Source organism: Oncorhynchus clarkii, chromosome 9 (assembly GCF_045791955.1).
Source record: "Oncorhynchus clarkii lewisi isolate Uvic-CL-2024 chromosome 9, UVic_Ocla_1.0, whole genome shotgun sequence".
Classification (NCBI taxonomy): domain Eukaryota; kingdom Metazoa; phylum Chordata; class Actinopteri; order Salmoniformes; family Salmonidae; genus Oncorhynchus; species Oncorhynchus clarkii.
Genome location: NC_092155.1, coordinates 50,147,934 through 50,380,172, shown reverse-complemented (window position 1 = coordinate 50,380,172; position 232,239 = coordinate 50,147,934). Strand labels below are relative to the sequence as shown.

The 232,239-nt window shown below is 42.9% G+C and overlaps 8 protein-coding genes across 14 annotated transcripts; 6 read left to right on the top strand and 2 right to left on the bottom strand.

Annotated features, from left to right (window-relative positions):
* The first annotated feature begins 572 nt into the window (after positions 1 to 572).
* Positions 573 to 8,017, top strand: LOC139416480 (activity-dependent neuroprotector homeobox b). Of its 2 annotated transcripts, none has more exons than XM_071165115.1 (4): positions 573 to 642; positions 3,307 to 3,422; positions 3,749 to 3,841; positions 3,978 to 8,017. In XM_071165115.1, the coding sequence occupies exons 2-4, from the start codon at positions 3,315 to 3,317 to the stop codon at positions 6,891 to 6,893; spliced, it is 3,117 nt and encodes a 1,038-aa protein (XP_071021216.1). In that variant the 5' UTR covers positions 573 to 642; positions 3,307 to 3,314; the 3' UTR covers positions 6,894 to 8,017. The 2 variants fall into 2 exon arrangements, with proteins under 2 accessions (XP_071021216.1, XP_071021215.1); XM_071165114.1 differs by lacking the exon at positions 573 to 642 and adding an exon at positions 750 to 1,198.
* Positions 8,018 to 12,919: 4,902 nt separating this feature from the next.
* Positions 12,920 to 52,231, top strand: LOC139416479 (partitioning defective 6 homolog beta-like). The gene is made up of 3 exons (XM_071165113.1): positions 12,920 to 13,221; positions 17,316 to 17,538; positions 48,392 to 52,231. The coding sequence occupies exons 1-3, from the start codon at positions 13,159 to 13,161 to the stop codon at positions 49,276 to 49,278; spliced, it is 1,173 nt and encodes a 390-aa protein (XP_071021214.1). The 5' UTR covers positions 12,920 to 13,158; the 3' UTR covers positions 49,279 to 52,231.
* Positions 52,232 to 52,722: 491 nt separating this feature from the next.
* LOC139416476 (brefeldin A-inhibited guanine nucleotide-exchange protein 2-like) lies at positions 52,723 to 92,340 on the top strand. 2 transcript variants are annotated; one of them, XM_071165106.1, is made up of 39 exons: positions 52,723 to 53,065; positions 64,748 to 64,778; positions 65,030 to 65,153; positions 70,093 to 70,239; positions 70,673 to 70,852; positions 71,138 to 71,405; positions 71,512 to 71,709; positions 71,829 to 71,944; positions 72,131 to 72,264; positions 73,620 to 73,854; positions 73,992 to 74,091; positions 75,688 to 75,827; positions 75,947 to 76,055; positions 77,075 to 77,264; positions 78,912 to 79,023; positions 79,515 to 79,720; positions 79,931 to 80,015; positions 80,191 to 80,362; positions 80,791 to 80,942; positions 81,258 to 81,386; positions 81,580 to 81,738; positions 81,949 to 82,096; positions 82,922 to 83,018; positions 83,151 to 83,191; positions 83,278 to 83,447; positions 84,580 to 84,731; positions 84,895 to 85,067; positions 85,181 to 85,341; positions 85,532 to 85,662; positions 85,775 to 85,904; positions 86,063 to 86,198; positions 86,862 to 87,000; positions 87,763 to 87,820; positions 87,979 to 88,096; positions 88,266 to 88,405; positions 88,565 to 88,742; positions 88,858 to 88,996; positions 89,308 to 89,425; positions 90,443 to 92,340. In XM_071165106.1, the coding sequence occupies exons 1-39, from the start codon at positions 52,900 to 52,902 to the stop codon at positions 90,605 to 90,607; spliced, it is 5,547 nt and encodes a 1,848-aa protein (XP_071021207.1). In that variant the 5' UTR covers positions 52,723 to 52,899; the 3' UTR covers positions 90,608 to 92,340. The 2 variants fall into 2 exon arrangements, with proteins under 2 accessions (XP_071021207.1, XP_071021208.1); XM_071165107.1 differs by having other exon boundaries at positions 52,757 to 53,065; positions 87,979 to 88,081.
* Positions 92,341 to 94,474: 2,134 nt separating this feature from the next.
* LOC139416477 (bcl-2-like protein 1) lies at positions 94,475 to 117,820 on the top strand. 3 transcript variants are annotated; one of them, XM_071165111.1, is made up of 3 exons: positions 94,475 to 95,978; positions 98,151 to 98,879; positions 114,959 to 117,817. In XM_071165111.1, exons 2-3 carry the CDS (start codon positions 98,322 to 98,324, stop codon positions 115,100 to 115,102), a joined length of 702 nt encoding a protein of 233 aa, XP_071021212.1. In that variant the 5' UTR covers positions 94,475 to 95,978; positions 98,151 to 98,321; the 3' UTR covers positions 115,103 to 117,817. The 3 variants fall into 3 exon arrangements, with proteins under 3 accessions (XP_071021212.1, XP_071021211.1, XP_071021209.1); XM_071165110.1 differs by having other exon boundaries at positions 94,816 to 95,102; XM_071165108.1 differs by having other exon boundaries at positions 94,950 to 95,974; positions 114,959 to 117,820.
* Positions 117,807 to 119,719, bottom strand: LOC139416478 (cytochrome c oxidase subunit 4 isoform 2, mitochondrial-like). The gene is made up of 4 exons (XM_071165112.1): positions 119,400 to 119,719; positions 118,800 to 118,964; positions 118,588 to 118,719; positions 117,807 to 118,384 (listed from the first exon to the last, which is right to left on the bottom strand). Exons 1-4 carry the CDS (start codon positions 119,563 to 119,565, stop codon positions 118,251 to 118,253), a joined length of 597 nt encoding a protein of 198 aa, XP_071021213.1. The 5' UTR covers positions 119,566 to 119,719; the 3' UTR covers positions 117,807 to 118,250.
* A 10,589-nt stretch (positions 119,720 to 130,308) lies between these two features.
* On the bottom strand, positions 130,309 to 138,033 carry LOC139416474 (cytochrome c oxidase subunit 4 isoform 2, mitochondrial-like). Its single transcript, XM_071165105.1, has 5 exons — positions 137,808 to 138,033; positions 133,175 to 133,277; positions 130,904 to 131,068; positions 130,690 to 130,821; positions 130,309 to 130,571 (listed from the first exon to the last, which is right to left on the bottom strand). The coding sequence occupies exons 2-5, from the start codon at positions 133,275 to 133,277 to the stop codon at positions 130,438 to 130,440; spliced, it is 534 nt and encodes a 177-aa protein (XP_071021206.1). The 5' UTR covers positions 137,808 to 138,033; the 3' UTR covers positions 130,309 to 130,437.
* A 35,259-nt stretch (positions 138,034 to 173,292) lies between these two features.
* LOC139416473 (protein FAM110A-like) lies at positions 173,293 to 184,536 on the top strand. Of its 2 annotated transcripts, none has more exons than XM_071165103.1 (3): positions 173,293 to 173,438; positions 181,080 to 181,399; positions 181,557 to 184,536. In XM_071165103.1, exon 3 carries the CDS (start codon positions 181,565 to 181,567, stop codon positions 182,948 to 182,950), a length of 1,386 nt encoding a protein of 461 aa, XP_071021204.1. In that variant the 5' UTR covers positions 173,293 to 173,438; positions 181,080 to 181,399; positions 181,557 to 181,564; the 3' UTR covers positions 182,951 to 184,536. The 2 variants fall into 2 exon arrangements, with proteins under 2 accessions (XP_071021204.1, XP_071021205.1); XM_071165104.1 differs by having other exon boundaries at positions 173,303 to 173,426.
* Positions 184,537 to 220,436: 35,900 nt separating this feature from the next.
* Positions 220,437 to 229,256, top strand: LOC139416471 (NSFL1 cofactor p47-like). Of its 2 annotated transcripts, none has more exons than XM_071165101.1 (9): positions 220,437 to 220,618; positions 221,340 to 221,446; positions 221,634 to 221,711; positions 226,536 to 226,701; positions 226,838 to 226,933; positions 227,056 to 227,165; positions 227,374 to 227,511; positions 228,140 to 228,310; positions 228,401 to 229,256. In XM_071165101.1, the coding sequence occupies exons 1-9, from the start codon at positions 220,517 to 220,519 to the stop codon at positions 228,561 to 228,563; spliced, it is 1,131 nt and encodes a 376-aa protein (XP_071021202.1). In that variant the 5' UTR covers positions 220,437 to 220,516; the 3' UTR covers positions 228,564 to 229,256. The 2 variants fall into 2 exon arrangements, with proteins under 2 accessions (XP_071021202.1, XP_071021201.1); XM_071165100.1 differs by having other exon boundaries at positions 220,451 to 220,618; positions 227,053 to 227,165.
* Positions 229,257 to 232,239: the final 2,983 nt, after the last annotated feature.

Below are 232,239 nucleotides of genomic sequence, written 5' to 3'. Positions count from 1 at the left end.
CTGATCTAGACCCAGACCCGTTTGGGTACGGATCTAGGTCCCCCTTTTAAATAATGATCGGGTCCGTCCGGGTCTGATTGTCCTCAGGTCTGTTCGGGTCCGGATCCGAGAATACCTCTACTTGGAAGACAAGCCATGCACAGCAAAAAGCTGAGAGACCTCCAAGGAGGCCATGTTATACTATCCATGTCATGCTATCACCCATCAATTGAAATCCAGTATTTACATGATGAGGTCTCCATCCACCCCCACCCCAATCTCTCCAAGGGGCCCATGCTAAAATGGACAGAGAACAATATGCTCTCGGGCTTGGTAGCTGCCCAATCTCTGAGGAAAGTAGTCCCGGTGAGTTAAGTGCCAGCATAGAACAGCGCCACCTACTGTTCTCATAGCACTCTGACATTGGGCAAGTGCAAAGGCACTGTGTTGGTACTGAGGCACTGTATACATCCGACCCTCTGCAGGGGAGGGCGCCCGTTGCAGCTAGTCCTAACGCATGCGTTCACGCTCAACTAGAGGGTGCCTCCTGTTGGTTCAATCTGGTAGTTGCAGATCGAGCTTGTTTACCCCAATCCCCCAGGCATAGAATTTGACAGACGTTGAAGAACGACCGAGGCCAAAATCTGAGGCCTGTCTTGCACGGTAAGAGGTTAGACTTGTTTACCACACAGTAATTTAGTTTTATAAATCTCGACTCATTTTGATATCACAATTAGCTTTTTATGCTAATCAAACATATGTCACTTCCGCCCTTTCAATTGCGCCATTTTGGATAGGGCAGTTTATAGTCTAGGATGGGTGTATTGTCTTTATAGGGAAGAGATGGGTATGCATTATTATCAGTAAACAGTCACAGAGTTTACACAGTTTTGGATTAGGTGTAACTACGTCGTAATATTTAAAACAGCGCTACTTTATATTTTCCTGCAATGGGCATTTTCGATGTTTATCTAGCTAAATGAGTTCCAGCGGCACTTCATCCCCGGCATCCGAGAAGGATACTCTGTGTCGGATAGTGAGAGGAGTCGAGCTCCCTCGCGGTGTGGTGTGACCGCTTGGAGAGTAGACGGCAAGGCGGTTATTCCCGGCTGCTTATTTGGAGGCATAGGAGGGAACGTGAGAGTGCCCAACGATTTGTCTCACCGTTTCTCGTAATTGAAATCATTTACGCCAACGGGACCACCGTATTTCAAACCAGGTAAACTCGTCACACTCCGCTTTTCATACAACCTCGCAAGCTAGGAGGGTTAACTACGATGATGCGTTGCCGCTATTCGTTCCTAGCTAAGGTCGGCGAACAATGTAGACTTAAGCTTTATGTATTGATGATAACAAATTAAACAATATTACGTGGAGTGTTATGATACCGTATATCTTAAGTTGTCGGTGACATTGTACCACTTTTGGCCAGCTAAACTTGGGCACTGAGTAGCGCTCAAAATCAGCACCTACTGAAGAGGTGCGGGGCTCCTTTCTAGTACTCTTGTAGCAGCTGCTAGCTCGCTGTGTTTTACTTGCGCTTCCCTTTGTGGTGGGTGACTCGCGACTGCGAGGAAGCAATCAGCTATCGTTCTGGTAACAGTATTACCAAGTCAGACGTTATTAAGGTGTAGAAAGAACCATGAGGTATGATTCACGTAGTAGCTAATCGTGTAAGAAATATTTATATCCTCTTTCATTGGTCGACCAGAAAGCCATATACGATATTCATCATTGACTTCAATCAAAGCCATCATTTTGGCCAAATTGAAGGAGGGAGACGATAGCTCGTACTCTCCTCTAACGTCACTCTCCTAGTTAATAGACACATTTGACCTTTATCAAATGTAATAGTATTTTTCCCCCATTATTTAAAATATAACTGAACCGGGGTGTTATAATCTAGCTGGCAGCTAACTGGTACGTTAGTCAGACTCATTCAGCAACTTGCCTACAGCGTGTGTATAGGTGACAAGGAGTTGTGATCTGCAGGTCGCACATTTGATTTTGAATGTTGTAACACAAGTGACGTCAGATGGCTAAGTAAACTCACCTCACGTTATTCACCTCACAATTATAATGGCTATCTGATATAATGTTGCTAGCAACTTATATAAGGTGTCAACATAGTCTTCGAGGTTGGTTGTATACTGGTACTCTATTGATTTAACCATATGTTCCCATGGTCCCTGTGTGGGGGCCATCAGGAGAAACAATGTGGTGATCCTGATTTAACCTTTTGGTAATTTAGATAAGTGTTCCACTTAAATGCCAAGTCTCTTCCTTTTGGTGTGTGTATGGTCATCGGTGGCAATTTGCTAAAAGAGGGTATGACTGATACAATCAACTTTTATTTTTGTAAACAATGTGAGTTTGAAGGATCTTATGGTGACCAGAGGGAATGTCGTCATTGTTGCTTTGAGGACAGAACACACTTATAGATTTTTTTACATGAGTCTATATTTTACCCATTAGGCCATCTCCTTTTGTCCTCTTCCTCTCCTCCTCTTCCTCTTGCCTCAGCTGTAGAGTGGCTATTCTCTGCCAGCTACCCACCCAGCCCCCACTCCCCTCCCCCCAAAATACACTGCAGACATATTGTAAATGTTGGGCTCTGCTGCTGACTCAATAGGAGGCGCCATTCCGTGATTGCAGAGAGGCTGCAAAAGGGGGCAGGCAGAGCAATGGAAGCCTTACATAATGGAGGCAGAGCTGTCCTCTAGCGCCATCTACAAGCGATGGGAGTAAGCCCAGCCAGCAAGGGAGACGGGCAGCCAGACGACATTCAGCTCAGCAGCACTGTACGATAGTTGCATCTTCTGGAACATACAACTAGAGCTATGACATCACTGGATAGGGGAAGAGTGTTTGGTCTCATGCTGCTTGTCACTAAAGCTTCTTGTCCAATCTGACCTTTGACCTAAGTAGAGCATCCATTCTGCAGTGTTTTGATTGTTTAGCGTTGACTGGAATATATAATAAACCAATCAGTCCAGACAGACATAAAGATGGTAGTAGGGCCATTATGGATAGACATGAGTAATGCTGCTGAGGAAAACCATTGATGGATTTATGACGGAAGGTGACTAACAGACAGCTGGTTCTTTTGTGGCCTTTTCCCCCCCATAGGTGCACTAGTCACTCCAGTGATTATGTTAATGTAACTCTAGTGTAATTCTTTGGGATGTGTGTTTTGGTCACCCAGGATAACACAAAGGTTTTTGTGTTGGGTCTGTGGAACTCTGCTCTTTACAACAATGCTTAGTACATATGTTGACCTACCTGACCTCACCTATTAGTCACACCTGTGTCCCTCCCTTCTCCAAGTGGCCAGCATGTTCCAGCTCCCGGTCAACAACCTGGGCAGCTTACGGAAAGCCAGAAGAAATGTCAAGCGGGTTCTGGGAGACATCGGGCTGGAGTTTTGTAAAGACCATATTGAGGTGAGTTCTACTGTTCTATTATCTGTGAATGAGCATCATGCCTTTGACCACACTGGTTTTTCAAACATGAAGAAATAATAGCTCATTCATGAATAGCTCATTAAACAATCAGTCATTGTTTCAGCCATCAAAGCAGGAGTTGTCAAATTTCTCATGTTTATGATGTCTGTCACTTTGTCAGTTTGATGTTATATTAAGCCCAGTCCACAACCATAATAACATTCCCAAAGGTTGTGCCTTTAAAACCCCTCCTAGCAAATCACCTCGATCTGACTTGATTTTTATTGATGTATATATTAATTGTGATTGTCATTCTCTCCCCTTAGGACTACAAAGACTATGTCCCTAATGAGTTCTACATCAAGCACACCACCTGGGATGATGTGTGTGTGTGGGATCCTTCACTGACCAAAGCCCAGGTGAGTGACTCACTGGAACCCACAGTTCATTGTATTGTTATTGTGTCTGCTTATTTTCAATAAACAATGTATTTACATTTGATAAACATCAACAGCTGACTCGCCGCTGTCGTCTTCTTTTCCATTTGTTTCCCAGGAGTACAGATCAAAGCCTTTCTGCTGTTCTGGCTGCCCCTTCTCCTCCAAGTTCTTCTCAGCGTACAAGAGCCACTTCCGCAATGTCCACAGTGAGGACTTCGAGAGCCGCATCCTGCTTAACTGCCCCTACTGCACCTACAATGGGAACAAGAAGACCCTGGAGACGCACATCAAGCTGTTCCACATGCCCAACAACGTGGTGCGACAGGGTCCTGGGAGCATGCAGGGACTGAAGGATGGCATGCAGCTGGGCAAGAGGCCTGGAGAGAGCATCGAGCAGGCGGTGTACTACTGCAAGAAGTGCACCTACAGGGACCCGCTTTACAACGTGGTGCGCAAGCACATCTACAGAGAACACTTTCAGCATGTGGCCGCACCCTACCTGATTAAGCCTGGGGAAAAGACCACACCTAACGGTGCTGGTGCGGGCACAGGGAACACAGACAGCAGCAGCAACACCAATGTCAATGCTAACAGCAACACCATCCACTGCAAGCGCTGCCTCTTTGTGCTACGCACCTATGAGGCACTCGTGCAGCATGTTATTGAGGACCACGAGCGCATTGGTTACCAGGTAACTGCCATGATTGGTCACACAAACGTGGTGGTGCCACGGGTCAAGCCTGTCATCATGGTATCCCCCAAGCCGGGGGAAAAGACTGTCATTGGTGTAGGACCCAAAGGTCAGCTGGTGACCACCACAGTGGGTGGAGTCCGCTCCCTTCCTACCCAGCAGCTCAGCAGGATTGTCATCCCAAAGTCAGGCCTAAGCTCAACGGGACTCCTGTCTGGGTCTCACCTGAAACAGGGGCCTTTTGGGTTAAAGAGCGGGACCACTCAGTCCTTCTCTATAGGCGGGCAGCAGGTGAGAATCACTCTACCCGGCAACGCACAGGTCTCTGTGCCCCAGCATTCGCAGGCTGCCAAACAGAACCTCCCTGGTGGCTTGCGGAGCCCCATAGTGGTGAGTTCCTCCTCGTCTACACTCAAGCCCACCCAGCTGAACTCCCGGGTTCAGGCAGCTGCCACCACAGTGGCCTCAGTCACGGCCAAGGGGAAGGGGGGCACTTCAGTCCTGGGCACGTCTTACACCCAGAAGTGGAAGATCTGCACTATCTGCAACGAGCTGTTCCCTGAGAATGTGTACAGCTCGCACTTTGAGAAGGAGCACAAGGCAGAGAAGGTCCCTGCAGTAGCCAACTACATCATGAAGATCCACAACTTCACCAGCAAGTGTCTGTACTGCAACCGCTACCTGCCCAGCGACACACTCCTCAACCACATGCTGATCCACGGCCTGTCCTGCCCGCACTGCCGCGCCACCTTCAACGACGTGGAGAAAATTGTGGCACACATGCGACAGTCCCACCCGGACGAGACGGTGGGGCCGCGCACTGACTCTCCTCTGACTTTTGACCTCACTCTGCAGCAGGGCAACCCCAAGAACGTCCAGCTGATTGTCACCACCTACAACATGAGAGACGCACCAGAGGAGTCAGTGGCCTTCCATGCCCAGAGTGCCTCCTCTTCCACACAAACTGGCAAGAGGACAGTGCCCAGCCAACCCCCAAAGATGCCCTCTGAATCCGAAGATGGTTCGCCTCCCAAGAGTGCACCTCAGGCGGCCGTGCCATACAAGAAAGACGTGGGCAAGACTCTGTGCCCGCTGTGCTTCTCCATCCTCAAGGGCCCCATCTCTGATGCACTGGCACACCACTTGAGAGAGAGGCACCAGGTCATCCAAACAGTGCACCCAGTGGAGAAAAAACTCACCTACAAATGTATCCACTGCTTGGGTGTGTACACAAGCAACATGACTGCCTCCACCATCACACTGCACCTGGTGCACTGCCGTGGTGTGGGAAAGACCCAGAACGGGCAAGACAGCAGGCCTGCGCCCTCCCCCAGGGTCTCCCAGGCTCAGGGCACTGCCCTCAAACGGGCTGGCTTTGAGAACTGTGACCCTAACGACCCAAAGCGCCGTAAGCTGCCGCCTGGAGAGCATGAGGGCTCTGCGGCTTTTGTAGAGAATCCAGACGATCCCGTCAACCTGGTTCTTGACCCCAAAGGCCACGAGGATGAGTCGTACGAGGCGCGGAAAGCCTTCCTGACGCAGTACTTCAACCGTGAACCCTACCCAATGCGTAGGGAGGTGGAGAAGCTAGCCGCCAGTCTGTGGTTGTGGAAGTCTGACATCTCCAGCCACTTCACCAACCGCAGGAGGATATGCACGCGGGACTGTGAGACCCAGAAGGCCAAGGTGTTGCTGGGCTTCAACATGCGGGAGGTCAGTCGGCTCAGCCATGAACTGACCTTTGACCCTGAGTGCTTGTCTGAGGGCAAAGAAAGTGGAGAGGCATTAGAGAGGCGGACGTCTAGGACGTGTATCGGGCGGTCTGAGCAGGCCATCCTGCGCATAGAGGAGAGAGCTGCGGCTAACCATGGTACTACACTCCAGGACGGTACGCCAGCAGGGTCTGACAGTGGGGCCAGTGCCACCACCCAGCCCAACGGTGGTGCCAAGAGTGACCAAAACAAGATAATCGAAAGCACCTTAAAACAGAGAGGGCCTCAGTATCTCTCAGAGCCCATCGCTATTGACTCCGACAGCAATGAGGATGAAACGGATGATGGTGACGAAGAGGATGATGAAACTGGAGTAGTAGAACTGAATTCCACGGGTAATGACAGGCTGGCTGCAGAGGGAGAGGTGTTGGGGACAGGAGCCCACTCCAGCTCAGACCTAGAGGATATGGAGGATGGGTCAGAGGAGGAAGAAGAGGGTCATGTTGAGAATGGATATGGCTCCTCGGCGTTGCCGGAGAGACAGGTTAAAGGGAAGGAAGCTATTGCCAAACTGGGACACTCGGAAAGTGGAAAAACAAGTGTCCAACTTGGCAAGCAGCAGGTCTGACTAATGGACACACACAGGCACACATAAACAAATAATACGCACACAGATAAGTTACTAACATTTGATCCATGCCAACAACTCTGCCTCACCAAAACTCTAGAGCTGGAAATGGTCAATGGTGACATGAGGGACAACAAGGGGAGAGTGTAAAGGAGAGCTTCTTCCCTTTTCACTTCAACAAGCCATCCAATGGCGTTTGGTCAAGTCAAAAGCCAATTGAAGGTGCTCTGCAGTGAGAAGTAGTTAGTAGTGACTTAAGATTTGTGAACAAAGATGAAACTTTTCCTCCAGGGGGAAAAAAGAAAACACTGAAGATGCACCAAACGATAGGAAATGGGTTGCCTTCTATTTACTTTACTACAAAATTCAAATAAGTACTTATTCTTGTCCAATTGGCCACAAGTTAAAGTGTGGCAAAAACATTTGAGTCATTACAAGTTACAAGGTTTGAAGTAAAACTAGACTATCCCAAATGTTTCATGTAGTCATGCAGGAATAGCTCATGTATATTTGTACAGTCTTTTAGACATGTTTGGAGAGAAGTTGCTGTAGATTTACTCATACAATATTAGCTATTCTTTCTGTATACAAGCTAGCCTCGTATGTTCTACATTGGTTCGCTAGACAATAGATGTCGCTTTGGTGGCTGGTATTTTCTGTATGTTTTTGTTTATTTTTTTAATAAAACCATTACATTTTTGCTAAATAATATATCTATATATAAATGCAAATTTAAATGAACATAATCGATTGCTTTAGTTTTTCGGTCTTTGCTGACGATTGATTGATTGTACTTTTTTTTATTTGCAGTAATAACTTTGGTTTTATTGAAAAAACTGTTTCTCATATCTTTATCCTCCCACTTGGTTAAAGGGGCATTTCAACTGTTCTCTGTAGCCCAGTGTTTGTAGTCTAGATTGTACTTTCTTTGTCTCTTTTCATGTACCTACCTTTTACTTATTTTTCCTCCGAGAATGGATGTTTGCTGTCGCCTGTGAAACCGAGAGAGCATTTGCTATTAATTACTTTTCTGTGGGTTTTAATTTGTGATCTTCAATTTGTGTATTTGTTTTTGTTTTACATTTTTCACTTATGAACAATAAAGTGCTATATTGTGCTTCTCACAGTTCTCCTAATCTTGCCTTCCCCCCCCCCCATTTCCTTTGTCTTATTCTCTTTCATGTGACACACCCCTTTACAGAGACTATGTTCTGTTGTTTCAAGAAGTAGCACCACAAGTCAGCTGTTCCAAATGAAACCCACAAGCAGGACAGTCACTGGTGGTGACATCCTGTTATCGCAGGTATTTATAGAGAATCCTTAACAAGGTTTCGGTGTGTAATATATGGGGTTCCAATGCTTTGTGAATTGTTTTATTTCATCTGGAACAGAATAAACATGTTGGCTATGTGAGCTATGCTAGTCTGTGAAAGTGACTGGAGAATGATGTATCTGAACTAAATGCACCCATTGGTGAGATGTTGATGAGAAGTCAACAGTTGGGCTCAGAAGAGAATGCGTGTATAAGGCTAACCCATTGTTGAGGCGCACCATCTACTCCTATGTGTATCAATCAGGTGCCAAACCAAAACACAATGACTGAATCCTATTGACTACCTTTGTTTGATTGTGTTGTCGTGATCATTTATATATGAGGAAATCATTGTTACAAATGCGGGGGTGTATTGTGCTTATGTTTCATACCATAGATAGGCTGACAGTCACTTGCCTCCTGGTAGGAAGGATATAAAATGAAGTGAAATTGCCCCTCTAAAGAGAGAAAGCACCCTCTCCTCTCCCTTGCTGGCTTGCTCAGTGTTGCTATGCTGGTATGAGGAGCAGCAGGGAGGGAGGGAGGGAGGGAGTGGCAGGGGGAGGCTGAAGGGAGGCGGGGGAGGCTGGAAGAGAGGCCTTGCAGACTGGGGGACGTGGAGGCCTCATCTGCAGTGCTGTGAGCAGCAGGAGCGCTAAGCAGATTGAGGGGGAAGGGAGACTGAGCGAGAGAGGGGGGAGGAAGGGAGACTGAGAGGGGGAGGGAGCGAGGGGGGAGGGGAGAAAGGGAGAAAGGGAGGCAGGCGAGGGGGGAAGGGAAGGATGTGAGAAAGGGAGGGAGACAGGCGAGAAGGAAGGTGAGGAATGAAGAAAGGGAGACCGAGAGAGAAAGGGAGGGAGGGGAGAACGGGAGAGAGAGGGAAGCAAGGGGGAAGGGGAGAGAAAGGGAGCAAAAGAGAAAAAGAGAGGGAGGAGAGAGTGAGAGAAGGGGGGAGCTGAGAACGGAAGGGAGACTGGGAGGGAGGGGGAGGGGAAGGGAGTGAGGCGGTGAGGAAATGGAGCTATGACTGGCGCCCCCTGGAGTTAGAGACTCGCTTTTGTCTCTAATGTCTGTAGTGTTAGACAGCACTGCAAGCATCGAGACAAGTGCACCAAAGGTTAGGGACAGTCAGCAGAGGTATTTTTGACGTTATTAAAGCAAAAATGCCACAGGGGATGGGGGGACATGTACAACCAATATTCAGAAGAGGTCGATTCCCCCAGGTCGATTTATTTAAAATAAAAAACACGTTATAAACAATGGTAAAATGTGTAGAATTGCAGGAAATGAGCTTTAACGGTCGACTTTGGGCACGAAAAACAGTCCAACTCCACCTCTTTCTCAGTTTTCAAATCTGGGGGTTCATCGATGTGTCATCCTGGTCATTCCTGCCCCGATTTAGCTAGTTCGTTAGCTAAGCTAGCCACTTGCCAGTAACTCCTCCACTATATTTTGATGTAATTTCAAAGGATTTGTTTTTGGACGGAAGCTGTAGAGATCGGTAAGAAATGGCACTAATGTAGCCAAATATCTTAATCATAATATTTTGTTTTCAAGCATTAAATTACCTGGTATAATTAAGCAATAAGGCCCGAGGAGGTGTGGTGTATGGCAAATATACCACGGTTAAGGGTTCTTACGCACAACACAACGCGGAGTGCCTGGATACAGCCATTAGCCGTGGAATATTAGCCGTGTACCACAAACATCTGGGGGTGCCTTCATGCTGTTATAAACTGGCTACTAATGTAATTAGAACAGTAATGTCAATCTTTAAAGTAACTGTCCAATCTTTCCAGATTACTATGAAATTTGACCTATAATTAATTACAATATGGGTGAAATACACTTTACAAAAATATAAAAACACAATGTAAAGTGTTGGTCCCATGTTTCATGAGCTGAAATAAAGATCCATTTTCCATATGCTCAAAAAGCTTATTTGTCTCAAATTTTGTGTATAGATTTTTTTCACATCCCAGTTACTGAGCATTTCTCCTTTGCCAAGATAACCTATCCACCTGACAGGTGTGGCATATCAACAACAACAAAAGTAAACGGCATGATCATTACACAGGTGCGCCTTGTGCTGGGGACAATAAAAGGCCACTCTGAAACGTGCCGTTTTGTCACACAACACAATGTCACAGATGTCTCAAGTTTTGAGGGAGTGTGCAATTGACATGTTGACTGCAGGAATGTCCACCAGGAATGCTCATTTCTCTACCATAAGCCTCCTCCAACATCGTTTTAGAGAATTTGGCAGTAGGCTCATCTGTCTGCTCGTTGTCCTCACCAGGGTCTAGGCCTGACTGCAGTTTGGCGTCGTAACTGACTTCAGTGGGTAAACGCTCACCTTTGATGGCCACTGGCACTATGGAGAAGTGTGCTATTCACGGATGAATCCCGGGATCAACTGTACCGGGCAGATGGCAGACAGCGTATATGGCGAGCAGTTTGCGGATGTCAAAGTTGTGAACAGAGTGCGCCATGGTGGAGGAGGGGTTATGTTATGGGCAGGCGTTAGCTACGGACAACGGACACAGTTGGATTTTATCGATGGCAATTTGAATGCACAGAAATTGCATTGGGTGCCATTCATCTGCCATCACCTCATGTTTCAGCATAATAATACACAGCCCCATCTCACAAGGATCTGTACACAATTCCTGGAAGCTGAAATTGTCCCAGTTCTTCCATGGCCTGCATACTCACCAGATATGTCACCCATTGAGCATGTTTGGGAAGCTCTGGATCGTCGTGTACGACAGCGTGTTCCAGTTCCCGCCAATATCCAGCAACTTCGCACAGCCATTGAAGAGGAGTGGGACAACATTCCACAGGCCCCAATCAACAGCCTGATTAACTCTATGCAAAGGACATGAGTCACGCCGCATGAGGCAAATGGTAGTTACACCAAATACTGACTGGTGTTCTGATCCACGCCACTACATTAAAAAAAAGTTATCTGTATTCCCAGTCATTGGAAATCCATAGATTAGGACCTAATGAATTAATTTCAATTGATTAATTTATTTATATGTACTGTACCTCACTAAAATATTTTAAATTGTTGCATGCCGCATTTATATTTTTGTAGAGTATAGTTTTCCTTCCAAAAAGTTGTTAAAATCCATGTTTTCATGTTGTATATCTTTTAGTTGTCATATTAAATGCTTTCTATATTTGTATATGCATTTCTGCAATTTAAAATTGGTTTGAGGTTTTTAAGTCATTGACATGTGGAACTATTGACATTTTTTCATATTGGCCCATACATATTGTGTAATTTAGGCTACTGATGGTCCCTAACTATATCAAATGTCAAACCAAATGACCAAGGGAATTACGATCTGGGTCGTGTGCAGCTGCGCTCAGAATTGCTGATTACTTGGGTGCTGCCTGCCAGCTGTGGGCAGAATTGAAATAATGCCGCGTTCAAAACAACCGGGAACTCGGAAATCTCCGACTCCTTGAGTTCAGGACAACTGGGAACTCAAAAAAAAAAAAATCACTAGCTGCGACTGGGAAAAATATTTTTGAATGTCATCTATTTAGAATTCCAATTTGGGAAATCTGGCCTCTTTCTCGAGCTTGGACTTTCCGACATGAAGATCACTGACGTCATTACTTGGTTTTTCTAAGTTCCCAGTTGTCTTGAACGCATTGAACGCATCACAAACGCAACCCAAGGAAAACTGTTATTGTTCCCTTCATTGCATGACATACCATTTTTTTCCTATCATCTGGCAAATCTCAGTTTTTGACGAGACTTACTTTATGACCAAAATGTTCCCATTTACACATTGTAGTACATTTTGACACTAAAATACATGTTTCTGACTCATATAATCAATGTTACAGGCCGTTTTCAAATGAAAAGGTTGCTTTTTAGGAGCAGTCACTCTTTAATGCTGTCATGGTTTTCCCATTTCTAACTAAGTTTAACATCTTCATAGGGGGTTCATATTGATGGCTCGATTGTCTCATCATCATGAGAGTAGTCCAATTTCTTGTGAATCTTGGGACAGGGGCAGTGGAGCACACCATATTTGAAAGAGAATCCAATGAAATACTGTAACAGGGGTAAATGGAAACATATTGCAGTAAGTGGGTTGAATGGAACAATAAATACATTATGTTAGTTAGATGTGATATTATATGTCAAATCACAGTATTTGAAGACATCAAATGGATAAACCATACATATTATGTGATGCTTCATACTTTACGTAAATTTGAAATTGCTGAATTTAATATTTTGATGACAATTGTCTGCGCTAACACCAGATGACCACAAGATATCGCAATTTCATAAGACACAAACAGTTAGGAGTTTGGGAAAGGAGTGGAGCAAACTCACCTTGGCCAAGGTGAATTTGTGAATGTTTATCTTTGATTTACTTTATAGAAAGAAATATATCACCTGTAGTTCTTAGAGCTACTCTGTTTGTACTAAAAACACTTTACCATTATAAAATACACTTGAGGCATTTATTCACAATATAGGACATGCAGACAAACAGAAAAACAGTTAGACAAGATTATTTTATTATGTGGACAAGAGACAAACATTGATTGACTTTTTGGTTACGTCATATAAGCTAATTCATTTTTTACAGGTAAAAAGTGATCAAGATATGTAGTACTTGATTCTTACTAGCGGGAACGCGCCTGTTGGGAACGAGTGCAGTTTCCTGGGTGCGTGAAAGCGTCACACAGGACAGACAATGAAGTGGTTAGCTGGCGGTGTGGCGAGTATGAGAAGATAAATTACAGCAGGTTGGTTGGCTGGCGTTGTCGCAAACGAGGGAATTAAAGTGTTTTATGAGGACACACAGATAACTGGAATACCTGTGTTGATATCATTTGGGATATAGGGGAGTGCGAAGGAGACGAGGGCAGCCCCGCGAGGGCAAGTGTGTGCTGCTGTGGCGGTCCTGCTAGCGAAAGATGAACAAGCACCACCGAGTGCCGAGCAACCGAACTCTGAGCTCCGTGGAGGTGAAGAGCAAGGTGCGTTGCTTGCAATATTAGCTAGCTAATTGCCAGTATAAAACAGCTACTATGTAACTATTGTATGAGTTATTGAAGGCTCATAGCTTGCTACTTACAAATGATGGCAAAATTAGCCTGCTAAGTGGCTTGTCAGCAAGTTATGTTGTAATTCAATTGTCTCGTCTGCGCCAGCTAACGTTAGCTGTACCAGTTTGCTTGCTAGCTAACGCGTTAGTTTGCCAGCCAGTGATCTGTCCAGCGAACGAACAAGTGTCAAATGTGGATTGGTGTGAGGAAGATATGTGTTGTTATCTAATGCATGGATGGATGCTTTAACACATTGTCTTATTTGTACGAATTAAATTATTACGCCGTGGTCGGAACCCTGTCAAAAGCTTTGGAGATTAGGCAATGTTGTGACTATCCAGCCACCAACGTAATGAGCGAATACTTGTCAACGAACCACATATTGCTGTGGAGTGAGTTTGGACAATGTTACACACTTTTATATGATCTGATTGGGTGAATGTTTGTTTACAATGAACTAACTAAAATAAGCATATTGAACAAGCTTCAAAAGCATCTGAGACACATCTGTGATTGCACCGCTTACTGTCTGGTTGTTAATTAGGTTTGCTAATCGTTTATGAAGGTTGTTGGCCTAGAACGCTGACAAGTCATTCAGCTGTTTATAGTGCCGTGCGCAGGTGCCAAAGGCATAAGGGATCTTGGTTCCTTCCGCATAGGATTGCTAATAGTAAACAAAGTAATTGCGCAGTTTAGGTATATATTTCATACTTCTAAATAGATACATTTTCCATTATTGGGATCATCCCAAAATGTAATATCCAGTGTCACTATTGGAATGTCAAATAATAGTAGTAGTAGTGGTAATAATAATGCAGGGGTCCCTTCAACCATTCAAAACACGAACTTTTTCATCAGCACATGTTATGAGATGTTGTCAAGACTACAGACATTAGTCTCATGAAAAGGATCAAGGTGGTACCAATCCCCAGTATCCCAATGTGTTTGTAGTCTTCAGCCTGATTAGACAATGGGGTGCTAATCAACCGTACAAACTCAGTCCCCCGCACTGTGCAGCGGTAACCACAACACTGCTAGTCGCTGGGGGCACCTTCGTAATGCAAAAAAGGGACGGGAGGGTCCAACCCTTGTCTTTCAACTCCAATGTTACACTTAAGGAACAGGCATTGCTCCAACCATGTCGAACAAAACATGTTTTGTGGTAAACTGCTCTCACTAATAGAGTACCACCAACAAGAGTTACTGTGACCAGTGTAATTGATTTGGTAGATTTCAGATCAGTATTTTTCCTATTGATGTGACAGAGATGGGTGTGTGAGTCCCTATTTCTATAATTATAGACTGCTATGACGTACACAGGCACAATCACACCCACATCTGCATTTTGAACATTTTAATTGGTGCACAGATTGTACTCATTTTCACACATACAAGCCAAAGACACATAATCAGAATTTGTACTAAATGAGTGATGCTCTGGTCTTCAAGACTCTACCTATCACATAGTGGTCATGAGTCAATTGGTTGAGATTTATTTGTTAAAAGGTTTAATTTTGTCTTTACTCTTATAAACCATAGAAACACATTGAATAACACATTCATAAATGGCAAACAATAATACATCGTAAGGTCTTGAAGTGTCTGTCCTATATCAATGAGGTATAAGAGCTCAGGAAATATTGTAGTTTTTTTGGACACATATATTTAACCCCTTTGTTTGTTTGCACAAAACTACCTGTATACAGTGCATTCGGAAAGTATTCAGAGCCCTTGACTTTTTCCACGTTGTTACGTAACAGCTTTATTCTAAAATTGATTAAAAAAATTCCCTCAATGTACACACAATACCCCATAATGACAAAGCTAAAACAGGTTTTTAGAAATGTATGCATAATTATTCAGACCCTTTACTCAGTACTTTGTTGAAGCACCTTAGGTAGCGATTACAACCTCGAGTCTTCTTGGGTATGACGCTACAATCTTGGCACACCTGTACTTGGGGAGTTAATCCCATTTCTCTCTACAGATTCTCTCAAGCTCTGTCAGGTTTGATGGGGAGCGTCTACACAGCTTTTTCAGGTCTCTCCAGAGATGTTTTGAACGGGTTCAAGTCTGGAAAATTCAGGAAATTTAGAGACTTGTCCCGAAGCCACTCCTGCAATGTCGTGGCTGTATACTTAGGGTCGTTGTCCTGATGAAGGTGAACCTTCACCCCAGTCTGAGGTCCTGAGCACTCTGGAGCAGGTGCATCTTTCCCTCGATCCTGACTGGTCTTCCAGTCCCTGCCGCTGAAAAACATCCCCACAGCATGATGCTGCAACCACCGTGATTCACTGTAGGATGGGTGCCAGGTTTTGTCCAGACGTGATGCTTGGCATTCAGACCAAAAAGTTCAATCTTGGTATCATCAGACCAGAGAATCTGGTTTCTCATGGTGATGGTCTTTAGGTGACGTTTGGCCAACTCCAAGCGGGCTGGCATGTGCATTTTTACTGAGGAGTGGCTTCCGTCTGGTCACTACCATAGAGGAACTCTGGAGCTCTGTCAGTGACCATCGGGTTCACCTCCCTGACCAAGGCCCTTGTCCCCCAATTGCTCAGTTTGGCCGGGCAGCCAGCTCTAGGAAGAGCCTTGGTGGTTCCAAACTTATTCCATTTAAGAATAATGGAGGCCACTTAGGGACCTTCAATGCTGCAGAAATGTTTTGGTACCATTTCCCACATCTATGCCTCGACATAATCCTGTCTCGGAGCTCTACGGACAATTCCTTCGACCTCATGGCTTGGTTTTTGCTCTGACATGCACGGTCAACTGTGAGACCTTCTATAGACAGGTGTGTGCCTTTCCAAATCATGGACAATCAATTTAATTTATCACAGGTGGACTCCAATCAAGTTGAATAAACATCTCAATGATGATCAATGGAAACAGGATGCACCTGAGCTCTATTTCGAGTCTCATAGCAAAGGGTCTGAATAGTTATGTAAGTAAAGTAATTCTGTGTTATTTTTATTACATTTGCTAAAATGTCTAAACATGTTTTCGCTTTGTAATTATCGGGTGTTGTGTGTAGTTTGACGAGGGAATAAAGAATATTAGAATAAGGCTGTAATGTGGAAGAACTGAAGTGGTCTGAATACTTTCTGAAGCACTGTACTACCATTCGTTTGTATAACTTACCTTTAGACGAGTCCTGTGACACTTGTAGTGGTCGTGGAGAGAACACCACCATTTTTTAGGGATGTCTCATGGTCTGACAAACACCTCTGTAGCTCGGCCACCTTCCACCGCAGATGCGAAAGGTCAATATAAGCGGATGCGGTGCATTGAGATGCAGCCGTGCTTATTAAACTGACCAATTTTGCTGGGGATTTTTTTATGTTACTGAAACAGAACAAAAATATGAACTCAACATGTAAAGTGTTGGTCCCATGTTTCATGAGCTGAAATAAGATATTCCAGAAATGTTCCGTCCTCACAAATAGCTTATTTCTCAAATTCTGTGCACAAATTTGTGTACACCCCTAGTAGTGAGCGTTTCTCCTTTACCAAGATAATCCATCTACCTGACGGGTGTGGCATATGAAGAAGCCAATTTAAACTGCATGATCATTAAACAGGTACATGTTGTGCGGGGACGAAAGGCCACTCTAAAATGTCCAGTTTTGTCACAACACAATGCCACAGATGTCTCAAGTTTTGAGGGAGAGTGTAATTGGCATGCTGACTGCAAGAATGTCCACCAGAGCTGTTGCCAGAATTTAATGTTAATTTCTCTACCATAAGCCGCCTCATGTCGTTTTAGATATTTTTTTTTTTATATATAATGCGTCCAACCGGCCTCACAACAGCAGACCACATGTAACCACGCCAGCCCAGGACCTCATATTTTTGTAAAGTGTAGATTTTACTTATTCCAACCACTGTGTAATGTTTTTCTGCTTTGTCAAAACTGTTTGCTGCAAAATTTTTCTACAAACACCAAGGTCATTATCCTAACTCCTATCCAATATTTTAACTGTGGTCTGTCTCTGTCTGTCTGTTCACATTCCTATATGTCCCAGTTTGGGGCCGAATTCCGTCGGTTCTCCCTGGACCGGTCGAAGCCGGGCAGATTTGATGAGTTCTATGGACTCCTGCAGCACGTGCACCGGATACCCAACGTGGACCTGCTGGTGGGTTACGCCGACGTCCACGGCGACCTGTTGCCAATAAACAACAATGACAACTACCACAAGGCCATCTCTGTGGCTAGCCCGCTGCTACGGCTCTTCCTGCAGAGGAAAGGTAAGAAAGGATCAATCAAATTTATTTTACATCCAAAAGCAAGCAATGCTGGGGCAGGAGCACAGTGTCTACGAAACACTGCCTTGAAGGTAGGAACACAGGAAGAAACCTAGAAAGGAACCAGGCTCCGAGGGGTGGCCAGTCCTCTTCTGGCTATACCGTGTAGAGAAGGATCGCACAGAGCCAGGGGCAGGTCATCATGGGGCAGAGGGAAGGATTATTTTTCAATGTTTTTTTTGTAACTTTTTACTGCTACTTGAACTTCTTCTATGGTGATTGTAGTGAATTGTTTACTTGATATAAAAAAAAACAAGCTCTGTAATGTGAGATTCAAATCTAATTTTATTAGTCACATGTGCTGAATACAACAGGTGACAGTGGAATGCTTACTTACGAGCCCCTAACCAACAATGCTGTTTAAAAAAAATACGGATAAGAAATAAAAGTAACAAGTTATTAAAGAGCAGCAGTAAAGTAACATTAGCGAGACTATATACAGGGGGGTACAGTGTCAATGTGCGGGGGTATTGGTTAGTTGAGGTAATATGTATATATAGGTTGAGTTATTAAAGTGACTATGCATAGCTGATAACCGAGAGTAGCAGCGGGCCGGGGGGGGGCAGGCAATGCAAATATTCTAGGTAGCCATTTGATTACCTGTTCAGGAGTCTTGTGGCTTGGGGGTAGAGGCTGTTTAGAAGACTCTTGGACCAAGCAACTTGGATGGCAGGAAGCTTGGCCCCAGTGATGTACTGGGCCGTTCGCACTACCCTCTGTGTAGTGCTTTGTGGTCGGAGGCCGAGCAGTTGCCATACCAGGCAGTGATGCAACCAGGATGCTCTCGATGGTGCAGCTATAGAACCTTTTGAGGATCTGAGGACCCATGCCAATCTTTTTAGTTTCCTGAGGAGGAATAGGCTTTGTTGTGCCCTCTTCACGACTGTCTTGGTGTGTTTGGACCATTCTAGTTTGTTGGTGATGTGGACACCAAGGAACTTGAAGCTCTCAATCTGCTCCACTGCAGCCCCGTCGATGAGAATGGGGGTGTGCTCAGGCCTCTTTTTCCTATAGTCCACAAACATCTCCTTTGTCTTGATCACATTGAGGGAGAGGTTGTTGTCCTGGCACCACACTGCCAGGTCTCTGACCTCATCCCTATAGGCTGCCTCGTTGTTGTCGGTGATAAGGTCTATCACTGTTGTCATTGGAGTGGGTCTAGGGGTTTCTGGGATAATGGTGCTGATGTGAGCCATGACCAGCCTTTCAAAGCACTTCATTGCTACAGTTGTGAGTGCTACGGGTTGGCAGTTATTTATGCAGGTTACCTTAGTGTTCTTGGGCACAGGCTGCTTAAAATTTGTTGGTATTACAGACTCGGAGAGGTTGAAAATGTCAGTGAAGACACTTTCCAGTTGGTCAGCGCATGCTCACCGTACACGTCCTGGTAATCTGTCTGGCCCTGAGGCCTTGTGAATGTTGACCTGTTCAAAGGTTTTACTCACATCTGCTGCGGAGAGCGGGATCACACAGTCTTCTGGAACAGCTGGTGCTCTCATGCATTTTTCAGTGTTATTTGCCTCACAGCGAGCATAGAAGTAGTTTAGGTTATCTGGTTGGCTCGTGTCACTAGGCAGCTCTCGGCTGTGTTTCACTTTGTAGTCTGTAATAGTTTGCAAGCCCTGCCACATCGGACGAGCGTCAGAGCCGGTGTAGTACGATTCGATCTTAGTCCTGTATTGACGCTGTGCCTGTTTGATGGTTCGTTGGATGGCATAGCGGGATTTCTTATAAGTGTCTGGTTTAGAGTCCTGAAAACGGCAGCTCTAGCCCTTAGCTCAGTGCGGATGTTGCCTGTAATCCATGGCTTCTGGTTGGGATATGTACATACGGTCACTGTGGGGACGACGTCATTGATGCACTTATTGATGAAGCCAATGACTGATGTGGTGTACTCCTCAGTGCCATCAGAGGAATCCCGGAACATATTCCGTCTGTGCTAGCGAAACAGTCCTGTAGCTTAGCATCTGCTTCATCTGACCACTTTTTTTATTGATATAGTCACTGGTGCTTCCTACTTTAATTTTTGCTTGGAAGCAGGAATCAGGAGGATATAATAATGGTCAGATTTGCCAAATGGAGGGCAAGGGGGAGCTTTGTATGCATCTGTTTGTGGAGTAAAGGTGGTCCAGAGTATTCTCCCCCCCCCTTTGGTTGCACTTTTAACATGCTGATAGATATTTGGTATTAAGGATTTAAGTTTCCCTGCATTAAAGTCCCCGGCTACTAGGAGTGGCGCCTCTGGGTGAGCCTTTTCTTGTTTGCTTATGGCGGAATACAGCTCATTCAATGCTGTCTTAGTGCCAGCCTCCGTCTGTGGTGGTATGTGAACAGCTATGAAAAATACAGATACTCTCTAGGTAGATAGTGTGCTCCACAGCTTATCTTGAGATACTCTACCTCAGGTGAGCAATAGCTCAATACTTCCTTAGATATCGTGCACCAGCTGTTAATTACAAAAATACCAATTCCGCTGCCCCTTGTCTTTCCAGCTGCCACTGTTCTATCCTGCCGGTACAGCGTAAAACCTGCCAGCTGTATGTTGATAGTGTCGTCTTTCAGCCACTACTCAGTGAAGCATAAGATAGATATATATTACAGTTTTGAATGTCCCGTTGGTAGTTTAATCTTGCACGTAGGTCGATTTTATTCTCCAAAGATTGCTCGTTTGCTAGCAGAATGGAAGGAAGTGAGGGTTTAGTCGATCGCCTACGAATTTTCAGAAGGCTGCCCGCCCTCTGGCCCCTTTTTTCTCCGCCGACTCTTCATGCAAATCACGGGGATCTGGGCCTGTTCCCGAGAAAGCAGTATATCATTCGCGTTGAGCTCGTCAGACTCATTAAAGGGAAAACAAGGATTCTGCCAGTCCGTGGTGAGTAGTTGCAGTCCTGTTGTCCAGAAGTTATTTTCGGTCATAAGAGACGGTAGAGGAAACATTATGTAACAAATGTAATAAATAAGTTAAAAACAAACAAAAAAACACAATCGGTCAGCCTCCTTCTCCGACTCCATTGTTAGATTCCATGTGTGTAATGCCACAGTCTTACGTCCATCTCCTAAATCTCTGTGCTTTTTTTGTTGCATTTTAGCTAACCCTTTTTCTAACCTTAACTTAATTATCCTAACCTTCCATGTTAATTATCATAACCTGCTTAACTTTTCCTCAACCTGCTACAAAAAGTCAATTTTGACAAGCTGTACCCTTTTAGACAAAACAAATGTTTTCTCTTACTTCATGTAGCTAACACATTCATGCTTCGCTTATTCTTATTCCTCTCTGATACTGTTGCCCAAACAACATGCTGATTTAGACCTACACCAGCACTGGTATCAGGATGAATTAGCTAGCTACATTTGCTCGGACTCAGTACATTTATTAGCTAGCTGACTGGCTAGCAAGCTAACTACCGGTTAGCATTAGCCGTTGATATGATTTATTTTAGCCACAACTTGCTAAGAAAATACAAACTAGCTGTTTGCAGACTGTAAGATACAAAAACTAATAGTGTAAATATAGAATGTGTGTGGATTTATATTAAGAAGCGAAGTGGAAAGCAGCATCGTTGTCATCAAATCGAGCTTTATTTATACAGCACATATCAGACATGGAATGCAACGTAATGTGCTTTCCATGAAGAAACTGAAAATAAAAGCTGAAATATTTACTACACAACAAACATAAGATAAAAAAAATCTAAATGACACGAACTGAACAATTTAAAAATCACCCTAAGGAAAAGCAAAGCTAAAGATGTTTGAAGTTCTCTCTTTAATAATACAAAAAAAAAAGGTCAACAGTTTCAGCCCCCAAGTTCTCTGGCAGGCTTTTCCAGAGGCTGGGTGCATAGTAGCTCAAAGGCTGCCTCCATGCTTCTTGGGCCTAGGCTTTGGGATGGTTAAAAGGCCAATGCCAGAGGAGCTGAGGGACTTACTTGAAAGCATGTCTGACATGTATAGGGGTGCACAATCCTGGATTGATTTAACAACCAATAGAAGAATCTTAAAATTAATTCTACGACTCCGTCAGCCAGTGCAGAGAACTTAAAACCGGTGTGATGTGATCTCCTGGTCTTGGTCAGTACCCTTGGTCCAGCATTCTGTATGGTTTGCAGTTGATCAATGGCTTTCTTGGGTAGACCAGACAGGAGAGCCTTACAGTAGTCAAGCCTGCTTGTAATAAAAGCATGGATGAGTCTCTCTGTATCAGCCTGAGAGAGAAACGGCCAAACCGTGGCAATGTTCCTCAGTTGGTAAGAAGTTATTTTGGTCACATTCCTAATGTGTGATCCCAAATTTTGTTCAGAATCTAAAATTACACCTAGGTTTTTTTTACCTCGTGTCTTGTTTTTATTGCCTGTGAATTCAGATGTGTGCGTCTAGATTCTCTCTCGGCTTTGGCTCCAACAATAAGTACCTTGGTCTCGTCTTGATTTAGCTGACGGAAGTTGTGAGCCATCCATGTATTTAAATCACTAGTATAAGAATTTATCTGTGGAGCTAAAATCAGGGAAATTCAATGCTGTGCTTTCCAATAATGCTGTCAAAGGGGTAACATATGTAAACTGAACTGTACCGGACCTGAAGTCGAACCTTGTGGAACACCTTATGTGATATGTATTTTCTGTGAATTATGTTCACCAAGGTTGACAAACTCTCACCCTGTTAAATAGGTCCTAAACCAATTTAGAACTAGACCGGAGAGGCCAACCCACCTCTCCAGTCTGTCCAGAAGAACATCATGGTCAACCGTGTCAAATGCAGCACTTAAATCTAAGAGTACGAGGACAAAGAGCTGTATGGCATCTGTGTTGGCTATAAAGTAATTTACCACTTTAACTAAGGCTGTCTTTGTGCTGTGGTGGGCACGAAAACCATATATATATTTTTTTAAATACACTTGGCACTTAAATATTTTAGCTATTTGAACATCAATTTTGCTTAAGAATGGAAGGTTGGAGATTGTCAAATTGCTAAGAGCTGAAGAATCTAAATTACTTTTCTTCAGAAGGGGTTTCACCATTTTTAGTGCAGTGGGGAAAGTGCCTGAGAACAGAGAGTGATGTAACAGTGGCTTGCACTTCTTCAGATATGCAATTAAAAACTTTTGAAGTAGGTGGAGGGGATAGGATCAATAAGGCAGGTAGAAGGCTTAAGTTGTGATATCTCTTTCCTGAGCATGTCTGTGTCAATCAGCGAAAATAAATCCATAGTGCCTTTGTGTGGTAGGCTCGGGCACATATCATCAAACTTCTCATCAGTTCTTGCTTGACTGATACCCAGCCTAATGTTGGTTATCTTATCTCTGAAATATGCCGCAAACTCATCACATTTAGATGTGGAGGAAAGTTCACACAGGTTTGCAGGGGTAGGATTTGATCAGGACATCAATGGTCGAGAAGAGCACTCAAATTATTAATAGTGATCAAGTTATAAAAAGGAGCCCGTCTGGCATTTTGAATTTTTTAATTTCTCCACTTCATCAACATATTGTTGCATCTGCTGCATTTATCATGCAGACTGAAAAGGGAACGATCAGCCAATGATCTCGTGGTCCAGCCACTGAGGTATAATAAGAACTGGAGACTGCGTCCAAAATATCTGACTGTTTAAGGTCATCTACTGATGTTCGCAAATACCAATTCATGGGCCGTCTACATCCGGGTTGCATCTGGTTTATACGGACCAACATTGCATGCTCACTAGCACTCATTGCGCACAGGGAGCAGTGAGAGCAGCAACAACATCACGTCATCCAAAAACATGGCCGACATTAGATGAATATAACATTTTCATATCTTTGGCTGTGAAGGCTGGATTTGATAAGATCCTGGCCCCTTGGGGTCGAGCAAGAACAACAACTGTGCTCCTTGAATGATGGGGCAGGCTTGGTGAGAGCGAGACGGCTCAAGTAGTGTTTAACAAGCCTAACATTTGAAATGGTTTATAGAAGATAAAGTAAAAACCCAAACTGGTATGTGCATCAACACCATTTATATAGTAAAATACGGAATACTGCCCAGCCCTAATTTAGCCTACTGTCTCACTATGGTACTATAGCATTTTGTACATTTTGATAGTCGTTGAACAATGAATTAGGCCTAGTTGTATGTGTGTCCATTCAGTAAGTTTTTCAATGTGATAATTGCTGTTTTTAGTATGGGTGTTGAACTCCGTCTTTAGTCCTTTTTGTCATAATTGAGTGTTCAGTGCAATCTGGTCAATCCAGAGAGACTGGGGCTGTGGGGGGTGAGTCTAAGCTGTCTCGATGTGCCATATGACCTATAGATGCTAAGCGTCTTTGTCAAGAGGGGATTACAGGGGTCGCTGTGTCACGCTGTGTGGGCCCTGTGTTTCAATTACATGCTAGACACTAACGTCTTTGGCTGCAGCAACTCACCCCTCAAACACACGCACACACACTCTTGAAATCTTTGCCCACCGCCTTTACCCAAGAGTGTAGGAAGCAGTTCATTCTGACTGCCTAGTAGTGCTGAGCGGTTAGTGCTTTTTATTATTTGAATGTTTTTACATTTAACGTGGGTTAAATGCTGTAACACAGAATAAAACAATTAATACAATTCCCAGCTTATCACTTATTAACCATTATTTATTCCTTTAATAAAATATTTTAGTTGTATTTGTTTTATTTGACCTGGAGTCATTATCTCATCTCTATAGATCTGCTGCCTATGCTGTCTGACAAAATCACTATTTTACTAGTTCTTCAAAGTAAATAAGGCATGACTGCTGAATACCTACTATGAATCGCTTAGATCGTGTATTTACAGGTAGAGATGCCTCGCGAAGCAACTGTTCTTCATCCCTGTCGATCACACATTCTTTTGTCTCTTCTCTCCCTTTCCATGTCTGCCCCACACTAACCTAACATAGCAGGAGTGAAAGAAACACAGACTGGATAAGTAGGCACGCAATGGATTATGGCCGTTGTCGTTAATTATCACATTTTCTGCCCTTAAACTACGTAGAATTTTGGCCTGTTGGCACGGTTACATCGCACAGTTTGGAATTGATCTGATGAATCTTTAGGGAAATTTGTCATTGAGCTGAACGAAATGGAATTCAAATAATTTAACTATATTGGTCAATTTGTTGTTTTAAAAATGTCACTTAATACTCAACACTACTGCATGGCCATCGGAAGTTGTATGGACGTGGGTCTATGTATTGTCTTTTACTAATGGTTTCTGGACTGCTAGGCTAAATGATGGTAGGGTTCTTAATATCAAATGACGATGGCTGTATCAGCGTTGTCTCTTTCTCTGGGCTCAGTCTGTGTTAGGATGTAAAGAGCAGGTTGTGCTCTTTGGCTGCCTGTTGCTGTCTTTACTCCCCCTCTGCAGTTTGGGACTTCTTTCTAGGCTGTAAGTTTGTTTGAGAAGAACTCATGGGGTTTATAAAAGAGCTGTATGTGTTTAGCCAGAATGTTTTCCCTCCAGCCATGGCTGACCTTGACATTGTGGAAGTAAACTAGACTTTTTTTAAGCAAGTGGCAGACTTTTTTTCTTTAAATCCAGATTAAGAATAAAGTTGTCGTTGTATTGATGTTTTGATGAGCTATGTGGAATATTGTACATGTTGATGGGGATTCTGTGGAATATGTGTGGAGTTAATGTATTGGCAACACACATTTTAAATTTGCAGGGTATTCAAATAATCTGAATGAAAGATGTTCTTTGTATGTCCACGTGCCGTTTGTGGGCTTCAGATGTGGGGGTTGTTAACTTTTTGGACATGATATATTCTTGGGCAGTGTCCTTCTTTAGGCCTATTTGAGTTTGTGTCCAAATGATTGATTTCAGTATGTAAAGCTATTAATGATTAATTACCTAGTGATTCTCTCTTTCACTCACATGTTTTCCAATCAAAATCCTATTATTCCTAAACCTAAGTGTAAACCCTTAACCTAAGTCTTTGTCCTTGTGGGAGACCTGGGAAATGTCCCCATGAAGGTGAACTTCTTGTTTTGCTGTCCTTTTGTGGATTTCTGGTACATAATGAGGATCCTAATATAAAGACACATAGAAGAAGAAAAAAACACTTACTAGAAATGGTGGAAAAAATGTAGTTATCTATCGGGATTTAATTTCTGACAATGTATTGTTTTGAGAATATAGCAATAATTTGTGCCTTTTGGTTGTACTTGCACCAAAACTACAGTTTTTCATTCATACTGTAGCTTGTTCTCCATCTTTTTATATGGTGAGCCAACATGTTTTCAGCACTTTTATTTCCATGACTGATCAAAACTCTCTTGTCCCTCTGCAGCAGACATATGGTGAGCAATATGTTGGAACATCAAATCACAGTATCAAATCGCAATACACATAGAATAGTGATAATCGCAATACATATCGTATCGGTACCTAAGTATCGTAATAATATTGTATCGTGAGGTCCCTGGCAAATCCCAGCCCTGAATCTTACACAATGTCTGGACGGCTGTAGTGCAACCAGTCCCATGCCTGTTTACCTGTTGCCATGGTAGCCCTGAAGAGACCTGTGCACCATTGTATTAATGGCCCTGGGTATTGTTTAGGGATGATGGGAGCTGCAAAGCCTGCTGAGGAAATACCCACACAGACAACAAACAATGACAGTTTGTATACGTTTTTTTCTTTCTTCTGTCACTTGTGAAGTTAAAGGGTTATGTTTATGAATGACATACTGTTGCTTCGGCCTGCACGACAAATTGGTTGGAGTTAATGTGGTCAGTTGTGAAGCTGCTTTATTTGTTCTCAGTGCAGTATGTTCTGACATAGACTCCTATTGTTTTCTTTTTACTGAGCGAGACCAGCAGGAGAGCAGTGTGCCTTCCCCTACCGTCGCCATGTCATACAGGTACACTGTTTTTGCTGAGGTCAGTGTAACAGTGTTTTTATGGTGGTCAGCCAGAGAAAGAGAGCTGTACTCCTCTGTTCATCACTTAAACACTATTTAGATAATATGCTCTTCTTGGCTGGCGCTAGAGCGGCGCAAGTGTCAAACGTACGCCAGTTGCCGATTTCAGTCATGCAGAAACTAGCACTCTGGTATTTTCCACCCCTTTCGTAAGATTCTGCAATTTACCTGTCTAACATCAATTCGCTTGTGCTGAGGTGGGAGGGGTGGCAATATTTGAGGTGTGTCCTTAAAAACGAGCGCAAAAGTGACAACTTCATTCAGTGCGAATGGGGAAATTTAGCGGCAACGCTGTTGGTTATGGCATGGATTTTGACAGCGGAAGTGGTGCCTATCCAGTAGGGATGTGACAAATGAACAGTGTTGCATAACATTTAAATAGCAAAAAAAAGCATTGGTTTTCCGTTAAACAGACCTTCTCTGGAGATAGATTTGAAGCGCCATTGAACAGGCATTTTACTTGTCTGTAAAGGAATGCCGCTTTTGAAGTGGTACTGACGACCAGAACACTTAATCAAGTAATCTCAAGCTGCCTGTGCACAGACCACTCTATCCTAAAAAAATAGTTTTTTAAAGTTTGTTGAATACTGACATACCAAGACATTTTAGTAGAAAGAAAACACATCTTCCACTATGAATCAATTCCTAAGATTCAGTATTTTTTTTGAACGGAGGAGACTGATTAGTTGCCGTACTTCAGAGAAAACAAACACTTGTATCTTTCATAGCGAGCGAGAGAGGGGAAGGGCACAGTATAGGCATGTCTGCCACCAGGCAGATGGAGTCAGATCCATGCACTAGTCCTATGTGTCGCCAATCAAAAGCTGTATTTCGCAATGGAATGCTGCAGTTCACAATTCCTTGATAAAAAAAAAAAAATTATGTAATTTAATCCTTATTTTACCAGGTAAGTTGACTGAGAACACATTCATATTGATAGCTTTGACCTGGGGAAAGGTTAGGGGGAGAGGAGGGGGGATGAATGATCCAATTGGAACCTGGGGATGATTATGCGGCAATGATGTTATGAAGGCCAGATTTGAGAATTATTCAGGACACCGGGGTTAACTTGTGACTCTCAAACCCGGATCCGGGAGCGTAATCATAGCCTCAAACGAATTAGCATAACGCAGCGGACATAAATACCCCTAGTAACTTTTCCTATTCATGAAAATCGCAAATGAAATAAATATATCCAAACACAAGCTTAGCCTTTTGTTAACAACACTGTCATCTCAGATTTTCAAAATATGCGTTACAGCCAACGCTAGACAAGCATTTGTGTAAGTTTATCATGGCATAATGCTATGCTAGCTCTGCTGGCAGCAGGTAACATTTTCACGAAAATAAGAAAAGCAACCAAATTAAATAATTTACCTTTGAAGAACTTCGGATGCTTTCACTCAGGAGACTCCCAGTTAGATAGCAAATGTTCCTTTTTTCCCAAAATATTATTTTTGTAGGCGAAATAGCTCCCGTTTGTTCATCATGCTTGGCTGAGAATTCGACCGGAAAATGCTACCATTACAACGCCAAACTCTTTTCAAAATTAACTCCATAATATCGACAGAAACACGGCAAACGTTGTTTAGGATTCATCCTCAAGGTGTTTTTAACATATATATTCGATAATATATCCGTCGAGGCAATTGGTTTCTCATAAGAAGCGTTTGGAAAAATGGCTACCTCAGTATTTTACGCAAGATTTTCTGCGGGAGACATCATGTGACCACTTGCTAAATGTGGTCCCTTACGGCTATTCTTCAACATAAATGCGTAAAAAGACGTCACAATGCTGTAGACACCTTGGGGAATACGTAGAAAACGTAAGCTCATTCGTAGCTCATTCACAGCCATATAAGGAGTCATTGGCATGAGGCGGTTTCAAAAAATGCGGCACTTCCTGATTGGATTTTTATCTGGGTTTCGCCTGTAACATCAGTTCTGTTGCACTCAGACAATATCTTTGTAGTTTTGGAAACGTCAGTGTTTTCTATCCAAAGCTGTCAATTATATGCATAGTCGAGCATCTTTTCGTGACAAAATATCTTGTTTAAAACGGGAACGTTTTTTATCAAAAAATTAAAATACTGCCCCCTAGTCGTAAAAGGTTTTAACACACCTACTCTTATAGTAAGTGCCACGTGATCTTTAGTGACCACAGACTCGGGATGCCCGTTTAACGTCCCATCCGAAAGACGGCTTGCAAAGTCTCAACTTCAGTAAAGCAGTAACTTAACGTTAACGATCCCAATTGTGTTTAAACCTTCACACCTCTACCAACCAGCTGTGATGCATAGTGCCTGTGTACTCATGGAGCAATATTATAATTTTTTGCTTTTTGTTGTTGATTAAAAACAAAGCATTGCGTTCCCTCCCCTCAATGAAGGCTTTTTTTTTTTTTTTGGTCTTGCCCGCAGGTTAGAGTTTTTCATCATTAATCTTGTTCTGGAGGAGGCTCTGCAGAGTGGTCACTAGCTTGCACAGCTACTGTCATAAAATCTGATTTTAAATCTACCCTTAACCATATTGCTAACCCTAATGCCTAACCCTAACTTTTTAAACCTTAAAATTAAGACCAAAAAAACCCACTTGTTTTCATACATTTTTACAATATAGAGAATTTTGACTTTGCAGCTAAGCCCAGCTAGTAGAAATCGCTATGTTTTGCATCAAGGACAAGACTCATCCCAACAACTTGCAATGCATTTGCCATGTACCCATGATTGTCAAGAAAAGGGTTGGCTCGTGAGACCGCTTTGAAATATATCTTAATCACCAAAGCTTTATGAAAAGATCAAGTTTGGGAGCAGCAAAACAGTGAGCAGACATCCCCTTTTTATCTATGTACATTATTTTAGCCAGTTCCTGTTATTTTGGATGTGTGTAAAACCCCCTTCATGCAGGCTACATGCACATCATGGAATGAGAGATGAGATGATGCAGGTGACCCTGGTATTTAGAAACATTGAAGTTATTTTCCTTTAACAATTGCTTGTTTTCCTTTTCATTAGATTAAAAACCAAGCACTCAGTAGGTTACCCCTACTTGAAAGCTGGTTCAACAGCAATGCGTCGGGCGTCTTGCTTATCCAGGCCATGTATTAGCCAAGTAGCCTATCCATAAAAGGTTTCTCAAATGTCTTCTTCTGAGGCTTTTGCATTATTCACAATTCATAGGCCCTACCTGCATACTCCATTTTGCTTGTAGCTTATCCATACCAATTTCCAAAGCGCCTCTTGTCCAGTTAGCAAAGGTCCTACAAACATATTCAAATGATTCAGTCCTATAATGCCATAGCCCATCCACCATTGATATCTTGCTTACTGCGAACGTGCCTCGCACACCGCCTACAATACATTTAAGGGGAACCTAGTAGTATTTATTTATTTATTTATTTCTGTAGAAATGCAATGCATAAAGCCATGTGAATGGTCAAGCCCTCATCCCACCTACAACTTATTTATTAGTCGAAACACATCACTATCACACCACCGCCAGCTATTGCACCCATAATTCCCACTGTAAAAAATTGCTAAAATATTGTAGTGTGACCTTTAGCGCTATTACCTGCACTAAAATGTACCATTGAGTTAAGTTTGTTAATATAGAGCCCAATGTGTGTCCACCAGTGACCACAACTGTTTGAACCTCCTGGCCTCAGTGTGGTTACCTCCACCATCATTATCATTAATAAATGCAGACCTCTGTAGGGGACACCACTCTCAAATACAGTAGGTAAGCTTTGGTATGAGTTGTCACTGGAATGGGTTTGTCAGACAAGTGGAACACAGGGTTGTTGTAATAGAATTCATTGTTTATCTGTGTCTGTCATACAGAGCAGAACACTCCACCCTCGCTTCACCTTCTGTCCTGTCCTCACAGCATGAGACTGTCCAGGTTTCCATACTGATGGAACCCAGTTACTCAGGGAAGATGGGTGTGTTTTGTTCAACTGATGTCATCATTGCCATAGTTTCAATTATAAAAAGCACAAGGGTTTTTATGAGGGCAAGTGGAATTACTGTGCTGCTCGAGCAATGACTGGCAAAGTAATTAACTATGACTCAGAACAACACTACATAGTGTTTGCGTACATGATAGTCTACCCACACAGTAAAGCAATCAATGAAGCATGATAACTGAGTTTAAGGGTGACAGAGTAGGCAGAGCATGGAGACAGAGAAAAGTAATGAGAGATCAAAAAGAAGAGCAGTGAACAAGTGAGTGAAGAATGCAGTGTGGATGGAGGCAGAGTGAGGCCTTAGATGGGGGATGGGGAGCTGGAAGAGGAGGGGGCTTCATTGAGTGGAATGTGGCTAGCCTCTGATCACCACTGCTGGGCAGATTGAACAGGACAGCGTACCGTACACAAGAGTGGAGCCATGGGACAGGAGTTAGCTGGACCACCCCGCTAGGGAGGGAGGGAACAAGTACTAACTACTGCGGGACAGTGGAGAGGGAGATGACGGGGGGAGAGAAAGATAAACAAAATGACGCAAGGGATGAGGGACTGAATTGGCGGGAAAGTACAGGTGGTATTGTTTGCCATGTTGGTCAAAGGGCAGTGCTTTTATGTATTGTAGTACTGTACCAGCATTTAGAGAAGGTAGATTTCCTCCAAACGGACACTATCTGTTTGTAGGGCTGGGTGTTATCCTGATCACAATAGGCATATCTCCAACATTCATATCTTTGGATTTCATAATTCCTTGATATTTACACGGCTTCTCCACATACTACAGCCTCCCAGGGTAACACTCATTTGGCTGCTAATATCTCAAATGGAGCCTGTTGTTGTGCCACCCGAACATGTCCAATATAATTAAGGCTTATTCATATGCATAAATGCTAATTTACACGGTCCTATTGTTATCCATGATGTGACAGGGGAATTTGTCTCTATTGCCCAGCTCTAGTTACAGACAATGCCCTATGCAATGTATATCTGACTATACACTAACATTTCCTCTTCAGAGCCTAGATTAAAGTGACAGCCGAGCTCCCTGTCTTTGATGAACCCAAGGAGGATCAGACCGAGAGATGTGGTGTGAGAGAGAGAAATGTGTTCTGAGCCACACTAGCCCATGTGCCTGCTCCTCCTTCCCCTCTGTCCTCACCCCTCTCGCCATGGAGGCTGCGTGTAGCAGGCTGCAGCAGGAAACTGAAATACAGCACAGGCATGGTCCAGCATCACCAGCAGAAGTCAGTCAGACAACCGAGAGAGGCAGGATAGAGAGAACCAAGCCAGTGTGGATGTAAGGGACGGAGGGAGAAGGAGAGACTGTGAGAGGCAGGGAGAGACTGGGAGAGGCTGAGTCAGAAGTATGCCCCAAGAAGAACTCTGCCACCACTACTGAAGAAATTCCTAGTGTAAACAGTTGATGAGTGATAAATTGCTTGAACTTTTGGCCAATGCTGGGTGTGTTATTGTTAGAGGTGTGCCGACAAAACTAGTATTGTAACGGATATGGGCAATATTCTGGATACGATTATGATCCAACTTTTTTTTTTTTCAAATCCGTGATCGGAATGCATATTTCTTGACTTGACAAGTTTAAATAAAATAAAATTTGCACGTCAGTCAAGTGAGGTGCTACGTGGTCTAAACTCAACTGGCTAGTTTGCCTGTCTGTAAAGAGATGGGCGGGCTGTATCTTGCTTCTCTGATTGGAAAGTGAAGCTGTATTTCTCTGTCCACTTATTTCATAAATTCACCCAATCACTTTCACTTCTCTTATTCGGTCTGATCATTGACTGCTGCTGTCTCCTGTTAGCCTGCTACTAAGATGCAATCAAATGTCCAGGACGTTTGCTATCAAGCAATCAATGGGTCTTAATATCTAACAAACAGAGTGAGGGTAGGGAAAAAAATATCAAATGCGGACGTGCATTCTGACTCATAGCAACCACTGCAAGTTGAGGACACATAGACACAGGTCAGACCCTCACTGAACAACAAAAGAAAGGGAATATTGAATGATCCCCACTGATCCATTGCATCTCGCAACAACGTTTTCAACATACATGTGTAAAATGATAGTCTAGAAACTAAAGCTTTGGTTGTCTTCCTCTCAGACTTCCATGTCTTCTCCCTGGACCTCCTCAATGTCCACCTCTTAAACATCAGGCCTCATCAGGCCTCATCTCCACTGTCACTTTCCAACCTTGTTGAGGATGCCTCGTCAGGCTTAAAAAACTCAAATTTGCCCGGATGGCCACCAATTTTTCAACCCTTGTCTTGGTCAGCCTGTTGCATGCTTTGGTGTGTGTGTTCCCAAACAAGGACCAGTTGCGCTGAGGTGGCTGATGTTGGTGGGATTTGGAGGATGATGGAGGCAACAGGGGAATGAGCCTCAGCTCTACAAGTTCCTTCCACCAGGTGGCTGATGAGATATGTTGGCACGACTGCCATATTGCATCTCCATCCCAAAGCCCTTGCTTGGAAGTGCTAAGAACCTTGCCCTCATCCAGACCAAGGTGGCAAGACACGGTAGTGATGACACCATAGGCCTTGTTGATCTCTGCACTAGACAGGATGCTCTTGCCAGCATACTTTGGGTCCAACGTACGCTGCAGTATGTATGGGTCTTCACGCTTTTTGATGCATTTCAGAACTGCAGTTTCCTCTGCTTGGAGCAACAGTGAAGTGGGCAGGGCTATACAGATTTCTTCTCTTACATCTGCAAGCAGAGTCTGAACATCAGACAGGATGGCATTGTCTCCCTCAATCCGTGCAATGGCTACTGCTATAGGTTTCAGGAGTTTCCGGCTGCTTACCACACTCTCCCAAAATACATCATCCAGGAGGATCCTCTTGATGGGGCTGTCCATATCGAGAGACCGTGATATGGCCATTTCTTGGAAAGACTCCTTCCCCTCCAGGAGACGGTCAAACATGATGACAACATCACCCCGACAGGTGTTTCTGGGCAGCTTCAATGTGGTGCTCTTATTCTTCTCACTTTGCTTTGTGAGGTAGATTGCTGCTATAGCTTGATGACCCTTCACATACCTAACCATTTCCTTGGCTCTCTTATAGAGTGTATCCATTATTTTCATTGCCAAGATGTCCTTGAGGAGCAGATTCAATACATGAGCGGCATAGCCAATAGACCAAGCAGCCTTCATGTTCGCAGTGTTGTCTGTCACCAGTGCAAATACCTTCTGTGGTCCAAGGTCATTGATGATTGCCTTCAGCTCATCTTCAATGTAGAGACTGGTGTGTCTGTGGTCCCTTGTGTCTGTGCTCTTGTCGAATACTGGTAGAGAGGTGGAGATGATTCCCACGACCATTCGACCACCCATCAGAGATGATTGCAATACAGTCTGCTGTCTCTATGATTTGCTTGTCCTTCACTTGAACTCTGCATCCAGCAAATGAGTAGATCAAGCATGTCTGGTTGGAGGGGTGTATGCTGTGCGAAGAACATTCAGAAATCTCTTCCAATACACATTGCCTGTGAGCATCAGAGGTGAACCAGTTGCATACACAGCTTGAGCAAGACATTCATCAGCATTTATGACTACGTTCCTCCATTGAGTCAAAAATAATTTCTGATTCCAAGAGGACCATGAGCTGTTACCATCAATAAGGTGTCTGATAAATCATTTTCATCTCGAATAAAAGTACAGGGACTTTTGTCACAGGTTGCTTGTTGTGAGCGCTGAGGGAACTTTATGCACTTGGCCAGATGATTCTGCATCTTTGTTGCATTCTTCACATATGATTTGGCACAGTATTTTCAAATGTACACAGCTTTTCCTTCTACATTAGCTGCAGCGATATGTCTCCACACATCAGATAGTGCCTGTGACATTTTCCTGTAACGATGAGGAAAAAAATGAGGAAAAAACAACACAATTCTGTGTACAGATACAGTTGAAGTCAGAAGTTTACATACACTTAGGTTGGAGTCATTAAAACTTGTTTTCAACCACTCCACACATTTCTTGTTAAAAAACTATAGTTTTGGCAAGTCGGTTAGGACAACAGTTGTTGATAGACAGATTATTATACTTAGAATTCACTGTATCACAATTCCAGTGGGTCAGAAGTTTATATACACGAAGTTGACTGTGCCTTTAAACGGCTTGGAAATTTCCAGAAAATGTCATGGCTTTAGAAGCTTCTGATAGGCTAATTGACATCATTTGAGTCAATTGGAGGTGGACCTGTGGATTTATTTCAAGGCCTACCTTCAAACTCGGTGCCTCTTTGCTTGACATAGGAAAATCACAAGAAATCAGCCAAGACCTCAGAAAAAAATAATGTACAGTGCCTTGCGAAAGTATTCGGCCCCCTTGAACTTTGCGACCTTTTGCCACATTTCAGGCTTCAAACATAAAGAAATAACACTGTATTTTTTTGTGAAGAATCAACAACAAGTGGGACACAATCATGAAGTGGAACGACATTTATTGGATATTTCAAACTTTTTTAACAAATCAAAAACTGAAAAATTGGGCGTGCAAAATTATTCAGCCCCCTTAAGTTAATACTTTGTAGCGCCACCTTTTGCTGCGATTACAGCTGTAAGTCGCTTGGGGTATGTCTCAATCAGTTTTGCACATCGAGAGACTGATTTTTTTTTCCCATTCCTCCTTGCAAAACAGCTCGAGCTCAGTGAGGTTGGATGGAGAGCATTTGTGAACAGCAGTTTTCAGTTCTTTCCACAGATTCTCGATTGGATTCAGGTCTGGACTTTGACTTGGCCATTCTAACACCTGGATATGTTTATTTTTGAACCATTCCATTGTAGATTTTGCTTTATGTTTTGGATCATTGTCTTGTTGGAAGACAAATCTCCGTCCCAGTCTCAGGTCTTTTGCAGACTCCATCAGGTTTTCTTCCAGAATGGTCCTGTATTTGGCTCCATCCATCTTCCCATCAATTTTAACCATCTTCCCTGTCCCTGCTGAAGAAAAGCAGGCCCAAACCATGATGCTGCCACCACCATGTTTGACAGTGGGTATGGTGTGTTCAGGGTGATGAGCTGTGTTGCTTTTACGCCAAACATAACGTTTTACATTGTTGCCAAAAAGTTCAATTTTGGTTTCATCTGACCAGAGCACCTTCTTCCACATGTTTGGTGTGTCTCCCAGGTGGCTTGTGGCAAACTTTAAACAACACTTTTTATGGATATCTTTAAGAAATGGCTTTCTTCTTGCCACTCTTCCATAAAGGCCAGATTTGTGCAATATACGACTGATTGTTGTCCTATGGACAGAGTCTCCCACCTCAGCTGTAGATCTTTGCAGTTCATCCAGAGTGATCATGGGCCTCTTGGCTGCATCTCTGATCAGTCTTCTCCTTGTATGAGCTGAAAGTTTAGAGGGACGGCCAGGTCTTGGTAGATTTGCAGTGGTCTGATACTCCTTCCATTTCAATATTATCGCTTGCACAGTGCTCCTTGGGATGTTTAAAGCTTGGGAAATCTTTTTGTATCCAAATCCGGCTTTAAACTTCTTCACAACAGTATCTCGGACCTGCCTGGTGTGTTCCTTGTTCTTCATGATGCTCTCTGCGCTTTTAACGGACCTCTGAGACTATCACAGTGCAGGTGTATTTATACGGAGACTTGATTACACACAGGTGGATTGTATTTATCATCATTAGTCATTTAGGTCAACATTGGATCATTCAGAGATCCTCACTGAACTTCTGGAGAGAATTTGCTGCACTGAAAGTAAAGGGGCTGAATAATTTTGCACGCCCAATTTTTCAGTTTTTGATTTGTTAAAAAAGTTTGAAATATCCAATAAATGTCGTTCCACTTCATGATTGTGTCCCACTTGTTGTTGATTCTTCACAAAAAAATACAGTTTTATATCTTTATGTTTGAAGCCTGAAATGTCGCAAAGTTCAAGGGGGCCGAATACTTTCGCAAGGCACTGTAGACCTTCACAAGTCTGGTTCATCCTTGGGAGCAATTTCTAAACGCCTGACGGTACCACGTTCATCTGTACAAACACCATGGGACCACGCAGCCGCCATACAGCCCAGGAAGAAGACCCGTTCTGTCTCCTAGAGATGAATGTACTTTGGTGCAAAAAGTGCAAATCAATCCCAGAACAACAGCAAAGGACCTTGTGAAGATGCTAGAAGAAAGGTGCACAAAAGTCTCTATCCACAGTAAAGTGAGTCATATATCGACATAACCTGAAAGGCCGCTCAGCAAGGAAGAAGCCACTGCTCCAAAACCACCTTTTAAAAAAGCCAGACTACAGTTTTCAACTGCACATGGGGACAAAGATCGTACTTTTTGGAGAAATGTCCTCTGGTCTAATGAAACAAAAATAGAACTGTTTAGCCATAATGACCATCGTTATGTTTGGAGGAAAAAGCGGGAGGCTTGCAAGCCAAAGAACACCATCCCAACCGTGAAGCACTGGGGTGGCAGCAGCATGTTGTGGGGGTGCTTTGCTGCAGGAGGGACTGGTGCACTTCACAAAATAGATGGCATCTTGAGTAATGTCAATTATGTAGATGTATTGAAGCAACATTTCAATACAGCAGTCAGGAAGTTAAAGCTTGGTTGCAAATGAGTCTTCCAAATGGACAATGACCCCAAGCATACTTCCAAAGTTGCGGCAAAATGGCTTACGGACAACAAAGTGGCCATCACAAAGCCATGACCTCAATCCCATAGTACATTTGTGGGCAGAACTGAAAAAGAGTGTGCGAGCAAGGAGGCCTACAAACATGACTCGGTTACACCAGCTCTGGCAGGAGGAATGGGCCAAAATTCACCCAACTTATTGTGGGAAGCTTGTGGAAGGCTACCTGAAACGTTTGACCCAAGTTAAACAATTTACAGGCAATGCTACCCAATACTAATTGAGTGTATGTAAACTTCTGAACCACAGGGAAAGTGACGAAATGAATAAAAGTTTAAAAGAATCATTCTCGCTACTATTATTCTGACATTTCAGATTCTTAAAATCAAGTGGTGATCCAAACTTACCTAAAACAGGGAATTTGTACTAGGATTAAATGTCAGGAATTGTGAAACTGAGTGCAAATGTATTTTGCCAAGGTGCATGCAAACTTCCGACTTCAACTGTAAATAGTTAAGCAGGTAGATGAATCAACTCCTTTGTAAGAAATGTTTTAAATTCAAACATGTATGGAAACAGGTGAATTAACACTCAGTTAGCAGGCTCAGGCAAGCTAAAACCAACATGGTAGCAAAAACAAACTAGCAGAGATTAAGTTAAATTATTTAAACACACTTTGCTGTATTTACTAGTTAACAAAAAATCATGTATGTCATCTATTCACCCCACCCAGTATTGTAATCAATACTTACCAAAAACCATGTAGTCCTTGGTTCAGACAGTATAGTGGTGTGGGCTCAAAAGCTTCTCATTAGTGTGCAAGATCTTGAGTCAGCTGTTCATGTGATGGAAGAATGCACTGTGCATGCAGAGGGTTGCAATTCCATTGAATTGGGGATAGTGTAATAAAACTATGCCACAAGACCTAAAATTGCCTTGTGTACCTCCATTAATTTTTTTTTTTTTTTTTTTTTTTTTTACAGTTTCAAGCAAACTTTTTTTGATGAATTTAAGCAAAATTCCCTGGCTTAACTTTTCATGGAATATTCCTGAAATTTACAGGAAAGTTTTCGACCCTTTTTGTAACCCTAATTATGAATAGGAGTATGGCCATGTCGGCACAACCCCTAGTTATTGTATGACCATGATATAATGATAGCAATGCAGCTTAGTCAGGGTTTTATTTTGTCAATCCTCCCTTCTACATCTCAAGTCTCTTTTCCCATCTACCGCTAAAAAAAGTTACACCTACACACTAGTCTCTGCTCCCCACTTCCCTTTACAAAAGGCCTGGCTTTACCCCTCTTGCTCTCTCCCCCTTATTCTTCCCATTGCTTTTCTCCTTATCCTCCACCCTCTCTGTCATGGTCTCCACTGCTGTTCTCTCCTATTCCTTCTCTCCAGTCTCTTATCAGCACACGGCTCTTTTTATCTCGGCTGTGCCAGGGAGGTATGTTAACTGTTAGCCTGAGGACTCGCACCAAATTCTTTTGCTGCTCTGTCGTTTGCTACATACTTTAGTCTGAGACTGCCATCATTGAAGTCGTCTGTGGTGACGAGGGCTGTTCAAAACAAAGTCATCAGCGATTTGGATCGTCTGTAACCAATCAGAGTATCAAAGCCAATAATACATTTTCAAACCTCCGCTTTACCCTTCACCCACGTGTGTTCTGGCCCTGGACCAACCCATCTGTTTCTGGACCAATCAGACGGACCCCGAATCTGTTCGCATTAGGTCAAGGGTCGGGGATGTTTTCGGATCCAGGCTCATTGCGGAGAAGAAACTAACTTTTGTGGGCGTAGCGTTTAGAGTCTGGGTAGCCAGGCAAGTTCAATGAACCCAGAATAGAAACACCACAGGATTGTTTTTTTCGCCCCTCACCCTTCCCCCCCCCATTTTTTTTAAGGATCATTCATTATCCTCTCCTGCACTCACCCCCTCAGTCACCCCCTCACGCACTCCCTCCCCGTTTTATCGCTCTGTGACTGGAACACCATGGTACTCACCATGTTGGGGATATCAGGGCCTGTCGTCAACATATGGCTCTTTCTTGAACAGTTCTTGTTGAGAAACATTCAGAACAGATGCAAAACAGTGTTCCCTAGAGTTCAACACCTAGTCATGCAATTTTGTAAATGTTCAGTTCACATGTACAGTTAAACTCAATTCAATATCTGTATTTAGATGACTGATGATTATGTTTTCATCTTTAACTCACAGTACTCTCACGGTCATGGGTGATTGACAGTCCTGTTGCTCTGTGAAGGAAATTGTCACCTTGAGCATGGTGTCACATTACACTGACATGGCCCTCTGCTCTGTCTGTGACTAACAACAGACAGGATGTCCGGAGGCTCCGCCAGGGATCATGTCACCAGATATAGATATTGTAGCAGTAGCTTTTTGGAAATATAAGTCATATTTTATTGGTCACATACACATATTTAGCAGATGTTATTGCGGGTCTACCGAAATTGTGTTCTTAGCTCCAACATTGCAGTAATATCTAACAATACATACAAGTCTAAAGTAAAATAATGGAGTTAAGAAATATATAAATATTAGGACGAGGAATGTCGGAATGGCATTGACTAAAATACAGTAGAATAGAATACAGTATATACATAATGAGTGAGTAAAAAATGATTAAAGTGACTAGTATTCTGTTCTTAAAGTGACCAGTGATTCCATGTCTGTGTATATAGGGCAGCAGCCTTTAAGGTGCAAGGTTGAGTAACCGGGTGCTAGCCGGCTAGTGATGGCTATTAAACATTCTGATGGCCTTGATAGAAGCTGTTTTTCAGTCTCTTGGTCCCAGCTTTGATGCACCTGTACTGACTTCGCCTTCTGGATGATAGTGGGGCGAACAGCCAGTGGCTCGGGTGGTTGATGTCCTTGATATTTTTGGCCTTCCTGTGACATCGGGTGCTGTAGGTGTCCACGATGACATCGGGGGCATGTAGTGTGTCCCCAGTGATGCGTTGGGTAGACCGCACCACCTTCTGGAGAGCCTTATTGCGGCAGTGCAGTTGCCGTACCAGGCGGTGAAGCAGCCTGACAGGATGCTCTCAATTGTGCATTTGTAAAGGTTTGTGACGGTCTTAGGGGCCAAGCTGAATTTCTTCAGCCTCCTGAGGATGAAGTGCGAACTTGAAGCTTTTCACCTTCTCCACTACTGTCCCGTCGATGTGGATGGGGGCGTGCTCCCTCTGCTGTTTCCTGAAGTCCACGATCAGGTCCTTTGTTTTGTTGAGGGAGAGGTTATTTTCCTGTCACCACTCCGCCAGGGCCCTGACCTCTCTGTAGGCTGTCTTGTAATGGTTGGTAATCAGGCCTACAACTGTTGTCGTCTGCAACTGTTGTGTCGTCTGGGTGAACAGGGAGTACAGGAGGGGACCCCTGTGTTGAGGATCAGTGAAGTGGAGGTGTTGTTTCCTACCTCCTACAACAGGGGGTGGCCCTTCAGGAAGTCAAGGACCCAGTTGCACAGGGTGGGGTTCAGACCCAGGGCCTCGAGCTAAATGATGAGCTTAGGGGGTATTATGGTGTTGAATGCTGAGCTATAGTCCATGAACAGCATTCTTATATAGGTATTCCTCTTGTCCAGATGGGATAGGGCAGTGTGATGGCGATTGCATCGTCTGTGGATATATTGGGGTGGTATGCAAATTGAAGTGAATCTAGGGTGTCTGGTAAGGTAGAGATGATATGGTCCGTAACTAGCCTCTCAAAGCACTTCATGATGAAAGAAGTGACTGCTACGGGGCGGGGCGATAATCATTTAGTTCAGTTACCTTTGCTTTCTTGGGTACATGAACAATGGTGGACATTGTATAGCAAGTGGGGACATCAGACTGGGATAGGGAGAGATTGAATATGTCCGTAAACACACCGGCCAGCTGGTCTGCGCATGTTCTGAGGACGCGCCTAGGGATGCCGTCTGGGCCGGCAGCCTTGCGAGGGTTAACCCGTTTTGAATGTCTTATTCACGTCGGCCACTGAGAACGAGAGACCACAGTCCTTGGGAGCAGGTTGCGTCGGTGGCACTGTGTGGGCGAAGAAGGTGTTTATCTTGTCCGGGAGAAAGACATTTGTTTTCCCGTGACGTGGCTGGTTTTCCCTTTGTAATCCATGATTGTCTGTAGCCCCTGCTACATACGTCTTGTTTGAGCCGTTGAATTGCCTCACTTTGTCTCTGTACTGAGGTTTTTCCTGTTTGATTGCCTTACGGAGGGAATCACTACACTGTTTGTATTTTACCATATTCCCAGTCACCTTGCCATGGTTTAATGTGGTGGTTCGCACTTTCAGTTTTGCGCAAATGCTGACATCTATCCACAGTTTCTGATTTGGGTAGGTTTTAATAGTCACAGTGGGAACAACATCCGCTATACAGTTCGTGATGAATTCAGTCACCGTGTCAATGTTATTCTCAGAGGCTACCCGGAACATATCCCAGTCCGCGAGATCAAAACCAGCTGCAAGCATGGATTCCAATTGGTCAGACCAGTGTTGAATAGACCTGAGCACGGGTACTTCCTGTTTGATTTTCTGCCTAATAGGAAGGGAAGAGCAAAATGGAGTCATGATCTGATTTCCCGAAGGAAGTGTGGGGGAGGGCCTTGTAGGCATTCCGGAAGTTGGAGTAGCACTGGTAGAGTGTTTTAGCAGTGCGAGTACTACAGTCAATGTGTTGATAGAACTTCGGTATGATGTAGACAAAATATCTCAGACTATCCATGATGAGCCATCAGCCAGGAGCTGATGATGATACCTTTTTATAAGGATTAAACACTGTATTTATCAAGCGCCTCAGAGTGGGAGTGCTGGTCTATGACAAGATCCCACCTGTCCATATAATGTTGTTTATTATGATCTAAAAGGCTAAACTGATTCTAGATCAGCACTTCTATCCTAAGACGGGCCTTGACCCCAAAGATCGATCGAGTGAGTTTTTATGTGACTATCGTTTAGGTATATTAGTGACTCGAGGTGGAACTCCTTAACTGAGAGGAGAGTCCCTACTTTAAACAGACCCTGTGGGGGTTGGAGATGCATTAGCGCATTCCATTCACAGTACACACTTGTGTGCAAGAGAGAGAGTTTGAATATCATGTCTCCCTCTACTGCTCTGTTACTCTTTAATCTTGGCTTGTGTTTGCCATTCTCTCTCCAATGGCTCTATTTAAACGGTGTGTGGGAAATCATAATAATCATAGCATATTTTGAATAGCTTAGCGGTATAGACCCATGAAAAAGGTCTAGCTATTGGATTTTATCCAGTATGCCAGGGTTGGTTGCAGTCATTTCAAGTTTTTGAAAATGGGTGACATTTTTTTTCAATTATCAATTTTTTTCCCCCGTTTTATTTCCAGAATTGATGACTGAAATTTGAATTGACCCCGACTATGTCTCCTACACAGGTCTGGTGTTTAACAACTCTATTGATTCCACTAAATGACTCGCATTCAGACTTCAAAAACAAACAAATAAAACCAAATAGCTTTGTACCGAACCTTTACCTAACTCCTGAGTGTTTGTATTTACTTCCTACACAGTTACCACTGATGGGTTTGATTTAATTATTAACTCACACATATACAGTGCCTTTTGACTGGTACTGTACGTTGATGCTACGAAGAAATTCACTTTCTATGGATGCTAAAAGAGGTCTTTGTTTTCTCCTGAAATATTCATTTCACATTCAAACTACCAACATACAGCCTTCATTAAGTATTCACACACACTGACTTTCTCCACATTTTGTTGTGTTACAGCCTGAATTTAAAGTGGATTAAATGTAGATTTTGTGTCACTGATTAACACTCAAAACCCAATAATGTCAAAGTGGAATTATGTTTTTTGAATTGTTTACAAATTAATTTAAAATGAAAAGCTGAAATGTCTCGACTCAATAAGTATTCAACCCCTTTGTTATGGCAAGTCTAAATAGGTACAGGAGTTAAAATGTGCTTAACAAGTCACATCAATTCCATGGAATCACTTTGTGTGTAATACTAGTGTTTAATGATTTTTTGAATGACTACCTCATCTCTGTATCCCATACATAGTTATCACATACAAAGGTCTCTGTCGAGCAATGAACTGTAAACACAGATTCAACCACAAAGACCCAGGACGTTTTCCGATGCCCCGCAAAAAAGGGCACCCATTGGTAGATGGGTAAAAAAAAAAAACAGACATTGAATATCCCTTTGTGCATGGTGAAGTTTTTAATTGCACTTTGGATGGTGTATCAATTCACCCAATCACTACAAAGATACAGCTGTCCTTTCTAACTCTGTTGCCAAAGAGGAAGGAAACTTCTCAGCGATTTCACCATGAGGCCAATGGTGACTTTAAAACCTTACAGAATTTAATGGCTGTGATAGGAGAAAACTGAGGATGGATCAACATTGTAGTTACTCCACAATTGACAGAGCGAAAAGGAAGCCCATAGAGAATATAAAATATTCCTAAACATGCATCCTGTATGTAACAAGGTAATAATGCAAATAATGTGGAAAAGCAATTCACTGTTTGTCCTGAAATGTGAGATTACGGTGTCTTCAGAAAGTATTCTGACCCCTTGTTACAACCTTATTCTAAAATGGATTACTTAAAAATCCTCAGCAGTCTACACACAATACCCCATAATGACATACAGTAACAAAAACAAGTTTTTAGAAATGTATGCAAATGTATTAGAAATAAAAAAACGCATACCTTATTTACTTAAGTATTCAGACCCTTTGCTATGAAACACCAACATTGAGCTCCGGTGCATCCTGTTTCCATTGATCGTCCTTGATGTGAATGTGTGAATTCAAATGTTAGGACATGATTTGGAAAGGCACAGGCCTGTCTATGTAAGGTCCTACAGTTGACAGTGCAGGTCAGAGCAAAAAAACAAGCCATGTGGTTGAAGGAATTGTCCGTAGAGCTCCGAGACAGGATTGTGTCGCGGCACAGATGGGGAAGGGTACCAAAACATTCCTCAGTATTGACTGTCTGCAAGAACACCGTGGCCTCCATTATTCTTAAATGGAAGAAGTTTGGAACCACCAAGACTCTTCCTAGTGTTGGCCGCCTGGCCAAACTGAGCAATCAGGGGAGAAGGGCCTTGGTCAGGGAGGTGACCAAGAACCCGATGGTCACTCTGACAGAGCTCCAGAGTTCCTCTGTGGCGATGGGAGAACCTTCTGGAAGGACAACCATCTCTGCAGCACTCCACCAAGCAGGCCTTTATGGTAGAGAAGCCAGACGGAAGCCACTCCTTAGTAAAAGGCACATGACAGCCCGCTTGGAGTTTGCCAAAAAGGTACCAAAAGACTCAGACCATGAGAAACAAGATTCTCTGGTCTGATGAAACCAAGATTGAACTCTTTGGCCTGAATGCCAAGAGAACCTGATACCATCCCTATGGTGATGAACAGAGAAAAGTACAGAGATCCTTGATGAAAACCTGCTTCAGAGCGCAGGGTGGCTACTTTCAAAAATATCAAATCTAACACTTTTTTTTGGTTACTACATGATTCCACATGTGTTATTTCATAGTTGTGATGTCTTCACTATTATTCTACAATGTATAAAATAATAAAAATAAAGAAAAACCTTTGAATGAGTAGGTGTGTCCTAACTTTTGACTGGTATTGTATGTAAATTAGATTTTTATCATTTTCAGTAAATTTGCCAACATTTTTAAACATGTTTTCACTTTGTCATTATGGGATATTGTGTGTAGATGGGTGAAAAAAATCAATTGAGTCCATTTTGTATTCAGTCTGTAACACAACAAAATGTGGAATAAGTCAAGGTATGAATTCTTCCTGAAGGAACTATGCTCACTACATTGCATTCCTGAAGTTTGAGTCACGTATTTAAGGAGCATAAAGGTGAACTCATATCTACACTGCTGGTGTTTAGTCTGCTGACTTCCAACCATTGTACATAATGAGGATAACTCATAAACTGACTCAAGCCACTGAGTGTGACGGTGACCCCGGCAGCCCGGCCCTAGGGAAATGTGCTGGGACAAATGACAGTGGGGGACCCCCAAAGGGACTCTCACCAAGCGCGTCACAGATGATTAGTGTGGGTCCATGTGGCTTTAGCGCCATAGTATTGACTATTTACACCCGCTTACTTTATCGACCATAGGAAAACAGAGGTGGCGGGTTGGAGAGAGAATTTAGGAGGGGTCAACTCATCGATTAGGGTTGTGTGTGTGTAAAAGTAATGTTTGTTTGTCTAATTAGACTGAAAGCCGTGCTTGCTGCTTTAATGAGATACGAGAAGGGATTGGTTTTCACTGTCATCAGTTGAGTCAGAGAAACACTCAAGGGATGGAGCAATCAAATCTAACTTTATTTGCCACATACGCCGAATACAACAAGTGTGTACCTTACCTTGAAATGCTAACTTACAAGCCCTTAACCAACAGTGCAGTTCATGAAAGAGTTAAGAACATATTTACCAAATAAACTAAAGTAAGGATGAAGTGACTATGTATAGATGATAAACAGCGAGTAGCAGCAGTGTACAAAACAAATGGGGAGGGGTGTCAGTGTTTGTGTAAGCTCTGGTTTGTTGTGTGGCCTGTTATGCGGCAGTTGGTCTGCGTGGCTGTTTATGTGACTTATAGAACAGCTTGTCTTTGAGGCTGTATGAGTGGCCCTCATGGGCCTCCTATTCTACACTATGTCATTGACTATAACCTCATTGTTAGACTTTCCCTTTGATATTTGGGGGGGGACTGTGTGAAAGAGGAGAAAAATGTAGACATTCACTGGTATGGCTGACTGCACTGTAGGGACCAGTCTGCCAGACCTGTGCGTGCCTGTCCTTTAGAAATGCCCTACTGTGTGTAGATGTAAACATACCTCTGTGTGAACATCACACATACACTATATATACAGAAGTATGTGGACACCCCTTCAAATTAGTTGATTTGGCTATTTCGGCCACACCCGTTGCTGACAGGTGTATAAAATCGAGCACACAGCCATAAAGTATCCATAGACAACAAATTGCAGTTGAATGGCCTTACTGAAGAGTTCAGTGACTTTCAATGTGGCACCGTCGTAGGATGCCTGCTTTCCAATAAGTCAGTCAAATTTCGCCCTGCTAGAGCTTCCCCAGTCAACTGTAAGTGTTATTATGTTGAAGTGGAAACTTCTAGGAGCAACAACGGCTTAGCCGTGAAGTAGTAGGCTACACAAGCTCACAGAATGCGCGTAGGGCATAGAAGTCGTCTGTCCTCTGCAACACTCACTACCGAGTTCTAAACTGCCTCTGGAAGTAAGGTAAGCATAACTGTTCGTCGGAAGCTTCATGAAATGGGTTTCCATGGCAGAGCAGCCACACACAAGCCTAAGATCACAATGCGTAATGCCAAGTTTCTGCTGGAGTGGTGTAAAGCTCGCTACAGCGTAGCTACAGCGTACAATTACATTCTATACGATTATGTGCTTCCAACTTTGCGGCAACAGTTTGTGGATGGCCCTTTCCTGTTTCAGCATGACAATGACCCCGTCCACAAAGCGGCGTCCATACAGAAATGGTTTGTCGAGATCACTGTGGAAGAACATGACTGGCCTGCACAGAGCCCTGACCTCAACCGTTGGAATGAATTGGAATGGCGACTGCGAGCCAGGCCTAATCGCCCAACAACAGTGCCCGACCTCACTAACGCTCTTGTGGCTGAATGGAAGCAAGTCCCCGCAGATATGTTCCAACATTTAGTGGAAAGCCTTCCCAGAAGAGTGCTCCACTCTTGAACATCGGAACATATCTGCTCTTATACAGTAGCAGCGAAGGGGGGACCCAAAAATAATACGTATGATTTTGTAATGAGATGTTCAACAAGCAGGTGTCCACATACTTCTGGTCATGTAGCGTATTAGCTGGATGCTTCAAAAACATTGAGTCTGGATTATTGTGTGTCTTCATGTATTTTAACTCAACATACCCAGTGTGTTTTTGTGAATATTTAAACCTATAATTTGTTTTGCAGTTATTCGTCCTGGTAATAAATATGTCTCATGGGAATTGAAATGGGATACCGCTTCTCTGTACAATTGATCCTTTTTTTTTATTGTTGATATGGGGAGGAAGGAGTACCTGTCAGAATCTAAGTTCTGGAATCCTTATCTACAACCTGCCTAGACCCTATCCCAGATCCACACAGTCTATAGTGACAACGCAACTATCCCTGGACAATTATAGATGATGCTTACAGTATATCCACATCACCTGAGCTAACTTCAGTGTACACTACGTTACAACACCATGGGGTACTGAAACAAGTCTTTCATTCTAGGATATACAGTACCAGTCAAACGTTTGGATACACCTACTTTTTCTACATTGAGTTGGTCCGCGGAGTGAAGTAAAAGCAGCCAACAAGTGGTCAGCATATGTGGGAACTCCTTCAAGACTGTTGGAAAAGCATTCCAGGTGATGCTGGTTGAGAGAATGCCAAGAGTGTGCAAAGCTGTCATCAAGGCAAACGGTGGCTTTTTTGAAAAATCTCAAATATAAAATATATGTTGATTTGTTTAACACTTTTTTTGGGGGGGGGGGTTACTTCGTGATTCCATATGTTATTTCATAGTTGTGATTATTATTATTATTATTATTATTATTCTACTATGTAGAAAATAGTTACAATAAAGAAAAACCCTTGAATGAGTAGGTGTGTCCAAACTTGACTGGTACTGTGTATATATAGCCAGCAGGAGAGAGAAAAGACAGAGCGATAGATAAAGAGTGATTGGGGCACACAACACAGGAGGGAGTTAATGTTTATGATAATGTTCAGCATCTGTGTGCTGGTAGTTAACCATTAGAGCCATTGCCTGGTTCTCTCTGTCCTCCCAGACCTTTGATCTAGTATAGAGTCCTGTCCCTGCTCTGAGCCATGCTCAGGTATGTCCCACAGCAGCACGGTCGCCATGAGTAAGCCTGTGAGGAATTCAAAAAGCCCTTTCATGAAATAGAGACAGGAGTCTATGCTTCCGTTTACTCCACATGAGGAATAATACCAGGGAAGGGAGGGCAGAGGGAAGCACTGAAACAAGTCTAGTGAAAGGAGGGAGTGGCTCTAAGATAAGGGAAGCATTAGGCTTAGAAACACAATCGCTTTTGCATAACTACAGTAAAGTCTGCAGTAGAATGTCAGTAATGAATTATACTTCCACCATGATAATGATTGTCAGTAAGCATTTATGGGATGATATTGGATCCCATCTGCACTGATGTGATATTGATATGGTTGGTTCTATTACATATTATGTTTTCCCCCTCTTTTTGCAGAGGAAGCAGACTACTCTGCGTTTGGTACGGACTCTCTGACCCGTCCTAAGAAGACTGTCCTAGCTGCCGTGTTACTGCGGCCTGATGCCAACCGGAAGAAGCCCCCTGTGATCATTAGCCTGCCCAGGGACTTCAGGCCTGTCTCCTCCATCATTGATGTGGACATCCTCCCTGAGACACACCGCCGGGTGCGCCTCTACAAGCACGGCCAGGAGAAACCATTGGGTTTCTACATCCGCGACGGCTCCAGCGTCCGGGTCACACCCCAGGGTCTGGAGAAGGTTCCTGGGATCTTCATCTCCCGCATGGTGCCTGGGGGCCTAGCTGAGAGCACTGGCCTGCTGGCCGTCAACGACGAGGTGCTCGAGGTCAACGGCATCGAGGTTCAAGGCAAGTCTCTGGACCAGGTGACTGACATGATGATCGCCAACAGCCACAACCTCATTGTGACGGTGAAGCCAGCCAACCAGCGCAACAACATCATACGGAGCAGTGGCGGAGGGGGTGGGGGTGGGGCTGCTTCCGGGAGTTCGGGTCGCTCTTCCGACAGCGGCGCAAGTTTCTACGGCTATTTCACCCCTGGTGCTGCCATAGCGACGACCCCGGCACACATCATCCAGAACTTCCACCCAGAGGAGCTAGAAAGTGATGAGGATGATGAGGACCTGGTGATCGAGGCAGACGGGGAGGCCTTGCCCATCCCACGGGCAGCCTCGGCCAGCTGCAGCATGCCCTCCCTGCCCCGCTACGAGCCCCACCTGAACCTCCGCTCCACAGCCAACGGAGCCCTGGCCTCCAGCACCGGTTCACTGAGCACGGTCAGCACGCCCGACAGGGGCCTAGAAGGAAGGAGCCTTGAGGAGGACGGCACACTCATCACACTGTAGACACATACACTCTTCATACTTGCACAATAATTACAGCACGCACACATTCATACTTAAATAGTTTTACTCTCGCTCTTATATGCAAAAACAGTCTTGCACATACATTCAGATACCTTCATGCATACACAAAGAACACAAACGCCAAGACCCACGCATGCGTGCCATAGTATCGCCACAGCCCTCCCTACACTGTGACCGACAGACACATTGATTACACATGGTGTTTGTGTGGAAGGGGAAACTCCTGATTCAAAACCACAAAAAGCACTTGTTTCTATTTTGGGAGGGGGAGACCGTTTCTATATTCTTCCTCTTGATGGCAGGAATGAGATGGTATTCTCGGTTGTTTGTTTTTTTTTCAATTTTGTGAACTGTACGAAAGGACTGATTTTAATGAAAGAAGTGGGCAAATGAATGCACACATGTATGCTCTGACCTCTCCCTAGCTATTCTACCCTGGCTTGTTAGATAGAGGAGACTGTGTCTTGAGCACATTTGACAATCTGCTTTTGCCTGGTCACTTTGCAAATGACAACAACCCTCTCCTAGGTGATTACAGCATGTGGGAACTGAAGTAATGGCTTCCATCCTACCTGTTACCATAGTAACCAACAAAGAGCAGAGGTCTGCAATAATACTCTAATTTTAGTCTGATGGGGAAAAAACAAATATGGGCTTCTTTGTTTGGATCTGAACAGGTTTAACCACTATTCCTATGTTTTTCCCCACAAGCTTTTAATGTTGATAATCATTAAAAACCAACTAGAAGCAATTATGCGAAGCAACTGGACTTTCGAAAATCTCTAAGTTTTAATGCTGTTTTTTTTCTGTTTTATTTCAATCAAATAATTTACTGTATGATTTTTATTTAGTGGAAAATAAGTGTACTGCAACATACAATATTGGAATTCTAAGGACCCATGGGTAAGGACCATATCTCTACATTACTGTCGTCGGTAATAATCCAGGATGTTGTTGTGTGGGGTGAGGAAGATCCATCTTTCTTGTTTTTATTTTTTATTTAACTTTTCTTTCCTCATGACAAGGGCTATTTCCCCACTTTGTCTATAAAGTGTGACAGTATGTGATTGTATATGTGATTCTCTGATTTCTCTGACCATGACTCTTCACTCATCTCAGTATGTTCCTCATGTTCTCTCTTTTTTTCATCTGTCCATGTTTTGTATGGGTGGAAGTACATGTAACCGATAGGGTGGACTTTCTTACAGTTTTCCATCTCTAAGTTCACTTAGATTGGCCTGAATCATTCGTGTTTGAACAGTGCCCTCACTTCATATACAGTATTTGTCCCTATTTGAAAGAATGTAATACTGGTATAGATTGCACATGAATAACTGGACTGTGACTGATGTTACATAACTTAGAGCTAGGACACTAATGCCCCAAGAGAGGAGGGATGGGACTGTTGAAGAACCAAGTCGGCAGGAAGAAGTTACTATTTTGACACTCTCTCACACATCCCGACCCAGTCTCTGTGTTTGCACCTTGTGTTTGAGTAAGGTGGAGTTTGTCTAGCGCTACGCATTGAATAACTTGGATCAGGTGAGGGGAGTGCGTATTCTCACCTGTTCCTGGTCACATGTCTGTCACCTGATGTCTGTACCTGTGGTTGTTCAGGAAGGTCAACACCAGCAAGGTGATTTTAGAATGCCGGTAGCATCGATCCAACAGATTTGCCCAAAACACGAGACAGTTTCTCACCGAACCATAGCTGTGGGAAGTTGGGGTGCTGAAGGTGCTGCAGCACCCCTGCCCACAAGCTACTTCCCGTGGCTATGCACCAAACTACAAATGCTTAACGTGAAACTGATCAGGCGAGTACTGCAGAACGTCTTCATTCCGATAGATTGTAGTTCTATTCTCTGTGTGATTAGTTGCCATTGAGCTGTTGTGAAGTATATTTGGGAATTAACACTAAGGCTGTACTCAACATGTAAACAGTAATAGAAGCTAACATACTCCTTTGAGAGCAGATGGGGCACTGATGTGCATCATTTCTCATTGATTTTGGCTTTTGCTAGGGGAAATGAAATGTACTGGGAACAGTTGCCTTACTCCCCTCTAACCCCCTCTATTGAGCTGGACTGCAGTCTTGTCTTACCTGTAGAAATACCTAATGAGAATCATAAACACTGGATCTGTGATCAAACATCTGCTCAGAGCAGGTTATGTGAACTGAACTTCCACTCCCTATCATACTGACTCATTGACACTGTGAGGTACTACTCCATTCTCTGTTATGGTACACACGGTGTTGACAAGTTGAGATTTGCTTTGTCTCTCATTCCAAACAGTTCTGTAACATTCAAAGCATGACGAGTGACATTTTGAATGGCCGAATTTTAGAAATCTGTTTAATTTATTTTTGTTTTAACTACACAGGGCATTGGGATTGTAACCACAGCTATTTATTTTGTAATCATGTTTCAGCATAGCAATGAAAAGTCATATGTTTTCATTTGTGTAACTGATCCACTATGTTAATTCATGTTTGAAGTTCATGATCTCATCTATTCCTGGTAGGTACTTCTTCTTGTCCTATTAAAAGTAGTTTGATTCAAATGTTTTTCTGTATGAGCAGTGTATAGGGGGGTAGATTATAACTCACTATGACAGTCCCCCCCCTAATACTGCGACTTCCTTTATTCCTGGAGAAACCCTCTATTTCAGAGAATACACAACAGGCTTCGGAATTATTGTTTTGTCAGTTACTTTTTTTTAAAGATAATGAGCAAGGATCTTTGCTTGCTAGATAAATCCTAAGGTATAGATTTGTACTGAATATTTTCAGTATTTTCTTATCAATGCTATATGATGTACATTTTTATCACATTTAATGAAAATGTTTTAAAGTAGTAAAGAAATGTATGAATAGATGCACATGTATAATTATTGATTCCATGAGCTGGAAAAATAAACTAATATGTAGCAATCATTGACTATATGTTTTGTTTATTTTCTTAATTTAAAATGCTGGTTTTCGTAATAATAAAAATGTAAATATTTCATGAGCCAAAAGTAACAAAATGCTGAGAATCATATCATGTGCAAGGGCTCCCATCATATCTTGTCATGTTCCAGACTTGGGACCATTGGCTTGGGCACAGTTGAAACATAGTAGCAAAGATGCTGGTAACGCATTCAGTTGAACCAAGGACGAGGTATCAGCCTTTCCGTTTCCATCATGTTTCTATAAAACAATACTTTTAACCTAACTAGAAAACCCCAGATATTTTTGGGCCACACTGCTGCTTTCAGAAGAATCCAAATCAATTAAACTTAATACTAACGAGTCACGTCGGGGCTAAAATATTATCTATAAGAAATATGTATAAAACCCGTATCAGCATGACGCATATAAGGTTTTGTTGGGAAACTGAAGGGATCATTCGATCCAGTGGAGGGTGCCAAAGCGTCAAAATCAGTTTAGAATCACGTGACGTGTTAACAACATGGCGACTCAGTGCTGAGGTAGCAGCCCCAACAAACTCGGTGGATTGACACACCGATAGCCTGGTTTAGTTAGCATTTCTCTCGCCTGCATCTACGCAGGGTCAGGCCAGAGATGCCGGCCTGAGAGAGCAGCAGTTTTATCAAAAGATGCAACAGCAACAACGTCTTGCTCAACAACAACACCAGAAGCAGACGGAAAGCACAAAAACCAAGAGCATGTTTCTGTCTAGGGCGCTGGAAAAAATCCTGTCGGATAAGGAGGTGAAGCGGAGCCAGCACAGCCAGCTGCGTAAAGCATGCCAAGTGGCTCTTGGTGCGTGAGTTAAACATTTTTATTGGTGGACGTTGCATCCTTAGTGTTGTTATTTCTTCAACGTAATATTTTAGCTACCTAACGTTAGACCTTCCGTGCTAACTAGTTAATTTTGTTTGTTAGCGAGCTAGCTATGGCGTTCAATGGCCTCCTGTCAAGTTAGCAAGCTTGCTAGCCAGTTCGATTAGCCAGATTGGGGGCTAGATAGCTACCAACACAACGCAGCATAATGTTCAATGCTTCCAGTCTTTGAAAACGAGTTAATGATCGTGGAGCCTTGTCATATATCTGACTGCATGTGAACACTAGGCTATTATATTCAGTCATATGCTATGTCTTCAGATTGCAATATCATCCATGTCAACTTTGACAGCTAGCTAGTTGGCTAACGAGTTAGCTTGCTACCTAGCCATTGGACCAATCATTGTACAGTACGTAGCACTGTCACCTTCAGTCAGCTGGCAATTTACTTCAATCAGGATATTCTGACGTCTATTTTCCACTGAGCAGTGGAGGGATAGTTTTACACTCCCACGCATTGCTCTTGTGCTGTGTTTTTAAAATATATATATATCAATACTGCTAAATGGTAAACATGTTGGAGACATGGCAGCTGTACATTTTTACTGTTAATGAATACACGTGTATTTTACTGTAGTTGAATGTTCATTTTTACTGCTAGTTCAGAACGGCATAGTTGCTGTTGTCCAAAAAAAACACGAGGTTCTTGAGCAGGGTCTAACCCAGTGATGTGTGTAACCCCTTCATTGGTCTAATCTAGAAGAATTTCTAGCTAGATGTTTTAAGCTACCAGAAATTCCAGTTCAGTGATGGCATACTTCCGGGAACTTTGAAGCCTATTGTCTAGTCTCTCCGTCACTTATTTTGAGATGGAAATAAGAGGCAAACAAGTTTGTGCTTTGACCCGGTCCTGCACTGTACATTATTTATGATTCATGGCAGGTAGACAAGCAATGGTTTCCTATTCACCACTTAGATTCCAGGTGAACCTGCCTGCCTATCACCGCTACACTTCATTGCCGAAGTTCTTTGTTATAATGAGCATTGTTAATCTGATAACATGCTATAATAAGAATGCCACAATGAATCCTTATCCTCCTCTGACAAATATTAGCCGCTCTTTTTCACAAACTAAGTGGCCAATGGACTGTGGTTTTCCCTAGTTTGTGTAAGCACACATGCCATCGAGCAATTAGGCTAAATGTCCTAGGGGGGGTTCCACTTCCAACAGACACTCTCTGTCACCATAGTTTGTTCATTTGCACTTTACTGCGCTGTAATGTGTCCTAGGTTGTGACATTTAGACTATTGCACAAGTTGTATATCCTGATTATACTTATTTTAAAGGGGAGATGAGCGACTGGAGGTGTCCAGTGGTGCAATAATTATAATGCTGCTTCCACGGATAATGGAATGTTTATGGATCCCAGATGAGCCTTGGGAGATTCAGGGCATTCAGGGCCCCCCCCCAGAGAGAGCACACAGGCACACAGTTGAGAGGAGCACAGGGTCAAGCTGCAGTTGAGACTACAACTGCTGTAGGCTATTTCCAAAGTCCATAGTCTATGCTCCCTGTTCTGCTGTTATGTATGCCTTGCCTTGAGAACAACTTTGTGTGTCAGCAGTTGCCAAGAATATCAGTATGTGGAGTCCTTGGGTATAGCAGCAGTTGGTCGTCTGGATGTGTGTGATACAGCCCTTGATCACATCTGGCCTTGTATGCTAATGCGTAGGCCTAATACATAAGCAAAATCGTGACATTGAGTGGTGCATTTAGGCCTGTTTCGACAGAGCTGTTATGAGCACAGGCCCTTGTGTCACATCTTTGGACAGATCAATGTCAAGGGGATACGATTGTGTCTGGTCATTAGCTAGAGGTTTATGGGTTTTGCGGTGGAGTGTAGGCCTACTTTAATTTCAGGTCGCATAACACCATAATATCAATTGTTTGAAGTTCGTTTGATTTGATTTTGCTAATGTAACTGTATAAATGGGTATGTTGACACTCATTTCTATGCTACTGAAATGAATTGAGTCACAGAGGAGACACTTCTGAGGGGTATAGTACAAAGCAGGAACAATGAGTTGGCTAGCTAACTTTGACAAACAAGCAGAAAGAACTGTTGATTTTCTGGTTCGTTAGGAAACCTAAACGGGTACGTGTTTTGGTTGTTGAGTCAATTATACCATGCCTATTTCAAGCTTATCTTTCTAAAAGTTAAAATGTATTTCAGAACATGTAGGCAAGTCAGCTGGGGGAAATTCCACCATAACAGAGTGACGCTGGGACCCACTTAAAAAAACATTAATTGAAAAGTTTTTAACAAATCATGCTCAAGTCTACTTTTAACAATTTCCACTGGACATTTTACTAAAACACATTTGCTTGAGGAACAGTGCAGGTGGAAAGTTTGGTAACAGAATGACAGTAAATATCAATGTTTTTTATGTGACCATGTTCTCCAAAAACTCTTATTTGACTCTTAATTCGGAGTAGATATGTCTGCAGAAAGAATGTGGTGTCAGCTACGATATGATCTATTTTAGTTATTGAACTACAGTAACAGAAGTGGATCAAACCCTGGTAACAGAATGTCATCATGGGTCTTTGATCTGTACTATATAGAAATGCATTTTTATGAATGTCATTCTCTTCATGGTGATTTATCCTGAATAGGTAGAACAATGTAATATCTTCCTTTACATGTTTGGGTATTATTCTACACACTGGCTATTATTCTAATAAACTCCACCCCCAAACAAGATCTGTACCATTCATAGACATCAATGTTTCACAAGTTTGCACATCACAGTACAGTCAAGGAAAGTTGAGTACAGTCCAATAGAGTATATTACATTCCACTCTACTCTTGTACAGTATTGTACAGAATCTACTGAACTATACTACTTTTCTTTACTGTACTGTGCTCTACTGCAGTGGGGTCGCAAACTGTGGGGTGGCATGAGAGGGGGGGGATTCTGGGAACTTTCAATAAATTCCTTGTTTTCCTGAAGTCCCAGTTGGAGATTTCCCAGAATTAAGCAGCAAATCTGTAATTCTCCAACCAGGATTTCTGGAAAACCAGTGAATTAATTGGTAGTTCCTGGAATTTTGCAACCCTACTGGCATGCATGGTATTAATATTAGACCTCTGATTACAATGAAGAGCAAAAGGTGCCACTCTGTTCTGGACCAGCTGCAGTTTAACTAGGTCTTTCTTTGCAGCACTTGACCATATGACTGAACAATAATTAAGATAAACTAGAGCCTGCTGGATTTGCTTTGTGGAGTGAGGTGTAAAAAAAAAGCAGAGCATCTCTTTATTACTGACAGACCTCTCCCCATCTTTATAACCATTGAATCTATATATTTTGACCATGACAGTTAACAGACTTCGATAACACCAAGTAATTTAGTGTCTTCATCTTGTTCTTCAGCCACACCATTCATGACCTGATTCTGCTGAGGTCCAGAACTTAAGGAAGGATTTTTTCCAAATACAATGCTCTTAGGTTTAGAGATGTTCGGGACCAGTTTATTACTGGCCACCCATTGCAAAACAGACCAACTCTTTGTTAAGGGTTTCAGTGACTTCATAAGCAGTGGTTGCTGACGCGTGTATGGCTGAATCATCAGCATACATGGACACGCATGCTTTGTTTAATGCCAATGGCAAGTCATTGGTAAAAATAGAAAAGAGTGGAGGGCCTAGAGAGCTGCCCTACGGTACACCACACTGGGGCTCCTGAGCGGCCCAGCAGTTTAAGGCACTGCTTCTTAGTGCAAGAGGCGTCACTACAGTCCCTAGTTCGAATCCAGGCTGTATCACATCCGGCCGTGATTGGGAGTCCCATAGAGCGGCGCACAATTGCCCAATGTCGTCCAGGTTTGGCTGGGGTAGGCCGTCATTGTAAATAAGAATTTGTTCTTAACTGACCTGCCCAGTTAAATAAATAAAAAAATAATAATAATTCAATGACATGTATGACTTTAGAACTCAGATGGTTTTCTTTAATGGAAACTTCTCTATTAGATAGCTCTGAACCCACGATATGGCCGAGGTTGAATAACACATACAGTGGTTCCTCCTTTAAAAGTTGTGAGTATACGCCGCGGGACTTAGAGGTACCCAGCATCACGGCTTCATTGCTCCAGACCACAGCAGAGTGGAGTTAGAGCACTCATTATGCTTTTGGGTCCCAAGGTTTTTATATAACCAATCATATTGAGTGGTTCCAATGACGAATTTGACGTTATGCCACCCGTCACTGGTGACGTCCCGTCAGTTGTAAATCATGCAGTGCAGATTTTAGAGAAACAACAAATGTCGGTACATATAAGTGTCTTATATCGGCTGAAAGCTTACATTCTTGTTAATATAACTGCACTGTCCAATTTATAGTCGCTATTACTGTGAAAAAATGCCATGCTATTGTTTGAGGAGAGCACCCAACAAAAGTTTTCACCGCGATAGGTTTGATAAATTCACCTCTGAAGGTGAATGTGTACTTATACTCTGATTTCCACTCATCCATTTCACTCATCCAAGGGTCCTGGAGTTAACATGAATTGTTGTGTTAGAGAAAATAATTTCTCATATCCTAAAAAGGTCCATATAGCACGCATGATCGATTTTTTTATTTCCACTCGTTCAATCTGCAAAGAAAGGAATCTGTGAAAATCTCAACCTAAACGTTGTTTCAACCAGTCAAATCGCATTCGTATGTATTTCTCAGAGATCCTAGAACGTAACGAGACTTCACTATATCATTATGGGTGTAGTATATCCTATAGGACACCATATTTGGTCAGAGAGCGACACCTTCATGGCATGCCAATGACGCGGGCGGTGTTCACTTGAACGACTCTACCTTTGTCAAATAAGCACCAATCGGGGTCAAACAAAGCTAGCTAGATAGCCAATGAGCTTGGCTTTACGAGAGTATCCGGAAAATATGTATCGGTCGTAAAATGTACCTACTAACCTTGTACGGCAGCATGCCTTTTCGTTTTGGACAAAAATTATAAGAATATTCAGTTATGAAGTCATGAAAACTGGTTGTTTTGCCAATGTTGAACTTATAATATGGCTACGAATACTGGAAAAGCTAAATCAAAGTCCAAGTATACAGATTTGATGATATTCTTGCAGAAAAATGTCATATGAATGCAACGGTCTCCTTCACGATTTGCCCAAATGTACCTGGGTGACTTCACACTAAATGTCATGGAGAACGCTCATACTTCAAGTTATCCGTCTGAAACTTTGCACACCCACTGCTGCCATCTTGTGGACACCATCGGAATTACAACCAGAGCGATGGCTAGAACTGGGACCTTTCTCTTCCATTTCAAAGATGGTGGTATTTAAAAAAAAAATGGTTGGTTTTTTTCTTTATTTTCTTCTACCAGATCTATTGTTATATTCTCATACATTTAATTCACATTTCCACAAACTTCAAAGGGTTTCCTTTCAAATGGTACCAAGAATATGCATATCCTTTCTTCAGGGCCTGAGCTACAAGCAGTTTGATTTGGTATGTCATTTTAGGCAAAAATTGAAAAAGGGAGACAAGCCATTGTGCATATTTTTTTGTCATAAAGTTCATTTACGAAAATTGCTATTTAGCATGTTTCTTTTCAGTCATATACCAGGTGTATCAAACTCCATTCTTTGAATGATACTGTGTCTGCATGTATTTATTACAAACACCTCAAGTGTTTACCACTCCTGGGATATCAATGATTACACATTGTAACTATGCAATAGACTAGAAACATGATTTAAGTAAAGGCTGGATTTTAATTCATATGTACAGGGGAAAAACAGTACATTACATTTCCTCCCTTCATCTGCATTCATCTGAGGAGGTTCTCCCAGCCTTGTGGACGATTGAAACCAGGGTAGCAAAGTTTGTCACCAGAGCGGTTTAGAGCATATTACTATTTGCCTGTGAATAACCAGACCTTTATACAAACTTGCTAAGCTGAATTCTTGACGCACAACCGAAGGTGCTGCCATATCCTGCCAGCACGCCCACAAGTGAGCCATTCAGGCTCAGAATGACGCGTGGAAGAGGGCGAGGAATGAGATGGGAGTAAGAATCCATGCTATTTGCTCTGAGACCCAGCATAATAATGTAATGAAACAAGTAGGGAGCAGGTTTCGAAGCCTCAACATTCTGGCCCAAAGTCCAGCACGCTATCGACTGTGCCCAAATGTATTAATTGGGGTTGGGACCGACTGTGGCTAAAAACATTAACATTTGGAATCTTTAACAAGTGGAAAAGGGAAAAAGTTATTATTCGTTTTTCACAAGCGTAGCAGGTTGTGAATTCTGCTAACAATGTTTCTAGGATGGGCTGTTAGCTGAACAAAAGACTTTACGACCTTTACTGAAGAATTGTCTAATAGTCGAGCTAGGTGTGAACCCCCCCTTTCATCACATTCCCAGTGGGTCAGAAGTTTACATGCACTCAATTAGTATTTGGTAGCATTGCCTTTAAATTGTTTAACTTGGGTAAAATGTTTCGGGTAGCCTTCCACAAGCTTCCCACAATAAGTTGGGTGTATTTTGGCCCATTCCTTCCGACAGAGCTGGTGTAACTGAGTCAGGTTTGTAGGCCTCCTTGCTTGCACACGCTTTTTCAGTTCTTCCCACACATTTTCTATGGGATTGAGGTCAGGGCTTTGTGATGGCCACTCCAATACCTTGACTTTTGTCTTTTAGTCATTTTGCCACAACTTTGGAAGTATTCTTGGTATGAGTTGTCCATTTGGAAGACACATTTGCGACCAAGCTTAAACTTACTGACTGATGTCTTGAGATGTTGCTTCAATATATCTACGTAATTTTCCTTCTCATGATGACATTTATTTTGAAGTGCACCTGGCCCTCCTGCAGCAAAGCACCCCCACAACATGATGCTTCCACCCCAGTGCTTCACGGTTGCGATGGCGTTCTTCAGCTTACAAGCCTCCCCCTTTTTCCTCCAAACATAACGATGGTCATTATGGCCAAACAGTTCTATTTTTGATTCATCAGACCAGAGGACATTGCTCCAAAAAGTACAATCTTTGTTCCCATGTGCAGTTGCAAACCATAGTCTGACTTTTTTTATGGTGGTTTTGAAGCAGTAGATTCTTCCTTGCTGAGTGGCCTTTCAGGTTCTGTTGATATCGGACTCGTTTTACTGTGGATATAGATACTTTTGTACCTTTCTTCCAGCATCTTCACAAGGTCCTTTGCTGTTGTTCTGGGATTGATTTGCACTTTTCGCGCCAAAGTACGTTCATCTCTAGGAGATAGAATGCGTCTCCTTCCTGAGCGGTATGATGTCTGTGTGGTCCCATGGTGTTTATACTTGCGAACTATTGTTTGTACAGATGAACGTTGTACCTTCAGACATTTGGAAATTGCTCCCAATGATGATCCAGGCTTGTGGAGGTCTGTAATTTGTTTTTCTGAGGTCTGGCTGATTTCTTTAGATTTTCCCATGATGTCAAGCAAAGAGGCACCGAGTTTGAAGGTAGACCGTGAAATACATCCACAGGTACACCTCCAATTGACTCAATTGATGACAATTAGCCTATCAGAAGCTTCTAAAGCCATGACATCATTTTCTGGAATTTCCCAAGCTGTTTAAAGGCACAGTCAACTTAGTGTATGTAAACTTCTGAACCACTGGAATTGTGATACAGTGAATTATAAGTGAAAGATGATGGAAATCAAATTTATCAACCCATGGAGGTCTGGATTTGGAGTCACACTCAAAATTAAAGTGGAAAACCACACTACAGGCTGATCCAACTTTGATGTAATGTCCTTAAAACAAGTCAAAATGAGGCTCAGTAGTGTGTGTGGCCTCCACGTGCCTGTATGACCTCCCTACAACGCCTGGGCATGCTCCTGATGAGGTGGCGGATGGTCTCCTGAGGGATCTCCTCCCAGACCTGGACGAAAGCATCCGCCAACTCCTGGACAGTCTGTGGTGCAACGTGGCGTTGGTGGATGGAGAGAGACATGATGTCCCAGATGTGCTCAATTGGATTCAGGTCTGGGGAACGGGCGGGCCAGTCCATAGCATCAATGCCTTCCTCTTGCAGGAACTGCTGACACACTCCAGCCACATGAGGTCTAGCATTGTCTTGCATTAGGAGGAACCCAGGGCCAACCGCACCAGCATATGGTCTCACAAGGGGTCTGAGGATCTCATCTCGGTACCTAATGGCAGTCAGGCTACCTCTGGCGAGCACATGGAGGGCTGTGCGACCCCCCCAAAGAAATGCCACCCCACACCATGACTGACCCACCGCCAAACCGGTCATGCTGGAGGATGTTGCAGGCAGCAGAATGTTCTCCACGGCGTCTCCAGACTGTCACGTCTGTCACATGTGCTCAGTGTGAACCTGCTTTCATCTGTGAAGAGCACAGGGCGCCAGTGGCGAATTTGCCAATCTTGGTGTTCTCTGGCAAATGCCAAACGTCCTGCACGGTGTGTTGGGCTGTAAGCACAACCCCCACCTGTGGACGTCGGGCCCTCATACCACCCTCATGGAGTCTGTTTCTGACCGTTTGAGCAGACACATGCACATTTGTGGCCTGCTGGAGGTCATTTTGCAGGGCTCTGGCAGTGCTCCTCCTTGCACAAAGGCGGAGGTAGCGGTCCTGCTGCTGGGTTGTTGCCCTCCTACGGCCTCCTCCACGTCTCCTGATGTACTGGCCTGTCTCCTGGTAGCGCCTCCATGCTCTGGACACTACGCTGACAGACACAGCAAACCTTCTTGCCACAGCTCGCATTGATGTGCCATCCTGGATGAGCTGCGCTACCTGAGCCGCTTGTGTGGGTTGTAGACTCCGTCTCATGCTACCACTAGAGTGAAAGCACCGCCAGCATTCAAAAGTGACCAAAACATCAGCCAGGAAGCATAGGAACCGAGAAGTGGTCTGTGGTCACCACCTGCAGAACCACACCTTTATTGGGGGTGTCTTGCTAATTGCCTATAATTTCCACCTGTTGTCTATTCCATTTGCACAACAGCATGTGAAATTTATTGTCAATCAGTGTTGCTTCCTAAGTGGACAGTTTGATTTCACAGAAGTGTGATTGACTTGGAATTACATTGTGTTTAAGTGTTCCCTTTATTATTTTGAGTAGTGTATATATAAATAAATAAACATTTCTTACCGAGCCTTTCCATAAGTCAACGCAAGTTTCTTCAGCTGTCTTTTGACTGTAATTCGAGCGATGTTGATGTTGTTGTGATGCCATCAGATTCCAGATGGCCTTTGCCGATCGCTCATCATCTTCATTCATCAGTGAGTCGATGGAAATGAAATGCAATGTAAAAATGTGCAGCGTACAGTAAAGACCAGCAGTCCATTTTTTAAAGCATTATTTTTAGCATTATTAGGCCTACTTTACAGTATTGTCACCTACTGTACCTGTTCATTTTCCTGTGCTTTCAGGTTTGGCATAAAACAGGCATCTGATGATGGTGTTTGCGAAAAGCACTGTCCGTGACCAAAATCCCCAAGTCTACCAGTATTTTTAAAATGTCTCCAATAGATTTTCCATTCCTCCTGAAAGCCCTAATCTGCTCACTTAATAAATGAATAGAGATCCTGGTCATGGAGCTACAGTACATTGTTACAGCATAATCAAAGTGAGGACAATCGGCCATCTGCTGTATGCTTATAGCCTATTGTAACCTGAAAGTCACAGCTTGCCTCACCTCGCCCAAAACTCCACCCTTAGCACAGTAACCATTCAAAAACGAGCTGTTTATCTAAAAAAAAAAATGACATTGCGACCAGAGAACAGACGAAATGGACATCGTTTTCATCAAGCCAGCTATAAGCAAGTGATGTCTGCTAAATAATCAAGTTAGGTTTCTCCAGAAATAAAGAATTCTAAATAACAAACTGGCTTTATTTACAAATTAGTGAGAGTCTCACCCCATGTTCAAGAATTGCCTTTTTCTCGCTCACTCTAGGTTAAATGAAAACGAAATCTCCAAATCATCGTTACTTTTTAAATAAGAAATATTATTATTAATTCATTTAGAATTATAAAAAAAACTTAGATATAACAGCCTCTTAGATATTCTAAATTAATTAATAATAATCATAATCGCTTTGTTTAAAAAGTAACAATATTTGAGATTTCGTTTTCATTTAACCTAGAGTGAGCGTGAAAGGTAATTCTTGCTTTGTAAATAAAGCCGCCAATCATTTTATTTAGAGGATTGGATTCCTCTTTTAGATATTAACTTAGAAACCTCCAATCCTCTAAATGTAATTATTGGCAGAGTTGAAAAAAATATTTGTAGATTTACTGTAGGCCTACCATAGGCGAAATGAGCCTCACTAGTGTTGAGTAATGTGCTGTTAAAAGTGGTGTAGGTCTTATTTATTTAAAAAGCATTTAAGTTCGAAGCAATAGAATTTGAAGCAATAAGATTTTGGCGTAATTTCGCTCTGCTCCGAGACAAGCATTGGGACTGGTCTTGATAAATCAATGAGATTTTTATTTTCACTGAATCTCCGTTTGGGTATTGGTTAGACTAGAATTAGAAAATTAGGGTGCAGAAATGTTATGCTCTTAGTGTAACCTTTATTTAACTAGTCACCTGTGATAGACACCACTGTCCTCAACGGTACTCCCACCAGATTGTCTTTGTCATGGTAACAACGTAGGTTACGCTGTTACTCCTTGCAGTTCCAGACAGGGCAGGTCACGGGGAAGATTGAAACAACAAACAGCAGAAGTTTAGACAGCCACAAGCCCGGGACAATCCGCGGTCCCACGCGGTCCCAGACACAATGGCTAACTGAGTCGCGAGGTGTGTTCAAGCTAGTAACTTCTGGCATTGAATAGCCTTCATTTCTCAGAACAAGAATAGACTGAGTTTCAGGAGGAAGGTCTTTGTTTCTGGCCATTTTGAGCCTGTAATCGAACCCACAAATACTGGTGCTCCAGATACTCAACTAGTCTGAAGAAGGCCAGTTTTATTGCTTCCTTAATCAGGACAACAGTTTTCAGCTGTGCTAACATAATTGCAAAAGGGTTTTCTAATGATCAATTAGCCTTTTTAAAATTATAAACTTGTATTAGCTAACAGAACGTGCCATTGGAACACAGGAGTGATGGTTACTGATAATGGGCCTCTGTACGCCTATGTAGATATTCCATAAAAAATCTGCCGTTTCCAGCTACAATAGTCATTTACAACATTAACACTGTCTATACTGTATTTCTGATCAATTTTGTTATTTTAATGAACAATTTTTAAAACATTTATTTCAAAAACGAGGACATTTCTAAGTGACCCCAAACTTTTAAACGGTGGTGTATATACACTGGCGTACCCCACCAGAACCCAGAATATAAACCCGGTTTACGCCAATGTTTGTAAACATTGTAATTGTAAACAATAAAAACATCAAAATATGCCTTAAACTATCATTTTGATATCTTGGATGGTCCGTCCTTGCATCCATAGCTTTGTCTATCAATTTGAGGGGTTACATTTCTCCAGGCCCATCCCTCAGCATTTTACTTCAACTGAAGCAGGGTGCACTTTGTCTAACGGCTGGTTGTCACTTTTTAAGGTAAATGTTCGGACAGCACTAATCTTGTTCCTTTTGTCTTCACAGATGAAATTAAAATCGAGCTTGAGAAGCAAAAGTAAGTTCCAACCCCTTTTCCTCTTTTGTATTTGTATTTCATGGGCAGGCGATTGGTTTGATACACCTATCAAGCAGTCACCACTGTTATTAGTGCTTATTATGTTGTAATGTCCTGAGGCCTGCATGATTTAATCTGTTTTACATTAACATTTTAGTCATTTTGCAGACTTTCTTATCCAGAGCAACTTAAAGTGCATAAATATTAAGGCTTTAGTTCCTGTTGTCATTTATCTTTCCTTTGGCCTGCAGAGATGGCACAGTGGTCCCGCCCCGAGCAAACTACATTGAGGCTGACAAATATGTGCTTCCTTTTGAGCTTGCCTGTCAATCTAAGTCCCCACGCATTGTCAGCACCTCGTTGGACTGCTTACAGGTATGTAGTGATGGGGGAAGAAGTTACATTGGGGTATTCTTTTGGATGATACAGTGCCTTCGGAAAGTATTCAGATCCCTTGTTAGGTTACAGCCTTATTCTAAAATTGATATAATAGTTTCCCCCTCCCTCAATCTACACACAATACCCCATAATGACAAAGCAAAAACAGGTTTTCAGATGTTTTTTGCTAATTTATTTTAAAAAATACTGAAATATCACACCGTTAGTATTCAGACTTTGTTGAAGCACCTTTGGCAGCGATTCCAGCCCGAGTCTTTTTGGTTGTTACGCTACAAGCTTGGCACACCTGTCTTTTTTTGTTTTGTTTTTTGAATTTTACCCCTTTTTCTCCCCAACTTCGTGGTAGCCAATTGTTTTAGTAGCTACTACCTTGTCTCATCGCTACAACTCCCGTACGGGCTCAGGAGAGACTAAGGTTTAAAGTCATGCGTCCTCCGAAACACAACCCAACCAAGCCACACTGCTTCTTAACACAGCGCACATCCAACCCGGAAGCCAGCCGCACCAATGTGTCGGAGGAAACACCATGCAACTGGCAACCTTGGTTAGCGCGCACTGCGCCCGGCCCGCTACAGGAGTCACTGGTGCGCGATGAGACAAGGACATCCCTACCTGCCAAACCCTCCCTAACCCGGACGACGCTAGGCCAATTGTGCGTCGCCCCACGGACCTCCCGGTCGCGGCCGGTTATGACTAGAGCCTGGGCGCGAACCCAGAGTCTCTGATGGCACAGCGGCCTTAACCACTGCGCCACCCGGGAGTTCCAGGCACACCTGTCTTTGGGGAGTTTCTCCCATTCTTCTCTGCACATCCTCTCAAGCTCTGTCAGGATGGATGGGGAGAGTTGCTGCACAGCTATTTTCAGGTCTCTCCAGAGATGTTCGATCGGGTTCAAATCAAATCAAATGTATTTATATACAGTGCCTTGCGAAAGTATTCGGCCCCCTTGAACTTTGCGACCTTTTGCCACATTTCAGGCTTCAAACATAAAGATATAAAACTGTATTTTTTTGTGAAGAATCAACAACAAGTGGGACACAATCATGAAGTGGAACGACTTATTGGATATTTCAAACTTTTTTAACAAATCAAAAACTGAAAAATTGGGCGTGCAAAATTATTCAGCCCCCTTAAGTTAATACTTTGTAGCGCCACCTCTTGCTGCGATTACAGCTGTAAGTCGCTTGGGGTATGTCTCTATCAGTTTTGCACATCGAGAGACTGACATTTTTTCCCATTCCTCCTTGCAAAACAGCTCGAGCTCAGTGAGGTTGGATGGAGAGCATTTGTGAACAGCAGTTTTCAGTTCTTTCCACAGATTCTCGATTGGATTCAGGTCTGGACTTTGACTTGGCCATTCTAACACCTGGATATGTTTATTTTTGAACCATTCCATTGTAGATTTTGCTTTATGTTTTGGATCATTGTCTTGTTGGAAGACAAATCTCCGTCCCAGTCTCAGGTCTTTTGCAGACTCCATCAGGTTTTCTTCCAGAATGGTCCTGTATTTGGCTCCATCCATCTTCCCATCAATTTTAACCATCTTCCCTGTCCCTGCTGAAGAAAAGCAGGCCCAAACCATGATGCTGCCACCACCATGTTTGACAGTGGGGATGGTGTGTTCAGCTGTGTTGCTTTTACGCCAAACATAACGTTTTGCATTGTTGCCAAAAAGTTCAATTTTGGTTTCATCTGACCAGAGCACCTTCTTCCACGTTTGGTGTGTCTCCCAGGTGGCTTGTGGCAAACTTTAACCGACACTTTTTATGGATATCTTTAAGAAATGTCTTTCTTCTTGCCACTCTTCCATAAAGGCCAGATTTGTACAATATACGACTGATTGTTGTCCTATGGACAGAGTCTCCCACCTCAGCTGTAGATCTCTGCAGTTCATCCAGAGTGATCATGGGCCTCTTGGCTGCATCTCTGATCAGTCTTCTCCTTGTATGAGCTGAAAGTTTTAGAGGGACGGCCAGGTCTTGGTAGATTTGCAGTGGTCTGATACTCCTTCCATTTCAATATTATCGCTTGCACAGTGCTCCTTGGGATGTTTAAAGCTTGGGAAATCTTTTTGTATCCAAATCCGGCTTTAAACTTCTTCACAACAGTATCTCGGACATGCCTGGTGTGTTCCTTGTTCTTCATGATGCTCTCTGCGCTTTTAACGGACCTCTGAGACTATCACAGTGCAGGTGCATTTATACGGAGACTTGATTACACACAGGTGGATTGTATTTATCATCATTAGTCATTTAGGTCAACATTGGATCATTCAGAGATCCTCACTGAACTTCTGGAGAGAATTTGCTGCACTGAAAGTAAAGGGGCTGAATAATTTTGCACGCCCAATTTTTCAGTTTTTGATTTGTTAAAAAAGTTTGAAATATCCAATAAATGTCGTTCCACTTCATGATTGTGTCCCACTTGTTGTTGATTCTTCACAAAAAAATACAGTTTTATATCTTTATGTTTGAAGCCTGAAATGTGGCAAAAGGTCGCAAAGTTCAAGGGGGCCGAATACTTTCGCAAGGCACTGTAGCCCTTCGTACATCAGCTGATATCTCAAAGTGCTGTACAGAAACCCAGCCTAAAACCCCAAACAGCAAGAAATGCAGGTGTAGAAGCACGGTGGCTAGGAAAAACTCCCTAGAAAGGCCAAAACCTAGGAAGAAACCTAGAGAGGAACCAGGCTATATGGGGTGGCCAGTCCTCTTCTGGATGTGCCGGGTGGAGATTATAACAGAACATGGCCAAGATGTTCAAATGTTCATAAATGACCAGCATGGTCGAATAATAATAAGGCAGAACAGTTGAAACTGGAGCAGCAGCACGGCCAGGTGGACTGGGGACAGCAAGGAGTCATCATGTCAGGTAGTCCTGGGGCATGGTCCTAGGGCTCAGGTCCTCCGAGAGAGAGAAAGAAAGAGAGAAGGAGAGAATTAGAGAACGCACACTTAGATTCACACAGGACACCGAATAGGACAGGATAAGTACTCCAGATATAACAAACTGACCCTAGCCCCCCGACACATAAACTACTGCAGCATAAATACTGGAGGCTGAGACAGGAGGGGTCAGGAGACACTGTGGCCCCATCCGAGGACACCCCCGGACAGGGCCAAACAGGAAGGATATAACCCCACCCACTTTTCCAAAGCACAGTTCAAGTCCGGTCTCTGGCTAGGTCTGAGGTCCTGAGTGCTTGAGCAGGTTTTCATCAAGGATCTTTCTGTACTTTGCTCCGTTCATCTTTGCCTCGATCCTGACTAGTCTCCCAGTCCCTGCCGCTGAAAAACATCCCCACAGTATGATGCTGCGACATCCATGCTTCACCATAGGGATGGTGCCAGGTGTCCTCCAGATGTGACACTTGGCATTCAGGCCGAAGAGTTCAATCTTGGTTTCATCAGACCAGAGAATCATGTTTCTCATGGTCTGAGAGTCCTTTAGGTGCCTTTTGGCAAACTCCAAGCGGGCTGTCATGTGCCTTTTACTTGGGAGTGGTTTCAGTCTGGCCACTCTACCATAAAGGCCTGATTGGTGTAGCGCTGCGGAGATGGTTGTCCTTCTGTAAGATTCTCCCATCTCCACAGAGGAACTCTAGCGCTCTGTCAGTGATCATTGGGTTCTTGGTTACCCACCTGACCAAGGCCCTTCTCCCCCGATTGCTCAGTTTGGTCGGGCGGCCAGCACTAGGAAGAGTCTTTGTGTTTCCAAACTTCTTCGGTTTAAGAATGATGTGTTCTTGGGGACCTTCTGTGTCTCAGAGCTCTAGGAACAATTCCTTCAACCTCATGGCTTGGTTTTTACTCTGACATGCACTGTCAGCTGTGGGACCTTATATAGACTGGTGTGTGCCTTTCCAAATCATGTCCAATCAATTGAATTTATCACAGGTGGACTCCAATCAAGTTGTAGAAACATCTCAATGATGATCAATGGAAACAGGATGCACCTGAGCTCAATTTCTAATCTCATAGCAAAGGGTCAGATTACTTATGTAAATAAGGTATTTCTGTTTTTTTTAATACATTTGAAAACATTTCCAAAAACCTGTGTGGTATTGTGTAGATTGCTGAGGATGTTTTTTTATTTAATCAATTTTAGAGTAAGGCTGTAACTTAACAATATGTAGGAAAAGTCAAGGGCTCTGAAGGCACTGTATATCGTATTGTATCGTTTTGACAATGTCACAATATTATTTTTGCACTAGTTGGATGTACCTGCATCAAAATGGCAGTGTTTTCCCTTCACAGCTTGTTCCTTTTAAAATATGGAGACACTTTGTTTTCAGCATTTTTATTTCCATGACTGATCAAATATGTTTTAACATGGTTTCGTAATAAAACTACAGTATCGAATCGCAATACATATATTTTGTTATTTAACTAGACAAGTCAGTTCAGAACAAATTCTTATTTTATAATGACGGCCAAACCCTCCCCTAACCCTGACGACACTGGGTCTGTGCGCCGCCCTATGTGACTCCTGATCACGGCCAGTTGTGATACAGCCTGGGATCGAACCAGGGTCTGTTGGGATGCCTTTAGCACTGAGATGCAGTGCCTTAGACCACTGTGCCACTCGGGTCCCCAAATGTATATATAGAATCGAAAATACATATCGTATTGGCACCTAAGTATCGTGATGATATTGTATCGTCCCTGGCCATTTCCAGCCCTACAGGTCCTCAAGTTGACATATTAAAGTACACACACATTTGTAATTGTGAGAGGGAGCTGGGACTCAATTGTGGGTGGAAGGTAATTGTAAGTCCCTACTTGTAAGTGCCACTGGGTGGAGAAGTTCAAATGTTGTTACCCCTGTTGTGCAATTCCTTGGAGTTGTGCCCCTAAATATCTGAGATGCATACATTCTCCACAATCTCTCGTCTCTCCTTTCCCCCTCGTTGCAGAAGCTCATTGCGTATGGCCACATCACAGGCAACGCCCCTGACAGTAGTGCTCCAGGGAAGAGGCTCATCGACCGGCTGGTGGAGACCATCTGTAACTGTTTCCAGGGCCCACAGACAGACGAGGGGGTGCAGCTGCAAATCATTAAGGTGAGTCTGTCAGGGACTCCATTCATCTTAAACCTCTGCTTTATTTATAGTTACATATTTATACCGATGTACCATATATAGCCTAGTTGCCTCTCAGGACAAATTGCTGCCCATTATTTCCCACCTCCATTCCCCACTGTGATACTACAGGTATATCCGGTGGCAAATCTGTCTTTTATGGCTGTACAGTAGGCGTGATGCATAACCAGAGTTTAAGTTTCACATAGTGGAACTCCAAAGTTGAGGGTCCAAAGTCTGTCTTGTTCATACAAGCCACCAGTATTGTCACTGTTGACAACAGGTTTTATTGGACTGACCAGTCTTCCTATCGTATTTGAACGATCTAGAATGATCTAGAATTCACAAAGGTAGTGCAAGACATGATTTTCTTCTATTTCCCCTGACTGTTCTGACCCCTGCTGTTCTCCTCCAGGCTCTCCTAACTGCAGTGACCTCCCCTCACATTGAGATCCACGAGGGGACTGTTCTACTGACTGTGCGTACCTGTTACAACATCTACCTGGCCAGCCGCAACCTCATCAACCAGACCACCGCCAAGGCCACGCTCACACAGATGCTCAATGTGATCTTCACCCGCATGGAGACACAGGCGGTCAGTATACTGTCCAGACCAGCCCAGTTCACTCTCATATTTACTTGTTCATACATGCAGTCATCTAAACAAAGCGATCGACTCCGTCTTAGACCCTGGTCTGTATCCTCTTAAAGCAAGCTGATTGAGTAATGGAGATGAAAAGAAATCTTGATTGACTGGAAAGTGTATTTGTCAGTGTGTTAACTGTCTGATTGTCTCCTAGCTGACTTGTTCATTGGCTGTTATTCACATGCTGTTTGGTGTTCTGACTAGTTTTATTGATCATGACCTGCATCTATACAGGCTCTGGAGTCTCACGAGCAGGAGAAGGATAGACTGTGTTTGCCCCATCAGAACCCTTCCACTTCCCCTGGGCGTATATGCGGTTCTCCCCGGTCAGACCGCACCCAAGACTTAAGCGGGACGCCATCTCCTGCGGCCAGCACCCCAGACCTCCATACCACGCCCCTGGCCCCAGACACACCCTCCATCAATGGCCAACCAGAGGAGTGCAAGACTGAGGAGGATGTGGCTGTTACAGAGGAGAAAAGGGAGGAGACACCACCTCCAGGTATTGGCGTTGAGTATATTTATACATAACGTCGCTCATGTGCTATTATTGCATGACATTTCTGAAGCCTACATTTATTTGACACATGTTCTTTTCTCATCAATAGTTTTTGAAGATCCAGTTTCGGAGACCCCAACAACCGTAAAACAGCCAGTCGAGGAAGGGCATGAGGTGGGGCAGGGGGAGAAATCAGAAGTAGGAGGGGATGAGAAACCAGAAGTCGATTCAAAGCCAACAGAGCAACCAACGAGTGAGGAAGTGGCTCCAGCACCTGAACCAGAGCCACAGCCCCAGACCGCACCAGGTTAGGCATTGGTTGTAACCATAGGTGGTGTGATTGGACAGAGTTTGTTAATCAGGGCTTGTCTTGGTCTATCATTTACACACCTGTATCTGACTGGACTTTTCCACCTCTCCACACAGAAGGGGATCATCTCCCTGAGCAGACAGAGGTGGTGCCCCCTAGACCCAGGACAGATACGAACCAAATGAACGGCATTATGGATGACCGTGGTTCAGTGTCTTCTACAGACATCCTGGTGAGTTAGCTCTTATCTGTGGAATGAGGATGGGTCACATCAAAGGTTTTATGGGAGAAAACAGTGATTTGTGATTATTTTTGCCCCTATGCATTATACATTAGTTTTGGTAGTTTAGTTATATATTGACAATTGCGTTGTATAGTTTAAGCCTGTTCTGTTTAGTTATTTGCTCTCTGTCTTTAGGATGCAGAGTCTATGCAGGGCGGCCAGAACACTGCTCGTTTCTCCCACATCCTGCAGAAAGACGCCTTCCTGGTCTTCCGCTCCCTCTGCAAGCTCTCCATGAAGCCCCTGGCAGACGGACCCCCTGACCCAAAGTGAGACATGATCCGCTAGTCCTTCAGCCCCAGTTTCCCCTCTGTTCAAACGCACAACTCCTCCCTTGTTCTCATCACCTATTCCAAGTCCAAGTTTCTCCTGGCTTTCTCTCCACAATGCTATATACAGGGCCTTCAGAAAGTATTAACACCCCTGGACTTTTTTCACATTTTGTTATAAAGTGGGATTCAAATTCATTTGTCTTTTTTTTGTCAATGATTGACACAAAATACTCTCATGTCAAAGTGGAAGAAAAATATTTATAAAAAAAATACAACACTATCTTGACTAGATAAGTATGTCAACCCTGCTAAAAGGTGAATTTATCTCCCAGAATTTGTCTCCCACTGAGTTAGGAAGAACGCCTGTATCTTTGTAGTGACTGTGTGTATTGATACACCATCCAAAGTGTAATTAATAACTTCACCATGCTCAGAGGGATATTCAATGTCTGCTTTTATTATTTTTACTGATCTACCAATAAGTGCCCTTCTTTGCGAGGCATTGGAAAACCTCCCTGGTCTTTGTGGTTGAATCTGTGTTTGAAATATACTGCTCAACTGAGGGACCTTACAGATAATTGTATGTTTGGGGTACAGAGATGAGGTAGTCATTCAAAAATCATGTTAACACTATTATTGCACACAGAATGAGTCCATGCGACGTATTATGTGACTTGTTAAGCACATTTCTACTCCTGATTTTGTTTAGCCTTGCCACAACAAAGGGGTTGAATACTTATGACAATTTATTTTCTTTTTTTTTTCATTTGTAAACATTCTGAAAACATAATTCCACTTTGACATCATGGGGTATTGTGTGTAGGCCAGTGACAAAACATTTAACTTGAATCCATTTTCAATTCAGGCTGTAACAACAAAATGTGGAACAAGTCAAAGGGTGTGAATACTTTCTCAAGGCACTGTAAATAGCTTCCACTTGGTATATAGACCGTTTTAAAGATCAGTATACCCAGGTCAGCTGGAGGTTTTACATTCGTGACTGGGCTTCTTCAGTTGCTGTAATCTAAAACCCTAAGGCTGGGAGTCTGAATAGGCAAGTGAAAGCTGAGCCTGATCACTGCATCCAAACATATTCGACAGTGACGTGCTATAATTTAAACCTAAATAACTATATTGTACTAAGGCTATAAACTGTACAAGTCATTCATATACTAAACTGTTGAATATTTATTTACACTTCCCACAATCTCCCTTTCTTTGGCTCTTTCCCATGTCCTTGTCGTCTCTCCTTTCTCCAACTCTCCTTTTCCCTCTTCATTGCCTTTTCCCGTCTCTCTCTTCTCCCCGTCGAACTCCTTCTCTGTCCCCTTACTCTCTCCCCCTCTCCTCAGGTCTCATGAGCTGCGCTCCAAAGTGGTGTCTCTGCAGCTGCTGCTGTCTGTGCTTCAGGGGGCAGGGCCCGTCTTCCGTACCCACGAGATGTTTGTCAATGCCATCAAGCAGTACCTGTGTGTGGCCCTCTCCAAAAACGGGGTGTCCTCTGTGCCCGAGGTGTTTGAGCTCTCCCTCGCCATCTTCCTCACCCTTCTCTCCCACTTTAAAGTCCACCTCAAGATGCAGATCGAGGTTCGGGATACAGGATTTATATATTTTATGTGATTTTGAGTCTTTATACTCAATTTAAAATAGGCAACATAGAATGGAAAATGAATGATGAAACTACTTACCACTTTTAATTCCCTCACTGTCTCTACCTCTCCCAGGTGTTTTTCAGGGAGATTTTCCTGACCATTCTGGAAACATCGTCCAGCTCCTTTGAACACAAGTGGATGGTCATTCAGACCCTCACACGGATATGTGCAGGTAAAACACACACAAGCCTGATGGACATTTAGTGTGCATTGCTGTTTATGTACAGCACCGTTCAAAAGTTTGGGGTCACTTAGAAATGTCCTTGTTTTTGAAAGAAAATCTATTTTTTTGTTCATTAAAATAACATCAAATTGATCAGAAGTACAGTGTAGACATTGTTAATGTTGTAAATGACTATTGTAGCTGGAAATGGCAGATTTGATATGGAATGTCTACATAGGCGTACAGAGGCCCATTATCAGCAACCATCACTCCTGTGTTTCAATGGCACGTTGTGTTAGCTAATCCAAGTTTATCATTTTAAAAGACTAATTGATCATTAGAAAACCCTTTTGCAATTATGTTAGCACAGCTGAAAACTGTTGTCCTGATTAAGGAAGCAATAAAACTGGCCTTCTTTAGACTAGTTGAGTATCTGGAGCATACGCATTTGTGGGTTAGATTACAGGCTCAAAATGTACACCACTGTGTACTACTCCCTTCACAGAACAGAGCAAACTGGCTCTAACCAGAATAGAAAGAGGAGTGGGAGGCCCCGGTGCACAACTGAGCAAGAGGACAAGTACATTAGAGGGTCTAGTTGGAGAAACAGATGCTGCACAAGTCCTCAACTGGCAGCTTCATTAAATAGTAGCCGCAAAACACCAGTCTCACTGTCAACAGTGAAGAGGCGACTCCGGGATGCTGGCCTTCTAGGCAGAGTTGCAAAGAAAAAGCCATATCTCAGACTGGCCAATAAAAATAAAATATTAAGATGGGCAAAAGAACACAGACACTGGACAGAGGAAGATAGGAGAAAAGTGTTTAAGTTTGAGATGTTCGGATCACAAAGAAGAACATTCGTGGGACTCAGAAAAAAAATAAGATGCTGGAGAAGTGCTTGACGCCATCTGTCAAGCATGGTGGAGGCAATGCGATGGTCTGGGGTGCTTTGGTGGTAGTAAAGTGGGAGATTTGTACAGGGTAAAAGGGATCTTGAAGAAGGAAGGCTATCACTCCATTTTGCAACGCCATGTCATACCCTGTGGACGGCGCTTAATTGGAGCCAATTTCCTCCTACAACAGGACAATGACCCAAAGCACAACTCCAAACTATGCAATAACTATTTAGGGAAGAAGCAGTCAGCTGGTATTCTGTCTATAATGGAGTGGCCAGCACAGTCACCGGATCTCAACATGATTGAGCTGTTGTGGGAGCAGCTTGACCGTATGGTACGTAAGAAGTGCCCGTCAAGCCAATCCAACTTGTGGGAGGTGCTTCAGGATGCATGGAGTGAAATCTCTTCAGATTACCTCAACAAGTTGACAACTAGAATGCCAAAGGTCTGCAGGGCTGTAATTTCTGCAAATGGAGGATTCTTTGACAAAAGCAAAGTTTGAAGGACACAATTATTATTTAAATTAAAAATTATGATTTATAACCTTGTCAACGTCTTGACTATATTTCCTATTCATTTTGCAACTCATTTCATGCATGTTTTCATGGAAAACAAGGACATTTCTAAGTGACCCCAAACTTTTGAACGGTAATGTACATATACCAAATGTTTATCTTCAATCCCCCATTTTCAAACCCTTCACCCCCAGATGCTCAGTGTGTGGTGGATATCTACGTAAACTACGACTGTGACCTCAACGCTGCAAACATCTTTGAGCGGCTGGTGAACGATCTATCTAAGATTGCCATGGGGAGGAGTGGCCAGGAGCTGGGGATGACCCCTCTACAGGTTACCTCAAATACGTTGACATCATGCTTGGATTTTGTCTGTCGTTTAGCTGTTTCTCTGGGGTAGGAAGTATTTTTGAGCTCTGTAAATGATGTGACAGACCGGTTAACATATTGCAGGAGCTGAGTCTGCGTAAGAAGGGTCTGGAGTGTTTAGTGTCCATTCTGAAATGCATGGTGGAGTGGAGCAGAGACATGTATGTCAACCCCAACCTGCAGGCCAACCTCGGTGAGTGTAATGAGCAGTGTGTGTGTCTGGCAGGGATTCTGTTAGGAAAATGTTGTGCCGGACAAATTACTGGGAAGATTTAAATTTATCGGGCATTGCGTGCGTAACTCAGGACATCCGTCCGCACCATCAATAAACGAGGGATGTTGACCAAATGAGCCACATTTTACGTGTCCTTAAAAACAGCCTTTAACAAATAATAAAAACACTACCTTGTGTTTCGATGTGTAGCATATGCAAAAATGTATAGTATATAGTATAAAGATAAGCATTATATTGTTAGATTAAACAAGTTACTCTGGTAGGCTTAAAACATTCAACCTCAACTGTCGGAGTCAATTCTTCATAGGCCTGCAGTACAAAAGGCTAATAGCCACATCACACCTTCACAAATGTTTCTAAACTTTATTAGATTCATATCAAAAGTAAGTCAAGCCGTTGTTTATAGGGAAAATACAAGCAGGATATTATATTGCGGCAAACGCAACATTACAGTATGAATTTAATTTGTTACAAGAAAAAGACTCAACAGAATGAAACAAAACACTTTCAAACTGGTTTAAACATTCACCAAAGTTTTGAACACGCTATATTACAGCAATTACCAAGAAAGCCTAGTGCCTACCGTACCCAACAAATGACTGCAATAAGCTAATGATATTTATATTACAACAGGCCTACTTAACTCAAATTTAATACAGAGGACACAGACAGTTCAAACTTAATTTAGCCAACGAAAATATATCAACTGAATGAAAAAATATCCCTCTTGCATATTTAAAGAAATAGTTTAGATTAATATTGGCATACTATCTTACACTATTGGCATACTATCTTACTTTCATTAGGCCTCCATCTTTAAAATCAACAGTACCCAAGGCTCCTCGCTCTCTCTTTCCTCAGCAGTGCGCAAGGAGGTAGACAATGGTGCTGAAGCGGGTGTGGGTGTGTGTGTGTGTGTCTAGCTGCACCTCTCAGCCTAAACAGTGTGTATCTTGACCCTGCTGTGTGTGACCCAGGCCAGGAGCGGCCGTCAGATGGTGAGGGTCCAGAGCTGAAGCTTCCTGACCACCTGGCGTCTCGTAGAGACAGCGTCAGTTCTCTGGACTCCACCATGTCATCTAGTGTCCAGTCCTCCCAGCCTGACCACCCAGAACAGTATGAGGTCATCAAACAACAGAAGGACGTCATTGAGCACGGCATTGAGCTGTGAGTCTCACACTCTTTGTCCTTCCCTTTGGCTTTCTTTATTTTACTCTGTCTATATACAGTATCAGTCTGGGAGGTAGTGTTAATTTCGTCAACAATAACTGACGAAAAATATTCGTCAAGAACCTATTTTTCCTGACGAAAGCTAATGATGATACTGAGACGAGATGCCATGAAAAAAACTGTCACAAATGAGTTTTCATTTCAGGTGACAAAAATGTAGTTGTGTAAAGATACCTTAATAGAAAATGACTCAAGTAAAAGTAAAAATCACCCGGTAAAAAACAACTTGAGTAAAAGTATTTGGTTTTAAATATACTTAAGTATCAAAAGTAAAAGTACAAGTATACATCATTTTTAATTGCTTATATTAAGCAAAGCAGACGGCCACATTTTTCTAGTTTTAATTTATTTACGGACAGCCAGGGGCACGCTCCAACATTCAGACATAATTTACAAACAAAACATGTTTTTAGTGAGTCTGCCAGATCAGAGGCAGCAGGGATGACCGGGGATGTTCTCTTGATAAGTGTGTGAATTAGATCATTTTCCTGTCCTGATAAGCATTCAAAATGTAGAGTACTTTTGGGTGTCTGGGAAAATGTGTGGAGTAAAAAGTACATTATTTTCTTTAGGAATGTAGTGAAGTAAAAGTTGTCAAATATATTAATAGTAAAGTGCAGATACCCAAAAAAAACTACTTAAGTAGTACTTTAAAGTATTTTTACTAAAGTACTTTATACCACTGTGAAAATGTGACTAGACGAGAATTCCACATGAGACTAATGCAAGTTCCATTTGACATGAAGCTCCTTTTCATCTGTATTGTCCAATTATATGCGGAATATTTAATGCAATCCTCTTATTGGCAGATTTAAAGTGTTTAAGTTGCGCAGGCTTATTGAACTGATCTGCCTGACTCCCACACAGCTCCCGGGCGGTCACTTCAGTCACTCGCTCTCTTTTGAAGTTGATGCACAGCATGGACACTTCAATTGTAACCTACCTCAACTAGAAACAATTATGTTTACTCTCTTACTTTCACATAGGCTATTTTTGCTTTGATCACATAAGCTCTATTTTTCCGTCTGTGCTGTTTTTCATCTGTTTTGCCACACTCGCCGTCGGCAAGTGCCAGTGCAGTATTTTCCCCCGTTTTGAAATGCTAGTGCTATTTGCTGAATATCAGTATCACATTAACAATTCTGACATTGTTGGAAAGTATATATTCTCCCATTTTTAAGGGAATCACTGTTATTTATCCTCATTGCAAAGGTTATGATTGGGGGGGAAAGCTCTGTATGCCTAAATTGTTTAATCTGTAGCCATGGCTTTGTTGTCCATATGGTAAATCATGGCTGGCATTGGTTACAATCTACTACAATAGCAGTGTGCCAGCTATATGAATGACAGTAGGCCTAGTTGAATGTGGACATGATGGAAGTTAAATATGAACTATTTCATGGGGAAAAATACACTGACTAGTCGACTGATATAATTAAAACTAAAGATGAAATGACTAACATATGACTAAGACTAAAAGGTACTATTACACTAAATCTAAAATGGCTGCCAAAATGAACTCTGCCTATCTAGTTATACAGTATATCTGTAGTAGCTATAGATTATTTGTCTCCATCTCTCAAGTTTCAACAAAAAGCCCAAGCGAGGTGTCCAGTTCTTACAAGACCAAGGCATGCTGGGAAACACAGCAGAGGACATTGCCCAGTTTCTACACCAAGAGGAGCGCCTGGACACAGTGAGCACCTCATCACAACCTTGTATCACTGTACAAACATGAAGGAGTTTGATTTAGTAGCCTCTCTAGAGAGTATGCAACAACAGAAAGTTATTGTGATGTGTTTGGACTCGAGTTTGTACTAGAAAAGGTTGTCATTGTAGATGCCAGGTCTTCGTTGTAGATGCCAGATCTTCATTGTAGATGCCAGATCTTCATTGTAGATGCCAGATCTTCATTGTAAATGCCAGATCTTCATTGTAAATGCCAGATCTTCATTGTAAATGCCAGATCTTCATTGTAAATGCCAGATCTTCATTGTAAATGCCAGATCTTCATTGTAGATGCCAGATCTTCATTGTAGATGCCAGGTTGTCATTGTAAATTAGAATTGGTTCTACCTTACATGGTTATATTTATATAAAATACATAGCTAAAAGAGTTTGTTAGAGCTTCCTATCTCTGGCACAGCTCTTCACCATTTCCCCATCTCTCCTTTCTCTTCTCTCTAGACCCAGGTGGGGGAGTACCTGGGGGAGAACGTGCGTTTCAACAAGGAGGTGATGTACAGCTACGTGGACCAGCTGGACTTCTGTGGCCGGGACTTTGTCTCTGCTCTGAGGGCTTTCCTGGAGGGCTTCCGGCTCCCCGGAGAGGCCCAGAAAATTGACAGGCTCATGGAGAAGTTCGCTGCCCGATATCTGGAGTGTAACCAGGGGTAAGGGAGACATGTCAGTGACTGTTTGCTACCAGCAGGGGGAGGAGTTGAGTTTGCATACACGCTCTGGAAACATGTCGTCGAAAACATCCTCAATTATAGATACTGCGTGGACGTGTAGCCTCTTTGAATATTCATTATGTAATGCCCAGTGGTTTACTTATGCACCACCTTGTTACCTCAACTGGCCTTAACCTCTTGCCCCTGCAGACAGACTGAGTTTGCCAGTGCAGACACGGCCTACGTCTTGGCCTACTCCATCATCATGCTCACCACCGACCTGCACAGTCCACAGGTCAGAACACCAACCAATCGGTTTATTTAGCCTGTTGATCTATCCATACACCCACGTCCAGTTATTTGTATTCAGTGTTGTTCCCCACCGTTATTTAGCCTGTTGATCTATCCATACACCCACGTCCAGTTATTTGTATTCAGTGTTGTTCCCCACCGTTATTTGACCTGTTCAGGTGAAGAACAAAATGACCAAGGAGCAGTACATCAAAATGAACCGTGGTATCAACGACAGTAAGGACCTGCCTGAGGAGTACCTGTCCTCCATATACGATGAGATCGCTGGCAAGAAGATCGCCATGAAGGACAGGAAGGAGCACACGATCACACCCAAGACTAGCAAGCACAGTAAGTCGAGATAACAGGGGTAATACAAGCCAGAGACAGATATATTTAGAGTTGGGACAACTTTTAGAATTGGCAATATTGTTCTCACTCTTAGGCGTTCACTGATGAAGCATTGCTTAAATATTCCCAATGTTATTATCATTGAGCGTGGGAAATGCCCTTTACAAGTTAAGTATTATTAATGTGAGTGGTGAGCCCACATGTCTGCCGTAGAATGTGGTAGTGTCATGTAAATGCATCTGGATTCATAAACATCAATGTCCTAACGCTCTAAATATATGGCTCTGTGACAGACGATCTAAAACTGTATGTATTATGCATCAACTGAACCCCTACACCACCCAGCTTAATGGGAATTGTAAAGCCTACAAGTTACCGTGAAGAGTGTGTTGGTCATGTGATAATCTAGGCACTCTCTTTCTTTTCAGGTGTAGCCACTGAGAAGCAGCGTCGTCTGCTGTATAACGTAGAGATGGAACAGATGGCCAAGACAGCCAAGGCCCTGATGGAGGCTGTGAGCCACGCCCAGGCTCCCTTCTTCAGCGCCACCCACCTGGAACACGTCCGGCCCATGTTTAAGGTACTGCAGAGCCACCCTCGCAATGACCATGTCCTCTGTAGCTCAGTTGGTAGAGCATAGTGCTTGCAACACCCGGATAGTGGGTTCGATTCCCGGGACCACCCATAAGTAAAATGTATGCACGCATGACTGCAGGTTTCTCACGCATGACTACAAGTTTCTTTGGATAAAAGAGTGGACTAAATGGCATATACTATTATAGTATCACCTCATTAGGACCACCTCACCACCATCTGCAGTGGCTGGGATGGGTAATGCTTTTGAATGTGTACAAGAAGGTGGCTGTATGACCAATGCTCTGCGTGTGTGTTGCAGTTGGCGTGGACCCCTCTCCTGGCAGCCTTCAGCGTGGGGCTGCAGGACTGTGATGACCAGGAGGTGGCCTCTCTGTGTCTGGAGGGGATCCGCTGTGCCATCAGGATCACCTGTATCTTCAGTATGCTGGTCAGAGGCCACAGCAAAATAATTCAATGTATCATCCTAACACCTTTACTATCCGTGGACTATGATTAATTTTGTTAACCCCCCTTCCCCCCCATCAAACATGGTTCTATGCTCAACATGAAATTGAATCTCCTAGCCTGTTTTGTCTGTTTCCTTGAATGACTCGTCTGTCTGTCTTCGCGGCGCTGTGCAGTTGGAGAGGGATGCGTATGTCCAAGCCTTGGCTCGGTTCACCCTGCTCACAGCCAGCTCCAGCATCACTGAGATGAAGCAGAAGAACATCGACACCATCAAGACCCTTATCACTGTGGCCCACACAGACGGAAACTACCTGGGCAACTCTTGGCACGAGGTAGGTCAGGGCTTCTCCCATGAAGCCAACTTGGCTTTCCCAACCCTGCCTCTCATCTCTTCTGTGAGTCAGAAATCCACCCCATCTATCCGTCTGTCTCTATGCAAACAAATCCAGTGGAAAGAGAGCATAGCACTTGACTTGGTAGAGACGTCATGAACAGAACATGGAGGCTGACCTCTAACCCTTGGCCTGTGTTTCTCTGTGCAGATCCTGCGGTGTATCAGCCAGCTGGAGTTGGCCCAGCTGATTGGCACAGGGGTGAAGACACGCTACATCTCTGGAGTGGTCCGGGACAGTCAGGCTGGCATCAAGGGTTTCCCAATCGGGGGAGAGGAGTTCATGCCCCTGGGACTGGGTAGGTCGCACAGGGCTTTGAAAATCAGGGACAGTTAGTGTGTAAATGGTGTGTGTGTGTGAAGATGTGGTCCTCTAAAGGGTGTCCACCAACTCTGCCCAGAGTGGGTGAAATTTGACTTACTTATGTTATAGAAATACATTTTACCAAGACAAGTATGAATATTCATGTTTTGAATCGTTCAGTGGGGTCTTTCTCTAACATATCATTAAAGGAGAATTTTTTTAAGAAATGGAATTTCAAATGAAAATAAAGCGTATCTACTAAAATATGAAAATGCTATATTTCGTGTCTCAAAATCGATATCCTCCTTACCTCTATATTGTTTTATATCCTGCGGATTCGAGAATAAAGATGACGAAAGTGAGCCAGTCAGTCAGCCAGTTGGCCTTAATTCTTGCACAGAATCCATTCTAGCTGGCGTGATGCAATTTGACTGATTTTTGAACAATTTATATTCTCTGGCCTCCATTGATTTAGTCCCCCTAATTCTGTCCATCCTACAAGGGTTAAAAACTCCAATAACATTTGAACGGATTATGATGGAGACGTGAGGTTTGGACCATTGGTTTTCTTAGACGATTATCTACCCAACATGTCATTTTACCCATTGGTCAAAGATGCATTTTTGATTGGACACCATATCTTCTGTAGCTTAGTTGGTTTGAGCATGGAGCTTGCAATGACAGTATAGTGGGTTCGATTCCCGGGATCACCCGTGTGTAAAATATATGCACGCTTGACTGTAAGTCACTTTGGATTAAAGTGTTGGCTAAATGGCATAATATGTTAAATGTTGTGTCTGAAATGGGTTTCCTGTTGCAGGGACCCTGGTGGGAGGTCCAGACAGGAGGCAGATGGCTCATATCCAGGAGTCCGTGGGAGAGACCAGCTCTCAGAGCGTGGTGGTGGCTGTAGACAGGTGAGAGATACACGTTCAACGTACATCCATGGCTGCAGACATCTGTTCTTAATCATTTATGTCCATGTGACTATCTGGATGGTGCTTTCTGGAAGTACGTGTCTTGTAAATCTGACCTGTATTTGTTTGCAGGATCTTCACTGGTTCCACAAGGCTGGATGGAAATGCAGTTGGTAAGTGGATGTGTGTGTGTGTGTGTCTGTGTCTGTGTCTGTGTGTCTGTGTGTGTTTCTGATGTTGTCCTGTTTCCTTTTCCTAGTGGACTTTGTGCGGTGGTTGTGTGCTGTCTCCATGGATGAACTGGCCTCTGCTCACCAGCCGAGGATGTTCAGTCTGCAGAAGATAGTAGAGATCTCCTACTACAACATGAACCGCATCCGCCTGCAGTGGTCACGCATCTGGCAGGTCATCGGAGACCACTTCAACAAGGTGAGCTCCTATCTTCAGTAAGGAAGGTGTCCTGGAACCAGATTAAGCATATTCCTGGACTAAGAAACACTTTCAATTGAGATTGTCCATTGAGAATTGTTAGTCCAGCAGTCGTCCAAATCTATTAATCTAACCTGATTATGCAGAGACTTTGTCTATCAAGGGCTCCAGACTAACATTTTCCACTGGCTGTAATGGTGCTACTATCTTTTTCAGTTGGTATCACCAGCCAATGATTTGGTCTGGTCACACCATTTATTTTTTTCTGCAGCGTTACACAACATGCATTTTTGTAAATCACCTTATAACGTAATTCACAGTGCTTTAGACTGTGTAATAGACTACTGAGATGGTAGGCTATTCAAAAAACAAGTTGTTTCATCTAACATGTCCAAGCAGGAATGGATGATTCAAGATATTTTGATGTGCAACCTAATCCAGTGGTTGTCATGAATTGTGGGTTGACAATAGGCGATCGTTTTATTTTACTGTTAAAATAGGCCTCCAGAATTTCCAGAATTTTGTTGATCAATAGAGATTCATCTTTATGTGCACTAATATCATATGCTAATTCACCACATGAGGAAGTGAAAACTCCAAGCACATTATCTAGATCAGGAACACTAAATATAATACCTACTGCTAGTAGTCATGTATTAGTCTATGTCCAATGAATGTCCTAAAAAGACTTTGCAGTTGTAGCTTGCTACCTTATGCACTCGCATTGGCCCACGCGCACTTCGAATCTTAAAGCCAAATCAGATATCAGATAAAAGTTCTACAATCAGAAGCCTTTTTTCTCTATCCTGGAGCCCACATTGGGGGAGAGGGAGAGAGAGTGGCTCGCTCATCACAGCAGCAGGCCCCAGGGAAACGGGCCCAGGGGCAGGGCAGACACTTTCATTACAGGAATCATGAGGAGAATGCACTATACTGGTTTTCGACACCCCAAAAAATAGGACGTTTTGGAACTTGAGTGAGGTGACCATGCAATGAATGTTCAGCTCACACTGATGTGGCAAGTACGTTTTTACTTTCACAGCCAAGTCAAAAGGGTGGCAAAAACAAAAAGTATTGTGCCCTGCTATGTACCGACTGTGGATCTATGCCTATGTGTCTGCTCCTCCACCAGGTGGGCTGCAACCCAAACGAGGACGTGGCCATCTTTGCCGTGGACTCTCTGAGGCAGCTGTCCATGAAGTTCCTGGAGAAAGGAGAGCTGGCTAACTTCCGCTTCCAGAAGGACTTCCTGCGGCCATTTGAACACATCGTGAAGAAGAACAGGTAGAGAGAGACTGGACCAGGGGACAGAGGGGGAAGGGAGATAGGAGGTGGAACAATCTAGGGGATATGATGTGGAAAAACCCTGCCAGCACAGAACCAAATCCAGCCTACACACTCACCACAAATGCTTGACTCTTTGTCCCACTCTTTCTTTCCTCCACAGATCTCCCACTATCAGGGACATGGTGATCCGCTGTGTGGCCCAGATGGTCAACTCCCAGGCAGCCAACATCCGCTCCGGCTGGAAGAACATCTTCTCTGTGTTCCACCAGGCCGCCTCGGATCACGACGAGAACATTGTGGAGCTGGCCTTCCAGACTACTGGCCACATAGTCAGTGAGTACCGACACATTAGGACTGGGGCTCAACCATCGTTTTGTCTCAAAGGGCATGGCCAGCTCGGTAGAGAAATGGACTGCTGTGTAATAATTCTCCTTTCTCTTCTCCAGTGAACACGTTTCAGCAGCACTTTGCAGCAGCCATAGACTCCTTCCAGGATGCAGTGAAGTGTCTGTCTGAGTTTGTGTGCAACGCTGCCTTCCCTGACACCAGTATGGAGGCCATCCGGCTCATACGCCACTGTGCTAAATATGTGGCTGAACGGCCGCAGGTAGGCATCCCACAGAATTCCAAAGCACATCCCAAACCTAGATCACAAAGTACTAAAGTGCTTTCTAATCAAGCCTGCAACCGAACAGCATTTTGGAGTGGATTCTTTATTTGCATCATGGTTAAGTACATGATGGTGCCAGTCCATCATGATAATGTTCCTCTAATGGGTCTTCCCTGTCTGTCCCCAGGCTCTGCGGGAGTACACCAGTGATGACATGAACGTGGCCCCAGGGGACCGGGTGTGGGTGAGAGGCTGGTTCCCCATCCTCTTTGAGCTGTCCTGCATCATCAACCGCTGCAAGCTGGACATCAGGACGAGGTAAGGAATCTGACCCTTAGCTCACCCTACATGTGTAGAGGCACCACAAATGTAATGCTTTGAGCCCAATAGGCATTCATGTACGCTTGACGTGTGTGTCTTTCTGTCACAGGGGTCTGACTGTGATGTTTGAGATTATGAAGAGCTATGGACACACCTTTGAAAAGCACTGGTGGCACGACCTTTTCCGCATCGTCTTCCGCATCTTTGACAATATGAAGCTCCCTGAGCAACAGACGGAGGTGAGAGGCTGTAGGGATTGTCATTGGTTCCACTGTATGACTGTCTTGAGTAGGCATTTCTGTAATTAACACTGGCTTTTGTACCAGTCACTCACTCAACCTCGTGATTTGTTGTGTTGCTCGTCTGTGTGTATTTTGTGTCTTGTGATCTATCGTAGAAGCACGAGTGGATGACCACGACCTGTAACCACGCCCTGTACGCCATCTGTGATGTCTTCACCCAGTTCTATGAGCCTCTCAGTGAGGTCCTGCTGGCTGACATCTTCACTCAGCTGCAGTGGTGTGTCAGACAAGGTGGGTCCTATACTCCCCACAGAGAGAGGGGGGGAAAAGCGAGCAGCTGACTCACACAGACACACCAGAGAGATTGGGGGAAAGAGAGCATCTGACTCACACAGACACACACACCAGAGAGAGGGGGGAAAAGAGAGCAGCTGACTCACACAGACACACCAGAGAGAGGGGGGGAAATAGAGCAGCTGACTCACACAGACACACCAGAGAGAGGGGGGGGAAATAGAGCAGCTGACTCACACAGACACACCAGAGAGAGGGGGGGGGGGAATAGAGTAGCTGACTTATACACACACACCAGAGAGGGGGGAAAAGAGAGCAGCTGACTCATACAGTCACACCAGAGAGAGGGGAGAAACAGCAGCTGACTCAGAAACACACACACACACACCAGAGAGAGGGGAGAAACGGCAGCTGACACACACACACACACACACACACACCACACACACACACACCAGAGAGAGGAGAGAAACGGCAGCTGACTCATACAGACACACACACACCAGAGAGAGGGGAGAAACGGCAGCTGACTCGCACACACACTTAACTAATTCAATTCAAGCTGTATTCACTGTAATATTCTTTGAAACATTTACCAGGAGTTTGAAGTTTGGTGACGTAATGGTGAATGACACCACTATTTTCTCTCCACTACCCCAGATAATGAGCAGTTGGCCCGGTCAGGGACTAACTGCCTAGAGAACCTGGTCATCCTGAATGGGGAGAAGTTTAGCCCAGAGGTGTGGAACGTCACCTGCTCCTGTATGCTGGACATCTTCCAGACCACCAGCCCACACGCGTGAGTTCTGCTGCCGGCCTGTCTGTCACCCTGTTTTCACTTTTGCAACCCATCACCATAAACAGGCATCCAACATGTAAATATATCACTAGCCACTTTAAACAATGCTACCTTATATAATGTTACTTACCCTACATTATTCATCTCATAGGCATACGTATATACTGTACTCTATATCATCGACTGTATCCTTATGTAATACATGTATCACTAGCCACTTTAACTATGCCACTTTGTTTACATACTCATCTCATATGTATATACTGTACTCGATACAATCTACTGTATCTGCCTATGCTGCTCTGTACCATCACGCATTCATATATCCTTATGTACATATTCTTTATCCCCTCACACTGTGTACAAGACAGTAGTTTTGGAATTGTTAGTTAGATTACTTGTTGGTTATTACTGCATTGTCGGAACTAGAAGCACAAGCATTTCGCTACACTCGCATTAACATCTGGTAACCATGTGTATGTGACAAATAAAATTTGATTTTTTGATTTGATTGATTTGATTTGAACAGTAATTCTCAATGTGTTTTTAAATATTTATTTGCACACATAAACAGAAAACGCACTGTTATAGTAAGAAATGCTGATCTTGTATTTGCGTTGCATTGCAAGAACAAGTCTGATGTCAGATGTAGTCATGAGCAGAACTTTCAGCAGGCCATGGTAAGTCATGGACACAGGAAACCCTTCCTCCAATAGACCACATGACTGATGATGTGCACATTCTTTTTTCTCCTCTCTACAGCCTGTTGACATGGCGACCAGCTGGTCAGGAAGAGGAGGCTGGTGATGGGAAACATATGGTGGGTAAACAATATTTATGAAGCTTCAGACAGTCAAATTAAAGCTTTTGAGCCTGACTATAGACATACATGAATATATGGCAGTGATTTGACTTTTGAAAATAAATATCTTGCCGTTTGTTCGTGTCATGAGTTGTTTTCTCTCAAACATACTACAGGATGTAGATTTTGACACCCAATCCCAGAGCAGCTATGACAGAGCCCTGTCAGAGAGAGGAGGTCAGAGCCAAATGTCCACTGCCAGCGATGAGACCTGGAAGGGTAAACCCCATGCCAGTATGCAACGAATTACAGAAACCTTTTGACTCTCTCACCTCAATTCACATTTCTATCTTTATACGTACCTCATCCTCCTTGTCGTGTTCCACTTTTCCACATTTGACCTCAGTCTCTCGTGGGTTCCTATCTGTCTTCCTGATGCCGCTGTGCTCTGTGTCTGTGGCAGGAGTGTCAGACCAGAAGCTGTTTGCTGGACTGCTCATCAAGTGTGTGGTGCAGCTGGAGCTGATCCAGACCATTGACAACATTGTCTTCTACCCGGCAACCAGCAAGAAGGAAGATGCCGAAAATATGGCTGCTGCACAGGTTTGTCATAATGGAGCTAAACTACAATGGCTCGAAACTGAAGTCTTGACCCTTATTCACATTTAATCAGGGCATTTATGCATCAACTTAGTAGGGTGTTTTGGGTGTACTGTATGTTGTTGGAGGATTGACCTAGACTCTGTGCTATGTCTCTCCCAGAGGGATGCTCTGGAGGAGGCTGCAGAGGAAGGGGACCCTGGGCAGGGGGAGCAAGGCATGTACAGACACCTCTCCTCCCAGCACCTTTTCAAGCTGCTGGACTGCCTGCTGGAGTCACACACCTTCGCCAGAGATTTCAACTCTAACAACGAGCAGAGGACTGCACTCTGGAGAGCAGGTGCGTTCAACTGTCTGTGTGTCTGGTGTGTTCAGATCTGTCATGTGAGATACAGGATTCTCTTGTCATCTCTGTGGTATGTCCATCTACATTCATATGGCTGTCTGTGTCTCAGGATTTAAGGGGAAGTCGAAGCCCAATCTGCTAAAGCAGGAGACCAGTAGCCTGGCCTGTAGCCTGCGTATTCTGTTCCGTATGTACTGTGACCGCCAGCTCCAGGACTCCTGGCCTGACATCCAGACACGACTGCTGCTGTGAGTGTCCTGGAGAGGGAAAGACAGGGGGAGGGGATCATGTTGTGAAAGCTTTTTACAATTGTAAAGCGACTTTGGGTCTTTGAGAAGTGCTATATAAAGACCATGTATTATTAAATACGTAAAAGTTACTTGTGCTACTTGAACAACAAGACTAGCTTGAATGTAAATTTGATTACATCATGTCATCCTTAGTCTTCCTGATTGGCCCATCTGTAATAGGTTCTTCATCAATGGTTTGTGGGGGTGTTCCCCCTCTGGCAGTGAGATATGTGGTAATGTTGGTCCTGTGTGTCCTGTCCTGTCCTCAGCGTGTGCAGCGAGGCCCTGGCCTACTTTATCAGCCTGACCTCTGAGAGCCACAGAGAGGCCTGGACAAGCCTGCTCCTCCTGCTGCTCACCAGGACTCTTCGACTGACCGACATCAAGGCACACACTCATTTATTCACAAGTTACACACACTACATACACATGGACTGAAATGTTTGCCCCACATGATTGATCTGTTTTTTAAAATGGTAATATTACCCTATGAAAACTGTTTGTGAGGGACTGTCTGCAAGCACCATTTCAACTATCTACCCCAAGTCAGTAAAAGCGATGAAAAGAAGACTGTCCATTTCCCCTGATGTCCAATTGGAGTAACCTAATAGTGGAAATGGTTTGATTATTGAGCTGTAGGACAGCCCTTCATTGGCCTCCTTTCCCCTTAGGCAATGAATTTGACTTCCATAGAGGAAGTAGACAGATTATTTGACAGTTTGTCTGTGTAATGACCTGGGTATGTAAAAGAGAACATCAGATGTGTGCAGGCAGACCAGGGACTGCCCCCGGGGCCTTGGGATACCTCGGCTACATTAAGGATCTCTGAATTAGACACTCGGGTTCAGTGCAGATTTCCTGTATATGGTGTCCAATCAGTTAACCTTAGCATTGTTCTTACTTCTTGAATTATATTAAAGTTGATTTGGGACAGCAAGTAGCCTTGCAGTTAAGAGCGTTGGACCAGTAACCGAAAGGTTGCTGGTTTGAATCCCCGAGACGACTAGGTGAAAAATCTCTGTGCCCTTGAGCAAGGCACTTAACCCTAATTGCTCCTGTAAGTGCTCTGGATAAGAGCGACTGCTAAATTACTAAAATGTCAATTTGAGTAACAAAAGGAAGGACACTAGCTTAGGTACCAACAAGTTTCTGTGTGCATATCAATCGGATACGAACAGGAAGAATGCAGCTTTAGGGGTCATTCTGACTTTGATTAACAAATGTTTCCCCTTTGCAAATCCCACCTACAGGTGTTTTACCTGGTCGTATTTAAACAAACAATGTTGACTTTCAACTTTGGCCATATTTCAAACAATTCACTCTTTGACATCACACTCCACTCGAAGCTTAATTAGCATATATCTGTTCGACGCTAAATAGCCTGCTCTTTTCCCCCCTCTTCAGTTCAAGCCTCATGCCTCCTGTTACTACCCGCACCTGTGTGAGATGATGCAGTTTGACCTGATCCCAGAGCTCCGCGCCGTCCTACGCCGTTTCTTCCTCCGCATCGGCTCGGTCTTCCACATCGCTGCTCCTGAGATGGGCCAGCCACAGCCCCCGGCAACCTAGGAGGGTCTGGAGATGGAACGGGGAGGCTGGTGGGACTCTGAGGTGTATGGGAACTCCCCTATCAGAAGTAGGGGAGTGTGTAGTAATGCAAGAGATCGAAGCAATGATTGTTACCCTCAGGGGCAGATGCTTTGAAAGTCATCAGTTCCTGTTTATCTCCTGCAAAGGAAAGGCTTGGAGTGTTGGTGATAAGTTCCGGTGCCCTACTGACTCCCCCTAGAAGTTCTAGAGCCCCTGCTGGGAGAAAAACACTGTGACTGGACAGAGCGCTCTACTAACTGTTTCTCAACACTCTGACGTTAAATGTCAAATGTAATGGAAAATGAACTACAATTTATTTATTGATGCTATTTTATATATATATACACACACACACAGTGCATTCAGATAGTATTTAGACCCCTTGACTTTTCCCACATTTTATGTTACATCGTTATTCTAAAATGGATTAAATCATTTTTCCCCCTCATCCATTGACACACAATAATACCCCATAATGACATAGCAAAAGGTTTTTAGAAATTTTTGCAAATGTATTAAAAATCTTTTTTTAAACAATCACATTTACATAAGTATTCAGACCCTTTACTCAGTACTTTGTTGAGTGTTGGGTATGATGCTACAAGCGTGGCATACCTGTATTTGGGGAGTTTCTCCCATTTTTCTCTGCAGATCCTCTCAAACTCAGTCAGGTTGGATGAGGAGCGTTGCTGCACAGCTATTTTCAGTTCTCTCCAGAGATGTCGGCTTGGGTTCAAGTCCGGGCTGTGGCTAGGCCACTCAAGGACATTCAGAGACTTGTCCCGAAGCCACGCCTGCGTTGTCTTGGCTGTGTGCTAAGTGTTGTTGTCCAGTTGGAAGGTGAACATTTGCCCAAGTCTGAGGTCCTGAGCACTCTGGAGCCGGTTTTCATCAAGGATCTCTCTGGACTTTGCTCCGTTCATCTTTCCCTCGAGCCTTACTAGTCTCCCAGGCCCTGCCTCTGAAAAACATCTCCACAGCAAGATGCTGCCACCACCATGCTTAGGGATGGTGCCAGGTTTCCTCCAGACGTGACAATTGTCATTCACGCCAAAGAGTTAAATCTGGGTTTCATCAGACCAGATAATCTTGTTTCTCATGGTGTGAGAGTCTTTAGGTGCCTTTTGGCAAACTCCAAACGGGCTGTCATGTGCCTTTTACTGAGAAATTGCTTCCGTCTGGCCACTCTACCATAAAGGCCTGATTGGTGGACGGACTGCTACAGAGATGGATATCCTTCTGGAAGGTTCTCCCATCTCCACAGAAGAACTCTGGAGCTCTGTCAGAGTGACCATCGGGTTCTTGATCACCTCCCTGACGAAGCCCCTTCTCCCCAGATTGCTCAGGCCGGCCAGCTCTAGGAAGAGTCTTGGTGGTTCCAAACTTCTTTCATTTAAGAATGATGGAGGCCACTGTGTTCTTGGGGACCTTCAATGCTGCAGAAATGTTTTTGTACCCTTCCAGATCTGTGCCTCGACACAACCCTGTCTCGGAGCTCTACAGACAATTCCTTCAACCTCCTGGCTTGGTTTTTGCTGACATGCACTGTCAACTTTGGAACTTTATGTAGACAGGTGTGTGCCTTTCTGAATCATGTCCAATCAATTGAATTTACCACAGGTGGACTCCAAGTTGTAGAAACTTCTCAAGGATGATCAATGGAAACAGGATGCACCTGAGCTCAATTTTTTTTAATTTTTTTTAATTTTTTTTTAATAAATGCAAAAATGCCTTAACCTGTTTTCACTTTGTCATTATGGGGTATTGTGTGTAGATTGATATCCATTATAGAATAAAGCTGTAATGTAACAAAATGTTGAAAAAGTCAAGGGGTCTGAATACTTTCTGAAGGCACTGTGTGTGTGTATATATATATATCTATCCTGTACCTGATTTTGTTTGTCCCATTTGTTGATTTGATTACTTTCTGTTTATAAGACTGAACAAACATGCATATTCAAATGCTAAAGCAAATAAAGAATAATTACTGAATATGCTGAAAAGTCCACTGGCAGAGAGGCTCATTGGAAACCTGTGTCGATAAGCAAATGATAATACAGCAAAGTATCCTCAGTGTCTCCCATTGTGATGCGCTTGTTGATCTGATCCAAAAATATTGTAACTGATAGGCCTGATACCAAGGCTCATCCCTATTACTGTCCCTTTTCGTTATGTAAAATGTCTTCTTCATTTGATGTTATTGGTGTTTGGTTTTTGGCCTCCTGTGTTATTTGTATTGTAGTACAACCTGTATTGAGTGTCCCACTCTGAGATGGGCATTGATGGGAATAGCTTGCTGTGTTTGGGGCTCCACGGGTTCCAGAGTGAGTCCTAATGGATAAGCCCTATGGCTGCACTTGTTGGGTTGTTCCCCTGCCACCATTCCCATTAATCACATTGTGTGAATCATTATGGCCTGTTTTAACATTCCCTATTTTACTCATTTGTTCTTTTTTATAATTTTATAGTGATTATTACATGCCAGTTTATTTGAGGGGCTTGTTGAGGGGCTTGTTCTTTTTCAAATGTCCTATGTTTTCTCCCCAAACGGAGTCTTGGAGGGTTCCAATGTTCTGAGTGCAAAAATTAATTAATTGCTATTTTCTAGAATGAATCTATTGTCCTGTAAAGGTCTTCAAGGCCAAGCCCATGATATATAGCAAGGATGAGATTTTATTATCCCATTAAACTGTTCTATTTTTCTATTTTCCCTGTTCTGTTTTACACTTATTGAGTCTGTTTGAACAGAGCCCTCTCATGTATTAACTTTCCAGTACTTTCTCAGCCTGTCAGTGAAAATACACCAGACAGGAGAAAGAATGAAGCAAAACCAAACGTTACTCCTAAACATGTCGGTGTATAGCTATCCACTTTACCATTTGTAGTTTAATACTGTCTACATTTTTTTTTTTTTAAGCAAGGATGTATGTAATTATTTGAAGTGCATTTAAATATTTTTAAGAAGCATTCCTCCCCCTTCCAACTATGGAATTCTACTTTTCCCTAAAGGATGGGGATCTATATATAAATATACAGTATATGGGAGAAATACCAACTGTAAAATAATTATACATATAAGTGCTATACATATTGTGATGTAATCTTCCAAGCATTTGGTGAAGTATTCAATAAACCTTGAATTCAGATCTATAGCAGTACTTTTGACTTGGGTTGCTTGTTTCAGTGGATGGAAAGTGTGAAATAATCTCAACTGTTGTAGGTTAGTGTAGCGATTTTTCTGGCTTTTTGACAATGCGTTTCTAAAGATGACCACCAGGGTGGCGCTGTAAACCCCCCAAACGTCCGAATGTGTCGAATGCAATTTGGGTGTAACAAAGGTTACCATGGAAATGTGTAACATCCTTTGTTTGGGGTGTAGCCACAGAAAAATGAACTAAATCTATATGTTTCATTTACTTATGTAAAGACTCAAACGTTTTTTAAGAAAGAGATGTGCATTCATTTTCATCATGTAAACCCCCAGTATGTTAGGAATCGGTGAGTTGTTTTTTGATTATGAAAATGTTAGGTCGAAGAGGATTGACCCTATTTTGGTAGGGTGCTAGCTAACTGTTAACATTAGCTAGCTAACATCAACTTCCTAAACTCCCTACATCTCTATAGCTCGCCAGCTGGCTAGTTTATTCCACACAGGCAGCATTTCGTGGAGTTGGATGAAGTAGGCATCATTTCATGACTGTGCGGAACGGCTATCTAGTAAGGTCAGCTTTAGCCAGCTAACCTAGCCCAATACTTTTTACAGTAATGTTAGTTAACAAAAAATTGATAGCAAGCTTGCCAGAACAGCAGATCCGATCCGCTTGCTTATACAGCAGCACTAGAGTCAGTCTTCCTCTGAATGACAAAACGGTCTTAATCTAGAACAATCTTCTCGGGGTAACAGTTGGGATAATTTGGAGTACAGCGCATGTTTATCCCTGGATTGAGGTACATTTTCCAAGCCATATCTCATGCCAGTTCGGTGATGTCTGCCTTGGCCGTGCAGTATTTACGGTGATATAACATCTGCACAAGTCAGGGCATTCATACTTCTTGCACTTCACAGAAGAGATGTTGTGAAAGAAGTTAAGGAAGTGAGTTTGTGTTTATACAGAACCTCCTGCCCCCATCTACCATCAAATTGCAGAGCTATACTGGAACCCTCCACATTGTTACAGAATTTGGGTGATGCAGTATGGTGCTCAATTCTGCATCTGCATGCCTCAGGAGGCTCTGCAAGTGCTTCACACCATCCATACAGCGCCTCCAACCACATTTTTGGATCAAGCATAAATTGGCTCTTAATCTACATGGGAAGCCTGTCAGACCCTAGTGCAGTTGTAAGCAAGCGGGTCGGATCTGCTGGTTAGCTATCCAGTCAGTCTGCGAGTGCTCCTTTTGCTCCAGCAGAAATGTCGGATATGATCCTATTTGCTGATGTTTGGATTTCGTGCCAACAATTCAAGTTTCTACAGTAAGCGTTTCGTATTGGTTAGCTAATCCGGTTGAATGTGCGGCTTTTAGTAGCTAACGTTACCTTCTAGCTAAATTGTATGAGAAAATGTTTACGTCAGCTAAAGAAGCAGTGCACTAAGAGCTAACCATCAAATTAAATGGGAAAGACGTTAGCTAGCTAGTCAGAGGAAATATTACATTTATGTTACAAGCTTAGCTAAGCGAGCTAAACTAGCTAGCTACATTTCCTTAGGTCTTATGCAAAGAAATTGTGAATTTAGACCCGTTTCAGTAGCAAAAATAGACATTTCAGGATAGGACAAGCCCAAGATAGTCATACAAGATGACTAGCGACGAATTATAGCTGGGACATTTAAAATTATTAGGTTGCCTCGGCATATTGCAAATGTAGCCAATTACCTTTTATGTTAAAATTGTAAAAACCATAACCGATGTTACCCAACAAGCCATATTCCTGTGGGTGTGTGCAGTGGTTAAAGGTCTCCGACATAAGTGTTGATTGGTGGAAAATGGGGATTGGCTGCGTTTACACAATTATGATCTTTAAACCACGAATTGTTTGACCAATCACATCAGATATTTTCACAAAATATATTTTTCACAGATTAGATTGTTCAAAAGACCAATTAGTGAAAACAAAAGATCAGAATCGGGCTGCCTGTTTAAACGCAGCCTTAGTTACGTGTTGGATTGAGAAGTCTGGGCGCACACACGAGGGCAGGGGATTCACGACAGACAGATAGATACTCATACCACATCGAAATAGTTAATTTCCCTTCTCGGATTTTGACAGCAGGACTGGTACAATAGGATTTTTTTTAAGCAGCTCAGTGAAGTGTTTCCGTTGAAGACATTCCACTTTTGGTGTAGGTAGGTAAGATAACAATGTCCGTTGTAGACCGTCTGACTAGCTACGTGATGATAACATTAGCTCGTTCTGTTATGTACTGTTAGCTGGCTTTTTATCAACACTTCCTAAATCAGACGAAAATAAATTGACACTGATGAAACCTCAATACAAACGAATTACTGTAGTTATGTTTTGATAAAGTTGGAAGGTTACTTTGTCAGTCAATTTTTCAGTATTCTTTGCCCTCAATTATATGGACGGGCTGTCATTTGATAAGTTACATTAAAACGCTCCATGGAATTCGGAGAATTTAGCAACACGTGCTGGTTAGCGGTGGCTTATGTAAAGTTATTACGCTCAATAGTACAGCCAATGCAACAAAGTAACCTACTAACTAGTCATTTCTAGTGTTCTTATTTTCGATTAGGAATTTTTGCTTGGAGTTCCAACTTATAAAATAGTCACCTAACGCTCCAGCCGTACTAGATAGTCCAAAATGTCACTATTATTACAATTAGAAAAGGTAATGTGTGTATGAGGAAGATAGATGCACCTCGTTTCTCCCACGTGTTGTTTTGTGAAGGGTTATAACAGGGGTCCTTGCTATCCGGGATCCTTCTGGTGTCACTACTCCGTTGAACATGACATTTTAAAATGGTTAAGGTTTTATGGTTAAAGGTTAGGGTTCAGGACCAACAGTGGTCTTACTGACACGAATGCGCAAAGTAATGACGAAATCACAAATGTTTTATGAAGAAATAGGGTATCTACAAACAGGTTTGGTTAGGTTACATTATACATGTAATCTGTTCTAGTCGCTAGTTAGTTACCTGTCCCAAAATGATCAGTAATGTAACTTTGAGATTACCCGAACTCGGTCAAATAATCGGATTTCTTTCAGTTACTTTTGCATTACTTTCCAGGCATTTTTCTGGATAAAAAATGGGTTTAGTTGGTGAATGTGGCAGCCCATTCGGGCTTGATTTTAGAGTCCCCCATTTTGGCGTGTAGAGACATTTCTTAGTATTTAAGACCATTTCCTGAAATTCTACACATTTTGCCATGGAGCTGAGAGAGAATTTAAATGTAAAACTAATTTTCTGCAATTCTATTCATTTTGGCTTGGCTAATGCTGTTTTTATGTCTTTGCACAAAAAAAAACAATCATTGTTTTGGGAATTTCCAATTCTCTGTCCATCTTTTTATTTGGGTGATTGTTAATTCTCAAAGATTATATTATTTAAAAAAAAATATTTAGGTCCATTTATTTTTTTCTACATACTTTGTATCAGGTTGTAGTCATTACAAGTTCGCACTTTCCAGCTTGAAAATTACACTATGGATTTAGGTGTTCATTGGCAGAAAAATCCCTGCTTTACCCATAAGAGGCATTAGAAGAAAACAAAAAGGCTCCATTGAACACATTTGGTGTGTCATCATAGTGGTCTCTGACTTGTGGTCAGATTCACTCAAGTGGAACAAACTTGAACGTGCACCTTTTTTCAGTACTGAATTTAATGTAATTGAGAGAAAATTCTCGCACACATCTTTTCTGAATTTTAAAGTAATTCAAGACGTAATCTAGTTTTTCTGAAGTATCTTTTATCTGAATACAGTAGTTTTGCTGGTAATGTAGCTGTTTAGTTTGTTTGTTTAATTAGGTTATATGGACCTGATTACATGTAATTGGTTATTCTCCAACCCTGTCAACAAAAATGTTTTTAATTGTTTTTGTTCTTAGTTTGAGGTTTACTTGTGAAAATAAGTTAATCACTGTTAATACTTAACTTAGTAACCTGTAGTCAGAAACATTAGGTTAACTGTTATGTGTTCATACTAATATATATATATATATATTTATTTATTTATTACTGGCTATTCTTGCAAATAAGAATGTGTATTAACCTACCTGGTAAAATAAAGGTATAAATGCTGTTTAAAATGGTCTGTAGGAAGTCAGAGCACCATGCCCTGTCACGACTGTTCCAAAGCCATGGGGAAAATGGAGGTTGTCTGTGGGGGCAGGCAGGTAATGACAAACATTGCCATCTGTTTCATCCCCAATTAAAGCGATGCACTTTGACCCCACCTGTCGAGGTCTAAATTTGCCCACTACAGCTTCCCTCCTCCCCAACCCACCTATGCTTATTGTGATGAATTATGTTCATTAAGATCTCCATTGTTCTCTTACCACAGGGTCTGAGCCATTACACCAGCCTTGTTTTTTTTTCTCTTCAAGATATCCATTTTCTGAATACAAAGAATGACACTGATTTGAAAAAAAATAGAGGCCTGATCTGAAGGGGCGTGTCATTAGCAAGTAAAACCAAGACCCGGGGGCAAAGAAGAAACCCAAGGAAACCAATTATGACTTACAACAACAGAGAACTGGTGGTATACTATATTACCTATAAACTATCACAGAGAGACTACCCCTTCAACCACATTGGGCTCACAGAAGCTCCCAGTTGGACTGAGGGGGATGAGGGGGGACAGGTGGAAGGGGGGGCGGCAGTCACGACACACCCCAACGGCACAGTGAACGGGACGAGTCCTGGGACTCCACCGCGACAGTCTCCCCCCTCGTCCCCTCAGCGGACAATGGGCCTGGACGCAGTGAAAGAGGCATTGCGGGACTCTGCCAACGAGTTTGAGCTGCGTTATGCCAGAGCGTTCAGTGACCTGTCCTCCCAGCTGCACATCACGCCGGCCACAGCCTACCAGAGCTTCGAGAACGTGATGGATGAGGTTTTCCGTGACGGTGTTAACTGGGGACGTGTGGTGGGCCTGTTTGCCTTCGGAGGGGCCCTCTGTGTAGAGTGTGTGGAGAAGGAGATGAGCCCACTAGTGGGACGGATTGCAGACTGGATGACTGTATACCTGGACAACCACATTCAGCCCTGGATCCAGAGCCAAGGAGGATGGGTGAGTCATGACTGAAAGATGTGTTTTGGGGATAGGGCAGGGGTTAATTTTAGCTCTGGGTTTTTGAAGCATCAGAGGTCATTGATAACAGGATCAGATTGTGCATATTAGCACCCGTTGTCTCTGTGTGTTGCATCATGTCAGTTTGTGTGAGCTGTGTGTATCTGGTGCCTGACCTCTGATATGAGAGGCTCCTTTGTCAGCCAAGGAGAACCCAAGGAGAAAGAACCAGAGAGAAGATGGGGGGGGGTGTTTGCCATTGATCAGCTTCATTGAGTTTGCAGCTGAATCGAAGTGAGCTCTTATGGCTGAGATCGAAGTCTTCATGGGTGGGATGAAGTATAGGCTTAGGCTAGGCTTTACAGATCGCCCTTTGTTTTCCCCTGGTTGTTTTTCACTTTCTCCTCTGTTCTGTGCCAGCTGCCTGCAGATGAAAGCAGTGTTTTCTCTTGGGTCAGCTAAGAGAGGGGTTGTCATGTTCCTGGTGGGTGGGTGTGTTATGGGATGGAAGGAGGACACTGTTAAGGTCAGCTCTTTCTCTTGGTGTGGGCTGACATGATTGAGTGTGGAATGGGAAGAGGATGTTGAAACAGTCTCAAACGATAGGTCTTATGAAAACTGGCATTTGATTGGGTACATTGTGTGGGTAGGGGCCATCAGATTGGATGGTGTCTTCTGTTGCTTGGAGAGCTGAAATTGATTTTAAATCATTTTAAAACAGGCAGATGACTGACACACAGCTCTGCATCTGTCATATTCCGCCATCACACCTACAAGCACCAGAATAAATACCTCAAACCACAAGAAGCTTTTAAAGTGAATAGTAACTCATCACTTTCAAGCTCTCTATTTAAACAAAGTCCAGGCTGTATTAATGTTTGTGAAATGAATGCTGATAAAACACCCAAGCACATGTCCCTTTCTACACCTGAGCTCTTTCCCCCAAGCACCTTAATTAATCTGAACATTGTTCTTGCTGTCATTAGGTGTTGAATGTTGCCCTGAGCTGAAGACATGAATGGCCAGAATATTGAATGGAATAGTGTGTTCAGTCAAGCAGATCCAGTCAAGTAGTTTGGTTTCACTTCTCCTTGTGATGTTGGAATAGCACCTCAGTCAGATGTAATTTCCTCAAAGTGTGTCGTTTGGTAGACACACACACGCATCCGAACTTCAGTTTGTTTTGCCTTCAAGCCATGCAATACTAAGTGATCACAACGTGCATTACTCAGACCCATACTCCTATGCACATACACGCATACATTAACATACTGTTTATCTTCATGTGATCTCGCTTATACAGGGACAGTCACAATTCATCATTCCATACTGGTCACAAAATGCACACTACTCTAAAGTAGCTAAGAGAGATTTGAATTTGTCTGTGTTCTCTTCATGACATAGAAACCAATCTCTCACACACACACACACACACACTCGTCTCTGTGAGTAGCACCTGGGACATCCCTGCACTACTGGGGGGGAAGGGAAAAAAATTACCCTATATTTCCCGATAACAAATGCCCACTCATTTACTTATTTCTATCGAACTCTCTTATGTGGTTTTTTTTCTTGTCACACTAACCTGTTGAATCACCTACACATTCTCTTTGTTCCTGTCCTCAGGAACAAAGAGACACACACACACACACACACACACACACGCAGCTGTAGGATGTATAGAGAAGCTATTACCTGATTGTGTCATAAGAGAGAGCGGGTACTCCAATACTATTTGAGAAGGTTGGTTACCACAAATGTCCCTGCTGACTCTCATTTAAAATTATTTGTGTAAAATAAGGGAACTAAGAGGAAAGAAAGAGGTTTTGAAAGTGAATGGAAGGAGTCAGTAGATTGAGAAATAAGGACAGGGAGTGAAGTGGAATCCTCATTGAGTGAAAGGGAAACGTGTTAAGCTTTAAACACACCAAGGATACTGACTGCAGTGAGGTACTTAGCACCTCTGCCCGGAGTGTCGGCAGTCAACTTTTTGTTCTATGATAGCACAGATTGTATGCCAATCAGCCTCGTTAAAATACTCCAGACCACAAGTTGGCAGTACCTTAACTGTTTGGCTGGTGCCTGCTGTAGATGGCGAACTAGCAAGCTGCGCTAATGTTGTTGCTAGCTAGCTAGAATTTCTAGTAAGCCCATATTGATACTAGCAGATGGCCACCACTAGATTACTAGTGTAGCTAGTAACATGATTTGTTTTTTAATGAAACCGCTGCCGAGAGTCAATGGAACAGCTAGCGATGTTCTGACTGGCAAATGGCGACGCAAACTGTTTAGCGAACGTTAGCTAGTAGGTTTGGGCGGTATTCAGTTTTAGTTCGAACAATTCTGATGAAAAGCAGGTGGGAAAATGCCCTCTTGTCACTCCTGTCGGCTCCCCCACGTGGAGGTTTATGCGCTCTGATTAGCTCAGTCAAGTTGTCGGCCACTGACGAGGAGGGCGATTCAACAAGTAGAACAGCATGCTCGGGTGAACGCAGCAGGTATGTCTTTTGTTCTAGCAAGAGAACATCAAAAGCTGGGACCGAGAGATTGAAAAACAGCTTCTATCAAGGCCATCGGACTGTTTACTAGCCATCACTAGCCGGCTTCCACCCGGTTACTCAATCCTGCACCTTAGAGGTTGCTGCCCTATATACATAGACTTGAAATCACTGGTCAATTTAATAACGGAACAATAGTCACTTTAATAATGTTACATATTTTGCATGAATCATCTCATATACTGTATTCTATTCTACTGTATCTTAGTCTATGCCGCTCTGACATTGCTCGTCCAAATATTTATATGTTCTTCATTCCTTTCCTTTACTTGAGATTGTGTGTTAGATATTACTGCACTGTTGGAGCTAGAAACACAATCATTTTGCTACACCTGCAATAACATCTGCTAAACACGTGTATGTAATGTAGCCTACTGCTATATTGCCTGTACAGGAGGGATGGAGAGGTGGTGGGGTAGGCAGGCAATGTAGGGAGGGAAGTGCGGGTTGTTGGGAGAGCGAATGCCAGAGGGGGTTTGGGTTATTACCAATTATGGGTAAATATAATCTTGATGTGCTCGGTAAATGCTTTTGTTCTGACCACACTAGCGTAGCACACCCCCCTGCAGGGGTACACCTGAAAGACAGGCCCCCATATAGCAAATGAACACATTCTCTTTATTTTATTACAGGAAATGTATTATGACAATGTGTAGATTAGCTCTAAAATGTATCTGACTCATGGCAAAATGTGTAAAATAGCACAAGATTATCTATACTACTGCAAATTTCTCTGCCCCAAGGATTCAATAACAATAAAAATATTGTTTGGAGGGGGGCTATGCTCGGACCTTGCTCTGGCAGACTTGTAATGGATAACTCATTTGGAATGTCAGTGGGAGAGAGCAGCTCTGAGAATGATAGTTGGGACTGGGAAGAGGGGGAGGACGCAAATAGAGAAACTATTCAATTTCCTGCGTTTCTCCTTTGTCTCGGTGGTCTTCATGAATCTCCTGTGAAAGTGCTTTACCTCAACCATAGCCTTTACCTAACACATGACATCATACAAGCCATATTTTACTCTTACATCAGACTGTATTCATATCCTATTTATATACTCTGGAACAGCTTAGCTCTTGCCATTGTCCTTCTGTGGGCATTTTATAGGCAGCACATATTTGCTCCAGTGGCATTTTTAGTAAAACACACATGCTCATTACCAATGCACATAGGATACCCAGATACAGACAACACGCCTATTCCCTGCCAGTGTCTGACTGCCCGAAAGGACAAGGAGATCGTACCCCTGGGACCTATCAACCCTCCCTCCCTCCCTTGTCTTCCTTTCCCAACCACCACACACTAGCAGACGTTTCAGGGAGGACAGGCAACAACACGCCAGGGTCATGTGTTCTTATGTCCCGCTCACCATCATGTTCTTCTGTTTGTTTACTGATCATCCATCCATTTCTTTCGATCCGTTTGACTTGATCACCAATCACAGCTGATTATATCCTCCCCCACCTCTCCCCTGATAGATGAAGCCTCTGATAAAGCCCCCCCCCCCCCCACACACACACAGGTAATGTGTGACGTGCAGTCATAATGACTGTCACTATGCTCTATGTAAACGCATAGTGACAGTCATTGTCATCAATAGATTGTAGATGATCTGGACTTTGTCTCTGTTTCTCTAACCACAGTGCACAGAATACTCACAGCCTTGTTTGTAGTTGTTCAATGGTAACAGTATTGTGTGCTCAAAAACAACAACCCCCATTATCTGTGTACACACTTATTTTTCCCAAGCCTGTGTGTTTTATGTTGAGTATAAATTGTTTCCTTGTGTGTTCAGTCTTCCATCCATGTACTTTGTGTTGATGTTCAGTGTGAGTGATGGTGTGTCAGTGACTGAGTGAAAATGGCAGTAAACAGATGGTGTGATTCCGTCTCCCTCAACCTTGTCACAGAACCATCAGTCTAAGGCAGTAGGTTTGATGCTGAGGGGAGGAGGAGAGACTGGGCCAATCCATTGCACCGGGATTGTAGGGGGAGCGGATGGGGGGGCTCCGCTCAACTCACCTTCATACAGAGGAGTGCCCAAGGTTGGGCACTCCTCCGAGGTTGGACGGGGATCCAGCCACCATCACCTGTATGCTACAGACTGGATGGGATTGCAGGATGCAGCCAGGGTACAAGACACTTATCAGTGTCTAGGGATCCAGTGCATTGGGAAATTAATCAGACCCCTTGTTTTCATTCACATTTTGTTATTCTAAAATGTATTAAATTGTTTTTTTTCCCTAAACAATCTACACACAATACCCAATAATGACAAAGCAAAGGCAGGTTTATGTGTAATAACTTTTAACATTTACGTAAGTACTCAGTACTTTTACTCAGTACTTTATTGAAGCACCTTTGACAGCGATTACAGCTTTGAGTCTTCTTGGGTATGACGCGACAAGCTTGGCACACCCATATTTGGGGCGTTTTTTCCATTCTTCTCTGTAGAGCCTCAAGCTGTCAGGTTGGATGGGGAGCGTCGCTGCACAGCTGTTTTCAGCTCTCCAGAGATTTTCGATCGGTTTCAGGTCCGGGCTATGGCTGGCCCATTCAAGGTCATTCTGAGACTTGTCCTGAAGCCACTCCTGTGTTGTCTTGGCTGTGTGCATAGAGTTGTTGTCCTGTTGGAAGGTGAATCTTCACCCCAGTCTGAGGTCCTGAGTGCTCTGGAGCAGGTTTTCATCAAGGATTTCTCTGTACTTTGCTCCGTATATCTTTCCCTCAACCCTGACTAGTCTCCCAGTCCCTGTCACTGAAAAACATCCCCATAACATGATGCTGTCACCGCCATTTATTTTTTTACCTTTATAGGCAAGTCAGTTAAGAACAAATTCTTATTTTCAATGACGGCCTAGGAACAGTGGGTTAACTGCCTGCTCAGGGGCAGAACGACAGATTTGTACCTAGTCAGCTCGGGGATTTGAACTTGCAACCTTCCGGTTACTAGTCCAACGCTCTAACCACTAGGCTACCCTGCCGCCCCATGCTTCACTGTAGGGATGGTGCCAGGTTTCCTCCAGACATGACACTTGGCATTCAGGCCAAAGCGGTAAATCTGGGTTTCATCAGACCAGAGAATCTTGTTTCTCATGGTCTGAGAGTCGTTAGGTACCTTTTGGCAAATTCCAATATCATGTGCCTTTTTTTTTACTGAGGAGTGGCTTCGGTCTGGCCACTACCATAAAGGCCTGATTGGAGTGCTGCAAAGATGGTTGTCCTTCTGGAAGGTTCTACCATCTCCACAGAGGAACTCTGGAGCTCTGTCAGAGTGACCATCGGGTTCTAGGTCACCTCCCTGACCATGGCCCTTCTCCCCCGATTGCTCAGTTTGGCCGGGCGGCCAGCTCTAGGAAAAGTCTTGGTGGTTCCAAACTTATTCCGTTTAAGAATGATGGAGGCCACTGTTCTTGAGGACCTTCAATGTTGCATAAATGTTTTTGGTACCCTTCCCCAGATCTGTGTCTCTGAGCTCTAAGGACAATTCCTTCGACCTCGAGGCTTGGTTTTTACTCTGACATGCACTGTCAACTGTGGGACCTTTTATATAGACAGGTATGTGCCTTTGCAAATCATGTCCAATCAATTGAATTTACTGCAGGTGGACTCCAATCAAGTTGTCGAAACATCAAGGATGATCAATGGAAACAGGCTGCACCTGAGGTCAATTTCGAGTCTAATAGCAAAGGGTCTGAATAGTTATGTAAATAAGGTATTTCTGTTTTTTATTTTGAACTCATTTGCAAATATTTTTAAAAACCTGTTTTTACTTTGTCATTGTGGGTAGATTGATGAGAAAAAAAAAATATTTTAGAACAAGGCTGTAACGTAATAATGTGGAAAATGTCAAAGGGTCAATACATTCCGTGTAGATGGTTGTGTTGACAACAGTGGATCTCTGGTCTGACTTCGTATGTGTTAGTTTGTGTCTGCGTAATGAGGTCTTGCCTAATTGTGCCGTCCATTTAGCGGCAACTCCCCTCGCTTTACAGTGCATTTTAGAAAGAATGCACACCCCTTGACCTTTTCCACAATTTGTTGTTCCAGACTGAATTTAAAATGTATTTATTTTTTTTTATTGGGGGGGGGGGGCACAACTACCTCCACACCTCCATTTAGAGCAAAAAGGAGAACACTATGTTTGTGAGAATCTCCCATTTCCATTGTGGGGTCATATTAGTTTGTAGCTCAAACAGTTCGAATGCTACAGACAGTTGGCACATCAGTGATACCAACTTCCGATGCGACCTGTGACACTTTTGGGGGTCGTAGACCAAACGGAACAACCCATCGTGTTTGTGAGCATCTCATCTTTCCATAGTAGTCATATTAGTTTGTAGCCCCAAACGTTTGGACGCTACCTTTTTTTTTTTTTCTCAGGATTTATCATGGTCTGACAAACACCGCTGTAGCTCGGCCACCTTGGTGGATTTGAGATGCAGCCTTGCAACAAAAAAAAAGATTTCTAGCTAAAACTGGTGGATTTTGATGGTCATTTATTTTATTATGCAACTTAGATTGGCGCACAGGAGCATAGTGGTGGCTGCATCATGTTATGGGTATGCTTGTTTGTAATCGTGCCGGTCTGGAGAGTTTTTCAGGATAAATAAACTGAATAGAGCTAAGCACAGGCAAAATCCTAAACCTGGTTCAGTATGCTTTCCATAAGACAATGGGAGATTAATTCACCTGTCAGCAGGACAATAACCTAAAACAAGGCCAAATCTACACTGGGGTTGCTTAACAAGACAACATTGAATCTTCTTGGGTGGCTGAGTTAAAGTTTTTACTTAAATCTTTTTGAAAATCACTTTCACTGTGCTCTAAATATGGCTGCATGCATCTGATTCTGCATGGCGCTCCAGACATCCAGCTGTGCTGATCTGGCTCAGTCTGTGTGCAGCAGGGTGGTGGTGGCTAGGTCTTCTGCGTTTGGCAGTCGGAGTCTGTGGCATCATGTAACCTACTGTACAACCGTCATGCTAATAGGGCTACAGGCAGCAGATGCATTACTGTTGCTACTGCTGGGCCCTGGAGACATACAACCAGGACTTTTTGAGTAGCGTTAGTTAGCTACCTGAGATGGGGCCAGAATGACTCAGCGACACCATGAATGTCTTCTGTGTGTTAGTTGTATAGAACTAGAGCAGCAGTAGTCTGTTTTTTGGTGCACTCTTGGTGGAAACATCGGGCCTGCTTGGCTGCTGCTCTCTCTGCTCCAGTTCTGAGCAGGCTTAGTGTGGAAAATCAGGTCATGAGCAATTCTTTTCCCCCCTCCCTCATTCTCTCTCCTTCCCTCATTTTCTCCCTTTCTCTGCCTCTCTGAATATCTGCCTCTCTGTCCCTCTGAGTATCTGTCTTTTGCTATTTCAATTATTTGCTGCTTTATTCGACTGTATAGGCAACATCTAACCCCTCTCTTTAGCATGTTCTTCTCTCGCTCTCTTCTCATAACTGATATCAGATTATGGGATTAGTGTGGTAGCTGTGATGTATGAAACTGACAGATGGTGATAATGGTGCCCAGCAACTATGACAGAATCTGATGGCACTGTAATGATGATAAAGCTGACTATTATCATCATGATCATTGCCAACCAGTCGAATAACAAGGTAATAACAACAAAGCCATATTGTAGAATGATTTATTTTCTTTCCGCTCCTGCCCTTATTGCTCCCCTCATTATCTCATTAATCTCTTCCTCTGGCATACACTCATGTTCTCTTTTCTCCCCCTCTTTTTCTCTCTCAGACAGATGGTAGGTCTTTGCCGCTTTTTGTAAGGGGTGTTAGTGAGGGCGAGTTTTTTTTGGGGGGGGGGGGTTCAAGTTGTGGCACTGCTGGTGACAAATTTCTCTGTGTGGCGGCTGTGGTCCCTTTTCCTAGACTGTACAGAGTGCAGTGGTGACAGAATGGGGGCTGTGCTACTGGTGAGACCCAGTGAGGAGGGGAACAGATTGGTGTCTGAGCCTGAATGTCCTGACTCATTAATCTCCTCTTTAATTCATGGATTCACCTCTGGATGGATCAGCAGGGACACAGATACAGAAACCCATTAGAAGAAGAGAAAGGGGTCAGACCCTCAATGCCAGCTCCGTCATGTGTAGAACCTGCAGTAACTGTAACAGCCACCTGGGATGTCACCATAGGACCTCATCTGGGTTCAAGTTCCTTGATCCCTATTTACCTCCTTACCAGACCACATCCTAGCTAAAGTATTGTTGTCTCTAACTTCACCCTTGCGTGGGTGTTTTAATTAAAGGGGCATGAATGGCAGAGTTGCTTAGTGTGGACTCTTGTGTTTAATCAGACACCAGTCTTTATAGCTAGATGGTGTTCTCCTTGAGCAGGCAAAGTTAAAGGCAGAACAGAACCTACCCCCGGGGACTTGCCTGGTTTATTAACCCCCCCCCCCCCCCCCCCACTGCAGTGCCCCATGGTTTGGCACAAAGCCCGACTCTCACACTCTCTGGAGGATGACTGTCTGCCAGTCCTCATAGCTAATTATGATGATCTGCCGACAGCCATGGTGAGTTGTTTTCTGAGGATGGGAGCGGTGCCTCAACTCTAGTCTAGTTTAGCCCTGTATGCGTCAATGCAGCATCACATGATGGCAGATAAAGGGTCAAACTGTGGTCAATATGCGCATATTCAGTTCACCATATTTGGCCAGCAGCAAGATAACCTCAAATGTCCTAAAACGCCACGGTTACTCAAAAAACAACTCTGATGTGATATGGAATTGTACTTTTGCACCAGAAGCACAACATGTCCTGTGTGTTGCAATAAGCAGGAAGAGTTGAGCAGGAATCGCTTTGGACTAGACTATAGCCAGTCTAGTGACGGCTTCTTCTTTACACTGTTATCCTCTTATGTTAAAATCCCCCCTCAGCTCTTGATTGTAACCAGCACCCTGTCTACGGTCACACAACTGGGTCACAGAGAGACTTCGTTCGTTATGACTCGTCAAAGGTCAGAGGAAATTCAAAACATGTCCTTCTTATGAGGTGATGTACTCATTACTCACTCAAGTAGTGGATTCAATTCAGATCTCCAGCCCCATCACTGAAGAATGCAGCATTCGACAGGACATCCGGCCAGTGTGACCAATAGGTTTTGCAACCCTCCATGGTCTTTCGTTGGGCTGGTTTAAAGCTTTTTTTTCTATTCAAAGGCCTCCCAGGGCCATGCCAGTATTCTGGAGTTCACAGAAGTAGTTGAACATTCTGGGTTACTTTCTGCATTTGAATGGAACGCTCCCATTTAGCATTGTTTTAATTCTTTAGCAACCATGTCCTGCTGCCGTTTATCCCTTCTGCTTGCCAGACTGACACTTCTATTGAAAGAGACCTGACCAGATCAGCTGCTGTTGAGTTGTTTGAGAGGCTCTGGCCAATTCAGCCTTTCTCTGGGGAATTTATTGCTCTATTATGGAGAGAAACACTTTGGTTTAGAGTCCAAATATTGCTTCAAGTCTCTAAAGTAACCAATTTCATTAAAACAATTTAAGTATTCTGACTAATCTAGTGGACAGTGTTTCACCATGGAGACATGGTTACAGGTCATGATGGTGGTGCAACAGTGAAGTAACCGATTTACAAACTCAGGGGCCGGTGTTGATTGCCTTAATGTTCTGTCCTCTCAGGAATCTAGTCTTGGGCAATCTATCAGATCTGAGCACACCGATCAGCTGCTCTCTGGTAACCATGGCAACATTCAAATGAAATCTTGTTTTTCCTCTGTCCCACAAACCCTTCTCACTCTCCCCCCCCCCCCCCCCTTTTTCTTTCTTCAGCTAATGGTTGAAAAACACTGAGAGAACCTGAAGTTGGAAAACACATTTTAGAATGGCTGCTGCTTAGCACATAGCATCTCTGGGGAACAGGTGCTGCTTAGCACCTAACATCTCTGGGGAATAGGTGGAAAAGTCTTTATGGAGAGAGCAAGCAAGTTTAGGCTTAGCTACCTTGCAGTAGTGACTGAGACTGAACCAGTGAAACACGTACACATAAATATTACAATGTGTCAGTGTGATTTACTGCCTGTAATTTAACATGTAGGCCTTTTCAAAACCCAGTTCACTAGGAAAGTGTTTATACAGTAGGCCTATATAGATTCAATTGTGTGTGTGTTACAGGCATGCCTGGGCAGGTACAATGTGCTTCAGAGATCGATAAGCACTGATGACTACAGGGTTGAGTATGTTGCTGCCATGATGATGGATCGCAGGGAGCAGTGTGGTACTATTGCTCCATTGTGCAAGACAAACAAAGATGCATAGATGGTATGGTAGAAAAATAGGGAGAAAGGGACAAGTAGCTATTCGGGAGAGGTGAAGTGAAATCTAGTATGTTTCATGAAAAAAATGACGTTCGATTCCACCTGTCACTAATAGTCTCTGTACTCTAACATGCCTTATCGTAATCACAAACTGCAATCTTTATTCTCTACACCCACAACATTCCTCCCATACCTCTTCAAGGAGTTCTCACAGGGAGCGATACTCTCCATGGCTTCACCTCTTGTGAAGTGCTGCTGGGTCCTGTGCTAGTTACATGTTGACATTCCTTTTAGAATCTAGTCGCACACAGACACACGACACGCCTACAGTAACTTAGTTTGGCCCTGGTTGTTTTTTTCACAAGTGTTTCCACCGGAATCAATTAGTCAAGTGTGCAGTGATGAATGTGAACACTTTGGGTGTTATTGACAGTATTCATGGGAGTATGTTTGTATCTGTAGCCCTGCAGTATTGTCTGTCTGGCAGTGCTAGCTGAAGGTCCTCAAGACTGGTCATTTTTAGCGTTTCGTTAACTCTCTGTGCCTGATAAATGATTCTTCGTCTCTATTGCTCTGTTATCTGCCCCCGACATGTCACCGCACCCACTCCTTTTTCTCCGAAACGGCCTCTCCTAAGAAATCAATCTCTCGGTTCTTCAGAAGCCCTTTACCAGTCTCCCACACATGCGTGCATTCATTATAGTATACTTTTTTTCTAGAGCAACTTACAGGAGCCATTGGGTTTAAGTGCCATGCTCAAGGGCACATCAAGTGTTTTCACCTTGTCGACTCGGGTTTCGAACCAGCGACCTTTCGCTTACTGGCCCAACATTCTTAATCGCTAGGCTACCTGCCACTACATATGTATACACACAAACATGGCCGTCTTGGCTCTTTCCTGCTGTTTCTGTGCTTCCCTCTTCCTATATTCCATTGTTAAGTTTTCTTCTTTATTGTTGAAGTCAGCAGGGAGGAGGAGTGATGTATCACCCTGTTAGAGCGGAAGGAAGCGGGGTGTCAGACGCACACCACACATCTTTAATCAAATCAGCATGTTTGGAATGTCTCCAATGATTGCGTTATTTGAGGCTGTGTCTGATTGGGCTCTTCTAAATCCCCATATGCATGTTCAGTTATGTCAACTATTTGATTTATAGTAATCCGTTTTGTTTAAGAATGATTTAGTTTATTTTACTGCCCAGTCAAGACCGTCCACTATTCACTGCACTAAAGCACCCACCCCAGCCAGCCATAACATCCGTGCCAGACACAAGCGGATGAATCATCCAATGTGCGCTTGTTCCCTCTTGTGGCTGTAGCCAGAACTGCAGAATGTTATGTCAGTGTTCTGGGTTGTTCTCGAATGAATTACTGGAAGGGGTGGGCTAAGGATGACACGATGGTGGTGAAATTGTCAACAAGGAAAGTTATTCACTTGGGGGTTACTGGAGTTCAAATTAATGGCATGGGGAGGTTTTGTGATAGTGGAAGTGCTGGTGACATTTTATATTTTCGTCTGTCGTATCGAAGCGATGATGGATGAAAATGTCACCCACTCATCAGCCCATTTGCTTCTTGCTAGTACCTTACTATTGTAGCTTGGAGGTGTAGGGACACTTGTGGGTGTGAGGGGTGGGGATTGATTTTGTGTGTGGTTGTAAAATGTCTCGACACACATTATTAAGCTTTGCCAACTAATTCTGATTACTTTCTAATCTGATTTGGCTCTGATTTTAAGATTACTGCATTGTATTGTAAAGGGTGTAATTTCACCTAATTCTGTTGATTTTAGGGAGGCTCTCATGTCTAATGCTGTTAGTGTTGTGGTTGCAAGTTCACTTTCCTCATATAAAGCCTCTTATTTTGCTATAGGCTACCAAGTGCATGCCACCCTGCATACCACGGCTGGCTTGCTTCTGAAGCTTAGCAGGGTTGGTCCTGGTCAGTTCCTGGATGGGAGACCAGATGCTGCTGGAAGTGGTGTTGGAGGGCCAGTAGGAGGCACTCTTTCCTCTGGTCTAAAGGAATATCCCAATGCCCCAGGGCAGTGATTGGGGACACTGCCCTGTGTAGGGTGCCGTCTTTCGGATGGGACGTTAAACCGGTGTCCTGACTCTGAGGTCATTAAAGATCACATGCCACTTATCGTAAGAGTAGGGGTGTTAACCCTGGAGTCCTGGCTAAATTCCCAATCTGGCCCTCAAACCATCACGGTCATCTAATAATCCCCAGTTTACAATTGGCTCTTTAATCCCCCTCCTTTCCCCTGTAACTATTCCCCAGGTCGTTGCTGCAAATGAGAACGTGTTCTCAGTCAACTTACCTGGTAAAATAAAGAATGAATAAATAAATAAAATAAAAAGTGTTAACAGTCAATATCTGGATAATGTGTGCAATGCTTGATAGTGTATATGATGTTAACATGACTTGCATATAGACTGGTTTTCATCAAGCTGTCTGCTCAAGAGGAAGCTTCTCACTGATTGCCAGTGCCTGTAATCTGGTTCAGGTTATTAATCAACCTACCAGGGTGTTTACAAACACTACAGGAACTATATCCTCTACATGTATTGATCACATTTTTACTAATACTGTAGAACTTTTTTATAGTGCTGTATCCAGACCCATAGTTGCTATATTTAGAAAAGCCAAAGTTCCAAAGGCTGTGTCTCAAAATAGTGTATAAGAGATCATACAAGAGGTTTTGTAGTGACTCCAATGTTGAAGATGTTTAAATGATTTGGTCTGATGTGTGTAATGAGCTTTCAGACGCTGCACTTGATGCATTAACAAGGTTTCTTCCAGTTCTTGACATGCACCTTATTAAAGCGACTCCAGTACTTTTGTAGTACTTCTGGAAATGGCACTCAGGAGCCAGTGGTCCCTGAAAATTGCATACTACGTCACATATGGGCACCACATCATTGCGCATCTTGCTAGCTGTCACTCAAATTGATCATTTGACCAGATCCAATGCTTCAGTGCAGCCTTTGATCTTATTGAAAATAATCTGTTATTGGAAAAACGGATGTGTTATGGCTTTCCATTCTCTGCAATATAATAGGTTGAGCGCTTTCTGTCCAATAGAACAGTGTCTTTAACCTCTCTGGGATATGTAGCGTCCCACCTGGCCAGAAGCCAGGGTAAATGCAGAGAGCCAAATTCAAATAAGTTTGAATTTTATAGTAATTTAACTGAGGTGCTATCCTCAGATAATAGCATTGTTTTCTTTCGACAAAAAGCCTTTTTGAAATCTGACATGTTGGCTGGATTCACAACAAAGCTACACTTGTTGTGAATCCAGCCAACATGTCAGATTTCAAAAAGGCTTTTCGTCGAAAGCAAACAATGCTATTATCTGAGGATAGCACCTCAGTAAACAAAGAGAGAAACCATATTTCAACCCTACAGGCGCGACACAAAACGCCGAAATAAAAATATAATTCATGCCTTACATTTGACGAGCTTCTTTTGTTGGCACTCCAATATGTCCCATAAACACCACAAATGGTCATTTTTTTGTTTGAATAATTCCATATATATATATATATATATCTCCAAAATGACATGTTTTTTTTTGGCGCGTTTGATCCAGAAAAACACTGGTTCCAACTTGCTCAACGTGACTACAAAATATCTCAAAAGTTACCTGTAAACTTTGCCAAAACATTTCAAACTACTTTTGTAATACAACTTTGGGTATTTTTTTTAACGTAAGTAATCGATAAAATTGAAGACTGAATGATCTGTGTTCAAAACAGGAAGAAAACAAACTGAAGCATGCTTTCTGGTCACGCGCCTCTATCTAACAGTACACTTCAAGTGACCCTCGTTCAAGATGGCCGTACTTCTTCATTACACAAAGGAATAACCTCAACCAATTTCTAAAGACTGTTGACATCCAGTGGAAGCGATAGGAACTGCAAGAAGGTCCCTTAGAAATCAGGATTCCCAATGAAACCCCATTTGAAGTGACCTCAGAGTGACCTCAACAAACAAAAAAATCTGAATGGTTTGTCCTCTGGGTTTTGCCTGCTAAATAAGTTATGTTATACTCAGACATGATTCAAACAGTTTTTTTGAAACTTCAGAGTGTATTCTATCCAAATCTATTAATAATATGCATATCTTATCTTCTGGGGATGAGTAGCAGGCAGTTGAATTTGGGCATGCATTTCATCCGGATGTCACCAAGAAGTTTATTTTTTTTATTTAACCTTTTATTTAACCAGTAAGGGCTCATTGAGATTAAAATCTATTTTTCAAGAGCGCCCTGGCCAAGATGGGCAGCACCGAGTCATTACAAAAAAATTAGACAGACGACATGAAAAACTACAAGTAAAATCTAGTAAAAACCATTGAATTCACAAGAGTATAAAACAGCAAATTAAAAACATTGACAGGTCAGGGAATCAGCCTCAATCCTTCATCAGTGATTTAAAAACACCAATCGGGACAAGTTCTTCCAGTTTAAAAGTATTTTGTAAGGTGTTCCAAGACGATGGCGCAGAGTACATAAAAGCCCTTTTACCAAATTCAGTTTGGACATTTGGAAAAGTTAGCAGAATAAAGTCCAGTGACTAATGGAAGCTTCTCTAATGTAAAATATAAAGTGTGGTAATCCGCAAGGCAGCGATCTTGGCCCTTTACTGTTCTATTTTTACTAATGGTCTACCACAAACTTTAAACGAAATTTGACGAATTGACTTGTTGGAAAGGTGGCATCCTATGACAGTGCCACATTGAAAGTCACAGCTCTTCTGTAAGGCCATTCTACTGCCAATGTTTGTCTATGTAGAGGACATGGCTGTATACTCAATTGTATACACCTGTCAGCAACGGGTGTGACTGAAATAGCAGAATCCACTAATTTGAAGGGTTACTTTTTTAGGTGTGTGTGTGTGTGTGTGTGTGTGTGTACTTACCCCACCAGACTTGCCACTAGGGGACTCTTCACAGTCCCCAAATCCAGAATGAATTCAAGGCCACGCACAGTATTGTATTGAGCTATGATCACATGGAACCCATCTCAAATTACTCAAGCAAAACAAAGCACAACACTGCTACCCTGTTATATCTGACCTAGTTAAGGTATATGTAGTAATGTAAGTCTGTTTTTTAAAATGTAAATTGTGAAGTATTTTTGTCTAATGTATTTTTTGTGTCAAATTAGCTAAAGCCATTGGCTGTTGGGGATCTAAAAAAGAAACTCTAACGCCCTCTCTCTCTTGTCTCCAGGACCGGTTTGCAGAGATCTTTGGGAAGGACGCTGCAGCTGAGAGCAGGAAGTCTCAGGAGAGCTTTAAGAAGTGGTTGCTGGCGGGGATGACACTGGTTACAGGAGTCATCGTAGGGTCACTCATTGCTCAGAAACGCCTGTGAGATCGACAAGCACAGACGCCATCTTGTAGGGGGGGAAATTAAGGAACTTTTTTACTTTCGTATTTCTCCTTTATTTGCCAAGAAAGGACATGTTTACGGTTTAACCTTACATCCCACAATGCACTGAGGTCTCGTTGACTGTTGAGATTAAAGAGAATGATGGTCACTATAATGTTACCCTCATCAAACACCTCCCTGCAACACCCTAAACACAAGAAAATGGAGGCGGATAGAACTGTCTTGGACCAAATGTTCCTCAGTTTCCTTTTTACTCTTTCCTGTATCTTCTCCAATTGCTGATTCATTTGGTTTTACAAATTTACTTTCATATTGCATGATGTGCTCCATCTATAGGCAAGTCTGTGCTGATGGGGATTTACTAGTCCCATCTCTGAGGTTAGTCTTGTTGATGGTCTCTAACCCCCAAAAAACTTGCCACCTGTAAAAGGGGGGGAAATGGCACTGAAAATCAACATCTGTCCACCTCAGTGTAGTTTTGACATGGCTGCTTTGTAGATGCAGTGCACTCCAAACAACCTAGCCAAAAGACAGCCAATATCACACTCACTAGCTCAATGTGTTAATTGTAAATATTATTTTTTTTCATCTCCAAGTTGTAAGTGTAACAAGTGATTGAGACGGACAGTTTTCGATCTTGACTCTAGTGCGCCACGTCAGGCGCATTGGCCTGTAATGAATGAGGTGATAGTTTTCCATGTGTGTTCATTGGTTTGTGTATAGTTTTTTTTTTTTAAACCATTAAAACCCACGTGATCATTTCCTGTCCTGATGGTGGTAAATGCTTACCTGACACACACACCGCCCTGGCTAGACAGAAAACACAAGGTGCACAACAAACCAAGAGCCAGTGATGAAAAGGAGTATTTATTCTAGCAGCTGTTGGTACAAAGGCTGTTTTCTTATTATAATGGAGGAAAAGATTGTTCAGTATTTACGACTTGCAACACAGCCTAATGATTTGTTTCGCTAATAAGATCGTCGAATGAAGCAGAAAAGCTATTTAGTGGGTTAACAGAGCCGTTAGACTTCTAACATGCATATAGCTCTTGAGACATGAGAAACTGTTGGCAGGCAAGCTTCAGGGCGGGACCCATTCAACCTGCCACCTCTGTCTCCGTGCCTTCGTTTCCACACAGTGGCACATTCATTTCTGTTCTCCCTGTCACCGCAGCTGAGGGCGTGCGTCACTCAACACAGGCCCACCTGCTGTTCAGAGCACATCTCCTGTCAAACCTAGTCGACAGAGACAGGGGAAAACCATTCCTTAGTTTCCAAACATCTTTCATTTAAACACTGTCAGGAGGGTGTTTGTCTGCCGATTTTATGGTGTCACGCTCCTGAGCTGACAGTGAGGTGAGATGGGTGCAACCCATCTATACTCACATTCTAACCGATCTCTGCTTCAGGGAACGGAGCCCTAGGGACATAGGGGGTCCTCTTGTGTAGCAGGTACAGTTGTAAACACAGTCCAGACTCACACCAGCCAGAGGCTCCTGTTTGCAGCTGTTTCCTGTTTCAAAGCTGGATTGATGCTCTCACACTTGCAGTGTTTTTCCCACATTTCATTTAAAGTGTAGCAGAGCTATGTTTGGACTGAAGGCGCAACCGTTTTTCCTATGCTGTATTTTGTCAAAGCTCAGTTTATTCAGCCCATGTTTTCTATGCATTTCCTGCAAAATATTGGTGACGTAACATATTTAAAAGTACATGTCACAGTTGTCTGCTTTTCTCTATTGGCAATGAATAACTGGTTTCATTAGGAAACATTTCTGCCTGCCATTAAATCAGAGACAAAGCCTCTGACATAGTGCCCTACAGGGTATTTAGGTGAGTCTGATGTGGAGCATGTGTTCAGGTATGCCATCCTGCTTAGGGTCTTGATGCTCGTCTGACTGAAAAATAATCAGGCTTTCACTTTACCTATGACTAAATGCTACTTTTAGATAAATGTTCCCCAACTGATCATGAACACACCATTTCATCACAGATCTGATACATTCCAATACAGTATATTTTTCTAGTGTGCCCCACAAAAAGCTGCTTGCAGGCTTTCTCCAATGTTACCTTTTTTGTTATGTGAAGAAGTTCCCTCCACTTATGTGAGATTGTGTGCATGCGTGTGGAATGGACAAGGAATCTAAACCGCATTGACACACTATGTATACTAGTTATTTAAAACAATGATTTAGAATAGTATCATAGCTTAGTAACATATTTAAGAAAAGTGACTTTGAAATGTTATTTAAGATATTTAGGGGAAAGTATAGTGTCCCTTCCAATGGCCCGAAATTCCATCTTTGTATATGGCTGCATTTACACAAGCAGCCTAATTTATATATTTTTTCCAATCACATGTTCTGAATTGGGGCTGTCTGTTTAAATGTATCCTTTGTATTTGTGTTTTAACTGCTGAAAGTTATTTCCCCATTTGATAGGTGTCAAGCTCATTCCATGGCGGGTCAAGTGTCTGTAGGATTTTCTTTTCAATTATGCTCCAGGTGTGCAGAGTTCATTAATTAGTGAGCTTAATGCCTCAATCAAGGACAAGGGAAGTGCAAAAACTCAGACACTCAGCCCTCTGGAATGAATTTGATACCTATGGCTTAAAGGAGGGAACATGAATGGTCTGTCACAATTCCAATGTAATGTGTAGATTACATGAGACTAATAAAGACCCATCTGGAACATGGAGAACACTGAATTTTTATTTCTACAAAACTAACATTCTTTGCAATGTTAACTGATATTAGGAAAGGAAAACAAAGGCACAAGGATTTGATGTGTACACAGTGATACTTTGAACAGTTGACCATTTGAGTAGAAATTCCTCTAGAGCGTTTCAGCAAGCGGATAAAACAAATGTAAGCTGTTTTTGTTGTTGGTCCTGACACATTCACTTACGGCCAAAACAGACAGACGACCACAGGAAACCTAAAGCAGAAATTAAGTTGAGGACAAGCAGCCCATAATATACTGTTATTTTCTCAGATGGAGAGAGGAAACCAGTTTAGTCATTTATTACTTAAACCGTAAGAGAATGGATGGATTGCCATTATGGCGGCTGAACAGAGGCTCAAGGTGTCAAGTCGAACCATTCCTCCTTCCAGCAGCGGTCTATTCCCTTCCTTTACTTCCATTGTTTGTTCTTGTAGTCCCACTGGGCAGAGAAGCCCTCAATTGGGTTGATCCGCATATCCAGCATCCTCTGGATCTGCTTAGCCTGCCACTCCTCACCAAAGGTAGGAGGTTGGGGTGGGTACACTGTGGGACACACAAGAGAAAAAGAACAGCAAGTTTAAGGACTGAACAAATCGCCCATCCATGTGATAATGGCTTGAGGAAGTTTCACAATCAACCATGAGAAATGCAGTAGCATAAAATAGTTTAGACATGGCATAAGGTTGAAGGAATGAGGCATCTGGAGAGCATGCGACAAATGTTAATACCCTTTAATTAAGTATTACCATAGTGGCACTGCCAAAAGACCACCAGACCAGTGATGCCAAAGACTATGAACATCCCACCAATCACAGTTTTCCACTCATGGGACGGCCTCTTCATCTCAGGATAGGTGTGGTTGAACTTCAGCCTGTACACTGATACAGAAGGAGAAATATTAAGAATAGCAGGATTAAAGGCTCTGACATGAGAAGGAATGAGAGAGGGAGTGGCTTACAGGCGATTTTCTCCTCCTTGGACAGCGCAGTCCAGGGACCCTTCTCCTTCTGTTTCAGGCTCTTATCCGTAGAGTCGAGGACATCCTTCCATGGTCTGTCTGGCAGAGGGATGTCCAGACGATCCGAGTACATTGGCTGGGACATGTCCAAGTTGTTGGAGACCTCTACAGTACAGGAGATGGGACACATCGTTGATATAAAGTACGTGCGGGAGAGTTTGCGGTGAAGACCTCAGGTATTTGTGCTTGTAGCACCATTCAGTACTTGAAAGTCAACACCACCATCTGCTGATCGTAAATGCAATGGCACAGCAAGCCATGCCATTTCAAATGTGCCTAGCTTGAATTAAAAGGTCTACACAAAACCAGGGCTCACCAACCCTAATCGAGCACACCTGATTCTAATAATTAGCAGATTGATAAACTGTATCAGGTTTATTACAACTGGGGTTGGAGTGAAAACTTACACCAGGGTAGCTCTCCAGGGACAGGTTTGGAGACCTGAACTGGGCTGTGTAATGACGTAATATATTTTTTCAAATGTATTCAATCAATTTTCCCAGCAGACAATGATGCATGCAGTTCAACGTCAATGATTACCGTGGTGGTCATGGCTTGACATCCTTGCACCACTGTTGGTCAGTGCCAAAACTGCTCGCCTGGAAAGCAAGCACCCCACACATCCTTTTGTCAGGTGAAGCATCTGAAAGACAGGTGAGGAAGAGACAGAACAATATTTATCCCTCAATAAAATATGTCTCCACATAACTGATCAGTACAAAAGTGACCAGGTACTAACAATAACCCGGACCTTCCCTCTCTGCGTAATGCCATAAAAACAAAGGTTGAGATGAAAAGGCCTAGTTTCTTTAGGGACTTCAAAGACTAACTTGCAATCACAGAACAAGTCAAATCCATGGGCTACTGAGTTACAGCCCACACACTCACCTTCAGAAAGTGATTAAGAATTTCTTCTGACACCTGTTTATAGAGTATGCACTGATTGACTAATCACTCTCACCTGTGCAAGGCTAACCCTTCTCAAATCAATTAAAATGAAATGTTATTGGTCACATACACCTATTTAGCAGATGTTATTGTGGGTTTCATGACTCCAACGGTAGATGTTGGGATCTGTCAGTGTGAGAGAGAACGGCAGAAGTGGATACTGACTTAGAATTTGATGGCGCTAGCAAAGATGACAATGAGGGTGCTGAAAATACTGGATGGACTACAGTCGCTAAAGCATGGATAAAGAGAGCTAAAATCCCAGTTAAAACGCTGTCTAGTTAGCATACTCCTCATGTCACAACTACTTAACAGTTTTGTAGTAGGAGTGCAGTTTGAGGATGGGAAGATGTACCTGGGAGATCTGCTTTGATGTTGCCAAGATGGTGAAGAAAGTGATGGGTTCTGTGGAATCTGTGAGGGGGACCAGGAGTTGAATTTTGTAGATTTCTTTGGTAAAACAAACGGAGCGTGTATTGCGCCTCACAGAATCAAGGAGAAAGACGTGACTGCTTTCGATTTTCAGAGCAGGGCACCGATCAAGGGTGTTATTTCTGGAGTATTTGTGGAAGTTGGGGCTGAGAAGAATGAACATTTCTTTTTTTTCAATTTAAAGTTTTATTAAGTTTTCTTGTTTTTCATTCAACCAACAAAACACATTCCACATTCACAGATGTGACAGGCTTTAAAAAAATAAAAAAAATAAAAAAAATACAATTAAAATGAATGATAAAGTCAAATAAAAGCATTTATTTTTCTTAATCTATGTATTTTCCTTGGTACATATATATATATATATATATGTACATACATACATACATACGTACATACATACGCACATGTACATACACACACACACGCACTCAAAAACTAAATTAAAAAAAAAATAAATTAAAAATAAATTTAAAAAAACATATAACACTTGCAGCAGCACTATCAAGGTTCTTATCAGCTATTTCAAGCATTCGCTGAGACGACGGGCCAATAATTCGTTTTTAGGTTTTACAGTACCTTACACAACATGTGTCTGCGCATTTCCCTAATCACCCCGTTCACTCTGTCCAGTTTGAAATATAGTTGAATAGTGGAGACCAGAGTCTATCAAACTTGGGCTGTCTCTTGTGGAGGTCATAAGTGAGCTTTTCAAGAGGAAGAAAGTCAACAATCTGGTCAATCCACATTTTAAATGTAGGGGGGGTATTAGAGGCCCACAATAGAAGAATACATTTCTTAGCAAAGTATGTAATAGTCATAAGCAAATTTTCTCTGTCAGGATCAAGGACAAAGTCCTGCTGGGCATTAAGAAGATAGATACACGGGGTCATATCAAACTGTACCTCTAGTATTTTCTGTGCAGCAGTATGTACAGATTGCCAGAATCTGGCAATCTCCCTACAGCTCCAAAATACATGCATATAGGTTCCGCTTTCAGAGGTACATCTTTTACAGTTAGGAGACATATCTGTTTTCATTCTATGGAGTCTCAAAGGAGTATAATACAATTTGTACAAAAATTTGTAATTAGATTCTTTCATTTTTACACTGGTAGAGGAGCAGTATACCCTGTCGCAAACCTCCGCCCATAACTCATCACTGATAGTCAGACCAAGGTCCTTTTCCCAGATTATTTTCAAAGGAGTAAAGGAGGAGCTTCCTTTCTCAGAAAGGAGTCTATAGATGTATGATATTTTGCCTTTAATGGATTGTGCTGTGACAAGAAGGGTTTCAACTTCATTCAACTGAGTTCTAAACCTCCTATTGGAGGTAAATGAGGAAATTACATGTCTAATTTGAAGATATTTAAAAAAATGGGATCTTGGCACATCGAATTCACTGCAGAGCTCTTGAAAGGATTTCAGTGTAGTGGTTTTCTGATGAAATAGGTCTGAAAAGGTCCTGATTCCTAGAGTATGCCAAAGATTAAAGTTGGCGTCCCTCAGGGCTTTTGGCAAGTCTGGGTTGCCTACTATAGGCGAGTGAGAACATATTTGGGAGGAAATGCCCAGGTATTTCTTACAGTCCCTCCACGCTAGTAGGGTGCTGTAAATCGCAAAGGTTTTGGCTATGTTGCCCACTTCACTAAAGTTATTAATGAATATAATTGAGCTTAAGGGCAATGAACCACAGGATTGGGCTTCTATCTGAATCCACGTTGACTCTTGTCTGTTTGTGATCCATGTTAGCATGTTGCGGATTTGGGCAGACCAGTAGTGCAGTTGAAGGGAGGGAAGGGCAAGACCCCCTTTAGATTCAGGTTTTGATAAAGTGGAAAACTTGATCCTAGGTTTTTTATTGCCCCATATAAATTTGGTGATGCTTTGGTTAGTTGTTTTGAAGAAGGAAACTGGGAGATAGCATGGGAGCATCTGAAATAAGTAGTTTAGTCTAGGGAGGACGTTCATACGGATTACATTAATTCTTCCTACTAAGCTAATTGGGAGGGAGATCCAGGTTTGGAGATCGTTCTTGATTCGACCCAGGAGTGGAAGATAATTTTCCTTAAAAAGGCTATTCAGATCTGGTGTTATGAAGATCCCGAGGTATTGAAACCCCTGTGTTTTCCATTGGAAAGGACAAAGTGTCTTCATAGAGCTGGTGAGTGTAATATTGAGAGGGCAGACAGTGGATTTGTTAAAATTGATCTTATAACCTGAAAACTTGCCATACTGAGCAATTGTGTCTAAAATGAGAGGGAGGGATTTCTCAGGGTTGGATATGTAGAGCAAGACATCATCCGCGTAAAGCGAAATCTTGTGCTGCAGGCCGCCTGCAGAAACACCCATAATACTTGGATTGCTCCTTATCAGCTCTGCCAGAGGCTCCGCCCCCAACAAGTAGAGCAGCGGGGACAGCGAGCACCCTTGTCTTGTGCCCCGTTCCAGAGGGAATCTGTCAGAGTTCAGTCCATTAGTAGTCACCATGGCATTTGGATGAGAGTATAGTGATTTGATCCATTTAATAAAATTTGGGCCCATATTGAACTTTTCTAAGACTGAAAACAGAAAGCTCCACTCCATCCTGTCAAACGCCTTCTCAGCATCCAGTGAAGCCAGCAGGACAGGGGTCTTTTGTGCGTTTACTTGATCAATAATATCAAAAAGACGGCGAATGTTATCAGAAGAGTATCTGTCTCTAATAAATCCAGTTTGGTCCGCTTTTATTATTTTGGGAAGAAGAGTGTTTAGTCTTTTGAGAATGAACATTTCTGAAGTAGTTGGGGCTTGACGATTATGTTCAATGAAAAGAAGATAAAGAGCAGGTCTGTGTTACAGTTTTTGATGTGGAGCCGCTCCCTACACATGTCAAGATGGGATATGTAAGTTACCATGTGAGGGCATTTGTCCCCAGGTTACTGCAGTGTTCCAACTGCAAACCATTTGGGCATGACATTGTGTCAAGTGTTTGCAGAGAGCATGGCTTGACTGATTATTTTTCCTGCGGAAGATGATGACGTTGGATGTCGCAATTGTGGTGGGAAGCGTGCACATGACTTCTCTGAATGTTCTGTAAGGGTGAAGGAGGCAGAGATGGCTAGGATAAGAGATGTTCTAGTGGTTTGGTTGTCCTGGAGACACCACAGTCTAGTGATATGGGTGCCGTTCACAAGATACAGGATCCAGATACCCTTGTTGTGAAGAAAGTAGATTGTTTGGCATTTGTTGCTATGTCGATAACCCGCACTGCAGGAGTGGAAAGATCAATAATCATTGTATCTGCAGCTGAACGCTTCTTGGGAATGAAGGACGTATGGCTTGCTGACTGGAGCAGCAGTTCCGTCCTCTCATGTCACCAGATCTGAGTAGGGCTCTGAGTGTATTTTGAAGGACTGAGCGTTTTTTGTTTGTGTTTTGTATTACTGATGTTTGAGTGGATTAAAGGTCCCGCACAGTAAAATAAAATAAAATGTTATTTGTCACATAAATAAACAAAGTAAAAAATAAAAGAGCAACAATAAGATAACAATGCCGAGGCTATATAAAGGGGGTACCTGTACAGAGTCAATGTGCAGGGATAGAGGTTAGTCGAGGTAATATGTACATGTAGGTAGGGGTAAAGTGACTTTGCCTAGATAATAAACATCAAGTAGCAGCAGCGTAAACACCAAGGAACTTGAAGCTCTCAACCTGCTCCACTACAGCCCTGTCGATGAGAAAGGGGCGTGCTAATCCCTCCTTTTCCTTTAGTCCACGATCATCTCCTTTGTCTTGATCACGTTGAGGGAGAGGTTGTTGTCCTGGCACCACACTTCCAGGTCTCTGACTTCCTCCCTATAGGCTTACCGATGTCAGTGATTGCTGACAACACAACGGTAGTAGACAAACTTAATGATGGTGTTTGGCCACGACTCCAACACAGGAGGAGGGAACTGAGCACGCACCCCAGAGGGGACCCCTGTGTTGAGGATTAGCGTGGCAGATGTGTTGTTGCCTACTCTTAACACCTGGGGGTGGCCCGTCAGGAAGTCCAGGATCCAGTTGCAGAGGGAGGTGTTTAGTCCCAGGGTCCTTAGCGTCGTGATGAGTTTTGAGGACACTATGTTGTTGAACACTGAGCTGTAGTCAATGAACAGCATTCTCACGTAGGTGTTCCTTTTGTCCAGGTGGGAAAGGGCAGTGTTGAGTGCAGTAGAGATTGTGTCATCTGTGGATCTGTTGGGGCAGTATGCAAATTGGAGTGGGTCTAGGGTTTCTGGGATGATGGTGTTGATGTGAGCCATGACCAGCCTTTCAAAGCACTTCATGGCTACAGACGTGAGTGCTACCGGTCTGTAGTCATTTAGGCAGGTTACCTTGGTGTTTTTGTGCACAATGACTATGGTGTTCTGCTTGAAACATGTAGGTATTACAGACACTTGCCAGTTGGTCAGCGCATGCTCGGTGTACACGTCCTGGTAATCCATCCGGCCCTGCGGCCTTGTGAATGTTGACCAGTTTATTGGCTATGGCGAGCATGATCACACAGTCGTCCGGAACAGCTGGTGCTCTCATGCATGCTTCAGTGTTGCTTGCATCGAAGCACGCATGGAAGTCATTTAGCTCGTCTGGTAGGCTTGTGTCACTGGCAGCTCGTGGCTGGGCTTCCCTTTGTAGTCCTTAATAGTTTGCAAGCCCTGCCACATCCGCCGGTGTAGTAGGATTCAATCTTAGACCTGTATTTACGCTTTGCCTGTTTGATGGTTTGTCTAAGGGCATAGCAGGATTTCTTATAAGCGTCTGGGTTAGAGTCCTGCTCCTTGAAAGCGGCAGCTGTACCCTTTTTCTCTGTGCGGATGTTGCCTGTAATCCATGGCTTCTGGTTGGGGTATGTACGTATGGTCACTGTGGGGACTTCGTCATCGATGTACTTATTGATGAAGCCGGTGACTGATGTGGTATACTCCTCAGTGCCATCAGATGAGTCCCAGAACTTATTCCAGTCTGTGGTAGCAAAACAGTCCTGTAGCTTAGCATCTGCGTCATCTAACCACTTACTTATTCAGCAAGTCACTGGTACTTCCTGCTTTAGATTTTGCTTGTAAGCAGGAATCAGGAAGATATAATTATGGTCAGATTTGCCAAATGGAGGGCAAGGGAGAGCTTTGTATGTGTCTCTGCGTGTGGAGTAAAGGTGGTCTAAAGTTTTTTTCTCTCTTTTTCACATGTAACACACTGGTAAAAATGAGGTAAAACGGATTTAAGTTTCCCTGCATTAAAGTTCCTAGTCACTAGCATTTTCTTGTTTGCTTTTGGCTTCATACAGCTCGTTGAGTGTGGTCTTAGTGCCAGCATATAGATTAAAATTATCTTGGTAAATAGTGTTGTCTACAGCTTATCATGAGATACTCTACCTCAGGTGAGCAAAACCTTGAGACTTCCTTAGTATTTGATTTCGCGCATCAGCTGTAATGGACAAATAGACACAGTCTGCCACCCCTTGTCTTACCGGAGGTAGCTGTTCTGTCTTGCCGATGCACAGAAAAACCAGCCAACTGTATATTATTGTAAAGAAACAGCAGGGAGCAGGTCTCGAACCCTCGACCTTCGAGCCCGAGGTCCGGCGCGCTATCGACTGTGCCGCAAAAGCATGCTCAAACAGCAGTCGATTTCCGCGCTTATAAACCCAGGGTCGTTACACTATCTATGTCGTCGATAAAATAGCACAATTGGTTAGGAGCCCATCCTACTTTCCAATAAATAAAAAATGCATGACCAAAACATCACCCATCAAATTTTTACACTATTAAAATGCTCAGAATTGAATAAATCGTACATTTTCCACCATCGCACTATCAGGAAGCCTGAAAGAACAGGCTGAGTGGGCGGGGAGTTTATATTCATGAGCATTGTTTGACACACCATTGTGGTTATTGCCAGGTAACAAGGTAAATAATGGGCCACGTCCTTCCGAGGCTAAATACACTACTCAAAAAAATAAAGGGAACACTTAAACAACACAATGTAACTCCAAGTCAATCACACTTCTGTGAAATCAAACTGTCCACTTAGGAAGCAACACTGATTGACAATAAATGTCACATGCTGTTGTGCAAATGAAATAGACAACAGGTGGAAATTATAGGCAATTAGCAAGACACCCCCAATAAAGGAGTGGTTCTGCAGGTGGCGACCACAGACCACTTCTCGGTTCCTATGCTTCCTGGCTGATGTTTTGGTCACTTTTGAATGCTGGCGGTGCTTTCACTCTAGTGGTAGCATGAGACAGAGTCTACAACCCACACAAGTGGCTCAGGTAGTGCAGCTCATCCAGGATGGAACATCAATGCGAGCTGTGGCAAGAAGGTTTGCTGTGTCTGTCAGCGTAGTGTCCAGAGCATGGAGGCGCTACCAGGAGACAGGCCAGTACATCAGGAGATGTGGAGGAGGCCGTAGGAGGGCAACAACCCAGCAGCAGGACCACTACCTGCGCCTTTGTGCAAGGAGGGGCAGGAGGAGCACTGCCAGAGCCCTGCAAAATGACCTCCAGCACGCCACAAATGTGCATGTGTCTGTTCAAACGGTCAGAAACAGACTCCATGAGGGTGGTATGAGGGCCCGACGTCCACAGGTGGGGGTTGTGCTTACAGCCCAACACCGTGCAGGACGTTTGGCATCTGCCAGAGAACACCAAGATTGGCAAATTCGCCACTGGCGCCCTGTGCTCTTCACAGATGAAAGCAGGTTCACACTGAGCACATGTGACAGACGTGACAGAGTCTGGAGACGCCGTGGAGAACGTTCTGCTGCCTGCAACATCCTCCAGCATGACCGGTTTGGCGGTGGGTCAGTCATGGTGTGGGGTGGCATTTCTTTGGGGAGACGCACAGCCCTCCATGTGCTCGCCAGAGTTAGCCTGACTGCCATTAGGTACCGAGATGAGATCCTCAGACCCCTTGTGAGACCATATGCTGGTGCGGTTGGCCCTGGGTTCCTCCTAATGCAAGACAATGCTAGACCTCATGCGGCTGGAGTGTGTCAGCAGTTCCTGCAAGAGGAAGGCATTGATGCTATGGACTGGCCCGCACGTTCCCCAGACCTGAATCCAATTGAGCAGATCTGGGACATCATGTCTCGCTCCATCCACCAACGCCACGTTGCACCACAGACTGTCCAGGAGTTGGCGGATGCCTTAGTCCAGGTCTGGGAGGAGATCCCTCAGGAGACCATCCGCCACCTCATCAGGAGCATGCCCAGGCGTTGTAGAGAGGTCATACAGGCACGTGGAGGCCACACACACTACTGAGCCTCATTTTGACTTGTTTTAAGGACATTCCATCAAAGTTGGATCAGCCTGTAGTGTGGTTTTCCACTTTAATTTTGAGTGTGACTCCAAATCCAGACCTCCATGGGTTGATAAATTTGATTTCCATTGATCATTTTTGTGTGATTTTGTTGTCAGCACATTCAACTATGTAAAGAAAAAAGTATTTAATAAGAATATTTCATTCATTCAGATCTAGGATGTGTTATTTTACTGTTCCCTTTATTTTTTTGAGCAGTGTAGTATAGACCCTGTCGGTATTAGATAGAATGTCGCAACCCTGTTCACCTGTGGGGGAAACAACCTGTGGTTACCTAGGTTACCCCATTGGCTCACAGCGAAAACTTGACCTTTTTCAAACGCAATTTTCTTGTTCTCTGATTTGTTTTAGTAAATTACAAAACTACATTTAAGATAAGTACCACATGTCTAAAGATTACTTTTCAAAATAGTCTGCTTCCTAGTGTTCTCACTACTTAGAATAACATAATATTGTATGTCTTCAGTCATGCCCCTTTCCATGACGATGCTAGCAGTCACTCGAGTGAGTACTAGCTCGCTACCGTCCAGAACATTAAGCTAGCCAACAACACAAAGCAATACCAACAACACAAACAAACGGACTATGCAGCTACGAGTCGTGAGTGGATTTACAAATGGCAAAGGAGACAATACAAAAATGGTCAGATTAATACTGCCATTGAGCAAATTCAAAACATGACCATTTTCAAGGTCAGTCTCGCAAAAAGAAGCATTCTTGCGTTCTAACTACCCGCTATTCAAAGTGCTCTGAGCAAATTAAAGGAATCGTTCACAAACATTGGCACATTCTAAGATCCGATGACAGTATTGGTAATGTGTTTTCGGACTCTCCTTTGGTCATATTCTCGCGAGGCAGAAATCTGAGATCAATTGGTAAACTCTGATTTACCACCCCAAGATATCCCTGCACAACGTCTATTTGCGCCCCAACTGGATGGAAACTACAAGTGTAATGGCTGTGCTCAATGCAATGGTAGAGCCTTCAAACACCCCCAAACAGGGAAACAGATCCCAATCAAAGGTGTTATCACGTGCTCCACTAATGCAGTTATTTATCTTAGAACTTGTCCTTGTGGTAAAAATGTTGGTAAAACAAATAACGAATTAAAAGTACGAATCTCGGAGCATCGAAGCACCATTAGGTCCAAAAACTCAATTTACCCAGTTGCGTCCCACTTTTTGGAAGCACATCACTCTATTTCGTCCCTACGCTATATTGGCATCGAACATGTCACCCTCCCTAGGAGAGGGGGTGACCTCTACGATTTATTGTTAAAACGAGAGGCTGTCTGGATCTTTAATTTAAAGACCCTTGCTCCCTTCGGTCTCAATGTAGACTTTGATCTGGGGGGGAAGTGTAGTTGGTCAACTGGAGGCACACAACGTGTGGTTCTGCGTAAGTCTAACGTTACAGTAAGTGTATTTTGTTTTATTTAAAGATTATTTCTCGCTCATATGGAAGATAAGGGACATATGTTTCAAAAAGCTTTTCGCAGCGATGATTGTTGTCTTTTCTAAGACAGTGTCGGAATTGGAGTTCACACAGCCAGCCATGGGCAAAGCTAACTGGGTTTTCGAGAGCTAGCGCGCAGCAAACACCTGTGTAACGGTAGAAGGACGGCAGAAACGTGTTGGAACTGTAAAATACTATCGGCTGCAACTGGGTTAAAGTCGGTTAAATAATAATTAAAATGGTATCATCGCTTAGTAACATTTACTTTAAAATGTTACGATATTTGGTGTAAAGTCTCTTCAAACGGTCTTAAATTTCGTCTTTGCATTGTGTATTTGTAAGTAATTGTTGTTTTTTTGCGTTATATGTTATATGTTTACATATTTTGCATTATTCAGCTCATATGTGTATATACTGTATTCTATTCTACTTCATTTTAGTCTATACCGCTCCGACATTGCTCGTCCAAGTATTTATGTATTCTTAATTCCATTCCTTTACTTTAGATGTGTTGTGAAATTGTTAGCTATTACTGCACTGTTGGAGCTAGAAACACAATCATTTTCCTACACCTGCAATAACATCTGCTAATTATCTTATGTGACCAATAAAATTTGATTTGATTTTAGAGAAAAAACAAGGAACTCCATGGTGTATTGTCTGTTTCTATGTCTTACGATTCCAATGTAATGTCTTAGATTACATGCAGCGACCAATTTGGAACATGGAGAGGACACTGACATTTTATTTTGGTGCTTTGGGAGGGATAAGGGGAAAGGCCAGAAGACATTCATTGAGAAACTCTAAAAAATTCATGACTTGTTCCCATAGGAGAACATCCACACAAATGTTAATTTAATAGTGTCCCTTGCCTGTAGTAAAGCTGCTCAGAGCGTCCGGCCATACATGATCTTTAACTTGTTTGCCATCCATCTTCACTCCTAGACTTTTTAATAGTTTTCTACAGAAAATGCTAATATTCTCTGCAATTTTGGGACTGACTTTAGGGAGTGAAAACAAAGGTACAAGGATTGATTTAATCTTTTTGTTGTGTTTTATACATTGAATACGGTGGACCATTTTGGAGTAGAAATGCCTTTGTTAGTGTTGAATGTGTCAGGACCACCAAGGCAATGGCACATCTCACAATACTCACTTAAGGCCAAACTAGACACTACCACAGGAACACTAAAGCAGAAATTAGGTTGAGGACAAGCAGCCCATAATATTATACTGTTTTCTCAGATGGAGAGAGAAGGACACAACCAGTTTTTAGTTATTTATTAAATAGTAAGAGAATGGATTCAGATGGCTGGATTGCTGTTATGGCGGCTGAACAGAGGCTCAAGGTGTCAAGTCGAACCATTCCTCCTTCCAGCAGCGGTCTATTCCCTTCCTTTACTTCCATTGTTTGTTCTTGTAGTCCCACTGGGCAGAGAAGCCCTCAATTGGGTTGATCCGCATATCCAGCATCCTCTGGATCTGCTTAGCCTGCCACTCCTCACCAAAGGTATGAGGTTGGGGTGGGTACACTGTGGGACACACAAGAGAAAAAGAACAGCAAGTTTAAGGACTGAACAATCGCCCATCCATGTGATAATGGCTTTAGGAAGTCTATCAATTTTAGCAATCAACCATGAGAAATCTTACCATAGTGGCCCTGCCAAAAGACCACCAGACCAGTGATGCCAAAGAAGATGAACATTCCACCAATCACCGTCTTCCACTCATGGGACGGCCTCTTCATCTCAGGATAGGTGTGGTTGAACTTCAGCCTGTACACTGGGATACAGAAGGAGAACTATTAAGAATAGCAGAATTAAAGGCTGTGACATGAGAAGGAATGAGAGAGGGAGTGGCTTACAGGCGATTTTCTCCTCCTTGGACAGCGCAGTCCAGGGACCCTTCTCCTTCTGTTTCAGGCTCTTATCCGTAGAATCGAGGACATCCTTCCATGGTCTGTCTGGCAGAGGGGTGTCCAGACGATCCCAGTACATTGGCTGTGACATGTCCACTGAGTCGGACACCTCTACAGTACATGAGATATAGGACACGAGATAAGTCAAGTGAAGGGGAGGTTGAGGTAAAGGGAGTGGTGGTAAGGTGGGGTTTAGAGTAGAGGTCGACTGATTATGATTTTTCAACGCCGATACCAATTATTGGGGGACCAACAAAAAAAACGATACCGATTAATCGGCTGATTTTTTTACACATTTATTTGTAATAATGACAATTACAACAATACTGAATGAACACTTATTTTAACTTAATATAATAAATCAATAAAATCAATTTAGCCTCAAATAAATAATGAAACGTTCAATTTGGTTTAAATAATGCAAAAACAAAGTGTTGGAGAAGAAAGTAAAAGTGCAATATGTGCCATGTAAGAAAGCTAACGTTTAAGTTCCTTGCTCAGAACATGAGAACAGAGCAAGGGAAACAACCACTCCAAGTCTCAGAGCGAGTGATGTTTGAAACACTATTAGCGCGCACCCCGCTAACTAGCTAGCCATTTCACATCGGTTACACCAGCCTAATCTCGGGAGTTGATAGGCTTGAAGTCATAAACAGCTGCAGGCAAACACAAGAAAGTGCTGTTTGAATGAATGCTTACGAGCCTGCTGCTGCCTACCATCGCTCAGTCAGACTGCTCTATCAAATCATAGACTTAGTTATAACATGATAACAAACAGAAATACGAGCCTTAGATCATTAATATGATCGAATCTGGAAACTATCATCTCGAAAACAAGACGTTTATTCTTTCAGTGAAATAAGGAACCGTTCCGTATTTTATTTAATGGGTGGCATCCACAAGTCTAAATATTCCTGTTACATTGCACAACCTTCAATGTTATGTCATAATTACGTACAATTCTGGCAAATTAGGCGGCCCAAACTGTTGCATATACACTGACTCTGCGTGCAATGAACGCAAGAGAAGTGACACAATTTCACCTGGTTAATATTGCCTGCTAACCTGGATTTCTTTTAGCTAAATATGCAGGTTTAAAAATATATACTTCTGTGTATTGATTTTAAGAAAGGCATTGATGCTTATGGTTAGGTACACATTGGAGCAACGATAAGCACCACAACGATTATATGCAACGCAGGACACGCTAGATAAACTAGTAATATCATCAACCATGTGTAGTTACCTAGTAATTATGATTGATTGATTGATTGTTTTTTATAAGATAAGTTTAATGCTAGCTAGCAACTTACCTTGGCTTACTGCATTCGCGTAACAGGCAGTCTCCTCGTGGAGTGCAATGTAATCAGGTGGTTAGAGCGTTGGACTAGTTAACTGTAAGGTTGCATGATTGAATCCCCTGAGCTGACAAGGTAAAAATCTGTCGTTCTGCCCCTGAACGAGGCAGGTAACCCACCGTTCCTAGGCCGTCATTGAAAATAAGAATGTTGTTCTTAACTGACTTGCCTAGTTAAATAAAGATTTAAATAAAGGTGTAAAACAAAAAAAATTGGGGTCCAAAAATACAGATTTCCGATTGTTATGAAAACTTGAAATCGGCCCTAATTAATCGGCCATTCCGATCAATCAGTCGACCTCTAGTTTAGAGGTTTATAGACCTCAGAGCATTGTCTTACGTCAGATGGTGTCACTCCTACGTGGCGCTTGTCCCTCAACAAAATCAGATCAGTGCAGACGGCCATCATGCTATCTGACGTGAGATAATGGACCTCAGAGAAGAAGACTACACTGGGTGGTAAAGCAGGGACGGATTACGAAACAGCCACGCAAGGCACGTGCCACGGGGCCCCCATATTCCTTTTTTGGGGGGAGTTCTGGCCCCACTGGAGGTCTGGGGGCCTCCAGATAGCATATGATAGCAAAATGTGTAGAATTGCAGGAAATAAGCTTTAAAGCTGCAAAATTCATGACAGAATGTGGACAAATGTTGAGATGAGCTATTAAACGCCAATGAAAAAAAACATCTGGTCCATGACAAAAAGTGTAGAATTGCAGGAAATGTCCTTTCAAATAGTAACATTTTCTCTTAGCCTCATGACAAAATGTGTAGAATGGCATTATAAAACGGTGTATTTTTTGCACTGCACCATGGGAAAATGTGTAAATGCAATAAAATAGCTGATCAAAGAATAGTACCGTGGTGGCCATGGCTTGACATCCTTGCACCACTGCTCGTCAGTGCCACCACCGCTTGCTTGGAAAGCAAGCACCCCACACGTCCTGTTGTCAGGTGAAGCATCTGAAAGACAGGTGAGGAACAGAGACAGAACAAGATTTATCCCCCGTCAAAATATATCTCCTCTTAACTGACCAGTAACTCTGAAGACTCCCTCTCATGGTGACTAGGTATTTTAACAATAACCCAAAACTTCCCCTCTGGACCATGACATTAAAAAAAATGGTTACTGATGAAATAGGAACTTCAAAGGCTATTTGCAAAAGCAGAGCAAGATTTGGTGTGAGTCCTCAGATCCTCAAAAAGTTATACAGCTGCACCAATGAGAGCATCCTGACTGGTTGCATCACCTCCTGATATGGCAACTACTCTGCATCCGACTGCAAAGAGCTACAGAGGGTAGTGCGTACATCACTGGGGCCAAGCTTCCTGCCATCCAGGACCTCTATACCAGGCGGTGTCAGCGGAAGCCCCTAAAAATGTTCAAAGACTCCAGCCACCCTAGTCATAGACTTTTCTCTCTGTATGGCACGACAAGCGGTACCAGAGCTTCAAGTCTAGATCCAAAAGCTTCTACCCCAAAGCCACAAGACTGCTGAACAGTTAATCAAATGGCTACCCGGACTATTTGCATTGACCCCCCCACCCCTTTTTTACGCTGCTGCTTCTCGCTGTTTATTATCAATGCAGTCACTTTACCCCTACCTACATGTACATATTACCTCAATTATTTCAACTGACCTGTACCCCCACACATTGACTTGGTACTGGTACCCCCAGTATATAGTCCTGTTATTGTTATTTTATTGTTACTTTTTATTTTATTATTATTTAGTAATATATATTTTCTAAACTCTTTATTTTTCTTAACTGCAATGTTGGTTAAGGGCTTATAGGTAAGCATTTCACCGTAAGGTGTTGTATTCGGCGCATGTGACATAAAATGTTATTTCAAATCCATAGGCTAAGACATCACAGGCAAAAAGCACAGGCTCACCTTCTTCTTCTATGGTATTATGGCATCTGCAAACAAGCGTAAAAGGTGCATGCCGCCACCTACTGTAAGGGTGGCAAACTATAGAAAAAATAACACTGTGACACAAAAAGGGAAGGGAAGAGGAAAAGGGAAGAAAAATTGCCCTACCGACTAACCCTACACCCATTAAAACCTCACCACTATTCCACTACTTAGTCCTATCTGATACTACAGCATGCCAACAGCCTGGGAGGATGAGACACTATCGTTCAACACATCCTGTAAATCTTCTGCAGTAAAATCTTGTACACCCAAGTCATTCTCGGCAACTGCCACCACAACATCTACTTTCTGTGATATGTTCCATTTTTTTCGGTACAGCTGAAAACTAAGGCTATTAAAGCTAATAAACCAACCTTACTGAAGCACATTATTCCTATCATTCTCTATTGGCCTTGGCTTACTCACAGGGATCCTCTTAGGATCCTTCACCCTGGACCCATCTTCCTCTACTACTCTCTTCACTACCTCAGCATACGACACATTCTGCACTACTCTGATCCTGGCAACCTCAACCTGTCATTCTCTCACCAGACACTTCTGATCTCCAGGACCATGGGTACCCCTACAGTGAACACACACAACTTTTTCCACTGATACTACACATTCCTTTGTCTCATGCCCTCCTGCACACTTCTCACATCTAGGAATCTCCCTCATACACACTGCTGCAACATGACTATAAGCTCGGCATTTAAAACACTGTAATTGGTTCGGGACAAAAGCTGTCATCAAAACTCAGCAGAACAGACAGTATCTTCTCTGTTTCACCACGCTCTCCACCGGGTCTGCGTCGCACCAAATGGGGGTCCCAGACACCAGGAATCTTCAATTTCAGTTCACCCTCCTCAGCACTTCATGCCACCCCTGTTATCACTACTTTCAACAGCGACCTGCTCCAGAGAGCAAAGCAATTCACAGTTCTTGTCCCTAGTCGCGTGATGCGGAGTGCCTGCTCTCTCTGGACGGCAGAAACAGTCCCCAATCTCTTCTCCACCCAACCAGACACCACATATGGATCAGCCAGAAGGCAGGGGTCCTCTTTCTCCAAACATGTCACTCCTTCATGACCTCCATTGCGAGGTTCGGACATAGAAGCCTTCTCCACACCTTCCTCCCTACACAATTCATCCTCACTCTCACCCAATTTGCCTCCAGAGCTACTGGAATACTGCTCACCCCACTGGCACTAGACGCCACTCACCCTCGCCCCATTGTCTCCCTCGGAACTCAACTCCTTATTTATCAGGGGGTGCTGCAGCCTACTTCCCTTGGCTATGGCTCCACACACACCCGTCTCTGGCTCCACACCCACCCCACCCGGCCATCTAGATGTGTGAAGGTTAGTGTATTTTCTGTAGGGAAGCTAATGATCCATCATAAATGACATTCCTGGGAGTGTGTAAACGTAATTTTTGTATTACCATAGCATTTTTGTATATTCTCTATAGTTATGTACTTGAAAATGTATAAATTGACCAATTCGGCACATTTGGGCAAACTCCTGGCAGGCTTGACACAAATATTGTGTAGTGATGTAATTCTTTACTGGATCAGTCTGCACACTTTGCACACACACTGCTGCAATCTTGTGGACAACATCTAAATTACAACTTGAATCCTATCTCAATGTATGGCCTTTCTCTTGTATTTGAGACTATGGAACGAAACAATTTTTTTTTTAACTGATGTTTTTTGGTTTGTATTGTCTTTTACCAGATCTAATGTGTTATATTCTCCTACATTAATTTCACATTTCCCCAAACTTCAAAGTGTTTCCTTTCAAATGGTATCAAGAATATGCATATGCTTGTTTCAGGTCTTGAGCTACTGGCTGTTAGATTTGGGTATGTCATTGAAGGCGGAAATTGAAAAAAGGGCCCGATCCCTAAGAGCACATCAAAGTACAAAGAAGGCATTAACGATATGTAATAAAAGAAAGACAGCGCTTCTGAAAGCCTATTTCACACCATAGCCTGCAAGATAACTTTTCTTTCATTTTGATTTCAGCACAAATTAAAATGTGGCTCTGACTCGCCGGTGGATTGATGTTTCAGCATTGTTTCAATGAAGAGTTTGGCATTTGACTAGCCATGTGTGACATGTACATGCAGTTACAAGACTGTTAGAGTTAAGCCTTTCGCAGGCTTCCCAGTCAAAACAGTTTTTCTTGAGGCAAGTCGAAATTCGGTAGCTGAAGTCTAGGCCCCTTTGTCAGTGATTGGTCAACAGTACTACTTCTATTAGGAGTGGGAACTATGGATGGGATTCTTCAATTAAGTGTTTCTTGTCATTTAACAAGACAACTAGTTTTCATGCACTTTTTCTCACTTGAGTAATACTGCAACAAACAATAAGTTAGATGTAAAATTGCGTGACTAAGACCTAGGCAAAAAAAACATTACAATTAAATTCAGATTTAGATTACTTCTGGCTATGTTGTTGCTACGGCGTCTCAAGAGTGTTTTTCAAGCGAAGTTCTTTGAGTATGCTTGACTTTCACCTAGTTGAGTTCTTCCAGGAGCAAACCAAACTTAGTATGTGGGCATCTTTTGCGGCAAGCGGACGAGCATTATCCACTGTCGTAATACGGATTAAGCCTGAGCTGGAATGTGAAGCTAACTGAATCTGGCTAGCTTTAGAACACCCTGTGTAGATCTGGCTTTCATCGTAGTATATCCCTAAGCTAATTTGTTTGTATTGCAGAGTCTAATATGGTCTCTCTATCTCTCTCTCTCAGATTCAGATAAGCTCTATTAGCATGAATGGCAAGGTGACTGTTGCTCACTTTCTCTCTCTCTCTCTCTCTCTCTCTCTCTCTCCCTCTCTCTTTCACACACACACACACACACACACACACACACACACACACACACACACACACACACACATACTGAAGCCAATAAAAATGGTGGAAACTGGCAGTTGGTCAACATCAGCAACCATGTCGCCACGTCCTTAATGACCTCCACACACAGTTTGGTGGACTGTCAAACAGACACATCCATTACATTACCCACTTTATGAGACCTTTATGCGAAAGAGTTTGACATTACTTTTGAGTGTTGTTCTCTATAAAATGCACAAAGAAACTATCTTGTGCAGACATATTATCAAGGAGTACAGTGTGAATTGATGTCCAAATATGGAGTTGTGTCTGTCTTCTGTTGTGGAGATGTTTACAAATTTAACTTGTGGAGTCTTGAGTTGACACATATGCCCCAATGCCCTAATGCATCATCTCAAAAGGCATTGAGAGAGATGCCAATTATTTGTTACCAAATACAGCACTGCATGCTATTAACACAATCCCTTTCACTTTCCCTCCCACAACAGCCTGAGTTGGTATGTTACCAATGATCATGCCTGTCGCGCATTTGAAAACTTTTTTGTATTCTAGAAGTCTGTCTGCAGAATCTGTGTTAGAGTTCACTTAACTCTGCATGCCCGCTCCTGACCCAAGTATATTGTCTAAATGACCGCCCCACCCGCCCCTACCTGACCCAAATAGCCAGTCCTGTTAGACCCCAGAAGTTCGGAAGCCTTCAGCTACTCACAGTTGTCCTGAGAGTGGCCCTTTAGGAAAAAAAGACGGAGAAATAAGAGCAGCCCCTCTTCACTTTGCTCTGGCTCACTGTCACTGTGTCTCACCCTTGGATCTTATCGCCAACAAACAATCACACTGACCAGGAAAGGCGGGTGAGAGAAGGGGAGGGATAGAGGCAGGGAGGAGGCGGGTGAGAGTTTAGACCGAGAGAGACTAAACTAGTGCAAGTAAACAATCTGAGAAAGCATGTGATGCTACTGGCAGACTGGACCAGGACTAGGGTTGCACTGTAAAACATATTTCACAGCCCCTATATTTGAGGTTCCTGAAAACTCTCTTTAATAATCTTCTCCTTTTCACCTTCACAGAAAACTCCACAGTGACAGAAAGAGGGAGCCATTGGAATGCAGACAGGTCAACTTTGGGTCAGTTTATACAAGAAGGAGGGATCTTAAAGAAGAGTTGCTTTCACAGTGAAGAGTAAAACATCCCTAGAGAGAGTGAGATACAGAGAGGCCATGCGAAAAGCTGAAATAGTGTGACCAAGAGAGAGTGAGAAAATGTGAACCGTCAAAGTTTGTGATAAGGGAAAGACGAGGGACGACATTGGATCAAGTTCAGGCCTGATTTAGGTTTAGCCATGCAGGACCTGGGCCAGTATTACCCCTGGCAGTTGTTTGGCTGCTAGTATGTGATTCACAGGAGGGCATCCAATGGTTGAGGGCGCTGAGGGGAAAGGAGGGGAGTGGCAAGAGGGGTGAGTTAAGGACAGGCTGGCTGTACAGTACTGTATGCTGTTGCTGTTCAGCCAGCAACCATGAACAGCAGCTGTTAAAGTATTTTTTGGTCAAGGTCAATGTTACAGCAACCATACCATCTTTGGCAGTACAATTTACTTTGCTCTTTGAGCAGAACAATGTAAACTAATGACAAAAATACTAGTCAAAATATAGTCAGATTCTTGAAATAATAATACAATCTATAATAGAAACTGGGTGGTTTGAGCCCTGAATGCTGATGTGCTGACAGCCATGGTATATCAGACCGTATACCATGGGTATGACAAACATTTATTTTTTACTGTTCTTATTATGTTGGTAACCAGTTTATAATAGCAATAAGGCACCTCGGGTGTTTGTGGTATATGGCCAATATACCACGGCAAAGAGCTGTATTAGGCACTCCGCGTTGCGTCGCGCTTAAGAACAGCCCTTAGCCGTGGTATTTCTGCCATATACCACAACCCCTCGGGCCTTAGTGCTTAATTAACTCAGAGCCCATCAACGCAGAGCCGGCCAATGAGATTCAGACAGTCTGTAAAACTGTAACTGTCCTCCGATTCACTGATAAACAGTGTTTTTGCTGGTACATTACATAACCCTCAGAGTTCACCTTACCTCTGGAGCACAAGCAACCAGTGTCAGCTTAATTGGGGAGGACGGGCTCATAGTAATGGCTGGAGCAGAATAAATGGAACGCTATCGAACACGTCAAATACGCTGCTTGATTCTATTCCATCCACTCCGTTCCAGTCATTATTATGAACCGTCCTCCCCTCAACAGCCTCCTGTGCTCTGGAGTAACCCTCTCACTGGTTGTCTCATATGTTGATGGTTTGTATTATGTAACTACACTCAATCTGCTTGCTGATCTTTCACTAGCGCTGGACACGTTTTGCTTTTACTGCAATGGTAGACGGAAATGAAGATGCAGTCGATGTGATGTGTACATGCTTTCATGTGCTTCAACTTATAGTTCATGATTATTCACTAACAGGAGTGTGCTGCAGACCAATGGTTGTTAGAAATACAAAATGGATAAATAGTGAAAAGGTTCAGCCTTAAGTCTTCATGCTAGTTATTATACTTCTCAATGGTACCGCAATTTAATTGTGGTTACTACATTTAGCCACGAGATGGCAGCATGAATGTATCCTTAGAATCAACAGTATTGCCAGGGATTATTGGTGTAGCATTGTCGGCTATGCCGAATATAGATACATTTAATCTGTTGGCATTGTATTAACTTGTCTATCAGGAGGCTGTCAGAGACCAAAAAACATGACCTCGCAGAGCTCTAGTCCTGGATACAAAGATAAGGCTACTGGGATTTATTTTTTCATGGATTTGGTGGATAAACTGAGGCTGTCCCATGAGTTATTAGGAATTAGTCAGAATGTTGTTTTTCTCAATCGGAAGTGGATGATCAGTTTTATATTTTGACCAGTGGTGAAACACAAGCGCCTTATTGGATATAACAAGGTGTGTGACAGGCCTGATCCTGTCTACTATACAGTGCCTTCAAAAAGTATTCACACCCCTTTACATTTTCCACATTTTGTAGTGTGACAGCCTGAATTTAAAATGGATTAAATGTAGATTTTTTTTGTCACTGGCGTATGCAATATCCCATAATGTCAAAGTGGAATTATGTGTTTTCTACATTTTTACAAATGAATTACAAATTAGAAGCTGAAATGTCTTGAGTCAATAAGTATTTGACACCTTTGTTATTGCAAGTAAAAATGTGCTTAACAAGTCACATAATAAGTTGCAAAGACTCACTCTGTGTGCACTAATAGTGTTTAACATGATTTTTAAAAGAGTACTTCCAGTTGAAGTCGGAAGTTTACATACACTTAGGTTGGAGACATTAAGACTACTTACAGTTGAAGTCGGAAGTTTACATACACTTAGGTTGGAGACATTAAAACTTATTTTTCAACCACTCCACAAATGTCTTGTTAACAAACTATAGTTTTGGCAGATCTACTTTGTGCATGACACTGATGATTTCACTTATAATTCACTATATCACCATTCCAGTGGGTCAGAAATTTACATACACTAAGTTGACTGTGCCTTTATCCAGCTTGGGAAATTCCAGAAAATGATGTCATGGCTTTAGAGGCTTGTGATAGGCTAATTGACATAATTTGAGTCAATTGGAAGTATACCTGTGGATGTATTTCAAGGCCTACCTTCAAACTCAGTGGCTCTTTGCTTGACATCATGGGAAAATCAAAAGAAATCAGCCAAGGCCTCAGAAACAGCAGAACTGAAAAAGCGTGTGCGAGCAAGGAGGCCTACAAACCTGACTCAGTTACCCCAGCTCTGTCAGGAATGGGCCAGAATTCACCCAACTTATTGTGGGAAGCTTGTGGAAGGCTACCCGAAAGGTCCTAACTGACCTAAGACAGGGATTTGTTCTAGGATTAAATGTCAGTAAATGTGAAAAACAGAGTTTAAATGTATTTGGCTAAGGTGTATGCAAACTTCTGACTTCAACTGTATCTCTGTACCCCACAGATTTAACCACAAAGACCAGAGAGGTTTTTCCAAAGCCTCGTGAGAAGGGCACCTATTGGTAGATGGGGGGGAGGCATCTTTGTGCATGGTGAAGTTTTTAATTACACTTTGGATGGTGTATCAATACACCCAGTCTATACAAATATACAGGTGTCCTTTCTAACAGTTGCCAGAGAGGAAGGAAACCGCTCAGAGATTTCACCATGAGGCCAATGGTTACGTTAAAACAGTTACAGAGTTTAATGGCTGTGATAGGAGAAACTGAGAATGGATCAACAACATTGCAGTTATTCCACAATACTAACCCAAGTAAAAATAAGGAAGCTTGTACAGAATAAAAATATTACAAAAACATGCATCCTGTTTGCAACAAGGCACTAAATTTAAACTGCAAATCCAGTGCAATACATTACTGAGTACCACTCTCTATATTTTCAAATGTAGTGGTGGCTGCATCATGTTATGGGCATGCTTGTAATCGTTAAGGACTGGGGAGTTTTTCAGGATAAAAAATAAACGGAATGGAGCTAAGCAAAGGCAAAATCCTAGAGGAAAACCTGGTTCAGTCTGCTTTCCACAAGAAACTGGGAGATGAATTCACCTTTTAGCAGGACAATAACATAAAACACAAGACCAAATCTACATTGGAGTTGCTTACCAAGAAGGCAGTGAATGTTCCGAGTTACAGTTTCGACTTAAATCTACTTGGAAATCTATGACAAGACCTGAAAATGGTTGTCTAGCAATGATCAACAACCAATTTGAAAGACCTTGAAGAATTTTGAAAAGAATAATGGACGAAAATGTTGCACAATCCGGGTGTGGAAAGCTCTTAGAGATTTACCCAGAAAGACACACAGCTGTAATCACTGCCAAGGTTATTCTTACAAAGTATTGACTCAGGGGTGTGAATGCTTATGTAAATTAGTTATTTCTGTATTTAATTTTCAATACATTTGCAAAAATGTTGAAAACATGTTTTCACTCTGTCATTATTGGGTATTGTGTGTAGATGGGTGAGAGAAAAACAAATCAACTTAATCCATTTTGAGTTCAGGCTGTAACACAACAAAATGTGGAATAAGAATACTTTCTGAAGGCACTGTAGATGGTTTACTGGTGTCTCTGTCTCAGTCTCACATGGAGGGTTAAACTTTGAGCTAAAAATCCACTTGAGTTTTCTTTTTAGAATAGATATTTTAGGTATACACTCGCACACAACTCATCATAGTCACATGCTCACACGTGTTCATAAATAATCTCTTGTTCTATGGTACAGGATGTGAATGTGGTGATAGTAGAGGTGAGGGTTTTGGGCTTTTCTTTATGACATGTATGTTACGTTGGCTGTTGATATTAACAACAGCTGCGAGGACAAAACAGGGGGCTGACATCAACGTCACAGGCCATGGACCCCCACCAACACACCCCCATGCATGCACGCATGCGGCACGTGTCCCCCTGATTCATTCATGGAAACTAAGCATAAACCGTGACGGTGCACACATCCACCCCACCCCCCATTCGATTCCCCTATTGTCCATCCCCCACTCCCCTTTTGTGACCTCCTGCCTCTCACTGCCTCCCCCATTAGAATTGTAGATTTGAGCTTTTCTCTCTCCAGAGGAAACACGGATGCCATTCTGCATTTTTTTTCTCTTTGTTCACGTTTCTCTTGTCTCTTTTTATAACAACAAAAAGGCAGAAATGAAGATTGAAGGAGGAATTAGCCCCTGACTGTCCGTTTGAAGTCAATCTGGCACACAAGCAAACGACAGACGCCACGCTTGCTATCCACCCTAAAGGCAGATCCCTTAACCGCACTCACTACAACATCCATCTAATGTGAAGAGATGATAAATATTCAACCCACTGGTTCCTGATACTTATGTCTCTGCGGAGTGACTGCTGCTCTAAGGGCAACGCTCTAAGTTCTCCATTATCTATGAAACGTCCTTATTCATTAAAAATACTGCTTTTATTTTATTTACCCTGCTTACAGAATTTGGTTTCTGTGGCAACTTCCAGTTTTATAGAATGAATACCGATACTAAAATGTGGAGTATCTGTGTACATCAGGAAATTGTCAACACCAACCTGGCCATGTGTTAATGACTTCCTCTATTTCCAGTACTTTATAAAATAAGTCACAATTTATCATCACACATTCTGTGATGTACACTGAATCTAGCATGCACCAAATTACCACAGGTTATTTGTTATCTGCATGCAGGAGAAGGTGATGGAAAACACTGTAAGCAGCATCCCAGAGACGGAGAATACATCATGGGTCTAGTGCTATAGATTTTCTTCCACACATCTGTGTGGTCCGCCTCAGTCATCCATGAGATTTCATCAGACTATACAGTACATTATCTCTGGGAGCAGACCTGGCTCAGGCTCTAGCTGAGGCTGTCATGGTGGCCCCTACATGCCCAGGCTAGCTGAGTCGTCTCGTCTCTCCTGTAGAGCTTGTTCCCATGTTGGCTCCCTGGCCCTGGCAGCACAGGACTGTCCCCTCCTTTGAAGCCCGGTGGCCTGATGGCTAAGTGGGTCAGATTCCCATCATAAGCATTCTGAGGCTGGTTCATTTTTTGTTCTCCCTCTGCTGCCATATTCTGCCCTGCTGCTTTGTGCTCTTTTTCGGGTTGTTCCTTCCCTTCCCTGGAACCCCTTTCTAAGGGGATTTCGATGCGTGCAGGGGGATGTGGACCTTGATAATGATGAATGTGCCATGGAGCCACTGTTGTGAGTCTAGTGAAGACCTCGATTAGTGCCTCATCACTGTTTGTTGCGTTGGTTTCTCTGTTGTCTGTTTCTCTGGTGCAACACAATAACATTCTCAGTTGTCATTCTTACCCAGGGCAAGTCACCTAGGTTGCAGTTTTACATATGATCTACCTAATGACGCAAATTGGGTTAAGCATCTTGCCTGAGGGAAAGACTAGCGTCCTTCATTCTACTTGATGTGGCTCTAAAATATTTGCCGACAAGTGCTGTGCCATACCGGATTAGGCTACTGTTTTTCATTGATTTTTATTAATTCATTAAATTAACTCATGAAATCCTCATTACATTGTATTACATCATACATAATAAAATAGATAAACTTCAAAACAATATAACTTGTGCACCAAATCAAATTAGTTTGTAAGTAAAACGTGGCAGTTGGATTTTTTTCTTCAGTCTTGAGTATTCCAGACGAGTTGGTCTTTGCAGACTTGTCTCCATTGCCAAGGCAGCGTAAGGTCTATTCTGTGCATGGCCTTAGAGTTAGGGCCCTTCCTTTGGGTGTCAGAGAGTGTCCTGTGCCTCTGAATAATCACCTGGGACACAATGCAGGGGGAAAGCACCAGAGGGTCTGGAGAATCTTTATCCCAATGAATCTACAGGACAAACCACCCATTCTGTCACTCTTTGTTTTTCAATGGGTTCAAAGAAGGAAACATGGTGGAAATGAATCAGCTTTAATTTAATTGGTGGTAATGGATTACCCTTAAAGTGAGACAGGAATGTTGAATGATCACTGGGTTATGTCCAGAATTGGAGCAGCTCTTTGAGTGTCTTCCTGCACACCTGTAGACACTGATGAGTTAGGTCAGCATGTCACCGCAATGGCGATGGGGGTCACTGGTATGTTGCTGTATGTACAGAATAAGTGTGGGTAGCAAAAATAAAAATAGATGCTCAATATACACTCCGCTTGCTCTTCTGTTGTGCTAGCAAACATGGCATATTTTTTTCAACTTTGTCTGTTCAGAAGCAAACAAGGCCACTGCTCCAGGGCGTGTGTGTTTGCGTATCTGTATGTGTGTGTGTGTGTGTGCTTGTGCCATGCATGTGTTCATTTGTTTGCACACTTTCTGTGTCAGAGGGGCTTGATTTTGAACCTACTGAACTGGTCCTGGGTGTCAAAATACAACAATCTATTAATACACAAAAAATATACACTCATTGACTCACACACACTCGCTTATCGCATTCCACCGTGCACATAAAGTCAGCCACTCATGTATTTACGGTGTAGTACGGTGTAGTGCGGTGTACACTCACATTGACTTAAATGCACTCAAACAAAGAGTTAAAAAGCACTCTACTCATAGTCACATGTTGGCACCTCCCACTCAACACACAACATAAAGGAGAAGAGGTGTGTCTGGGAAATAGCCAAGAATTCTCTCTGGAATGCCATTAGATCACTTTGAGACAGGTGACCTGGAGAGAGATCAGGAGCTTGGGAAAGGCTGCAAACAGCCCAAGGTGGTTCGGGCTAGAATGGGAAGACCCTGGATGTGTCGCATGTTATTGCTTCATTTTGTATCTCAATTATGAAATTGTTCACCCATTAGACTGGTTACTGGGATAGTGAATTCTCCAAAGAATAAATTAATGGGACAGCCTTCTCGGTCCATAGGACTGTGTTCTGTGGGGCAGTCAGGAGACAGTCGTATGAACCAAGTCTCTTTTTCTCACCATTCAGACACCTCTGCTTTACCCCCTAAAATGCTGTTTTTCAGACATATTCATCTTACTTTCCCCCTCCTATCTCGCCTCTGCCTGTGTTTGGTAAACAATGTGCTTCCTCTAACACATGTAGTCACATCTCTGCAGTCATATCTCTGTAGTCTGACCTTTTCCCTGTCGTCTGGTACAGGATTAGGCCTACTGACTTCATGGCCTTCCTGTGAACAACCCCCTGCCCCCTCGACTGTGCAATGGGGTCTGTCTGCTGCATAGGGTGGCCTAGTTCTTTCTTTCTTTCTTGTAATTTATTCTCGTCAATCATTCTAAGCTTTGCGTGCCTTGACTATCAACGGTGGATTTAAGCAATAGTATTGACATGAGTGATGAGAATAATCTTTATGAAAGGAATACATTTCTGTTGCTGAGGTTTTTTATTCAGGTCAGCATATAGAGCTGATGACATTCTGTATACGCACTCCTGTGGAATTCTGCTGTAAATTCCAAAGATTAGTGAAGTATAGGTGCAGCAGATATTATGAAATTGGCTGAACTAGTGGCTTAAAAGGTCATAAACAAGTATCCAATCCAAACTTGTCCTCACTGTTGTCACTGCTCAGTGCTGATTCAGTGGCGTTCATCGTGGAGTGTCAGCCATAATTACACAGCTTCAGGACAAACATATTATCTCTGATCTATTATTCATTCCTTTATGATCCATAATTCATAATTTGGTTAAGGGTCCTTATGCATCGAGTCTCGACTGTGTTCCTTACAGCAGCATGATGGCTTCAGCCACTTCAGACACAGAGTATTGGGGGATGTAGGGCAAGTGTTCTGGTGAAGATGGAGGGGGTGATCATGGCGTTTTTCTTCTCGGGCCACCTTTGTGATCATGGCCCAGTCCCCTGGGTTCTGAACCCTGTCTCTGCTGATCGACCCAGTAATGAGTGTCTGTGGGAGTGTGTGTCTGGCCGGAGTGTGTTACTGTGTGTGTGTGGGGGTTCAGTGACTTCACAGAGAGAGAACACAAAGAACCCCGGTGAATGCAGGTCTGACCTCCGAACCTGAGGCGTCTAGTCACGCCCATCCGATCCCTCCCTCTATCCCCTCATCCTTCTCTCCTGGGGCACTACTTTTGCCCATATGGAGGTGTGGAGAAGCAGCTGGTTGTCTGGTGAGAGAAGGAAAGTGGAGGTGGATGGATAGCAGGAAGGCACTGAGGGGCGTGTGGCTAAAAGAGAGGGATGGACAACAACAACAAATACTTTGTTTTAACCTTTGGCACAGTTTTATGCTATGTTGAGTCACCCTTGGCTTGCTCTTTAGCTAAGTAGATTTAAATGTATCACCACTCTTTGTAGGCTTCTCATCATCTACAAAGCCACTGTTTTAATGACATTTATGCAAATATAGATATGATAACTAACACTGACTCAAATTCTACAGAAATTCATAGAAATTGTGGATTTGATGAGTTTCTGGGTTTTTGTGCTTTACTCCACTAAATACATATTTTTAGAACTTCAACATATTACAGGAATAGATTGTAGCAATGTAGATATTTATCCATAACTATCTTCATACCTCTCTGCACCGGCTGTAAATCTCCATCTGTCGCAACTGTGATCACCTGACCCTAAACTGACAAGACCTTTACCCCCAGCCTCCTACTCTGCCAACAAACGAGCAGGCCTGCTGGTCTGTTACCCCATTAGAGACACACACACGCACACAAATCAGTAGCCCTCAACGTGCAAAGTCTCAAACACACACAGAGACACTCAAGTACCTTGACTGTGGATATAATGTCAACACAACAGCAGTCAGCAGCCTTGACTTTGTCTCTGTAGGCCCTATGTCTCTGAGCCCCTCCTCCTCCCCCTTCCTCCCCAGGTCCCTGTGATGATAGGGGGAGTGGGTGGGTGAATCTATTTAATTCAGAGTGTGCCTTGGCAGCTTAGCATCTGCTGACCCCCTCCACTGGGGCTGTGTGGTGAAGACCCCTAGGGACCAGGGCAGGCCCAAGCCCAGGCAGGGAGAGAAAGAGGGATACCGAGATGTTGGGGTGGAAGGGGGAGGGGCAGAGCATGCGGATATTAAAGAGTGGGAAGGTAATGGAGCTGTGCTGTGCTCTGCTGTTATAAAACCCTAAAGAACGTTATGGTCAGGTTCTCTGGGATGCTCTGCTGTTATAAAACCCTAAAGAACTTTATGGTCAGGTTCTCTGGGATGCTCTGCTGTTATAAAACCCCAAAGAACTTTATGGTCAGGTTCTCTGGGATGCTCTGCTGTTATAAAACCCCAAAGAACTTTATGGTCAGGTTCTTTGGGATGCTCTGCTGCTATAAAACCCTAAAGAACTTTATGGTCAGGTTCTCTGGGATGCTCTGCTGCTATAAAACCCTAAATAACTTCATGGTCAGGCTCTCTGGGATGCTCTGCTGCTGGGGCATTTTCTTCTCTGCTCAGGTTTTAGAAACCCAAACCAAGTTCATTACGTTTCTTCAGCTCTAGTGTGGACTGTCTCTGTTTTGCCTGAAAGTCTGTCTGTTTTGTATCAAGTCTCTGCCAATCTGCCATCGGTTTGTGGGCAACACTTAATTTTAAGAGGTCCTTATTACAGTGTAATTACACATGTAATTACACTGTAACAACTATTGTAATTAATTTTAATAATTAATAGTTACACTGTAATAGCATGTAAGTTTTCAATTCCTCAGCGTACACATCACGGACAAACTGAATTGGTCCACCCACACAGACAGTGTGGTGAAGAAGGCGCAACAGCGCCACTTCAACCTCAGGAGGCTGAAGAAATTTGGCTTGTCACCAAAAGCACTCACAAACTTCTACAGATGCACAATCGAGAGCATCCTGTCGGGCTCCGCCCACAACCGTAAGGCTCTCCCGAGGGTAGTGAATAGCACAACATATCACTGGGGGCAAACTACCTGCCCTCCAGGACACCTACACCACCCGATGTCACAGGAAGGCCATAAAGATCATCAAGGACAACAACCACCCGAGCCACTGCCTGTTCACCCCGCTATCATCCAGAAGGCGAGGTCAGTACAGGTGCATCAAAGTAGGGACCGAGAGACTGAAAAACAGCTTCTATCTCAAGGCCATCAGACTTGAAACCACCACTAACATTTTTTTTATTTTATTTTTTTATTTTTTAAAAATTTTACCCCTTTTTCTCCCCAATTTCGTGGTATCCAATTGTTGTAGTAGCTACTATCTTGTCTCATTGCTACAACTCCCATACGGGCTCGGGAGAGACGAAGGTTGAATGTCATGCGACCTCCGATACACAACCCAACCAGCCGTCCGGCGCCGACAGAGATGGCCGCCTCGCTTCGCGTTCCTAGGAAACTATGCAGTTTTTTGTTTTTTTACGTGTTATTTCTTACATTAGTACCCCAGGTCATCTTAGGTTTCATTACATACAGTCGAGAAGAACTACTGAATATAAGATCAGCATCAACTCACCATCAGTACGACCAAGAATATGTTTTTCGCGACGCGGATCCTGTGTTCTGCCTTACAAACAGGACAACGGAGTGGATCCTATGCAGCGACCCAAAAAAACGACTCCGAAAGAGAGGGAAACGAGGCGGTCTTCTGGTCAGACTCCGGAGACGGGCACAGCGGCGCACCACTCCCTAGCATTCTTCTTGCCAATGTCCAGTCTCTTGACAACAAGGTTGATGAAATCCGAGCAAGGGTAGCATTCCAGAGGAACATCAGAGACTGTAACGTTCTTTGCTTCACGGAAACGTGGCTTACTGGAGAGACGCAATCCGAAGCGGTGCAGCCAACAGGTTTCTCCACGCATCGCGCAGACAGGAAAAAACATCTTTCTGGTAAAAAGAGGGGCGGGGGCGTATGCCTTATGACTAACGTGACATGGTGCGATGAAAGAAACATACAGGAACTCAAATCCTTCTGTTCACCTGATTTAGAATTCCTCACAATCAAATGTAGACCGCATTATCTACCAAGAGAATTCTCTTCGATTATAATCACAGCGGTATATATCCCCCCCCAAGCAGACACATCGATGGCTCTGAACGAACTTTATTTAACTCTCTGCAAACTGGAAACAATTTATCCGGAGGCTGCATTCATTGTAGCTGGGGATTTTAACAAGGCTAATCTGAAAACAAGACTCCCCAAATTTTATCAGCATATCGATTGCGCAACCAGGGGAGGAAAGACCTTGGACCATTGTTACTCTAACTTCCGCGACGCATATAAGGCCCTGCCCCGCCCCCCTTTCGGAAAAGCTGACCACGACTCCATTTTGTTGATCCCTGCCTACAGACAGAAACTAAAACAAGAGGCTCCCACGCTGAGGTCTGTCCAACGCTGGTCCGACCAAGCTGACTCCACACTCCAAGACTGCTTCCATCACGTGGACTGGGAGATGTTTCGTATTGCGTCAGATAACAACATTGACGAATACGCTGATTCGGTGTGCGAGTTCATTAGAACGTGCGTTGAAGATGTCGTTCCCATAGCAACGATTAAAACATTCCCTAACCAGAAACCGTGGATTGATGGCAGCATTCGTGTGAAACTGAAAGCGCGAACCACTGCTTTTAATCAGGGCAAGGTGTCTGGTAACATGACCGAATACAAACAGTGCAGCTATTCCCTCCGCAAGGCTATCAAACAAGCTAAGCGCCAGTACAGAGACAAAGTAGAATCTCAATTCAACGGCTCAGACACAAGAGGCATGTGGCAGGGTCTACAGTCAATCACGGACTACAGGAAGAAACCCAGCCCAGTCACGGACCAGGATGTCTTGCTCCCAGGCAGACTAAATAACTTTTTTGCCCGCTTTGAGGACAATACAGTGCCACTGACACGGCCTGCAACGAAAACATGCGGTCTCTCCTTCACTGCAGCCGAGGTGAGTAAGACATTTAAACGTGTTAACCCTCGCAAGGCTGCAGGCCCAGATGGCATCCCCAGCCGCGCCCTCAGAGCATGCGCAGACCAGCTGGCCGGTGTGTTTACGGACATATTCAATCAATCCCTATACCAGTCTGCTGTTCCCACATGCTTCAAGAGGGCCACCATTGTTCCTGTTCCCAAGAAAGCTAAGGTAACTGAGCTAAATGACTACCGCCCCGTAGCACTCACATCCGTCATCATGAAGTGCTTTGAGAGACTAGTCAAGGACCATATCACCTCCACCCTACCTGACACCCTAGACCCACTCCAATTTGCTTACCGCCCAAATAGGTCCACAGACGATGCAATCTCAACCACACTGCACACTGCCCTAACCCATCTGGACAAGAGGAATACCTATGTGAGAATGCTGTTCATCGACTACAGCTCGGCATTCAACACCATAGTACCCTCCAAGCTCGTCATCAAGCTCGAGACCCTGGGTCTCGACCCCGCCCTGTGCAACTGGGTACTGGACTTCCTGACGGGCCGCCCCCAGGTGGTGAGGGTAGGCAACAACATCTCCTCCCCGCTGATCCTCAACACTGGGGCCCCACAAGGTTGCGTTCTGAGCCCTCTCCTGTACTCCCTGTTCACCCACGACTGCGTGGCCACGCACGCCTCCAACTCAATCATCAAGTTTGCGGACGACACAACAGTGGTAGGCTTGATTACCAACAACGATGAGACGGCCTACAGGGAGGAGGTGAGGGCCCTCGGAGTGTGGTGTCAGGAAAACAACCTCACACTCAACGTCAACAAAACTAAGGAGATGATTGTGGACTTCAGGAAACAGCAGAGGGAACACCCCCCTATCCACATCGATGGAACAGTAGTGGAGAGGGTAGCAAGTTTTAAGTTCCTCGGCATACACATCACAGACAAACTGAATTGGTCCACTCACACAGACAGCATCGTGAAGAAGGCGCAGCAGCGCCTCTTCAACCTCAGGAGGCTGAAGAAATTCGGCTTGTCACCAAAAGCACTCACAAACTTCTACAGATGCACAATCGAGAGCATCCTGGCGGGCTGTATCACCGCCTGGTATGGCAACTGCACCGCCCTCAACCGTAAGGCTCTCCAGAGGGTAGTGAGGTCTGCACAACGCATCACCGGGGGCAAACTACCTGCCCTCCAGGACACCTACACCACCCGATGTCACAGGAAGGCCATAAAGATCATCAAGGACATCAACCACCCGAGCCACTGCCTGTTCACCCCGCTATCATCCAGAAGGCGAGGTCAGTACAGGTGCATCAAAGCTGGGACCGAGAGACTGAAAAACAGCTTCTATCTCAAGGCCATCAGACTGTTAAACAGCCACCACTAACACTGAGTGGCTGCTGCCAACACACTGACACTGACTCAACTCCAGCCACTTTAATAATGGGAATTGATGGGAAATGATGTAAATATATCACTAGCCACTTTAAACAATGCTACCTTATATAAATGTTACTTACCCTACATTATTCATCTCATACGCATACGTATATACTGTACTCTATATCATCGACGGTATCCTTATGTAATACATGTATCACTAGCCACTTTATACTATACTATGCCACTTTGTTTACATACTCATCTCATTTGTACATACTGTACCCGATACCATCTACTGTATCTTGCCTATGCTGCTCTGTACCATCACTCATTCATATATCCTTATGTACATATTCTTTATCCCCTTACACTGTGTACAAGACAGTAGTTTTGGAATTGTTAGTTAGATTACTTGTTATTACTGCATTGTCGGAACTAGAAGCACAAGCATTTCGCTACACTCGCATTAACATCTGCTAACCATGTGTATGTGTGACAAATAAAATTTGATTTGATTTGATTTGATTTAACACAGCGCGTATCCAACCCGGAAGCCAGCCGCACCAATGTGTCGGAGGCTACACCGTGCACCTGGCAACCTTGGCTGGCGCGCACTGTGCCCGGCCCGCCACAGGAGTCGCTGGTGCGCGATGAGACAAGGAGATCCCTACCGACCAATCCCTCCCTAACCCGGACGACGCTAGGCCAATTGTGCGTCGCCCCACGGACCTCCCGGTCGCGGCCGGTTACGACAGAGCCTGGGCGCGAACCCAGGGACTCTGATGGCCCTTAACCACTGCGCCACCCGGGAGGCCCCCACCACTAACATTGAGTGGCTGCTGCCAACATACTGGCTCAACTCCAGCTCACTTTAATAATGGAAATGGATGGAAATTGATGTAAAAAAAATTATCACTAGCCACTTTAAACAATGCCACTTAATATAATGTTTACATACACTACATTACTCATCTCATATGTATATACTGTACTCGATACCATCTACTGCATCTTGTCTATGCCGTTTTGTACCATCACTCATTCATATATCTTTATGTACATATTCTTTATCCCTTCACACTTGTGCATAAGGTAGTAGTTGTGGAATTGTTAGGTTAGATTACTCGTTGGTTATTACTGCATTGTCGGAACTAGAAGCACAAGCATTTCGCTACACTCGCATTAACACCTGCTAACCATGTGTATGTGACAAATACAATTTGATTTGATAACTGGTGGTAATTGCAGTCTGTATTTACAGGCGTGTAACAACAAATGCTTGTTACCATGCTTAGTTACAAATGTCAACATGTCCGATAGCATCACAACGCACCTTATTTCTGCCTGTACAAATCAGGTGATAAGTGTTAGCCAATTGAAAACTGACCACTCATTGACACAACTCTGCAATAACGGGCTCTGAAGTCTGATACCCAGGCCCAATGCCAAAAACATGGGTTCACAAACAAAAATACTTTCAGTTGTTAAATCATTTAACAGTGCATTTGACAATGGATAAATTACATTAACCATCCCCCCAAAAAATTGCAAGCCTATTTATCTTGGTTGAATAGTGGTTTATAAATGCACTTAAAATGGTCATTTGACAAGCTCTTATTCTATCATGCAACCTTGCAAGGGTTTGACTGTTGAGAAATATTCTCACATTTGGTTGGGATTTTTTTTTAATGTATCCCAGGAATTAAGGCATGTCGAGATCTGCCCAACGCTTGAAATAAAGAAGACCTCAAACGTGCACGCATGTGTTGACACTGAGGTCATGTAACAGTGTGCAAAAAATCCAGACACGAAAGAAACAAAGTGTTGTAGGTCAAAAAGAATAGAAAGTAATTTGTTTTGCTTGTTTGGATACATTAATTCTGCTGGATGATTTAGCATAGGTAGTTAGCTAATGTTTGCTAGCTAGATAGAAAATGTTAGCTGACATCTTTGTTGGGCCTACCAATTAGGCTAGCTAGCTAGTTACCATCTACAGAATAGACTTCCCATGTAATCGGTTGAGTTGTTTTTGATTAGGTAGCACACTAGCTAGTTGGCTAGTCTTCTAACCTTGACAAGCTAGCTAAACAGGAAAATATGTTATGGTCGCTACTCACTAACGTTAGCTGGGCTCGATGGTCTTATCTTCCCTGAACCTTGTTCTCAGGATATCCGTTACCCAATGGTATTACATGAGACACACCCAGCATGTTAACGTTAGCTAGCTAGCTAGCTAATTAGCTAGCCACTTGTGTTAACACACAATGAGTAACACTAGTTATTTTCAATGTAGCTAAACATTAGCTAATTTATTAGTGTTAGCAAGCACTATTATTGCTAGCTGGATAACACAACAACTTGCTAGGTAGCTAGCTGGGCCTAGCTAGCTATATGCCTAAACTATAGAAATCATGATGATAACTAGGGGTCATGTAGTGTCTTTGCTAAATTGGCATACATTCTTTTTCACTACCACAGATTCTCACAAGATATGAAAACGATTGCAAGAAAGAAACCGATGAAGTCAGTCAGAGACAGAGTTGGTGATTTCCATTGTTAGTTGTAATGTTAAAAAGGGAAGAAAAAAACAATCCCATTTTTTAAATCTTTATTATTATGTAAGAAATGTAAGGTATTTTTACATGTTGCAATAAAGTTGACTAAAGTAGAAACTCATCTGTTCTTTGTAGGTATTTTCACTTGGAAATGAATAATAAGGTCTCAACCAGATGGCGCCAGAGGGGATGGCTGCCGTTTTACGGGCTGCTATTTGGTTGGGTTTTTTTGCATTGTTTGTAACTTATTTTGTACATAATGTTGCTGCTACTGTCTCGTATGACCGAAAAGAGCTTCTGGACATCAGAACAGCATTTACTCACCTCGAACTGGCCGAATATTTTTTCTTTAAAACCTCTAGTGACTCCCAAACCCGCATGCGGGAGCGTAATCATCGCCTGAAACTAGCATAACGCAACGTACATAAATATCCCTAGAAAATATTCCTATTCATGAAAATCACAAATGAAATATATTGAGACACAGCTTAGCCCTTTGTTAATCACCCTGTCATCTCAGATTTTCAAAATATGCTTTACAGCCAACGCTAGACAAGCATTTGTGTAAGTTTATTGATAGCCTAGCATAGCATTATGCCTTGCTAGCAGCAGGCAACCTTGTCACGGAAATCAGAAAAGCAATCAAATTAAATCGTTTACCTTTGATGAACTTCGGATGTTTTCACTCACGAGACTCCCAGGTAGATAGCCAAAGTTAATTTTTTCCCAAAATATTATTTTTGTAGGCGAAACAGCTCCTTTTGTTCTTCACGTTTGGCTGAGAAATCGCCCGGAAATTGCGGTCACCACAACGCCGAAAAATATTCCAAATTAGCTCCATAATATCAACAGAAACATTTGCAAACGTTGTTTAGAATCCATCCTCAAGGTGTTTTTCTAATATCTATTCGATAATATATCCGTCGGGACAATTCGTTTTTCACTAGGACCGATTGGAGTAATGGCTACCTCTGTATTTTACGCAAGAATCTCTCTCGGAGCCACCATGTGACCACTTACGCAATGTGGCCGCCTACGGCTATTCTTCAACAGAAATGCGTAAAACTACGTCACAATGCTGTAGACACCTTGGGGAATACGTAGAAAGCATAAGCTATTGATGGTACATTCACAGCCAAATAGGGAGTCATTGGAACGCAGCGCTTTCAAAACCTGGGGCACTTCCGGATTGGATTTTTCTCAGGCGTTCGCCTGCAACATCAGTTTGGTTATACTCACAGACCATATCTTTACAGTTTTGGAAACGTTAGAGTGTTTTCTATCGAAAGCTGTCAATTATATGCATATTCTAGCATATTTTCCTGACAAAATACCAGTTTAAAACGGGAACGTATTTTTTCCAAAAATGAAAATACTGCCCCCTAGCACCAAGAATTATTAATGAGTCCAACGCAAAGGAAGTGCTGCTTCCCCGAGATCAGGCCCAAATCCCCGTCATTCGCTTGAAGAAATTATGGAAATACAGGGGGCGGATGTCAGAGTGCTTATGAGAATTCTTTGGCAAGTGGGTAAACCACCTCAACCATCCATTCTATTGACCAACGTGCAATCCCTGGAAAACAAACAGGATGATCTATGATCGAGATAATCCTACCAATGGGACATTTAAAACTGTAATATCTTATGTTTCACCAAATCGTGGCTGAATGACAGCACGGATAATATAGAGCTGGCTGGGTTTTCCGTGCATCGGCAGGACAGAGCAGCTGCGTCTGGTAAGAGGAGGGGTGGGGGTGTGTGTCTATTTGTCAATAACAGTCGGTGCGCAATGTCTAATATTCAAGAAGTCTCGAGGTATTGCTCAAGACCATTATCTGACCATAATTATATCTTCCTGATTCCTGCTTACAAGCAAAATCTAAAGCAGGAAGTACCAGTGACTCGCTCAATACGGAAGTGGTCAGATGATGCGGATGCTACGGTACAGGACTGTTTTGCTAACACATACTGGAATATGTTCCAGGTTTCATCTAATGGCACTGAGGAGCATAGCACCTCAGTCACCGGCTTCATCAATAAGTGCATCGGCGATGTTGTCCCCACAGTAACCGTATGTACATATCCCAACCAGAAGCCATGGATGACAGGCAACATCTGCACCGAGCTAAAGGCTGGAGCTGCCGCTTTCAAGGAGCGGGACACTAATCCGGACACTTATAAGAAATCCCGCTATGCTCTCAGACGAACCATCAAACAGGTAAAGTGTCAATACAGGACTAAGATTGAATCCTACTACACAGGCTCTGAAGCTCGTCAGATATGTCAGGGGCTTGCAAACTATTACGGACTACAAAGGGAAATCCAGCCATGAACTGCCCAGTGACGCGAGCCTACCAGACGGGCTAAATGCCTTTTATGCTCGCATCGAGGCAAGCAACACTGAAGTATCCATATGAGAACCAGCGGTTCCGGACGAGTGTGTGATCACGCTCTCCGTAGCCGATGTGAGCAAGTGAGCAAGACGTTTAAATAGGTCAACATTCACAAGGTCGCGGGGCCAGACGGATTACCCGGATGTGTACTCTGTGCATGTACTCTGTGTACCAATTGGCAAGTGTCTTCACTGATATTTTCAAATTCTCCCTGACCGAGTCTGTAATACCTACATGTTTCAAGCAGACAACCATAGTCACTGTGCCCAATAAAGCGCAGGGTATCCTGCCTAAATGACTACCGCCCCATAGCGCTCACATCCGTAGCCAGGAAGTGCTGTAAAAGGCTGGTCATGGCTCAGATCAACCCAGAAACCGTAGATTCACTCCGATTTGCATACTGCCCCAACAGATCACAGAATCTCAATCGCACTCCACACGGCCCTTTCCCACCTGGACAAAAGGAACACCTATGTGAGAATGCTGTTCATTGGCTACAGCTTAGCGTTCAACACAATAGTGTCCTCAAAGCTCATCACTAAGCTAAGGACCCTGGGTCTAAACACCTCCCCCTGCAATTGGATCCTGGACTTCCTGACAGTCCGCCCCCAGGTGGTAAGGGTAAGCAACAACACATCTGCCACGCTTATCTTCAACACTGGGGACCCTCAGGGATGCGTGCTTAGTCCCATCCTGTACTCCCTGTTCACCCATGTTACGGACACAGGTATCCTGGGTGTGTGTGTGTATCCTGTGTCTTCTTTTCTCTCCTTCTCTCCTCACAGGTGGCAATCATCCCTCCCCAATCAGTCACCAATCAATCATCAATCAGAAGACACACCTCCTATTTCCATTACCCTATCACATCCCCTTTTCCTTGGTTTAAAAACCGTGTCCCATGTTTCCTCTGGAGCTCAATCTCTTTGTCAATCTCTCTATGTCATACAATCTCTCGGTAGTTCTCTTGTTTGTTTTAGCACCTCCATATCACTTTGTCCCCACCTGTGAGTATTGTTTTTGTAATGGTGTTTGATGGTGGGAAAAGGGGGAACCAAGACAAGTTGCCCATGGGCATACATTACGCGTAGGAATACTTTGTATAAAAACACAAGTTAGAACTGGGCGGACCACCCACTGTATTTTTGGTTAGTTAGCTGTTGGTGAAGTAGGCTAGTCTAGCTTAGGGGTATTTTTGGATACTTATTATTTCTTTCCTTGGGTCCAGCTCAGACCCTTTTCCTGCTCTCCCCATTACCGTGTGTTTTCAAATAAACCATGAGTGTTTGACGGTAATTTAGTTGTCTGTGGTTATTTCGTTCTCACTCTTACTTTTTCACTATTATAATTTGCATGAGTTATGTTACGGGTCTCGTTACCATCCCCCCTAGACTGCTGGGCCAAAGGGATTCGTAACAACCCATAACTGCGTAGCCAAGCACGACTCTAACACCATCATTAAGTTTGCTGACGACACAACAGTGGTAGGCCTGATCATCGACAACGATGAGACAACGTATAGGAAGGAGGTCAGAGACCTGGCAGTGTGGTGCCAGGACAACAACCTCCCTCAATGTGAGCAAGACAAAGGAGCTGATCGTGGACTACAGGAAAAGGAGGGCCAAACAGGCCCCCATTAACATCGACAGGGCTGTAGAGGAGCAGTTAGAGAGTTTCAGGTTCCTTGGTGTCCACATCACTAACAAACTATCATGGTCCAAATACACCAAGACAGTTGTGAAGAGGGCACGACAACACATTGTCCCCCTCAGGAGACTGAACATATTTTGTATGGGTCCCCAGATCCTCAAAAAGATTTATACAGCTGCACCATCGAAAGCATCCTGACCGGTTGCATCACTGCCTGGTAATGCAACTGCTCGCCATCCGTCCGTTAGGCGCTACAGAGGGTAGTGCGTACGGCCCAGTTGTCAAAGACTTCAGTCATCCGAGTCTTAGACAATTTCTCTCTGCTACCGCATGGCAAGCGGTACCGGAGTGCCAAGTCTAGGTCCAAAAGGCTCGTTAACAGCTTCTACCCTAAGCCATAAGACTGCTGAACAATTAATCAAACGACCATCTGGACAATTTACATTGACCCCCCCCCCCCTTTGTTTTTACACTGCTGCTACTCGCTGCTGCTACATTAGACTCCTTGTTGTTAAGGGAAGTGTTGGGTGTTACAAGAACTCAGCAATATTTATGCTAGATTCCAAGAATGGCCAATTCCAAGAATATTATCATTGATATCCAGGAACAGTTGTCACTTCTTGTGATTATATAACTGAATAAAAACATAATTAAAACAAAGACATTATTTTTAACCTGCATTTATAGTACATACTATAAATATCTTATGGGAAGAAAGGAGAAACCGGGTTGTGAGTCAGACGGAAGCTCACAGAGAGAGGAGCTGTCTGCTGTGACAGAGTACCAGCGTCCCGGCCTGGCCTTCAGACCCGGCCACACAGCCTGAGAACACGAGGAAAGCAGAGGTATAAATATCTTTGATGGTTTAGGCCTGATGGAGTGGAGAGATAAAAACAACACACAGATAGAAAAGGGAGCAACAGGCGACACGCATCGAAAGAGGTGCTATTAGATATGTATCATTACGTTATGATTTTCCAGATTGCATTATGGCAGATGAGATTATATTTAGGGCTGTCCTGTGTACGTTTTCAAAATTCAGTTCTCTCCCCAAATTCACTGGTTTTCCTGAAATCCCAGTTCTCGGAATTGTAAGGGAATAAGCAAGGAAATTCGGTATCTTCCAACCGGGATTTCTGGAAAACCTCTGAATTTCTCAAAAGTTACTGGAATTTTGTAACTCTAGTCATGTAGTTGATGCCTATGACTGATGTTGTCTGCTGATAGAAGTATAACTGGAAAACCTGATCAGACTGGAAAGCCGCAGCCTACCACAGCTTACCAAGGAACAGGGCATCGCCGGGAGGATTTGTGTAATCCTAGGGTTGCAAAATTCTGGTAACTTTCCCCAAATTTCCCAGTTTTCAAGAAATCTTGGTTGGAAGATTCCTGGAATCACAAGGGAATATACAGGAAATCCCCCAACCAGGATTTCTGTTAAACCAGGGAATTTTGGGAAAGTTACCAACATTTGACCACCCTATGTAGGCCTCTGCCAGGCCTGGCTAAACTTGTTTTGGACCATGCCCAGGTCATATCTCTATTCTCGACAATGGAAAGTATTCATACTTCCTCTCACTTCCAAGGAAAACTAATGGGCTGTGAAAAACACCTTTTTATTTGTACACATCTAGACCTGTTTCCCCATCATGTAAATTGTTTTTCCATTATCCTTGATTGAGTGCTTTAAAAACTCACATGCTGACCAAACTGGCTCGTTCGTGACACGCAGGTTTAAATACCAAAACCAACTGTGAACCAACTATATGAATTTGGGGACAGGTCGAAATACACATGAAATATTCCAGGGCATTTAGCTAGCTTGCTGTTGCTAACTAATTTGTCCTGGGAGATAAACATTGGGTTGTCATTTAACCTGAAATGCACATGGTCCTTTTTTTGCTGGACCTTTGTAGAATTTTGATCCATTTTGAGTCACACAAAATCGTGTGTTCTCTGCTCCAAAAATTAATCCACAAATTAAAGGGGAAACCTATTTCATTCATTCTTCTTCTTCTGCAGATTTTATATTTTATAACCATTACCACCATCAACTGGACTGGAGTGTGGACCTCAATCATCTTTCAATCACCCACGTGGGTTAGTATGTGCCTAAAAACCAATGAGTAGATGGGAGAGGCGGGACTTGCAGCACATCATTTGTTATAATAGAACCAAGTTCTAATATAGAACCAAGTTATATTCTAGAGCCTGGCTAAGCAGACGCTGGTGAGCAATTTGATGAAATTATTGAAAAAGATGTATGTGTACATTTATTTTGCAACACTCGAGCACACCACGCCAGAGGTTTGGTCAGCATGTTAGAAAGCATGGGCCGCAATTCAATTAAATCTTGATACCAGATTTCTGGGATGTCTAAAATATGATGAATCTCGTACTAAAGGAAAGTATGTTGACAGTGATACAAAATGTATTAACTTTTTCCACTGTAAATGTTGTTTTGTTTAGGCCATAAATCTACACATTCATACTGTAGAGCAAGATGCGAGGAGTGCTGGTTCATGCGAAAGCAGCTCTCTCAAATCAAAATAAAAAATATTGTATGTGAGAAACCTGTTTGTCACACGCTGGGGGGTTTAAAGAAACAGCCGTGTTGATGGAAGTGATGACGAGGTGTCCGCACAGTGCCTGAAGGATTTCCTCCTCTCTGATGTGCAGCGGCTTGGCTCTAGGTCAACCGGGAAGCAGGTTCCCTCCAGTTAACTGGAAGTCATTGAAAACACAATCATCTGGCTTAGGTGCATTGTAAACAATATCTAGGCCCCCAAGTGTTTTATTGGTTCTTGACTGGATGTGTGTGTGGAAAAAGTTCCATTTATAGCTGGATGTAGTTGTGTCGCTCTAAGAAAGGAAATAGTGATGCTTTATGTCAATATCGTTGTTGTGAGATTTCCTTTTATAGATGACGTTATGTGTTGCCCAAGAAAGGAATTAACTGATGTGAGTTAACTTGTTGAATCTGTCTCAGTTTGAGCATTATATTTTACTGTAAAGGAAATAAGAGCAGTTGTTGCTCTGTTTTGTCCTGTGTCTTCTTAACCTTACCAAGCACTGTATTTCTGAAATATTTCTAAAGAAGGTCCAATGTTCATGTGTTTTAAGGGTTAGATAAAACAACAAAAGATCACAACATTATTTATACCATGACATTTTTGAATATTCGTTTCTGATTGGTTTGAAGGACATTCTAGAACGCACAGTACATTTGCATGGTAGAATTCAATGGCTTTAGTTCATTCTTACATGTTCTATGTTTCAACTGCTTTTGAAAGCAAAAGTGGAATTTAAAACATTGCCCTTGTTGAATTCGATTTTCATAATAGTGAGCTAAGACTGATTTGGTTAGCTAACTAAACTAGCAAGTATTTTTGTTTGGTTACCGAGGCAACCACTGTCTCTATCTGGTAAACTTGCTAGCCACCAGTGGATGTTGAACACATTTCTAGAAGCAAATGAACACATGTATAGGGGCAAATATGTTCAGTTATAGCCATGATATAAAAGGGATAATGAACTTGTGGCTCTATGCGTTCTCTGGAAAATAAAGCAACTCTCTGGAAGGTTAGTTCCACGCTGTTCATTTTTCCATAGAACGCAACGCCCCTGCCTGTCACTGAATTATACTCTATTGAGGAGGAAGTACAGTACATCCCTATCCTGGACAAACAGCAGTGATAGATTTAACCATCCAGATGACATAAAATAACAATGCTTTTACAGTATGTGTTGCTTCTCTAAATGACCTAAAATCCCCAGTATTTCCCCAGACATGCAACTTCCTCCTCATCTACTGTGTAAGTCCAGAGAGCATTGAGTCTAGTTTTGTGCCGGTTTTTGGAGGGGGTGATATGTGTTATATCATGAAGGGGGTTTGGCAGCCAGGAGTCAGGACCAAGGACCTTGGGGACTCAGTCCTTTGTATTTGGTGGTTCTCAGGGGCATGTCCTTTCTGGCTGTCCTCCTTACAATTTAGACTGAGCCTTTTGGTCCTAGACTTGGCGCTCCATCGTTTTCCTGTTTTTTGTCTAGATAATCAATTGAAGCTACAAACGTGGGCAATATGGCAAATGTTCCAATAGGGCAGAGACTACAGGCCTTTTTTAGGGGAATAAAGCTATTCATTCCATTCCACTCTGAACAAGAATAGGCCAATAAGATAATACAGATACATCCATAAGTATCTGATGCAGTTCTCCTCAGAGGTGTATATATACACACACACACACACACACACACACACTCTCCCCTATTCCTTATCCTGTCTACTGTTTGATGTAGCTAACATACTAATTGCATCATCTTTGTTGTGCAAAGGTCTTCTAGGCCCCCTCATCCAAATGTCTTTGCTTCTCTTCCTAATCTAATAACGGAAGCAAGAAACACATTCATGCTGAGAATAATACATCTATTGTTCCCACAGGAACAGAGAAGCAAGGGTTCTTTTCTCTGTTCCATCCTTTCTGTACGCAGGTAAGTAATGAAGGTCGCAACGCTCTCTTATTTGAGTTTAGGTCATTTTGAATTAGTTAATTAATGCAGTTTGTTGCCAAAACATTAGATCATCCGTCAGCTTCATTTAAGGTCAGTCAATCCGGAAAATTTCAATAACTTTAACTTTAACTTTAAGTTCCTTCAAGAGCAGTCACAAAAACCATTAACCGCTGTAGAGGATAAGTTCATTAGACTTACCAGCCTCAGAAATTGCAGCCCAAATAAATGCTTCAGAGAGGTTAAGTAACAGACACATCTCAACATCAACTGTTCAGAGGGGACTGTGTGAATCAGGCCTTCATGGTCTAATTTCTGCAAAGAAACCACTACTAAAGGACACCAATGAGACCTGCTTGGTCCAAGAAACACGAGCAATAGACATTAGACCGGAGGAAATCTGTCCTTTGGTCTTGTAAGGGAAATGTTCATGTTTGTGTTTTTCTTATAACTAATTTCTGTGTTATATTCATGTGCTGTTCTATAAACCAATTTATTTGTTCATGCAAGTGGCTGACTGTACAAATCCTCACTTATCAGTAGCTGCAATTTGGCAGTATGCCCAGACGTTGTTTTGAGACGCAAAGTAGGTGAACGGATGATCTCCGCATGTGTGGTTCCCACCGTGAAGCATGGAGGAGGAGGTGTGATGGTGATTTGCTGGTGACTCTGTCAGTGATTTATTTAGAATTCAAGGCACACTTAACCAGCATGGCTACCACAGCATTCTGCAGCGATACACCATCCCATCTGGTTTGCGCATAGTGGGACTATCATTTGTTTTTCAACAGGACAATGACCCAACACACTTCCAGGCTGTGTAAGGGTTGTTTGACCAAGAAGAAGAGTGATTGAGTGCTGCATCAGATGACCTGGCCTCCACCATCACCCCTCAACCCAATTGAGATGGTTTTGGATGAGTTGGACTGCAGAGTGAAGGAAAAGCAGCCAACAAGTGCTCAGCATATGCAGGAACTCCTTATGTTGGAAAAGCATTCCTCATGAAGCTAGTTGAGAGAATGCCAAGAGTGTGCAAAGCTGTCATCAAGGCAAAGGGTGGCTTCTTTGAAGAATATAAAATGTAAAATATATTTGTATTTGTTTAACACTTTTTTTTGGTTACTACATGATTCCATATGTGTAATTTCATAGTTTTGATTTCTTCACTATTATTCTACAATGTAGAAAATAGTAAAAATAAAGAAAACCCCTTAAATGAATAGGTGTCAACACTTTTGACTGGTACGGTATATATGTATTCCAGTCTCTGACATTGCTCATTCTATTATGTCTTCATTTCTTTCTTCCTTAAAACCATTTATGGATTTGTGTATTGTTTATTTTAATTATATTATTGATATAGGTGTTACTGCACTGTTGAAGCTAGAAACACAAGCATTTGGCTGCACCTGCGATAACACAAATCTGTATGCAACCAATAAACTTAATAATACTCCATTTTATTGCGCAGAGCGGTCTCCAAGCAGTCGACAATGCATCTTCCAAACTGGGAACTGACCAATGGCGGATTGTGGGCATACCAAATTGGGACATAATGAGGGGTGAACAAGATCCCATGCCTTGAGCGTATTTACAACATTTAGTCCTAATCTAAAGCAATGCCATCGGATTTGTTCTTAAAAACATATGTGTGACATTTGTAGGGTTTTGATTATTGAAGACAAATTACACCTGACTTTTTTTATATTGCCACTAAATGGGCTTGAGTTGGTATCTTCCGCGCCAATATTGAATTCCCATACTTATGCACTTGATCTACAACCACCCCGACGATGGATACTTACCTACAGCGTTATCATATGAGTCTGATGAAGCATCGAAAACGATTAGTCATAACGCACTCGGAGACACACAGTGAGTAAGTTATCTACACAGTATTTCATTGCATTCCAATTCAGCTTTCTACAACCAGAATGAATGACAGACTGTGGGCATGAGAGTGGGTCTATCTAGTAAATTGGGTTTTAGAACCATATTATTTACATTGTTTCATTATCATGTTGTTGTGATTGCACACCTTTTTCCAAGCAAATGGACTAGAGAAAGGCGTAAAATAATTTTGTGTCAGCCAACTGGCTAACTTGTGTTGACTGGAAAGGTGACTTGTGTGTCTGGCATTAGTAGTGGACCCTGTAGGTACGTTAATTTAACACATTACTTTATGGTGCGTGTTCTATGTGAGTTGTTATCCTCAAACTGTTGAGATCGGTGTGTTGGGTGTTCCCTCCATGCAGGACATTAGGTGGGTGTCAAATGAATGGGGTGGTTTCGGGAAGGAAGCGGGCTAGGCCTAACGTTACTTCTCAATGTCCCCGTTGGTGTATTTGCACGCTGGTTTCTGTGCAAGGCAAGGGCTGAAGTTCTCCTCCCTAAAAGGGAGCCTGCTGGCTACGTCCTCAATAGTTGTGAGACTGGATACCAACACGTGTTGTCTTAACGTTCTCGGGATCCTTTGATGTTTTAACTCTTCGGGAAGTGCCAGGGTGATTTCGAGCTTTAGCAATGAACCATAGCAAAGCTTTATTAAGCCATAATGTAGCCTACACACAGACAAGTTGCAACAGTGTATTTATATGGCTGTTATTTAGAATTAATTTATGGTAGAGTCTTTCCTAAATCGGATTTGCACGCTCAGTTGTTTTAACAGCAGTAAATATGTGTTCTTTCTTTAGTCGGTCTGGGACGATACCAGTATCACAGTACAGGAATATAGCTTTAATGGTGTAAACAAACATGACTCATTATGTTGTCATCCAGAGTCATGTTGCCTTTATTTTTCAAATTATAGAACAACATTTTACACACAGTAGCTTTTTAAAGGAACCAAGAGTTTGGTGTGCTTCCTTTTTTTCATTTTTGGCATGAAAAAATAATACATTTTAGGAGCTGCAGTAGTATCCTTTTCACACACATTTCTGGCCTGTCTGTCCTAAATCCTGTCCGATTAAAGCCTGTAGCAGATGACAGTATTATTACAATAACTGTCGCACACACACTGTTAGGGCCTTGAATAACTACACACACAGAGTAAAATGTTGTCTTTGGAGTAACAACCAGATTTCACAATATCAAAATGTGACTAACAATCTGGGTTAGTGCAGTTATTACCCTGCTTGTTTTGACCTTCTGGCCTATGAGCTCAGACTTAATTTAAAAAAGACCTGATTTTAAACTCTGTGCTCTGACCCACTTGACATAGCATGAATGGGACAGAGTAGGCTATTAGAAAAAGTGTGGGTGATTTGTAATTTTGTGGGCTTGAATAAGAAATCCCCCCACATTGCTGGTGGGGTAATAGTTATGTGAAGATGTTAGGCATGTCACTCCGTGGCTGACTGTGTTAGGCTGGCCTGAGTCTGGTTGTTGTCAGGGCTGCTGACTCTGTCATCTACCATGTGATGAGAGTGCGCTGGCAGCCAAGTAATCCACCAGTCAACTCACCACAGCATTATGCAACTTCATTTTAACTACTAAACTGTCAGATTAAAACACACCATGTTTTAAAAGCCACCCGTAAAACATCCCACCACACTTCAACGCTGCACTATTCAATACAGTTTGAGTGATTCCTATACAACATTCTCAGGCAGGCTGAGAGTATAGTATAGGTTCCCTAGCTACAGCTTGGAGAGAGTAGTGGTCTCATGGCCCCTCACCCTCCTAAATTATGAACACTTTGGAATGGGGTCAGTGACTCTGCCCTTGACACTGAGCTGAGGACCGAGGAGATTGTCTGTCTACCGCCCTACTCTGTTTGGAGTTTGAGATTTATTTTTGCATCTCTCTTTTCTTGTATCAAAGGTAAGCCAAACAGAAGGTATAATAGTTATGGCATGCCGAAAAGATGGCTAAAGTTTTGACTCTGAAGTGCGAATAAGATGGCAACAGTGATAACAAAACACCCTCAACTATCTACTGAACGATTAGTCTAGGCATAAAAATCTGTTATGGATTGAAGATTATTTTGTGGGGAATGCAAGAATGCACTTTTTTTCTGCCAAGTCACAGGTATACTGAACAAAAATATAAACGCAACATGCAACAATTTCATATATGAACTGTAACTCAGTAAAATCTAAGGACATCAGTCAATATAAATAGATTCATTCGGCCCTAATCTATGGATTTCACATGACTGGGAATACAGATATGCATCTGTTGGTCACAGATACCTTTAAATAAAGGTAGGAGCGTGGATCAGACATCTAGTCAGTATCTGGTGTGACCACTGTTTGCTTCATGCAGCGCAACACATCTCCTTCACATAGAGTTGATCAGGCTGTTGACTGTGGCCTGTGGAATGTTGTCCCACTCCTTTTCAATGACTGCGAAGTTGCTGGACATTGGCGGGAATTGGAACAAGCTGTTGTACACACCGATCCAGAGCATCCCACACATGCTCAATGGGTGACATGTCTGAGTATGCAGGCCATGGAAGAACTGGGATATTTTCAGCTTCCAGGAATTGTGTACAGATCCTTGCGACATGGGGCCGTGCATTATCATGCTAAAACTTGAGGTAATGGCGGCAGATGACTGGCAGGACCATAACCCCACCGCCAACATGGGGTACTCTGTTCACAATGATCAGCAAACAGCTCTCCCACACAATGCCGTACACGTTGTCTGCGGTTGTGAGGCTGGTTGGATGTACTGCCAAATTCTCTAAAATGACATTGGAGGCAGCTTATTATAGTCTTTGGCAACAGCTCTGGTGGACATTTCTACAGTCAGCATGCCAATTGCATGCTCCCTCATCTTGAGACATCTGTAGTGTTGTGTGACGAAACTGCAAATTTTAAGAGTGCAGTTATATTATCCCCAGCACAAGATGCCCCTGTGTGATAATTATGCTGTATAATCAACTTTTTGATATGCCACACCTGTCGTTTGGATTATCTTGGTATGCTCACTAACAGGGATGTAAAATTAGTGTACACAATTTGAGAGAAATAAGCTTTTCTTGAGTATGGAACATTTCTGCGATATTTATAACGTTTTTATTTCCGCTCATGAAACATGGGACAGTTTTTATTCAGTGCAAATACTTACATTTCCCGTTATGACAATTTTTTTCAGTTTTTTTTTTTTTTTCAATTAACAGGTGTGCCTTGTTAATTTGTGGAATTTCTTTCCTTCTTTAAAGCATTTGAGCCAATTGTGTTATGACAAGGTAGGGGTGGTATACAGAAGATAGCCCTATTTGGTAAAAGACAAAGTTCATATTATGGCAAGAACAGCTCAAATAAGCAAAGAAAAACAGTCCATTACTTCAAGGCATGAAGGTCAGTCAATCTGGAAAATGTGAAAGACTTTGAAAAGGCAGTTGCAAAAAAAACCATCAAGTGCTATGATGATACTGGCTCTCACGAGGACCGCCACAAGAGAGAAAGTTACCTCTGCTGCAGAGGATAAGTTCATTAGATTTACCAGCCTCAGAAATTGCAGCCCAAAAAAATGCTTCAGAGTTCAAGTAACAGACACATCTTAACATCAACTGTTCAGAGGAGACTGTGTCAATCAGGCCTTCATGGTCTAATTGCTGCAAAGAAACCACTACTAAAGGACACCAATAAGAAGATGAGACTTGCTTGGTCCAAGAAACACAACCAATGGACATTAGACCGGAGGAAATCTGTCCTTTTGGTCTGATGAGTCCAAATTTGAGACTTTAGTTTCCAACCGCCGTGTCTTTGTGAGAATGGATGATCTCCGAATAAGTGATTCCCACCATGAAGCATGGAGGATGAGGTGTGGGAGTGCTTTGCTGGTGACATTATCAGTGATTAATTTAGAGTTCAAGGCACACTTAACCAGCATGGTGAAGGGGTTAAACCAAGGCCTCATACCTTTTTTAAAGGGTTAATAAGTTGTTTTATGATAAACTGTATGGTCTCCTCTCAGGAGACGTGTGTGAGAACACCTGTTTTTGAGTGTTGTGCCCTTCACACACTATCAGAAGGCGGAAACCGTCTGGGCCCCACCGTGGCTGAGGTTCTGAGAATACGACTGGTTTTCTGAGAACACAAGGCTGCTGCAGACCTGATGAAAACAGCCACCTTTCAGAAGATGCTTAGACTCGTTCATCTTGTTATGTATGACCTTATACTTGTCATGAAAGGTCAAGTTTCAGTCAAATCCACTTCTGAGCTTTTAATTGCTGACAAGATGGTTGCTGCTGTCAGGGGGAGGTTATATTTATTAAAATGTTGCCAGGGAAAGTCACGCAAAGGGGAACTGGAGAGGTTATATAAGTTACAGGATGTCTTAGACACTTTTCAAAACCTGGGGAGAGCTATCATATACTGTACTCTGTATCAACTTCTGCCTACAATTGTATTACTAAAGGAGAATTGTAATACTTAAACAAAGAGTATGTTTCCCGTCTACTACATATATGTTTGATAATTAGATAGACCTGATCATGTGTTGACGAAATTGACCAACAATGGCTACCACAGCATTCTCCAGCAATACGCCATCACGTCTCGTTTGCGCTTAGTGGGCCTATCATTTGTTTTTCAACAGGACAATGACCCAACACACCTCCCAGGCTGTATAAGGGCTAATTGACCAAGGAGTGCTGCATCAGATGACCTGGCCTCCACAATCACCTGACCTCAATCCAATTGAGATGGTTTGGGATGATTTGGACCGCAGAGTGAAGGAAAAGCAGCCAAAAAGTAATCCGCATATGTGGGAACTCCTTGAAGACTGTTGGAAAAGCATTCCAGGTGAAGCTGGTTGAGAGAATGCCAAGAGTGCAAAGCTGTCATCAAGGCAAAGGGTGGCTACTTTGAAGAATCTAAAATGTAATTGTTTAACGCTTATTTTGGTTGCTACATGATTCCATGTGTTCATAGTTGTGATGTCTTCACTTTTATTCTACAATGTAGAACATAGTAATAATGAAGAAAAACCTTTAAATGAGGTGTCAACGTTTGATTGGTACTGTATATACAGTGCATTCGGAAAGTAATCAGACCCTCACTTTTTCCACATTTTGTTGCTTTCTTATTCTAAAATGTATTGCATTGTTCCCCCCCCCCCCCCCCCCCACATCAATCTACACACCCCATAATGACAAAACAAAAATGGGTTTTTATCACAAAAATGTAAATGTTACATAAGTATCCAGACCCTTTACTCAGTACTTTGTTGAAGCACCTTTGGCAGCGATTACAGCCTTGAATCTTCTTGTGCCAAGCTTGTAGCGTCATACCCATCTGTATTTTGGGCAGTTTCTCCCATTTGTTCTCTGCAGATCATCTCCGGCTCTGTCAGGTTGGATGGGGAGCGTCACTGCACAGCTATTTTCAGGTCTCTCCAGAGATGTTTGATCAGGTTCAAGTACGGGCTCTGGCTGGGCCACTCAAGGAAATTCAGAGACTTGTCCGGAAGCCACTCCTGCGTTGTCTTGGCTGTGTGCTTAGGGTAATTGTCCTGTTGGAAGGGGAACCTTCGCCCAACTCTTTGTGCTTTGCTCCATTCATCTTACCCTCTCCTGAATTGTCTCCCAGTCCCTTCCGCTGAAAAACATCCCCACAGCATGATGTTGCTACCAAGGACTTCACCGTAGGGATGGTGCTAGGTTTCCTCCAGACTTGACGCTTGGCAATCAGGCCAAAGAGTTCAATCTTGGTTTCATCAGACCAGAGAATCTTGTTTCTCATGGTCTGAGAGTCCTTTAGGTGCCTTTTGGCAAACTCCCAAGCGGCCTGTCATGTGCCTTTTTACTGAGGAGTGGCTTCCCTCTGGCCACTATAACATAAAGGCCTGCTTGGTGGAGTGCTGCAGAGAAGTTTGCCCTTCTGGAAGGTTCTCCCATCTCCACCTAGGAACTCTTGAGCTCTGTCAGAGTGACCATCGGGTTCTTGGTCACATCCCTGACTAAGGCCCTTCTCACCCGACAGAGTTTGGCCGGGCGGCCAGCTCTAGGAAGGGTCTTGGTACTTCCAAGCTAATCCCATTTAAGGCCACTGTGTTCTTGGGGACCTTCAATTCTGCAGAATTGTTTTGTACCCTTCCCCAGATCTGTTGCCTTGACAATCCTGTCTACGGACAATTCCTTCGTCCTCATGGCTTGGTTTTGCTCTGACATGCACTGTCAACTGTGGGACCTTATATAGACAGGTGGGTGCCTTTCCAAATAATGTCCAATTCATTGAATGTACCACAGGGGGACTCCAACCAAGTTGTAGAAACATCTCAAGGATGATCAATGGAAACTGGATGCACCTGAGCTCAATTTCGAGTCTCATAGCAAAGGGTCTTTATTATTTCTCCTTTATTTATTTGTAATAAATTTGCCAAAAAATGATTACAAACCTGTTTTTTTCCCTTCATCGTTATGGGGTATTGTGTTTAGATTGAGGGGAAAGAAGTATTTAATCCGTTTTAGAATTAAGCTGTAATGTAACAATGTGGAAGAAGTCAAGGGATTGGAATACTTTCTGAATGTAGTGTGTGTGTGCACACTACCATTCAAAAGTTTAGGGTCACTTAGAAATGTCCTTGTTTTTGAAAGAGAAGCACTTTTTTTTTGTCCATTTAAACAAGGTTGCGGGATGTCCGGCCTCCGGGCCATTTTGTGTGTGTGTGTGTGTATATATGGTGACCACAGCCATTTTGCTGGTCAACTACCATAATCCAATATTCAATGACTGCCACAGCTGTTGTGTGTGTGTGTGTGTGTGTGTTCCACAACAGTTAGAGCTAGGGCCTGCTTGGGCATGCTGATGTGTAATATGGAACAGTAATGTGAGCGCGTCAGACTGGCTTACAGTCTGTCCTGTGGAATGTGTGTGTGTGTGTCTGAGCCCTGAGGCCAGGCTTATCTGTTGTGGGAGCTGGGCTGATCCTGCTGTAATAGTGAACCTGCACCCCATATGCCTTTTCACTCTCAACTAAAAAAAAAATGCACAACATGGATTGTTATGGAGAATCTGATGTAGCAGTCAGCCATACAGTAGCTGTTATAGCGGGAGAATACCAATCATACACTCACTCCGTTAAATCCTCTGACACCTACCTTGCGGCTAGCGCAGGTGGAACAGGAGCAGTTGTCGGGTACGCTCAACTACACTTGGGTTCCCATGGCGATACATTACCATAGCCACTGGGTACACTTTGGAAGTTGTTATTGATGTTCAGTAGTTCCTCTGCTGAGCTTGTTCCCCTGGCAGAGTGGTGTCGGTTTCAACGCAGCAGAGGATGGAGGAGGAGAGAAGGTAACTTGACGGTCTGTCTGCAGGGGGTTCAGCTTTAGGCGGTGTGGGATCATAGGGATGTTCGTCGCTGGAGTTCTGCAGATGACTTACTCGGGGAGAGGCAAGACAGATTTCTCTGATCGGACTGGTCTCGCTGTGCTCTGTTTTTTTTTTTTTATGAGACCCTGAGAGAGGACATTATTTGGTGGGATAAAATGTTATTAACTGGACGTTTTTAAATCATGACATAAATATTACACTATTTTAGTGTTGATGTTCTTTACCATACACACACAGCTAGCTAGCGTGATTTTGAGTGGAAGGCCAGTGCGATTCTCACTGTGCTGTGTCAGGAAAATGAGAGGGTAGTTTCATAATTCTACCCACAGAGCCCTGTCCATAGCACCCTACACATCGGTTGGCCATAAATAAGCAAGACGTGCATGTTTTGGACCGTAGAAGAGAAGTACTGTAAAGTCTGGGCCTTGCTTATAGGAAGCCATCAAGCTGCTGATATGAATGGACTTGGATATAGTCTCACACAGGGCTGGGTAACACAGCCTAGTCCTTTCCATGTATTCCCAGTAGGACTGCTGCTGTAACACAGGCCAACCAGGCTTACTGACGGGCTATATCCTCAGCCACACCGGCACGTGATTTTCTTGTCTTTCACCCAGCTTTCTCTGAGGTATATCACGTTGTCTAACAGACCAGAGGTGTTTTTCAGCTGGAATAACCTCTGGGGAAAGTGAAAGTCCATAGAACGGTTCAGAGATTATTTGTTCATGGGTTTGTTAGGGACAAATTATTTTATGATGGTTAAAAATGATGCTTTAAATTTTGTTTCGCAGTTTACTGGAATCCTTCACTGGGACCATTCCTTTGCTCATCTGTAACAGGTAAAGGAAAATTTGTCTCGGCTAACCCTTTAAATGGGAAGAAAGTGTAAGGGATCTCACGTGACTGAGGAAGAGACCCTGCCTGGCTGCTTCCTGCCTCCAGAGTGGCTGTTCCTGATTCAAGGCAAAGGGTGGAGTGAGCGCAGGAGGAGGAGTATTTTAGTGAGGGAGTGAACCAGCCTCTACAGATTTGTGTTCAAGCAGAACTCCGCATACACACACTCACTCAGGACCCAGATGCATGCTCTACATTCTCATAGTCAGCTTTCATTCTAGAGGGCTTGATTCTCCAGTGTTCTTGTCCAGATCTTTGAAACTCCGCTGAGGATTCCACTCGTGGACACACAAGTAAGTAGGACTATCTGGACGAGCTGACCAAACAGCCGGAGTGTTTAGAAGTGGTTTGTGTTTGTTTGATTCTACACCAGGGGGCTTGGGCGTTCTGTTATTTTAGGTAACCAAACTTTGACTCATGGGAAGTAACTTTTGTACTCCAGAATGTAAATGATATTCATATTAACCCGAAGCACATTCCATTTGTAACTAGATGCATGTAATTTGTAATTTTGCAGTATACAGTTGAAGTCGGAAGTTTACATACACTTAGGTTGGAGTCATTAAAACTAGTTTTTCAACCACTCCACAAATTTCTTGTTAACGAACTATAGATTTGGCAAGTCGGTTAGGACATCTACTTCGTGCATGACACAAGTAATTTTTCCAATAATTGTTTACAGACAGTTTATTTCACTTATAATTCACTGTATCACAATTCCAGTGGGTCAGAAGGTAACATGTTGACTGTGCCTTTTAAACAGCTTGGGAAATTCCAGAAAATTATGTTAGGCTAATTGACATAATTTGAGTCAATTGGAGGTGTACCTGTGGATGTATTTCGAGGCCTACCTTCAAACTCAGTGGCTCTTTGCTTGACATCATGGGAAAATCAAAAGAAATCAGCCAAGACTTCAGGAAAAAAAATTGTAGACCTCCACAAGTCTGGTTCATCCTTGGGAGCAATTTCCATACGCCTGAAGGTACCACGTTCATCTGTACAAACAATAGTACGCAAGTATAAACACCATGGGACCACGCAGCTGTCATTCCGCTCAGCAAGGAGACGCGTTCTGTCTCCTAGAGATGAACGTACTTTGGTGTGAAAAGTGCAAATCGATCCCAGAACAACAGCAAAGGACCTTGTGAAGATGCCGGAGGAAACAGATAGAAAAGTATCTATATCCACAGTAAAACGAGTCCTATATCGACAGAACTTGAAAGGCCGCTCGGCAAGGAAGAAGCCACTGCTCCAAAACCGCAATTAAAAAAGCCAGACTACGGTTTGTAACTGCACATGGGGACAAAGATCATACTTTTTGGAGAAATCTCCTCTGGTCTGATGAAACAAAAATAGAACTGTTTGGCCATAATGACCATCGTTATATTTGGAGGAAAAAGGGGGACGCTTGCAAGCCGAAGAACACCATCCCAACCGTGAAGCACGGAGGTGGCAGCATCATGTTGTGGTGCTTTGCTGCAGGAGGGACTGGTGCACTTCAAAATAAATGTCATCATGAGAAGGAAAATTACGTAGATATATTGAAGCAACATCTCAAGACATCAGTCAGGAAGTTAAAGCTTGGTCGTAAATGGGTCTTCCAAATGGACAATGACCACCAAGCATACTTCCAAAGTTGTGGCAAAATGGCTTAAGGACAACAAAGTCAAGGTATTGGAGTGGTCATCACAAAGCCCTGACCTTAATCCCATAGTACATTTGTGGGCAGAACTGAAAAAGTGTGTGCGAGCAAGGAGGCCTACTAACCTGACTCAGTTACACCAGCTCTGTCAGGAGGAATGAGCCAAAATTCACCCAATTTATTGTGGGAAGCTTGTGGAAGGCTACCCAAAATGTTTGACCCAAGTTAAACAATTTACAGGCAATGCTACCAAATGCTAATTGAGTATGTACATTTCTGACCCACTGGGGATGTGATGAAAGAAATATAAGCAGAAATTAGTCTCCCTCCACTATTATTCTGATATTTCACATTCTTAAAATGAAGTGGTGATCCTAACTGACCTAAGCCAGGGAATTTTACTAGTATTAATTGTCAGGAATTGTGAAACTGAGTTTAAATGTATTTGGCTAAAGTGAATGTAAACTTCTGACTGTAGTGAAAACCTATCATATGGAGACTTCTATCCATTAGACACAGCCGCTGTCCATCCTCTCTGGCTCCTGTGGTCTCTTGGTTGTTTGAATTTTCCTAACCTAAATACTGGCCTTGATTATAAAAGTTGGCAGCTCTGCTTCAAGACAATCATCTCTTTCCCTAATTGGGTGAAAGTATGTATGGCAGTGGAAGAATTTAAGAGTAAACACATTCTTGCCAACAATGCATTTGAGAATGAGCATGTTGAAAACCATGGTGACGATAATCATGTAGGGCAGTTGGGGTAATGTAGCTTTAAGTCAGAATCACATGTTGGCTGGGGAATGTTTTGTCTCTGCCGTCAGCCTGTGTGTATAGGCTAGTGTATAGTGGCCGTATCTCCTCTGGCCCTCAGCTAAAACAAACAGAACATCACCACTCTCTCAGGGGCACTTTGGGCTTTCTGCCTGCATATGGCAAAACAACATGGGATTCTAGGGGTTAATCATTGGATGATGACTGCGAAGCGTGTCTGTGGGGTTCTCTGGCAAAGCCAACACTGAGGCACCGCCGACGACTCAGCCCGGCCACTCTCTTCCCCAGCATCACGTCTCTGTGATTACTGGCTGGCTGGCTAGGGACATGTCTATGTGATTGCGCCCGCGCCTGTATTTTGGAATACATTCATTGCTGAGGGGGGATTTGTACTCCCTATCTCTTTCCCCTTAGGCTGAGCTACCACAGTAAAGGCCAGGACTGTGTAATTGTCTTTTCTATACTGTGTTATCTAACATTAAGATTAGTCATGATGAGGAGGGACGCAAGGGTCGTAAGGTTGCTCAGCAGGGGACTGAACACTGAGCCCTAGGGTTTTCAGAGAAACACAAATGCTTGTGAACATTTTATAATAGAGAGATGACAATTGAGATTGAGTTGGAACACTTTGATTTGTTAGGGTGATATGGGCTATATGGAACACTGTCTAATCCTCTGTCAACATGACTAATGAGTGTTTTTCCTGGTAGGCCCTACTTTCAGAACTCTTTGAACCCCTTTCTCTTTTTTTCTAGTGGGCTAATGTGGACAAATTACAGATGTCTTTGTCCGTATGTTTGCGCTACAGAGCTTAGCTCCCCTAAGGAGCGCTGTACCACCTGCTGTTGTTTCATTACCTCCTCATTTAGCCTAGGCCACACACGGTTATACACTGCTCAGTTTAGCGAGAGATGGGTCAGTGTGAAGGATGTATTTTGTGTGTGTGCATGTTTGTGTGCGACATCTGTCTGTGTGAGGGGGGTGGGGGGCAGTAGAGTAGACGGTCAGTTGGGATCTCCAGTGTATGTAATTGTGAATGGGATTTTGTATCCTGAAGCCATAGACAGACAGTGATGGTTTAGAGGGGGAGTTATGCTCCAATGACTAGCTCTAATCTGACTCTCTGTTGACTTTGTCCTGCTGGGTGTGTGATTGTTAGGGCGGGGGTGTTGGCAGGCACAGAGAACATCTGTACTTGTACCCTAACGGACACTCTAGTATGGGGTTTCTCGCCATCCATCTCTCAGCCCAATCTGCATTAGCCTAACTTTAATGCAGTTCAACATGTGTGTGTGTGGAGGATATATACATTGACCCTATGCCATAAGGTTACAGGTTTTAGATCCCATGAGATTTGCTGATACTGTGGAGTTGCAGCAGCAGTCCTCTCCTGGTAAAACTTATCTTCTTTACTCCAGTAAAACCTCTTAAATCACCCCCTGGAGACAGTGGTTGATAACCTCTGAACTGTTGGGTGACCATAAATCTGGAGCACAGTGGGTGGTGGGGTTAGTGGTGACAATCAGTCTCTGTGCTATCCATTGGGTTGCCAATGGTTGTTTTTAGTAGAGCAATCTTGGTTTTGCTCTTTTTACAGGTTTTACTTTTTGCTGTGAGTGAGGTTATCAAGTCTGACATTTTATAAATTTCCTTGCTCTGTAGTTGGCCTGTTAGATTAGTGGAGAAGGCCAATACATGCATAGCTCCGCAAAGTGATGTGAGTTCACAGCTCTGCAGGGTCCTCTAGCCTCTCAGTCCAGCAGGACAAACAGTCAGTCACACCATCTCACTGTGTTTGTTTGTATATCCATCTTGGTCACGTTTCCTGTTGTGAAATGAGTCACTGCTTCCTTCTATATGTGTGATGTAGCCTACCTGAGAAACCACGGCCAATGGCAGCTTCGCTTCCCCCTCTTTCTGTGGTGACTCTTCTGTAGAAGGTGGCACCCCTGTTGTTGTCCTTCACTCTGAGGTCAATGTCCAGCAGGCCAAGGCTACTGGGGAAACCAACTGACTCCTGATTGGCAGGCTCGCTTGGCTCCTGACTTGAAACTGCTTTCCAAGACTACTGTCTGCCACTTTAACCCTTTACAATAGCACCACTGCCTGACGGAAGCCCTCTTTATCCTGAAGCATATGAATAGTAAGGCTGTATTCTTCAGGAATTCCTCTGTTCAGTCCTGACCTCTTCCTCACTGTCTCTTAAAACCCCCTGCTCTCTGTCTCCGTCTCTGTCACGTGATAGATATTATGGGAGAAGCAAATTGCTTCCAGTCACATAATTCCCTTGTAATTACCCCTCATGGCTCTCTTGCCATGTACTCTGTGGGCTGCTTTTTCCTTTCAGCAAGAGGCCACTGGGTTGGTGCTGACCACAGATAGATGGAGCACCTGTGGCTTCATGTGCTTTTCTCATAAGGCATAGCATTCTCCACTAATCATCAGCTGGATGAAAAACTGTACACTCAACGAAACAGAGGTAGAATATTGCTGTGAGCCTGGTTAGGGAGAGCACAGCTATTTCCATTCTCCATTTGTGGTCATTCCAACCACAGTGAGTGATGTAGTTGAATGTTCAGCCAGGCAGGCAGCATGTCATGCAATTGGAGGTGTTTTTATTTCTGACAGGAGGTATTCCTGGCCCATTCTTTCCCCCGAACCCCCCCCTGTACAGTTGCCAGGTTGCTGAGGGCCTCTAGTTATTAGATCAGTTCACACCTCAGCCTGGGGCAGGAACTAGTTAAAGTTGAATGTATTTGCACCAAAGAAAACAAGTGATAAACAACAATACAAAAACAAAAACCAGTATGACATTGACGTTTACACAACCACACCCAAAATGCATTGTTAGGTTATGGACCTGCACTGTGTTGGTGCCTTTCCAATGAGACTGCTTTAGTTCGGCTGGCTACCCGAACGATGGGCTCACATACTCCCTTAAAAGACCGTCGCTTGAAAAATGAGAAAAAAGCGGCAATAGTACTGTTTGTCCATTTTGAGACGCTGTAGCCAGGACAATTCCTCAATAGTCACAATTAATCTAAGAAAAGTCAAGAAGTCTGTCATTAATTGGCTTTTTTGCCAATGAGATCTGATTCTGGGAAGCATGTGGAACGCCTTTACCCTCGCACCAGGGTGTCGCCAGTGTTTTATGTTAATGTTAGCGCCAGTGTTATTGTGTTTCCATCAGGCGTGTGGACACTAAAGACTTGTGGCGGCCAGAATCAACAACCTTTGTGGCGTTTTTTAAAAGTTTATCTAGCCATATTGTTACGTAGATGCCAGCTTCGAAGTACCCTGGGCCTTGCCTGGGCTCCAAGTTAGTGCAGCTCCGCTGGACCCATGACCCAGTGAGACACGGGTGCTGGCCTGTGATGAAAACAAAAGTCTGAGCCTTTTGGGTAAAACACTGGGGTAAATCTTAATTTGTAAATGCGGCAACAACTGTGGATCTACCTCTGAATGACAATGGCTGGTGCTTCAGGAAGAGATGGGTAGGTTGTGTTTACACACCTTCCTTGTTAATACACAGCATTTGGGATTCATAGCCGTATCACTGGCTGTGGGCACAGATAACAAAGCGAGGGGATGGAGAGTGGATTTCAGGATTATGCCATCTGTTAGGGTGGGTTTTATGTGGGCAGTGGCACCGTCCAGGAAGAAAATGATTACCCTCTCTTATCACCAGGAACAGGAGAGGTTTATGATAATTACCAGAACAGTAATTTGTTTGTGTAATTACATCCAGCATGTGTAACGATACAATAATGGTAACCAGACACTAGCAGGCTTGTGGTAGTTAATTGGGCAGTTGATTTAGGTCAGGGGGGTTACTGAGTCTCTTGTCTGAATGAAAATGTGGGTTCTGGAAAGGGTACTGTCTGTCTGAGATTGGTCTAGCCTTTGACCACTAGCTGCTGTGTTGGAGTGTTTGACAGTGTCCTGCCCTCGTGTGTATGTCAGTGGCCCTGTAGGGTTGCAGCCTCGCCTGCATGTTTGAAGCGCTGTACAGTAACTGTGGATGTGAATGATGACTGGGTCGGGGTCTAGCACAGACACCAGAGAGCCTGCCAGCCACCTCACCCCTCTGCCTGAGCAACTGTGCCAGCTATTAAAAGACCTGCCTCTTCGAGACGTGTGTGTGTGAGAAGAGATTGAACTGCACAAGGCAATGCAACCTTGTTTTATGTGCCACTGTCATGATTACAGTCACGTCCTTCCTGTTATTTCTCTGTTCTCTCCATGCTCCCTATGGCTCACCTGTTATACAGACCCTTTGAGTGTTTGCACACTGTACGGTACACTAACCATTCCATTCCTATGTTCATATCTATCCATTCCCCTAAGTTTTGTTAGCTGACTGGTAGACTCAGGGTCATACTACATTTTACATTATTTCATAGCAGGATGTGGCATATCAAGGCATTTCCTACTAGAATTCTATGCTCTATTTCGGTGGAGATTTCTCCTTTTGGTTTGTCACATGCAGAGGATGAAAGGAGGCGTGTGCGTTGTTAGTAGTACGGGCTGATGCCTGTCGGTCCTGCTTTCTCTCTCTGATGCTGCTGGAGAGGGGGGACATGAGCTCTGGGAGACAGCAAGGCTATTAAAAGATTAATAGAAAAATGTACAGCGGAATATGATCATGGTGGTGATAAGGGGAAAGAGATGAGCCCAGCCAGCAGTAACGCTCAGTGTGATGTAATCCGGGGCTTTGATGGTGTAACTGTAATGAAAAAAAATTACATTCGGAATTGCTTTTCAATTCCTCTGAAACTGGGGATCAAGAAAGGAGGAGACAGAATTGGTGGACGAGAGCAGCTGTCATCGGCTGTGAGCATAGACATGGGAACAGCAAGGGAGCAATTCTCTTCTTTCTCCACATGTATTAAGAGTACTTTAAAAAGTCCAATCTTTACCAGGAAGATGTGATGCTCCTGAGATTGAGAGGATATGAAACATGATCGGCTGATGTCTTTACAGTTTTGCTCTTCTCATATTTCTTCACATACTTTCTCTCACTGTATGGCTATAGTGTTGAACAAAAAGCAGAACAAGTAGAGCAGTTGAGGATGTTGAAATGTTTTAATAAGACCCTGTTTGATGCAATTCGATGTAAAATATTGCAGCTTTTTTACCCACCTCTCCCCCTTTTTTCTTCTCCCTTTCAAATAATTTCATTTGAATGAAAATTCAGTTTGTTTTGTTGTCAGTGGGGGGAGGGGTGCAATTGGTCAGAATCCTTTGACTAAAGCCAATAGCAGCGTAGCTCCCAACCTCCACCCCTCCCTGCCCTGCTGAGATTCCCTGTCTGGCCTGTGATTGGCTGCATTGGGACTCAGCAGCCGGAGGCAGTGAGTGTGTTTAGGGGAGGAGTCGGATGGCGTATTAAAGCCGGCCGGTCTGCTGTCCTTTTGCTTAAGAGTGCTCCAGTGTGCGTTTGTTAATGTGGAGCAGTAACGTTACAGGGCGATTCTCCTGTTAGTCTGACAGTCTTCCTCTCTCTCTCTTTCCTCTCCAGGAGCCCTGCTGGAGCTTCACTCCAGGAACCCTGAGAATCTGTGGAACTACCAGATCTGTTGCTTTTCCGGGACAGACAGAAGGATCAGGAGATTGAGTTGCTCTGTCAGTCTGCCTGTGTGATCTAGTTACCAACCAGCGGCAGCTAGGCTAACCCCAGGATCTGCCCCCATTGGGTCACTGAGCCGGACTGATGTGGAATGTGAACCATGGTGACCCTGTTCCACAATTAGCCTTTCAGTGAAGAGGACAGATAGGGACGACGTGAAGAAAGGAAGAAGAAAAGGAGAAGTAAGAGCAGCAGCAGTAGCAGATAAACCGGTAAGAAAGTTAATTGGTCCTTGGGTGAGAGGGAGGGGGGGGATAAAGGGGCTGTGCAAAACACCTATTTTCTCTGGCTTGAGACAGTTGTGAGCACAAAAAGGACGTTGACCATTACTGTCTCACTGTTTTACTTTTCTCTCTGCTTTTCTTTCAGACCCCAAAATGCCTGTAGAGACCCTCCGGCCCTCGGACGGGTGCCTGGTGGGGGTCCCCTTCACCTCAGCCATGCCTTTCCGCATCCTCAACAAGGGACCCGACTACTTCCGGCGGCCCGCGGAGCCTGGAGCCCGTAAGCTGAGCGCGGTGGAGCGTCTGGAGGCGGACAAGGCCAAGTATGTGAAGAGCCAGCAGGTGGTGCTCACCAGGCAGGAACCTGTCAAACCACCCATCATCCGCAAGCCTCTGCTGTCCCCAGGCATGATGCTGCAGTGTCGGATCAATGCCCCCCCGGCCCGCAAGGTCCCGCGGCGGCCGGCTGACTCAGAGAACACAGGAGGGGTAGGGTGGCGGAGGGGACCCCCTCTTAACCTGGATATCCTCAACAACCTCATCAACGTGTGTGATGGACCCCTGCACTGCTCCCCGTCTCCCGTCCCTTCCTCGCCCTCTGCCTCCTCTCCTTCATCAGGAGGGAACAGCATGGGGAATAGACTCTTAGCTGACCAGGAGAGGAGCAACCGAGTCCTGAACGACTTTAAACATGTTAATAACTGCAACACCTCCTCCACATCCTCCTCTTCCACCTCTCCCTTTAACAACAACAGCCAGGCCTCCCCTGCCGAGCCCAGCCGCCTGCCACCTCCTGTCCCAGCACGGGGCATCAGGGTGGGGGTGCCAGTGCCCTACAGCACTCCAAACTCAGTGACGGTGCGCAGGGTGGATGTTAGGCCCCAGGCTGAGGTGAGGAAGCCCCTGAGGACCCACCTCCGGCCTCCGATCAAGCCCAGACAGACTGCCCAGCCCCAGGTAGCCCAGCCACAGGCCCCACCACCTCCTCCACAGCAGCCCCAGACTAAACCTCTGTCCCTCACCCCCATGCAGGCTCTCCCCTCTTCCCCACCCTACCTGCCTCCCAGCCCCATGGTGTTCGGGGCCAGTATGATGCCCCCAGCCTCTCCTGCTTTCACCCGCATGTCCTCAGCCAGTTCCAGGGGGTCTCGGCCCGGCTCGGCTCGTAAACACCCCTCTCTACACCGCTCCAAGTCTGACCTGAGCGACCGGTACTCACGAGCCACAGCCGACCTGGAGCGCTTCTTCAACTACTGTGGGCTGCACCCAGAGGAGGTAGAGGGCATGGGGGGAGTGGAGCGCTTCGCCAGGGCCAGCTCAGACATTGTGTCTGTGTCCAAGATGCGCAGCGTCAGCACCCCCAGCTCTGAGTGTGCGCAGGCCCAGGAACAGGGGGAGGACGAGGGTGAGGAGGGTCCTGCCCGACCTGGGGAGCGTGTCCCCTACGGAATCTCAGTCATTGAGAGGAATGCTCGCGTCATCAAGTGGCTATACGGGATCCGCCAGGCGCGGGACTCCAACGCTGTGTCCAATGTTTAGAGGAAGGAGACAGGACAGGGAGGCTCTGGAATGATACCCAGGCCTGTCCCACATTGTTTTTTTAATATTGATAAATCCCACAGACCATTGAGGGGTCTTTGGTATATATTGTTTTTTATTTTTGTTTCAAGGAGGACATTGTTATTCTGTTGCCTTACCTCATGTTTTAGAATATACGTTTTTTTTTGGAGGGGGGGGCATTATTTTTGAACCATCAATCTTTCAAAGTCGGAGAGCACTCTGGAGCACATGAATTCATCTGGGCTGCAGGTCAGGACTGCTTCCCTAGAAGAGCAGGACAAGCAATCACACTTCTCAAACAAACATTGAAAGCAATCATGTCAGGGATAGAAATGACTGAATGCTGAGGATGATGTTGATGGGTGTAGACCAGTGATGCTGTGGTCCCTGCTGTCTGTTTGTCTGTCACACAGGTACTAAGGATGCTGTGTAGAGGGTCCCAGAGCCCTTTTGTGTCTGCACTGGGGTTGGAGCTAGTCTGATGATGCAAGAATAGACTGTGTGTGAAGAGCAAGTAAGACTTAGAACCCCGTTGATACTGTGAAACATGAAAGCTTTTTTTATTTTTTTACCTTCGCTCTAAGACTTCATTAATACCGCTGATGTTGATTCCAGCATGCAAGTGAAAGTCAATATATTTGTGGGTCATCTCAACATAGCACAATCACCTGTACTCACAAATACACAATGAAAACACAGACGTTTTCAGGTCTACGACGGAGTAACATCTGTAGCTCTGTATTGCAGGTGAGCAGGGTCTCTAATCAAGCATTGGTGCAGTTTAGTGTTTCTGTTTATTCAGTGAGGAAGTATGTCTGGGTGCGGATGAGAGTCTTGTGGTAAGTGTAGGGTGGATGGGTAGGGGTGCTGTCTGGGATTGGAGGTGAGGAAAGTCTGACACTGCTCAATGGAAGGGGGATCAGGATGGTTGGAGTAGGAATGAGGGAATTCTCTGAAAGTTAACAGGGGGTGACTTCGGTTCTGCGTGTCCTCGTCAGCCTACAGAGAAGATGGACCAATATGTCTTTTAAAAATGCAATTTGAAGTTGTTACAAAACTATTGTAATCGTACTATTCAACAACTGGTGCATAGCATTCAAGCTTTGTACAAAAGTGCAATCTGGTTGCATCTATGTGAACATACACACAGACAAACCCACACATTATATGCACACAAAATCCAGGCACCAGCCACCCGCACAACATTAGTGTGAGTGTTGTGTGTAACTAAATTCTGAAGTATGTGTAATGATAATATGCACTCTGCAGGGTTGGAGTCAATTCCATTTCAAATGATTGGAATGGAATTGACCCCAGCCCTGGCACTCTGCTCTGTGTGAAGGGAAAAGAGGGGAGGCTGTTTATTTATGTGATTTCCTGTTCCTCTCGGAGACTGATGGAGGGCTCAGTGGTGAGACGATGTGTAGGTCTAGGACTGAGCTCCACGGTCTGTTGATGTGCTTTTGAGGTCAGCAGTGTCTGACTGCCCAAAGAAGAGTCAAGCTACAACTTGCAACATGGTGTCTTTCTTAACATGTCAATAAAGAATAAAGTTTTAGGAAAAATATATTTCCCTGGTCAGTGATTATGCTTTCAGTGCCTACCAAAATATTCAATGGTGTAGAGTTTGTCATTGAGTTGAATGTCTTAAGGTCATTGTGACGGCATATGGACATAGACTCTGTTTTTTAGAGGCTAAGTTCTGAGATGTTCAATGTGATGCGGGTCCAGAGGAACACCCACAGCTATTCCCAAATCTAATGTTTTGCATGAATTGACAGCAGCACTCCCATGTCCCTTTTGACAAGTTAAAAAAAAATATATATTTGATGTTTTTCTATAGTCTCTCATCCATTATTTAGAATGAAAAACTTTATTTAGTACATCATGCTACAGCTCTATTTTCTTCCTGATATGGCACAGGTCCAGAAGAGTGTTGGGGCCCGATTCCGCCTTAGGACATTTAGCCTTTCTTGCGCTCACCATTCCTACACACTTCTCATTAGTTGGTGTTTAGACCTACCTTATGCAGGTGCTTCATGGCCTTTGCAGACGTGGTTCCCTTGCTGAATAAATGTAATTCAACTGTTGAAAACATCCCACTTGCTGTGTTTTCAGTACATTTATCTTCAGCCATTCCTTTTAAACACAGTGTACCTTTTTTAGTTTGACTTTGGTCGACACAGTCTATAGAATATATTTAGAGAACAGTTCAGAATATTAGGGATCAATGAAAGAAAGCCATGGAAATACTGACATATTTGTCGTTTCAGCACCAATTGGTAGTTTTACAAATATTCTCATCTTGTAGATTTATTAGGGTTAGGAAAGTATTTATGAATCATAAACGGGTTAGGAGAGCTTTTACGCACAAAAGAAAAATGGTTTGATTCATTCTGAAAAATGCTGCATTGTTCTTCAACCCATGGTAATGTTGGAAGGTTAGTGTACATGTAATGGGGAGAATAGTGTACAATAGTAGCCTTGCCTATTGCCTGCACTAACCATGGAACTTAGACACAGCAAAATATTGCGCAGTGCGTTGGCTTCAAACTGTCATGGCTTGGTCTGCGCTCTGCTCCATAATTATTTCATTAGCCTACATGTCTTTTTATAATATCAACTATTACTAATGATCCTCAGAAACAACCACATGGCTGCGACGGCATTTACCGAAGAACCAAGTAAATGAAATGATTATGTAGGCTGTACCAACTGAAGGGAACTAACAGTAAAATGTGTGGTTATTAGGCCTACTGACTGTGGCTAATATTTAACATGATGGAAACAGAGGAAGTCAGGGTATATTTAAGTCATTCGAGAGCGGGCCCATCCCTCCAAGTTAAGGCCGTACAATTTAAATTATGCGTAATGGCACAGCATTTTCATAAACTTTATTGTGGGAAAATTTATACAGTGCCTTGCGAAAGTATTCGGCCCCCTTGAACTTTGCGACCTTTTGCCACATTTCAGGCTTCAAACATAAAGATATAAAACTGTATTTTTTTGTGAAGAATCAACAAGTGGGACACAATCATGAAGTGGAATGACATTTATTGGATATTTCAAACTTTTTTAACAAATCAAAAACTGAAAAATTGGGCGTGCAAGATCAGAATCCACAGAGGGGATTCCATTCCATTTACGGAAGCTTATTTGCCTGCTTTACCCAGTTGTCTTCAATGGAGCATTTCTCCTTCATACTGACAGAGAGGAGGATGGATAGGGAATAGATGGGGAGGGGGCCGAGTCGGGGTTGTTACCCAGCTGCTGAATTCCACAGTGGCCCTGCCTGCCAAACCCTGTCCCATGGCACGTTACTTCAACATCACCTCCTCACCCAAGGATGTGTTCTGATTTAGGGTGCAGGTTTAAGTAGCTTTGGGGAGGGTTATAGTGTTGATGGTATTGGGGCAGCAATGTGCTATGGATCCATAAACAAAGTGATAAATATTGTCCCTGAGGCTGGGATGAGGCCCAGTGGCACCAACCACCTGTCACTCTGGTCAGCAGTGATTCATGTCCAGCCCTCAGTGGAGAGAGAGAGAGGAAGAGGATGAGTGGGGGAGGAAAGGATGGGTGAGAGAGTGCACCTTCTGCATGCCAATATGCTGGGTTTTAGGGCTTATACAGAAGGAGCAGACTCCCTTGGTCTGGGAAGACCAGTGTTGTTAGGAACACGGGTATAAGGACAACAGGGACTACTGCCATTGTGTTTTTAGTATGCCTTATTGGCCCCTCTCAAATTTTCCTTCAACAGCTTTTCAAAAGTAGAGGATCCTATGACGTGAAGGAAGTAAACTCAAGCATATTTCCTGTGTTATCCCATGCTCTGTCGTTTCCCATTAGACTGACAGACAAACAAACGGGATCAGCTAGCTCTCAGGCAGAGTGAGTGAGGAAGGCATAGAGGAGGCCATATGTCCATATTGGCTGAGAGATCCGCTGGGCTCTGGTGCTCTGCAAGGGGAAAAACACACACACATCTGCATTTTCTCACAATCACACACACTCGTGGAAATGTAGCCGTCTTAGTGTGTACTGCATGTTTGCTGAGTGTATGTCTCTGTTCTGTGGGTGAGTGTATGTGTGTGTGGAGTCTGACTTTAGACTATGAGGCCTGGGTTAAACGGGGGGCCAGGGAGAGTTTGTGTTGTAAACTGAAGACTTCCTGAGCCCTAGTTCCTATAAGAAGGCTTCTGCTAATGTATGTCAAGCCCTGACACACTCACCCACCAGTGGGAGGGAGGGAGGATGACAGACAGTGATAAGCTGATTAGGGACAAGTGGCAGATGGGGTCTGTGTGTGTGTACATGCTCTGGGTGCTGTATCCTGTGGGAAAACTAGGGGACAGTGTGGTTTTTAACTTAGCATGTTGCAGCACTCCACATGGATCACATCACAACTTACCTGCTACACTGACGCGGAGGCATATCTAGCCTTTTCTGTACATACAAATACAGCCTCTAAATGGTACTGTTCAGTACAATACTCAACTGGAGCCCCTATGGCTCTAGCTGCAGTCAGATCAGCATCTTCTAACCATAATCTTTAAAAGCTAAACTGTGAAACCATCTTTAGATCAGCTGAAAGGGACGAACGAGTGCCAGTCTGGCAGGGGATATAGGGCGGAAGATGCCGGCGAAACAGGATATTTATAGATTGTGTAAAGCATATTGACAATATAACACGTCAGCCTATCTAACCCACTAACAGAAAGGAAGATTCCCATGCTTTAGATGACGATGGCAAACAAGGTTATTAGTAAGGTGTCTGTGCTTGCTACTGTTTTGCAACAGTAAAGTCATAGCGTGGGAGGGCAGGAGTGCAGAGCCATGTCTAAACCCGTTTCTGTCGGATCTCTTACAGGGCATTCAGAGACACCAACGTGTCACTTTAGGAGGCGTGCAAAGCAACTCCTTTAATAATGTATCAAGCTCGTAAACGAACATGTGAATGCAGAAAAAACACAGGAGACACACTCAAACAATACTAGTTGGGCTGGTAGACCATCACTTGAGAAAAATGGTCCTATCACTTCAATTGCTAAACCATATGAGCTTTTGTTTATCAGGTCCTTGGAGGTATTTTATTATTTCAGTGAGGGTCAATGAGTGAGTGTATGTGTCTATCGGTTCGGGTGCTTGTCTTTCCATTTTGTTTTCTGGGAAACTTTCAGACTTTCCGTTTGGAAATATGTACTGTAAAAGGCACTAAATCACAGAGATAAGGAGAAAGTCAGCCAGCCAATCAGATGAGATGTGTCTTCCTCTGCACTTTGATCTGTCTGCTGCACATGGCCAAACACAACCACACCTGTCTGCCTCACAACCCTACGCTGTCTGACAATAACAATGTCAGGCCAGGAGCCGTAATTAACGGAAACAACGGATTTACCCTCCCACGACGGATGCCAAATATTGAGAGTACCTCAGGCCAGAGTTGGGCAATTCCAGGGCTGCTTGTGTTTATCTAACCTCTTTCATTGAAAAATCCCTTGACTGACATCACAAGTTTGATAGGAAGTCTCCCACCCTGTTGTTATTGCAAACCCTGACCTTCTATGTCCTGTAATGAACTACTCTCCCGCCAAAGGTGGGCAGGGTTTGTCTTTTTAACACAGGCTGGGAGTGACCAACCTATCAGTACTGTTGGTCACCCAAATCATAGTACAAGCATGTCAATAATGATGTAATATGCTCTACTGTATTTTATAGTGATGATTACCACATAGTTTATTATGGTGTTGTAGTGCACTATAATGCACTGTAGATATGCACAGATGGACTGTCACAGCACATTAAAAAAAATGATGTATGTGATATACTCTTGAACCATAATTCCAAGATATTGCACTGAAATATAGGTCAGTGTGTGTGTCGCTATGTCTTTCAACGGGGTAATTGACTTAAAGCAGACTTTAAGACAGACTTTTAGATCAATCAGGCCCCGATTTCGACCCGAGTTAAGCGCGCACTTCTCTCTTTATGCGTATTCTGATCTTGAACTGAAGCATGAGAATAGCACTGTTCGTTTGGGTGGAGATCAAAGAAATGAAGGTGTGGCGGAGGTGTGTCTGAACCCGTAGAAAGGTGCTATCTACGGCCTAAAGGGGTTCTTCGGCTGTCCCCATATAATAACATTTTTTGGTTCCAAGTATAGCTGTTTTGGGGTTCCATGTAGAACCCTTTCCACAGAGGGTTCTACATGAATCCCAAAATTGTTTTAACTGGAACCAAAAAGGGTTTTACCTGGACCAAAAAAGGGTTTTACCTGGACCAAAAAGGGTTTTACCTGGACCAAAAAAGGGTTTTACCTGGACCAAAAAGGGTTTTACCTGGACCAAAAAAGGGTTTTACCTGGACCAAAAAAGGGTTTTACCTGGACCAAAAAAGGGTTTTACCTGGACCAAAAAAGGGTTTTACCTGGACCAAAAAAGGGTTTTACCTGGACCAAAAAAGGTGCTTCTATGGGGACAGCTGAAGAACCCTTTTAAAACAGTGTACAGATAAGCCGTATTCAGATTTTTACTTAATTCTCTCATAATTCCAACACTTTTATGCCCGAGGAAACCATGAATAAGGTCGTGCAAACCTGCCGGTTCCATAGCTAAAAATAACAGCATTCTCCATGCGCTGTCATTTCTAAACTGATAAGAGCTATTGATGAGAGCTAGGTAAATGAGTAATCCGTTTGGAGAAGGGGATTGTAAATACACATAGCAAATGTTTTAGATCATTTTCCCTTATGATCCCTGGAATGTGAAACCAGTTAAATGGAAGCAAACAGAAAATCATATCAACATGACATGAACTTTTCCGCAGTGAAATAGACAATAAATAGGTGTGCGGTTATCTTAATGCCTGAATTTTTTTGCATGGATGAAATTTGGACATCAAAGCTTCTGTAGGGCTGAACATGCTGAGTTGATGTATGTACTTTATAATGTTTTAATTATAGCCTAAGCCTGGGCTTTTTTCCATTTTATTTTACAACTTGTATCATGGGAAATATTAGCCACTATTGGGAGCCACCATCAGTAATACCCATATACATTTAGAACTGTCACTTTAGTGTTAGTTCTCTTCAATTTGTATCTTACATCCTCTGTCAGGTCTGTGTTAATTATTCCTGAGGGTCGCTAGCATTAGTGGATCATATTAGGTTAACAACTTGTATCCTATTTGAATCAATATGGTTCAAGACGACTGGACCGTTGTCATCACAGTTCCATGATTAGTGAGGATTAGAGTAGATTCATAGGACAATTGTTCAACACCTACACTTTTTTCCACCTTACAATATTTAATGGATTGAAATTGAATGAGAACTTTCAGGATGAATCAAACCACTGTATTTTTTTAAATCAATATATTTAGAGAGTAAAGGCTCTCCAAACCAGTTTTTTTTAAATGATTCATACATACTTTCCTAACCCTAAAATGTTCCTAAATAATCTAACAAATCAGAGAATTTTAAAATCAGTCGGTGCTGAAATTGAGATGAAGATGCATACATGACATTCTTTCATCGATCCCTATATTTTTAAACCCGTTCTCTCAATGTATCTCAATGTCTGTCGTCAAAATTCTAATTAAAGGTACACCATATTTAAAGGGATTACTTAAGATAAATGTACTGAAAAACATATTGAATGAGAACTCCAGGAGAAAATCTGTTGGCCAGCAAGTGGGAGGGTTTTCAACAGTTGGATTACATTTATTCAGCGTGCGCAAGGGAACCACACCTGCAAATGCCATTACGAACCTTCATAAGGTAAATCTGAATACCAACTACTGAGAAGTAGTAGTAGTAATTTCCCAATGAGCCCTTAGTGACTGAGTTGATGAACAACAAGGCTCCAGAGGTCAGATTTCAATAAACACTGAATATTTTCTTATTTAACTAGGCAAGTCAGTTAAGAACACATTCTTACTTACAATGAAAGCCTAGGAACAGTTGGTTAACTGTCTTGTTCAGGGGCAGAATGACAGATTTTTACCTTGTCAGCTTTCGGTTACTAGCCCGACGCTCTAACCACTAGGCTACCTGCCGCCCCATGCTGGATCAAATAGAAAAAAGCTGAATTAAAAAGACTGGAGTGTGTTGAATAATTAATGGCAATGGAGAGGACAGCATGTGTGCAGAGTTGCAGCTGGATGAGAGCCTTAGCTTGTTAGCTCCATTGATTTGTTGGAGCCAGTTGTCCTAGTAGGGTAGTGGTCCGTTGGAACACAGCTGGTGCCCAGGACTGAGACAGGCGTGAGCAGCTGCCCACTTGGTCGGACTCTGAACTGTGAGTGAATATCATCTTGGAGTCTGATAAACACTGAGACACTGGCAGATACTCACACAAACTGGGGGACTGTGATATGCTGAGAAACAGAGAAATAGAAAAACAAAAATGACAGACACACAGGAAGAGGACAAGCAGACAGACATACAGAGCAACATGCACAGGGTACTACGTGCTAGCGAGTACTAATAATACAGTAACAGCAACATCAACAAACAACTTCTTTGTTTCTTTCTTTCTTCTTTGTTTCCTTCTTTTCAATTCAGGCAGGAGCCTTTCAGGGGTAAATCCCTCTAGTAATTAAAGCTGCAAAATCTACCCCACTTTCAGCTCCAGCTAATGTCCGTAAGACTGCTTCTAAAGCTGGTCTGCCTTCTTCTTCTATAGAAGGCTTGTGTGTATAAGTCTCTTTCGTTCACACACACACACACACACACACACACACACACACACACACACACACACACACACACACACACACACACACACACACACACAGAGTTATGTCCTGATTTGCATGTGCTTAGCTTTAGAATAAACACTTGAAATACATATGCATCATATATGCAACTTTGTACTGAGAACAACGTCTACACTGGGCTGGGGTTACACAATATGGTAGCTCAGAGAACCCTCAGTGTGTTATGATGTTCAAGCTTGGCTAGTTGATTCATCCCATCTCAGATGTGGTGCCCATTTTTCAATTTTTAGATACCATTCTTGGCCGGTGGTTCACTGACTCTCTCCACGGTTTCCACCCACACCATGGGATCCGAGCATCCCTTTCTCTGTGCCAGTTGATGGGCATAGAGTCTCTGTCCTGCCCCTCCGTGCCAGGGAGGTGGAGCCCTGCTGTGAGTGAGGATTACAGTAATATACAGTATCACCATTGTTTGTTTTAAATGGGGGATGGGTCATGTTTTTACACACCAAGGCCAGGGATCTGTCATGATACTGTCTGCATCAAGAACACACCTTGATCATTCTCAACAAACTTATTGTGAGTCTGGAAGGAGAGTTTACAGTCCAACCAGACACCTAGGTATTTGTAGTTGTCCACATATTCTAGATCAGAACCGTCCAGAGTAGTGATGCTAGTCGAGCGTGAGGGTGCGGGCAGCAATCGGTTGAAGTGCATGCACTTAGTTTTACTAGCATTTAAAGCAGTTGGAGGCCACGGAAGGAGTGTTGTATTGCGTTGAAGCATGTTTGGAGGTGTCCAAAGAAGGGCCAGATGTATACCGAACGGTGTCGTCTGCGTAGAGGTGGATCAGAGAATCACCAGCAGCAAGAGCGACATCATTGATATATACAGAGAAAACCAGGTGAGGCAGTCATTTGAGAAGGCAAGGCTCTTGAGTCTGCCGATAAGAATGCGGTGATTGACAGAGTCGAAAGCCTTGGCCAGGTTGATGAAGACGATTGCACAGTACTGTCTTTTATCGATGGCGGTGTGATATCGTTTAGGACCTTGAGCGTGGCTGAGGTGCACCCATGACCAGCTCGGAAACCAGATTGCATAGTGGATAGGGTACAGTGGGATTCGAAATGGTCGGTGATCTGTTTATTAACTTGGCTTTTGAAGATTTTAGAAAGGCAGGGCAGGATGGATATAGGTCTATAACAGTTTGGTTCTAGAGTGTCTCCCCCTTTGAAGAGGGGGATGACCGCGGCAGCTTTCCAATCTTTGGGGATATCTGACGATACGAAAGAGAGGTTGAACAGGCTAGTGATAGGGGATGCAACAATTGAAGCGGATAATTTTAGAAAGAGAGGATCAAGATTGTCTAGCCCAGCTGATTTGTAGGGATCCAGATTTTTTTTTTTTGGGGGGGGGGTGCAAGTTGCTACAGGGTGTGCTGAGATGTTGGACAGGGTAGGGGTAGCCAGGTGGAAAGCATGGCCTGCCATGGAACAGTGCTTATTGAAATGATTGATTATCGTAGATTTATCGGTGGTGACAGTGTTTCCTATCCTCAGTGTAGTGGGCAGCTGGGAGGACGTGCTCTTATTCTCAATGGACTTTACAGTGTCCCAAAACTTTTTGGAATTAGTGCTACAGGAAGCAAATTTTGGTTTGAAAAAGCTAGCCTTAGCTTTCCTAACAGGCTGAGTATATTGGTTCCTGACTTCCCTGAAGAAGGTGTTTTGGTTCCTGACTTCCCTGTCTCCGAGAGATGAACGTACTTTGGTGCGAAAAGTGCAAATCAATCCCAGAACAACAGCAAAGGACCTTGTGAAGATGCTGGAGGAAACAGGTACAAAAGTATCTATATCCACAGTAAAACGAGTCCTATATCGACATAAACTGAAAGGCTGCTCAGCAAGGAAGAAGCCACTGCTACAAAACCTCCATAAAAAAGCCAGACTACGGTTTGCAACTGCACATGGGGACAAAGATCGTACTTTCTGAAGAAATGTCCTCTGGTTTGATGAAACAAAAATAGGACTGTTTGGCCACAGTGACCATCGTTATGTCTGGAGGAAAAAGGGAGAGGCTTGCAAGCCGAAGAACACCATCCCAACCGTGAAGCACGGGGGTGGCAGCATCATGTTGTGGAGGTGCTTTGCTGCAGGAGGGTCTGGTGCTCTTCACAAAATAGATGGCATCATAAGGTAGGAAAATGATGTGGATATATTGAAGCAACATCTCAAGACATCAGCTTTTGAAGTTAAAGCTTGGTTGCAAATGGGTCTTCCAAATGGACAATGACCAAGCATACTTCCAAAGTTGTGGTAAAATGGCTTAAGGACAACAAAGTCAAGCTATTGGAGGGGTCATCACAAAGCCCTGACCTCAATCCAATAGAAAATATGTGGGCAGAACTGAAAAGGTGTGTCTGGTGCAAACCCAACACCTCTCATCACCCTGAGAACACCGTCCCCACAGTGAAGCATGGTGGTGGCAGCGTCATGCTGTGGGGATGTTTTTCATCATCAGGGACTGGGAAACTGGTCAGAACAGAAGGAATTATGGATGGCGCTAAATACAGAACTCTTGAGGGAAACCTGTTTCAATCTTCCAGAGATTTGAGACTGGGACGAAGGTTCACCTTCCAGCAGGACAATGATCCTAAGCATACTGCTGAAGCAACACTCAAGTGGTTTAAGGGGAAACATTAAATGTCTTGAAATGGCCTAGTCAAAGCCCAGACCTCAATCCAATTTTCAAATCTGTGGCATGACTTAAAGATTGCTGTACACCAGTGGAACTCATCCAACTTGAAGGAGCTGGAGCAGTTTTGCCTTGAAGAATGGGCAAAAATCCCAGTGGCTAAATGTGTCAAGCTTACAGAGACATACCCCAAGAGACTTGCAGCTGTAATTGCTGCAAAAGGTAGCTCTACAAAGTAGGGGGGGGGGGGGGGGGGGGGGTGAATAGTTATGCATGCTCAAGTTTTCCGTTTATTGTCTTATTTCTTGTTTGTTTCACAATAAAAAATATTTTGCATCTTCAAAGTGGTTGGCATGTTTTGTAAATCAAATGATACAACCCCCCCCAAAATCTATTTGAATTCCATTGCCAAGGGGGTGAATACTTTCACAAGCCACTGAACACAGACATGGAATCACTGGTCACTTTAATAATGTGTATATACTGTTCTGAGTTACTCATCTCAGAAGTATATACCGTATTATATTCTACTGTATTTTAGTCAATGCCACTCCGACATTGCTCGTCCTTATATTTAGATCTTTCTCAATTCCATTATTTTACTTTAGATTTGTGTGTATTGTTGTGAATTGTTAGATACTACTGCACTGTTGGAGCTAGGAACACAAGCATTTATCATCTGCTAAAAATGTGTGTGACCAATAAAATGTGATTTGATTTGTCCACAAAAACACTATAGTGAATACTAGAGTTTATAAATATAGTAATACAACAGTATTTAGACCATGTCCTATATCATTTTTTTCATGTGGGTTAGCTGTAAATGTGTGATGTTTGAACTAGGACCTCAATATAAATAAATAAATAAATATAAATAAATAAATTGTAAACTTTTTTTGTGTTATGGAAATGTATAAATGCATTTGTGGTTGTATTGTGCTTTTAAATAGTCAAATAAAATCAATCAAGGGATACTACAATATGGAGTATAGTAGTCTACAAAAAAATGATATAATAAGTACTACACGATCGAGGGGGAACTTCAGAGGAAATCCCTGGCATGAGCTCCTCGCGTTCAAATCAAAACAGCATCGACAAAGCTAGCAGTTAGTAGTAAAGTAAACACTACGTATATGAGGGAATCTACAGTGTGTAGTATAGTATTAAACACATTATAGAACAACATTCTAAAGTAAGCACTACATGATCAAGAGATAACAGTGTGCAGTATGATATTCTACAGTATACTACAAAATTCTATAGTAAGTACTACACAATATGCGTGTCGTATAGAACTCTCCAGTACACTACAAAATGTTAAAGTACTACACATGGTTAAAGGGATACTAGAGTGTGAGGTATATGATTCTACAGTATACTACAGTTTATTACAGAATTCTATAGTAAGTACTATAGTTTTCTATAGTAAACTGTCGTATGTTACGTGGGAGCACCTACTAGAAAACAATGGAACATAATAGACCTTAAATATTTCTACACTATGCAAACATCTATTCATATAGTATGTCTGATTTAGTCAAATTAATATCTCATCTTCACTCTTCACTCACTCTTTTGTTTATCTGCTCTTTTGCACACCAGTATTCTACTTGCACATCCTCATCTGCACATCTATCACTACAGTGTTAATTGCTAAATTGTAATTACTTCGCCGCTATGGCCTATTTATTGCCTTACCTCCTTACTTCATTTGCACACACTGTATGCAGATTTTTCTATTGTGTTATTGACTGTACGTTTGTTTATCCCATGTGTAACTCTGTGTTGTTGTTTTTGTCACACTGCTTTGCTTTATCTTGGCCAGGTCATAGATGTAAATGAGAACTTACCTGGTTAAATAAAGGTGAAATAAAAAATAATAATAATAAATTGTCCTGTTGAAAAACAAATGGGATGGTGTATCGTCACAGTGTTAGCCATGCTGGTTGTGTGCCACAAAGTCTAAATAAATCACTGACAGAGTCACCAGCAAAGCACCCCCACACAATCACACCTCCTCCTCCATGCTTCACAGTGGGAACCACACATGCATAGATCATCTGTTCACCTACTCTGTGTCTCTCAAAGACATGGCAGTTAGAACCAAAAATCTCAAATTTGAACTCATCAGACCAAAGGACAGATTTCCACCAGTCTAATGTCCATTGATTGTGTTTCGTGGCCCAAGTATGTCTGTTCTTATTATTTTTGTCCTTTAGTAGTGGTTTCTTTGCAGCAATTCGACCATGAAGGCCTGATTCATGCAGTCTCCTATTAACAGTTGATGTTGAGATGTGTCTGTTACTTGAACTCTGTGAAGCATTTATTTGGGCTGCAACTTGTCCTCTGCAGCAGATGTAACTCTGGGTCTTCCTTTCCTGTGGCGGTCCTCATGAGGGCCAGTTTCATCATAGCGCTTGATGGTTTTTGTGACTGCACTTGAAGAAACTTTCAAAGTTCTTGAAATTTTCCGGATTGACTGACCTTCATGTCTTAAAGTAATTATGGACTGTCGTTTCTCTTTGCTTATTTGAGCTGTTCTTGCCATAATATGGACTTGGTCTTTTACCAAATAGGGCTATCTTCTATATACCACCCCTACCTTGTCACAACACAACTGATTGGCTCAAACAAACTAAGAAAGAAAGAAATTCCACAAATTAACATTTAACAAGGCACACCTGTTAATTGAAATTAATTCCAGGTGACTACCTCATAAAGCTGGTTGAGAGAATGCCAAGAGTGTACAAAGCTGTCATCAAGGCAAAGGGAGGATACTTTGAAGAATCTCAAATATAAAATATATATTGATTTGTTTTAAAAAATGGTGTGTTACATATGTGTTATTTCATAGTATTGATGTCTTCACTATTCTTCTACAATCAAGAAAATAGTAAAAATAAAGAAAAACCCTTGAATGAGTAGTTGTGTCCAAACTTTTGACTGGTACTGTATATACTCTAGGCTCACAGTGTTCAATGCAAAGAGTCACCAAGGAAATGGGAAGAGGACAACATTTAGTTGGTTTACATTTGAATTATACTGTCCTTATCATGGCTGACTATCAGGTAATGACTTGAATGTTGAGGAAAAGAAATCAAAATGCACCCGAGGCTTCTGGATCTGGAGGGTAATAACATGGCTTTGTTAATGTCCCTTTTAATGAAGGTGTCACACCATTAAGCGTCCCCCAGCCTGTCTGAGAGTTATGGGCTTTCTCTAACATGTGAACATAACAGCATGCAATAATAGCCTAAATCCAATGCTCAAGCTACTGATTGATATTTATATATATATATATATATATATATATATATATATATATATATATATATATATATATATATATATCTATGTATCTATATATATATATATCTATATATATCTATATATATCTATATATATATATCTATATATATATATATATATATATATATATATATATATATATATAAATATCAGAGAGAGAGAGAGAGAGAGAGAGAGAGAGAGAGAGAGAGAAATGAAATATGTAAGGTTTATTTATGTAAGGTAAGGAAGCAGTGGGGATCTGAGGAGGGGAGGAGAGAAACAGACTATGGTTCATATGGGCATGGTAAAGGCCAGTCCCTAAGAACATTATTTTTAAACAAATCAAAACGGAATTAAAAAGAAAAAGAAAGCTACTACAAACTTCCAAGGACACTATTAAATATGTAACTCTTGTTTAGTAGCCTAATAATGCAGCCATGTATTGATGTGAAAACAGATTTGTATTTGCATGAATTAATTTATTATGTTGTAAAATGTGGAAAAAAAAGTGTTTATTTTTTAAATTCAAATGTAAAGGCGACTGACTACACAATGGGGGTAGATTATATGGGGTGAGAGCTAGAGCACGTGATAAAATCTGTCTTCTCATGCATGTGTGTGTTGGGGGAAGGGCATAACTTGTGAGTAGCGTTTGAAAACTGGAGACGGGGAAATGCTGTGAATGCATTGTTTCTGCATGCATATGGTTGGCTGATGTGATGGAATCAGGTCAGGTGAACTGGGATCCTGTGAATGAGTCTTCCCAGCTAACATCAAACATTCCCACAACTTTAGAGAACATTCCTTTTATTAAGAGTCTCAAAAAAAACTACCGTTTTCATAGGAATGATGTGCAAGGACAAGTTCCAAGAGACTATTCACTTATTGTCAAATAGAACTTACCCAGAACATCATTACCCTGTTCTTAGAACTTAAGATATACATGTTCTAGACACGTTTCATGGGAACGTTCCAAGAATATTCATGTGCCCAGTTTTTTGCGGGTTAGGAGAATATTCTATCAACGTCCCCCCAAACATACATAGAACATGGTTGCCATGTTCTCAGAACCTAAGATATTAATGTTCTAGAACAATTTTATGGGAACGTTGCAAGAACATTCATGTGTCCAGTTGTCTGAGGTCAGGAGAATATTCCAACAACGTCCTACCAGGCACACACACACACACACACACACACAGAACACAGTTGCCATGTTCTCAGAATATAGATATTAATGTTCTAGACACGTTTCATGAGAATGTTGCGGGAACATTTCTGTGTATCAGTTGTCAGGACATTGCCTGATGGTCCCAAAGAAATGTTTTCCCAAAAATGTATGGGTCCTTACACCTGTTGCCAAGCCAATCAAGGCCCTGATTGGTGAACCACTGATCCATTCATAGCTCTTTGTCTAGTGGCAAAGGTTAGGGACACACACACACACACACAGTGCTTTTAACTTAGACATTTGACATAGAGCTTACAATGTGCATGTTCACTTAAACAGTAATTATTATTAAACATAATCACCTGTGATTTGAACTCATAACCTCTTGGTTCAGGATACTCTGATCTTCCCGCTGCACCACCATGTCCGTGTCAGGTATCGATTCAACTGACTACTCTCATCATTGATTTTATTAACTTATAGTACCAGTCAAAAGTTTGGACACACCTACTAATTCAAGGTTTTTTTTCTATATTTTTTTAAACAACTTTCTATATTGTAGAAGAATAGTGAAGACATCAAAACTATGAAATAACACATATGGAATCATGTAGTAATCATAAAAGTTTTTTTTATTTTTTATTCTTCAAAGTAGCCACCCTTTGCCTTGATTACAGCTTTGCACTGTCTTGGCATTCTCTCAACTAGCTTCATGAGGTAGTAACCCCAGGGAACTAATTAGTAGGAAAACCTTTAGTCATGATTGTGCTGTTGCCATGATTGACTTTAAATGCAGTATAACTTTAGCCAGCTAACTAACTTTGCTAGTAACAGCATTGGCAACAATGCCATTTGACGACATCCTAAAAGGTCAAAGTTGTTTCCTACTAATTATTTCCCTACTTTAGCAATGTCATCGTATTTCCATGCCACTGTAAGTTAGTGTCATTTAGACGAAACAGTCACATTAGCCTATGAGGTGCAACCCATGTCTAGGGCTCAAATCAATATTAGATGCAGCTATGGTGGTACTAGTTAACTCATGTCTGACTACAACAGTGTACTAACTAGCAGCAACAAACTCAAACCAACCCAGGGCCATAGAAAAACATGTCACAGTTGGTTGCATACTGTAATGGCGTAACTGGCCTGAATCTAATCCATTCTGGAGTCAGTCAGTCTACATCTGTAAAGCATCAAGTTAACTTCCAAACAAGATTATGTTATTTCTCAAGCTATGTTTATAATTGAGGGATGATGACAATCGTTGACCCTGTTTTACTGTTAAACAAAGTGCACAGTTGGGTGCCAGACTGATCCCCTGGTCATGAACGGATGTCAGGACCTACCAGAAGAAGCAAAGGTGGGTATCATGTCCAGCAATATGATTGCAATGGTTTAGCGACCTCCAAAAATAATTTGATTCACTGTTCACTTGCTTTTTTCACATCTTCTCAGGCAAGACCTTAGAATAAAAGGTACCCTTGTGACACCTCCTCCGTTGTTGGCAGTCTCCCTCAACTCCTATGAAAAGGACATGCCATTATGAGGCCTCTGATAGTGACTCGAGTTACTGCCCTGATGATACAGACGGCTTTATCAACAAAGCTGCAAAGCTGTCATCAAGGCGAAGGGTGGCTACGTTGAAGAATCTAAAATCTAAAATATATTTTGAATTGTTATATTATATATTTTTTCATTTGTTTAACACTTGTTTGGTTACTACAATGTAGAATATCTTGGAATGAGTAGGTGTGTCCAAACTTTTGACTTTTACTTGAGTAAAATTCTAAAAGTATTTGGTTTTAAATATACTTAAGTATCAATAGTAAATATAATTGTTAAGATATACTTAAGTCTAAAAAGTTAAAGTGTAAATTATTTCAAATTCCTTATATTAAGCAAACCAGAATGCGCCATTTTCATGTTTTTTTTATTTACAGATAGCCAGGGACACTCTCCAACACAGACTTAATTTTCAATTGAAGCATGTGTTTAGTGAGTCCACCTAATCAGAGGCCGTAGAGATGACCAGGGGTGTTCTCTTGATAATTGTGTGAATTGGACAATTTTCCTGTCCTACTAAGCATTCAAAATGTAATGAGTACTTTTGGCTGTCAGGGAAATGTATGCAGTAAAAAGTATATACTTTTCTTTAGGAATGTAGTGAAGTAAAAGTAAAAGTTGTCAAAAAGATGAATAGTAAAGTAAAGTACAGATACCCACCAAAAAACGACTTAAGTAGTACATTCAAGTATTTTCACTTTAGTACTTTACACCACTGTCTATTTTGTACACCTGCTAGCAAAGGGTGTGGCTGAAGAAGCTGAATCCACTCATTTGAAGGGGTGTCTTTTGTATATATAGTGTATTATAGTTAAAAAAACAAGGCCGTTCAGTAATTTCAAGAAAGGCCGGTAACAGCTGCTATGGGTACTAATGGGTTAAAGTCACCAATGGTCTCATGGTGAAATCCCTTTCCTTTCTCTCTGGCAATGGAGGTAGGAAGGACATATGTATCTTTGTAGTGACTAGGTGTATTGATACAACAATCAAAGTGTAATGAATAACTTCACCATGCTCAAAGGGATATTCAATGTCTACTTTGTATTTTACCCATCTACCAATAGGTGCCTTTTTTTGCGAGGCAATGGAGATGGTCTATTTTTCTTGTGCTGCCGCTCCTGAAGATATTCTGAAATACTGTTGGGCCTCTGCTATTTCAAACTGCACCAGAGGCTGAGTTAGTTATGAAAACAGTTACATGAATTAGACATAAACATCCGTTCCCCCTCATTGATTCATACATCATAAGCAATCAGTGACAGCATAGGGCGAGTCATTGAATTACTAATACGCCTCAAACAACAATGATTCAGCTATTGTTGATTCAAATGAGCCTATGTAAAAAAACTAAAATTCAAAAAAGAAATCCCCGTTTGTGAATCCTTGGAGTTTTGTAGACTATGTACAACCCCACAGTCACATGGTCAGAGCACTAACCAAACCATGAGTGTTCCTGATGGAAATGTAGGCATTTCACCAGAGCTGACTAAGTACTATGGTTTTTCTGGAGGTGTTCATGCACCAGTTTTGGTTGCTGTTGTTGTTGTGTGCTGTGCTGGGTGGTGAGTATTACATAGGGTTGCCAGTAAGAGGATTGGTACAGTGGGGTTAGCACCCCTTATTAGCCAGAAGGACAAACAGGCGGCTGCACAGTCAACCAATACCATAATCTCTCCTTCTCTTCTCCCACCAGTAATCTCAGCTGTTCTTCCACATAAGAACCACGACAATTCGCATATCTCCCCAACAGATCCACGAACCACGTAATTGCCATTGCACTGCACACTGCCCTGTCCCACCAGGAAAAGAGAAATGCAGTGCCTTCAGAAAGTATAACAGCCTGAATTTGAAATAGATTCAACAGTGATTTTGTGTCACTGGCCTACACACTACCCCATAATGTCAAAGTGGAATTATTTTTGATTTTGTTTTAACAAATTAACAAAAAATGAAAAGCTGAAATCTCTTGAGTCAATAAGTATCCAACACCTTTGTTATGGCAAGCCTAAATTAAGTAAACATTTCCCTAACAAGTCACATAATAAGTTGCATGGACTCGCTCTGTGTGCAATTATAGTGATTAACAAGATTTTAGAATGACTACCTCATCTCTGTACCCCACACATACAATTATCTGTAAAGTTCCTCAGTCGAGCAGTGAACTTCAAATACAAATTCAACCACAAAGATCAGGGAGGCTTTCCATCTCATCCTCTATAGAAATCTTTCAGTTGGTGTTGCATATTTCTTAATGTTGGTCCTTGATATGACAGAAGATACTGTAAAGAGACTTACATACTGTTCCCGTCTCAGGGTCGAACATCAGAATAGAATTAATACCCTCCCCATCTCATAATGTCACAGGGAAATTTAAGCTGTAGGTCAGATGGACTCCTTTTGGGCTCTAATCCATGAAGCAGGAAGCTGGCTGTGGGGTCAGGGGTCATGTGGTCAGGTGTTGACAGAGAGACAGAAAGAGGCTGAAATAATAGTCCAGCGATACCAGTCCCGTGTGTATACAGTGCCTTGCGAAAGTATTCGGCCCCCTTGAACTTTGCGACCTTTTGCCACATTTCAGGCTTCAAACATAAAGATATAAAACTGTATTTTTTTGTGAAGAATCAACAACAAGTGGGACACAATCATGAAGTGGAACGACATTTATTGGATATTTCAAACTTTTTTAACAAATCAAAAACTGAAAAATTGGGCATGCAAAATTATTCAGCCCCTTTACTTTCAGTGCAGCAAACTCTCTCCAGAAGTTCAGTGAGGATCTCTGAATGATCCAATGTTGACCTAAATGACTAATGATGATAAATACAATCCACCTGTGTGTAATCAAGTCTCCGTATAAATGCACCTGCACTGTGATAGTCTCAGAGGTCCGTTAAAAGCGCAGAGAGCATCATGAAGAACAAGGAACACACCAGGCAGGTCCGAGATACTGTTGTGAAGAAGTTTAAAGCCGGATTTGGATACAAAAAGATTTCCCAAGCTTTAAACATCCCAAGGAGCACTGTGCAAGCGATAATATTGAAATGGAAGGAGTATCAGACCACTGCAAATCTACCAAGACCTGGCCATCCCTCTAAACTTTCAGCTCATACAAGGAGAAGACTGATCAGAGATGCAGCCAAGAGGCCCATGATCACTCTGGATGAACTGCAGAGATCTACAGCTGAGGTGGGAGACTCTGTCCATAGGACAACAATCAGTTGTATATTGCACAAATCTGGCCTTTATGGAAGAGTGGCAAGAAGAAAGCCATTTCTTAACGATATCCATAAAAAGTGTTGTTTAAAGTTTACCACAAGCCACCTGGGAGACACACCAAACATGTGGAAGAAGGTGCTCTGGTCAGATGAAACCAAAATTATACTTTTTGGCAACAATGCAAAACGTTATGTTTGGCGTAAAAGCAACACAGCTCATCACCCTGAACACACCATCTCCACTGTCAAACATGGTGGTGGCAGCATCATGGTTTGGGCCTGCTTTTCTTCAGCAGGGACAGGGAAGATGGTTAAAATTGATGGGAAGATGGATGGAGCCAAATACAGGACCATTCTGGAAGAAAACCTGATGGAGTCTGCAAAAGACCTGAGACTGGGACGGAGATTTGTCTTCCAACAAGACAATGATCCAAAACATAAAGCAAAATCTACAATGGAATGGTTCAAAAATAAACATATCAAGGTGTTAGAATGGCCAAGTCAAAGTCCAGACCTGAATCCAATCGAGAATCTGTGGAAAGAACTGAAAACTGCTGTTCACAAATGCTCTCCATCCAACCTCACTGAGCTCAAGCTGTTTTGCAAGGAGGAATGGGAAAAAATGTCAGTCTCTCGATGTGCAAAACTGATAGAGACATACCCCAAGCGACTTACAGCTGTAATCGCAGCAAAAGGTGGCGCTACAAAGTATTAACTTAAGGGGGCTGAATAATTTTGCACGCCCAATTTTTCAGTTTTTGATTTGTTAAAAAAGTTTGAAATATCCAATAAATGTCGTTCCACTTCATGATTGTGTCCAACTTGTTGTTGATTCTTCACAAAAAAATACAGTTTTATATCTTTATGTTTGAAGCCTGAAATGTGGCAAAAGGTCGCAAAGTTCAAGGGGGCCGAATACTTTCGCAAGGCACTGTATGCGTGTGTTTGTATGTGTGCTGCTGGTGCAGTCCCAGTAAGCTCTCCTCTCTGGTCACAACACAGATCATGTTGGGTCTACACAACAATAATGAAGAAACTATGGATAAAGTGCTCAATCATTATTGTGGAATACATTTAGTATGTTTCCTCTTGTAGATTAGTCAGACATTGAGCTGTACTATGTTGTCAGACTATATCCACATGACAAGTTATGAAATGTTCTCTGCTACATGCTTATTGGCGAAGTGAGGGCAATTTAATGTGCACATTGTTAATTTGTTTTTGTCGTCAGCTTTTACTGGAAAGACATTCATATGCTGCAGTGTAACCTGAGGCAGAAAAAGAGGGAAGGTGTGGAATTTCACCAGGTAGGGTGTGTGTGTGTGTGTTAGAGGGACAGAATGAAAGGATTGTGCTGCAGTAATCATTTTCATCTCCCAAGGCAAAGGAGGACTGCCAAATGTCATTTTAATCACTGTGGGATTTTTTTTTCCTGGTCGGAACTTATTTGACTACATCACAGGCAACTCATCTCTTCTTCTCTCTCTTAGTCCAACGTCACTTTAGCCAGGTGATAGATTTGATCTATATCCTGCTTAGTCACCATTTACCATAACTGCCCCCCCCCCCCCCCCCCCCCCCACACACACACACTCCTTAGACTCATCCTGACATGGGTCACCTGACTCACCTGTTGGCCAGCGTCACTCTGACGTAAGAATAGCTGGAAGGAAAGACGAATCCCAATTGCATTAGATATGGGCTGACTTTGTTTTGTTCCTTGGCATGACTAGCCTTCTGTCTCCAACTATCTCCACCTGATGATGGAGGTCTGGTTTCTGTCTCTGTTCCTCCTTATCAACCACAGCCCTCCTCCCACACAACCCTTTTTACTTTCTGCACTCCTCTTAGGCACAAAATACCATGCATGTTGAATCAGCAGCGAACCACTACATTTTTTCTGCTCCCTTATTTTTGCTTTTCACAATGTCTCTGTTTTCTGTCTGTGTACTTATAGGTGTACTCTCTCCTAATTTCTGTTTTGTTTGTCTCTCTATCTCCTCATTCTTTATTTCCTGCTGCCAGAGTGTGTTGATTGGGCTTGATTCAGCCTGTAGCTGGTCTGTGCGTGCCTGTGTGGTCCCAGCATTTGACAAATATTGGTTTATGGGAACAGAGATGGAATTGATAATGGGCAAAGTAATTACCTCTTGTTGAATGGTACATCTGTCTGATTTCGCGCAGCAGCACAGAGAATAGTCCCCTGATCAATCCACATTTTTCCCATAAGGTCATGTCATGTTGTCTTTGTTGAACTTTCGGCTATTCAAAAATCTATAAAACATTCAAACTTGGGTCAGCCACAACAGAGTAGTATAAACAGACAATATTTGTAGAGTTGTGCAACTCTGTGATGTGCATTACTTAAAAAAATTGTAACACATGGCTCTTAAATATTGAATCCGTGTTAGAGTGAGCTCTTGGCAGTGTCCGCTGAATATTTCATAAATAGTTGTCAACCTTTTTTCTTGAGTATTATCATGCCTGGTGTATGTGGGACAGGATGCCACTTTGAGCCACTTCCTGTTTGATAAAGGAGAGAAAAATAGAGCTATAAGAGCCGGGAGGAAACCCCACCAGAGGAGAGGAAAAAGACAGATTAGTAGAGGTACAGAGAGAGAGAGAGAGAGAGAGATAGATAGAAAAGAGAACAAAAAAAGAAAGTTAGGAAGATGCAGAGAAAAAGGATTAAAAGCTGAGACTGACTGGGCGAGAAAAAGGAAAGTAGACATCTGAGAGCTAGAGGGTAGAGGAGATAATGAAACTGGGGGAATTGTTAGAGCAATAGCAGAAAATCAGAAACGGAGGGAAACGGAGGCTAAGAAGGAGCAGAAGAAGACACTGCCTTACGGAATTGATGAAATGACATCAAAACATGTATTTCCTGTCGTTGAAATAGGTCAGGGGAGCCTAGAGACAGTACCTGCCAAAGATGTGCCCAATCAGTCACAGAGGGGAAGAGAGGGATGGGGGAGAAAGATGATAGAGATTATAAAGGTTGGCAGATTGAGAAAAAAAAAGCCCAAACAAGACAGAAAAACAGAGATAGCGTAGAGATAGCATTAGATCCAAGGCCTTGTTTTGTCTGGAAGAGAATCAAAAGCTGATGAGAGGGGGGGGGCTCATGGGAACAAGCCGGAACCACAGCCTCAAAAACACCTTTCATCTGCATGTGCTACCTACAAGAATTAGGTTGTTATCCCTTTGAGATGGGGAGTACCTTGTACAGAGGGTGGATCTCATTCTCAACCACAAACCTCATTTGAATGAAACCCTGCACCTGCTGATGTATTGATCAGGGATTGATTAAGTTGCTGGGTTGACTCAGTGATCTACATGACAGTGATGGGGAAAGCTACACTTTTGGTCACGTAGCTGCTGTTCCACTCCTTCCCCCCCCCCTCTCTTTCTTTATCTTTCTCTGTTCATTCTCAACCACCCCTCCCTAAGAGATGAAACAGTTCCTCACCACTCATTGCCAGTTCTACAATCGTTGTAAGAACCTGTGACAATCAAAAGTTTTCTTTTGGGCGGCAGGTAACCCAGGGGTTAGAGCATTGGGCCAGTAACTGAAGGTCGCTGGTTCAAATACCTGGGCTGACAAGGTGAAACATTTGTGAATGTGCCCTTGAGCAAAGCACTTACCTCTAATTTGCTCCAGGGGTGCTGTACTACTATGGCTGACCCTGTAAAACAACATATTTCATTGCACCTATCCGGTATATACACACACACATATATATATATATATATATATATATATATATATATATATATATATATATATATATATATATATACATACATACACACACACACATATACACACACACATACAGTGCATTGGGAAAGTATTCAGACCCATTGACTTTTTCCACATTTTGTTACGTTACAGCCTTATTCTAAAATTGATTACATTGTGTTTTTCCCCCTCATCAATCTACACACAATAGCCCATAATGACAAAGCAAAAACTGGTTTATAGACAATTTTGCTAAAAAAATACAAATCAAAACTGAAATATCACATTTACATAAGCATTCAGACCTTTTACTCAGTACTTTGCTGAAGCAACTTTGGCAGTGATTACAGCAATGAGTCTTCTTAGGTATGACACTACAAGCTTGGTACATCTGCATTTGGGGAGTTTCTCCCATTCTTCTCTGTAGATCCTCTCAAGCTCTGTCAGGTTGGATGGGGAGCGTCGCTGCACAGCTATTTTCAGTTCTCTCCAGAGATGTTTGATTGGGTTCAGGTTGGGGCTCTGGCTGTGCCACTCAAGGACATTCAGAGACTTGTCCCGAAGCCACTCCTGCGTTGTCTTTGCTGTGTGCTTATGGACGTTGTCCTGTTGGAAGGTGAACCTTCGCTCCAGTCTGAGGTCCTGAGCACTCTAGAACAGGTTTTCATCAAGGATCTCGCTGTACTTCGCTCCGTTCATCTTTGCCTCGATCCTGACTAGTCTCCCAATCCCTGCCGCTGAAAAACATCCCCACAGTATGATGCTGCCACCACCATGTTTCACCGTAGGGATGGTGCCAGGTTTCCTCCAGACATGACAATTGGCATTCAGGCCAAAGAGTTCAATCTAGGTTTTATCAGACTAGAGAATCTTGTTAATCATGGTCTGAGACTTTAGGTGCCTTTTGGCAAACTCCAAGCGGAGTTGCTGAGGAGTGGCTTCCGTCTGGTCACTCTACTGTCATGACGTTGGCCTGGGGATTGGTTTATGACAGTCATAAATACCTCTTCCCCCCTTTTTCCTCTCTCTACCCTACTGATGTTACATTTGCAAACACCTTGGTTAACATAGAGATTCTGGGAACATCAGAAGGTGCGGTGGTACTTAATGAATATGATGTAAGTTTGGTTGTCATCTGAGACATTCTCATCAATGATAAGATGACAAACTCTACAGTGTAAAGTCTACACATCAGTTATCTGATTCACATGGAATTGCTGTTCAATTTAAATGTTTGAATATGAAATTATTCGTGATGGGATGAAATGTGATTTTAGCTTCTAAAATGTAAGATTTGGGTTTTCATAAGGTAGGGGGCTCTGCTCAATCAGTGGCCCTCCCCTGTGAAGGGACATGGGCTATAAAACCTTTTCAAACACGCCCTCCTCTACCTTCCTATATAAAGCCTTGACGACAACATAACCATCTGCTCCGACGATGTGAGGACGATGGTCCGATGTCAGAATGGTTCAGATAATAACTACAGAACGAAGCCAACATCAGCGTGAGCTTTGGTTGCGAATGGTATGAACTTTTAACTCTTATTCACTACAGAAGTGAAGTCACTACTAGCCGTTGAGTTTGCAACAGCAGCTGCAAACGCAGGTTAGGAAGGAACAGACAAAGTAAATATTTATTGCATTTTCCTTTTGCAAATGGGCGGTAATTTAGAATGCACAAGATACTGTATTTACGATAGCACAGCTTCGCCCTTTGTTCCTCAGTCTTCCCGCTCTTTCACTCAAACCCAGCCCTTTTCTTTTGTGTAACAAGCTGTCATATCTGTTCCGCCCGCTAGGGACGTTTTCCTATGACGTAATTTGTTATCAAGTTATGAATAATGATGTGTATGTGTAATTCTGTGTGATTAGTTTGGTATTTAGTAAATAAATAATTAAACCCAATTTTGTATTGCTGATTCAACTTGTTAGCCAGGGTTCGTGAAGAATTTATAACTTTCAGATGAGACTGAATTAAGGTGACGATTAATATTGACTGCTATTGATGTAAAATATTACTAGGTCTTTAAGAGTTTATTCGGAAGATAACAGCTCTATAAATATTATTTTGTGGTGCCCCGACTCTCCAGCTAATTACATTTACATGATTAGCTCAATCAGGTAATATTAATTACGGATAAATTATTTTATAGAATAGCATGTCATATCACTTAATCCGGCATAGCCAAAGACACGATACTACCATAAAGGCGTGATTGGTGGAGTGCTGCAGAGATGGTTTTTCTTCTGGAAGGTTCCATCTCCACAGAGGAACTCAGGAACTCTGTCAGAGTGACCATCGGGTTCTTGCTCACCTCCCTGACCAAGGCCCTTCTCCCTGACGGCTCAGTTTGGCCGGGTGGCCTGCTCTAGGAAGAGTTTGTGGTTCCAAACTTCTTCCATTTAATAATGATGGAGACCACTGTGTTTCTTGGGATCTTCAATGCTGCAGAAATGTTTTGGTACCTTTGCCCAAATCTGTGCCTCAACACAATCTTGTCCCAGAGCCCTAGGGACAATCTAGGGACAATTCCTTTGACCTCATGGCTTGGTTTTTACTCTGACATGCACTGTCAACTGTGGGTCCTTATATAGACAGGTGTGTGCCCAAATAATGTCCAATCAATTGAATTTACCACAGGTGGACTCCAATCAAGTTGTAGAAACGTCTCAAGGATGATCAATGGAAACAGGATGCACCTGCACTCAATTTCGAGTTTCACACAAAGTTTGCTGCTTCAGTGTCTTTAGATATTTTTGTCCGATGTTACTATGGAATACTGAACTATATTTACAAGCATTTCATACTGTATACAGTGGGGCAAAAAAAGTATTTAGTCAGCCACCAATTGTGCAAGTTCTCCCACTTAAAAAGATGAGAGAGGCCTGTAATTTTCATCATAGGTACACTTCAACTATGACAGACAAAATTAGAAGAAAAAAAAATCCAGAAAATCACATTGTAGATTTTTAATGAATTTATTTGCAAATTATGGTGGAAAATAAGTATTTGGTCACCTACAAACAAGCAAGATTTCTGGCTCTCACAGACCTGTAACTTCTTCTTTCAGAGGCTCCTCTGTCCTCCACTCGTTACCTGTATTAATGGCACCGGTTTGAACTTGTTATCAGTATAAAAGACACCTGTCCACAACCTCAAACAGTCACACTCCAAACTCCACTATGGCCAAGACCAAAGAGCTGTCAAAGGACACCAGAAACAAAATTGTAGATCTGCACCAGGCTGGGAAGACTGAATCTGCAATAGGTAAGCAGCTTGGTTTGAAGAAATCAACTGTGGGAGCAATTATTAGGAAATGGAAGACATACAAGACCACTGATAATCTCCCTCGATCTGGGGCTCCACGCAAGATCTCACCCCGTGGGGTCAAAATGATCACAAGAACGGTGAGCAAAAATCCCAGAACCACACGGGGGGGACCTAGTGAATGACCTGCAGAGAGCTGGGACCAAAGTAACAAAGCCTACCATCAGTAACACACTACGCCGCCAGGGACTCAAGTTCTGCAGTGCCAGACGTGTCCCCCTGCTTAAGCCAGTAAAGTCCATGCCCGTCTGAAGTTTGCTAGAGAGCATTTGGATGATCCAGAAGAAGATTGGGAGAATGTCATATGGTCAGATGAAACCAAAATATAACTTTTTGGTAAAAACTCAACTCGTCGTGTTGGGAGGACAAAGAATGCTGAGTTGCATCCAAAGAACACCATACCTACTGTGAAGCATGTGGATGGAAACATCATGCTTTGGGGCTGTTTTTCTGCAAAGGGACCAGGACGACTGATCCGTGTAAAGGAAAGAATGAATGGGGCCATGTATCGTGAGATTTTGAGTGAAAACCTCCTTCCATCAGCAAGGGCATTGAAGATGAAACGTGGCTGGGTCTTTCAGCATGACAATGATCCCAAACACACGCCCGGGCAACGAAGGAGTGGCTTCGTAAGAAGCATTTCAAGGTCCTGGAGTGGCCTAGCCAGTCTCCAGATCTCAATCCCATAGAAAATCTTTGGAGGGAGTTGAAAGTCTGTGTTGCCCAGCAACAGCCCCAAAACATCACTGCTCTAGAGGAGATCTGCATGGAGGAATGGGCCAAAATACCAGCAACAGTGTGTGAAAACCTTGTGAAGACTTACAGAAAACGTTTGACCTCTGTCATTGCCAACAAAGGGTATATAACAAAGTATTGAGATAAACTTTTGTTATTGACCAAATACTTATTTTCCACCATAATTTGCAAATAAATTCATTAAAAATCCTACAATGTGATTTTCTGGATTTTTTCCCTCCTTTTGTATGTCATAGTTGAAGTGTACCTATGATAAATTACAGGCCTCTCTCATCTTTTTAAGTGGGAGAACTTGCACAATTGGTGCCTGACTAAATACTTTTTTTGCCCCACTGTGTGTGTGTGTGTGTGTGTGTGTGTGTGTGTGTGTGTGTATATATATATATATACACACACACACACACACTACATTACCAAACGTATATGGACACCTGCTCGTCGAACATCTCATTCCAGAATCATTGGCATTAATATGGAGTTGGTCCCGCCTTTGCTGCTACAATAGCCTCCACTCTTCTGAGAAGGATTTCCATTAGATGTTGGAAAATTACTGCGGGGACTTCTCTTCCATACAGTCACAAGAGCTTTAGTGAGTTTTGGGCGATTAAGCCTGGCTCTCAGTTGGCGTTCCAATTCATCCCAAAGGTGTTGAGGGGTTGAGGTCAGGGTTCTGGGCAGACCAGTCATGTTATTTCACACCGATCTCAAAAAACAATTTCTGCATGGACATCGCTTCATGCACCGCGGTATTGCAATGCTGAAACAAGAAAGGGCCTTGCCCAAACTGTTGACACAAAATTGGAAGCACAGAATTGTCTAGGATGACCTGAAATATTCTGCTTTTACAAAATGTTATGCTGTTTTCAAGTGAAACACAATACCTTGCTCTTGTTAAAGCTTTTAGAATTGATTTGTTTTAGTCTTACGATTTCCCTTCAACTGGAACCTCGGCTCAAACCATGAAAAGCAGCCCCAGACCATTATTCCTTCTCCACCAAACTTTACAGTCGGCACTATGCATTCAGGCAAGTAGCAGTCTTGTATGGGGCTGCTCGGCCATGGAAACCCATTTCATTTCAAGCTCCTGACGAACAGTTCTTGTGCTGACGTTGCTTCCAGAGGCGGTTTGGAACTCTGTAGTGAATGTTACAAACGAGGAGTCAATTCTTACGCGTTATGCGCCTAAACACTCGGCGGTGCCTTTCTGTGAGCTTGTGTGGCCTATCCCTTCACGGCTGAGCCGTTGTTGCTCCTAGATTTTTCCACTTCACAAAAACAGCACTTACAGTTGACCGGGGCAGCTCTAGCAGGGAACAAAATTGACAAACTGACTTGTTCTAAAGGTGGCATCCTATGATGGTGCCATGTCGAAAGCCACTGAGCTCTTCAGTAAGGCCATTCTACTGCCAATGTTTGTCTATGGAGATTGCATGGCTGTGTGGTCGATTTTATACACCTGTCAGCAACGGGTGTGGCTGAAATAGCCGAATCCACTAAATTGATTCTTCTCCTGTCCCCATAGGATAATCTTTTTGTGTTCCTGGTAGAACTCTTTTGAGTTCCATGTAGTACCCTCTGTGGAACGTGTTCTATATGGAACCTAAAAGGGTTCTACCTGGAACCAAAAACGTTTTTTCAAATGGTTCTCCTATGGAGACAGCCTATAGCACCGTTTCTAGGAGGGACATTCATATTTAATTAGCCTCCGTATTTCCAGCATCAACAAGCCAACAGGACCAAATCCGTTTCTCAGATATCGATCCAAGAAAATCATTATCCAAAAACAGAGCTATCAGACAGTAGCAGGAGGACACAGACACAGGTGAGCCTTGGGCCACACCATCATCTGCTCTATATTCATTAGTTCAGCTCAATTATGTATTTTTTTTGCCAGGGAAACAAAACAAAAACGCAAGACAGATATCATTGCTATGTGGCCCAGGTGAACTATCATCACTGCTTTGCCATACAGACCCCTTCCCCAAACGCATATCAGCACACAGCCAGTTAGACAATAAAGACAGCCAAATGTCAGCTGAGATCTAGGGCATTGGCTTGTGCAAGGGAGTGCTCGAGGCTTTATAGCACCAATTCACTCCCTTTGTTTCCGAACATGGTTAAATAATTATATTATTCTGAGATGCCACGAGCGGCTATGAATCCAGATGAGCATATTAGGCGATTCTTTTGAGGGGGGAGGGTGTGTAAACTATAATGCATTTTAAATACAGAACAATTGAACCAGAAATGCACATGAACCAATTAAGGGCAGCAGACTAGATATTGTACATGGAAACTGCTCTTTATACAGTTTAATTGGTCCAATAACACCGTTCATACAATTCCGAATGATTAAAAGGAAATTCAATTCGAGGATAATGTTTTTTAGAACAGAATTAATTTTCTGTTTCTAACATATTGTGGTTTTTCGTCCATCTCTTTCACCATAAATCACCATGTTTAATTAAACTTTACAGGGCAGTGATGGAAGGCCAGTGTGTCCTTCAGGAACAATGGTGTGTGCCTAGTGCTTGACCTTCCCTGCTGTTGGAGGGAGCAGAATGTGAAATGAACACTGTGACTTGTGTTAAATCTGGGCTGAGTGTCTCAGATTTATGGCTGTCTGACTGGAATTGAATGGATCCTCCTATCCCCTCAAACACTTGAAACCTCCCAGAGGGCCTGGATCGGCTGTTTCTCATTGTCTGTTAATCAAATCATGAGGAGACCTAGAACTAGCTAAAGTCAAGGGGTACATTGTCCTTATGGCCCTATAACCTTAGAACAAGAGGTGATATGGTTGGAATCTCTTTAAAGAGCCATTATATGTGTTCTAGTTCTGCTAACCAGGATATACAAGAGGACATGTTATATCCTGCTGCCATGGAGATGAGAATAGAACAGACCTCCTCTCAGGTGTGAGATTGTGTTGGTGATGTCGTGTTTGGTGTGAAGATAGACTGTTGTGCATCTCTGCTATCCAAGAGGTGGGGAGACGCATGGACGGAAGGAAGGAAGAACAGACGGGTAGGTTAGTTAATTAGACTCTGGTGGTTCCGAAAGGGTTCTTCAGCTGTCCCCAAAAAGAGAACCCTTTGGGGTTTCATGTAGAACCCTGTGTTGAAGGGGTTTTACATGGACCGAAAACGGTTCTACCTGGAACCAAATGGGTTCTTTTACCTTGAACCCCAAAAAGTTTTTCAAAGGGTTCTCCTATGGGGACAGCCAAAGAACCCATTTAGGTTCTAGATAGCGCCTTTTTTTTCTACGGGTGTAGAGTAGTTCGGTAGGAAGGTAGATAGGGAGGTGGGTAGATATAGAGGGAGTGAGGGAGGAAGGTAGGTAGGTAGATAGATAGGAGAGGGAGTGAGGGAGGAAGGTAGGTAGATCAAAGATAGGTAGATAGGGAGGTAGATAGATATAGAGGGAGTGAGGGAGGAAGGGAGGTAGATAAAAGATAGGTAGATAGATAGGAGAGGGAGTGAGGGAGGAAGATAGGTAGATAGATAGGAGAGGGAGTGAGTGAGGAAGGGAGGTAGATAAAAGATAGGTAGATAGATAGATAGGAGAGGGAGTGAGGGAGGAAGATAAGAAAGAGACTGCGTGTGGATGGAGGGGTGCCATTGCATGCAGTTTTGACTTACTGATTAAAATGTCAGAGTTACAAATGAGGGGGGGGGGGGGGGGGGGTCTAAACTAGAGTGGAAGGGACACTCAAAACAGGGAGATAAGTTCATCTCCTGTGTCTCCATCACATCTCCAGCCCCTTAGTTGACTCCTTCCTGTTGATACCACACCATCTCTATGTCTGAGCCCGTGCAGCAGCACAATAAAATGTTAAAACCCAGGGAATAACTTGGGGGACAAGCCCTTCCGTATTTAGGTCATTAGGGCTGAAGATTTACATCACAGTAATTTCAGAGGATGCTACTGTTTTTGCTTTCCCTACCACAGATCTTTCCTCACTCAGTGCCGAACCAGGGAGATATATAATGACCTTATCTGCATACAGCCACACACATGGGGAATGCACAACAAGGATGGAGAGGGATTCAGAATGAGAGATGAAAATGATTAAACACAAATTCAAGCACAGTGGATAAATTGTTCTGGGCAGACAGTACAATCTCTTTCAAATGTTTGAATCATACTCAAACGTCTGTAAAACTATTCAGTGGTGGAAAAAGTATCCAATTAGTCAAGCTTGATTAAAAGTAAAGATACCTTAATAGAAAATGTCTCAAGTAAAAGTGAACGTCACCCAGTAAAATTACTACTTGAGCAAAAGTCTAAAAGTATTTGGTTTTAAATACTGTATACTTAAGTATCAAAAGTAAATGTAATTGATAAAATGTACTTAAGTATCAAAAGTAAATGTAATTGATAAAATGTACTTAAGTATCAAAAGTAAAAGTATAAATAATTTCAAATTCCTTATATTAAGCAGACCAAGATGGCATGATTTGATTGTTTTTATAATTTATGGATAGCCAGGGGAACACTAACACTCAGACATCATTTACAAACAAAGCATGTGTCTTTAGTGAGTCTGCCAGATCAGAGGCCGTAGGGATGACCAGGGGATGTTCTCTTGTGCGTGAATTGGACCATTTTCCTGTCCTGCTAAGCATTCAAAATGCACTTTTGGGTGTCAGGGAAAATGTATGGAGTAAAAAGTACATTATTTTCATTAGGAATCTAGTGAAGTAAAATTAAAAGTTGTCCCCCCCCCAAAAAAATAGTAAAGTAAAGTACAAATACCCCAAAAAACTACTTAATTAGTACTTCAAAGTATTTTTACTTAAGTACTTTACGCCACTGACAATGTTTTTATGTTTCTGAAACAAATCCTATATGCCCCGCAGGTCATAAGGTCACCCCTTTTCCATCAACTGACAAGTAGGGTGTGGAAGGAAGAGAGAGGGAGGAAGGGAGGAAAGAGGACCCACCCGTCTTAAACTATCAGGAGTCATAAAGGACGCAACGGTTATTTTACGACATGGTGCTATTGCCTGAGGTGGGAATTGAGAGCAGGGTAATTTCACCACTCCTGTGAGTGTTTTACCACTTTTGTGAGTGTTGTCTCTTTTTTCTCTGGTTTATGGTGCTTGGCAGATGCCCGTATCAACTCCCACAAGCCACTCATGCTGTTTTTAACGTTACTTAATTACATTATACTACCAAAATCAAAGGTTGTACAATCGCCTTACTGTTAATCAGGAATATAAACCCAACCACTGATAATGGTATTTGCTTCCATGTCTGCCTTTGCTACAGTCTCACTCATCATAAGCTCTCCTCTCTCAAGGCGATCTTCTAAATAAACCGATTTACACATTGTTGCACATTGTTGTCTTATTCTTGAATCATAGGTCTATGAATCCTTATGTCTCAGGGGTCTGGAGCTCACTCTCTTGCTCTGTATCTATGCACTGTTGCCTCATTGTTCAGACCCTGGGCAATAAGAAAAACTGAGGCGGGAAAAACAAAAAAATATCGTCACTGAAACCACTCCTGAAATGTTAAATAGTTATTTCTGTATACAAAACAACTTAATCAGTCTCTCTCTGTGTGTGTGTGTGTGTACACGTGCCTGTGTGTGTTTGTGCATAAAGGATGTTGAGGGACGGGGGCTGAGAGTTACTTGGTGACAGCAAGGATTTTTTCCATTTAATTAGCCTTGAAGATCAAACGGCTACGAGCACATTAAAAATCCATCTTTTTATTTCCCTCCAGAAACAATTAAGAAGCTCCCCATCTAAAGCCTGCTTTTAAGAAGCTCCCTATCTAAAGCCTGCTTAGCCACGCTGTCTGGCTCCCTGTGGGTGCTCTGTGATGTTACACATTTGTCATTTAGCAGACACTCTTATTCAGTGACTTACAGGAGCAATTAGGGTTAAGTGCTATGCTCAAGGACACATCAACAGATTTACACTACACTACATTTACATTACACAGGTCACGTATTACATGTCTGGAACATAGATGTTTGGGAACAAAGGTGAGCTATATCACAAATGAGATATTTTTTCTTTAGAATGTTGGTTTAGGATAATCGTTTTCAGAAATGGGGATCTGTGGTGACGTGATAGATTTTCTTTGTGTACATTTCATTTCACACAGAGGAGTTTCAGTCCAGAGCTAACTTATGGCTGCTGGAGTAGGTAAGCAACATGACAGGTGTAATCAGTGTGACCTTGTGAGGAGTCACAGAGCATCTCCCTTAGAAAGAGAGTATGGATGTACAATACCTTTTAAAAATATTTTTATGAAGACCAGCAATTGAAGCTGCAAGCGGTATTTCCAATGTGAGGTAGCAGGTGCTCCCGGTCTAAACCAATTTTTATATTTTGTTGCCATCTAGTGGCGCAATATGACAATGAATTAGTCTACTTATGTGCGGCACATCAGTTTGATTCTAGGTGAACTAGAGGCATAACTCCAGGAATCAAGGAACCAGAATGTATTATATTTATTTATTAGTGAAAACATTGATATATTGACTATGCTAATAGTTTTGATAAGCTAGTCTTAATTAAATTGTTAAAATGCTCTTTGAAATCTTAACATAAACAAAAATGCCCTGGCCAAGCTGTTTTCACACCTGAGCAAAAGAAAACAGGAAAATTAGTGTTTTTTATGGCCACACACTATGGTCAATTCAAGAATCTACACTGATAATACAAAAGATTAAGAACACCTGCTTTCCATGACATAGCTTTCAACTGGATTCACCTGGTCAGTCTATGATCCCTTATTAATGTCACTAGTTAAATCTACTTCAATCACTGTACAGTAGCAAGAATAATAAATTCTGCACAAATTAGTCATAAAATTTTATCTGATCTTCATCTTAGTCACAACAGTAGACAAACAGTGTGCGTAAACTAATAACACATACAGTTGAAGTCGGAAGTTTACATACACCTTAGCAAAATACATTTAAAAACTCAGTTTTTCACAATTCCTGACATTTAATCAGAGTAAAAATTCCCTGTCTTAGGTCAGTTAGGATCACCAATTTATTTTAAGAATGTGAAATGTCAGAATAATAGTAGCGGGAATGATTTATTTCAGCTTTTACTTCTTTCATCACATTCCCAGTGGGTCAGATGTTTACATACACTCAATTAGTATTTGGTAGCAATGCCTTTAAATTTAACTTGGGTTAAATGATTCAGGTAGCATTCCACAAGTGAATGTTGGCCCATTCCTCCTGACAGAACTGGTGTAACTGAGTCAGGTTTGTAGGCCTCCTTGCTCGCACACGCTTTTTCAGTTCTACCCACAAATTTTCTATAGGATTGAGGCCAGGGCTTTGTGATGGCCACTCCTATACCTTGACTTTGTTGTCCTTTAGCCATTTTGCCACAACTTTGGAAGTATGCTTGGGGTCATTGTCCATTTGGAAGACCTATTTGCGACCAAGCTTTAACTTCCTGACTGATGTCTTGAGATGTTGCTTCAACATATCCACATAATTTTCCTTCCTCGTGTTGCCATCTATTTCGTGAAGTGCACCAGTCCCTCCTGCAGCAAAGCACAACGACAACATGATGCTGTCACCCCCGTGCTTCATGGTTGGGATGGTGTTCTTCTTGCAAGTCTCCTAATTTTTCCTCCAAACATAACGTTGGTCATTATGGCCAAACAGTTCTATTTTTGTTTCATCAGACCAGAGGACATTTCTACAAAAAGTACGATCTTTATCCCCATGTGCAGTTGCAAACCGTAGTCTGGCTTTTTTTTATGGCTGTTTTGTAGCAGTGGCTTCATCCTTGCTGAGTGGCCTTTCAGGTTATGTTGATATAGGACTCATTTTACTGTGGATATAGATAATTTTGTACCTGTTTCCTCTAGCATCTTCACAAGGTCCTGTTGCAACTCAATATTAGGAAGACGTTCCTAATGTTTGGCATACTCAGTGCATATATTAGATGGTTAGTGTTTAAATGCCCTCTTTATAGAGAGCAATAGTGAAGGCTTATTTTTGTACGGACTAACTCTGCCATGGTTCTTTGGACAAAGCCAATGGGAAAGTAAATGGAGTTTTGTAGAGTTTTTGGATAAATGCTAAAAATAAGGTCTGTGGTAAAAACAGGCTTAGGAGATCCGATACAGTTTCATCTATGAGAATCTTCATCAGCTAACGTCACTTGTGAATTTTGAAGCATTTCCGTAATAAAATGAAACACAAAGCACATAAAAGGCTTCATAATTCATAATGGTCATGCTAACTGACTGATATTATCTTATAAAACAAAACATATAAGATCTCTTAAGCCTGTGTTAAACTCTGACCTTATTTTCGTCGTTTATCCCCATTCATTTTCCGCATAGGAATGACTAAACAAAACAGAAGTAACTAATTTCTGTTTTTTAGGACTATAAACTGGCGAGCTCTATTAGAGACGAAGAAACAATTCAAATAGAAATCTTATCAGATAGTCCAGGGGAATTCTTGAAGAATATAACTTATAAATGCCCAAAAAGTATTTAATAGTAGAACTGATATACCCATCAGAACCCAAAATATAAGCCTGCTTTGATTGTAAACAAACACCAATATAGACTTAAAAAACGTGGTTAAAACTAAAATGTTAATCCCATTCATGGTCTGTCAATGAATTTGAGAGTAGTTAGTGCTCCAGTCCAACCCCTCAGCTGTTTAGAAAAACAAGCGGCAGTGACTGCTTTGTTGATTATTCAAATCCCAGATTGCCCCTTTGTTATGGCAGAAAATACTGCTATATTTGTTATGGTAATAGTAGCCTCTACTAGGCTTTCTTCACCTCATCTTTGTGAGGCCTGGAAGCAGTAACTATGGTAATAGCCTACAGATAATACCATTTTAGATATAAATGTCAAATCTATGTGAAATATTATTCCTCCAAATAAAATGTATTAACTTTGTCAGGAAAATACAACACGTCATAAACATTGTTCACATGTAGGCCTGTTTGCCTTACCCTCCTGTAGCCTACTGCATTTAGCTGAGATAGGAACCAAGTTGGTAGGTGATTCCTCAACTGGAGTCGGAACAGTCATTGAATGGGCATATCAAAATGGCGGACCAAGAATCCTCGGTGAGGGAGTTCGTTGCTGTTACTGATGTTGATGAAGAGAGGGCCCGTTTTTTCTTGGAGTCTGCCGGTTGGGATTTGCAGGTACATGCTGGTCACATCGACCTACCAGTTGTACTACATGTGATATTTGAAGTTAACTCACAACAACATATGAATGACAGTATCTAGTTAGCTAGCTAACACTTACTAGCAGGCTAGCTACTGTACTAGTTTCTGCAAGTCACTCTTTCTCACAACAATAGATCGAGTGACCATTGCGGTCATATTCCCTGGTATCTAGTTATCTACCAATCCGTTTCACACAGATACCAATGTTTTACTACCACTGCCTAGTAGCGAGTTTAATGTTAACTTGCTAACAAATCCGTTTCATTTGTGAATGGCTCACTGCGTTCTAGCTAACTAATGTTATCTGGCTAACAAGCTAGCTAGCAGATTAGCTAGGGGGCTAATTTAGCTAACTATTGTAACTAACGCGTTAGCTAACTATCCGATTGGCATATATTATGGTCCAGCAGTAAGCCAACCTCACAACTACATAACAACATATTCCAACTAGTCACTGAGATGATGGCTAATGTATCAGATGTTTCCCATCCTAACGTTAATTGCTAGCAAGTATAATATGTATAAGAACATCCCTCTCAGCTAACTACTAGTAGGTAGTTACTTCTTAATTTGGCAAGTTCACAATTAAGCTCTACCTAGCCAACTTTAGATAGCTAGTAATCAGCTTTAGACTATGACTAGACATTGAGATCTTGACGTTTGAATGACATGGAATCTTGGTCTCTTTCCTTAGCTTGCCCTGGCCAGTTTCTTTGAAGATGGTGCTGAGGATGACATAGTGACATTACCTCAGCCAGAGAGTGGTGGATCCTCTGTGCCTCGTTCCACAGGGCCTGGCAGGTACATAGCTAACTGACCTATGTAAATCTATTGTTACACTGTCATTCTATGTACCATTAAAACAGGATGCCCATATCCTTTCAGTGTTGCTATTATTCTTGCTATTATTGTTGCTATTATTCTATGAAACATTTCATGTTACATGATTAATGTTTCACCCTATTCATTGTTTTTTGTGTGTGTAAAGGAGTGAAAATAGAGTGACCTCCTTCAGGGATATGATGCACGAGGAAGAAGATGACAGTGACGAGGAGGAAGGGGAAAGGTAAGTCTGTCTTTACTTCAATGACTTTAGCGTGTATGCATTTCACATTGCATGTAGGCCTAGGCTGTGTGTATTTTGGACAGTATAGGGTGCCTCCAGAATGTACCAAAACTATTTTGGTTTCTCTATTCAGTTCTCTCTAGGCTGGTATTGCTTTCTGCCACAACAGATTATGCTGGGTGTCAACAGTAGCTGTATATTTACCATCACAAACCGATGCTGGCACTAAGACCGTACTCAATGAGCTGTATAGGGCCATAAGCAAACGAGAGAGTGCACATCCAGAGGCTCTGCTTCTAGTGGCTAGTGATTTTAATGCAGGGAAACTGAAATTCATCTTACCTAATTTTTACCAGCATGTCACTGTGCAGCTAGAGGTGAAACACTCTAGATCATCTTTACTCCACACACAAACGCATACAAAGGTCTCCCCACCCTCCCTTTGCCAAATCTGACCATAACTCTATCATCCTGATCTCGGCTTACAAGCCAAAACTCAAACAGGAAGTACCAGTGACGTGCTCAATATGGAGGTGATCCGATGAAGTGGATGCTAAGTCAAGGACTGTTTCAGGACACATCAGTCACCGCCTTCATTAACCTGTTTGGCGCAGGTGTGCCGCTAGCGACCCACCGCGACAACATCCAGTGAAATTGCAGAGCGCCAATTTCAAATGACAGAAATAGTAATAATAAACAAATGAAAATACAAGTGTTATACATCGGTTGAAAGATTAACTTCTTGTTAATCCAGCCGCTTTGTCAGATTTCAAAAGGCTTTACGGTGAAAGCAAACATGCGATTATCTGACAGTGCCCCACACACAAGCATACAAACATTTTCCAACCAAGCAGAGCAGTCACGCAAGTCAGAAATAGCAATAAAATAAATCACTTACCTTTGAAGAGCTTTGTCTGGTTGCACTCACATTTATTGTGTTCCCAGGAAAACAATAAATGGCTGTTTTGTTTGATAAAGTCCTTTTATATCCCCAAAACTCTTTTGTTGGTGCGTTTTGTTCAGTAATCCACTGGCTCAAAGGCGGTCAAAACGTACAGACGAGTACATCCTAATAGTACCGGTAAAGTTCGTTGAAACATGTCAAACGATGTTTATAACTAATCCTCAGGGTGTCTTATCTAAATAATTGATAATATTTCAACCGGACAATAGCATATTCAATAGAAAGGGGAAAAAAACAAGGGCGTGCAAACCAGTACTGCATGCTTCCCCAGTCCCCTGACCAAAGGTATTTTTCTTTGTCGTTTTTCAGAAAACAAGCCTGAAACCACGTCTAAAGACTGACATCTAGTGGAAGCCACAGGAACTGCAATCTGGGCCCTAACCAATTACATAGTCAATAGGCATTCAATGGAAAACCACTCACATTAAAAAAATCCCACTTCCTGGATGGATTTTCCTCGGGTTTTCGCCTGACGTTTTTTAGAAAGTGTTTTCTATCCAATGCTACCAAGTATATGCATATCCTAGCTTCTGGGCCTGAGTAACAGGCTGTTTACTTTGTGCACGTCATTCATCCAAATTTCCGAATACTGCCCCGTCACTAAAAAGTCATCCCCACAGTGACCGCATGTACATATCCCATCCAGAAGCCATGGATTACAGGCAACACCCACACTGAGTTGAAAGGCTAGAGCTGCCGCTTTCAAGGAGCAGGACACTAATCCGGACACTTATAAAATAAATCTCGCTACGACCTCCAAGCCATCAATACATGACTAAGCTTGAATCCTACTACACGGGCTCTGATGCTTGTCGGATGGGGCAGGGCTGGCAAACAATCACGGATTACAAAGGGAAACCCAGCCGCGAGCTGCCTAGTGACGCGAGCATACTAGACGAGCTAAGTTTCTTCTATGCTCGCTTCGAGGAAAGCAACACTGAACCATTCATGAAAGCACCAGCTGTTCCGGATGACTGATCTCGCTCTCTATAGCTGAAGGCCTTTAAACAGTTTAACATTCACAAGGCCGCGGGGGCAGACGGATTACCAGGACGTGTATTCGGACCATGCGCTGACCTGCAAGTGTCTAAACTGACATTATGAACCTCTCCCTGGCCCAGTATGTAATACTTACATGTTTCAAGCAGACCACCATAGTCCCTGTGCCAAAGTTCGCCAAGGTAACCTGTCTAAATGACTCTCGGCACGTAGCACTCACATCTGTAGCCATGAAATGCTTTAAAAGGCTGATCATGGCTCACATCAACAATGACATCCCAGAAACCCTGGACCCACTCCAATTCGCATACCGCCCCAACAGATCCACAGATGATGCATTCTCTCATGCACATGCACTCCACACTTCCCTCTCACACCTGGCCAAGAGGAACACCTACAGTGCATTCTGAAAGTATTCAGACCCCTTGACGTTTTACACATCGTTACATTACAACCTTATTCTAAACTAAACTAAATATTTTTCCTCATCAATCTACACACTATCCCATAATGACAAAGCAAACACAGGTTTCAATATTTTAGCAAATCTTTTAAAACCTCTTGGAACTCTGGGGGCGGTATTTCATTTTTGGATAAACGTTCCCGTTTTAAACGGGATATTTTGTCACGACAAGATGCTCGACTATGCATATAATTGACAGCTTTGGATAGAAAACACTGACATTTCCAAAACTGCAAAGATATTGTCTGTGAGTGCAACAGAACTGATGTTACAGGCGAAACCCAGATAAAAATCCAATCAGGAAGTGCCCTATATCTTGAAAGCACTGCATGCCAATGACTCCTTATATGGCTGTGAATGGGCTACGAATGAGCTTACGTTTTCTACATATTCCCCAAGGTGTCTACAGCATTGTGATGTCTTTTTACGCATTTATGTTGAAGAATAGCCATAAGGGACCACATTGAGCAAGTGGGCTCCCGCAGAAAATCTTGCATAAAGTACTGAGGTAGCCATTATTCCAATCGCTTCTAATGAGAAACCAATTGTCCTGACGGATATATTATCGAATAGATATGTGAAAAACACCTTGAGGATTGAGTCTAAACAACGTTTGCCATGTTTCTATCGATATTATGGAGCTAATTTGGAAAAGAGTTTGCGTTGTAGTGACCGCATTTTCCGGTCGATTTCTCAGCCAAACGTGAAGAACAAACGGGAGCTATTTCGCCTACAAAAATAATATTTTTGGAAAAAAGGAACATTTTCTATCTAACTGGGAGTCTCCTGAGTGAAAACATCCGAAGTTCTTCAAAGGTAAATTATTTAATTTGATTGCTTTTCTTATTTTCGTGAAAATGTTGCCTGTTGCTAGCAGGGCATAATGCTATGCTAGGCTATGATAAACTTACACAAATGCTTGTCTAGCGTTGGCTGTAAAGCATATTTTGAAAATCTGAGATGACAGTGTGATTAACAAAAGGCTAAGCTGTGTCTCAATATTTCATTTGTGATTTTCATGAATAGGAAGATTTTCTAGGGATATTTATGTCCGCTGCGTTATGCTAATTAGTTTGAGGCGATGATTACGCTCCAGGATCCGGGTTTGAGAGTCGCAAGAAGTTAAAACTAAAACATACCTTGTTAACAAATATTCAGACCATCCTTGAGATGTTTCTACAACTTGATTGGAGTCCACCTGTGGTAAATTAATTTGGTTGGACATGATTTGGAAAGGCACACACCTGTCTATATAAGGACCCACAGTTGACAGTGCATGTCAGAGCAAAAACCGAGCCACGAGGTCGAAGGAATTGTCCCTAGAGCTCCGAGACAGGATTGTGTCGAGGCACAGATCTGAGGAAGGGAACCAAAACATTTCTGCAGCATTGAAGATCCCCAAGAACACAGGGGTCTCCATCATTCTTAAATGGAAGAAGTTTGGAACCAACAAGACTCTTCCTAGAGCTGGCCACCCGGGCAACCTGCGCAATCGGGCGAGAAGGGCCGTGGTCAGGGAGGTGACCAAGAAACGAGGGGCTGTAGTGGAGTGTGTCGAGCATAAAGTTCCTCGGTGTTCACATCACTAAGGAATTATCATGGTCCACACACACACCAACACAGTTGACAATGCCGCTTTCCCCTCAGGAGGCTGAAAAGATTAGGCATATGCCCTCAGATCCTCAAAGTTATACAGCTGCATCATTTGAGAGCATCTTGACTGGCTGCATCACCACTTGAAATGGCAACTGCTCGGCATCCAACCGCAAGGTGCTACAGAGTCTAGTGTGTATGGCCCAGTACGTCACTGGGGCTGAGCTACCTGCCAGGCAGCTTCAGAGGAAGGCTCTAAAAACTGTCAGACTCCAGACACCCAAGTCATAGACTGTTCTCTCTGCGACTGCATGGTAAGCGGTACCGATGCACCAAGTCTGGAACCAACAGGATCCTGTTGCAACTTCTACCCCCAAGCCATAAGACTGCTAGTTAGTCTGGGTTAACTAATTATTTATTATTGGTTAACTATCTGCATTGACCCTATTTGCACTAACTCTTGACTCATCACATACGCTGCTGCTATGGTTTGTTTATACTGTTGCCTTGTCACTTTATCCCTACGAATATGTACCTCAATTACCTCGTATCCCTGCACTTTAACTTGGTTCAGGTACCCCGTGTATATAGCCAAGTTATCATTACTCATTCACTCCTCATCTTATTATTTTTTATTTCTCTGGTTTGTTGGGAAGGCCCATAAGTAAGCCTTTCACTGTTAGCCTACATCTGTTGCTTTTGAAGCATGTGACAAATAAGATTAGATTTATTTGAATCACAGCATTGATGTTGATCCAAAATTCTGATTGTGTTGTATCCACATTCTTCCTTTGCTACCCTCTAGGTTCTTTGCTGGGGGTTCTGAACGCAGTGGGCAGCAGATTGTGGGCCCCCCCAAGAAGAAGAGCTCTAATGAGGTGGTGGAGGACCTCTTCAAGGGGGCTAAGGAGCATGGGGCCGTACCTGTGGAGAAGGCTGGGAGAGGCCCAGGAGAGCCTAGTCGAGCCAGGGTAAGAAAAGCTTCTCAGTAATTGTGTCCTGCACCTATGTGTTGTTATCCCTGTGTTTTGGAATTGACCTTAAATCATCAAGGTAAGGGTGTATAATGTTTTACTTACTCTTTTTCTCTTCTAACCCTCCCTCTAGTCGTTCATTGGCGGTGGCTACCGGCTTGGTGCAGCGCCTGAGGAGGAGCCTGTTTATGTGGCTGGAGAGAGAAGAGCTGCTAACAGCCAGCAGGATGTTAGTGTTTGACAGTGAATTTATTTTAGATATTTTGTATTGCTAGTATAAATTTGATCTCGGAAGAGTACATTTACATTAGTATACTTGATGTAGCCTATTTTCTTTACTACGTGCTGAAGGTGCATGTAGTCCTGAAGCTGTGGAAGACAGGTTTCAGCCTGGGCGACGGTGAACTCAGAAACTACAGTGATCCTGGCAATGCCATTTTCCTGGAGTCGATCCGTAGGGGGTGAGTACACTGTCCATACTGTCTGCTTGTCATACGGTTTATATGCGTGGCTGCTCATGTCACATGTTCCTAAATCCATTTACTAAGTTAAATTAATTTATGGCATACACATTCTGATCAGCACTGGACAGCTGAGGGACACGTTTCCCTCTGAAGTCTGTTTCCTCATTGCTAAAGCATTGTCATAAGAAGTCATTCCTCCTTTCAGGGAAATTCCTTTGGAGTTGAGACAGCGCTCCCGGGGGGGTCAGGTCAACTTGGATATGGAGGACCATCGGGATGAGGACTTCTCCAAACCCAAGGTTACCTTCAAGGCTTTCGGCGGGGAAGGACAGAAACTGGGCAGGTGAGCTCATTCTATTCTGAAAGAATGCATCACCTAGAACAGTGTTTCCTAACTCAGGTCCTCCAGTACCCCCAACAGTACATATAACTTGTTGTGGCCCCTGACAAGCACACCTGATTCTACTTGTCAATTTATCATCAAGCCCTTGGCAAGTTGAATCAGGTGTTTTTGTCCAGGGCTACAACAAAAGTGTGTGCTGTTGGGGGTACCGGAAGACCAAAGTTGGGAAATACTGTTCTAGAAGGGTAATGTAAATTGTATTAACTCGCCTGTCTGTCCACCTGCCATGGAAGAAATAACCTGCTTTTCATCACTGGTTTTTAGATTTGGGTACAGACCAAAGATTCTCAGATTAAATGCTTTTACATCTGCATTGCTTGCCGTTTGGGGTTTTAGGCTGGGTTTCTGTGCAGCACTTTGACATCAGCTGATGTAAGAAGGGCTTTATAAATAAGTGTGATTGATTGAATAGGGTGGCTGTTACACCTTATTACCACAAGGGGGTAGAAAAGGAAGTTATGGCACAATGTGATTAAGTATTTGATTACGTTTTTTGTTGTTGTGTTTTCTAGATATGTAACTTGTAAAACACAGTAATCACAATAAATGTCTCTCTTTCCCGCCTCAGTGCCACCCCTGAACTGGTGTCTGCTCCGCGTATGGGGGACCAGGACCAGGTAACCAGTGAGGCCCAGGCCATCGCCTCTGTGAACCTGGACGCCTCCCAGCCTGTGACCAACATCCAGATCAGACTGGCCGACGGGGGGAGACTGGTGCAGAAGTTCAACCACACTCACAGGTCAGTTTGAGCCATTAAGCTCTACAGCGCCTTACTCCCACCATTACAAACAACATTAAATATTCTATCCATTATTTATCTTGTCCACAGGGTGTCGGACGTGCGTCAGTTTGTGGTGGGAGCTCGACCTTTAATGGCCGCGACAGAGTTTGTGCTCATAACAACCTTCCCCAACAAGGAGCTGACTGACGAGAGCCAGACGCTGCGGGATGCCAACCTGCTCAACGCAGTCATCGTGCAGCGGCTAAAGTGATGGAGCCTCCTGGTGGCCTGGCTGGTTCACAGCTCTTTGATCCCCCTGAGGGACGAGACACCATGGACTTATGGACTTCTAATTCCTTATTTTTTTTCTATAGTGATACGTTTTCCCTCTTCAGCAGTTGAGGGGCAAATGTGGGGAACGGATAGGGCTTCAAAGAAAGGCAGAAGAAACAGTGGATTTGGTGGTAAAAGCTGTTTAGAAAGTATTAGGTGAACACGCACAGTAACAATAAAGCTTTCTTAAGTTTGAGATTGCTTTAGATGTTCATAATACTGTCATTTGTTTTGTTCATCACTTTCTATCTTCCACTTATCTCTCTGGCTCAACTCTTGTCTGTTAGTTTGGCTTTTTCCACAAGTTACCATCAGGTCAACCCAACCGCAAATGTACCCAATGTATGCCAGTAGCCTTATGCTCCCATCATATTCAGAATCTCAACAAAGCGTCAAAACAGTCCCAACACTAAGGAAGTGGGATTTAGATGCGTAACATATAATAGCTAGATTGCTTTACTATCAAACTAATGATTGAACAGAAACTCACTTTATAACTTGTAGACAATGGGTTTTAGTGGCAGGTTGATCTCACTGATCGCTTCGCAGCCTTGGACAAAAACAGGACTGTTGGAATGATTGTTTGGACCTCTGGAAGGTAATTCAATAAATTTGTTTGATGTATATGGAATTCCTAGTCTTGCTATTTTCTATTATGAAGAGTTACAGAACATATGATTTCAAATTGATATTAAATCCATTCTTGAAAAAAATGTGTGCTTTGTTTTTCAGCAAGGCAGTCTGATGATATGCTAATGTTTTGGAGATGGTTCATTGACCTGTGACTGCGAAATTGGTAACTAAATTGCATTAGCTCCCCAAGCAAATGACTTGCTCAGCGGGCTGACGGTCTTGGTATGCTTGAGACTTAGGTTTGAACCATAGCCTAGTCGGTCAAACCAATCTGCTGGAATATGGAATGCTGTTTGTCTATCACTATATTGTAGTGCTTTAATAGAGTAGGCCCATTAAAACGTTTTTATTTTTTGATTCCCAATTTAGAACATAACAAAAATAAAAATATTTTTAACTAGTGTACAGTTGTACAAACCAGGGGAGGCTCTTCAGAGGAAGGGGAGGACCATCCTATTCAATATATATAACTAATCGGACTATATTCACGTCATCAAATAGCCGATTAAAACACACTTTTGCACCATTCCGTCCCTCCAAAAAATCTGAATCATGTAACAGATATAGGATATGGTAGAAAGAGTGTGTGGCCTTTTCTGTAGCTGACAGGTCAGAGAAAATGTATGACAACGTTAATGAGAAACTTTTTACATCGTGCAGGTTTCTTCGATCAAATAGCCTAACCTATGTAACAGTTAAAATACTTTGAATTTCACCAGGTTCATATAGCATGTAGATTTGTTGTGTGTACTTACGTTTTGCCCTGCGTGCTCAAATCATTTGATGCACTATGAAAGGTGGGCACGCTTTTTCTGTCTTCAGAAAATGTGGATTCCTTTATGCGTGAAGTCATACATTATTCATGAACAAAACGGTGTATGTTTAGAGGTTACTCATAAGTGGATGTAATTGTACTTTGGAGATATTAACATTCTGAATTCAACATGTGGTTACTAGCTAGCTATGGTATTGTGTGAACGGTGGCTAGCTCCGACTGATCCCAGTCCTTTGTATTGTGAGTCTGTTGCAGAAAGTGGCGACGATTCGCAGAACATATTTGTGCTCTACGTCATTAAAACAACCTGATCTCCGAAGTCCGCGTCTATAGTTTTAATCAACCATACATAACGCAGAGCTACAGCGGTGCAGTACAGCACCACTGACATGTTAACAACATATCCTAAAAACAGGAGAGGTCAAAGAAATGGACAATATATACAGTGGCGACCTGCCATTCAGGGCAGGTGGGGCAGAGTTTTGTTGTTGCCTGTTTTGCATGTTAGTTTGGCATTGTGTCCGAGATTGCAAACAAATGTAAAAAAATAAATCATAGTCATTGAATTAAAAGCTGCATACAAACATGGTCTCTTTTTTTGCTTTCTTGAGTAAGGCAGCTCCAAAATGCAGGTGCTTCGTCGGAAAATACAGGAGTGTGTAATGTTCTCTAGTTGCGCTGTGATTGGCTCAGTGTTCTGTTGCTCATGGTAACACAGGGAGAGCTTAAATTCAAGCCCCTTGGGTGCTGCCATAGAGTTACATTAAAGTGCCCATCCAAGAAGGCTCAAGGTCATTGTCAACAGATAAAATGAAGTCAAATCACATATCTAGAGCAGCTTTGATTGGACTGTCAACATCATACTTTCAAAATCTTAAGTAGCAAGCTAGCAGTCACCATCATGAATCAAGTTGACAAATCCTTGTCACATGAAGAGAAATTATAGATAAAACGTATTGATGCTCATCGGCCATTGGACATAAACATTTCACAAGTTGGAAATGGCAAATTCAACAATGAGCGGTTTGGAAGGAATCAGTGGCTAACTGCAAGCATGGCAAAGAAATCACTAGCCTGCTATTCAGTGGAGTGGATGTGTGGTCCAAGTTGGGGTTAAATGGGTCTCTTTTCCAAGTTTAGAAGGATAAACATGCAACATTGGCCAAGCTGTCAATCCAGCATATCTTCTTCCGCTTTCAAAACAACTCGAAACTCTGAACTGGGAAATCTCAGAATTCAGTGAGTTCCAAGAAAACTGGGAACTCTGAGAATTTTTTTTTAGCTTCGACTGGGAAAATAAGTTTTGAACGGTCATCCAACTCGGAATTCCAAGTCAGGAACCCTGGCCTCTTTCTGGAGCTCTGACCTGAAGAACTTAAACGTCATGATTCAACCCAGTTTTTTTTCAAGAGTTTTCAGTTGTCTTGAAAGCACCATAAACTTAGAATGCCACACTTTGATGGCAAAGTTTGCCCACGATGGACCCCCGCTCCACCTTCCTGTTCAAGTGAGCACAGCCCAACAAGGTGAGTCCAAAAATGTATTGTATGCTGCGATATGCCAGGTATATATGTATACTGTAGCTAAGACAGTAATACTAAGTGTATGTTGTAGAGGTCGACCGATTAAATCGGCTTGGCCTATTTCAATTTTTTGTAATCGGCATTTTTGGACGCGATTATGGCCAATTACAATGCATTCCACGAGGAAACTGCGTGGCAGGCTAACCACCTGTAAAGCGAGTGCAGCAAGGAGCCAAGGTAAGTTGCTAGCTAGCATTAAACTTATCTTGTAAAAAACAATCTTCACAATCACTAGTTAACTACATATGGTTGATGATATTAATAGGTTAACTAGCTTGTCCTGCATTGCATATTATCCATGCGGTGCCTTTTAATTTATCTTAGAATCACAGCCTTCTCCAAACGGGGGATGATTTAACAAAAGCGCATTTGCGGGAAAACACCTACCATTGCACGAATGTACCTAACCATAAACATCAATGCCTTTCTTTTAAAATCAATACACAGAAGTATATTGTTTTTAAACCTGCATATTTAGTTAAAAGAAATGAATGTTAGCAGGCAATATTAACTAGGGAAATTGTGTGCGTTCACTGCATGCAGATTCAGGGTATATGCAACAGTTTGGGCCGCCTGGCTCGTTGCGAACTAATTTGCCAGAATTTTAGATAATTATGACAACA

Coding starts and splice junctions, on each gene's coding strand:
- LOC139416477 (XM_071165108.1), top strand. CDS start 98,322: ATGACTTACAACAACAGAGAACTGGTGGTATACTATATTACCTATAAA. Junction 98,880..114,958: donor TCCAGAGCCAAGGAGGATGG/GTGAGTCATGAC, acceptor TCTTGTCTCCAG/GACCGGTTTGCAGAGATCTT.
- LOC139416480 (XM_071165115.1), top strand. CDS start 3,315: ATGTTCCAGCTCCCGGTCAACAACCTGGGCAGCTTACGGAAAGCCAGA. Junction 3,423..3,748: donor TTTGTAAAGACCATATTGAG/GTGAGTTCTACT, acceptor CTCTCCCCTTAG/GACTACAAAGACTATGTCCC. Junction 3,842..3,977: donor CTTCACTGACCAAAGCCCAG/GTGAGTGACTCA, acceptor TTTGTTTCCCAG/GAGTACAGATCAAAGCCTTT.
- LOC139416476 (XM_071165106.1), top strand. CDS start 52,900: ATGCAACAGCAACAACGTCTTGCTCAACAACAACACCAGAAGCAGACG. Junction 80,363..80,790: donor ACCCAAGACTAGCAAGCACA/GTAAGTCGAGAT, acceptor CTTTCTTTTCAG/GTGTAGCCACTGAGAAGCAG. Junction 81,387..81,579: donor CCTGTATCTTCAGTATGCTG/GTCAGAGGCCAC, acceptor GGCGCTGTGCAG/TTGGAGAGGGATGCGTATGT.
- LOC139416474 (XM_071165105.1), bottom strand. CDS start 133,277: ATGCTTCACCTGACAACAGGACGTGTGGGGTGCTTGCTTTCCAAGCAA. Junction 131,069..133,174: donor GTCAAGCCATGGCCACCACG/GTACTATTCTTT, acceptor CATGTACTGTAG/AGGTGTCCGACTCAGTGGAC. Junction 130,572..130,689: donor CTTTTGGCAGGGCCACTATG/GTAAGATTTCTC, acceptor TGTGTCCCACAG/TGTACCCACCCCAACCTCAT.
- LOC139416479 (XM_071165113.1), top strand. CDS start 13,159: ATGAACAAGCACCACCGAGTGCCGAGCAACCGAACTCTGAGCTCCGTG. Junction 13,222..17,315: donor CCGTGGAGGTGAAGAGCAAG/GTGCGTTGCTTG, acceptor TATATGTCCCAG/TTTGGGGCCGAATTCCGTCG. Junction 17,539..48,391: donor GCTCTTCCTGCAGAGGAAAG/GTAAGAAAGGAT, acceptor CTCTTTTTGCAG/AGGAAGCAGACTACTCTGCG.
- LOC139416471 (XM_071165100.1), top strand. CDS start 220,517: ATGGCGGACCAAGAATCCTCGGTGAGGGAGTTCGTTGCTGTTACTGAT. Junction 221,712..226,535: donor GACGAGGAGGAAGGGGAAAG/GTAAGTCTGTCT, acceptor GCTACCCTCTAG/GTTCTTTGCTGGGGGTTCTG. Junction 227,166..227,373: donor CTGGAGTCGATCCGTAGGGG/GTGAGTACACTG, acceptor TCCTCCTTTCAG/GGAAATTCCTTTGGAGTTGA.
- LOC139416478 (XM_071165112.1), bottom strand. CDS start 119,565: ATGTGGAGACATATTTTATTGAGGGATAAATATTGTTCTGTCTCTTCC. Junction 118,965..119,399: donor GTCAAGCCATGACCACCACG/GTAATCATTGAC, acceptor CCTGTACTGTAG/AGGTCTCCAACAACTTGGAC. Junction 118,720..118,799: donor CAAGGAGGAGAAAATCGCCT/GTAAGCCACTCC, acceptor CTTCTGTATCAG/TGTACAGGCTGAAGTTCAAC.
- LOC139416473 (XM_071165103.1), top strand. CDS start 181,565: ATGCCTGTAGAGACCCTCCGGCCCTCGGACGGGTGCCTGGTGGGGGTC.